The sequence below is a fragment of the Hyperolius riggenbachi genome, chromosome 10, assembly GCF_040937935.1.
Source record: "Hyperolius riggenbachi isolate aHypRig1 chromosome 10, aHypRig1.pri, whole genome shotgun sequence".
Taxonomy (NCBI): Eukaryota; Metazoa; Chordata; class Amphibia; order Anura; family Hyperoliidae; genus Hyperolius; species Hyperolius riggenbachi.
In genome coordinates, this window is record NC_090655.1 from 284656706 (window position 1) to 284945063 (window position 288358).

Below are 288358 nucleotides of genomic sequence, written 5' to 3' on the forward strand. Positions count from 1 at the left end.
TTTCACCAATACAGACAGCCCATAGACATTAGATATCAATAGATCCAATTGTTTGCACAAAGAGATCAGAATGCTCACAGAAAAAAACGTTTTAGTGACAGGTAACACTTATATACACAATACTCCTCCCACCTCTGAACAACATGAGGGACACGCCCAAAGGAAAAGAGGGGGGGGGGGGAGGGGGAGAGGCCAAAATAAAAGAGAAAGGGAGCATCCCCCAAAAATATGAATCTAAAAACAAGTAATCACATAAGAAAAAGGAAAGAACCTCTGTGAGAAACAATAGTAATAATATAAATATGACACCCATAAATAGGCCACAACACTAGGAGGCAAAAAGCAAGTAACTTAAAGGGTTCACCAACAATTTGTGTGTGTGTGTGTGGGGAGGGGGGGGGGGGGAGGGTGGTAGGGGGGCTGGAAGAGATCACGCTGGGAGAGAGAATGCTCCTCAAGGTGGGCGCCCATCTCCTGGCAAATCTTACACCTTTAGCGAGACAGTGTGGATGACTTCATCAGCCTGTAGTGCTGCTATAGAGAAAAAATACAATTGTACTCCAAACTAGCAGTTGTGATGAATACAGCGCCCTCTGTATTGGGTTATCACACATCCCAGGGACATTGCACAACCCTTGTTCCCTGTTTCTCTCCAGGGCCAGTTTCCTCACTCTGCCCATCTTTCAATAAGGATAGCCTCATCCATGTAGGCGGATCCCACAGCGTCATCTCTGTACACAAAGCGTCATCATGAGAGCAGCTGTGACGTGCCCTGATAAATTACCCTACTGGGACTGGCAGCATAGTGTGGAGAGGAGGACAGCTATTGGCCCTCAGCATAGAATCCCCACTGCAGGGCTTGTGATAGGTAGAGGATGACACTGAACCTGAAGATGAATTTCCCACAAGATTAACATCAAGATAATGGATTTCTACAGAGGCCCCCTGAAAAATAAGAGATTCAGAGAATGCTGTAATTCCCACACTTAACACAAATACCTCACAAGCAGAGATTTGCACTAAAAACATTTCCCACACTCAGCATTTAAATAGGGCTTCTCACCAGTGTGAGATCTCTTATGTTTGACAAGGTTTCCTTTCAGTCCAAAATATTTCCCACACTCAGCACATGAATAGGGCTTCTCACCAGTGTGTGATCTCTCATGCCTGACAAGCTCTGATTTCCAAACAAAATATTTCCCACATTCAGCACATGAGTAAGACTTTTCACCAGTGTGTAATCTCTCATGCTTTAAAAGGTTTGATTTCCACCCAAAACACTTCCCACACTCAACGCATGTATAGAACTTCTCACCAGTGTGTGACCTCTCATGTATGACAAGCTCTGATTTCCGAACAAAAAATTTCCCACATTCATCACATGAATAAGACTTTTCACCAGTGTGAGATTTCTTATGTTGGAGAAGGTTTCCTTTCTGCCTAAAACATTTCCCACACTCAGCACATGAATAGGGCTTCTCGCCAGTGTGAGCTCTCTCATGTTGGACAAGACTTCCTTTATCTCGAAAACATTTCCCACACTCAAAACATGAATAAGGCTTCTCGCCAGTGTGAGATCTCTCATGTATTGAAAGCTGTGATTTCTGCCCAAAACATTTCCCACACTCAGCACATGAATAGGGCTTCTCACCAGTGTGATATCTCTCATGTCTGATAAGGTTTCCCTTCAGTCCAAAACATTTCCCACACTGAACGCATGAATAGGGTTTCTCACCAGTGTGAGATATCGCATGTTTGGCAAGGCTGGCTGTATCTCGAAAACATTTCCCACACTCAGAACATAAATAGGGCTTCTCGCCAGTGTGAGATCTCTCATGTGTTAAAAGGTGTCCTTTGTGCACAAAACATTTCCCACACTCAGCACACGAATAGGGCTTCTCACCAGTGTGAGATCTTGTATGGATGACAAGCTGTGATTTCCCCATAAAACATTTCCCACATATGGAACAGGAATGAGACCCTCCAGCACGGGGAGAGCTGTGCTGGGTATGAGGCCCCTCAGGGTTAGACAGGTGAGGGGATCCTGGGGGAATATTTGGGGTGACCAGGATATCTGCAGGAGACTCTTGTCCAGTGACATCATCATCCGTTGTACAGTCTGTGGATACAGAGAGACGAGTCTCTGAGAGGTTCCTGATGCCGGGACTCCGCCCTGCAAATAGAGAAACATCATCACTTCCTGTTAGAGAACTCTGAGGGGAGGAGCAATTATCATTAGGGAGGGTCAGTGAGCTGCTGATAATTCTAAGTTGATGCAAAGATAATGCAGATTGGAAATGGGGCAGATGCAGAATCTGTGTATCTCTACATATAATTACACTATCATATTCACCATCTCAGAGTTACTGGCATGTCACTGACCATCGCTAGTTATCAGCCTGACAGAGAACTGCAGAAGGTTGTGCACATTACAGGCAGCCAATCACGTAACTTTGCCTTGCATGCATATTTTCTGTACCTTGGAATTTGGGCAATGAAATGAATTTCCTGAAAAATGTGATTAGCTGCATACAATTTGCATGATATTTGCATACAAGTCAGTTATTTGCGACTCATTGACCCTCCTTACAGCTAAAGCATTGGCCTTACATGGAAAGCAGTAAATTGTAGAGCTTGATGAGACAATGGAAGCAATGTGTTACTCCTGTGACAACAGACCTATATGTACTTATAGCAAGAAATACATATACATATATACTCCTATATATACAGTATAGCCACTGTAGCAGAGCCTTTAAATATTAGGCATAGACCTACCTAATTTTTAAAATACACTGCAGTCACAAAATATGCTGCTTGTGTTACAAGCTCAACAGTGATGTGAAAGGCTTTGTGTGACGAGGTCAGGTGACACAATTTTTTCAGTACAACACGGCCACTCATTCACTCTATATAAGCACAGAGATGGGCTGTAACAGTGACACAGCCACTACACTGACTCCAGTCTGACTGTAAAATGGCTGCCAGATTCATTTCTGTTATGGAGGGTGTGGCCTGTATGGTAAAATTACTTAATTGGCTGTCCTGTCTTACCTGAATTGAAAGGTCAAAATATGGCTATGTGCTAAACAGGGGCGTCTCTGTTTAACACTGATGGGAAGTCCCCCCTCCCTCATCTCAGACTCTCCCATCAGTGCGCTCCCCTCCAGCATCAATCACTGGCGGCGGCAGGCAGGACACATACATTCATCCAACACGGAGGTCTCTGATCTCTAAGTTCTTCATGCTACTTCCTGTTTCAGCAGGAAGTATCGTGAAGCACTTAGAGATCGATCGGAGACCTCGGCGGTGGAAGAAGGTATGTGCTGCTGCTGCCAGTGATTGATGCAGGATGGGTGCGCGCTGAAGGGAGAGCCCAAGGTGGGGGGGGGCTGTCCTCCCTCCACGCCAATGTGCACTGCTTTCCCCTCATGCTGCGACTCCTCCTGCCTCCTCAAAACGGCCCTGAGCAGCCCCGAAGGGTGCAGGGGCTGCATCTCCTATTGTTACGCCCTTGATGTTAAAGTACGGGGAGAACACAAACTTCACATAAGCTTTGCGGTAAATACGAACGGCAAATGTTTCCTGTGAACTGTCCACCAATGTGAACTGCCGGCCATCACTAGTCAGAACATGCTTAGCACAGGACCTGCTGACATGTCCATTCACTAGTTTCAGGCTTCGTGAGAACCGAGACTTACTGCTTCCTCCTCTGCCCCAGTAGCTGGTTGGCAGAGCAATTATAAATGCTGTATTACAGAAGCATTCCTGGACAGGAACAAGAACTTTTCAGCGGAGTCCATGATCCGCCACAGCCGCAGAAAGAGATTGAAAAACATCTGACACTGCTGATGTCAAATCTGTTGCTTTGCAATGTGAAGGCAAAGCCTGACATACTGAGGTGATGGGAGGAGTCAGGCAGTGGGTGCAGGGCACTAAAGCAAGCCTGACATACTGAGGTGATGGGAGGAGTCAGGCAGTGGGTGCAGGGCACTAAAGCAAGTCTGACATACTGAGGTGATGGGAAGAGTCAGGCAGTGGGTGCAGGGTAGTAAAGCAAGTCTGACATACTGAGGTGATGGGAGGAGTCAGGCAGTGGGTGCAGGGCACTAAAGCAAGACTGACATACTGAGGTGATGGGAGGAGTCAGGCAGTGGGTGCAGGGCACTAAAGCAAGCCTGACATTCCGAGGTGATGGGGGGAGTCAGGCAATGGGTGAAGGGCACTAAAGCAAGCCTGACATACTGAGGTGATGGGAGGAGTCAGGCAGTGGGTGCAGGGCACTAAAGCAAGACTGACATACTGAGGTGATGGGAGGAGTCAGGCAGTGGGTGCAGGGTAGTAAAGCAAGCCTGACATACTGAGGTGATGGGAGGAGTCAGGCAGTGGGTGATGGGAGGAGTCAGGCAGTAGGTGCAGGGCAATAAAGCAAGCCTGACATACTGAGGTGATGGAAGGAGTCAGGCAGTGGGTGAAGGGCACTAAAGCATGCCTGACCTACTGAGGTGATGGGAGGAGTAAGGCAGTGGGTGCAGGGCACTAAAGCAAGCCTGACATTCTGAGGTGATGGGAGGAGTCAGGCAGTGGGGACAGTGTAGTAAAGCAAGCCTGACATACTGAGGTGATGGGAGGAGTCAGGCAGTGGGTGCAGGGCAGTAAAGCAAGCCTGACATACCGAGGTGATGGGAGGAGTCAGGTAGTGGGTGCAGGGAACTAAAGCAAGCCTGACATACCGAGGTGATGGGAGGAGTCAGGCAGTGGGTGCAGGGAACTATAAACAAGCCTGACATACTGAGGTGATGGAAGGAGTCAGGCAGTGGGGACATGGCCTTAAAGCAAGCCTGGCATACTGAGGTGATGGGAGGAGTCAGGCAGTGGGTGCAGGGTAGTAAAGCAAGCCTGACATACTGAGGTGATGGGAGGAGTCAGGCAGTGGGTGCAGGGCACTAAAGCAAGCCCGACATACCGAGGTGATGGGAGGAGACAGGCAGTGGGTGCAGGGCACTAAAGCAAGCCTGACATACTGAGGTGATGGGAGGAGTCAGGCAGTGGGGACAGGGCCCTAAAGCAAGCCTGACATACCGAGGTGATGGGAGGAGTCAGGCAGTGGGTGCAGGGCACTAAAGCAAGCCTGACATACCGAGGTGATGGGAGGAGACAGGCAGTGGGTGCAGGTCACTAAAGCAAGCCTGACATACTGAGGTGATGGGAGGAGTCAGGCAGTGGGGACAGGGCCCTAAAGCAAGTCTGACAGGAGTTTCACACTGGTGGCTGTTTCTTCCAAGGCTGTATCGCTGCATAGCCGTACTTCCAGATGTTTAAACGCAGTTCTGCGTACTCACAGGTGGATGACATCACGATGCTCCACCTCTGGGTATAAGGCCATGCACCTCAGCTGTGTCAGACACACAGGGAGAGTTGAGATGAGGGTAATTCCCCATAGATAGCCTCCCTGGTTGCAGATACGGGACACACGGGGAGAGCTGAGATGAGGGCAATTCCCCATAGACAGCCTCCTTGGTTGCAGATACGGGACACACGGGGAGAGCTGAGATGAGGGTAATTCCCCATAGACAGCCTCCCTGGTTGCAGATACGGGACACACAGGGAGAGCTGAGATGAGGGTGATTCCCCATAGACAGCCTCCCTGGTTGCAGATACGGGACACACAGGGAGAGCTGAGATGCAGGTAATTCCCCATAGACAGCCTCCCTGGTTGCAGATACGGGACACACAGGGAGAGCTGAGATGAGGGTAATTCCCTATAGATAGCCTCCCTGGTTGCAGATACGGGACACACAGGGAGAGCTGAGATGAGGGTAATTCCCCATAGACAGCCTCCCTGGTTGCAGATACGGGACACACAGGGAGAGCTGAGATGAGGGTAATTCCCCATAGACAGGCTCCCTGGTTGCAGATACGGGACACACAGGGAGAGCTGAGATGAGGGCAATTCCCCATAGATAGCCTCCCTGGTTGCAGATATGGGACACACAGTAGGGCAGTTGCTGCACAGGCTACCAGGCAGGTACCATAGCACCACACCTTTATTACTCATCTATTGTATCATATTATCAATATTACTAGCTCTGCATTTATCCATTCCTGTATAAGTTAGCAGCCTGAATGCAGAGCACACTAGGGCACTATGCTGATCGGGAAGTAACTAGATTCTATAGCCCTAATTAGCGCATCATGTCCTGGGCGTGGCCGCACACATACATTATAGCCCAATTATTGCCTACATTTCAATGACAGCCCGATGTCACTCTGAGCCATGGCCATTTCTACAGCCGTGCGACCCGTGCAGCCGCACTGAGCGCTGCTGAGAGGGGGGCGCTATGATGGAGGGGCCCGACCGCTCCCTCCCTCTCCCCCGGCTGCCCTCCGTGCTATCTCCCCTCCGACTGCAGAGTAATGCGCAGGGAAGCGCTATAAAGACTACTCACCTCCCTGGTTCCAAGCGCTGCTCTCTCGCCGCCAGTCTCCTCTCTCTGAAGTGAGTGCATAGACACTGATACACACACACACTGCTTCCGGCTAAACAGGAAGCAGCGTGTGTGTGTATCAGTGTCTATGCACTGCAGAGAGAGGAGACTGGCGGCGAGAGCGCAGCGCTTGGAACCAGGGAGGTGAGTAGTCTTTATAGCGCTTCCCTGCGCATTACTCTGCAGTCGGAGGGGAGATCGCACGGAGGGCGGCCCGGGGAGAGGTCGGGCTGCCCTCCCCGCGGCTGCGACTCCCCCCTCCATCATGGGGGGCAGCTACCTAACCTATATTGGGGCAGCTACCTAATCTAACCTATACGGGGGCAGCTACCTATCTAACCTATCCTGGGGGGCACCTACCTAATCTAACCTATACTGGGGGGCACCTATCTAATCTTTTTTTTTTTTTTTTTTTTTTTTTCAAACTCAGCGTACAAAATTGTACTATACCCAACTAGATTAGCTGCGCTTCACCGGAGCCCTCTTATGGTGGGTTTTATTTTGCATCATCGTTTGACATTTTATTGCTTCACAAATATGTACATCTGTATATACCTTTATGTAAATTATAATTTTAACACAAAAAGTCAAACCCCAATGAGGGAGCAGAAAGGAGCGAGGGACATAAAGAGGCCAGTGGCCTAGCTACCCCTCTCACCAAGTCCATCCCTCACATTTTAAGTTTTAAAAAAATTATGTATGCCAAGTTCCAATCAAACTTCTGGACACACGCACTCCCCTTCCATAAGTTACATCCGTTCTCGTCCTCTCTACCCATTCTCTCCCTTCCTTTCTCCACCCATTCCAGCATATATCCAATCTGTCAACTCTAACTATTTCCGGGCCATTATCACCTCTGAACATCCACTCATCTACCGCTCCCGGGCTCTACACCTCTCCTTTCCTCCCCTCCTTGCTATTCCCTAATCTTCTCTCTTTCTTCTTCTCTCATCCTCTCTCCTCCTCTCTCCTCCTTGCCTCCTCCCACAGCTTTCTGGCCATCTGAAAATTTTTCTGTGGCTCACCTTCCAATTCTCCTTCCTCCCCTGCTTCTATCTGTAGCAAATAAGATGATAGATTCATCCATTCTTTTTTTGAGAGTTTGTCAGTGGATTTCCAGTTCTTTATTATAATAGTTTTGGCTGCCAATGAGAGGATATGAAATAGCGTTTCCACCATCTTGTTTTCCCCTTTTTGGCTCAGTCCGAACATTACTACTCTCTCATTTACATCACCATCTGGGAGAACATATTTCCTTATAAATATCTGTATATCTGACCAAAAAGATCGTATTGTTGGGCAATGCCATAGCATATGAGATAGGTTCCCCATCCCTGTATCACATTTCCAGCATATATTATTTTCTTTTAATTTCCTTTGAAAGAGTTTCTCAGGCGTTAAATACCATTGAGACACTATTTTAAATTGTAATAACTGAATGCTAGTATTCTTAGGTAGCCAAATATATGAAATAATCTTTTCCCACTCTGAATCGTCTAATTTTTCTCCCCACTCCGTTTCCCATTTTTCCCGGAACCAGCTAGTATTTCGTTCAGCCTCCTTTACTCCCAGATGGTCATATAACCGAGACAGCATCTTCTGTGGGACTGTTTTTTCTATAAACAAAATTTCTAATTTGTTCAGTTGGTCTCGTATCTCTCCCCCCTTTAATTTTTGTCTTTCAAGGAAACTTTGTATTTGTAACCTTCCGAACTCAGTGGCAGGCCTTCTTCCCTGAACTAAATTAACTATTCGCGTATCTTCCTCTAATTTATTCTTTTTTAGCCATCCTACTTCTCTTGCTGGTGCAAATTCTGAGTTGTTCTCGATTAACATTAGAGGTGGGGGGTCTGCAATATTTATTTTAATATAGTCCAGAATTGCTTTCAGCGAGGGGGTAATAAATGGGTGGTCTGTTGTTTTTGCTGCTTCCCTGATTTTTGTTTTATCCCATGACAGTACATCTTTCATATTCACACTCTCATATTCCATCATAATCCATATCTTATCCTCTCTCCCTTGCCTCCACTCCAACAATCTACCCAATAATATAGCTTGATGGTATTTATACAGGTCCGGCGCTGCTAATCCCCCCTTTTTTTTGTCCATTGTCATTTTTTTATATGATATTCTTACTGCTTTATTTCTCCAAATATACTTTGAGAAAAGCGTGTGTAGCGCAGAAAACCAGTTTTTGGGAATTTCTACTGGGATACTTTGTAGTTTAAACAGTATCCTAGGTAGTAAATTCATTTTTATTATATCTATTCTGCCTAAGGTGTTAAAGCTATGTATATCCCATTGTTTTAGGGAATTAGTGCAGATTTCCAGTTCTTTACCCAAGTTTCTATCAAAGAGATTCCGGGTTTCACTACATATGTGTATCCCCAAGTATTTAATACTGTCATTGTACCATTGTATTTTAAATTTTTCCCTAATTTTCTTTTTAGTCTCGCTACTGCAGTTTAAATTAAGCGCCGAGGTTTTTTCTATATTTATTTTATAATTTGAATGATCCCCGAAGTTTTTAACTACTTTGAGGGTTTTTTCTATAGATATCTCGGGGTTTTTAAGTGTCATAGATTACACCTATCTAATCTAACCTATACTGGGGGGGGCACCTACCTAATCTAACCTATACTGAGGGGGCACCTACCTATCTAACCAATACTGGGGGGCAGCTACCTATACTGGGGGGCACCTACCTAATCTAACCTATACTGGGGGGCAGCTACCTAATCTAACCTATACTGGGGGGCAGCTACCTATCTAACCTATCCTGGGGGGCACCTACCTATCTAACCTATACTGGGGGGCACCTACCTAATCTAACCTATACTGGGGGGCACCTACCTAATCTAACCTATACTGGGAGGCAGCTACCTAATCTAACCTATACTGAGGGGGCACCTACCTAATCTAACCTATACTGGGGGGCAGCTACCTAATCTAACCTATACTGAGGGGGCAGTTACCTAATCTAATTTATACTGAGGGGGCAGCTACCTAATCTAACCTATACTGGGGGGCAGCTACCTAATCTAACCTATACTGAGGGGGCAGTTACCTAATCTAACTTATACTGAGGGGGCAGCTACCTAATCTAACCTATACTGGGGGGCACCTACCTAATCTAACCTATACTGGGGGGCACCTACCTAATCTAACCTATACTGGGAGGCAGCTACCTAATCTAACCTATACTGAGGGGGCACCTACCTAATCTAACCTATACTGAGGGGGCAGCTACCTAATCTAACCTATACTGGGGGGCAGCTACCTAATCTAACCTATACTGAGGGGGCAGTTACCTAATCTAACTTATACTGAGGGGGCAGCTACCTAATCTAACCTATACTGAGGGGGCAGCTACCTAATCTAACCTATACTGAGGGGGCAGCTACCTAATCTAACCTATACTGAGGGGGTAGCTACCTAATCTAACCTATACTGGGGGGGCACCTACCTATCCTGGGGGGCACCTACCTATCTAACCTATCCTGGGGGGCACCTACCTAATCTAACCTATACTGAGGGGGCACCTACCTAATCTAACCTATACTGGGGGGCAGCTACCGATCTAACCTATCCTGGGGGGCACCTACCTATCTAACCTATACTGGGGGGCAGCTACCTAATCTAACCTATACTGGGGGGGGCAGCTACCTAATCTAACCTATACTGGGGGGGGGGCACCTACCTATCTAACCTATCCTGGGGGGCACCTACCTAATCTAACCTATACTGGGGGGCAGCTACCTAATTAACCTATACTGGGGGGCAGCTATCTAACCTATACTGGGGGCAGCTACCTATCTAACCTATACTGGGGGGGCACCTACCTATCTAACCTATCCTGGGGGGCACCTACCTATCTAACCTATACTGGGGGGCACCTACCTATCTAACCTATACTGGGGGGCACCTACCTAATCTAACCTATACTGAGGGGCAGCTACCTAATCTAACCTATACTGGGGGGCACCTACCTAACCTATACTGGGGGGCACCTACCTAACCTATACTGGGGGGCACCTACCTATCTAACCTATAGTGGGAGCATTAACTTATCTAACCTGTATTGGGGGCACCTACCTACCTAGCTAGCCTATACAGGTGACAACTGTACTGGCTACCTATATTGGAGGCACCTACCTAACTAACCTATACTGGGGGCATCTACCTATCTAACCTATGCTGGGGGCAACTATTCTGGCTACCTATATTAGAGGCACCCACCTAGCTAACCTGTACTGGGGGCACCTACCTATCTAACTTATACCGGGGACGCCTGCCTATCTAACCTATACTGGGGGCAACTGTATTGGCTACCTGCACTGGAGGCACCTACCTGGCTAACCTATACCGGGGGCTACTATACTGGCTCACCTATGCCTAGCTACCTATACTGGGGGGGACCTATAGCTGGCTACCTATACTAAGGTACCTATTCTGGGGGAATCTATACTGAGTGGGCGGAATGTGTTTATGATTATTACTATGTTATGATTATTTTTTATTATTATGATTAATTTCAGCTTAATGAATTATTTGATGGTTTTATGAATTATTTCTGTTTAATAATCTTATTCAGTTATTTATATGTATGTAGTCATACGTTTTTAAGTAACAGCCACTCTCAATTGTTTTTTATATCTGTAAGTGTGGAAAGGGCTGCCAGCGTTTCTATTACAGTACGATAACATTTGCCATAACAGCACGCTGGCATCTCCCCGCCCCTTATGCTAAGTAGTCTCAGACAGAAACTACATAGCCAGCGCCCAACAGTCACTACGTCACCTGAAGAAGGCGTGGTATTGCCGAAACTGGTAGTGACATAACACTGACGCACAGTGGACACGCCCCCTGCTTCTCCAGCACCTCCTGGAGCCAGACACCAGAGAGACACCATGGCAATCCCAGGTCCCAGCCAGACCGTGGGGCGGAAGGGCAGCAGACGTGGGCGGCTCTGGACACACGGGTTCCATTTGAAACCTGTGTAACTGCAACTTATGAATAAAGAGGATTAATGCCCTATAGGAGCGCTTTCTTCCTCTTTTGGTTGCTAAGCAACCAGGGATCGCACAAAGGTGGCTGAACAATGACATATGGGCATCATCACTGGAACTGATTAGCAGAAACGTAACACTTTATTAGGTAATCAGTGCTGCTGACACTAGCAAGCGGCCACTGCTTAAGTGTCAGAGGAAAAGAGGGCAGCCCAGTGTGAGAGAGTAAAGAGACCTTTCTCTTCCCCAGCAGTCTTTACTGCTATTGTTAGTAAGCGGTCACCCAATACAGTCATGAATGATAGTTATAGATGGCAAAAATCTAACATAAGCACATAGTATAACCCCTAATATGGCCAGTCTGTGATCAGCGAAAGTCATAACAGCAATACAGATACACATTATTCTATATTCAATGCCGATTACTCACCTGCTCTGCCCTCTGTAACATTGTCCTCCTCTTTAATTGTCCTCATCAGGTCACCCTCCTCCATAGACTGCTGATCACTCCTTACATACGTCTCTTCTTCCTCTTTAATTGTCACCATCATGACACCCTCCTCCATAGACTGCTGATCACTCCTCACATATGTCTCTTGTTCTTCCTCTTTAATTGTCCCCATCATGTCTCCCTCCTCCATAGACTGCTGATCACTCCTCACATATGTCTCTTCTTCTTCCTCTTTAATTGTCCTCATCATGTCACCCTCCTCCACAGACTGCTGATCACTCCTCATATACGTCTCTTCTTCCTCTTTAGCTGTCCTCATCATGTCACCCTCCTCTGTAGACTGCTGATTACTCCTCACATACGTCTCTTCTTCTTCCTCTTTACTTGTCCCCATCATGTCACCCTCCTCCATAGACTGCTGATCACTCCTCACATACGTCTCTTCTTCTTCCTCTTTAGCTGTCCTCATCATGTCACCCTCCTCTGTAGACTGCTGATTACTCCTCACATACGTCTCTTCTTCTTCCTCTTTACTTGTCCCCATCATGTCACCCACCTCCACAGACTGCGGATCACTCCTCACATATGTCTCTTCTTCCTCTTTAACCACAGCACTTCCATGTACAAGTTCTCCACCCTAAGTGCACAAAGTGAGATAATATATAATGTGAACACAGATAACAGCAAAGGAAGAAAGAATGTGTCATGGTTTAGGGTCTCCGGGGACCCTCAGTCCCACCTACCTGATAATGGTGGGGGATGGTGTGATCTTCCTGTTGACAATCCTGGGAATAAAGAGGACCTGTACATCTCTCTGGTGGGTTTCTGTTACTGGATCCATCTGCAGGAAACACCACATCGACTGAATACAGGTGAAACTCAAAAAAATTAGAATTTCATGCAAAACGCCATTTATTTTAGTAATCCAACTTAAAAGGTGAAACTAATATATGCAATAGACTCATTACATGCAAAGAAATATATTTCAAGCCTTTTATTGTTACAAATTTTGATTATTGATTATTATTATAGCTTACAGCTTATGAAAACTCTAAAATCAAAATCTCAGACCATTAGAATATTGAAAAACTGTTCAATATTCTCGGCTCAAAGTGTCAGAGTCTAATCAGCTAATTCATCCAAATAAATCCAAAACACCCGCAAAGGGTTCCTATTTCATATATTAGTTTCATCTTTTAAGTAGAATTACAGAAATAAATGGAATGTCACCTGTACAATGTCTCCATGTGTTTATCAAATGATGGAGGGGATCTAGGTCTGCACCCTCCTGTACAAGACATGAAAGTCTCCTCTTACCCGGTGATGTGAGGGGCGGCTGATTCTCCATCATGGCGTCCTTGTAGAGGTCCTGGTGTCCTTCTATATACTGCTGCTCCTGCATGGAGAAACAGACAGTGACATCCAGACACCTTATAGAAACCTAACATACACAATGATACAGTTAACACCCAGACACACACCCCTTGCTGTTACTGGATAATGTCCCATAATTCCCAGCACCGCTCACCTCTCCTGTCAGCAGCTCCATCATCTTCCTGGTGATTTCCAGAATCTTCTTGTTGTGTCCCTCAGATATCAGGGAGTGGGATGGGGGCACCGTGATGGTCACATGATCACCAGACTTCACTGGAGGAAAACTCTGTATGGAAACATCAACCATAATGTCACATGATCTCTCCGAATCCCCCTCACCTCTCCAGTCAGCTGTGTGCAGGGCCAGGACAAGGTTCCCCAGCACAAGGCGGGGAGTCCAAAGTGCTCCCCCTCTAGTTGTGCCTCCAAGTGTAGGTAGCAGATGCAGCCCCTGTATTACAGGAAACCTCATTGAAAAAAAGAAAAAAACATAAAAAAACTAAAACAAATGAACCTTCCCCTAAGGGAGGTCCATAGATTATGTCTCTTTGTGGGGTCTCCTTTGGCTCTATCAAGGTGTCCATCTTGAAGACATCATTGCAGTGTGGCCGCAGTTTAAAGTGGCCAAGAGTCCAGTGTGTTCTTGACCCCCTCATACACACAATACATCATTCATAAACCTTCCTTAGGGGGAGGTATAGGTTATATATTTTTTATAAAATAGGTGCTTAGTTTCCTTTAAGTAGGTTGCCCCTCCCCCCGGTACAGGTAGCCATATGTGCCCCAGTATTAAGCATCCTCCCCATTTTAGATAGCCAGATCAGCCCCAGTAATAGGCAGCCCCTCCCCATGTTATATAACCAGATCAGCCCCCAGTATAAACAACCACATCATACACAATGGACAAGCATCATCCACTATAGTGATTCTGCTGCTGTCTAATTATACCCAGGATGAATGAACGGCATAAAAATCACATGTCAAACCTACAAAAGCTAAGCCTCAAATCTGCGCACCAAACCGAGATTAATCAACAGATACAATCATTAAACCATGAATTATTAAAAACAATTAAGCAGAGCCATAAAGGCGGGGTATATAATCAATATCCTACATAATAAAGCCCCCGTGTCCCTGCATCCTCCTGTGTCCGTGTATTTTGCCATGCATGCGCGGCTCACAGGTGGACTCTGGGACAGCAGAGGATGGGTGCAGGGGGCGTGCGTGCGTGTGTGCTCAGCATTGCGCACACGTTGCGGAATGCGGGTGTGTGCCTGTACACATCGTATGGGCGTGCCGCAGCTGTGCAAGCATGGCCATTGCAGGCAGGGTGTTGAAGGATTGCGGCCGAAGGCCTAGCGCCCGTTTCTAAATGGGTGGGCTGTGAACTACTCACAAATAGTTGCATAAACACTGCTCACCCGAGTAACTCTTGGAGGACATAAAGTGTGAGTGCCTAAATACTGACAATAAATCAATCAATTGCACAATCTGTGTATAAAAAAAAAAGATGCATAATTATGCATATGAATGCAACCAATGTGCTGGTGCTTATGTATGTGCGTACGTGCAATAGTGAGCATATCAAGTAGAAAAAATTGTGTTGAAAAAAAACCCAGAAAAATAAATAATTGTAAGGAACAGCTGCCCCTGCCGATCTCTCCTGGCAGGAAGTGGTGGGGGTGTGTCTCCTGGCAGGAAGTGGTAGAGGTGTGTCTCCTGGCAGGAAGTGGTGGAGCTGTGTCTCCTGGCAGGAAGTGGTGGGGTGTGTCTCCTGGCAGGGAGTGCTTGGGGTGTGTCTCCTGGCCGGAAGTGGTGTGGGTGTGTCTCCTGGACGGACTCCTATCTCTCACTGGTGTCACTACAGCACTCAGTTATAGCTTCCCTTCCTTGGCCGTATACACTTCCTCACTTCCTGTTGGGCCGCTGCGCAGTCTGTTTCCTCTCCCTTTACAGCAGGGTGTGCTGTTCCTTACACGCATTTATTCCTCTGGGGGATTTTGTGCAGAGTATTTCTTCAGCTTGATCTGCTCACCATTTACTGAAATTATGCATCTTTCTTCTACATAGATTGCACAATTGATTAATGTATTGTCAGCCCCTCCCCCAGTTATATAGCCAGATCAGCCCCAGTATTAGGCAGCCCCTCCCCATGATATATAGCCAGATCAGCCCCCAGTATAAGGCAGCCCCATCCCCAGTTTAGATAGCCAGATGAGCCAGCAGTATTAGGTAGTCCTTTGCCTAGTTTAGAAAGCCAGGCAAGCCCCCAGTATTAAGCAGCCTACCACCCAATGTTAGATAGCCAGATCAGCCCCCAGTATAAGGCAGCCTTCTCCCCAGTTTAGATAGCCAGATGAGCCAGTAGTATTAGGTAGCCCTTTGCCTAGTGTAGAAAGCAAGATAAACCCCCAGTATTAGGCAGCCCCTCCCCATGTTATATAGCCAGATCAGCCCCCAGTATTAGGCAGCCCCTCCCCATGTTATATAGCCAGATCAGCCCTCAGTATTAGGTAGCCCCCTCCCCAGTTAAGATAGCCAGCCACTTCCAGTCTCAGGGCAGGATGCTCATCTATGGAGACCTCAGGCCACAACAGGCACAGAGAAGGACTATCTGACCTCTGAGGGAAACGCATACATACTTGGAGGAGAGAGCTACTACCAGACACCAATGCAGACAGCAAGAAACACCTATGACAAGACAGTAAACAAAAGTGGGAACACCCTGTGGAACCTTTGTGAGAGCCTCGGCCTATACATAATAAATGGGCGAACCAGGGGTGACTCTCTTGGGAGATTCACTATGAACTCACACGTAGGCAGCAGTGTGGTAGATTATGCTGTCACAGACACAGACCCCATAACCATCAAGGCCCTCATAGTCACCCCTGAAACACACCTGTCAGACCACATCCCATTACTGCTGTACCTGAAATCCAGTGATAAACCAACCACACAGCAGTCTCACCAGACCGGTCTCTACAAGCTGCCACCACCCTTCAAATGGCCCAAAGAGTCTGCCATCAAATTCACCAACATGACCAACACTGCCAAAATCCAAGAACTGTTGACAAACTTTCATACCAATCCAAATGAACCAAACCAACAAGGCGTCAACCATGCAGTGAAGGACTTCAGCAACATCTTATATAACATGGCAGTACTCACTGGCCTCAAGCAGACCAACTTCAAGAGATCCACAAATAAACAGTCCCAAAATTGTTTTGACAGTGAATGCAAGGCTCTATGTAATTCTCTAAGGGCTGACCAAAAGCACAGAGACCCCGACAACCGGGACCTAAGGGAAGCCCATAACCACCTACAGACACAATACAAACACACCCTCAGGCGGAAAACACAGCCACATCTCCCAAAAATTCAAAAAGCGGAAGGACTCCCTCCAGGACAACTCATTCTGGGAGTCCTGGAACCATATCGGCAAAAAGTCCCAGAATAGCCCTCTTCATATCCAAAATGGCCACATCTGGCTCCACTACTTCAGGGACCTCTACAAAGACATCCCAGAAAATGCCCAAACTCTGGAACAGAAACAAATAGCCGCAAAACTGAAGGACATGGAGGAGACAATCAAGGACTTTCAAAACCCCCTGGATGCACCAATCACGGTGCAGGAAATAAGAGAAAGCATAAAGCTGGTAAAATGTAAGAAGGCCAGCGGTACCGATGGCATCCTGCCAGAGATGATCAAATACAGCCCCCCAGACATACATGAGGCACTCGCAAGGCTATTCAACCTTATCCTGAGTGCGGGCTCCTTTCCTCAGGCCTGGAGCGAAGGCCTCATAACACCCATCTACAAGAATGGGGACAGATATGATCCAGCAAACTACAGAGGAATCTGTGTCAGCAGCACACTGGGGAAACTGTTTAAAGCGGCCCTGAACTCAGAACTTCCTCTCTGCTCTAAAAGATATGCAACAACATAACCTTTAAAGAAAAACAATTCCTTTGTTACAGATGATACAAATCCTGCAAAAAAATCTGCAGTGTGTTTACTTCCTGCTTTCATTTAAGCAGACATAAGGTTAACATCCTGTGTTTACAAATTAGCAACTCCACCATGGCAGAGGAGATTCCTGAGCTGACACACCTGAAGAGATCAAATTACAGTGGAGGTTAGTCACAGGTGAGGGGGAATTAGACAGGCTGAACTCTCTAAATACATACAGAGTGCATTTCTCTATGTTTTCCTCCTGTCCTGTGCAAGAGTTCAGGTCCACGTTAACAGCATCAATAATGAAAGGATCCGGTCCTTCCTCACAGTGTAGGACATACTGTACTCAGCAAAGGCCAAGCCGGGTTCAATCCAAACCACATCTACACACTGCACAGCCTCATCAAGCCCCATGTCAATGGGTCAGGTGGCAAAATACACGCTTGCTTTGTGGATTTTAAAAAGGTGTTTGACTTGGTGTGGCACCCAGGCCTTTTCCTAAAGAGAGCGGAATAGGAGGAAAATCCTATGATGTCATCAAGAGTTCATATACTGGGAACCAATGCAGTGTGAAAGTGGACAGGAAGAGAAGTGCGTTCTTCAAACAGCATCGAGGAGTCGGCAGGGCTGCAGTCTGAGCCCAACACTCTTTAACATCTACATTAACCTACTGGCTGTAGCCCTGGAGTCCTCCCCAGTGCCAGGCTTCCTCCTGCATGACCGTGAGGTGGAGTTCCTGCTGTATGCAGATGATCTCCTGCTGCTCTCCCAACAGTGAGGGGCCTACATGATAGCCTGGCAGTACTGGAGAGTTTCTGCACCACATGCCCATCAACCCAAAGAAGAAGACAAAAGTGATGGAGTTCCAGAGGAAGAATCTGATTTAAAACCTCCACCTCCTCATTTATATGAAATGGCTCCCCACTGGTGGCCACCAACGGAGCAGAGTAGCAAAGTACTGAAGGGATAGAAAAAAGGGGAACGGGAAGAAACTGGGAGCCCAAACTGTGTATTATCTCAAGCGTATTGGATCAGCACAGTATCAAGTACTCAGATATACTCACAAAGCCGGGTTGCATGTAAGGCAACCACTTCAAGTAGCATGTAGGGAAGTACCATCCCCACTCGGCCTGGTGGTGTAACTCAGGTGGTCGCAAGCTCCTTAGAAAAAAACACCTGCCAAGGTGGTGTCCCGTGGTCCCAGAGGAGATTCAGCATAAAACGGAGGTAGGAGGCGCCCAGGTGGGTACTCGTGACTTACTTTAAGGGATTGACATATATATGTATAGCTGTTAAATGATTATACATGTACATAAAAGGTAAGAGCCCCAATAAAGTAATTTTCTTTTGAATCTGTGAATGACTACTTACTAAGGTAGGATCTCCTCTTACCTTTATGTACATGTATAATCATTTAACAGCTATACGTATATATGTCAATCCCTTAAAGTAAGTCACAAGTACCCACCTGGGCGCCTCCTACCTCCGTTTTAAGAGTAGCAAAGTAGTAGTTTATCCGGAGCATGTCTGCCCCCTCCGGCACACACAGCCTCTATTAGCAGAGCGTACGGCGGAAGCTTTCACTCACCGCTCCTCCCCGTTAGGATTCCCCTGCTTGCCTATCACCGGCTACTATCTATGATGCCCTCTAGTGGCGAGGCGCAGTGAACAGGCAAGCAGGAGATTCCTAATGGCGAGGAGCGGTGACTGATAGCTTCCTCCGTACACTCTGCTAATAGAGCCTCGTGTGTGCCGGAGGGGGGCGGACATGCTGCGGATAAACTACTACTTTGCTACTCTGCTCTGCTGGGGCGAAGCTTGAAAACCCAGGGGTGCAGGGGGAGGGCGGCGAGAGGGGCAGAACATCTCACACATCACCTCACTGAGCTGAGATTCTGTTAGTACGATTCTGCCCGGCATTTGGCAAAGGGGGCACTCAGGGTATAAGACGGGGGCACTCTGTTTTTTTATTTTTTTGGACTCGAGTATAAGCCATGGCTCCCACCTTTGGGACAATTATTTTGTCCCAAAAACTCGGCTTATACTCGAGTATATACGGTAATAATAATGGTAATAAAAATAATGAGAAAAGCCACTAGAGGGAGACAGAGAGGAGCTACTGCAAGCCTGTGATGTGGCTGAGTTCCTGGAGCGATGAGGAGTAGCACTACAACCTCTGCTTGTGACTCTGCATCAGCCAGGCAAGGGGGCACTCGAAGGGAGGGGGCATGGGTGCGCCCTCAGGGGCTAGTGTCTTCCCCACCTCAGCCCAGAACTGGCCGCGTGTTATATAACTAGTGATAAGAGACACCCAGACTCCTCCTCACCTCTCCAGTCACCTGTGTTATATTACTAGAGATAAGAGTGATGTCATGTGACCTCCCAGAATCCCCCTCACCTCTCCAGTCACCTGTGTGTTATATTACTAGAGATAAGAGTGATGTCATGTGACCTCCCAGAATCCCCCTCACCTCTCCAGTCACCTGTGTGTTATATTACTAGAGATAAGAGTGACGTCATGTGACCTCCCAGAATCCTCCTCACCTCTCCAGTCACCTGTGTGTTATATTACTAGAGATAAGAGTGACGTCATGTGACCTCCCAGAATCCTACTCACCTCTCCAGTCACCTGTGTGTTATATTACTAGAGATAAGAGTTATGTCATGTGACCTCCCAGAATCATCCTCACCTCTCCAGTCAGCAGACAGATGATCGCCAGGGTGAGGTTGAATATCCTCTCGGTCATGCGATTCTGTTCCGCCTCCATCCTCAGTAATGCGGTCATGTGATCTGTGAAGGATGCTGCTGCCTTTTGATACATAAAAAGGGGAAGATAATTTAGGCTGTACAGTTGTCAGTGGTGAAACTACCAATACAGGATCCCCCCCTTCCCCCAGCACTCCCCATTGCTGTCACTTGTGTGCGGTGGGGCCACGCAGAGTATTGAAGGAAAGCATAATAAGCTGGTTTATAGCTACCTGTGCACTATACTCACAGCGTGCTGCAGTCCTGTCCTCTCTCTGCCTTCTCTCCCCACATCCACCTCCCACTGTTACTGATAGCTCAATCTCATCAGAGGTAGCTGCATAATGATTTAGCAGATCCCAGATCTGCAACCCAGTGGATTCAATTCCCTCTCTGTAGTGAATACTCTTTCTCCAGCTGGGAGATACAGAACCACACAACACTCAGATTGGTGGAAATGCATCTGATTTATGTATTTGAAACAAGGTCTATATAGACAGTCAGTGAATTCAGGATTTTACAGACCAACCAGCTGTTTATACATTTCAGTGTGTTTGGCTACCAACCAATCAGAATGGCATACATGTTTGGCGACATGACCCTAGTTTGTCATTATATTTACATACACAATAACAACCCTCTCTACTTTAAAGAGACTCTGAAGTCTCTTAAAATTCAGCTTTTTATTTCATAAATGCGTGTAACATCATCCCCCTAACTAAAACGCTGCATCCCCGTGGCTGAAAACTGACTAAACCCCCCCAAACTCCCCGGGAGGCAATCCAGGCAGCGCTTCTGTGAGAGGCAGAGCTATGAGCCGCAGCTCTGCCTCTCAGCGCGTCTGTCAGCCCGGATCGCCGCCTCTCCCCGCCCCTCTCAGTCTTCCTTCACTCAGAGGGGCGGGGGAGAGGCGGAGATACACGCTGATAGACGAGTGTGAGGCAGAGCTGCAGCCCATAGCTCTGCCTCTCAGCGCGTCTGTCAGCCCGGATCGCCGCCTCTCCCTGCCCCTCTCAGTCTTCCTTCACTCAGAGGGGCGGGGGAGAGGCGGAGATACACGCTGATAGACGAGTGTGAGGCAGAGCTGCAGCCCATAGCTCTGCCTCTCAGCGCGTCTGTCAGCCCGGATCGCCGCCTCTCCCTGCCCCTCTCAGTCTTCCTTCACTCAGAGGGGCGGGGGAGAGGCGGAGATACGCGCTGATAGACGAGTGTGAGGCAGAGCTGCAGCTGAAAGCTCTGCCTCACACGGAAGCGCACAGGGCAGCAAAATCCACAAGCAAGAAAGTTGTGGATTTGGTGAGGGGGGTTTGGGGGGCTTTAGTTAGTGTCCAGCCGCGGGGATGTGGCATTTTAGTTAGGGGGATGATGTTACACACATTTATGATATATAAAGCTAAATTTTAAGAGACTTCAGAGTCTCTTTACACAATGGTGTACATTGTAGTATGTTTGGCTACCTGGCCTTAGTTTGTGATTATACTCACATGCACAATAGCAAAGACTCATATAAACAATGCATTCTAGCTTACATAAGGGGTCACAATATCAATAGGTAACTCCTTTAACCACCCTGGCGTTCGTTTAATTGCAGCCATGCGACCGCGGGTGGCGTTTTTTTTTTTAAATGTGTCTTTGTTGGTGTAGCTAGCACTAGGCGATATTTACCTGGCCACGATCCCGCGATGGCCAAGACTTCCGCCATAGCTTCAGGCGTTGCTATGGCAATGATCGGGCATGACGTCACCGACGTTATGCGCAGTTCCGATCGCCGCCATTACGACCCCTGGAGGCTATGGAGAGGCTGCGCCGGCGCGGGCTCCAGGGGGGGTATGTATAAAACAGCGGCAATCAGGGGGATCAGAGCAGTCCGGCGGCGATCGGAGGGGTGATGTAGCTAGTCAAGTGCTAGCTACACCCCCTCCGAAAATTGGTCTAAAACAGGGGTCTCAAACTCAATTTACCTGGGGGGCCGCAGGAGGCAAAGTCAGGATGAGGCTGGGCTGCATAAGGAATTTCACAATCGCGGCGCATCGCCGCCTCTGCCCACCCCTCTCACTCTCCCTTCACAGAGAGGGGCGAGGAGAGGCGGCGATCCGTGCGGCGATTGACGTCAGGAGGGGCAGAGCTGAAGCTGAAAGCTCTGCCCCTTCCAGGAAATGCCGGCGGATTGCCCCCTGAGCGATTTGGGGGCTCTGCAACCCTCGTTTAGCGGCGGGGATGCGGCGGATTACTTGGGAGCACTGAAGCGAACTATAAGGAAGCTTTTGCCAGCGAGGGCCACAAAATATTGTATCGAGGGCCGCAAATGGCCCGCGGGCCGCGAGTTTGAGACCCCTGGTCTAAAAAGACCCGCCAGAGGCTGAGCAATCCACTGCAGCAGTAATGGACAGGCTGAGCTTGTCCATACCGCTCAGGTGGTTAACAAATAGCAAACATTTCACAGACTTGACACAATAGTGAATAACACTGGGGAACTTTTAACAATGCACACTTGTTCTGTGAAGCACCAGAAATTCCTATTGTCTCTGAATGTAAATCATTTGTTCTTTGATTATATAACCGGTAATATAATTAACCTCCTTGGCGGTAATGACAAGCTCAGCTCGTCCATTACCGCCGGAGGGCGCCGCTCAGGCCCCGCTGGGCCGATTTTCATCAATTTTTTTTAAAACGCGCAGCAAGCACTTTGTCTAAAAGCACAAAGCTTCACATCCTCCACTTGCAGCCCTGATTAGAAGAAAGTCCAGGAGAAATCGGTGCGGGCAGGACAAGCAGCAGCAGGCATGCTAAGCTCCGGATAAAATTTGGTGCAGCTGAGCGGGTGTGATCGGGAGGGGTAGGGGGGTTTAACCTTACCCAGCAGCCTTCTGGCTAAGCCGTCACACGGCGCCTCCCATCCTGTGTTCCAAGCTGTGTCCCATGACTACTACGCTTCCTCCTTCAACCCAGAAGGAGGAAGTGTTTGTAGTCACGTGACCGCGGCTTGGAACGCAGCGTGGGAGGCGCCGTGGGAAGGTTTAAAGAAGAAGGCTGCTGAGTAAGTTTAACCCCCCTCGCCCACCCGCTCAGCTGCACTAATTAGTGGATGAAATCTCATTCAGATTTCATCCTAATTTTATGCACAGCTCATCCCTGGCAGCAACGGGGATAGACAGGCATCACTGGAATCCTGCTGGAAGGTATGTCCAGCACTGCCGCAGCTCGGGGGACAGAGCGGGCACAGAGCAATCACATAGAGAGACAGAGGGGGCACAGAGCGGTCACAGAGCAGGCAGAGAGAGACACAGAGCGGTCACATAGAGAGACACAGAGGAGTCACAGAGGGGGCACAGAGGAGTCACAGAGGGGGCACAGAGAGAGAGACACAGAGGGGGCACAGAGAGAGAGACACAGAGGGAGCACAGAGAGAGACACAGAGGGGGCACAGAGAGAGACACAGAGGGGGCACAGAGAGAGACACAGAGGGGGCACAGAGAGAGAGAGAGACAGAGGGGGCACAGAGAGAGAGAGAGACAGAGGGGGCACAGAGAGACACAGAGGGGACACAGAGAGAGAGAGACAGAGGGGGCACAGAGAGAGAGAGAGACAGAGGGGGCACAGGAGAGAGAGAGAGAGACAGAGGGGGCACAGAGAGAGAGAGAGACAGAGGGGGCACAGAGAGAGAGAGAGACAGAGGGGGCACAGAGAGAGAGAGACAGAGGGGGCACAGAGAGACACAGAGGGGACAGAGAGAGAGAGAGACACAGAGGGGACACAGAGAGAGAGAGACAGAGGGGGCACAGAGAGAGACACAGAGGGGGCACAGAGAGAGACAGAGGGGGCACAGAGAGAGAGACAGAGGTGGCACAGAGAGAGACAAAGGTGGCACAGAGAGAGAGACAGAGGTAGCACAGAGAGAGAGACAGAGGGGGCACAGAGAGAGACACAGAGGGGACACAGAGAGAGAGAGACACAGAGGGGACACAGAGAGAGAGAGACAGAGGGGGCACAGAGAGAGACACAGAGGGGGCACAGAGAGAGACAGAGGGGGCACAGAGAGAGAGACAGAGGTGGCACAGAGAGAGACAAAGGTGGCACAGAGAGAGAGACAGAGGTAGCACAGAGAGAGAGACAGAGGGGGCACAGAGAGAGAGACAGAGGGGGCACAGAGAGAGAGACAGAGGGGGCACAGAGAGAGAGACCGAGGGGGCACAGAGAGAGAGACCGAGGGGGCACAGAGAGAGACACAAAGAGAGAGACAGAGGGGGCACAGAGAGAGAGACAGAGGGGGCACAGAGAGAGAGACAGAGGGGGCACAGAGAGAGAGACAGAGGGGGCACAAAGAGAGACCCAGAGAGAGACACAGAGGGGCACACATACCTATCCTGTGTGTGAGAAATATCTCTGTAAATGACAAATTGTTTTCAAGTTTTCACACAAAATTGTCCATTTACAGAGATATTTCTCCCACCCAGCATGGGTATGTGTGCAAAGACACCCCAAAACACATTATAGTACTTCTCCTGAGTACGGCGATACCACATATTTGACACCTTTTGCAAAGGGGCCCAAAGTCCAATGAGCACCTTTAGGCTTTACAGGGTTGCTCACAATTTACCCCCCCCCCCAAAAAAAAAGTAAACACACCCAACAAATGACCCTATTTTAGAAAAAAGGCACCCAAAGTATTCCACTAGGGGCATAGTGAGTTCATATAAAATGTTACTTATTGTCACAAGTTAGCAGAAAATGACACTGTGTGGAAAAAAAAATATATTTCTGCTAACTTGTGACAAAAATAAAATCTTGTATGAACTCACCACTCACCCCAGTGAATACCATGGGTGTCTTCTTTCCAAAATGGGGTGATTTGTGGGGTCTGTCCTGGCATTTTAGGGTCTCCTTAATCATTACCTGTATGGCCAGTATTAGGAGTTTCTGCTATACTACTTATATTGGGCCTAAGGGGTGATGTACTTTTTTCTATAAAAGAAAAAAGAAACGGCAAAGATTCACTCATCCGCGTTGATCAATGTGGATGAAAAAATATCTGCCAAAAAATGTAAAAAAAAAAAAAAAAAAATAAGAGGGGCATGGGTTCTGCCAAGACATAGGAGCTCCGCCCAAACTGTCCAAACTCACTCTGCTTGCATTCCCTGGCAAACCCGATTTCTCCATTTACATCAATTGATGTGGATGAAAAAAACGTTCCCAATTTTGATACTAAGTGCTTGCCAAAGCATAGGAACTCCAACACCGCCCCTCAGCTCATATGCCTTGGCAAACGTATCTTACTGCGGAGGAGGAATCTCGTCCTGCAGCGCTGCATGCACCGACTTGTGTGTAATCTGACAGGCGTGCAATGCTTCCGTCAGGATGCACCATCAGTGCTGCAGCTGGTTGGTCGATCAGTCGGTCGTTCCACCTGTAAGGGTAAAGGATGGAAAAAGAGAGAGAGAGAGAGAGAGAGAGAGAGAGAGAGAGAGAGAAAAAAAACAAGCAAGTAGCAATGCAATAAATTCATTAACATTAACTTTGATATACTTTATTGAACCTTTTAACCAAACATTAACATTTGGAAGTTTTAACTTTTTTGCTTACCTGGTTTTTTTTTACATACCTCTCCTTCTCCATGGGACAGTGTGCAAAGCAAAAATTGCAGATGTGGCGAAGTACACTATGCACTTTGTCCCAAGGGGAAGGAGAGGTTTCTGGCAGCCCTGTGTATTTGGGTCTCTCCAAAGCTGATGTGTGGTTTCACACTGCATATTGGCGTATCCGGTGGGTCACGCCCGCCGCACCGCATTGCCAAAAACCGACCTTCAGGGAATACCACGTTAGTACATGGCATTCAGCCAAGTAGGAAGTAAAAATCTTTGCATTGCCATAGACCAGCATGACTTCCGGGCTAACGCAAATCACCACAGGAACCAAGCGGTAATGTAGGTATGCACTAGCATTAGGTCAACCCCTTCCAGTGTAGTGGGGACCGCAAAGTGAGACTTTCGCTAGGCCATTTGCCGCAACGCATCGCGCCAGTGTGAAAGAGCCCCGAGACCCTTTTGTGCCTACAGCTATGTCTCAAGTTCCCTACTCTAATAGTGTACCTGGACAGGTGGCAGTGTTCTCCCCAGGCCTAATTAGGTGGGCAGGCCGCCCGGCTGATTTGAATGCCCGCCCACCTGCTCTCCGGCCCATCTAACTAGAAAAAAGTGGTGCTGTAAAACTGCAGCCATGAGCCCTTCATTGCCTGCTATCAGTGGCCATCTCAGACAATAGCAAAAGCCTCCGCTATATACACTGCATGAGACTTCTCTGCCTGTGTGACCTCCTCCTGGTACAGTGCTTGGCTGGGTAGGTTGTAAGGGGCGGGACCATGCTCTGCATATGGGAGTGAGCTGAGATCCAAACCTTCTCCAAAGCTTCTCCCTAGTGCTGTGTTTCTACTCTGCTAGTCCGCCCCACTTTGTTGGCTGCCTGTGTCTGCATTGCATTCACATGTGTTAACTCGCAGTCAGCTCAGCTAGTGGAGGCGGACGTCCGATACACATCTAGTGTGATCGAGTGTAGAGCAGGCAGGCTATTGCTGTGTGTGGGGAGAGGCTGAAGCTGCGGGCAAATTGTCTGTTCCCTCTGTCCTGGGCTGGCTGCATGAATGTCAGCAGCCAGTCCCATCCCTTCCACAGCTCCAAGGCCGACTCAGTGCACAGATAAGATCAGGCAGTGCAGAACATTGAGCTCCTCGCCCCGCCCCTCTCTCCTGCTTCTCATCAACAGAAGCTGCTCTGATTTATGCCATTCTGATGCCGGGAGAACTGCACATGAACTCCTTCCACTGGTATGAGATCTCTGTGTCCACTAATGAGCAGGAGCACTTTTTATCGGATATATTTCAGTCTGCAGAGCTTTCAAGCTAGGGGACCTGGGAAAACAAACAAACAATGATTGCAGTCAGCTGCAATTTAGATAAGCTGACTTGCTGGAGATGGAGGATGGTGCTGAATGCTGTCTGTGTCAGCCTGCCAGATTGCCCATAAGTGTTTATACCTTATTTGATTTACAATTGTTAAAAGTTGGCCTAGAGCAGTAAAAAGCACAAATCTGGCTGTAGTAGTTGGGCAAAGTCTGTTAAAAGTTGCCCACTGATGCAAAAAAGTAAATATGGAACACAGATCCTGTGTTGAAGGTGTGTGCAGGTGGATTGAAAGGGCAGTGTGTGGGTGGGGAGTGATTCTTGCAGAGTTCACATCCATGTAATTTCATATGGATGTTATTTACTGCTGTGGTCCAGCGGTATTGCAGATAATTTAGTATGATACTGACTGACCCTGTACACTATCTGCAATACCCCTCTACCCCAGCAACAAATAACATCCATATAAAAAGCAAAAATCCCCTCCCCTCCTTTTGAAATGCAACAAACACCCTTGTATGATACGTGAAATTAACCACCATATTAAATGCAATGATCATCCCTAGTATGAAATGCAACTATAACACCAATATTCAGTGTTCTCATCAGGCACTTTTAGAGGGGTGCTTCACCCAGCTAATTTTGGTAAGCACCGGCTGTTCCTCCTCATCCTGTGCGGTAAGCAGAGTTGCATCAGCCCTGAATTCCCCCGTCGCACCCCACCCAGCTACTTTTTCATGCCACCCGGCTAGAAAAAATGTCTGGGGACAACACTGAGGTGGGACAGTAAAAAGTGGCGTCAAGCCTTATTCCAGCCTTCTTGCAGACACAACAAGCTTTTCTTGGTGTGGTTGAGATGGGGCACTTGGAAAGACATAAGCGTAGTGTCTTTCATGTAGCCGGCTAACTACATTAGGGGGATTGGCCACGACCCCTCCTGGATACAGGAGTTCCGATACAATCTCTTCCTGAAATTGAAGGAAGGATCCCATTCTCTCAGCCTTACTATAGAGAACAAAACTACTGTACGTTGCCAACTGAATTAAATACACAGACACCTTTTTTATATCAGCATCTGGTCCATCGGGAAATTAAATAGGGAGCCAACATCTGGTCGTTGAAGTCCACCCCTCCCATGTTTAAATTATAGTCGTAGATGGCAAGGGCTTTTCAACGACTCCAGTTGCTCGTTCAGTTTGGATGTTTAGTCTCCGTGAATGGTGGACAGTAATGGTAAACGTCCCTCTTGTCCTTCCTTTTCACTGCAAGAAGGTCTTTGTTACGCAAGACAGCCCTCTCCCCCCGTGCAAGTCGGGTCCTACTGAGCCGTTGGGGGAAGCCCCAGAGACTAGGTCGCATGGTGCCACAGCAGGGAATTCCGAATAACTTTAAATGCTAAAAGAGGGCTACACTTGTGGAGTAGTTGTCCACGTAGAGATGGTACCCCTTCTGGAACAAGGGTGACACCAAGTCCCACACAATCTTGCCACTGCTCCGCAGGTAGTCAGGGCATCCGACCGGCTCCAATTTTGAGTCTTTTCCCTCATAGATCCTTAAACGATAAGTATAGCCTGTGGCCCTTTCACAGAGCTTATACATATTGACCCCATACCCCATACCGGGCGCGCTTGCTTGGGATGTATTGTTTGATGCCAAGGTGCCTGGTAAAATGTATCAGGGACTCGTCTATGCAGATGTTCTGTTCAGGGGTGTAAGCATCTGCAAACTTTGATGAAAAGTGGTCGAATTTTGTACAGCCTGTCATAAGCAGGGTGGCCTCTTGGATGACAGGTTGTGTTGTCGTTGAAGTGCAGGAAGCGCAGGATCATCTCAAAACGTGTCCTGGACATGGCAACAGAGTACATGGGCATGTGATGTATTGGGTGCGTAGACCAATAGGACCGCAATACATTTTTTGTAAAGTTAAACCCATCCTGAGGAGAAGGCCCAAAAAGATTTTAAATTTGGAAACTTGGACTGGTTTCCACCAGAAAGGCTGGGCATAGTAGCTTCCCGGATTAGTGGTGATGTATTGTGTGGCGTAACGGTTGGTCTCTGCCACGACTAAGTCATAGAGATCCTCGGTGAAGAACAGATGGAAAAAGTCTAGGGGCGATCCTAGATGATCTGTCTCCACCTGGACACCAGATTGGGCGGTGAAAGGGGGCACTATGGGTGTGGCGGAACCAGGAGGTTGCCAATCGGGATTTGCCAGCACCACTGGGAGTGTAGGGGTTCTACAGCCCGTGTTTCTGGTGGCTGCGACCGGGGTCTTACTGCACGTGCCACCGAACCAGTTTCAACTGCCATGCTGGTGCTCGCCACTTCACCAGGGTCTACGGCAGTACTGGTGCTAAGTCCAGGAGGTGCTGCGCTGCTGGTGTATGCCTCACCATGAAAACCTGGATCAGCGCTAGCACCACTCTGCTGCCCTTGAGGCTGATCCTGTGCCACCTGCGGTCCAATGACATGGGGTCGGGTATGCCTGGCACTAGCAGGGACCCCAACCTCATCATCGCTATCGGGCAGAGAACCACTGCTAACTACAGGTTCGTATTCTGAGCCGGATGATTCGTCGGATGAGATGTCCCAATCGCTCTCATCCAACTGGGTCAGAATCCTGTAGGCGTCTTCTTGCCATGTTGGACTACTAAATTTAGGGGTTATTCCTCTGAGACTACCCAGGAAAAAAAGAGCACACACCTAGCAAAAAGGAGTGCTTGTGAAATAAAAAGCTGCAATCGCTCAGTTTTTATAAAAAAAACTCAAAACAGATCTTTAGAGCGCAGTAGGTATTGTATCAATCAGAGTGTCGGCGCTCAAAATGGTGTCCTGTGGCAGTCTTTGTGACAAATCAGTTTAACCACCCTGGCGTTCTATTAAGATCGCCAGGGCGGCTGCATGAGGGTTTTTTTTAAATAAAAAAAAAACTATTTCATGCAGCCAACTGAAAGTTGGCTGCATGAAAGCCCACTAGAGGGCGCTCCGGAGGCGTTCTTCTGATTGCCTCCGGCGCCCAGAACAAACAAGGAAGGCCGCAATGAGCAGCCTTCCTTGTTTGGCTTTCCTCGTTGTCCTGACGTCAGCCGCCTCCAATCCAGCCCTTAGCGCTGGCCAGAACTGTTTGTTCCGGCTACGCTGGGCTCAGGCGGCTGGGGGGACACTCTTTTGCCGCTGCACGCGGCGGTTCGCCGCACTGCGGCGGCGATCAAGTAGCACACGCGGCTGGCAAAGTGCCGGCTGCGTGTGCGGCTTTTTATTTCATGTAAATCGGCCCAGCAGGGCCTGGGCGGCAGCCTCCGGCGGTAATGGACGAGCTGAGCTCGTCCATAACGCCAGGAAGGTTAAACTTCAACAGCCATATGCACAGGGCCGGCCCGCTCATGAGGCGGGGTGAAACTTTTGCCTCAGGCGGCAAATTTCCAGGGGCGGCACCCGCCCGTCCGTGGGTGCGGGGAGCCGGCCCGCCGAGCTGGAGGGGTAGCTGGCAGGACGGGGGTATTGGGCCAGCGGCGGGGAGGGGGGTCGGACCCCCCCCTCCCTCGCCTGGGTCCCCCGTCCTCCGCTCCCCTCCAGCCTAAATAGACGCAGCCGTATATGTAAGAGGCACGGGCGGGAAGACACTCACCTCCTCCTCGCTCCAGCGTGCGCTCCACTGACATCACTTCCTGCAACGCTGCAGGAAGTGATGTCAGTGGAGCGCATGCTGGGAAGAGGTGAGTGTCCTCCCCACCCGTGCGTCTTACATATACGGCTGCGTCTATTTAGGCTGGAGGGGAGCGGAGGACGGGGGACCCAGGCGAGGGAGGGGGGGGTCCGACCCCCCTCCCCGCCGCTGGCCCAATACCCCCGTCCTGCCAGCTACCCCTCCAGCTCGGCGGCCCCCCCCCAAGGGGGGGGGGGGGGGCGGCGGTGGCAATTTTTTTTTTTAAATTTGCCTCAGGCGGCAAAAAGTCTAGGGCCGGCCCTGCATATGCACTCCAAATTTCTGATGGTAGTTCAGATAGTCCTCAGCCTCAGGCGAGCTGTAAATATATTGAATGGAAAAATAGAAAAAGGGCAGTACATAGTGTAGTAAATTCAGTTCAAATTTGCACCATCACCAGTAGTGATACACTCGAATGGCGGTATAATGAGCTCTCCAGATAGGATTGCTGCTCAATTACAAACAGCAACAGAAGCCTTTATATAAACCCAAACGATCACAGCTTCTTCATATCAGCTCCTGGGTCCAGGTAACCTCATAAGAATATATAAAACAACGAGATCTAGTTCAGTATCTCTATGCTTGCATGCACCTCCACCCTTCACTAGTGTGAACACAGCAGTCATGAACTCCACCTAGCGCTCTGGCACCAGTATATATCCACCAATGATGTGCTCAAATACAGATGCAATGCGCTCACCAGATAAGGTGGCTGCTCGATTGCAAACAGCAATGAACTCTTATATGCACGATCGATCACAGCCTCTTCATATCATCTCCTGAATCCATGTTTCCTCATATGAGAGATAAAGCAGCAAGATATAGTACAGTATCTCAATGCTCTTCATGCACCAACACCTTCCACTAGTGTAAACCCAGCAACCATTGTCCCAGCACCAATGACTAATGTGCTCACCAGATCCTCATGCTGCTCTATTACAAACAGCGTAAGCCTATTTATTTATCTCCTTGCATCTTCTCAGCATATGTATGGCAGGTTTAGTGGATCCCTTTAAAAATTAAGAAAACGCTTCCATAGCGCAATCAAATTTTAATATATCATCAAAAAGAGTAAGAAATGCGCTCATATATTCTGTAGATTTAAAACAGCATATAATCAAACTCCAGCGTTCTGGATACAAACAGCATGCCTCCTCTGTGTGCCTCCCTGTAGCTCCGCCCTACAGGGGTGATATTGCACTAGATCTCGTTGTTATATATTCTTATGAGGTTACCTGGACCCAGATGCTGATATGAAGAAGCTGTGATCGTTTGGGTTTATATAAAGACTTCCGTTGCTGTTTGTAATTGAGCAGCAATCCTATCTGGAGAGCGCATTATACCGCCATTCGAGTGCAGCACTGCTGGATGTGTGGTGCACGGGATGGTGATGGTGCAAATTTGAACTGAATTTACTACACTATGTACTCCCCTTTTTCTATTTTTCCATTCAACATATGTACAGCTCGCCTGAGGCTGATTATCTAAACTACCATCAGAAATTGGAGTGCATATGGCTGTTGGAGTTTAAACTGATTTGTCACAAAGACTGCCACAGGACACCGTTTTGAGTGCCGACACTCTCTTGATTGATTCAAAGGTGACTGTATTGGGGTTTTGCGATCCGGTATATAGAGACTGATAGGATATTGAGAGGAGGAGGAGCGCAACATTGTCGGACAATTTATGGCTGTAGCTATTGTATTGTGTTTTTGCAGCGATTTAAAAAAAATTCTGTCACTGCGGTGGGTCGGGCTGAACGCAAGTGCGGGGGTGAATGATCAGGCCTAATAGGGCAAACACTGCGTTTTAAGTGGAGCCTAAACTAAGGTGACCCTAATGTACTGATATAGATCTGACTGCGATCAGTACTGATCACTTATTTAAGAACTCAGTGTTCTCCCCAGGTTCTTTTAGCTGGGTGCTCCACCCGGCTAGTTTTGGTGACCACCTGGCTGTCATCGGCTCACCACCTCCACTGCTGTAGGCAGAGTTTCACACAGAAGCATTCTCATTCTCTCATCTCGCCCCACCCGACTACTCTTTCATGACACCCGGCTGGAAAAAAATTCTAAACCAATTCCTACTGCATCCATCTGCTGTGTATGTTTCATCTCTAATCTGACCTGCACTCAATTTGAAACCGATTCCTACTGCATCCATCTACTGTGCATGTTTCATCTCTAAAGGCCTTACAGACAGGAGATCAGTAGTATACAATAACGGGGTGGGGGGGTGATCAGAGAGGGATCTGAGGGAGGGGGGTGATCAGGAGCCCGCAGGGGGCTGATTAGGGCCTGATCAGATGGGTGACAGTGACAGGGGGTGATCAGTGGGCGATTGGGGGGGATCAAATGTAAACAATGGCGGGGGGGGGGATCAGAGAGCGATCTGAGGGAGGTCTGAGGGCGATCAGGGGGTCAAATATGCCTAACTGGAAATGTGGTGTGCTTTTACTCACAGGGCTGCCTGCCCTCTCTGGTGGTCTATCGGCGATAAGGAGACCACCAGTGATGAGCGAATGATTAAAAATGGAATGAAATCCAAATGGGTTTTATTCAGATTTTATCCTCCTAATTACTGTAGCTGAGTGGGTGTGTAAGGGAGGGGGGGGGGGGTTAAACTTACCCAGCATGCATCTCCATTTATCCATGCCACGGCGCCTCCTACGTTGCGTTCCAAGCCGAGTCACGTGACTACAAACGCTACCTCCTTCAAACCGGAAGGAGAAAGTGTTTGCAGTCACGTGACCACCGCTTGAAACGCAGCATGGGAGGCGCCGTGGAACGGATGAAAGAAGTCACATGCTGGGTAAGTTTAACACCCCCCCCCCCTTACACGCCCGCTCAGCTGCAGTAATTAGGAAGATAAAATCCGAATAAAACCCATTGAGATCTCATCTGTTTTTAATCCGTCGCTCATCACTGGAGACAACCAGAGGAGGCAGCTAGTGTAATACACCCCGTTTACTAGACAGTGTGTATTATACTATTTCTATTAGGCAGATCATATAATTACAGCCCGCCAGCGCTGCCAATTGGCCGGTGAGCTGATGACACAGTGGGGCGGTGCAGATTGCCGGGGATGCACGTGCTTTGGCGCGCTTGATCCCCAGCAAAACACGCTCTCAGGATTTCACGCCAATTGCCATTGAGCGGTCCTGTGGGAGCTGCCGCGTTCACGCCAATTAGCATGGAGCGGGCAGGAAAGGGTTAATAACAATGGCTCTTGTTCCAACAATGTTAATGGAGATGCATTCAACATTGACAGTAAGTTTCACCGAACGTTACTGGAGGGAGTGGAGACAACAAGGGTTGACTCATCGGTATGGTCCATTTGTGAGGCTCTGGCGGACGATTCTAGGTGTTCTTGTTGGACAGCAGCAAATGCTGAAAGTTGGGTTTGTGTTCCCATGTCAGCACGTTCTGGAACAAAGGTGGCTTTTTTATGCTTGCAACAACTGCCCAGACATACATCAGAGGGTGACATCACAAACTGAGACTGTTGTAGCATACTTGCCTGACGGGCGGCACAAGTGGTTGACATAACACCATAGTGCTCCACAGATACACTAGGTTTTGCTGTGTCTTTCAGGGTCATCTTCTGTCCACAAAGCTTGTAGTCCTCTGGAGAAAAATGAGCAGAACATATGCGGAATTTGTGTCCTCTGGTGTCGGCAGCGATATCTTCTACCATCTTACACAAGACGTCCTTGTGGAACCCAGCAGCAAGGAGCCACGCTTCAATTCTCGGTACATCCTTTGGGAAAGTATGCATTATAACTTCGGGCTTGTTCTTCCTCTGCTTCCTCTGCCCAGAAGCACTCAGGCAGCCCGGAATTATACAACGAGTCATTTCTGCACCCCCAAAAAACCTAAAAAACAAAATGGTTTATTCCACGATCAGCACTGTAGTCAAACTGCTTCCATTTGCCTGCCTTTGAATGAAAGAGTATCGCGCTAAGTGCATTGCGTCTAAATGAATGAGGAAAAGGAATGTGTAGAGTGCGAAGGGTGAAAAGTGGTCAAACTCTGTACTAGCAAAACATAAAGCGGACAGCAAAATATATCACTTATCCTTACATTGGGCTTGATTCACTAAGACAAATAGCATGCCTTATCAGAGTTCACATGTCTGATCAGTTAACATGCCTTATCACAGCAGGGCTGGGTTCACAGCTCAGGAGCCTATAGGCACAAGAGAACAGTGTCTTATGTACAATCCAACCTTTGTGTATTAGCATGCCCCAAACACCAGAGCCCTTTCACAGTGGCGCGGTGCATTGCGGCAAATAGCTGCACTCAAAGTCTATGGGGAAGTTCATACTTCCCAAGTTATGGTACGCTGTGCCGGAAGTGCCCGATTTAATGCTAGCGTATATAAATCCAATATATAACAACCAATATCAGGCCCTAATATATAACAACCAATATATAACAAGTATGCCCACCCCAATCTCTGCACTGCCCAATATATACCAAGTATGTCCACCCCAACCACTGCTCTGCCCAATATATAACAAGTATGACCACCCCGACCTCTGCTCCGCCCAATATATAACAAGCATGTCCACCCAGACCTCTGCCCTGCCCAATATATAACAAGTTTGTCCACCCCGACCTCTGCTCCGCCCAATATATAACAAGTATGTCCACCCCGACCTCTGCTCTGCCCAATATATAACAAGTATGTCCACCCCGACATCTGCTCTGCCCAATATATAACAAGTATGTCCGTCCGACCTCTGCTCTGCCCAATATATAACAAGTATGTCCCCCCGACCTCTGCTCTGCCCAATATATAACAAGTATGTCCCCCCGACCTCTGCTCTGCCCAATATATAACAAGTATGTCCACCCCGACCTCTGCTCTGCCCAATATATAACAAGTATGTCCACCCCGACCTCTGCACTGCCCAATATATAACAAGTATGTCCACCCCGACCTCTGCACTGCCCAATATATAACAAGTATGTCCACCCCGACCTCTGCTCTGCCCAATATATAACAAGTATGACCACCCTGACCTCTGCTCTGTCCAATATATAACAAGAGTCTCACAATCACCTCTTCCAACAACGTCTTCTCTCCTTTTCCTGCAACTTCTTCTCCTTTTGTGACATCACTTCCTGCCTATATTACACCACTTCCTATCTTTAGTTTATTGTCTTCTTTTCCATGCGTTCCACCTTGGAGAGGGGTAGATCGCCATCTTGTGCTCGATAAGCTAACTGCAGCCTCTGTTTGTGGAATCACCTGTACTCAGACTGTAAGGCTTGCACACCAAGACGTTGCATTAGGTGCCACGTTAAGGTCGCATAACGTGCACCTAACACAACGTTTGGTGCTGCAAGAGCCGACGGTAGAGTGAGCCGCGTTAGGCGGCTCGAGTCCTATAATGTCTCCCAGAGTGGCGCTGATTGGCCAGCGGGACCACGTGATGCGGAGCGAGACACCCCGCATCACGTGGTCCCGCCGGCCAATCAGCGCCCGCCAGTGCAGTGAATATTAAGTAGCCATGTGCGCGGCTACTGTAGCTGGCTCTCCCCGCCTCCTCTCCGCCCCCCACTGCGCATGTGCAAACAGTCTAACGCGGCTATAGCCGCTCCAACGCCGTAGCATGCTGCACTTTGCACAGAACGTGCAGCGTTACATGTAACGCAACGTGGGCTGTGTGAACAGCCCACTTGTGTTACATTGCTGTGCGTTGGGGGAGCGTTACAGGCGCACTAACGTGCGCCTGTAACGTCTTGGTGTGTAAGCAGCCTAAAGGTACACACAGAGCAATAGCGCTGCTTCCATTAATTCGCCTATAGCTTTATTGTTACTTATCACAATGAAACAATCTATATCTTGTTTTTTTCGCCATAAATTAGGCTTTCTTTGGGTGTTACGTTTTGCTAATCATTATTTTATTCTAAATACATTTTAACAGGAATAATAAGAAAATAATAGGAATAATTCATTATTTATCAGTTTTCGGTCATTATAATTTTAAAATATGTGCTACCGTAATTAAAACCCACACATTTTATTTGCCCATTTGTCCCAGTTATTGCAACATTAAAAATGTTTCCCTAGTACAATGTATGGCGCCAATATTTTATTTGGAAATAAAGGTGCATTTTTTTCAATTTCGCATCCATCACTATTTACAAGCCCATGATTTAAAAATTTCAGTAATATATCCTTGTGACAGACATATTTAAAAAGTTCAGTCCATAAGGTAGTTACCTTATGGACTGAACTTTTTAAATATGTCTGTCACAAGGATATATTACTGATATTTTTTAAATTTTTATGTTTTATGTTTTTTTAATGATTTTTTTAATACAAAAAACCCTGGGTACTATGGGAGAGTGTGGGAAGGAAATAGTTCATTTTAAATGTAAATGTATGACTTTTTATTAACAAAAAATTGTACGTAGGTGTAATTTTAATATTTGGCCACAAGATGGCCTCATGCATTCTTTTCTGTTGCATACTATTAGGGAACAGGAAGGAATGAGTGGACGTGTAAGTATCGGCTTATGTGAATGACGCGGCATCTAATTCATTGTCGGCGTCATTCACACGGGGACTTGGATTAAAATGGACCTGAACTCAGAACTTCTCTCTGCTCTCAAAGAAACACAGCAGCAAAATAACCTTCAGGCTACTTTCACAGTAGGACATTGCGTTTCAGTGCGACGTTAAGGTCGCATATCGTAGGCCTAATGCACCGCATATGGACATTAACTTGGACGTTATTGTGCATTCTTCAACACTGTGTTATGTGTCTCTTGGTGCACCTTTTTCATTGCATAGTGATGGAACGAAAATGCGCATGCGTTACATTTAAAAAACAAACATTACTGAGCATGTGCAACACACATAACGCAGCAGATTCATTGCTAAACGCACAGCATGCAGCACTTTCTAATAACGCTACACGTTACCCAACAATGCAATGTGTGCACTGTGAATGTCGCACAGACTTAGGCTTCAATTCATCAAAGGCTGTTCGATAACAAAATCCCAGTCGTTAAAATACCGCATTCGGTATTTTACACTTGTGTGTGCTAATTCATCAATATTTTCCCATGTGCGGTAGATGTTCGTTAAGTTACCGAACTACTAGGCTTCAATTCATCAAAGGCTGTTGGATAACAGCAGAGCAGTGCAGAGCAGCTTGGAGTGTCTCTGTGTTGTTACAAGCTGCCGTGAGGCATTACAATAGAAGGCATCCCGACATCCCTTTAGATGTAAACATTTGTAAAGCTTGGCAACATGCAACATCACTTCCTACCCACCATTCCCTAACTACCTCCTTACCACTCCCACTCCTCAGTATCCCATTTTTAATTGACAATATTAGCATTAAAAATTGGGTTAAAGCTGGTATAATAAATACCCAACAATTAAGTTCACCCGCAGGTGTGCTCAGTTTCCTACAAATTAAAGATGATTTCCATATCCCTAATTTAGAATTTCATACGTATCTTCAATTAAGACACTTTATTAACAGCTCCTCTTCCCAGGCATCCATCTGGCCTGAACCTTTGCTCACCTTGTTTGAGAAAGGACGTCTAGCAAAGAAAGGACTTTCATTATGCTACACCCACCTTACACTTCACTACCAACTGACCTATACAAGTATATAAATATTTTGTAAACGATATTAAATTATGAACTAACCATTGAAAAATGGCAGAAGGCCACTGTTCATATATCTAAATACTCCAAATGTTCCTCCCACTGGGAAACACTACCTAAAATTTTCTTAAATTGGTATTACACTCCAGAGAAACTATATACATTTTGCAAAGGAGATTCAGCGCATTGTTGGAGGAACTGTGGAGAAGTAGGCACAATATACCACTTATTGTGGCAATGTCCCGTAATCAAACCGCTATGGATACAATTATTTTCTGAAATTTCTAAATCCATAGGTTGGACAATTCTCCCTTCCCCCCAATTGGCCTTACTACACATAGATTTACATCAAATCCCACATGATCATAGATTATTAGCCACACACTTACTATATGCCAGTAGACATTTTATTGTTTCTAATTGGAAGAATTGCTCACCACCTAATATAGAACACATCCTACATCAAGCTCTTCTCAATTTAGACATGGAAAACAAACTAAGAGGCATATCGGGTTAATTATCCTTTTGGGATGCTTATTACGCAATATATCTTTGCTCTTCATTTAGGGCCTGTTTCCACTATCGCGAATCCGCATGCGTTGTCCGCAGGCGGTTTTGCATAGCCAATACAAGTGGATGGGCCTGTTTCCACTTGTGCGTTGTGCGGAGTGTTTTTGTGTGCGGGGAAAATCTGCCAGAATTCGCTCCCCGCACACCGCTATGCGAATCGCATACAATGTATTTAATAGGGGAATCGAATGCGTTTTTGTCATGTGTTTTTTCCTGTGATCTCGCGTGCGATTCCGCATAGAAATCACTGTTAAATCACACAGGCAGTGACATGGTTAAATTCGCATATACCCTAACCTATGCGGAATTGCGGAACAAAACGCATGCGGAATCGCACCCTTAGAGAAATGTGTATACAATGCTTCTGATCTCTGTGCTGGAACCTACTGTATATATTATCATTCTAGGATGTTTTGGGCGTTCTGTTTCTGGTCTTTTTTCTTAGTTCTTGTTTTAAGTTCACATTTTTATATATATATTTATACATATATATATATATATATATATATATATTAACGTTCCTGGCGGTAACCACACGGAGGATTTCTCAGGCCCTGCTGGGCCGATTTGCATAATTTTTTTTTTATGCTACATGCAGCTAGCACTTTGCTAGCTACGTGTGCACACCGATCGCCGCCGCTCCACGCCAATTCACCGCTACCCGCCGCACCGCGCTGCCCCCCTCCAGACCCCTTGAGCAGCCTGGCCTATCAGCGCCAGGCAGCGCATGAGGGGTGGATCGGGACTCCCGATGACGTCGATGATGTCATCACAACCGTCGCCATGGCAACGGTAAAAGTCCTCCAGGAAATCCCTTTTCCTGTTCTTTGAACGGGATTTCCTAATCGCAGATCGCCGGAGGCGATCGGAGTGGGTGGGGGGATGCCGCTGCACAGCGGCTATCATGTAGCGAGCCCCAGGCTCGCTACATGATTTAAAAAAATAAATAAAAATAAACTGCTGCGCTGCCCCCTGGCGGTTTTTAATAGACCGCCAGGAGGGTTAAAGGATACCCGAATTGACATGTAACATGATGAGATAGACATGGGTATGTACAGTGCCAAGCACACAAATAACTATGCTGCATTCAAAGAAAGCTGTGGGATATCAGCCTCAAAATTATTTTTGTGTATCCGTCTCACCTTATAAACAGTATGCAATCAAATTAGAGAAAGGTTAAGGGAGCTAGAACCCATATTCAATTAATTAATATTCCATTTATTATTCAAATATGCAGTATCAAAAACGGTGAATAAGCGCATATAAAAACCCCCCTTAAAACTGACGTTTGTCAAACAACCTTGAGCTGAGCAATGCAAAAAACTATGACTCCTTGGATTGCACTCCCTTCAAAAAGATAATTCACAGCTTGTAATTATATTGCAATCAATTCTCTTCAGGGCCCAGACTTCAGGAATGAAGACAAAATGTGACATCCAGAACAGTATAGACAGTATAGGTCAACCCCGTGTGCCTTACATCCATTTGCACGCCTCTATGCAAAATATGCATCTACATGCTCATTACTGACATATATATATATTAAATGTCAAATCTCTCAAGCCAGTATCAGCAGGGAAAACTTGTTGTCAGATCTTACAGCATGAATGCCAGTTACAACGTGGACACATGTGCAGAAAGATATCAATACACAAGGTGTATGCCTTAGCTCGTAACTCACGGAACCGGACTCTTCAGCATGTGGTAGATGCTTCTATTCAGGCGCATACCGCCAATTGCAGCATCCCTAAGTTTAAGCGTCACCTCGGATAGTTACAGGAGACGGCAGCTGTACGGCGAGAGGAAGAGCATAGAGGCACGGGGGACGTGCTCCACCCACTCTAGGACGTCACAGACACGTGACGCGTTTCGTCCATTAGACTTCCTCAGACGTGACGTACTCTGTGCATACCACATCCCCTACTTATCCTCCAGCGGGGCGGGTATATGCAAAAGATATGTAGGTTTAAAACAATACAGCGCGAGATCACTGTTTTAATCCTGGTATTCCAGATGCAGGACAACATCACAAAGTTCATAGAAAAGCTTTAATATTAAGATCTTTATTCAACCCCAACGGGTGCAAGCTCCCACATTGATAAATCCAATATGATTATTTTCTAAGAAGTTGCTTGTCGTAATCACCTCTTCTTGAGCTTATATTGAGCTTATATATTCCCATTACTTTTAAACCCCTGGGGTCTGCATTGTGTGCAGTCTTAAAATGCAAAGCCATTGGGTTAAATTTTTTCCTATCAATCGTGTTGCTTTTAATATTGGATATATGTTCCCCAATTCTTACATTCAGGGCACGGTAAGTCTTGCCAATATAGATTAAGTCACATGGACATCGAATTTGGTAGATAACTTTTTCGGTTGCACAATTGATGAAGTCGTTTATAAAAAACGACTTTGATATGTCATGATTGTAGAAAGTTCTTCCTTGGTGAACAAATCTACATATTTCACATCCTCCGCATGGATGATATACTGGTGGATGATATACTGATGCTTTGGAAGGGCACAAAGGACGAATTAATTCAATTTGTAGATGCCCTAAATCACAATAAATGTAATATTTTTGTTACCTTTTCATGCAGCAAGTAGTCAATCTTATTTTTGGATTTGAATATTACAAAAGAAGGGGAGACCCTGACCACATGCACTTTCAGGAAGCCCACTGCTGGCAATACCCTCTTGTCGGCTGCCAGCTCTGACTTACCTGCCCAAAAATGGGCAGTGCCAACGGGTCAGTTTTTGCAATTACGCAGAAACTGCAATAAAATTGAGGATTTCAAAAGAGAGGCGGGTGAGTTGAGGGCCAGGCTGCTGGCAAGGGGGTATCCAAGCAGAATTATCACCATTGCATACCATAGAGCTTTGGCCCGTAATAGGAAAGAATTATTAGTTAGGCGAGATAATCTGTCTGCCGTTTCTGAAGATGTGGAGATGCCAATTTCCAGAATTGTAACTACTTATGCGGCACATTTTGGTGATTTAAGTATTGTCTATACACTGGCATTTATTGACCAGAGATCCACTTATCCACCAGATTGTGGGTGATTATCCCCACATGGCTGCTAAATGCAGTACAAATGTGGGAGATTTTCTCATACACAGTGAATTTAATAATAAAAAAACCTAATAAAAGAAAAGGAATGTACACTTGCGGAGGATGTGAAATATGTAGATTTGTTCAACAAGGAAGTACTTTCTACAATCATGACAGATCAAAATTGTTTTTATAAACGACTTCATCAATTGTGCAACCGAAAAAGTTATCTACCAAATTTGGTGTCCATGTGACTTAATCTATATTGGCAAGACTTACCGTGCCCTGAATGTAAGAATTGGGGAACATATATCCAATATTAAAAGCAACACGATTGATAGGAAAGAATTGAATCCAATGGCTTTGCATTTTAAGACTGCACACAATACAGACCCCAGGGGTTTAAAAGTAATGGGAATATATAAGCTCAATATAAGCTCAAGAAGAGGTGATTACGACAAGCAACTTCTTAAAAAAGAATCATATTGAATTTATCAATGTGGGAGCTTGCACCCGTTGGGGTTGAATAAAGATCTTAATATTAAAGCTTTTCTATGAACTTTGTGATGTCGTCCTGCATCTGGAATACCAGGATTAAAACAGTGATACCGCGCTGTATTGTTTTAAACCTACATATCTTTTGCATATACCCGCCCCGCTGGAGGATAAGTAGGGGATGTGGTATGCACAGAGTACGTCACGTCTGAGGAAGTCTAATGGACGAAACGCGTCACGTGTCTGTGACGTCCTAGAGTGGGTGGAGCACGTCCCCCGTGCCTCTATGCTCTTCCTCTCGCCATACAGCCGCCGTCTCCTGTAACTATCCGAGGTGACGCCGAAACTTAGGGTTACTGCAATTGGCGGTATGTGCCTGAATAGAAGCATCTACCACACGCTGAAGAGTCCGGTTCCGTGAGTTACGAGCTAAGGCATACACCTTGTGTATTGATATCTTTCTGCACATGTGTCCACGTTGTAACTGGCATTCATGCTGTAAGATCTGACAACAAGTTTTTCCTGCTGATACTGGCTTGAGAGGTTTGACATTTAATATGTACAGTATATGTCAGTAATGAGCATGTAGATGCATATTTTGCATAGAGGCGTGCAAATGGATGTAAGGAATCAAGGGAAAAGCACATTCCTGGATCTCCTCTTATCTCTCTGGACGCTCTTACACTGTATCCTTCTCTAACACCAAATTCCTCCCCACACCCACTGTCTGTTGGTGTACCTCAAGGCTCTGTTCTTGGGCCACTTCTTTTCTCACACTCCTGGCCTGGGACAACTAATTAACTCTTTTGGCTTCCAGTATCAACTCTATGAGGATGACACCCAAATCTATCTCTCAGCTCCTGATCTGTCATCACTACTATTAGAGTCACCAACTGTCTACGTGCCGTTTCTGCATTTATGTCCTCCCGCTTCCTCAAACTCAACATGAGCAAAATGGAAATTGTGATTTTTCCACCATCGCTATCTACACCCCCACCAATTGCAACCATAACAGTAGACAACACCCCAATAACCTCAACCACTAAGGCCTGCTTCTTGGGGGTTATACTTGACTCAGAGCTCTCCTTTAAACCTCACATTGCCTCATTAACCACCACCTGCTATTTCCAGCTCAAAAATATATTCTGTATCCGTCCCTTCCTCACACAAGAGGCCACCAAAATGATTGTACATGCCTTAATCATCTCCCGCCTAGACTACTGCAACACCCTGCTCTGTGGTCTACCACAAAAAAGGCTAGCACCTCTCCAATCCCTTCTAAATTCAGCGGCCCGCCTCATTCACCTCTCCACATGCTCTTCCGATGCAGCCCCACTGTGCCGTTCTCTCCACTGGTTACCTATTACCCAGAGGATCCAGTTCAAACTCCTGACTCTAACATACAAAGCCCTCCATGAGTTGTGCCCTCCATACATCTCCTCACTAATCTCAAGATATTGTCCCTCCCGCAACCTCCGCTCCTCCCAAGAAATTCTCCTGGCCTCTAAGCTGATCACCTCCTCTCATGCTCGCATCCAGGACTTTACATGAGCATCATCCCTTATCTGGAACTCTCTTCCACAGCCTGTACGTCATGCTCCAAACCTGGACATCTTCAAACGCACCTTTTCAGACCAGCTTATAACATTCTGACTTATCATACTTATCATACTTATCTGACACAATGTAATCAGAGGCAAAGAATCACTGCCTCATCCATCCTCCACCCCTACCTAGTGTGCCCCCCACTACCCATTAGATTGTAAGCTCGCAAGGGCAGGGTCATCCTCCTAATGTTTACTGTTTTTGTCACAATATTTGTGCTGCTTGGAACTCTGTTGTACATTTTGTTAGTGTATCTATGTTCCCCTTGTCGTCTTATTGTGCTTTGTAATGCGCTGCGGAATATGTTGGCGCTATATAAATAAAAAATAATAATAATAAGGCACACAGGGTTGACCTATACTGTCTATACTGTTCTGGCTGTCACATTTTGTCTTCATTCCTGAAGTCTGGGCTCGAAGAGAATTGATTGAACTATGCTGCATTTCTTTTTTTCTTTCTCTGCCTGAAAAAGTTAAATATAAGGTATATAAGTGGCTGACCCAGTCCTGACTCAGACAGGAAGTGACTACAGTGTGAGTCTCACTGATAAGAAATTTCCCCTTTCTATCTCTTTCTTGCTCTCAGAAGCCATTTTCTGCTAGGAGAGTGTTTTATAGTTGGAATTTCTTATCAGTGAGGGTCACACTGTAGTCACTTCCTGTCTGAGTCAGGACTGAGTCAGCCACTTACATACCTGATAGTTAACTCTTTCAGGTAGAGAAAGAAAAAAGGAACACAGCATAGTTATTTGTGTGCTAGGCACTTTACATATACATGTCTATCTCATCATGTCACATGTCACTTCGGGTATCCTTTAACTACCTAACGACAGCGTCACGCCAATGGGCGTGACTGCGGTGGCAGACCCGGGACCGCTTAACGCCAATTGGCGTCAAGTCCTGGAGCTGCAGTTTAGAAGGCAATGTGTGCGCGCATGCACAATCCTTCCCTGCCGGTTCACGGAGCTCCGCGGCTAGCAGGCCGTTTTCCGCCAAAAGAGGAAGTAATTCCCCTTTGTTTACAATTGTACAGTTCTGCGATCGAAGATTGCAACAGCGATCAGATACCTCCAGCAGAGTGCCCTATTAAAGAGACACTAAAAGGAGGTGACAATCGTGTGTGCTAAGTTGCAGAGCTGTGCAGCAACCTGACCAAGCTGAACAGCCAATGTATTGTTGGAAAATAGCCTGGTCACTAGGGGGGTGTAAGCCTATGGTCCTCAAGTAGTTAAAAGGGTCTCAAAAAAGTGTTGATGTATTGACTCGGAGTGCCTGTTAGATTCTCCCTGCCCGAGATTATAGGTCTACCCACGGGGTCAACAGGTCACTTGTGAGTCTTTGGTAAGTCATAAAAGACTGGAAGGATCGGGCATTCAGTCAATCTCTTAAAAAGGTCACAGTCAGCTTTTTCTAATGTGCCTGAAGTTAGGCAGAGACGGGCCTCTCGAGGTGTTAATCGCCGCCTGTTCTCCTTTGTCCATTTAAATACCGCCACGATACATTCCGGCGCCATGGTGGTACATACATGTTACCATGGTGACCAGCTAGGTGGCAACAGCTCAGAATCCCCCCCCCCCCCCCTCGCAGCATGGGTGGATCACAGGCGATTCAGAGCTCGGTGCACATGCAGCGGTCGGGGCTCCATTTACCTCACTCCAGATTTCTATGGCCGAGGACCGATGTGTGAGCACCATGGATCATTGCTTATCAGGGGCGAGTGGGTGGAGCTACACTGGCCGTCCCCATGAGCATCAGGCGCCATATTTAACCTCCCTGGCGTTCTATTAAGATCATCAGGGAGGCAGCGCAGCGCTATTTTTTTTTTTAATCATGTAGCTAGCCTAGCGCTAGCTACATGATGCCCCCCTCTCTTCCGCATCCCTCCCACCCCTCCGATCGCCGTCGGCGCTATTACCCATAAGGAAATCCCGTTCTGAACGGGATTTCCTTTAGGGCTTCCCCCCATCGCCATGACGACGATCGTGATGACGTCATCGACGTCGTGACATCATCCGGAGTCCCGATCCACCCCTCAGCGCTGCCTGGCACTGATTGGAGGAGGGTAGCGGCGCATCGGCGGCGGTCGTCCGTTAAAAAAAAAAATTATGAAAATCAGCTCAGCGGCGCCCTCCGGCGGTCATGGACGAAAAAACTTGTCCATACCGCCAAGGAGGTTAAAGGCAAACACTGTAAGTAGACTTCAGCTATTGCTGGGGGAATCTTTGACTGCGTGGCGGGGGGTCTTCTGTTTAATATTTTTATTGCACTGTATTGTTTCTCCTGACGAAGCCCTTTCATGGGATGAAACTTGTGGAGTTATACACTTGCACTATATGTAGTATGCACCCCTTATTTTTATTCCTACCATTTAATTGCCATTTATGAACGGCCATTCAGGAAGATGGCACCTTAATTGGCAGCCACTGCTGCAGGATTCTGGCTTTTTCTTGTTTTTCTTCCCTTTACCTACCAATTCATCTTGTTTTCCCCCCTGAAGGTGTGCAGTGTGGTGCAGTGTAGCCTTGGATGCTGGTGCGGGTTGTGGGGAGTTCGGGACTTAGAGTTTTTTCCACCTTGCAGCTGTCCGTGTCCGTTGTCTGCGCAGGTACAGGCCATGTGGAGTCCACCGCGGCTACCCAGGAGGTCAGGGCTCCAGTGAGGTAGGAAGACACCGCGCTGATCGGGAAACCTTTGGCCTCGCTGGATGCTGGCTCCATTCATTCATCCATCAGCTGCTTCTGCTCCACCATAGCAGGGACACGTCTGGTTCAGCCCCTCTATGATGTCAGCCACTAAACCGGAAGTAAGAGCTGCTGCAACCGAATGCTTCTGTGACAACCAGATTATCTTGACCAGCCCTGCTGAATGCTGCCCAGGAGTCAGGAACCACCACAGAAATGAACACTACTGCATCTTCTGAACTGGAACACCTTGGCCAGCACTGCCAGATACCAGATATCTGCAATTGGGATCCTCAGCAGCAGGGCCGGGCCAAGCAGAGGTGAGAGAGGCTCCAGCCTCAGGGTGCAGTGTAGGAGGGCCACACACAAGGCCGGGCCAAGGCAGAGGCAAGAGAGGCTCCAGCCTCAGGGTGCAGTGTAGGAGGGGCACACAGCAGTGTCAGCCATCATCGCAGGATTCTATGAAGAATTGGGTCATCACTGCTGAACCTCTACCTCCCTCTGTCCCCCTCCCCCCATGTTTCCTTAGGGGTAACAGACGGTTGCCAAGTGTGGCTGGTGGCACCATAGTATGGCAGCCTTGGCTCTTGACTTTCGGACATTATCCCCCCCCCCCCCCATCCTTCCAGAACCTGTATAAGCTAAAACCAATCTGGGTACAAATCCCTGTTTGTACTTGGCAAAATAAATGATTCTGATGATGGCTGTGAGTGTGGCATTGCAATGAGTTGGTTTTCTGACCAACATTACTCATGTGTCAGTGTTGGTGCGTGGTGTGCATCCATTGAAACTACGTATTCTACTGATACACCACCTCCCCACCCCCCATCAATTGCAACCACTCTTTGTAATCGTGCTTGGCCTTATTTCATCTGAGGTGACCGCTGTGGGCTCCTTCGGTGGGAATAGCTACACTCCACAGCCTAGTGTGATGGTCAGAGCAGAGGTCTGCTTGGTTCTGGCCTGGATTTGAAGGAAAAGGTCCTGGATAGTGTCAGTTGTTGCATGTTTGCAACAACGCTATCCTGTAGATACGTATGGGATCCAGGGCTTGCGAGAAGGGTGGGCCTTACCCGCCACTCGTCCAGATCTGAGTCTGGCAGAGAGGGGGTTAATGAACTCACCTGCATGAATTGGTTAAGTAGCTGCATCTCTCACTATGCAGTGGGCTGTATGTGGAGCAAGAAGGCTTTGGGAAGGCTGTGCAGCCAAGAGAGGGCAGCCAGGCCTGTAGCAGCAGGGAAGCTGCTGATGCGGAAGTGCTGGAGGAGAGTTAGACTCCAGTACTGGTAGACCAGGAGAAGCCTAGAAAAGGTGAGTGGCCCAGGACTGCCATAAGAGGTCCCTCACAAGCCAGTGTGGCTGCAGAAGGCAAGAAGCCTGAGACGGAAGTGGTACAGACTCAGAAGGTTGTATATTTTATGCTGTGATCACTAAATACCAAGAGTGGGGTATTTTTGTTGCTGTGTCTGGACATTGTTGTGACTGACAATAAAGCTGGATTGTTTTATTTTTACCCTAAGAAGACTCACTGGCTGGTATGTTGTGACCCTTGATGCTGCTGACTTACTCTACCAATGAGCTAAAACCCCCAGAATATCACACTAGATAGACACAAGTGTGTGTGTGTGGGGGGGGGGGGGGTGGGGATTCTAATATTTCATCTATGATATGATGTAGGCAGACCTATCGAAGTCTGTGCGTTTGTGGACTTTTGCACTATTCAAATTATCTCTTCATTTCAGCTGGTCTTTTACACAATTTATGGACCGGCTGATTACGAGTAATTGATGCTATCACTTGCTGTACAAATAGGTTAGGTCCTAACAAGCAAAGTGTGACATATTTTATTACCTGTACTACCTTTCGGTTTGTTTGCTTTCAATCAGTAGGACAGCCAGACAACTGGTATTGTTTAAAAGGAAATAGACATGGCAGCCTCCATATCTCTCTGGTCACATTTGTCCATGTGCTTCCTGGCCTGAAAGATGACATTCTATTCTACCCAGTCGGTCATCCCGGCTTGTTATTGCCAATATGAATTCCCCAAAACATTGTCTGTATAATAAGATTCACCAGTGCCCTAAATTAGCTGGGTTCGGGTGTGTAGCTGAACTACCTTGCAGAAAAAGGCCAGGGCCGCTATGCACCAGAGCCCAGCTGTTACGGGTTCCAGTGAATCTTATTAAACAATGTGTTGGGAAACTGTAACTTTTAAGTATACCTCTGTGTTTTTATGTACACCAGAGATGCACTTTAAAGGAAAGTGAAATGAGAAAAATATGGAGGCTGCCATATGTATTTCCTTTTAAACTATACCAGTTGCCTGGTAGCCCTACTGGTCTATTTGGCTGCAGCAGTGTCTGAATCACACCAGAAACAAACCTGTAGCTAAACTTGTCAGATCTGACAACAATGTCAGAAATGATTGGTTCACGTTCAAGCTGCATACATTCGCAAAATACTGCATCAACTTGAAATTTGCCATCCCTAGCTCTTAAAGGATACCCGAAGTGACATGTGACAGGATGAGATAGACATGTGTATGTTCAGTGCCTAGCACACAAATAACTAGGCTGTGTACCTTTTTCTCTTTCTCTGCCTGAAAGAGTTAAATATCAGGCATGTAAGTGGCTGACTCAGTCCTGACTCAGACAGGAAGTGACTACAGTGTGACCCTCACTGATAAGAAATTCCTCTTTTTTACCTCTTTCTTGCTCTCAGAAGCCATTTTCTACTAGGAAAGTGTTTTATAGTTGGAATTTCTTATCAGTGAGGGTCCCACTGTAGTCACTTCCTGTCTGAGTCAGGACTGTGTCAGACACTTACATACCTTATATTTAACTCTTTCAGGCAGAGAAAGAAAAAAAAGGAACACAGCCTAGTTATTTGTGTGCTAGGCACTGTACATACACATGTCTATCTCATCCTGTCACATGTCACTTGGGGTATCCTTTAAATAGAAATCAAAACTAGTTCTTGGTAAGAGTACTTGCAGAGGACGCAGACAGGAGCAAAAAAAAAAGCAAAACAAAAATCATTTGGGCTTTAGACAATCTTTATTGGTTTTTTTTTTTAATTGGTTTGTTTTTTCCACTGTGTTTACAATGTCATCATAGTAGTATCCAGAGGAATAGGCCAAAGAAAATTGTGAACTATAAACGTTACAGCAATCCAGCTCAGTGTTCTCCACAAGCTCTTTTAGGCGGGTGCTCCACCCGACTAGTTTCAGGTGAGCACCCGGCTGTCATCGGCTCACCTCCTCCTATGTCTTAGGGCCCTTTCACACCAGAGGGATTTTTCGGCGTTTTAACGCCACGGCTGAAGTTGGCGTTTTGCTAGGTAAAAGAAAGTCCATAGACTTTCAGTTTACCTTTCACATCTAACTCGGCGTTTTGGAGCGTTGCGTTTCAACGCTCCCAGGAGCTTTTTCAGGGCTGTTAACAGCCAAAGTTGGCTGTTGGCGTTTCAATGATAGTCAATGGAAAACGCCAACTTCAGCGTTTTCAAAGCCTTTTCAAAGCGTTTTACAGCTATCTTGTTCACTTATTTTTATAGAAGAAAAAAAAAGGACGTTTTCATATGGGCTGTAAAACTCTTTCAAAAGGCTTTGAAAACGCTATGTATTGGCGTTAAGCAAAAGGCTGACTTTCAGCCTTTTCTACCGCAGCCTCTAGTGTGAAAGAGCCCTTAGGCAGAATTGTGCAGAGAAGCACCGGTCCAGCGTTCTCTCATCTTGTCCCACCCAGCTACTTTTTCATGCCACCCGCAGGAAAAAGATTCTGGGGAGAACACTGCAGCTGTATATAACAGTACCATCCAAGTTGTTCACTATCATATATTATATAACAGCTTTTGTTGTTTAGCAAGGCAGAAAGGTAAAGAGAAAGAGCATTCAAACACAAATATTAAAGTAGCTAAATATAGCAAAAGAATGGTATCAAATCTTATACTCAAAGGAAATCTTAACGGGTACCTGAAGCAAAAGGTGCATAGAGGATACCATATCTATTTCCTTTTAACTACTTAAGGACCGCAGTGATTGAAATCTACGCCCTGTTTTGGTGGGCTTCCGGCTGGCAGGGCGTAGATTTCAATCACCGCCCACAGCGTGCACCCGCCGTTTCCGTCGCTCCCTGCCAATCACGCTCAAACCTGACGTCTCTCGCCGCAGCTCACTGGCCCTGCCTCTCTCTATGATGGCAGAGCCACGTGAGCCGGTCAGGTGCCGATTTCATTGCCTCCTGGCCGTGTCTATCAATGTAAGCCGCTCCTATTGGCTTACATTGATAGACATGGTCAGGAGCCAATGAAAGCGGCTCCTGACCGGCTCACATGACTCTGCCGTCATAGAGACAACAGAGTGGATGTTATAAGGATCCCGGCATGCGGCGGGTATGCCCGGCGATTCCTCGGGATTCTGTCGTTATTGTACCGCTGGTACTTAAGTGGTTAAGCAATACCAGTTGCCTGGCTGTCCTGCTGATCGTATGCCTCTAATACATTTAGCCATAACCCCAGAACAAGCATGCAGCAATTCAGGTGTTTGTGACTTTTTTGTCAGATCTGACCAGATTAGCGGCATACTTGTTTCTGGTGTGATTCAGACTCCGACATAAATCAACAGGGCTGCCAGGCAATCGGTATTGTTTAAAAGTAAATAAATATAACAGCCTCCATATACCTCTCACTTCTTGGTTCCCTTTAAGGCAAATAAAAAAATGAGTTTAACTTACCTGGGGCTTCTTGCAGCCCCCTGGAGTCCTTCTGTGGCCACAACGTTGGTCCAAGTCCCTCCGGCAAGCAATGGCGACCCCTGCAGCACTGGCTGGCCACGCCCCTCCTCTCTGCACTCCCATGGCCGGGATTCCCAGTACACAAAGACCGCCACTGCGCCTGCGCAGTGCCACTGGCATCGGGAGTGCAATGAGGGTGTGAATGGCTTCGGGCTGCGCATGCGCAGTAGCCGCCTACTGGTGGCAAATGGCCAGCTTTGTAGGAGTTGCCGCTGCTTGCCTGAGGGAGTCGCACCGACATTGTGGGTGCAGGAAGACTCCAGGGGGCTGCCGGAAGCCCCAGGTAAGTTAAACTCTCTTTTTTTTTTTATTTGAATTAAAGTGAGCCTGCGGTGAAAATAAACTCATGAGATAAATTATTGTATTTATCCATCTAATCCCAAAAATGATATTCCATGCTTTTTATATTTAAACATTTACAAAGCAGATTGAATGTTGTGTTGTCTCTGCTCAGTGGCAGCCTATTAAGTGTCCCTAAATGAAAATATGTGAACTATTGATCTTTTTCGATCTCCCTCTGCTCTCAGAAGTTGTATTCTGCAAGGAAAACTTGTATGGCTGTAATCTGCTTATCAGTGAGATTTACTATATTCCCGACAAGGTACCGACAAGACAGAAGCTGTCACTTTCATGCCTAAAAATTAACTCTTTCAGGCAACACAATAAACAAGTAAAAAAGCCTGGCTATTAATGTTTGGCACTGTACATACACATGTTTATCTCATCATGTCACACGGTGCCTCGGGTGCACCTTAGGTCTCCCTTTAAACCGTTTGCTATCACTCATCCTATTTCCTCATCCACTTGGGTTGGATTTGGTCAGAGGCGACATTGGACCTTTGCAGGATCTAGGCCCTGTTTGGAAGTCTTTTTATCTACTGAAGACTATATCTATTGTAGCACCTGCAGAATACTACGCAGTGCGTTTGAGGGGAGTGTTGATAAATGATCATGGTAGGCTGAAGAGCTGACAATTGTAGCTAGAAGGAGACTAGTGGGACAACCATTGAAGTGGGTAGATAATGGCAACTAGAGGGTCATACCAGTTTTTTGTTTGGAATTGTATCATCAAGATATTGGATGATAGACAACACCTCTGCGATCAGCGTGCACAACATTCTCAGTGGATTCCCTGCAGCTCTGCGGGGAGTGCATATGGAGAGTATAGTACTACTGTGTAACTTAGTTTGTAGTCACTAACCTACAAACTAAGTTACACAGTAACACTATACTCTACATATGTCGTCACCAACCTCAAATTCAACAACAAATCAAAGTAATCGATTTCATGAGCTAAGGGAGTTTGAAAATCATGAAGAATTGGACAGGAGCTGACAATAGTTTCACGAGTTATAATGTGCCTGAGACAAAATACGTCTTAGGTTTTATACTTACCTGGGCTTCCTCCAGCCTCCTTCAGGCCACTCAGCCCCTCGCCGCCTCCTCAGGCTGCTCCTTTTCTCTGTTGGAGGGCCCGGTATTTAGCTAGATTAAAGTGTGTGGACTTCTATTTACTCTTCAGAACAGCTGTACCTGCATGTGACTTCAGACCTTGCCTCATTTGAATAGATAAAACAGCTCGTTTAACCCCTTGCCAATCACCTAACGCAGGATGGCAGCGGCAGAGAAGCTCTGTTGTGTTGTTCCTCCATGACACCATATGGTGTCATCTCGTGTGTAGCGAGATTTGAGGGGGGCTTGCGCTTGCACTCCCTTCTGTCACTATAAACAGTGGGGGCCAGTGAGCAGCCTGCCAGTGGCTGGTCATCGCTAGCAGGCTGGTTTTTGTATTTAGGTAAACTAACACTGTTTATATAGCGCTTACTCAGCACTGTACAGAATCTACCCCTGTCACTTCACTGTCCCTCAGAGGGGCTCACAATGCAATCCCTATTATAGGCATGTGTATATGTATGTATACTGTAGTGTATATGTTATTCTAGGGCCAATTTGGGGGGTGGGGAATAAATTATTATATTTTTTTTTTTACAAATATTTTGGTCTTTTTTTATCTATAAAAAAAGAAGGTAAAATTAATTTGGGTGCTAAGTTGTATGACCGAGCAATAAACCGTTAAAGTTGTTAAGTGCTGAATTGTAAAAAAAAAAGGCCTGGTCACTAGGGGGGTATAAACCTCTGGGGCTCAAGTGGTTAATAACCCTTTCTACAAAAATATAAAAAGTGAAGACAGACAAGTGCTAACTAGGCTTAGTACTTAATGGCAGAGACGCTACACGAGCACACACTACTGCGCTGTTACTCCTGTTTACATTTTTGCCTGATGAAGCGGGCTTGAGACCCGAGAAACGCGTTGCAGTTATTTTTGGAGTACCTACTAAATTGATTAAAATTGTTGTAACATACACAGCGGTTGTGGTTTTTGTTGGGGAGACGAGTCCACCCTCGCCACCCACATTTTAATTGGTTTTAATTGGTTACTATTTTTATTCTGTTGGCGCCTCTGTTCCGTTCTTACACATTGGAATCCCCCTGGTGGATGGGTGATTATACCCTTTTTTCTGTCTACGGAGAGCGACTTCTTTTAGCCTGAGTGGGGACAGGTGTAATTTCCCCATACGCATTGGGAGTGGTTGCCTGAGGCTGGCAACCCACACTTGTGAGTATACATCTCATCTGTTATTTATACGCAACTGGTCCAACAGTAATACACTATTGGGGACTCTCGATTGTTTTTTCTTTTCTTTCTATAGTACTTAATGTCACTCACATGAAGAAACCAGAAGTCCAGCACCATCAGCTATTCCGCTGCAAATCCACTTCATTTCTCTCATACATGAGTTAACATACATGAAGACATTCCGGGTGAGGCTGGTGGAAGGAGCTGGGTGTAGAGCGGAAAAGACACACAGACATACATACTGTGTGTGTATAATAGTATATGTACCCATGTTTATGTCATGCCACCTCAGTTTAGACTGTAATGCTTTACAATCCAATGCCATGTGAATCTACAGCAAGATACAGTGGGTTGCAAAAGTATTCGGCCCCCTTGACGTTTTCCACATTTTGTCATATTACTGCCACAAACATGAATCAATTTTGTTGGAATTCCACATGAAAGACCAACACAAAGTGGTGTACATGTGAGAAGTGGAACAAAAATCATACATGATTCCAAACATTTTTTACAAATAAATAACTGCAAAGTGGTGTGTGCATAATTATTCGGCCCCCTTTGATCTGAGTGCAGTCAGTTGCCTATAGACATTGCCTGATGAGTGCTAATGACAAAATAGAGTGCACCTGTGTGTAATCTAATGTCAGTCCAAATACAGCTGCTCTGTGAGGGCCTCCGAGGTTGTCTAAGAAAATATTGGGAGAAACAACAACGTGAAGTCCAAAGAACACACAAGACAGGTCCAAGACAGGCCAGGGATCAAGTTATTGAGAAATATAAAGCAGGCTTAGGCTACAAAAAAATTTCCAAAGCCTTGAACATCCCAAGGAGCACTGTTCAAGCGATCATTCAGAAATGGAAGGAGTATGGCACAACTGTAAACCTACCAAGACAAGGCCATCCACCTAAACTCACAGGCCGAACAAGGAGAGCGCTGATCAGAAATGCAGTCAAGAGGCCCATGGTGATTCTGGACGAGCTGCAGAGATCTACAGCTCAGGTGGGAGACTCTGTCCATAGGACAACTATTAGTCGTGCACTGCACAAAGTTGGCCTTTATGGAAGAGTGGCAAGAAGAAAGGCATTGTTAACAGAAGGCATAAGAAGTCCCGTTTGCAGTTTGCCACAAGCCATGTGGGGGACACAGCAACCATGTGGAAGAAGGTGCTCTGGTCAGATGAGACCAAAATGGAACTTTTTGGCCAAAATGCAAAACGCTATGTGTGGCAGAAAACTAACACTGCACATCACTCTGAACACACCATCCCCACTGTCAAATATGGTGGTGACAGCATCATGCTCAGGGGGTGCATCTCTTCAGCAAGGACAGGGAAGCTGGTCAGAGTTGATGGGAAGATGGATGGAGCCAAATACAGGGCAAACTTGGAAGAAAACCTCTTGGAGACTGCAAAAGACTTGAGACTGGGGCGGAGGTTCTCCTTCCAGCAGGACAATGACCCTAAATATAAAGCCAGGGCAACAATGGAATGGCTTAAAACATAACATATCTATGTGTTAGAATGGCCCAGTCAAAGTCCAGATCTAAATCCAATCGAGAATCTGTGGCAAGATCTGAAAACTGCTGTTCACAAACACTGTCCATCTAATCTGACTGAGCTGGAGCTGTTTTGCAAAGAAGAATGGGCAAGGATTTCAGTCTCTAGATGTGCAAAGCTGGTAGAGACATACCCTAAAAGACTGGCAGCTGTAATTGCAGCAAAAGGTGGTTCTACAAAGTATTGACTCAGGGGGCCGAATAATTACGCACACCCTATTTATTTGTAAAAAATGTTTGGAATGATGTATGATTTTCGATCCACTTCTCACGTGTACACCACTTTGTATTGGTCTTTCACGTGGAATTCCAATAAAATTGATGCATGTTTGTGGCAGTAATGTGACAAAATGTGGAAAACTTCAAGGGGGCCGAATACTTTTGCAACCCACTGTATAAAAGAAACAATGGAAACGAACACTTATGGCCAAAGCATTTCCCACACTCAGTGCAGTAATAGAGCTTAACACCAGTAATGAGAGAGAGATAAGTGTAACTGAACAAGTCTGTGATTGGCCGCTGCACTCCCCTCTCCATACTTCCTACTTCCTGCTTTGCTGGGGAGATGGAGAGCAGTGTGCTGTGGCCACTTCAGGTTCACTGAAGGTGAAGCTCTGTTTCACTGACCCATACTTACCACCAGTGTGAGTTCTCTCATGTTTGACAAGATTTGATTTCTGTGCAAAACATTTCCCACACTCAGCACATGCATACGGCATCTCACCAGTGTGAGCTCTCCCATGTATAATCAGCTGTGATTTCTGAACATAACATTTCCCACACTCAGCACATGAAAATGGCTTTTCTCCAGTGTGAGATCTCTCATGTATGACCAGCTGTGATTTCTGAACAAAACATTTCCCACAATCAGCACAAGAATATGGCTTCTCTCCAGTGTGACATCGCTCATGTCTGACCAGAACGGATTTATGTGCAAAACATTTCCCACACACAGCACATGGATAGGGCTTCTCACCAGAGTGTGATTTCTCATGTCTAGCAAGAACTGATTTATGTGCAAAACATTTCCCACAATCAGCACATGAATAGGGCATCTCTCCCATGTGAAATCTCTCATGTATGACAAGCTGTGATTTATTTACAAAACATTTCCCACACTCAGCACATGAAAAGGGCTTCTCACCAGTGTGGGATCTCTTATGACTGACAAGATGTGATTTCTGTACAAAACATTTCCCACACTCAGCACACGAATAACGTTTCTCTCCATTGTGAGATCTTTCATGTATGACAAGCTGTGATCTCTGAACAAAACATTTCCCACACTGAGCACATGAATAGGGCTTCTCACCAGTGTGAGATCTCTCATGTATAACAAGCTGTGATTTCTGAATAAAACATTTCCCACACTCAGCACATGAATAGGGCTTTTCACCAGTGTGAGATCTTTTATGTCTGACAAGGTATGATTTCCAAGCAAAACATTTGCCACACTCAGCACATGGATACGGCTTCTCACCAGTGTGAGATCTCTCATGTATGACCAGCTCTGATTCCCACACAAAACATTTCCCGCACACAGCACATGAACAGGGCTTCTCTCTAGTGTGAGATTTCTCATGTTTGACAAGGTATGATTTCCATACAAAACTTTTCCCACATGTGGAACAGGAATAAGGCCCTCCAGCAGGGGGAGAGCTGTGCTGGGTATGAGGCCCCTCGGGGTTAGACAGGTGAGGGGAGTCTGGGGGAATATTTGGTGTAACCAGGATATCTGCAGGAGACTCTTGTCCAGTGACCTCATCATCCGTTGTACAGTCTGTGGATACAGAGAGACGAGTCTCTGAGAGGTTCCTGATGCCGGGGCTCCGCCCTGCAAATAGAGAAACATCACTTCCTGTTAGAGAATTCTGAGGGGAGGAACAATTATCATTAGGGAACCATTGATGCAAAGTTTATGCAGATTAGAATTGGACCAGATACAGATGTAGCACTCCTGTCTTGCAGCATTGGATCCTTTGCTTGAATCCCAACCCAGATATTATCTGCAAGGAGTTTGTATGTTTATATGTTCTCCTCGAGCTCCCAAAAACATATATATAAGTTAATTGGCTCCCCCCTAAATTGGCCCAAGACTATGATATATACATAAAACAAACAGATGAAAGGCAGCACCAGAAAGCCACAGATGGAGTGTGCCTGTACCCAAAACCCCAGTGCCTCCTGGAGTACTGCAGATCCACACAACGAAAAGGGTCGGCACCACTCAAATGTAAATAAAGCTCTTTATTGTAGTGCATAAACGGCAGCAGGACAGACCGCTGTTTCGGGACTAAGCCCTTCTTCAACTGCATCAGCCATATATATATATGATATGGCTGATGCAGTTGAAGAAGGGCTTAGTCCCGAAACAGCGGCCTGTCCTGCTGCCGTTTATGCACTACAATAAAGAGCTTTATTTACATTTGAGTGGTGCCGACCCTTTTCGTTGTGTGGATCTGCAGTACTCCAGGAGGCACTGGGGTTTTGGGTACAGGCACACTCCATCTGTGGCTTTCCGGTGCTGCCTTTCATCTGTTTGTTTTATGTATATATCATAGTCTAGGGCCAATTTAGGGGGGAGCCAATTAACTTATCTATATGTTTTTAATAATAATAGCGGTGGCATAGCTTTGCATATAATTAGCACACTATTTGCACCAACTCAGAGTTATTGGCATGTCACTGACCAACACCAGTTATCAACTTGACAGAGAGCAGCAGAAGGTTGTGCTCATTACAGGTGGCCAATCATGGGCATACAATTTGCATCATGTTGGCATACAAGTCAGAGTTATTTGCATCTCACTGACCCTCCCTACACATAAAGCATTGGCCATACATGGAAAGCAGTATATTGTAAGGCTTGACGAGATAATGGAAGCAATGTGTTACTCCTGTGACAACAGACCTATATGTACTTATAGCAAGAAATCTGTGTTATGTTTGTAGAGCAATGTGGTGTCACTTACACATTTATTTATTTATCTTAAAGAGACACTGAAGCGAAAAAAAATGATGATATTATGATTTGTATGTGTAGCACAGCTAAGAAATAAAACATTAAGATCAGATACATCAGTGTAATTGTTTCCAGTACAGGAAGAGTTGAGAAACTCCAGTTGTTATCTCTATGCAAACAAGCCATTAAGCTCTCCGACTAAGTAAAGGGGCCCATACACTCAGCCGATTTTCTGGCCGACCGATCGATCCCGATCGATCGATCGATTGATCGTTTGCAAATCGGTTGACCAATCGACCGATCGATGGCCGATTTCGATCGATTTCGATGGATTTCCATCGAGCTGGCAGGGTGGAAAATGTAGGTCGATCTGATGAGATTGCTTATCAGTTTGCATTGGCCTTAATGGAAATCTGATGGCAAAAAAATGCCATCAGATCGAATTTCAATAGATTTCAGACTGAAATCTATTGGAATTCTATTCTGGTAAAAAATGTTCTAAAAACGCATCAGATAGATCATCAGATGCATTTCTTATCTATCTGCTGCCAATCTGACGAGTGTGTGGGCACCTTTAGTCGTGGAGAGGGCTGTTATCTGACTTTTATTATCTCAACTGTTCCTGGACTATTTACTTTTCCTCTGCTAGAGGAGAGGTCATTACTTCACAGACTGCTCTGAAAGACTCATTTTGAATGCTGAGTGTTGTGTAATCTGCACATATTATAGAATGATGCAATGTTAGAAAAAACACTATATACCTGAAAATAAAAGTATGAGAATATTTTCTTTGCTGCTAATCTTCTAGTAATTATTCATAGTACACAACCAATTCACTATATCATATTTTTTTTTTCGCTTCAGTGTCTCTTTAAGTATTTATATAGCGCTGACATATTACGCAGAGCTGTACAAGAGCATATATTATCTTGTCACTAACTGTCCCTCAAAGGGGCTCACAATCTAGTCCCTACCATAGTCATATGTCTATATATGTATTGTGTAGTGTATGTATCATAGTCTAGGGCCAATTTAGGGGGAAACCAATTAACTTATCTGCATGTTTTTGGGGTGTGGGAGGAAACCGGAGTGCCCAGAGGAAACCCATGCAGACACGGGGAGAACATACAAACTCCTTGCAGATGTTGACCTGGCTGGGATTCGAGCCAGGGACCCAGCGCTGCAAGGCGAGAGCGCTAACCAATACACCACCGTGCTGCTACATTAAAGCAAACCTAAATTTTAAAATGCTAAATGCCTCTAATACTCCACTCCACTCCACTCTACAGAGGACATTATTAGGGGTCATCCATGACAGACCCTTGTACCATGGATTCTCTCACTCCTCCTACTCCCTAGCAGTGGGTGGAGCACCCACAACCAGCAGCAAGAGGCACGCTGCCCATGTGACCAATCACTGACCCAGCTCAAGTATGGTCATAGGACTTGGCATACACATCTGCACTATGAATTTTACGGAAATGAAATCATAGTCATAGGTCTGTAGAGAAGCTGTATTTACCAGATGATCACTGTACACTGGGCTAATGGACTTTTCCATTCTTATTACCATTGTATCCTCGTGTCACTCATATGCCCCTTGTAATGTCCCTCTATCTCTCTCTTGTCCCCAATACTGCAAATGAAGATAATGTGCACCAGAGCTCCTCTACTGACCATATATGCTATTACTCCGTTGTTATTGCCTGATGAAGCAGGATCAAACCTGCGAAACGTGTTGCGCTTTGAGAACATTGTGAATAAATTGTTGTTTACTATAAAGCAACAATTTTTGGTGTCTTCTTGGAGGAGGTAAGTCCACCACCGCTTCCTCTTTCCTATTTTTAAACTGTTTTTAAGCCTTTTTATACTATGTTGGCGCCTCTGTTATACATCCTAGTATACTCTGCTTCAATAAATTCAAGAAAGCCCTCAAAAAACTTTTAAAAAGCTTACTGAATACTAACTCTACGGCCTTAACTAGTGTGTCCATCTCCCCTCCCTATAGACTGTAAGCCTTTGACAAGGTCCTCCCTTCCCTAGTGTACTCTACATGATCGTGTGCTCCTTTCCTATGACAGCCTCGTACTTGTATTACTGGGCCTACGTAACCAGCCCATATCACATGATCATGTATCTTGTACCCTCTGCCTTCCCTAGTGTAATCTACATGATCGTGTGCTCCTTTCCTATGACAGCCTCATACTTGTATTACTGGGCCTACGTAACCAGCCCATATCACATGATCATGTATCTTGTACCCTCTCCCTTCCCTAGTGTATTCTACATGATTATCCTAAAAAATCCGCGCTCATAAGCCACAAGTAGAACTCAACAGTTTACCACAGTGCTCCAATAAAAGTTCAGTTCTTTCCTTCCGGTACACTGTGGTGCATCCAGGCTGTTACCAGTATCGCTTTAGGCCACACGTCATATGCAAAAAAAGAAAAAAGAAAGAGAAAAACACAAATAGTGTAACACTGCGATTGCTTCAGAACCACCACCTCCCACGTGTGGTAATCGCCGTCACCCCGCTTCAAACAAACACCTAGTGCCAGGGACACCCCCCTTCGTGCATAGGGCGGAGCTACGGCACTCGTAACTGGTGAACAAGGAAGGAGGAAGCAACAGGAAGGACGCGAGCCTGGATGTACCACAGTGTACCGGAAGGAAAGAACTGAACTTTTATTGGAGCACTGTGGTAAACTGTTGAGTTCTACTTGTGGCTTATGAGCGCGGATTTTTTAGGATAATTTTTACTTATTGTTTGCACAAACGATTTAAATACGCGAACCACGTCTGCAAGTTTTAGTGTTGATCCTAAGCGCAATTTTGTGGATATATCTGTGTCAATTTGTGTTTTAAATTTGCAGCTATGGATTTGTTTGATAGTTCAAGGAGAAGAGCTATTAATTTAGATGAAATTTTTAAAGAAACAGCACCTGGGTCAGTTGATGTAGAAAGTGATTTTAGAACACTGCATACCACGTTAGGGAGAGAGCAACAAACTTGGTGGGATATTGCAGCCCTAAAGAAATATCATAAAGAGGGTATTGTACCTAAAAAACTCAGATGGGACCTCACTCCAGATGATGGTGAGGATACTGAAGAAAATAATGAGGAGTGGGAAACTTTTTTCACAAAGAGTGGGTTGGGATTGATGGAAATATTAATTAAAAGAAAAACAGCTAGATTAGAGAGATTGGGGGGTGAGATAGACCTAATGAAAACTAAGTTAGAGCCACATAAGAATACGGAACATTATATAGCAAGGAGTAAAAAAATACAGGAACAACTAGCCATTAGTGAGAAAAATATTATTGTCGACAAACAGAGAAAATTTGCTAGGGACTTTGATGCTCATAAACGTAAAATAGCTTATAAATGGCAGCCAATTGTGGAGAAACGGATTAAAGAAAAGAAAGAAAGAACTCAGGGTAATCAAATTAATGTGGTAACTGAGGATCAGGTAACAGCGCAGAGGGCCCCACCCCCACCTCCCCCACCCCCAGGGGTTCCTCAAGCCCCTTTGGACAATGGACCTAGGTCTTTTGTTTCGGGTGAGTATAAAAGAGGTGGAAGTAACAATAGAAGTGGGATTAGGGGACATTCACAATGGAGTGGCAATAGAAGGAATGACCAATTCCAATATAATCAACCGATTCCAATGTATAATAGATTTCAACCCCTGAGGGATGGAGATTATGAACAACCGGCTTTTTTGGCCCCGCGCCCAGGATATTGGAGGGAGGATTGGAGAGGAGGGAACTACGGGGAAGACCAATACCCAAGTCCAAGAAAAAGAGGGGTGGAAGGGGGTGTAGAGCTGGGAGGAGGGAACAAGCGAAGAAAGCAGTAGTAGGGGCAGGTATTTTTAACCTAAGTGGGGTAGAATTGGATAGAAAGGAATTGAAACTACTGGATCATGGTCTTAAATATGCCCCTAAGAAGAATCTGAATAAATTTGATGTTTTTATTGATGTACATAAATATACGAGACAACTTAATCTAAAGAAATATTTTTTACAAAAGGAGGGCCCGACTAACAGGGCAAATAGGGGTGGAGTAATTACTAAGTTTAAGAATGCTTCCACATTCAATCCTCCTGATATGTCTAATCGAAATACAGTGGAGATTTTTAAAGATAGGGTGTTGGAGGATGTGAGAAAAATGAGACCAGGTATGTTTGACAATATTCATGAAACGGTGGAAAGTTTATTACAAGGAAAGGACCTTGTGGTAAGATCTGCGGATAAGGGGGGTGGGGTGGTGATTTTGAGGAAAGAACAATATTTCCAAGAACTGGACAAATTAGTTTATGATGTATCCACATATGAGAAGCTTCCGGGTAATCCAACAGTGCAATATAAAAGGGAATTGGCACTCCTGTTGGATGAGGGCATGATGGCGGGGCTTTTGGAGAAGAGGGAGTGTGATTTTCTCGTTCCTTCCGCTCCGAGAGTGCCCGTCATCTATCAGTTGCCCAAAGTCCATAAGGACCCTGTCAACCCCCCTGGTCGACCAATATTAAGTGGAGTGGGTTCTTTGACCCACAGATTAGGTCAATATATAGACAGTTATTTACAGCCGGTGGTGCAGGCTCTGCCGAGGGTTCTGAAAGACACCAAACATGTATTGCAAATTTTGGATTCCTTGTGCATAGAAGGTGATATCCTGATGGCTACTGCAGATGTTGGGTCATTATATACCAACATCCCACACGAAGGGGGGATAGATGCAGTCAGGGACCTTTTAGCACAGGAAGTGGAAGTTCCCACAGCCCGGATTAACTTCATTATTGAGCTTTTAGATTTTTCCCTTAGGAAGAATTTTTTCTGGCATAAAGGGGATTTTTTTAGACAGATACACGGCTGTGCCATGGGGGCATCGTTTGCCCCTTCCCTGGCTAATCTTTATATGGCCCTATGGGAGGAGGAAGCGATAGAATTAGGGGGTGACCAGATTGTTTTATGGAAAAGGTATATAGATGACCTCCTCATCTTCTGGAAAGGAGATGAGGAGGAATTCATGCAATTCATGTCTGATGTGAACAACTTGAGACCTAACATTCAATTAACGTCTGAACATAGCAAGGTGAGTATACATTTTTTAGACCTAGAGATTACCCGAAAGGGAACAGGTTTTGACACAAGATGTCATTTCAAGCCAACGGATAGGAATGGTTATATAGAGACAGTGAGTTGTCACCACCCTAGTTGGCTAAGGGGAGTCCCTAAGGGACAGTTCACCCGTGTTCGGAGGAACTGCTCAAATATGGGGGACTATTTTTTACAGTCAGATGTTCTGAAGGAGAGATTCATTGAGAAGGGGTACAATCAAGATTGGTTAGGAGAGATACAACAGGAAGTTGCAAATATAGATCGGAGGGACTTGATACATTCACAGAAAGAGGTGAGTATAAATGAACGGGATCATTTTTCTTTTTTCTCTAATTTTTCGTCACAACATAGACAGGTGGAATCTATATTTAGAAAACATTGGGATATCTTACGGGGGGATCATGTCCTAAAGGGGGTATTACCTTCTAAACCATCATTTACATACAGGAGAGCCCCTAATTTGAAGAGCCAACTAGCTCCGAGTTGTGTGTCACCACCTACCCAGTCACGTTTCACTGGGTGGCAATCAGAAGGTTTTTTCCCTTGTAAGGGATGTAAATGCTGCAGAGAAGCGAAAGGGGTAAAGATAAAGGAAATAATCTCCAATGTGAGTGGTTGTTCGTTTAAATTAAGGAATTTTATTACGTGCTCTACCTCCTATGTCGTTTATGTGGTCTGGTGTACTTGTGGCCTACAATATGTGGGCCGCACCACCAGACCACTGAAGGACAGGATTGGTGAGCACATCACGAATATCCGTAAAGGATTTGAATCGCACAGTGTGTCGCTACATTTTAAGAAAGTGCATCAGTGTGATCCTACACATATGTTCTTTTGTGGTGTGGATAAATTAATCCCGGCTTGGAGGGGGTGCAATAGGGTTCGAGAGATATCTAAAAAAGAGACGCAATGGATATACAAATTAGATACGTTGGCCCCCAAAGGGTTAAATGTGGATTTAGATCTTAACTGTTTTATCAGTACAGCATGAGTCTGAACATGTAAGGGATAGGTTGTTCTCATTGTATGGTTATTTTATTGTATCCAGCTCTAATGGTGCTTCTATTAGTTTACCTGTATATTGGTTGCAGTAGTATATATAGGTTGCAGCCCCTTTATTTTACCTGTATAGAGGTTATAGTAATATAATGGAGAATGGAGGGTACTAATGTAAACTGGGGGTACTTCCAAAAGTATGTGTAGGGAGAGGCGATAAAATTATTTAGATTAGGAGTGTCGACATGTACTAGCTTAGGTGTATATTTGTAAGGGGAACGGCTCTGGAGGAATGCCGTTGTGATTTTTAAAAGAATCTTTTTATTCTATTTTTGTTTATGATTTTAAATAAAGTTTTTACTGCGCCGTGGAAGGGGAGGAGCTATTGACGTTTTTAGTCGCCGGTTTGCTGAGTGCCGTCAGCCCCTGATGAGTCACTAGTTGACGAAATGCATAGGGCGGAGCTACGGCACTCGTAACTGGTGAACAAGGAAGGAGGAAGCAACAGGAAGGACGCGAGCGTGAGAGTTGAATCCAGGACGGCATCTTACAGAGCGGTTGCCCGGGAACTACTTCTGTATTTACATGCTTGTGATCTACCTCCGCTTGTGAGTGCAATAATTTTATTTTTATAATTAAAAAGAAGATTTTACACTATTGTTGCGCTTTCTAGTTTTAGAGCTCTCATCTGGAGAAAGTGATTATCATCTTTGGAGTTTAACATCAGACCCCCTAAGTTGTCAATCCTGCCTCCGGATAATTGGGAGGATTCAGGGGTGAGTGCGGGCACGAAGGGGGGTGTCCCTGGCACTAGGTGTTTGTTTGAAGCGGGGTGACGGCGATTACCACACGTGGGAGGTGGTGGTTCTGAAGCAATCGCAGTGTTACACTATTTGTGTTTTTCTCTTTCTTTTTTCTTTTTTTGCATATGACGTGTGGCCTAAAGCGATACTGGTAACAGCCTGGATGCACCACAGTGTACCGGAAGGAAAGAACTGAACTTTTATTGGAGCACTGTGGTAAACTGTTGAGTTCTACTTGTGGCTTATGAGCGCGGATTTTTTAGGATAATTTTTACTTATTGTTTGCACAAACGATTTAAATACGCGAACCACGTCTGCAAGTTTTAGTGTTGATCCTAAGCGCAATTTTGTGGATATATCTATTCTACATGATTGTGTGCTCCTTTCCTATGACAGCCTTGTACTTGTATTACTGGACCTACCTAACCAGCCCACATCACATGATCATGTATCTTGTACCCTCTCCCTTCCCTAGTGTATTCTACATGATTGTGTGCTCCTTTCCTATGACTGCCTCATACTTGTCTTACTGAGCCTACCTAACCAGCCCAAATCACATGATCATGTATCTTGTACCCTCTCCCATCCCTAGTGTACTCTACATGATTGTGTGCTCCTTTCCTATGACCACCTTGTACTTGTATTACTGGGCCTACGTAACCAGCCCATATCACATGATCATGTATCTTGTACCCTCTCCCCTCCCTAGTGTATTCTACATGATCGTGTGCTCCTTTCCCATGACTGCCTCATACTTGTATTACTAAGACTACCTAACCAGCCCATATCACATGATCATGTATCTTGTACCCTCTCCCTTACCAAGTGTATTCTACATGATTGTGTGCTCCTTTCCTTTGACTGCCTCATACTTGTATTACTGAGACTACCTAACCAGCCCAAATCACATGATCATGCATCTTGTACTCTCTCCCTTCCCTAGTGTACTCTACATGATCGCGTGCTCCTTTCCTATGACAGCCTCGTACTTGTATTACTGGACCTACCTAACCAGCCCAAATCACATGATCATGTATCTTGTACCCTCTCCCTTCCCTAGTGTATTCTACATGATCGTGTGCTCCTTTCCTATGACAGCCTGTACTTGTATTACTGGGCCTACCTAAGCTGCCCAAATCACATGATCATGTATCCTGTACCCTCTCCCTTCCCTAGTGTAGTCTACATGATCGTGTGTTCCTTTCCTATGATAGCCTTGTACTTGTATTACTGGGCCTACCTAACCAGCCCACATCACATGATCATGTATCTTGTACCCTCTCCCATCCCTAGTGTACTCTACATGACCGTGTGCTCCTCTCCTATGACAGCCTGTACTTGTATTACTGGGCCTACCTAACCAGCCCTAATCACGTGATCATGTATCTTGTACCCTCTCCACGCCCTAGTGTATTCTACAGGATCATGTGCTCCTTTCCTATAACAGCCAGTACTTGTATTACTGGGCCTACCTAACCAGCCCAAATCACATGATCATATATCTTGTACCCTCTCCCTTCACTAGTGTATTCTACATGATCGTGTGCTCCTTTCCCATGACTGCCTCATACTTGTATTACTAAGACTACCTAACCAGCCCATATCACATGATCATGTATCTTGTACCCTCTCCCTTACCAAGTGTATTCTACATGATTGTGTGCTCCTTTCCTATGACAGCCTGTACTTGTATTACTGGACCTACCTAACCAGCCCAAATCACATGATCATGTATCTTGTACCCTCTCCCATCCCTAGTGTACTCTACATGACCGTATGCTCCTCTCCTATGACAGCCTGTACTTGTATTACTGGGCCTACCTAACCAGCCCAAATCACATGATCATGTATCTTGTACCCTCTCCATTCCCTAGTGTATTCTACATGATCGTGTGCTCCTTTCCTATGACAGCCTTGTACTTGTATTACTGGACCTACCTAACCAGCCCTAATCACGTGATCATGTATCTTGTACCCTCTCCCTTCCCTAGTGTACTCTACATGATCGCGTGCTCCTTTCCTATGACAGCCTCGTACTTGTATTACTGGACCTACCTAACCAGCCCAAATCATATGATCATGTATCTTGTACCCTCTCCCTTCCCTAGTGTATTCTACATGATCGTGTGCTCCTTTCCTATGACTGCCTCATACTTGTCTTACCGAGCCTACCTAAGCTGCCCAAATCACATGATCATGTATCCTGTACCCTCTCCCTTCCCTAGTGTATTCTACATGATTGTGTGCTCCTTTCCTATGACTGCCTCATACTTGTATTACTGGACCTACCTAACCAGCCCAAATCACATGATCATGTATCTTGTACCCTCTCCCTTCCCTAGTGTATTCTACATGATCGTGTGCTCCTTTCCTATGATAGCCTTGTACTTGTATTACTGGGCCTAGGTAACCAGCCCATATCACATGATCATGTATCTTGTACCCTCTCCCCTCCCTAGTGTATTCTACATGATCGTGTGCTCCTTTCCCATGACTGCCTCATACTTGTATTACTAAGACTACCTAACCAGCCCATATCACATGATCATGTATCTTGTACCCTCTCCCTTACCGAGTGTATTCTACATGATTGTGTGCTCCTTTCCTTTGACTGCCTCATACTTGTATTACTGAGACTACCTAACCAGCCCAAATCACATGATCATGTATCTTGTACCCTCTCCCTTCCCTAGTGTATTCTACATGATCGTGTGCTCCTTTCCTGTGACAGCCTCGTACTTGTATTACTGGGCCTACGTAACCAGCCCACATCACATGATCATGTATCTTGTACCCTCTCCCTTCCCTAGTGTATTCTACATGATCGTGTGCTCCTTTCCTATGACAGCCTGTACTTGTATTACTGGGCCTACCTAAGCTGCCCAAATCACATGATCATGTATCCTGTACCCTCTCCCTTCCCTAGTGTATTCTACATGATCGTGTGCTCCTTTCCTATGATAGCCTTGTACTTGTATTACTGGGCCTACCTAACCAGCCCAAATCACATGATCATGTATCTTGTACCCTCTCCCATCCCTAGTGTATTCTACATGATCGTGTGCTCCTTTCCTATGACAGCCTGTCACGGTCAGTTACCTGTCCAGGTGAGGCGGCTGGCACATGCGGATGCTGGCAGTCGTTCTGGGGGGTCTCGGCGGGCCTCCCGGCAGGGTGTTCTGTCGGGGCTCTCCAGCGCGCGTGGCGTTGTGCGGCGAAAGTGTTGGCACCGCAAGGTGTGGGCATGATTGCTGTGCACGCGCGCGCGCAAAGACGGCTGTTTTATGCATCTTCTTCTTGTTGTGCGTGCGTGCGTGTGCACGGGCGTGCGCGTGTGTATCGCGCATGTGCGTGTCCGTGTTTGCGCATGCGCGCGTGACGCGCTGCTCCGTGTGCGCGTGACGCACTACGTTGTGTGCGCGTCGCGCGGTGCGCGCCAAACGGCCTATTTAAGCCTGGAGAGCCCAGACCTCTGTGCTGTGGTATTGCAGCAAGTTTGCTCCCGTGACGTGACACTTTGTCTGCCTGATTCCTGACCTACTCCATGCTGAACCTTGCCTGTCTGATAACCCGCTCTGTTGCCGAACCCTGCTCTGTACGACTACCCGCTCTGCTGCCGAACCTTGCTTGTCTGATAACCCGCTCTGTTGCCGAACCCTGCTCTGTACGACTACCCGCTCTGCTGCCGAACCTTGCTTGTCTGATAACCCGCTCTGTTGCCGAACCCTGCCCGTCTGACTACCTGCTCTGCTACCGACCCCGGATTGCTCAAGGATCTGCGGTTCTACCAGTCTGTTACAGAACCTGCGTGGCAACATCATCTCTGGTGTACGGGTCATTGCAGTACCAGACCCGTCCTGCGGGAGTCTCCAGTTCCTGCTCACTCCAACGACTGGATCTGCGAGCACTCCTGCCCCGTGTTAACCCAAGGCACCTGTTTCCAGTTCAGGGCTTGGGGTTGATAAGCCGCAGGGGTTGCTGTCCTCAGCACATCGGTCTCCTTACCTTCAGGTACGTGACAGAATACCACAGCCATCACATGGAGACCGCTGAGGCAGCGAAGGTTTTGACCACCTTGTATGAACAGATGTCGGCCCTGACTGAGGCCATGAAGGAACTACAGGCTAGCCATTTACGCTTGGAAGGAAGAGTGGGAGAAATGTCTGCAACTGGGAACCAAGCTCCAGTAAACGTTCCTCCTCCAGCCGCTAGTCCAGTTCTCGCACCTCCTGCTGCAGCTCCTCTTCCACCTCCTCCTGAACCACGTGTAGTTATGCCAGATCGGTTCTCTGGAGACCGAACCAAGTTCCGAGCTTTCCGTCACTCATGTCAGCTTTACTTTAATCTGCAACCTCGCACTTATTACTGCGAAGAGGTAAAAGTGGGATTAATCATCTCCCTATTACAAGGGGAACCTCAAGCCTGGGCCCACAACCTTATGGATCAAGAACATGTATCTCTAGCCACATCGGAGACCCTGTTTGCAGCTATGGCAGTACTATATGACGATCCACAGCGTAGTGCTACTGCTGAAACCGCCTTGGGATATCTTCGTCAAAGCCGCCGGTCGGTGGAAGAGTACACTGCGGAGTTCCGTCGGTGGGCGGCCGACACCGACTGGAATGATTCAGCCCTGAGGTACCAATATCGGAAGGGTCTGTCAGCCTACATTAAAGATGAGTTATCACGTGCTGATGCTCCGACTACTTTGGAAACGCTCATTACTGCTGCAATCCAGATTGACAGACGGTTCCGGGAACGACAGCTGGAGAGATTCAGTGAACGCAGCCCACGCCCCAATTGGATACCTGCCTCCTCTGTTGGTGCTCCCGCTCCTGTGGCAGACCAAGATCAGCCAGAGCCGATGCAGATTGGGGTGATTCGTTCTCGTCTCTCCCCCGAAGAAAGACAAAGACGGCGTCAGGAGAACCTCTGTTTCTATTGTGGCTCAGCCGGTCACTTCCTAGATGCCTGCCCGATCCGCACCCCTGGTGAGAAGAAACAAATCATGCAGAATCCACATACATATAAGCTTCAGATTATTCGGCCATCCACTAATCATTTCTCTGTTCCTATCTCATTTCAGTTACCCGCAGGAAACCTTGAAGTATCAGCCATTATTGATTCAGGTGCATGCAGCTGCTTTATGGACATCACGTTTGCCACTAATCACCGGATACCTGTGCAGTTTAAACAGAATCCCCTTCTAATTCATCTAGCCGACGGTAGTGAAGTGAGCTCTGGTCCGGTTGTCTATGAGACATTACCTCTTGCTACCACCATCCAAGGATTACACCAGGAACAACTGAAGCTGGACCTCCTTACTTCACCGCTCCATCCAGTCATACTAGGACTACCCTGGCTTCAAGCCCACAATCCTGCTATTGATTGGTCATCCGGCACTGTGTCCTTTCCGTCCACCTATTGCGACAAGAGTTGTATACTGGAACAACCAAGAGCAGTGGGTACTCTTCTTTGCACATCTTCTTTGCAGGAAGCAATACCGGAACAGTATCATACTTTTCTTGATGTCTTTGACAAAAAGAAAGCGGATGCATTGCCTCCTCACCGGCCATATGATTGTCCCATTGATTTACTGCCTGGATCAGCAATCCCTTTTAGTCGAATGTTTCCCCTGTCAGAACCTGAGCAAGAAGTATTACGTGAATACATTGAAGAGAACGTGAGGAAGGGATTCATCCGACCTTCCAAGTCCTCTGCTGGCGCAGGAATTTTCTTTGTCCAAAAGAAAGATGGAACCCTCAGGCCTTGTGTTGACTACAGGGAATTGAACAAGGTTACAATCAAAAACAGGTACCCCTTACCACTTATGCCGGAACTATTCCAGAAATTAAGAGATGCCAAGATCTTTACAAAATTGGATCTGAGAGGTGCCTATAACCTAGTGAGGATAAGAGAAGGGGACGAGTGGAAGACTGCCTTTAGGTCACGATACAGTCATTTTGAGTACCTAGTTATGCCATTTGGACTTTGCAATGCACCAGCCACCTTTCAGCATTTCATTAATGATGTTCTCAGGGAGTTTATTGATCATTTTCTAGTAGTATATCTGGATGACATCCTGATTTTTTCAACATCCTTGGAGGAACACAGGAAACAAGTTTGTCAGGTTTTGGAGCGATTAAGACGTCACAACCTCTATGCTAAAGCTGAAAAGTGTGAATTTGAGCAACATACAATTCAGTTCCTGGGGCTTATTATCTCGGCAGAAGGCTTTACAATGGATCCCCAGAAAGTTCAAGCTATCCTTGAATGGCCAGCACCAATCAACAGAAAAGCAGTACAAAGATTTGTAGGATTTGCAAATTTCTATAGGAAATTTATTAGGAACTTTTCCGCCATTATTTTACCCATCACGAGGCTGACCCGACAACATATTCCGTTTAAATGGACAGAGGAAGCTCAATGCGCCTTTGAGAAGCTAAAGAAACTGTTCACTTCTGCATCCATTCTCAAGCACCCTGACCCGGCCATGCCATATATCCTGGAGGTGGACGCTTCAGACTCAGCAGTGGGTGCAGTGTTATCACAGAGATCGGGTGAAAAAGCAATTCTCTACCCCATAGCCTTCTTTTCCCGGAAATTGTCGGATGCGGAAAGGAATTATGACGTGGGAGACAGGGAATTGTTAGCTATTAAATATGCTTTGGAAGAATGGCGATACTTACTGGAAGGGGCTTCTCAGGATATCCTAATCTACACGGATCATAGAAACTTAGAGTATCTGAAGAAAGCAAAGAGACTTAACCCAAGACAAGCCAGATGGGCTCTTTTCTTTTCAAGATTTTCTTTCCATATCACATACCGCCCTGGTTCAAAGAATATCAAACCGGACGCATTGTCGCGCATGTTCCCTGAAGAAGAGATGCCAACAGTAATGGATACTATCCTTTCCAATCAGAATTTTTTATTAATACAACCGGAGCTAATAGAACGGCTCCGTCAGGATTCGGCAGACCCACCGGACAAGATGAAGACACAGTTGGTAGCCAAAGACGGGTTGTGGCTTTTCAAAGATAGGGTTTTTGTTCCAGAAAAACATCGGTTGGAAGTATTCAAACTGTGCCATGACCATCAGCTGACCGGTCACTTTGGAGTAGCAAAGACCCAGGAATTAGTCCAACGTTTTTTTTGGTGGCCTGCGTTGCAGAAAGATTGCGAAAACTATGTCAAGTCATGCCAAGTATGCAGCCGGAGCAAGGGGTCGAATCTCAAACCATGGGGATTGTTGAATCCACTACCTGTCCCTCCTAAACCATGGTATTCAATATCAATGGACTTTATTGTAGAATTACCAAATGCAGATGGGGCTAACACGATCTTCGTAGTGGTAGATCGATTGACGAAGATGGCGCATTTTATTCCCATGATGAACTTACCTTCTGCAAGAATTACTGCTATGACCTTCATCAAGGAGATTGTAAGGTTGCATGGGGTTCCTAATGACATTGTATCAGACAGGGGAACTCAGTTCACTTCACAGTTTTGGAAAGCACTCTGTCAAATACTCAATATCCGGTTACATTTTTCATCAGCATATCATCCACAATCCAACGGACAAACTGAACGCACAAATCAAACACTGGAACAATATCTCAGATGCTTCATTTCAGGGTCACAGGATAATTGGGCTCAATTATTGCCATCCGCGGAATTTGCCTACAACAATTCAGTCCATACGTCCACTAAGCAATCCCCATTCTTTGCCAACTATGGGTTTAATCCTTCATTTTTACCTGGTATAGTGAAAGAATCTCCAGTTCCTGCAGCAGAAGAATTGGCCAAGTGGTTGGTTCAGAATAATCAACTCCTTCAGCGATCAATGACTCAGGCTCAGGAGGACTTTAAAAAGAAGGCTGATTGTCACAGGAGGGGAGATGTGAACTTGGAAGTGGGGGACCAGGTATACCTATCAACCAAGAACTTGAGACTTACATGCCCATCGAAGAAGCTAGGTCCTAAATTTATTGGGCCTTTTAAAATTAGAAGAAGGATTGGACAATCAGCTTATGAACTTGAATTACCTAGCAACCTCAGAATTCATCCTGTCTTTCACGTTTCTCTGTTAAAGCCAGTACATCCGGACCTCTTTCCTGGACAGAATTCAGGACCACCTTCACCAGACATAGTGAATGGAGAAGAGGAATATGAAGTGGAAGATATTCTGGATTCCAGATGTAGGGGTAGTCGGGTACAATATCTCATTAAATGGAAGAACTATGGAGCAGAGGACAACACCTGGGAACCAGCCTCTTTTGTTCATGCACCTGCTTTGGTGAGACGGTTCCATCAGAGGTGTCCAGATAAACCAAGACCAGGAGGCATCCGGAGGCTGCCCGTAAGGGGGGGGCATTGTCACGGTCAGTTACCTGTCCAGGTGAGGCGGCTGGCACATGCGGATGCTGGCAGTCGTTCTGGGGGGTCTCGGCGGGCCTCCCGGCAGGGTGTTCTGTCGGGGCTCTCCAGCGCGCGTGGCGTTGTGCGGCGAAAGTGTTGGCACCGCAAGGTGTGGGCATGATTGCTGTGCACGCGCGCGCGCAAAGACGGCTGTTTTATGCATCTTCTTCTTGTTGTGCGTGCGTGCGTGTGCACGGGCGTGCGCGTGTGTATCGCGCATGTGCGTGTCCGTGTTTGCGCATGCGCGCGTGACGCGCTGCTCCGTGTGCGCGTGACGCACTACGTTGTGTGCGCGTCGCGCGGTGCGCGCCAAACGGCCTATTTAAGCCTGGAGAGCCCAGACCTCTGTGCTGTGGTATTGCAGCAAGTTTGCTCCCGTGACGTGACACTTTGTGTGCCTGATTCCTGACCTACTCCATGCTGAACCTTGCCTGTCTGATAACCCGCTCTGTTGCCGAACCCTGCTCTGTACGACTACCCGCTCTGCTGCCGAACCTTGCTTGTCTGATAACCCGCTCTGTTGCCGAACCCTGCTCTGTACGACTACCCGCTCTGCTGCCGAACCTTGCTTGTCTGATAACCCGCTCTGTTGCCGAACCCTGCCCGTCTGACTACCTGCTCTGCTACCGACCCCGGATTGCTCAAGGATCTGCAGTTCTACCAGTCTGTTACAGAACCTGCGTGGCAACATCATCTCTGGTGTACGGGTCATTGCAGTACCAGACCCGTCCTGCGGGAGTCTCCAGTTCCTGCTCACTCCAACGACTGGATCTGCGAGCACTCCTGCCCCGTGTTAACCCAAGGCACCTGTTTCCAGTTCAGGGCTTGGGGTTGATAAGCCGCAGGGGTTGCTGTCCTCAGCACATCGGTCTCCTTACCTTCAGGTACGTGACACAGCCTGTACTTGTATTACTGGGCCTACCTAACCAGCCCAAATCACATGATCATGTATCTTGTACCCTCTCCATTCCCTAGTGTATTCTACATGATCGTGTGCTCCTTTCCTATGACAGCCTTGTACTTGTATTACTGGACCTACCTAACCAGCCCTAATCACGTGATCATGTATCTTGTACCCTCTCCACTCCCTAGTGTATTCTACATGATCGTGTGCTCCTTTCCTATGACAGCCTTGTACTTGTATTACTGGACCTACCTAACCAGCCCAAATCACCTGATCATGTATCTTGTACCCTCTCCCTTCCCTAGTGTATTCTACATGATCGTGTGCTCCTTTCCTATGACAGCCTTGTACTTGTATTACTGGACCTACCTAACCAGCCCAAATCACCTGATCATGTATCTTGTACCCTCTCCCTTCCCTAGTGTATTCTACATGATCGTGTGCTCCTTTCCTATGACAGTCTCGTACTTGTATTACTGGGCCTACCTAACCAGCCCAAATCACCTGATCATGTATCTTGTACCCTCTCCCTTCCCTAGTGTATTCTACATGATCGTGTGCTCCTTTCCTATGACAGTCTCGTACTTGTATTACTGGGCCTACCTAACCAGCCCAAATCACCTGATCATGTATCTTGTACCCTCTCCCTTCCCTAGTGTATTCTACATGATCGTGTGCTCCTTTCCTATGACAGTCTCGTACTTGTATTACTGGGCCTACCTAACCAGCCCAAATCACCTGATCATGTATCTTGTACCCTCTCCCTTCCCTAGTGTACTCTACATGACCGTGTGCTCCTCTCCTATGACAGCCTGTACTTGTATTACTGGGCCTACCTAACCAGCCCATATCACGTGATCATGTATCTTGTACCCTCTCCCTTCCCTAGTGTATTCTACATGATCGTGTGCTCCTTTCCTATGACAGCCTGTACTTGTATTACTGGACCTACCTAACCAGCCCAAATCACATGATCATGTATCTTGTACCCTCTCCCATCCCTAGTGTACTCTACATGACCGTGTGCTCCTCTCCTATGACAGCCTGTACTTGTATTACTGGGCCTACCTAACCAGCCCAAATCACATGATCATGTATCTTGTACCCTCTCCATTCCCTAGTGTATTCTACATGATCGTGTGCTCCTTTCCTATGACAGCCTTGTACTTGTATTACTGGACCTACCTAACCAGCCCTAATCACGTGATCATGTATCTTGTACCCTCTCCCTTCCCTAGTGTACTCTACATGATCACGTGCTCCTTTCCTATGACAGCCTCGTACTTGTATTACTGGACCTACCTAACCAGCCCAAATCATATGATCATGTATCTTGTACCCTCTCCCTTCCCTAGTGTATTCTACATGATCGTGTGCTCCTTTCCTATGACTGCCTCATACTTGTCTTACCGAGCCTACCTAAGCTGCCCAAATCACATGATCATGTATCCTGTACCCTCTCCCTTCCCTAGTGTATTCTACATGATTGTGTGCTCCTTTCCTATGACTGCCTCATACTTGTATTACTGGACCTACCTAACCAGCCCAAATCACATGATCATGTATCTTGTACCCTCTCCCTTCCCTAGTGTATTCTACATGATCGTGTGCTCCTTTCCTATGATAGCCTTGTACTTGTATTACTGGGCCTACCTAACCAGCCCAAATCACATGATCATGTATCTTGTACCCTCTCCCATCCCTAGTGTACTCTACATGATTGTGTGCTCCTTTCCTATGACCACCTTGTACTTGTATTACTGGGCCTAGGTAACCAGCCCATATCACATGATCATGTATCTTGTACCCTCTCCCCTCCCTAGTGTATTCTACATGATCGTGTGCTCCTTTCCCATGACTGCCTCATACTTGTATTACTAAGACTACCTAACCAGCCCATATCACATGATCATGTATCTTGTACCCTCTCCCTTACCGAGTGTATTCTACATGATTGTGTGCTCCTTTCCTTTGACTGCCTCATACTTGTATTACTGAGACTACCTAACCAGCCCAAATCACATGATCATGTATCTTGTACCCTCTCCCTTCCCTAGTGTACTCTACATGATCGCGTGCTCCTTTCCTATGACAGCTTCGTACTTGTATTACTGGACCTACCTAACCAGCCCAAATCACATGATCATGTATCTTGTACCCTCTCCCTTCACTAGTGTATTCTACATGATCGTGTGCTCCTTTCCTGTAACAGCCTCGTACTTGTATTACTGGGCCTACGTAACCAGCCCACATCACATGATCATGTATCTTGTACCCTCTCCCTTCCCTAGTGTATTCTACATGATCGTGTGCTCCTTTCCTATGACAGCCTGTACTTGTATTACTGGACCTATCTAACCAGCCCTAATCACATGATCATGTATCTTGTACCCTCTCCCTTCCCTAGTGTATTCTACATGATTGTGTGCTCCTTTCCTATGACAGCCTGTACTTGTATTACTGGGCCTACCTAAGCTGCCCAAATCACATGATCATGTATCCTGTACCCTCTCCCTTCCCTAGTGTATTCTACATGATCGTGTGCTCCTTTCCTATGATAGCCTTGTACTTGTATTACTGGGCCTACCTAACCAGCCCAAATCACATGATCATGTATCTTGTACCCTCTCCCATCCCTAGTGTATTCTACATGATCGTGTGCTCCTTTCCTATGACAGCCTGTACTTGTATTACTGGGCCTACCTAAGCTGCCCAAATCACATGATCATGTATCCTGTACCCTCTCCCTTCCCTAGTGTATTCTACATGATCGTGTGCTCCTTTCCTATGATAGCCTTGTACTTGTATTACTGGGCCTACCTAACCAGCCCAAATCACATGATCATGTATCTTGTACCCTCTCCATTCCCTAGTGTATTCTACATGATCGTGTGCTCCTTTCCTATGACAGCCTTGTACTTGTATTACTGGACCTACCTAACCAGCCCTAATCACGTGATCATGTATCTTGTACCCTCTCCACTCCCTAGTGTATTCTACATGATCGTGTGCTCCTTTCCTATGACAGCCTTGTACTTGTATTACTGGACCTACCTAACCAGCCCAAATCACCTGATCATGTATCTTGTACCCTCTCCCTTCCCTAGTGTATTCTACATGATCGTGTGCTCCTTTCCTATGACAGCCTTGTACTTGTATTACTGGACCTACCTAACCAGCCCAAATCACCTGATCATGTATCTTGTACCCTCTCCCTTCCCTAGTGTATTCTACATGATCGTGTGCTCCTTTCCTATGACAGTCTCGTACTTGTATTACTGGGCCTAACTAACCAGCCCAAATCACCTGATCATGTATCTTGTACCCTCTCCCTTCCCTAGTGTATTCTACATGATCATGTGCTCCTTTCCTATGACAGTCTCGTACTTGTATTACTGGGCCTACCTAACCAGCCCAAATCACCTGATCATGTATCTTGTACCCTCTCCCTTCCCTAGTGTATTCTACATGATCGTGTGCTCCTTTCCTATGACCGCCTCATACTTGTATTACTGGGCCTACCTAACCAGCTCATATCACATGATCATGTATCTTGTACCCTCTCCCTTCCCTAGTGTATTCTACATGATCATGTGCTCCTTTCCTATGACAGTCTCGTACTTGTATTACTGGGCCTACCTAACCAGCCCAAATCACCTGATCATGTATCTTGTACCCTCTCCCTTCCCTAGTGTACTCTACATGACCGTGTGCTCCTCTCCTATGACAGCCTGTACTTGTATTACTGGGCCTACCTAACCAGCCCACATCACATGATCATGTATCTTGTACCCTCTCCCTTCCTTAGTGTATTCTACATGATTGTGCGCTGCATAATATGTTGGTGCTTTATAACTACAATAAATAATAATAACAATTATAGAGTCAAATGATTAAAAGAAGAACTTATCTTCTCTTTTCTTTTGTGTTCTGCATTTCTTTTCTAGTTTCTATGTCCTCTGCCTCCAGAAGACTGAACTCATTTTTTTCACGCAGAGGTGCTTATAGCAACATCTACAGAATAGTCCATCCTACCCTGAGTGAGGCCCTGTAATATTGCTCTCTTTGCTTTTTCATTTATTTTCATATATAAATATCAATAAAAAGCTATTGTTAAATAAAAGGCCTGTCTGGCGGCAACTAGGAGTGGAAAACCACTTCGAGAACCTTACTTTAACCTGTCACTTTCTGTGGATCTGTCACTAGCAACTTAAAGTGGACCTGAACTCTTGCACAGGACAGAAGGAAGACATAGAGAAATGCACTTTGTGTAAATTAAGAGAGTTTAGCCGTTCTAATTCCTCCTCATCTGTGACTAATCACAGCTGTTATTTGATCTCTCAGCTGTGTCAGCTCAGGAATCTTCTCTGCCATGGCAGAGCAGGTAATTTGTAAACACAGAATGTGATCAATATGTCTGCTTCCATGAAAGCAGGAAGTAGGCACAATGAAGAGTTATTGTAGGAGATCCTGACAGTCCATGCGACGTGCAAAATCTATCAATATAACATTAAGGAGGCCGTCATGCTATAGTATATAGTATAAATAGGGGTGTATTAAGTATAAGTGGGGGAGCATTAAGTATAAATGGGGGAGCATTAAGTATAAATGGGGGAGTATTAAGTATAAATGGGGGAGAATTAAGTATAAGCGTGGAGTTGCGTGGACCTTGATGTGTCAAAGTCTCCATATCAGCAGATCTGTCTAGCCCAGGCATGGCAAACTTGGCCCTCCTGCAGGAACTACAAGTCCCACAATGCATTGCAGGAGTCTGACAGCCACAGTCATGACTCATAAAGGCAAATGCACTGTGGGACTTGTAGTTCTGTAACTGCTGGAGGGATGAGTTTGCCCATACCTAGTCTAGCCTCACCCTGCAGATGTGCAGAGCACTGCTGCCGGTATTGGATGCACTAAGGGAGAAGCACTTACACTACAGGCAGGGATACCCCTTTCAGCTACATGAAGGTGAATCGGCTTTCCTGTCCTCACCGAAGGACTTACCGAGAATTCTGCTTTATCCTGGACCTCCCACCGATAAAGCTTTGTGAATGGCCTCTGGGAACGCCGGAGACTTGTGGAGAAGCAGATGGTGCACTGCTGGCCACAGAGGGAAGTGCAGGAATCAGACATCTTCCCAGACCAGCCACACTGGGTGAGATCTTTCTTACTGTGAGGTTTGTCATATTCGAGTGATGCCTTAAAGGATACCCGAGGTGACATGGGACATGCTGAGATAGACATGTGTATGTACAGTGCCTATCACACAAATAACTATGCTGTGTTCTTTTTTTTCTTTCTCTGCCTGAAAGAGTTAAATATCAGGTATGTAAGTGGCTGACTCAGTCCTGACTCAGATAGGAAGTGACTACACTGTGACCCTCACTGATAAGAAATTCCAGCTATAAAACACTTTCCTAGCAGAAAATGAGATAAAAAGAGGAATTTCTTATCAGTGAGGGTCACACTGTAGTCACTTCCTGTCTGAGTCAGGACTGAGTCAGCCACTTACATACCTGATATTTAACTCTTTCAGGCAGAGAAAGAAATAAAAAATGAATACAGCATAGTTATTTGTGTGCTAGGCACTGTACATACACATGTCTATCTCATCAAGTCATATGTCAGTTCGGGTATCCTTTAATGGGTCTCTTATCAAGGAGCCTCCACCTCGGTTAGCTGTTCACAGAGCTCCTGTTGGTTAGAATGGCTCTGTTGCCCTCTTTGCCGCATGGACCCTGGCATACGGGTTATGACCGGACGGGTTACATTTTTTAACACACATATGCTTTTCCCTGTTCTTGTAAAGTCTGTTGCTGTGGGGACGGGATGGCTATGCTCTCCTCACCGCTCCCTTGTGCATATGCTTTGTATTGTTCATGCCAGGAGAGGCATAGTCCTCACAGCCCAGACCCACCATCATCCTAAAGTGTGGACTGTGAATCCCTGACAACCTCATTTGCTTTGTGGTTCATTCAAATCTGCATCTTAGCTTCAACTGCGCTACAACTTGTGGCCCTGCCCTTCAGACATACTACAGCTTGTGGCCCCTCCCAACAGATTCACAACAATGTGCGGCCCCGCCCCTCAGACTCACTACAACTTGTGGCCCCGCCCCTGAGACGCAATACAACTTGTGGCTCTGCCCCTCAGACACACTGCAGCTTGTGGCCCCCCCCAGACACATTACAGCTTGTGGCTCCGCTCCTGAAACTCACTACAACTTGTGGCCTCATCCCTCAGACTCACTACAACTTGCAGCCCCTCCCCTGCAGCCAATCCATCAATCCCTTGTCTTGCTATTTACAGCTTGCCGCTCCGTGCAGCGGCTCTGTTGCAGCGGCCGCAGCTCACTCTGTCCCTTTACTTCCATCTATTGTGCAGCCTATCAGGTGAGCGGACTCCGCACAGGCTATTGGCGGAGTCTCACTCCGCCTAGCGCCTCATATCAGCAGGGGGCGGGCACCGGGCAGCCCGCACACCTATCAATCGAGAGGAGGTGAGCTCACTCCTCTCTCCCCTAATGTCTGCCTAGTGTGCAGTGGCTGCCTACCAGCTGAGCGGGTAGCAGACTCCGCCCGCATGCACTCTCTATGCATCCTATTAGATGGAATCGATATTCTAGCTTTCCAAAACACCCTATCTGAGTTAAATTGTATAAGAGATATAACCACCAACTTGAAAAGTGCAGTAACTGCTATCATGTGTTGATGTGAGCATGATAAAGTCTCCCAGCACAAGGCCATTACCTAACCCTAACCCCAACCCCTAGTGCTAAAGCTTGATTAGAAAAAAAAATCGTGCATCGAATCGAAATTGCAATTTCTGACTGAAATCGAGCAATTCAATCTTTTCCTGAAATCGTTCAGGCCTAATCCCAATGACTGAACTCCTGAAATATAAGCAAAACCAGAAAGAGGAACGTGTCCCTTTGGTTGTCAACTACAACCCACACCTGGAAATCTTAAGGAGGATTGCTAAGGAACTTCATCCCATTTTACACAAGGATTACAGACTAAGAAAGATATTCCCTAAACCTCCCCTCTTGTCATATTGGCAACCACACAATCTAAAACAGATGATTGTCAGGAGTTCTTTGAATAGACCACAACAAAACGGAACATCACCCTGCCGACAAAACAAGTGTGGGACCTGCAGACACATCTACTCCACTGATAGGTTAATGATACCAGGTTCCCAACAGGAGTACAGAGTACAAGGCACATTTTCCTGTGGATCCACCAATCTGGTATATCTGATCATGTGTGCTAAATGCCCCAATGTTATGTACATGGTAGAAACTGGACAACCTCTCCACAAACGTATGAATGGACACAGGCACACTATTAATGATACCAAATCTGGACTCCCAGTTGCTACACACTTTCGGTCCAACGGACACAGCATGGATGATCTTCGTGTCACTGCCCTGAAGGGCGGCTTCAAAATGTCAAATGATCGATTAATAGCAGAAACAAAATTTATAAAGTGGTTCAAAGCTGTGGACAAAGTCTTGAATAATGACAAAACTTTTTATACTGGTATGAGGCGGATTATATTTAATGCCATAACTCTTTCTCAGCCTTTATTGCATCCATTCTGCTTGTAACTAAACTTGTGAACTTGGAATTTACGATGCCTCTGTGACAGTCTGACTCCCAGGTCTGTGAGCATGGTGTAAACAAGGATCCTTATCTTAACAACCTCCCACCCCATTTAGATGTTCTGTTTCACTTAAGGCATCTTAATGACATGTAATTATGCTTGAAAAAAAATCTATGTATCCCCTTTTGATGTTGCATGTATAGTATATAGCTGTCTGTTCCATAAGCTTGCAAGCAAACAGGACTGAAGCCCGACAAAGGCTGCAAAGCCGAAAGCTCGCTTACTCTTATTCTTTTAAGTTAGCCAATAAATGGTATTATCCTGATTCAAAAACGTCTTGCTTTTACTGATGGCTAACACGGTACAATACCCTACTGCTACTAGATATAAATACAATTTAGTGAGTGACTCTCAGAGTTGGAAAGTCCTCACCTAATCAGCATTGTATTTCTGCTATGAGATGTATCAGGAGGCTTCTTATACATCCATCACCTCCCCCTCTCCACAGAACAGAACATATTCCAAAGCAATTAGGGCAGGGAACCAATGGCTCGGGAGCCAGAGGTGACTCTTTTGATGGCTACATCTGGCTCACAGACTAATCAGTGGGGGTTGATTCGCTAAGCTTCACTGCTCAAGCAGCGCAGCTTAGTGTGGCAGCGCAAGAAAAAGTACTGCTGTAGCATACACTGTTAACTTACTCACGCTCCCCCCAAAACTAACGGCCGCTACAACTGTAACACTCTGGACCCTGTCAGGTCCAGTGACTTTGTAGGACAAGATCCCCGCACAGAATAAACTGCCTGTCACTTGACAGCCTATTGGGCCAAAGTACAGGGATCTCGTCCTACAAAGTGAATCAACCCCCAAGTCAGCTAGCTAATTGTACAAGCTGTTAGTCAGCATTTCTCCTGTCTGGGAAATTGCTGATGTTGCTGTAACCCAAGAGAAGCTGAAGACGTGTCTGACACTTCTGGCGGATCAACTGTGTACACATCACCATGGCGACAGGGACATAAGTCCTCTGCTGTGCATGCGCACTGTCCCAGTTTGAAACCTATTGTACGGCTCTCGCAGGATTACATTTTAAAATAAGTGGCGTTTATGGCTTTCTCAGCCAAAAAGGTTCCTGATCCCTGAATGAGGGTGTATACACTGTTATCATTACTAAGCTGTCAGCAAATACAATCAAGAATAATAGCTTTGGATGACAAAAAAATTCTAAAATGAGTACATAGCATAACCCCTAATATGGCAAGTCTGTGAGCAGGGACACAGTTATAATAACTAAAAATATTCAATATTTTGTTTATTACTTACCTGTTCTACCCTCTATAAGCAGATCCTTATCCCTAGTTGTCCTCATCATGTCGCCCTCCTCCATAGACTGCTGATCACTCCTCACATACATCTCTTCTTCCTCTTCTTTAATCACTCTTATTATTAAACCACCCATACACTGCTGATCACTCCTCACATACGTCTCTTCATCTTCTTCTTCTACTTTAATTGTCCTCATTATGTCAAAGTCGTCCATAGACTGCTGATCATCCCTCACATACATCTCTTCTTCTTCCTCTTTAATTGTCCTCATCATGTCTCCCTCCTCCATACACTGATGATCACGCCTCATATATGTCTCTTCTTCTTCCTCTTTAATTGTCCTCTTCATGTCACCCTCCTCCATAGATTGCTGATCACTCCTCACATACGTCTCTTCTTCTTCCTCTTTAATTGTCCTCATCCTGTCACCCTCCTCCATAGACTGCTGATCACTCCTCTCTTGTTCTTTGAGCTCAGATCTTAGTTCTGAAAAGGAGAACAGATTATAGCTGTAAGATATTAGGAGTAATAAACAGAGCACAGAAAAGAACATAATTTGCTAGGGGGTGATAATATCCCATAAGCTGTGGTATCTGCACATTCAGTACCACAGTCCTCTCTTCCAGTGTGCCTTGCTCATCATCTGGTGCTTCTCTCCTCCTCTCCATGCTCACATTCCTGGGAGGTTACAGCAGTGCCGGCAGCGGTAGATGGATGAGGATGTGAGGAGAGGACAGCTGGAGACAGAGGGAGATAGGAGCAGAGGCATGTAGCTAATTAGCTATACATTATCATTACTTATGGCTCTGGCACCTGATGAACTAGGCAGATGGCATATCCTGACCATACCTGAGCCCACCTGTCCATCACCTACTAACCCCAAACCCTCCAAGAGCCATAGCAACAAACCTCCCAGCTGGGACAGTGCCAATACCAGGACCAAAGCAGCAGAGGCCACCCAACCCTCTCCAGCTGCAGCCTCCATCTCCTCTGCCTGTCCTACCAGCCACGCCGCTTGTTACCTGGCTCCACCCCCTAGCTGTGACCCACCAGCCATCATCTTTGTGCAGACTCTCCTACTGCAGGACATAAACCTCCTGTGACTGCAGTAATAAACACAGATGATACCAGGTGTATTTAGCTACATAATTTCTAGCATAATAAGTAATAGAAATCCACAGAAAAGGTAATACAGAAAATGTGCATATGTGTGAGGCACCAGCTGGAGGTGGCAGCTGCTCCACAAGGATCTTATGGGCTCAGTATTCCATGGCATACAGGATCGGCCAGTCACAGCTCCACTCCGCACTATTCACAGATTATATTCTTCTCTATGTCTCCATCCCTGAGATGCAATTATCTAACCTAATTCCCCATTCAGATACTTTGTACCATTCTCAGGAATAAAGGCCGACTACCCTAAAAGCAAAATAATTTTCTTCACTGTAAATTCTTTCTCTGAAGATGTATGCGGCTGGATTCCTGCTCACAACCTTTATAGCACTAAAAAGTATAACATTTCCATCAGACATCTCTCAGCCATATACACTTTGTCACTCCAGTCATTAATAACACAGTAATGAAGCTTAAAGAGGAACTTCAGCCTAAACAAACATACTGTCATTAAGTTACATTAGTTATGTTAATTAAAATAGATAGGTAATATAATCTCTTACCCACCCTGTTTTAAAAGAACAGGCAAATGTTTGTGATTTCTTGAGGGCAGAAATCTTTTTGGTTGAAAGGAGGTGACAGGGAGCATGAGACACAGTTCCAACTGTCCTGTGTGCTGATCACCCCTCCCAGTTGCTAGGCAATGTGAATAACAACATAGGAAATCCCATCATGCTTTGCACAGCATCAGGGAAAAAAAAGCCCGGGCAATTTTCTTTGATGGGTGGAGCTTAGCTAAAAATGCAGCTAAAAATGATGCTTTGGTAAGAAAAACAAAGTTCTGATACTGTGAAACGGTTAAATAAACACCAAGCCTTTTCAGTTCTGCTGAGTAGATTTTTAGTCCGGAGGTTCACTTTAAGGGGTGATCTTATTTCAATATACACTCCCCTAAAGGATTATTAGGAACACCATACGAATACGGTGTTTTACCCCCTTTCGCCTTCAGAACTGCCTTAATTCTATGTGGCATTGATTCAACAAGGTGCTGAAAGCATTCTTTAGAAATGTTGGCCCATATTGATAGGATAGCATCTTGCAGTGGATGGAGATTTGTGGGATGCACATCCAGGGCACGAAGCTCTCGTTCCATCACATCCCAAAGATGCGCTATTGGGTTGAGATCCGGTGACTGTGGGGGCCATTTTAGTACAGTGAACTCATTGTCATGTTCAAGAAACCAATTTTAAATGATTCAAGCTTTGTGACGTGGTGCATTATCCTGCTGGAAGTAGCCATCAGAGGATGGGTACATGGTGGTCATGAAGAGATGGACATGGTCAGAAACCATGCTCAGGTAGCCCGTGGCATTTAAATGATGCCCAATTGGCATTAAGAGGCCTAAAGTGTGCCAAGAAAACATCCCCCACACCATTACACCACCACCACCAGCCTGCACAGTGGTAACAAGACATGATGGATCCATGTTCTCATTCTGTTTATGCCAAATTCTGACTCTATCGAGACTTATCAGACCAGGCAACATTTTTCCAGTCTTCAACTGTCCAATTTTGGTGACCTTGTGCAAATTGTAGCCTCTTTTTCCCATTTGTAGTGGAGATGAGTGGTACCCGGTGGGGTCTTCTGCTGTTGTAGCCCATCCGCCTCAAGGTTGTGCGTGTTGTGGCTTCACAAATGCTTTGCTGCATACCTCGGTTGTAACGAGTGGTTATTTCAGTCAACGTTGCTCTTCTATCAGCTTGAATCAGTCGGCCCATTCTCCTCTGACCTCTAGCATCAACAAGGCATTTTCACCCACAGGACTGACGCATACTGGATGTTTTTCCCTTTTCACACCATTCTTTGCAAACCCTAGAAATAGTTGTGCGTTAAAATCCCAAAAACTGAGTAGATTGTGAAATACTCAGACCGGCCCGTCTGGCACCAACAACCATTCCACGCTCAAAATTGCTTAAATTACCTTTCTTTCCCATTCTGACATTCAGTTTGGAGTTCAGGAGATTGTCTTGACCAGGACCACACCCCTAAATGCATTGAAGTAACTGCCATGTGATTGGTTGGTTAGATAATTGCATTAATGAGAAATTGAACAGGTGTTCCTAATAATCCTTTAGGTGAGAGTGTCAGGGCCAGATTTGGGGAAAGGCACCCAAAGCCCGTGCCTAGGGCGCCAGAATCAACGAGAATCCAAAGGGCGGCAGGTGGTGACAGGCTGACTGCACTTGTCAGCAGCGGTAAGAAGAACCGCTCTGCAAGTCAGCAGCGCCCGCCCCTTTACAATCGGCGGCTTGGAGTGAGCCGCTCTTCCAGGCAGCGTGGAACAAGCTTGGGCAGCAGGGTCGCTCAGTTCAGCCGCAGCCCGCACCTCCCCCCTCCCCCGCGAGATTGGCCGCTAAATGCTATCCCCTGCCAACTCTCCCCCCACCCCAGCAGGAGCCTGTGCGGATGTCTTCTCCCCCCCCCCCCCCCAAACCCAGAGAGAGAGCGGGAGTAGCAGAGTAACGTACCTCTCCAGACTTCCAGCGCTGCTACCGAAGTTTCCTCTGTCAGCCGCCGCTGTGCATCTCTCCCTCTCCTGCTGGCGATTCCTGTCATGTGTCTCACCGGTAACTTGCCAGCGAGTCACATGTGAGAGACGCCAGCAGGAGAGGGAGAGATGCACAGCGGCGGCTGACAGAGGAAACTTCGGTGGCAGCGCTGGAAGTCTGGAGAGGTACGTTACTCTGCTGCTCCTGCTCTCTCTCGGGGTTTGAGGAGGGGGGGGGGGGAAAGACATCCGTATAGGCTTCTGCTGGGGGGGGAGATTTTGCAGGGGATAGCATCTGGCGGCCAATCTCGGGGGGGGGGGGGGGTGAGGGGGGGGGGGGGGTGGTTGCAGCATCTAAGTATACTGGGGGGGGAAGGGGGTGAGAGAATCGGACTACCTATGCTAAAGGGGGGGACATGGCTACTGGCTACCTATGCTGGGGGATAGAATATGACTACCTACACTAAAGGGGGGCATGGCATCTGGCTACCTATATTACTGTAAAGGGGGGGGGCAGGTTCATGAACATATTGCCCAGCTGAAGCCGCGGTTGGCGGTGAATCGCGAAGGCAGAGTCCGGGTCCACACCACACTTCTCTTTTCTTGCTTCTGGTGGTAAGTCCTTCTTTCACTTCACACTTGGGGTTCACCCTCTGGTCATTGGTTTGCACTCACTTTGCTCCCCATCTCAGGGGACTTCGTTTCCTTTGTTTTTTCACTGGTCCTCTTACTTGTCACTTTAGCAGCATTTGCACACACACACTTTGCGTGTACATTGTTTGCATTTGTCACTTTACTTACCTTCCGAGTCATTTGCAGCTATTGTTTGGATCTGAGGAGGGATTGGGCTATATAATTGTCATTTATACAGTGATTGTCATTTATTATTGTGTGTATCCGGGCTTGATGTTTTTAAACTGATTTTAACATTATTTGTGCAACTTATTGTTGAATAAAAGCTCATGTTCATATTTTCTACATCATGAGTTGTGTGGTGCGGTTCTGTAGGGGATTTGGCATCTGGCTACCTATATTACTGTAAAGGGGGGGCAGGTTCATGAACATATTCAGCCCCAATTTGCTGCACAGGACCCTATTTTTTTTCCTGTCTGCACTCCCATGTACAAGTGCAACTATACTGGGCACGCACGAGTATGGCACTCACATTCCTATTAGCACAAAGTCACTTGAGCAGAGAGGAAACAGACATGCACTAAAGACTTTGAGCTACTGGGCATGTGTGGACCATGCTTGGGCAGATCCAGTATGGTTGCACACAGATGGGGGTGTTGCAGCCACAGCGTAGATGAGGGTCCCAGGCAGCAATGAGGGGTCTGAATATGTTCAGAGGGTCCCAGGGCAGGAACAGTGGGCAGCGAGAGGATCTGTTAAGTATTTTTCGTATTTTGTGAAAGGTGAAGACTTTTTGCTTGGCAGAAAGTGTAAGTTTGGGGCTGTGGAGATGTTGTAAAGTGTGTGTGTGTGTGTGTGTGTGTGGGGGGGGGGGGGGGCGGCTGGTGACAGTAGGCCTTGGGCGGTAAAAGGTACAAATCCGGCCCTGGAGAGTGTATAAGACTTATGGTGAAAACACAGATGCAGTTTTCATTGTCCAATTTTATCAAATCAATGAAGGACGAGACTAGGTTCACAGTGGTCAGTTGCACATAACATGCATTACAATGAGTGTGAACAGCAATGGAGACTGGCCATAGACTTTAATACAAAGCCTGCATGCAACAAGTTACAATAATGTGATCAATTACAACACAGTACTGTGACCAGCCCAATAGAATTAAGTGGGCAATGAGATGACATGCAGAATTCTGCAACGCAACTGACCACTGTGAACAGGGCCTGAGGGTTAACACATTTTAAATGCTATGAACAGAATGTGTAGGCAATATCTCATACTATTTGGAAGTGGTGAGATTGGCCAATCAAAAATGATTGTGTACACACCCTTATGCTTTATACGATGAGACCTTCAACACCTCCCCTTTACCCACTTCAGTCCCTCCCATTATTATTAAACATAAGGGCATCAATCTCATCTCAAACCCCCCAAATGAGCTGACCAAGACCTCAGGGAGGGCGCTGCAATACCAGAAAGGTGATATTGGGGGGCATATGGTTGTGCTGCAGGGTAATATGGCACTGCTAGGGGCAGAAGAGGCTATACAGGGGAAATGCCAGCACTGGAGGGACATGGCTATATTCCATATACATCTCCTCTTGTCTCTGTGATGTGACTGAATTATTACTAGGAAGGTGAGATGCCGGCACTGGAGGGACATGGCTATATTCCATATACATCTTCTCTTGTCTCTGTGATGTGACTGAATTATTACTAGGAAGGTGAGATGCCGGCACTGGAGGGACATGGCTATATTCCATATACATCTTCTCTTGTCTCTGTGATGTGACTGAATTATTACTAGGAAGGTGACATGCCAGCACTGGAGGGACATGGCTATATTCCATATACATCTCCTCTTGTCTCTGTGATGTGAGTTATTACTAGGAAGGTGAGATGCCAGCACTGGAGGACATGGCTATATTCCATATACATCTTCTCTTGTCTCTGTGATGTGATATTATTACTAGAAAGGTGAGATGCCAGCAATGGAGGGACATGGCTATATTCCATATACATCTTCTCTTGTCTCTGTGATGTGATATATTTACTAGAAAGGTGAGATGCCGGCACTGGAGGGACATGGCTATATTCCATATACATCTTCTCTTGTCTCTGTGATGTGAATTATTACTAGGAAGGTGAGATGCCGGCACTGGAGGGACATGGCTATATTCCATATACATCTTCTCTTGTCTCTGTGATGTGATATTATTACTAGAAAGGTGAGATGCCAGCACTGGAGGGACATGGCTATATTCCATATACATATTCTCTTGTCTCTGTGATGTGACTGAATTATTACTAGGAAGGTGAGATGCCGGCACTGGAGGGACATGACTATATTCCATATACATCTTCTCTTGTCTCTGTGATGTGAGTTATTACTAGGAAGGTGAGATGCCAGCACTGGAGGGACATGGCTATATTCCATATACATCTTCTCTTGTCTCTGTGATGTGAATTATTACTAGGAAGGTGAGATGCCGGCACTGGGGGGACATGGCTATATTCCATATACATCTTCTCTTGTCTCTGTGATGTGATATTATTACTAGAAAGGTGAGATGCCAGCACTGGAGGGACATGGCTATATTCCATATACATCTTCTCTTGTCTCTGTGATGTGAATTATTACTAGGAAGGTGAGATGCCGGCACTGGAGGGACATGGCTATATTCCATATACATCTTCTCCTGTCTCTGTGATGTGACTGAATTATTACTAGAAAGGTGAGATGCCAGCACTGGAGGGACATGGCTATATTGCATATACATCTTCTCTTGTCTCTGTGATGTGAGTTATTACTAGGAAGGTGAGATGCCAGCACTGGAGGGACATGGCTGTATTCCATATACATCTTCTCTTGTCTCTGTGATGTGACTGAATTATTACTAGGAAGGTGAGATGCCAGCACTGGGGGGACATGGCTATATTCCATATACATCTTCTCTTGTCTCTGTGATGTGAGTTATTACTAGGAAGGTGAGATGCTGGCACTGGAGGGACATGGCTATATTCCATATACATCTTCTCTTGTCTCTGTGATGTGACTGAATTATTACTAGGAAGGTGAGATGCCAGCACTGGAGGGACATGGCTATATTCCATATACATCTTCTCTTGTCTCTGTGATGTGAATTATTACTAGGAAGGTGAGATGCCGGCACTGGAGGGACATGGCTATATTCCATATACATCTTCTCTTGTCTCTGTGATGTGAATTATTACTAGGAAGGTGAGATGCCGGCACTGGAGGGACATGGCTATATTCCATATACATCTTCTCTTGTCTCTGTGATGTGAATTATTACTAGGAAGGTGAGATGCCAGCACTGGGGGGACATGGCTATATTCCATATACATCTTCTCTTGTCTCTGTGATGTGAATTATTACTAGGAAGGTGAGATGCCAGCACTGGGGGGACATGGCTATATTCCATATACATCTTCTCTTGTCTCTGTGATGTGAATTATTACTAGGAAGGTGAGATGCCGGCACTGGAGGGACATGGCTATATTCCATATACATCTTCTCTTGTCTCTGTGATGTGACTGAATTATTACTAGGAAGGTGAGATGCCGGCACTGGAGGGACATGGCTATATTCCATATACATCTTCTCTTGTCTCTGTGATATGAATTATTACTAGGAAGGTGAGATGCCAGCACTGGAGGGACATGGCTATATTCCATATACATCTTCTCTTGTCTCTGTGATGTGAATTATTACTAGGAAGGTGAGATGCCGGCACTGGAGGACATGGCTATATTCCATATACATCTTCTCTTGTCTCTGTGATGTGAGTTATTACTAGGAAGGTGAGATGCCGGCACTGGAGGGACATGGCTATATTCCATATACATCTTCTCTTGTCTCTGTGATGTGACTGAATTATTACTAGGAAGGTGAGATGCCGGCACTGGAGGGACATGGCTATATTCCATATACATCTTCTCTTGTCTCTGTGATGTGATATTATTACTAGAAAGGTGAGATGCCAGCACTGGAGGGACATGGCTATATTCCATATACATCTTCTCTTGTCTCTGTGATATGAATTATTACTAGGAAGGTGAGATGCCAGCACTGGAGGGACATGGCTATATTCCATATACATCTTCTCTTGTCTCTGTGATGTGAGTTATTACTAGGAAGGTGAGATGCCAGCACTGGAGGGACATGGCTATATTCCATATACATCTTCTCTTGTCTCTGTGATGTGAGTTATTACTAGGAAGGTGAGATGCCGGCACTGGAGGGACATGGCTATATTCCATATACATCTTCTCTTGTCTCTGTGATGTGACTGAATTATTACTAGGATAGTGAGATGCCAGCACTGGAGGGACATGGCTATATTCCATATACATCTCCTCTGGTCTCTGTGATGTGAGTGAATTATTACTAGGAAGGTGAGATGCTGGCACTGGAGGGACATGGCTATATTCCATATACATCTTCTCTTGTCTCTGTGATGTGAATTATTACTAGGAAGGTGAGATGCCAGCACTGGAGGGACATGGCTATATTCCATATACATATTCTCTTGTCTCTGTGATGTGACTGAATTATTACTAGGAAGGTGAGATGCTGGCACTGGAGGGACATGGCTATATTCCATATACATCTTCTCTTGTCTCTGTGATGTGAATTATTACTAGGAAGGTGAGATGCCAGCACTGGAGGGACATGGCTATATTCCATATACATCTTCTCTTGTCTCTGTGATATGAATTATTACTAGGAAGGTGAGATGCCAGCACTGAAGGGACATGGCTATATTCCATATACATCTTCTCTTGTCTCTGTGATGTGAATTATTACTAGGAAGGTGAGATGCCAGCACTGGAGGGACATGGCTATATTCCATATACATCTTCTCTTGTCTCTGTGATGTGAATTATTACTAGGAAGGTGAGATGCCGGCACTGGAGGGACATGGCTATATTCCATATACAGCTTCTCTTATCTCTCTGATGTGACTGAGTTATTACTAGGAAGGTGAGATGCCAGCACTGGAGGGACATGGCTATATTCCATATACATCTCCCCTTGTCTCTGTGATGTGACTGAATTATTACTAGGAAGGTGAGATGCCGGCACTGGAGGGACATGGCTATATTCCATATACATCTTCTCTTGTCTCTGTGATGTGAATTATTACTAGGAAGGTGAGATGCCGGCACTGGAGGACATGGCTATATTCCATATACATCTTCTCTTGTCTCTGTGATGTGAATTATTACTAGGAAGGTGAGATGCCAGCACTGGAGGGACATGGCTATATTCCATATACATCTCCTCTTGTCTCTGTGATGTGACTGAATTATTACTAGGAAGGTGAGATGCCGGCACTGGGGGGACATGGCTATATTCCATATACATCTTCTCTTGTCTCTGTGATGTGAGTTATTACTAGGAAGGTGAGATGCCGGCACTGGAGGGACATGGCTATATTCCATATACATCTTCTCTTGTCTCTGTGATGTGACTGAATTATTACTAGGAAGGTAAGATGCCAGCACTGGTGGGACATGGCTATATTCCATATACATCTTCTCTTGTGTCTGTGATGTGAGTTATTACTAGGAAGGTGAGATGCCGGCACTGGAGGGACATGGCTATATTCCATATACATCTTCTCTTGTCTCTGTGATGTGACTGAATTATTACTAGGAAGGTAAGATGCCAGCACTGGTGGGACATGGCTATATTCCATATACATCTTCTCTTGTCTCTGTGATGTGAGTTATTACTAGGAAGGTGAGATGCCGGCACTGGAGGGACATGGCTATATTCCATATACATCTTCTCTTGTCTCTGTGATGTGACTGAGTTATTACTAGGAAGGTGAGATGCCAGCACTGGAGGGACATGGCTATATTCCATATACATCTTCTCTTGTCTCTGTGATGTGACTGAGTTATTACTAGGAAGGTGAGATGCGGGCACTGGAGGGACATGGCTATATTCCATATACATCTTCTCTTGTCTCTGTGATGTGAGTTATTACTAGGAAGGTGAGATGCCAGCACTGGAGGGACATGGCTATATTCCATATACATCTTCTCTTGTCTCTGTGATGTGACTGAATTATTACTAGGAAGGTGAGATGCTAGCACTGGAGGGACATGGCTATATTCCATATACATCTTCTCTTGTCTCTGTGATGTGACTGAATTATTACTAGGAAGGTGAGATGCTAGCACTGGAGGGACATGGCTATATTCCATATACATCTTCTCTTGTCTCTGTGATGTGACTGAATTATTACCAGGAAGGTGAGATGCCAGCACTGGAGGGACATGGCTATATTCCATATACATCTTCTCTTATCTCTGTGATGTGACTGAGTTATTACTAGGAAGGTGAGATGCCAGCACTGGAGGGACATGGCTATATTCCATATACATCTTCTCTTGTCTCTGTGATGTGACTGAACTGAATTATTACTAGGAAGGTGAGATGCGGGCACTGGAGGGACATGGCTATATTCCATATACATCTTCTCTTGTCTCTGTGATGTGAGTTATTACTAGGAAGGTGAGATGCCAGCACTGGAGGGACATGGCTATATTCCATATACATCTTCTCTTGTCTCTGTGATGTGACTGAATTATTACTAGGAAGGTGAGATGCTAGCACTGGAGGGACATGGCTATATTCCATATACATCTTCTCTTGTCTCTGTGATGTGAGTTATTAAAAGGAAGGTGAGATGCCGGCACTGGAGGGACATGGCTATATTCCATATACATCTTCTCTTGTCTCTGTGATGTGACTGAATTATTACTAGGAAGGTGAGATGCCAGCACTGGAGGGACATGGCTATATTCCATATACATCTTCTGTTGTCTCTGTGATGTGACTGAATTATTACTAGGAAGGTAAGATGCCAGCACTGGGGGGACATGGCTATATTCTATATACATCTTCTCTTGTCTCTGTGATGTGACTGAGTTATTACTAGGAAGGTGAGATGCCAGCACTGGGGGGACATGGCTATATTCCATATACATCTTCTCTTGTCTCTGTGATGTGACTGAGTTATTACTAGGAAGGTGAGATGCCAGCACTGGAGGGACATGACTATATTCCATATACATCTTCTCTTGTCTCTGTGATGTGACTGAATTATTACTAGGAAGGTGAGATGCCGGCACTGGAGGGACATGGCTATATTCCATATACATCTTCTCTTGTCTCTGTGATGTAAGTTATTACTAGGAAGGTGAGATGCCAGCACTGGAGGGACATGGCTATATTCCATATACATCTTCTCTTGTCTCTGTGATGTGACTGAATTATTACTAGGAAGGTGAGATGCCAGCACTGGAGGGACATAGCTATATTCCATATACATCTTCTCTTGTCTCTGTGATGTGACTGAATTATTACTAGGAAGGTGAGATGCCGGCACTGGAGGGACATGGCTATATTCCATATACATCTTCTCTTGTCTCTGTGATGTGACTGAATTATCACTAGGAAGGTGAGATGCCGGCACTGGAGGGACATGGCTATATTCCATATACATCATCTCTTGTCTCTGTGATGTGACTGAATTATTACTAGGAAGGTGAGATGCCAGCACTGGAGGGACATAGCTATATTCCATATACATCTTCTCTTGTCTCTGTGATGTGACTGAATTATTACTAGGAAGGTGAGATGCCAGCACTGGAGGGACATAGCTATATTCCATATACATCTTCTCTCGTCTCTGTGATGTGACTGAATTATTACTAGGAAAGTGAGATGCCAGCACTGGAGGGACATGGCCATATTCCATATACATCTTCTCTTGTCTCTGTGATGTGACTGAATTATCACTAGGAAGGTGAGATGCCGGCACTGGGGGGACATGGCGATATTCCATATACATCTTCTCTTGTCTCTGTGATGTGAATTATTACTAGGAAGGTGAGATGCCAGCACTGGAGGGACATGGCTATATTCCATATACATCTTCTCTTGTCTCTGTGATGTGAGTTATTACTAGGAAGGTGAGATGACGGCACTGGAGGGACATGGCTATATTCCATATACATATTCTCTTGTCTCTGTGATGTGAATTATTACTAGGAAGGTGACATGCCAGCACTGGAGGGACATGGCTATATTCCATATACATCTTCTCTTGTCTCTGTGATGTGAGTTATTACTAGGAAGGTGAGATGCCGGCACTGGAGGGACATGGCTATATTCCATATATACATCTTCTCTTGTCTCTGTGATGTGAATTATTACTAGGAAGGTGAGATGCCAGCACTGGAGGGACATAGCTATATTCCATATACATCTTCTCTTGTCTCTGTGATGTGAATTATTGCTAGGAAGGTGAGATGCCGGCACTGGAGGTACATGGCTATATTCCATATACATATTCTCTTGTCTCTGTGATGTGAATTATTACTAGGAAGGTGACATGCCAGCACTGGAGGGACATGGCTATATTCCATATACATCTTCTCTTGTCTCTGTGATGTGAGTTATTACTAGGAAGGTGAGATGCCAGCACTGGGGGGACATGGCTATATTCCATATACATCATCTCTTGTCTCTGTGATGTGACTGAATTATTACTAGGAAGGTGAGATGCCAGCACTGGAGGGACATGGCTATATTCCATATACATCTTCTCTTGTCTCTGTGATGTGACTGAATTATTACTAGGAAGGTGAGATGCCGGCACTGGAGGGACATGGCTATATTCCATATACATCTTCTCTTGTCTCTGTGATGTGACTGAGCTATTACTAGGAAGGTAAGATGCCAGCACTGGGGGGACATGGCTATATTCCATATACATCATCTCTTGTCTCTGTGATGTGACTGAATTATTACTAGGAAGGTGAGATGCCGGCACTGGGGGGACATGGCTATATTCCATATACATCTTCTCTTGTCTCTGTGATGTGAATTATTACTAGGAAGGTGACATGCCGGCACTGGAGGGACATGGCTATATTCCATATACATCTCCTCTTGTCTCTGTGATGTGACTGAATTATTACTAGGAAGGTGAGATGCCGGCACTGTAGGGACATGGCTATATTCCATATACATCTTCTCCAGTCTCTGTGATGTGACTGAATTATTACTAGGAAGGTGAGATGCCGGCACTGGAGGGACATGGCTATATTCCATATACATCTTCTCTTGTCTCTGTGATGTGATATTATTACTAGAAAGGTGAGATGCCGGCACTGGAGGGACATGGCTATATTCCATATACATCTTCTCTTGTCTCTGTGATGTGACTGAATTATTACTAGGAAGGTGAGATGCCGGCACTGGAGGGACATGGCTATATTCCATATACATCTTCTCTTGTCTCTGTGATGTGACTGAATTATTACTAGGAAGGTGAGATGCCGGCACTGTAGGGACATGGCTATATTCCATATACATCTTCTCTTGTCTCTGTGATGTGACTGAATTATTACTAGGAAGGTGAGATGCCGGCACTGGAGGGACATGGCTATATTCCATATACATCTTCTCTTGTCTCTGTGATGTGACTGAATTATTACTAGGAAGGTGAGATGCCGGCACTGTAGGGACATGGCTATATTCCATATACATCTTCTCCTGTCTCTGTGATGTGACTGAATTATTACTAGGAAGGTGACATGCCAGCACTGGAGGGACATGGCTATATTCCAAATACATCTTCTCTTGTCTCTGTGATGTGACTGAGTTATTACTAGGAAGGTGAGATGCCAGCACTGGAGGGACATGGCTATATTCCATATACATCTTCTGTTGTCTCTGTGATGTGACTGAATTATTACTAGGAAGGTGAGATGCCAGCACTGGAGGGACATGGCTATATTCCATATACATCTTCTCTTGTCTCTGTGATGTGAATTATTACCAGGAAGGTGAGATGCCGGCACTGGAGGGACATGGCTATATTCCATATACATCTCCTCTTGTCTCTGTGATGTGACTGAATTATTACTAGGAAGGTGAGATGCCGGCACTGTAGGGACATGGCTATATTCCATATACATCTTCTCCAGTCTCTGTGATGTGACTGAATTATTACTAGGAAGGTGAGATGCCGGCACTGGAGGGACATGGCTATATTCCATATACATCTTCTCTTGTCTCTGTGATGTGACTGAATTATTACTAGGAAGGTGAGATGCCGGCACTGGAGGGACATGGCTATATTCCATATACATCTTCTCTTGTCTCTGTGATGTGACTGAATTATTACTAGGAAGGTGAGATGCCGGCACTGTAGGGACATGGCTATATTCCATATACATCTTCTCTTGTCTCTGTGATGTGACTGAATTATTACTAGGAAGGTGAGATGCCGGCACTGTAGGGACATGGCTATATTCCATATACATCTTCTCCTGTCTCTGTGATGTGACTGAATTATTACTAGGAAGGTGACATGCCAGCACTGGAGGGACATGGCTATATTCCAAATACATCTTCTCTTGTCTCTGTGATGTGACTGAGTTATTACTAGGAAGGTGAGATGCCAGCACTGGAGGGACATGGCGATATTCCATATACATCTTCTGTTGTCTCTGTGATGTGACTGAATTATTACTAGGAAGGTGAGATGCCAGCACTGGAGGGACATGGCTATATTCCATATACATCTTCTCTTGTCTCTGTGATGTGAATTATTACCAGGAAGGTGAGATGCCGGCACTGGAGGGACATGGCTATATTCCATATACATCTCCTCTTGTCTCTGTGATGTGGCTGAATTATTACTAGGAAGGTAAGATGCCGGCACTGGAGGGACATGGCTATATTCCATATACATCTTCTCTTGTCTCTGTGATGTGAATTATTACTAGGAAGGTGAGATGCCGGCACTGGAGGGACATGGCTATATTCCATATACATCTTCTCTTGTCCCTGTGATGTGACTGAATTATTACTAGGAAGGTGAGATGCTGGCACTGGAGGGACATGGCTATATTCCATATACATCTTCTCTTGTCTCTGTGATGTGAATTATTACTAGGAAGGTGAGATGCCGGCACTGGAGGGACATGGCTATATTCCATATACATCTTCTCTTGTCCCTGTGATGTGACTGAATTATTACTAGGAAGGTGAGATGCTGGCACTGGAGGGACATGGCTATATTCCATATACATCTTCTCTTGTCTCTGTGATGTGAATTATTACTAGGAAGGTGAGATGCCGGCACTGGAGGGACATGGCTATATTCCATATACATCTTCTCTTGTCTCTGTGATGTGACTGAATTATTACTAGGAAGGTGAGATGCCGGCACTGGAGGGACATGGCTATATTCCATATACATCTTCTCTTGTCTCTGTGATGTGAATTATTACTAGGAAGGTGAAATGCCAGCTATAATCTATGGCACATGTAGGGGGGTCACTGGGAAACGGGTGGTAAACAAGTCACAGCAGTTATATAGAAGTCTCTTGTATGACAATTACTTCAAGGGGGATGATCCGGATAGTGACAGGTGTACTATGACCTCCTCTGTAACAAAATATGTCCACCCCGACCTTTGCCCTGCCCAATATATAACAACAATCACACAATTACCTCTTCCAGCCGAGTGTTCTCTCCACCTCCTGCAACCTCTTTTCCTGCTGTTACATCACTTCCTTTCTTTGGGTTAATTTCCTCCTTTCTGTGCGTTCCACCTGGAAGGTGTGACGTCGCCATCTTGTGGTGAATGGGCTAACTGCAGCATATGTGTGTGTGTGTGTGTGTGTGTGTGTGTGTGTGTGGAATCACCTGCACTCTGCCGTCTAATACTATTAGTATTACTATTTTTCTCTGCTACTAAAAACATCTTCATCTACAGATACATCCTATTTCATGATGATTTATAATAATCATATTATTAGTCCCCAGACTGGAGATGTAGAGCTGCCATATGCAGACCCCAAAACTTTTGAAGCTGAGAAAGAGGGACCCTTAAGCCACGCTGTGTGGCCTTAAAGGACAACTGTAATGAGAAGACTATGGAGGTTGCCATATTTATTTCCTATTAAACAATACCAGTTGCCTGGCAGCCCTGCTGATCTATTTGGCTGCAGAAGTGTATGAATCACACACCAGAAACAAGCATGCAGCTAAGAATCCCCTGATCTGCTGCATGCTTGTTCAGGGTCAATGGCTAAACGTATTAGAGGCAGAGGATCAGCAGCTTAGCCAGGCAACTGGTAATGCTTAAAAGGAAATCAATATGGCAGCCTCCATAGCCCTCTCACTTCAGTTGTCCTTTAAGCTACATCCCTACTTTAGCAAACTGTCGGTAAGTGGGTGTATTCATGACACGTGTGGGCAAAGCCTATTGTAAAATAATGGACCCACATTTTCTTCCCAAACATTATTAGGCAAAGTACCCTTCACATGCACAGACTTCTGCATCTACAGAACCATACCTAATATTGTAGCATTACCCCAAACCACACTCAACATTGCAGCGTTAACTGCAAAAACCATATGGGTTGGGAGGAGGGTGCCAGTGGGTAGAAGGAGTGTGTGAGTAGGAGGAGGCTGCCATTGGTTAGGAGGGGGCCGCTGGTGGTGGGGAGAATGGGGCCGGTGGGTGAGGAGGAGGGTTCCAGTGGGTGAGGAGGAGGGTGCCAGTGGGTGTTGAGGAAAGGGTACCACTGGTTTGGGAAAAGGGTACCACTGGGTGAGAAGGAGGGTGCCACTGGGTGGGGAGCAAGGAGGCAGTGGATAAGGAGCAGGGTGCCACTGGGTGGGGAGAAGAGTGCCAGTGGGTGAGGATACCACTGGGTGAGGAGGAGGGTGCCAGTGGGTGGGGAGAAGGGTACCACTGGGTGGGGAGGAGGGTGCCAGTGGGTGGGGAGGAGGAGGGAGCCAGTGGGTGAGAAAGAGGGTGCCACGGGGTGAGGAGGAGGGTGCCAGCGATTGAGAAGGAGGGAGCCACTGGGTGAGGAGGATGCCAGTGGGCGAGGAGGAAGCCACTGAGTGAGGAGGAGGGTGCAAGTGGGTGAGAAAGAGGGTGCAAGTGGGTGAGAAGGAGGGTGTCAGTGGGAGAGAATGAGGGTGCCAGTGGATGGGGAGGAGGGTGTGAGTATGTGGGGAGGAGGAGGAGGGAGCCAGTGGGTGAGAAGGAGGGTGCCAGGGGTTAAGAAGGAGGATGTCAGTGGGTAGGAGGAGGTTGCCACTGGGTGAGGAGGCTGCCAGTTGGTGGGGAGAAGGGTGCCATTTCACTGCAGTTCCTCTTAAAGTTCCTCTTTAAGTTACAAGAAAAACATTTTAATAATTAGCCCAGCGATCAATGAATGGGATTATAGATCCCATTAATTGATTGAAGCCCCCCGCAGAAAAACCGACAGCCACTTATCAGAGGGTGCAGTTTTTCTGAGTAACGAAAAGTTTGCTGTCCTCCGAATGCTTCCTGGAAGCTTACGATCACTCTTCCAGGACTTTTTGACTGAGGCCATCTTGTGGCCAAATAGTAAAACTACACCCACATCCATTTTTCAATAAATAAATACATTTTTTTCCATAAAAAAATTAGCCATTTATCTCCCACACTAAAAATTACCCAAATAAAATTTTTAATAATAAAAAATAAATAAAAAAAATTACAATTAAAAAACAAAAACATAAATAGTTACCTAAGGGTCTGAACTTTATACATTTGCATGTCAAAAAAGGTATATTATTATAATTTTTTTATTAAATTATTGGCTTGTAAATAGTGATGGACGCAAAAATGAAAAAATGCACATTTCCAAATAAAATATCGGCGCAATACATTGTGATAGGGACATAATTTAAATGGTGTAATAATTGGGACAAATGGGCAAATAAAATACATGAGTTTTAATTATGGTAGCATGTATTAATTTCAAACTATAATGGCCAAAAACTGAGAAATAATGATTTTTTAATCATATTATTAATATTCCTGTTCAAATGGATTTAAAATTAATTCTTAGCAAAATGTATCACCCAAAGAAGGCCTAATTGGTGGCAGAAAAAACAAGATATAGATCAATTCATTGTGATTAGTGATAACAGTTATTGGCAAATGAATGGGAGGTGAAAGTTATGCTACGTACACACTTGAAAGATAAATGAAAGATATCAGACCAATTTTACCCCCTTCCATGTAGTATGAGAGCCATACTCTACACAGTCTATTCTATTGAGCTGCACTCCCCATCAGATAGAAATCTTTGCAAGATGCTGCACACACAGATGCTGTACACATGCAACAGATCAGTATCTGCAAGATATCTGTTCCTGCAAAAGATCCATTCCTGCAAAATGCATTCATAGTCTATGAGATCTGCAGATCATCATACACACCTTGTTTAACAGACTTCATCTGCATATCTGACAATCATCTGCGGATCTGATCTGCAGATGAATGTCTGTTAAACAAGGTGTGTATGAGGATCTGCAGATATCATAGACTATGAATGCATTTTGCAGGAATGGATCTTTTGCAGGAACAGATCTTTTGCAGTTACTGAGCTGTTGCATGTGTACAGCATCTTTGTGTGCAGCATCTTGCAAAGATTTTTATCTGATGGGGAGTTCAGCTCCATAGAATAGACTGTGTAGAGTATGGCTCTCATACTACATGGAAGGGGGTAAAATTGGTCTGATATCTTTCATTTATCTTTCAAGTGTGTATGTAGCATTACTCAGATGCAAAAAATAAACAACCCTGTGGGCTTAACCACTTCAGGAACGGCCGCCTAACCCCCCTTAAGGACCAGGGCAATTTGCATGGAGGGAGGGGGGGGGGTCGGGCGGCCGGATCCCCTCTGTGGCTGGGCAGTGTCCCCCATGGAGGCAGGTGTCCCCCCTGTAGCTGGCAGCCATCACTCACCTTCCAGGCTCCAGCGATGAGCCACAGTAACCACCTCTTCTCCAGCCGGCATCTCCGCTCCAAATGACACTCAGGTCGGGTCGCGGCGGACCCGGCGCTGATGTCAGACGGAGCAGAGATGCCAGCCAGAGCAGAGGGGGGCGCCGATCGTCTTCTTTTCCCCCCCTACCGCCACAGCTGTCAAAGTTATCACTAGGATCCGTCGGCGATCGTAGTGATCACATGATCAGCAGCCATACGCAATGGCTGCTGATCACTGAGGGGAGATGCCAGCTGTCATATGACAGCTTCATCTCCCCTCTCCGGTGCGCACAATCGCGTCGGGATGGTTTGTTAGCGCGGACGGTGAATCAATGTCCGGTCAGAACGGTAGCACCACCTGCTGGACGTTGATTCACATATATAAGTAGATAAATACTAGTTCTACTTACATAACAGATGTATTGTGCTATCCAGGTATTGATTCCTGTGAATTTTATAAAGGAAAAGCAGAAAATCCTATTCTAGGCAGTGGCCATCTTGCCAAGCTAATGTTGACAGCATATCCTCCCTGACTCTTGTTCCCCCCCCCCCTCCTTTCTCTTGCTCATTGTGTATTCATTAGCTGCCCTCCTCCCAGAGTCTTTTTTTATTTACACATCCAATCACTGAGTCACCTCAGCCTTGCTTGTAAACACAAGTAATTAGAGGGTGTTTCTGATAAGCAGCTAGTCAGCAGCAGAAAAAGTTTTGCAAGTTTTGAATGCAGGATTAGCATCTTTATCACTTAATACACTCAGACCAGTTGCTGTTGAAATTAGATTATTATGGTGACAATACCGCTTTAAGTGGTTAATGAAGAATCTTGAGTTTCAAAAGATTTTTATTAGTTATACACACAATGAAAACCAAAACATAGCCATATAAATGCAAAGAGTGGCCCTCGCAGGGGCAGCTTCTGTATATGGCAACTTTTACGTGTACAGACATATATAAAGGAACATAAAGGAATGCAATATTATTAAACAGACGATAAAAAGGACAGTCTTGGTCTTGTAAGGCTTATCAGGTAGCCCAACATCAACAACTTCATTGAACAAAACAAAAACTGCAATAGAGGCCGTAAACACAGATGTTCAAGTTTGAGCCTCCGATGTGACCACACATTGTGGGCCGCACGATGGCTTTAGTGGATAGCACTCTTCTTGTATCCCAGCCAGGTCAACATCTGCAAGGAGTTTGTATGTTCACCCTGTGTCTATGTGGGTTTCCTCTGGGCACTCTGGTTTCCTCCCACATCCCAAAAACATGCATATAAGTTGGCTCCCCTAAATTGGCCCTAGACTACGACACATACACTACACGATACGATACATAAATAGACATAGGACTATGGTAGGGATTAGATAGTGAGCACCTCTGAGGGACAAGACAATATACTCTGTACAGCACTGTGGAAGATGTCAGCGCTATATAAATACTAAATAATAATAATTGTGAAAGTTGCCTAATCCATCACTGGCTTTAGCTAGTATAAATTCCAATACCATGGGGTTTGTCACTGAATGAAGCACATCCCTGGCAGATAGGTAAGAGGGTTTTCAGTGTCTTGCTGGGTGACATCTAGATAAGGCTGCCACTATTTCAACAGACTTGTGAACATGGTTAGAGATCTTCCTCAGCCTGTTCCCCCAGAGAATCATAGCAGAATCAAATGAGAAAGTGCTAGGAAGGGAAGCCATTGGCTGGTGTGCACCGCTAACCAAAACTTACCAGCTTTAGTACAGCCCCACCAAATGTTACCAATTTGGTTACAGCCTCTAAAGCATAAAGCAGAATTGGAAGGATCGATTTGGTGCAACCTTAGCCGGGTCAGATAGGAGCGGTGTAACAAGGAAGTCTCCAGCATGGAATAGTACATGCTTCCAGTTGTTGGGGTAGAACAACAGTGTGCCCATCTTTCTACTGTTGAAGTTACTGCTGCATCGGCTTCCCAACCCATAATAACCCCAGGATATAGGAGATTGCTTGATACAAAAAGGAAACCATATCTCTTTGGAGCAGAGTATTTCTACCCATTGGTCTCAATTCGTAAAGGGCTATGCAATACAAAAAAAACAGGTCGGTAAAATACCACACTCGGTATTTTAGACTTTTTTGGCAAGTCAAAGATTTTCACAGGTGCGGTCGAAGTTCGGTTATTTACTGAAAATCACGGCTTCAAATGACAAAGACCTGTGCGTTAACAGCAGAACAGCTGCAAAGAAGGTCTCTTTTTTTATTACATGCTGTTCTCCCAATTCTGTGCAGTGATGGCATTACAATAGTAAAAGGCATCCTTGGCATCCCTTTCGATGTACCGTATGTGTCTGCTCTACTCCCACTGAATCTGTCTATTCATCTTTATTAACAGTTTATTTAATGGCCAGAGTTTAGATGAACTTCCAAGAAACATAAGACAGGTCATGCTTAGGTGATTTCCCCACTTGCTCCTCCGCATCTTCAAACAGGAACCTAAAGGGTTAAACATCTGAAGGGATGCAAAGGAAATCTCTTTTGTGTTGGCTCTACTTTCTGCTGCCTGGGGGGTAGAGAAGCTCGACTCTCCTTAGAACATGTTGGAGTGTATCAGTGGGACTTGCCGGATAGGAAGGCTGTTCCTATTGGCTCTCTGCTTTAGACAGTAATCACCGCACATGTTACTGGGCTTAACCGCATGTTCTAATCTTTATGAATTGACATTTGCTGACATGTGTTGAGGTCATTACCGCACAAGTCGGTAATTTACCTCACTGCTCGGTAATTTCTGCTTGCCATGCGGTAACAGTCTTGAGGAATTGATATTTTCCTAAGTGCTTGGTAAAGTCAGCTGTTTTCTGCATTACCGTATGCGGTAATGCTTTATGAATCAGCCCCAAGTCTCAAAGGGAGTATAAGCCATGGTATTCTTAGAAGATTTCAATGACTGACTATAGTGGAATATCTGGAGAGCGAGCGCTGTAATTACAGCGCAGGAGATTTGGGCGCAGCTGGCGCCACCATAGACCGTAATAGAAATTACGGGTATAGTAGCACACATTGAGTAACTTCGGCACCGTCAGATGACAGAGCTGAAGTTAATTATAAAACACTGTAATTTGGCTGCCAGCAATGTCGAATTACATCATTTCGCACCATCCACCTGGACCTGGAGGGGGAATAGCAATTAACGCCGCCGTATACCGGCTGTATCCTACGCCCAAGTCTCCTGGCGGCGATTTCATATGTATGCCCTGGAGAGATCTAAAGAGTTCTCGCTGTGGCATAACAAACTTTTAGCAAAACTGACTATGCATGATAATAGCAAGAGAGTGGAGAAAATCATGACCCTCCCCTGGTAAGCTTGGGTTTAATATAGACAAGATAAAATAGTGTGGTTCCACCCCCAAAACTATTCCAGTGCTACACTTTCAAACAGACAAAAGGCGGGGTTTTCTCTGAACCAAAGTGGTCTTATTTATTCTTCATTCACAGTATCTTCAAATTGCGGACAGGACGTGTAGGTACAAAACCAGACTTTCAATTCACATAAAAAAGATTGCCTGACGTGTTTCACATCCGAAAGCCGCTTCCTCAGAGGCACATCGTATACAAACATCCGTGGGCTTGTCAACAGTACCACCACAATCTGTAGTTTGAAAAGGAGCTGAAATCAGCGCCGATAGTATGCATCCATAAGTTGCAGGAGACCTGAGAGGCACATCGTATACAAACGGATGTTTGTATATGATGTACCTCTGAGGAAGTGGCTTTTGGCCGTGAAACACACGTCAGGCAATCTTTTTATGTGAAATGGAAGTCTGGTTTTGTACCTACACGTCCTGTCCGCAATTTGAAGGTACTGTGAATGAATAAGAGAACTTTGGTTCAGAGAAAACCCCGCCTTTTGTCTGTTTGAAAGTGTAAGCTTGCGTTTAAGCCACCACTTAAAGACCCCACTCTTGGCAAGAAATCAGGATTATGAAGTAATTCCACAACATTGACTGTAATCCATACTTAAAGGGAAGGTTCAAGCAAAATAAAAAAATGAGTTTCACTTACCTGGGGCTTCTACTAGCCCCATACAGCCATCCTGTGCCCTCATAGTCACTCAGTGCTGCTCCAGTCTCCTGCTGGCAGCTTGCCGACCTCGGAGGTCGGCGGGACGCATTGCGTACATTTTTACGCATTCCCGCTGGCGCAGGAACATTAACACATACATTTTTACGCGTTACTGGTTCAATGCATACATTTTTACGCATTGAACCAGTAATGCGTAAAAATGTATGTGTTAATGTTCCTGCACTAGCGGGAATGCGTAAAAATGTACGCAATGCGTCCCAATGACCTCCGAGGTCGGCAAGCTGCCAGCGGGGGACTGGAGCAGCAGTGAGTGACTACGAGGGCACAGGATGGCTGCATGGGGCTGGTAGAAGCCCCAGGTAAGTGAAACTCATTTTTTTATTTTGCTTGGACATTCCCTTTAACCACTTGAGGACTGCATGGCTAAACCCCCCTAGTGACCAGGCCATTTTTAGCAAAATTGGCCACTGCAGCTTTAAGGCCAAGCTGCAGGGCCGCACAACTCAGCACACAAGTGATTCCCCCCCCCCCTTTTCTCCCCACCAACAGAGCTCTCTGTTGGTTTTGGGTCTGATCGCTCCCCCCATGTTTATTTTTTTTTAATAAATATTTATGTTGTCACTTTTAAAAAAAAAAAAAACCTCTTCCTTTAATTCCCTTCCCTCCCTCGCTCCCTCCCTCCCCACAGCCGGCCAATTACGGCGATCGGCTGTCATAGGCTTCTGCCTATGAGAGCCGATCGCTCTCTTGTCCCCCATGGGGACAGCCGTGTCACACAGCTGTCCCTAGTGCAGCGCTGCTGTTCATCGCAGCGCTGCACCTAGTAAATAGACGGCGTGATCGCCGTCTAACAGTCTCCCGAGCGGCAATAGCTGCTCGGAGACTGAAGGCGGGGCGGAGCTCCGCCCTCCAAGCATGAGATGCAAAACAGAGCCCCAGGACTTTATGCCAATTGGCGTTAGGCGGTCCTGGGGCTGCCGCCGCGGCCACGCCTACTGGCGTGACGCGGGCGGCAGAAGGTTAAAGAGACTCTGAAGCGTTATTAAAAATCACTTTTTACCCTATATTCAACAGGGGCATGTGTGCCCCTACTAAAACGCCGCTCTCCCGCGGCAGAACGAGGGGTCTCTTTACCCCCCAAATCCCCTCCGTAGTGCCCGGGGAGTGTTTCCTGTTGAGGCAGGGCTAAAGGCCGCAGCCCTGCCTCTCAGCGCATCTATCAGCGCGTATCTCTGCCTCTCCCCGCCCCTCTCAGTCTTCCTTCACTGAGAGGGGCGGGGAGAGGCGGAGATCCGCCGGCTGATAGACACGCTGAGAGGCAGAACTACAGCCATTAGTTCTGCCTCCATGAGCAGCAAAATCCACGACCACGTTGCTTGTGGATTTTGCAGGAGGGGATTTGGGGGGTAAAGACCCCTCGTTCTGCCGCCGGATGGCAGCGTTTTAGCTGGGGCAAACATGCCCATGTTGAATATAGGGTAAAAAGCTTCAGAGTCTCTTTAAATCTATTAGCCTTCTACAATCTCAAGATGTGAGCAGTGTAAGGAGAATTACTACAATACAATATATTTTGAATGCTGGGTACAGACCATGCGTTGTCCCACTCGATCCGCGGGTCGATCAGGATCGATTCGACTATTTCCGACGTGCTCGATTCGGGCTTCTATCGTTCCTGCAAGGTCGATTTTGCATACTTAACATGCAAATCGATGGCAGGAACGATCGAAGCCCGAATTGAGCACGTCGGAAATAGTCAAAACGATCCCGATGACCCGCGGATCGAGCAGGAAAACGCATGGTGTGTAGCCAGCATAAGACTAGACCAAAGAATGCCCAACCAAGTCAAAGGTTGTATAAGAGAAGACTCCAACTGTATCCAGAGTGGGGTGTAAATCCCAGAATAATAACCGAGTAGAGATCATTAGGAATTTTTGGAAGTTTAAAAAAAGTGAACCCGGGGTAAGAGGGATATTGAGGCTGCCATATTTATTTCCTGTTAAACAATACCAGTTGCAGGGCTGTCCTGCTGGTCTATTTGGCTGCAGTAATGTCAGAATCAAACCAGAAACAAGCATGCAGCTAATCTTGTCAGATCTGATAATAATGTTAGAAACACCTGATCTGCTGCATGCTTGTTCAGGGGCTATGGCTAAAAATATTAGAGGCAGAAGATCAGCAGAACAGCCAGGCAACTGGTATTGCTTAAAAGGAAATAAATATGGCAGCCTCCATATAACTCTCACCTTGGGTTCACTTTAATTCCCAATTAGTTTTTGTATTTTGGTTTGGTTGGAGCTGAACTCCTAAAGATTCAGCTAAAAATCTGCTGGCTTGGTCTGGGATCTTAAACGTCATTAGCTCCAGATTCAAAATTTGGGTAAACAAATCTAGTTCTTGTAACAGCTTAAGAATGGATGTGTTGTGGCAGAATCTTGTGGAGTGGATGGAGGTGAAGGGAAGTGACTGAGCTTAAAATGGCCTAATTATTTATAACAATGTAATGTAATTATTACAGTAAATGTGATTGATGCAGGTAATAGTACATCTTACATTCCATGCAGAGGAACAAAACACGTCACACTGTGGGAACAATATACAGCTGATATTCAGCACATTATCCAGAGGAATAACTTTATTAGCAGCTTTACTCACAGGAGAGACACTTGGAGATACATCAGATTTCCATTCTAATAGGATTTATATTGTTACATAACACAGAATCATTTCCAGCAACAGCTTCCCACATTTGTCTATAGCATGGGCGCCAAACTCAAATACAAAGTGGGAAAAACTGAACACTGGGACCAAGTTGTGGGCCAACCTCAATGTCTAGTGGCCAACTCCTTCTCTTATAAAGTTCCCTGATGTCTAGTGGTCCCCTCCTTCCCCTATACAGTTCCCTGATGCTTAGTGCTCCCCCTTCCCCTATACAGTTCCCTGGTGTCTAGTGGCCCTCCTCCTTCCCCTATACAGTTCACTGGTGTCTAGTGGCACCCTCCCTGCTCTATAAAAAGTTCCCTGATGTCTAGTGGCCCTTTCCGTCCCCTATACAGTTCCCTGGTGTCTAGTGCTCCCCCTTCCCCTATACAGTTCCCTGGTGTCTAGTGGCCCTCCTCCTTCCCCTATACAGTTCACTGGTGTCTAGTGGCACCCTCCCTGCTCTATAAAAAGTTCCCTGATGTCTAGTGGCCCTTTCCGTCCCCTATACAGTTCCCTGGTGTCTAGTGCCCCCCTTCCTCTATACAGTTCCCTGATATCTAGTGCCCCCCCCCTTCCTCTATACAGTTCCCTGATATCTAGTGATTCCCCCCCCCCCCTTATTTACAATATCACCGCAGCCATAGCTGGAAAAAAAGAGTTTGCAATCACAGCCACAACACAGAGTGATAAGAAGTGAGAGCTAATTAAGAGGCCTTCTTGGGCTTTCCAGCACCCCGGCTGACTGGCCATCCATCAGCAAAAAAAGTTAGCCCTCCTCTAGACTGCGTGGCAGTAACATTCCCACCTCTTCCTGTCCTAACAACTTCTACAAGAGTTCAAAGAAGACACTCTGATGCCATCTCCGCTTCTCCTCTACACGGCTGCCTCTGCAAAAAATAAATAAATCATATTTTCATATTTCATGGTTTTAGGGAAGCAGCATTTAGTTTAAGTCATTAAAGGATACCACAGCTGGAAAAAAAAAAAAAAAGGAAAAAAAAAAAAAAAAAAGTGTCTCCACCTGGCCCCCCCCCCCCCCCCCCGTCTGCCTCCATTAGTCTAATATTGATCCCGGTGTCCGGTGACTTGATTGACCTCCCCCCACCCGGACATACTGCGCCCTGTGTGCGCAGTATGTCCTCCCTTCTTCACCTCTGGCCAGCGCATAGCGAGCGGCTCAGAAGTACGCTGACCCCTCTGTCTCCGCTGGGCTGCGTGTGCGTTCCACTACACCAAGCGTCACATGCTAATCATGCTAATCATGTGACGCGTGGTGTAATGGAGCTCACACCCAGCCCAGAGTAGACGGACGGGTCAGTGTGCTTCTGAGCCGCTCGCTATGCGCCGGCCAGAAGTGAAGAGGGAAGGACATACTGCGCACACAGGGCGCAGTATGTCCGGGAAAAAGGTCAACGAGTCGCCGGGGCACCGGCATGTATATTACACTAATGGCGGCAGACGGAGGGGGGCAGGAGGAGATAATGTTATGTACTTTTAACTCCCCACACACTGCAGCAATCTTTTTTTTCAGCTGTGGTATCCTTTAACCTCCCTGGCGGTAAGCCCGTGCTGAGCACGGGCTATGCCGCCGGGAGGCACCGCTCAGACCCCGCTGGGCCGATTTGCATAATTTTTTTTTTTGCTGCACGCAGCTAGCACTTTGCTAGCTGCGTGTAGCATCCGATCGCCGCCGCTACCCGCCGATCCACCGCTATCCGTCGCGCCGCAGCCGCCCCCCCCCAGACCCCGTGCGCTGCCTGGCCAATCAGTGCCAGGCAGCGCTGTGGGGTGGATCGGAGTCCCCTTTGACGTCACGACGTCGATGACGTCGGTGACGTCATCCCGCCCGTCGCCATGGCGACGGGGGAAGCCCTCCAGGAGATCCCGTTCTTTGAACGGGATCTCCTGATCTCCGATCGCCGGCGGCGATCGGAGGGGCTGGGGGGATGCCGCTCAGCAGCGGCTATCATGTAGCGAGACTTTGTCTCGCTACATGAAAAATTTTTTTTTTTTTAAAAACACTACTTTGCTGCCCCCTGGCGGATTTTTTTAAACCGCCAGGAGGGTTAACTATAAAAAGCTATCCGTGCAAAAGTTTGGCTACACTTGTAATTTTTGCTAACTTTAATGCATGTAGCTGCTTAATACTGATTACTGCCCACACAACCGTATTTGGGATATGCCCAGAACTTCATAGACAGGCGTGTCTATTTAGTCATTCATACCACAGAGTTACTTGTTGTATGCAAAAGCTCATTTAGACAAACCAGATACATTTAGGACTGAAGAGGCAGAAATGTGTGGTCATAACCAAACATCTGCTTCCTACTGTGAAATGTAGTAGAAGGATGGATCGCTACAACCACCAACATAACCAGCGGGAGCCTGGGATCGCATAGCTGAGCTACGATTAAGGAGCCATGCACACCTCCGATGGGAAAGAAAACAGAAAACTTTTTAATCTTCTAGTAATTATTCATAGTACACAACCAATTCACTATATCATATTTTTTTTTCACTTCGGTGTCTCTTTAAGGGGGTTGAATTCTGAGTCTGAATTGTGCGAGACATAAAATCTGGTTCATCTAGCTCCCAACAAAACACATTTTTTCAGCACTCTTGTTATCAGGGGTGTTTGTTGAGCCAGATAAAAGGGTTTTGATTTCCATTTACTCTTCAGGAGAGCCATGGCTGCATGAGACTGCAGATCCTGCCTCATTTCTATATATAAAGCACCAGGGTTTATTAACCTTTGCAATGGGAAATGTAAAAAGGCAAATACAGACAAGTGCTAACTAGGCTTAATACTATAGGTACCCACATTTATCTCATGTCACCCAAGTTCAGAAACTTTAATACAAACCAATACACTGTTGAGAAACATGAAACAGTCCAGGAGATTCTGTGTAAAAAATGTTATCACGTGAACTCTGCAAAAAAACATTGGCAAAGAACTCTTATGGCCGAGGCACTTCCTAGACTCAACACGAATGTCTAACAAGCAGTGATTTACTCAGAAAACATTTCCCACACCCAGCACATGGATGAGGCTTCTTACCAGTGTGACATTTCTCATGTCTGCCAAGATGAGATTTACTTATAAAACCTTTCCCACACTTAGCACAAGGAAAGGGCTTCTCACCAGTGTGAGATTTCTCATGAGTAACAAGTTGTGATTTTCGAACAAAACATTTCCCACACTCAGCACATGAATAAGGCTTCTCACCCGTGTGAGATCTCTTATGTGAAATAAGTGCTGTTATCTGGGCAAAACATTTCCCACACTCAGCACAGGAGTAAGGCTTCTCACCAGTGTGAGACCTCTCATGTACAATAATTTGTGATTTACTCCCAAAACATCTCCCACACTCAGCACATGAATAGGGCTTCTCGCCAGTGTGGGATCTCTCATGTTGGACAAGATGTGCTTTACTCCCAAAACATTTCCCACACTCAGAGCATGAAAAGGGTTTCTCCCCAGTGTGAGATCGCCCATGTATGACAAGACGTGCTTTACTACCAAAGCATTTCCCACACTCAGTACATGAAAAGGGCTTCTCCCCAGTGTGAGACCTCTCATGTATGATGAGGTTTGATTTAATCCCAAAACATTTCCCACACTCAGCACATGAAAAGGGCTTCTCACCAGTGTGACATCTCTCATGATTGACAAGGATTGACTTACTCCCAAAACATCTTCCACACTCAGCACATGAAAAGGGCTTCTCACCAGTGTGGGATCGCTCATGTATGACAAGTTGAGATCTCCAAACAAAACATTTTCCACACATAGAACAGGAATACGGCTTATTAATAGTGTGATATTTCTCATGTCTAACAAGCTGTGATTTCAATACAAAACATTTTCCACATGTGGAACAGAAATAAGGCCCTCCAGCAGGGGCAGAGCTGTGCTGGGGATGAAACCATATAGGGTTAGACAGGGAAGACAAGTCTGTGGGAATGTATGGGGCACCCAGGATATCTGCAGAAGACTCTTGTCCAATGACATAATCACCCATGTTACAATCTGTGGATACAGGGAGATGAGTCTCTGAGAGGTTCCAGATGCCGGGACTCCAACCTGCAAACAGAGAAACATCATCAATTCCTATTAAATAATTCTGAGGGGAGGGACAGTTAGGGATGGTCAGTGAGCTGCTGATAATTGTTATGGTGCCCATACACGGTACAATAAAAACATTCGATTTTCCCATTTATTCAATGTAACTGATCGATTCGAATGAAAGTCGAGAAAGTTCGAATGAAAGCAAGAAACGCGAAAAGAACGCGTAATCAAAAAACGTAAAGTTCCAAAAAAACCGTAAAGTTCAAAAAAAACCCGGCACATTGGTTGAAAACTGTCCCCACACATGACAACCATCTCCTAACTAAACCTCCATCCATTCAACTCAAGATACGTTACATAATAAGTTTGCAAATATCGTATTCACGATTTAACCCCTTGGGTTCCAAGGTATCAAGTCTTTTCGCGTTTCTTGCGTGTTCCTTTTGCATTTTTTGCGCGTTTTTTACGCGTTTTTTATGCGTTGAATGTCGCTTTGCGGACGTTTTTTTACGCTTGCTATGACTGGACGCGTACATATGTACGCATGTGACGCGTCAGTCTTCATGCGGACGCTGTAGGCATGATTATGATTGAATATGACGTACGCGTATATGCGTATTTTATTGCGCATCTATGTAGTCTTAGGCGGACGTTGTAGGCGTACTGGTGATTGGTTGAGTGTCCCACAATATGACAATTTCTCTCCCGTGGAGCTAAAAACAGTAAATGAGACATTGGAGAGTGGTTTTAAATGTTTGAAATGTGAATTGAAGTTGGAAACTGGTTTTTAATTATGCCTAATGATTTGTTTATGAAAATCTAAAGATAGTGTTCACAGCCTATGGTAGAGTTCACTCATGAATATGCAAATTGTAAGTCTTCCATCAGGTCCTCTCGAGACCTATATAAGATGTGTGTGGTGTGTAATGAATTGTCAGATGCTGCAATGATTTGAGAAAGAAGTATCAAAACGCCTGTGCGTCATCATCATGCAGATTTGTTTTTAGTCATGTCTTTTTACAAGAGCTATAAATAAAGAAACTTGAAACTTGAACATTGGATGGTGCGGACCTTTGATGATTACTGGGCTAGAAGAAGTGAAGCATGCCGGACCCGGAGACCAGACCAGCGCGGAGACGGAGCAGCGGTGACCGGGGGTAGTCGTGCCGGCGGAGCAGGTAATGTATGCGGGCTCTATTGCGTCGGTCGTCGGGTACTCGAACGCCGCTAGCGACGCGCTCCCTACCCGCGGGCGATCGACGGTAATTTTCCGCACGGAGCGATCGACGGCATCGGCCGAAATGGATCGAAATTCGGCGTGTTGCGGGAACGATGTGACAGCAGATTCGATCCCAGTGATCGAATCTGCTGTCGATCTGGCGGGAATCGGCCTACTGTATGGCCAGCTTTAGATTCTAATTGTAAGAATTGTTTCAAAGACATTTGCATTGTCTTCATAACAAGATTAAGGATTAAAGGATACCCAAGGTGACATGTGACATGATGATAGACATGTGTATGTACAGTGCCTAGCACACATATACCTAGGCTGTGTTCCTTTTTTTTCTTTCTCTGCCTGAAAGAGTTAAACATCAGGTATGTAAGTGGCTGACTCAGTCCTGACTCAGACAGGGAGTGACTACAGTGTGACCCTCACTGATAAGAAATTCCCCTTTTTACCGCTCTCTTGCTCTCAGAAGCCATTTTCTGCTAGGAAAGTGTTTTATAGTTGGAATTTCTTATCAGTGAGGGTCACACTATAGTCACTTCCTGTCTGAGTCAGGACTGAGTCAGCCACTTACATACCTGATATTTAACTCTTTCAGGCAGAGAAAGAAAAAAAAGGACCACAGCCTAGTAATCTGTGTGCTTGGCACTGTACAGACACATGTCTATCTCATCATGTCACACGTCACTTCGGGTATCCTTTAAATATTGAAGTATGTGTATGATTAAAATCATTTTATAATTATATTTTTCTTACTAAAGTAAAGTAAGTTTGTCCTCATCAAGGAGAGTCCACAGGTACCTACAATGCAAATGCAATTTTGGCTTTCTTCCTGTTAGTTTATAGAGACATTTTAATCGCTCTGTGGTAAAAATTCCCTCAGCACGAAAAAAAAATACCAACACTGTGAGGTAAAACACACCTATTTAGTTGCTCTGAGGTAATATTAAAGCGGGTCCGGGTTAAAAACTAACTATAACAAGTAACTTGTCTATATATATCTTATCTAAAGTTTAGATAGTTAACACAGCAAACATCTTCAACAGAATATGATTATTTCTTCCTGTGATAAAATGACAGCAGCCATGTTTGTAAACATTACACACAGGTAAGCTTATCTGCATCTCCATCACTCAGCCTAATCCCCCCTCCTCCTCTCTGCCTCTGAAATCAATGGCTAGTAACACCTCCCCCTCCTCCTGCTTAGACTGAGCTCCCATGAGCCCTTGCTACTACCAAGGCTCTCTGAAAACCTGTGGGCGTGGCTTGTTAAGTTTATAGGGAATTAGAGTATTAAAACAAAAAAAGCATTTGGCTTGAGGAATGCCCTATAAACAATAGGAAAGGTACACAATTATGCAATGAGTAAAAGTTCACCTCGGATCCACTTTAACACAATAAATAAATTTAACCACTCAGAGGAAAAATACAGCTCAATAGACGCTTTGAGCTACAACTGCCATCTGTGTTAACTAAAGTGGGATGCGAAAGTTCGGGCAACGTTGTTAATCGTCATGATTTTCCTGTATAAATCATTGGTTGTTACGGTAAGAAATGTCAGTTAAAATATATCATATAGGAGACACACACACAGTGATATTTGAGAAGTGAAATGAAGGTTATTGGATTTACAGAAAGTGCACAATAATTGTTTAAACAAAATTAGGCAGGTGCATACATTTGGGCAGCACAAAAAAGAAATGAAATCAATATTTAGTAGATCTTTCTTTGCAGAAATTACAGCCTGTAAACGTTTCCTGTAGGTTCCAATGAGAGTCTGGATTCTGGTTGAAGGTATTTTGGACCATGCCTCTTTACTAAGCATCTCTAGTTTATTCAGGTTTGATGGCTTCTGAGCATGGACAGTTCTCTCTAACTCACACCACAGATTTTCAATTATATTCAGTTCTGAGGACTAATGCTGGGCATACACGAAGCGATCTGGCAGCTCGATCAGCCGCTGGATCGACTCCCGCCGCATCCCCGCGGCCGCCCGGATCGATTCCCGCTCATCCCCGCGGGCGCTTCTGTGACGCCGTCGATATGACATATCGAATGCGTCATGGAGTTACGAACGCCAGTTTCTTCGCAAACCAACCAAACTGACATTTGTTGGTTTAAAATACACTTTTTTTTCTCTTACTCTCTGGCTGCTAGCAAACCCTGGCTCTTTGGTAGCTTCTAATTACAGCTCTTCTCACCTCTGTGTTAAAAGCGGTTCCCCCAGCATCCCTGGAAAGGTTATAGCTCATCCATCAGAGATTAGATGGACAGAAGCTAATAAACCACCCCTTCCCCCAGACGGGTAGGAACCAAACACACCAGGGGGTTCTCCCAGGATTACCTCAGCTGAAGGATCAAAGAGAATCCATCTCCCAGCTGACCTTTCTGTGATCTCACAAATATGAAATCCATCTTTTGTCATAAAGATGACTTTCCAAATAGGCAACAGCCTCTAGAACCCACTTATTATGAAATTTGGGACAAACCACACAATTGGATGCTTCCGAATTAAAGGTAAGCCCTGCCAAAGCAGAGATATTTTGGGGTCACCGTTCACTCTAAACCCCCCAAGTTTGATATCATTGTTATCATTAAATTCTGATCAACCTGAAAATGTTATCAGATTTAACATAACCTGTATGGTTTGAAGATTAGCACACCTATCATGACTCAGCTATATTTTTGTGTTCATGTGAGGGGCGGGCAGATCTCCTGTTCCAAAGAGGTGTGTGATCCACGCCCCCTAACCCCTCCTTGCTGGAGTGAGGGCTATAACCACAGAGAGCCGAGAAAGCTCTTGGTCCATTTTACCTGAAATCCTGGCCTCATAACATCTGGGCAGCCAGCGGGACACTGGCGCAAAATCTCCATTGGATTTCTCACAAGGCCTCTGGCCGCATGGCAAAACCGCCATTTTGGGACTTTCTCACAAAGGCCGCATGACAATCGGCCATTCTGGACTTTGATTGCCGCATGGACTACCAATAACGGTATTTGAACTGTATATTCGGACATTCTGTTTCTTTTCACCTCTTCTCTCTGTCAAATCAATCTGTTCTAAAATAAGCTGTGTGTATGTAGTTTAGAAATAACCACAAAACTGGGCAAGCACCATCAACCACACAATAATACAATAAAGTACTGAATATTGAGTGTGCAGTAAGGAACTCGAAATATTATACCAAGACTAAACAAGAAAAGTAGTTCCCTCAAACACCGCACCACTCAGCAATAAATAGTAAATTCATCATCTTTATTCAAATTTAGACATAAAATCACTTAAAAACAATTGGAAGCCATACAACAAAAAAATAATATATATATATATATATATAAAGTATAAATGAGTATTAAGCATATAATATATGGGTGCTAATCATTAACACTGTCCATAGAACACGATAATACTGGTAAGGTGCAGTAGTAAAGAGATTAAATGCTACTGATGAAATAAAATGCTGACCAGTGAGCTAAGTTTATGCCCGGTAGAAGCCGCCACATTCCGGAGAGCGGCGAATCGCGACGGCACGTCCTTGGACGCCATGCCTTATCTGTCCTTTTTGATTTTCCCCTGGTAAGTTTAGCTGACTGGTCAGCGGGCACGCTGTCTTCTTTGCACTTAACACTTGTTCATGCTTCTTTGCACATTATTGTCCAGCGTGGTTACGCTGTTCCTATTCCTGCACTCTGCACTTTACATTCCTTGTTGTTCTTTACCCCTTTGGGGGCTTCTCTTTGCACAGTCACTTTCAAATTATCACGTGGTTGTTCAGATTGCCTGGCTTTGTGCATTTTATTTCATCAGTAGCATTTAATCTCTTTACTACTGCACCTTACCAGTATTATCGTGTTCTATGGACAGTGTTAATGATTAGCACCCATATATTATATGCTTAATACTCATTTATACTTTATATATATATTATTTTTTTGTTGTATGGCTTCCAATTGTTTTTAAGTGATTTTATGTCTAAATTTGAATAAAGATGATGAATTTACTATTTATTGCTGAGTGGTGCGGTGTTTGAGGGAACTACTTTTCTTGTTTAGTCTTTGTAGTTTAGAAATAAACTAACAATTTTTATCGTTCAGTCTTGTGCCTTTTCTGGTCATCTGATTGCTGCTATAACGAATCTGCCCTCTGAAGAGTCAGGCATACTACCACATTGTTTTATGATTTGCTTATAAATTGTTGATTTGCTAGCTAGGTTGTAAATAACCGTTTCTTCCTTCTAGGATTAGCTAGTACCAGATTTCCTGTGCAAAATCGATAACTTTTGTTTCTCGATTGTAAATACAATTCGAGATTGCATCATATAGGGACCCAGCAACCTTTCTTTAACGTCACATTGCTCACAGTCTTTAAGCCGTCGGAAGTGACTATTCCCCGAACGGTGACTGGAGCATGTCGAACGTGATTGGGCTGGCTACCGTATTATGATAGCGTTGGGGTCTCTTCACCCTAGTTGGAGACTGCCTGCTCCTCAATCAGGCAGTGGTGGCAGTGTATTTACCCGATTTCCAGCGCGAAATCGATATTTTTTTAGTTTATAGATTGTACATACAATCAGAATTGTATGGGCACCTCCAACCAATCTTAACCGTTTACTACGCACACAGTGAATTTGCCTCCAGCAGTCTCTAGTGCATGAGACCTGCATGGCAACAGTGGCCTAGTAACACGGGATTGGTGGATGTTTGTCCCATTACATATTGTCGGCAACTGCGTGACCAATCTTTATTGCCAGTCTGTTCACCGTACTTCCTGCGTATGCTAACGGGATCAGATTAGACGGGATTGGCACGCTCTGTCGCTTTTTCTTTCTTCCCTCCGACGATCCAGCAACTGGTCTCGTTGTCCGTCTGCACCCGTACTTCCTGCGTACGCTAACGGGAGCAGATCTCGACGGGATCGCGGGGCTGGATTGTCACAGCTTCCGCTCAATTTCCCGCTATTGTCCGCCCGAGGGGATTGAGCGGGGAATCGATCCGCGTGGTGATCGGACCTGTCGGAAATTATCAATTGAGCCATCAGCGGCTCGATTGATTTAAAAAAAAAAAAAAAAAACGTGCCGTGTTTGCCCGGCATAAGATGGCCATTCCAGAACAGTGTACTTGTTCCTCTGCATGAATGCCTTAGTGGATTTTGAGCACTGTTTAGGGTCGTTGTCTTGTTGAAAGATCCAGCCCCGGTGTAGCTTCAGCTTTGTCACTTAATTCGGGACATTGGTCTCCAGAATCTGTTGATATTGAGTGGAATCCATGCATCCCTCAACTTTGACAAGATTCCCAGTCCCTGCACTGGCCACACAGCCCCACAGCATGGTGGAACCACCACCATATTTTACTGTAAGTAGAAGGTGTTTTTCTTGAAATGCTGTGTTGTTTTTCCTCCATGCATATTGCCCCTTGTTATGCCCAAATAACTAAATTTTATATTCCAAAATGAAGCTGGCTTGTCCAAATGTGCTTTAGCATACCTCAAGCGGCTCTGTTTGTGCTGTGGGTGGAGAAAAGGCTTCCTCTGCATACAGCATCTCCTTGTGTAAAGTGCGCCGAATGGTTGAACGATGCACATGATGTTGTAGATCTTTGGTGCTGGTCTGTGGGTTGACTGACTGCCATTCGTCGATTCTGTTTAGCCGAGATTTTTCTTGGTCTGCCACTTCGAGCCTTAACTTGAACTGAGCCTGTGGTCTACCATTTCCTCAATATGTTCCTAACTGTGGAAACAGACAGCTGGAATTTCTGAGACAGATTTCTGTATCCTTCCCCTAAACCATGATGGTGAACAATCTTTGTCTTCAGGTCATTTGAGAGTTGTTTTGAGACCCCCATGTTGCTACTCTTCAGAGAAATTTAAAAGAGGAGGGAAACTTACAATTGACCCCATTAAATACTCTTTCTCATAATTGGATTCACCCGTGTATGTAGGTCAGGGGTCACTGAGCTTACCAAGCCAATTGGAGTTTAAATAATTAGGTCTAAGGGTTTGGGAATCAATAAAATGACAAATTTATGCACTTGCCTAATTGTATTGAAACAATTATTGCACACTTTCTGTAAATCCAATAAACTTCATTTCACTTCTCAGATATCACTGTGTGTGTCTCCTATAGGATGTATTTAACTGACATTTTTTACCGTAACAACCAACGATTAATGCAGGAAAATCATGACGATTAACAACGTTGCCCAAACTTTTGCATCCCACTGTATCTGAGCTAAAATACAGCTTGAGCTGAAAAAAAAAAAGATTCCGGTTGAAAAAAAGTCACTTCCGATCGAATAAACCAATGGATTGAATGCTTTATTTTTTCTCTCAATTTGATTTTTCGGCATATTCAATCATTTTCCCTTGGATTTTCAGCCTAATCGAACGTTCGTGTGTGTTGCCTCGAAAACAACTATGCAATTTTTTCGATCTAATAGGATAATCGAAGGAATTTATCTAATTGGAAAAAAATGAAGAAAATGTACCATGTATGGGCAACTTAAGTCTGCACTAAGAAGCATGCCTCCTGACTATGGTCTCAGGATGCGTGCCCCTCCATTTAGAGAAGCAGAAGTAAGACACAACACAATGGGGATGCCACGGTCACCTGAATGACAAGGAGAGACCAGGAGCCAAATGGGTATTTATACTCACACAGGTGGGCTGCAGTCCTTGCAACCACCTTATATCGCCAATCTGCATAGCGTGCGCTCCTGTGTATATGTGCGATATGCGTCTACTAGTGTGCATAGCGTGCAGCGCATTACTTTAAGGGATTGTTCACATCATAAATTGCCAGCGCTATAACAAGTGCTGAGGGATTTATTAAGAGTTTTTCCTCCACTTTTTCCTGCACTTTGCGCTTAGAAAAGCGCTTTTCTAAGCGTTTTTGCACAGCGATTCGTTTTTTCACTTTCTGACGTCACACAGGAAGTAAACTCTTTCACCCAGAAATGAATAAATGCAATGTATTTACAGTGTTCTCCCCAGGTTCTTTTAGCCAGGTGCTGCATTCTCTCATATAGTCCCACCCGGCTACTTTTTCATGCCACCCGGCTGGAAACATTTTCTGGGGAGAACACTGTATTTATTCATGAAAGCGCTGGGGAAATTGCTATATAAAGCGCTTTTTCAAGAGCTTTGCGATTTCCCTACACCTTCCATTGAGGCAAATCACCCCAAAAATTGGCCAGGCTGCGCCTTGCTGAGCAGATCAGAAACGAACCGCTCAGATGTGAGCTTTCTCATAGGGAATCATTGCACAAGCGTTTTTAGGGCGATTTTGAAAATCGCCGGAGCTTAAAGAAAAAAAAATGAAAATGCCCTAGATGTGTACAAGCCCTAAAAGCACGCTGTGGAAATAGCGCGAGTAACAGGAGGATATTCGCGAGATTTCCTTTAGTAAATCAACACCTATAATCTGTATTTTAAAATATGAAACAGAGCAGGAAAGTTCAAAGGGTCATTAGCTCTGCAGTAAAACCTTAAACAAACAAGGAACAGCGAGAGACAGGTTGAGATAAGTGCTTCAGAAAATAGCACTGCTCTCTGACTAAATTAGTCGGAGAGTTCGGAGAAGCTCTTTTGCATAGATCACCAGTGAAGTTTCTTAAAGGGAACCTAAACTGAGAAGGATATGGATTTTCCTTTTAAAATAATACCAGTTGCCTGACGACTTGGGAGTCAGCCTGCAGAGGAGAGCGGGGGCCTTCTGGGCTCTGTGTACATTTCAGTCAGACACTTGGGAGTCAGCCTGCAGAGGAGGGCGGGGCTTTGTGAGCTCTGTGTACATTTCAGTCAGGCACTTGGGAGTCAGCCTGCAGAGGAGAGCGAAGTCCTTCTGGCTTCTGTGTACATTTCAGTCAGGCACTTGGGAGTCAGCCTGTAGAGGAGGGTGGGGTCCTTATGGGCTCTGTGTACATTTCAGTCAGGCACTTGCGAGTCAGCCTGCAGAGGAGAGCGGGGTCCTTCTGGGCTCTGTGTATATTTCAGTCAGGCACGTGGCAGTCAGCCTGCAGAGGAGAGTGGGGGCCTTCTGGGCTCTGTGGACATTTCAGTCAGGCACTTGGGAGTCAGCCTGCAGAGGGCGGGGCTTTGTGAGTTCTGTGTACATTTCAGTCAGGCACTTGGGAGTCAGCCTGCAGAGGGCGGGGCTTTGTGAGTTCTGTGTACATTTCTGTCAGGCACTTGGGAGTCAGCCTGCAGAGGAGTGCGGGGGCCTTCTGGGCTCTGTGTACATTTCAGTCAGGCACTTGGGAGTCAGCCTGCAGAGGAGAACGAAGTCCTTCTGGCTTCTGTGTACATTTCAGTCAGGCAGTTGGGAGTCAGCCTGCAGAGGAGAGTGGGGGCCTTCTGGGCTCTGTGTATATTTCAGTCAGGCAGTTGGGAGTCAGCCTGCAGAGGAGAGTGGGGGCCTTCTGGGCTCTGTGTACATTTCAGTCAGGCAGTTGGGAGTCAGCCTGCAGAGGAGGGCGGGGCTTTGTGAGCTCTGTGTACATTTCAGTCAGGCACTTGGGAGTCAGCCTGCAGAGGAGGGCGGGGTCCTTCTGGGCTCTGTGTACATTTCAATCAGGCACTTGGGAGTCAGCCTGCAGAGGAGAGCGGGGTCCTTCTGGGCTCTGTGTAAAGGAACCCAGGCGACTTGGCGGCCGATCGACTATCCAATTCCATTATTATTAAGTGCATGCCTGACTGACAATGCAACCAATTTCGGGATGAAAATTGGTCGCATAGTCGATCGCGCATGCTGCAAGATGTTGCGCCAACTTGCTCAATCGACGTGCTATTTCAGGATGTTTGACAAATGCAGCGAAACCCCAGCGCTGTTCCCCCACTGTTAAAGTGTACCTGAAGCGACATGTGACATGATGAGATAAACATGCGTGTGTACAGTGCCAAACATTAATAACCGGGCTATTTTACTTGTTTTATTTTGCTGCCTGAAAGAGGTTTTTTTTAGGCATGGAAGTGACAGCTTCTGTCTTGACAGTACTTTGTCGGGAATATAGTTAACATCACTGATAAGCAAATTACAGTCATAAAAGTTTTCCTGGCAGAATACAACTTCTGAGAGCAGGTGGAAATAGAAAAAGGTCAATAGTTCAAGTATTTTCATTTAGGGACACTTGGTAGGCTGCCACTGAGCAGAGACAACCAAACATTCAATCTACTTTGGAAGCGCTTAAACATAAAATGAAACCATGGGATATCTAAAAAGGCATTTTAGGAGAAGGAGAATAAATATAATTGTTTATCTCATCAGTTTATCTTCACCTCATTTTCACGTTAAAGGAACATTATCAATTAAAATGACTTTTTTTTAATACTCTATATACTACTATACATTAGGGTACATATTATCACTAGTGCTAGGGACACTTTATTTATTCACCCAGCTCTCTCTCCCTGCTTAAAAATCATCCATCATTCCTCACACAGCTTACAAATATACTTCACCATGTCACAGCATGCAGGAGACATGAGGAGGAGGCTGATCTGAGGAGGTAGCTGGTAACTTTATAAACTGTAATGTAACTAGCAGGAATATGTGTATTCACTATTCCTGACTGACTGACTTGTGATGTTACATTCCAGGCTGCATCTACTTCATAGGCTTCTGTAAGAGGGAGAGACACTGTTTCCAAAGGCACTATCGGGATCGTTATCAGTCAGAAAACAGAAGACAAGGAACACACATTGCAGGAATCTTTAATGCTAGGTACACACAATGCGGCGTCCATTTCACCATATCACAGCCCATAACACTGAGGATATAGTCACAATGCAGCACTTTATAGGTGAATAAGGGTGTGATGTGTGTAATGTGACTGCACAGTGTGCCTGTAATGAGGTATAAACACACTATGTACACAGGGAATGTGAGGAGTAATAGGGGTGTGATGTGTGTAATGTGACTGCACAGTGTACCTGTAATGAGGTATAAACACACTATGTACACAGAGAATGTGAGGAGTAATAGGTGTGTGATGTGTGTAATGTGGCTGCACAGTATGCCTGTAATGAGGTATAAACACATTATGTACACAGGGAATGTGAGGAGTAATAGGGGTGTGATGTGTGTAATGTGACTGCACAGTGTGCCTGTAATGAGGTATAAACACACTATGTACACAGGGAATGTGAGTAGTAATAGAGGTGTGATGTGTAATGTGTCTGCACAGTGTGCCTGTAATGAGGTATAAACACACTATGTACACAGGGAATGTGAGAAGTAATAGGAGTGTGATGTGTAATGTGACTGCACAGTGTGCCTGTAATGAGGTATAAACACACTATGTACACAGGGAGTGTGAGAAGTAATAGGGGTGTGATGTGTGTAATGTGACTGCACAGTGTGCCTGTAATGAGGTATAAACACACTATGTACACAGAGAATGTGAGGAGTAATAGGTGTGTGATGTGTGTAATGTGGCTGCACAGTGTGTCTGTAATGAGGTATAAACACACTATGTACACAGGGAATGTGAGTAGTAATAGAGGTGTGATGTGTAATGTGTCTGCACAGTGTGCCTGTAATGAGGTATAAACACACTATGTACACAGGGAGTGTGAGAAGTAATAGGGGTGTGATGTGTGTAATGTGACTGCACAGTGTGCCTGTAATGAGTTATAACACACTATGTACACAGGGAATGTGAGAAGTAATAGGGGTGTGATGTGTGTAATGTGACTGCACAGTGTGCCTGTAATGAGGTATAAACACACTATGTACACAGGGGAATGTGAGAAGTAATAAGGGTGTGATGTGTGTAATGTGACTGCACAGTGTGCCTGTAATGAGGTATAACACACTATGTACACAGGGAATGTGAGAAGTAATAAGGGTGTGATGTGTGTAATGTGACTGCACAGTGTGCCTGTAATGAGGTATAAACACACTATGTACACAGGGAATGTGAGAAGTAATAGGGGTGTGATGTGTGTAGTGTGACTGCACAATGTGCCTGTAATGTGGTATAAACACACTATGTACACAGGGAATGTGAGAAGTAATAGGGGTGTGATGTGTGTAATGTGACTGCACAGTGTGCCTGTAATGAGGTATAAACACACTATGTACACAGGGAATGTGAGAAGTAATAGGGGTGTGATGTGTGTAATGTGACTGCACAGTGTGCCTGTAATGAGGTATACCAAACACTATGTACACAGGGAATGTGAGAAGTAATAGGGGTGTGATGTGTAATGTGACTGCACAGTGTGTCTGTAATGAGCTATAAACACACTATGTACACAGGGAATGTGAGAAGTAATAGGGATGTGATGTGTAATGTGACTGCACAGTGTGCCTGTAATGAGGTATAAACACACTATGTACACAGGGAATGTGAGAAGTAATAGGGGTGTGATGTGTGTAATGTGACTGCACAGAGTGCCTGTAATGAGGCATAAACACACTATGTACACAGGGAATGTGAGAAGTAATAGGGGTGTGATGTGTGCAATGTGACTGCACAGTGTACCTGTAATGAGGTATAAACACACTATGTACACAGGGAATGTGAGAAGTAATAGGGGTGGCATGTATGTAATGTGACTGCACGGTGTGCCTGTAATGAGGTATACCAAACACTATGTACACAGGGAATGTGAGGAGCAATAGGGGTGTGATGTGTGTAATGTGACTGCACAGTGTGCCTGTAATAAGCTATAAACACATTATGTACACAGGGAATGTGAGAAGTAATAGGGATGTGATAAGTGTAATGTGACTGCACAGTGTGCCTGTAATGAGGTATAAACACACTATGTACACAGGGAATGTGAGAAGTAATAGGGTTGTGGTGTGTAATGTGACTGCACAATGTGCCTGTAATGAGGTATAAACAAACTATGTACATAGGGAATGTGAGAAGTAATAGGGGTGTGATGTGTAATGTGACTTCACAGTGTGCCTGTAATGTGGTATAAACACACTATGTACACAGGGAATGTGAGAAGTAATAGGGGTGTGATGTGTGTAATGTGACTGCACAGTGTTCCTGTAATGAGGTATAAATACACTATGTACACAGGGAATGTGAGAAGTAATAGGGGATGTGATGTTGTGTAATGTGACTGCACGGTGTGCCTGTAATGAGGTATAAACACACTATGTACACAGGGAATGTGAGGAGTAATAGGGGTGTGGTGTGTGTAATGTGACTGCACACTGTGTCTGTAATGAGGTATAACACACTATGAACACAGGGAATGTGAGAAGTAATAGGGGTGTGATGTGTAATGTGACTGCACAGTGTACCTGTAATGAGGTATAAACACACTATGTACACAGGGAATGTGAGAAGTAATAGGGGAGTGATGTGTGTAATGTGACTGCACAGTGTGCCTGTAATGAGGTATAAACACACTATGTACACAGGGAATGTGAGAAGTAATAGGGGTGTGATGTGTGTAATGTGACTGCACAGTGTACCTGTAATGAGGTATAAACACACTATGTACACAGGGAATGTGAGGAGTAATAGGGGTGTGATGTGTAATGTGACTGCACAGTGTACCTGTAATGAGGTATAAACACACTATGTACACAGGGAATGTAAGAAGTAATAGGGGTGTGATGTGTGTAATGTGACAGCACGGTGTGCCTGTAATGAGGTATAACACACTATGTACACAGGGAATGTGAGAAGTAATAGGGGTGTGATGTGTGTAATGTGACTGCACAGTGTGCCTCTAATGAGGTATAAACACACTATGTACACAGGGAATGTGAGAAGTAATAGGGGTGTGATGTGTAATGTGACTTCACAGTGTGCCTGTAATGTGGTATAAACACACTATGTACACAGGGAATGTGAGAAGTAATAGGGGTGTGATGTGTGTAATGTGACTGCACAATGTGCCTGTAATGAGGTATAAATACACTATGTACACAGGAAATGTGAGGAGCAATAGGGGTGTGATGTGTGTAATGTGACTGCACAGTGTGCCTGTAATAAGCTATAAACACATTATGTACACAGGGAATGTGAGAAGTAATAGGGATGTGATGTGTGTAATGTGACTGCACAGTATGCCTGTAATGAGGTATAAACACATTATGTACACAGGGAATGTGAGAAGTAATAGGGGTGTGATAAGTGTAATGTGACTGCACAGTGTGCCTGTAATGAGGTATAAACACACTATGTACACAGGGAATGTGAGAAGTAATAGGGTTGTGGTGTGTAATGTGACTGCACAATGTGCCTGTAATGAGGTATAAACACACTATGTACATAGGGAATGTGAGAAGTAATAGGGGTGTGATGTGTAATGTGACTTCACAGTGTGCCTGTAATGTGGTATAAACACACTATGTACACAGGGAATGTGAGAAGTAATAGGGGTGTGATGTGTGTAATGTGACTGCACAGTGTTCCTGTAATGAGGTATAAATACACTATGTACACAGGGAATGTGAGAAGTAATAGGGGATGTGATGTTGTGTAATGTGACTGCACGGTGTGCCTGTAATGAGGTATAAACACACTATGTACACAGGGAATGTGAGGAGTAATAGGGGTGTGGTGTGTAATGTGACTGCACAGTGTGCCTGTAATGTAGTATAAACACACTATGTACACAGGGAATGTGAGGAGTAATAGGGGTGTGATGTGTAATGTGACTGCACAGTGTGCCTGTAATGAGGTATAAACACACTATGTACACAGGGAATGTGAGGAGTAATAGGGGTGTGATGTGTGTAATGTGACTGCACAGTGTGCCTGTAATGAGGTATAAACACACTATGTACACAGGGAATGTGAGAAGTAATAGGGGTGTGATGTGTAATGTGACTGCACAGTGTGCCTGTAATGAGGTATAAACACACTATGTACACAGGGAATGTGAGAAGTAATAGGGGTGTGATGTGTGTAATGTGACTGCACACTGTGTCTGTAATGAGGTATAACACACTATGAACACAGGGAATGTGAGAAGTAATAGGGGTGTGATGTGTAATGTGACTGCACAGTATGCCTGTAATGAGGTATAAACATACTATGTACACAGGGAATGTGAGAAGTAATAGGGGTGTGATGTGTGTAATGTGACTGCACAGTGTGCCTGTAATGAGGTATAAACATGCTATGTACACAGGGACTGTGAGAAGTAATAGGGGTGTGATGTGTGTAATGTGACTGCACAGTGTGTCTGTAATGAGGTATAACACACTATGAACACAGGGAATGTGAGAAGTAATAGGGGTGTGATGTGTGTAATGTGACTGCACAGTCTGTCTGTAATGAGGTATAACACACTATGTACACAGGGAATGTGAAAAGTAATAGGGGTGTGATGTGTGTAATGTGACTGCACAGTGTGTCTGTAATGAAGTATAAACATACTACGTACACAGGGAATGTGAGAAGTAATAGGGGTGTGATGTGTGTAATGTGACTGCACAGTGTGTCTGTAATGAGGTATAACACACTATGTACACAGGGAATGTGAGAAGTAATAGGGGTGTGATGTGTGTAATGTGACTGCACAGTGTGGCTGTAATGAGGTATAAACACACTATGTACACAGGGAATGTGAGAAGTAATAGGGGTGTGATGTGTGTAATGTGACTGCACAGTGTGTCTGTAATGAGGTATAACACACTATGTACACAGGGAATGTGAGGAGTAATAGGGGGGTGATGTGTAATGTGACTGCACAATGTGCCTGTAATGAGGTATAAACACACTATGTACACAGAGAATGTGAGGAGTAATAAGGGTGTGATGTGTAATGTGACTGCACAGTGTGCCTGTAATGAGGTATAAACACACTATGTACACAGGGAATGTGAGAAGTAATAGGGGTGTGATGTGTGTAATGTGACTGCACGGTGTGCCTGTAATGAGGTATAAACACACTATGTACACAGGGAATGTGAGAAGTAATAGGGGTGTGATGTGTGTAATGTGACTGCACAGTGTGCCTGTAATAAGGTATAAACACACTATGTACACAGGGAATGTGAGGAGTAATAGGGGTGTGATGTGTGTAATGTGACTGCACAGTGTGCCTGTAATAAGGTATAAACACACTATGTACACAGGGAATGTGAGAAGCAATAGGGGTGTGATGTGTGTAATGTGACTGCACAGTGTGCCTGTAATAAGGTATGAACACACTATGTACACAGGGAATGTGAGAAGTAATAGGGGTGTGATGTGTGTAATGTGACTGCACAGTGTGCCTGTGTGACGCCGGGCGACGCCCAGTCGTCCGAGGATTCGCGGCCGATTGTCCGATCGCAACCGTGATCGGAAAACTGACATTCTTTATTTTTAAATAGAAGTTTTTCCTTCCTGCCTTCCCCCCCTTTTTGCCATGAGGGCTGAATGGGCCTGCGTTAGCATATGGCTAAAGCAACCTGGTTTAGCAAGAAATCCTTTTAAGGCTCCCGGAAAAGCTCTGGTGACACTAATGTGCTAATTGGGCAGAGCTGAAATACCAACAGAGTCTATTCAACAGGGGAAGCTAGCACAGCATGAGGTCTATTGACACCTACATTCCTCCCAGTCTTGACGGCACCGACTAGACTGAATATGGAATGCATGGTGTTGATAACTTGTCACATTTTGCAAATACCATCCATAGGAGGAATATGAAAATTACGTAACTTTGTTTCCCTAATTCTGTAGAATATGGTGATACTAGACATAGCCAGGTAACCCGAGCAGGGGCTGAGATATGAATAATGGGGTCCCCGTGCGCCCCAAATATTGCAAGTTTGATGTCCTATGAACGTGTATTCTCAGCCCAATCTGAATATGAAATCGGTTTGCATGTGCGACAAAACCCCGGCGGGATATGAAATTGGACATATTTTGTGGATGGTTGGAAGTTCCTCCCCTGAGAACTCACTGCCTGACACGCCCCTGGGCTGAGCTTGAGACTCCGCCCAGAAATGTCAGTGCTCAAAACTGATTGCATGAGGACTCCCAGCCAATTCCCCCACTTTCCATCATACCGAAAAGACTGCCACTGCTTGGGGAAATAGCAGTGGCCATCTTGCAGGCGGAGCAACGGCCATGTGGTTCGGCCATATTGCGAACTAACTGCAACAAAGGAACTTTGTCTTTTCCCGAACGGACTTTCCACAGAATCATAAGTATTCGTTCTTTTTATCCCTTTTTTCTTTTATGTACTGTGTTATCACTGTCTCTCATCGTTTAATTGTTCACGATTGTCTGTATATATTAATTATTTATATTGTAACAAATAAAGGCTTTTTAAAAGGTCTTTACCTCTCAGTAAAACCTTCTATTCAGTATACACAGACGAGACCTAAACTTCCGAAGGGACGCTACTGTTTTGATAGATAGATAGGAATTGCACAGTTTTAACCGGTTGTTTGTTTCACAGGTCTATAGCCAGTTAGCAGTTTTCTCTGGGCTGATAGAAAACAGAGATGGTGGCAAATCTACCCCTGGGTTGGAGTAAAAGTGTATTTTCGTAACCTCACAGGCTCCCTACTGCGTCGTGACGCTCAAACTCCGCCAATTCTACGCAGATTGCGTCCATAGCTCTCAATCTGTGTGCTAGAATCGGATCGGACGGTTTTGCGTGTTCACGGCCAGTGGGGCTCATGTGACAGTGGTCGGCAGCGTTTGGGATCTGTGTGTGCTGATAGTATCTCAGGTAGGGCTATCGAATTAGCCCTATCGAGAAACGAACTAATTCGTTGGTAGTGACTGAGTGCAATATATTTTTCATATATACAGAGAGACTGTGTAACCAGTACCCCTCCCCTAAGTTTTCTTTTATTTGGCATGGAAATGTCCGGGAATTACAAGGTCATGGTCCTATCCGACCTGCAGAGTCTGTGCGAGGCGAGAGGCATGGACATCCGCGGCAAGAAACAGCAGGACCTGATAACGGACTTGTACCGATGGGATAGCCAGAATCTGCGGACGCTGGAGGTGTCCACTGTGGAGGACACCGGCTCATCTAACGCAAGTCGAGGGGAACCAGAGACTGAAGATCCTGTGCGTACCGAGGTTGAGCAACCCGCGGGCAATGCGGCAACAGATACGCAGGAGGCTGTCAGTGTGATCCCCGACCCCAGAACCCCTGAAAGTACTCGCCTGGAACCGGCCAGTACTGGACTGTCCAGTTATGTTGATCCAGTAATGCAGCAGGCATTGCAAAAGCTGATGGAAACTGATGTGGACAAGTACCTGCAGTACATGGCGGAGCAAAAGCGAGAGGAACGCCAATCTGCAGAGGCGCGGGAGAGACGACAGCATGAGCTGAACATGGCGAAAGTGCAGCAAGCCAGCCGGAGTTCAACGCCCAGCCTCCCTGCTGAAGGGACTGCCGCTCCAGTAAGTGCAAAATTTAAATTTGCTATTATCGAAAAGGACACTGACATTGACTTGTTTTTGAGGTCTTTTGAAAAGGCCTGCCGTCAGTATCGTCTGTCCCAAGACCAGTGGGCCAGACATCTGACACCCTTGCTGCGCTACAAAGCGCTTGATGCTTTCTCAGAGCTGCCTGTGGAAAAGGACAATGATTATACCGCTATAAAGGAGGCTATAATCACTAAGTACCAGCTGACGCCAGAAGCCTACCGGAAAAGGTTCAGGTCCTGGCAGAAAAAATCTACTGATTCTTATCAAGATGTGGTCAGCAGTCTGCTCACCACACTCCGCCAGTGGACGCTAGGCCTCACTAAAGGGTCTTACGGTGTCCTGGAGGACTTAATCGTCCTGGAGCAGTTTCTGAACATTTGCCCGGCTGATGTACGCCAGTTTGTGCTGGAGCGCCGACCGGCGTCAGCGACGGTCGCTGCAGACCTCGCTGAGACCTTTGCAACGACCAGGGTGCCGGAGACCCGCAGGACTGCCCCATCTAGCTGGAGAGGAAGTCAGTCCCACAATTTTGCAGACTCTCCTACCTCTGTGAGCCGTGCGCCCCAGAGGCCCTCCAGCGCAGCTGCTGCGTCCAGGCCTGCAGCAACAGAGGGCATCACCTGTCACTTTTGCCGCAAGCCCGGACACATGAAGTTTAACTGCCCGGAGCGGAGGCAGACAGCGCCAGCTCCTGCACCACCTACACCTCGCCCACGGCAACTGCCGCCAGCCAGCGCACCCCAGCCGGGAGCACCCAACAACGTCATGTTCGCAGGTGGGAGAGGGATCCACTCCGCTACGAGCAACCACCAGCTGGTTACAGTGAACGACCAGCTTGTTACCGGTTTCCGCGACACTGGAGCGGATGTCACCCTGGTGCGTGCGCACCTGGTCCCGACGGAAAATATCCTCCCTGACAAATACCTTACCCTCACTGGAGTGGGGGGCACTCTTTCTCGCATTCCCCAGGCTCGGGTGTCCATCGATTGGGGGGTGGGGGTTCAAGAGAAGGTTGTTGGGGTCCTGGACCAACTGCCGGTCCCAGTTTTGTTGGGGACCGACCTGGGCAAGCTTGTGTCCTATTATGAACCTGCCCCAAGCCCCTCAGACTGCCAGGAGGGAGACGGACTCTCCGCCCACACTAAGGTACTTTGCACCAAGGGGCAAGAACAGGGGGGAGGTGGGTTGAATGTGCCCAGTCCAGGGGTACCGAGTCCAATAGTACCTGTGTCACAGGTACCTGTGTTTGATATACCGATTGTTTGTGATGAAAATGTTGTTGTACCTGTCACTGTAATTCATGCATGCAGCCAGGATGTGAGTAATGCCAGTATGTGCCAGTCTGAAGGTGTACCTGTACTGGCAGTAACACGCAGCCGCGCTGCTCAGAACCTGGGCTCAGAGCAGGTGGAAGAGGTTCCGGCCTCCTCCCCCTCCTCTGACCACAGGGATGGTAGCCTTCAGCCACTAACTGCATATGCCACGGGCCAGCTGGCTGAGAGCGAGAGTGCTGCATTTGTGCAAGCACTCCAGACTGACCCTAGCCTCGAGGCACTCAGAAGACAGGCTTCGGAGCCCCTCACGAATGAAGATACCTTCAAGGTATATTGGGAAGGTGGTAAGCTGTACAGCGAGCCTGTACAGCCCACCGAAGGTGAAACAAGTGTGGGTACCAAGTTGCTTGTGGTACCCAGTGCCTTCCGGGGGCATGTGCTGAAGTCCGCACATGACATTCCCCTGGCAGGGCACTTGGGAATCCACAAGACACTTGACCGTATCCAGGGTCATTTCTACTGGCCCAGGATGCGGATCGATGTGACAAACTATTGCCGCTCATGTACTGTTTGCCAAAAGGTAAAACGGGCTGGGAACCCCCGCAAGGCTCCCTTGTGTCCACTGCCAATCATAGGTGAGCCCTTTCACAGAGTGGCAGTCGACATAATTGGACCATTGCCCACTCCCAGCAGCAGTGGCAAAAGGTACATCCTGACGGTGGTGGATTACGCCACCCGCTATCCTGAGGCCATGGCGCTTTCCTCCCTGAGGGCGGACAAGGTAGCAGACGCGCTACTTAACATTTTCTCCCGAGTCGGGTTCCCTGCGGAGATGCTCTCCGATCAGGGATCCCAGTTTATGTCCGAACTCATGGAGGCCCTGTGCAAAAAGATACACATGACGCACATTGTCTCCAGTCCCTACCACCCGCAGACCAATGGACTGTGTGAACGGTTCAACGGGACGCTGAAGCAAATGCTGACCACGTTTGTTGAGTCGCAAGGTGGGGACTGGGAACGATACCTGCCTCATCTGTTGTTTGCGTACAGGGAGGTGCCGCAGGAGTCAACCGGGTTTTCCCCGTTTGAACTCCTGTATGGGAGGAATGTCCGAGGACCCTTACAATTGATGCGGGAGACATGGGAGGGCAAGGGCGACCCCACTGATGTCTCCGTGGTCGATTACGTCCTCAAGTTCAGGGACAAAATGGAGTCCCTGTCCGCAGTAGTGACCAACAACCTGGCCCAGGCTCAGGCCAAACAAAAAGCATGGTACGACCGCACTGCTGGAGAGCGGTCATTTGATGTGGGTGACAAGGTATATGCCCTTCTTCCCGTGAGGCAGAACAAGCTGCAAGCAGCCTGGGAGGGGCCTTTTACTGTAGTGCAGCGGTTAAACCCTCTGACGTATCTAGTGAACATGGGGGGCAGGAAGCAGAAGAGCTTTCATGTAAACATGCTGAAGGCCCACCATGACAGGACCCAGTATGCGCTGCCAGTGTGCAGCCGGTTAGAGCAGGGAGAGGCAGACCCCCTGTTAGACCTGCTGGCTGACGTACGAGATGTGGACGGCGACCTAAACGTCAATCCACAGCTCGCCTCAGCCCAGCAAGAGCAGTTACAGAAGGTGCTGGGCCAGTACCAGCACACCTTCTCCGGTATCCCGGGGCGGACCAGTATGGCGGTGCATGGGGTAGATACAGGTACCCATCCCCCCATCAGGCAGTCCGCTTACCGTGTCTCTCCCGAGGTACAGGCGGACATGCAGAAGGAGGTGAGGGAGATGCTGGAGTTAGGGGTGGTTCAAAAGTCCAGTAGTGCCTGGGCAGCCCCTGTTGTCCTGGTCCCCAAGAAGGACCAGACAACTCGGTTCTGCGTAGACTACAGGAAACTGAACGCCATCACCACTACAGACGCCTACCCCATGCCTCGCATTGATGAGCTGCTAGATACACTGGCATCAGCCAGGTACCTATCAATCATGGATCTGAGCCGGGGGTATTGGCAGATACCACTTGCACCTGACGCGAGGCAAAAGTCGGCCTTCATCACCCCTTTCGGCCTCTTCGAGTTCACGATGATGCCCTTTGGGATGAAGAACGCCCCCGCCACGTTTCAGCGGGCCGTGAACGACCTGCTAGAGGGAATGCAAGGGTTCGCTGTAGCGTATCTGGATGACATTGCGGTGTTCAGCCCCACCTGGGAAGAACACCTCAAACACCTGTCCCAGGTACTAGAGAGGCTGGCCATGGCCAATCTGACGGTTAAACCGAGTAAGTGTCAGATTGGCATGACCGAGGTGCAGTACTTAGGTCACCGGGTGGGGGGTAACACCCTGAAACCTGACACGGGAAAGGTGGACGCCATCCTGGCATGGCCTCGACCTATCACGAAAAAGCAGGTCCAGGCGTTCCTGGGGACCGCCGGCTACTATAGGAAATTTGTTCCCGCCTATAGTACACTGGCGAAGCCCCTGACCGATGCCACTAGCAAGAAGCACCCCAAGGTTGTTAGCTGGACCCCCGCTTGCGAGAATGCCTTCCAGGCCTTGAAGCAGGCCCTCGCAAGCGCCCCTGTGCTTCAGGCCCCAGACTTCAGTCGTCGGTTTGTGGTGCAAACCGATGCCTCTGACTACGGTCTCGGCGCAGTCCTCAGCCAGGTGGATGGAAAGGGGGATGAACACCCTATCCTCTACCTGAGCCGGAAGCTCCTGCCCCGAGAGGTAGCCTACTCCACAACTGAAAAGGAGTGCCTGGCGATCGTGTGGGCCCTACAGAAACTGCAGTCGTATCTGTACGGCCGCTCCTTCACGATCGTCACTGATCACAATCCCCTGAGTTGGCTAAACCGTACTGCTGGAACCAACGGCAAGCTCCTACGGTGGAGCCTGTCATTGCAGCAGTACGACTTTACGATCCAACACAAAGCAGGCAGCCGACACCAAAACGCTGATGGGCTGTCGCGGTGTCAGGGGGAACCCGACCCAACAGCGCCAATAGCTGCTACGGAAGGCGTCCTGTTGACACCTCCCTGAGCAGAGCTCGGGAAGGGGGAGGTGTGACGCCGGGCGACGCCCAGTCGTCCGAGGATTCGCGGCCGATTGTCCGATCGCAACCGTGATCGGAAAACTGACATTCTTTATTTTTAAATAGAAGTTTTTCCTTCCTGCCTTCCCCCCCTTTTTGCCATGAGGGCTGAATGGGCCTGCGTTAGCATATGGCTAAAGCAACCTGGTTTAGCAAGAAATCCTTTTAAGGCTCCCGGAAAAGCTCTGGTGACACTAATGTGCTAATTGGGCAGAGCTGAAATACCAACAGAGTCTATTCAACAGGGGAAGCTAGCACAGCATGAGGTCTATTGACACCTACATTCCTCCCAGTCTTGACGGCACCGACTAGACTGAATATGGAATGCATGGTGTTGATAACTTGTCACATTTTGCAAATACCATCCATAGGAGGAATATGAAAATTACGTAACTTTGTTTCCCTAATTCTGTAGAATATGGTGATACTAGACATAGCCAGGTAACCCGAGCAGGGGCTGAGATATGAATAATGGGGTCCCCGTGCGCCCCAAATATTGCAAGTTTGATGTCCTATGAACGTGTATTCTCAGCCCAATCTGAATATGAAATCGGTTTGCATGTGCGACAAAACCCCGGCGGGATATGAAATTGGACATATTTTGTGGATGGTTGGAAGTTCCTCCCCTGAGAACTCACTGCCTGACACGCCCCTGGGCTGAGCTTGAGACTCCGCCCAGAAATGTCAGTGCTCAAAACTGATTGCATGAGGACTCCCAGCCAATTCCCCCACTTTCCATCATACCGAAAAGACTGCCACTGCTTGGGGAAATAGCAGTGGCCATCTTGCAGGCGGAGCAACGGCCATGTGGTTCGGCCATATTGCGAACTAACTGCAACAAAGGAACTTTGTCTTTTCCCGAACGGACTTTCCACAGAATCATAAGTATTCGTTCTTTTTATCCCTTTTTTCTTTTATGTACTGTGTTATCACTGTCTCTCATCGTTTAATTGTTCACGATTGTCTGTATATATTAATTATTTATATTGTAACAAATAAAGGCTTTTTAAAAGGTCTTTACCTCTCAGTAAAACCTTCTATTCAGTATACACAGACGAGACCTAAACTTCCGAAGGGACGCTACTGTTTTGATAGATAGATAGGAATTGCACAGTTTTAACCGGTTGTTTGTTTCACAGGTCTATAGCCAGTTAGCAGTTTTCTCTGGGCTGATAGAAAACAGAGATGGTGGCAAATCTACCCCTGGGTTGGAGTAAAAGTGTATTTTCGTAACCTCACAGGCTCCCTACTGCGTCGTGACGCTCAAACTCCGCCAATTCTACGCAGATTGCGTCCATAGCTCTCAATCTGTGTGCTAGAATCGGATCGGACGGTTTTGCGTGTTCACGGCCAGTGGGGCTCATGTGACAGCCTGTAATGAGGTATAAACACACTATGTACACAGGGGAATGTGAGAAGTAATAAGGGTGTGATGTGTGTAATGTGACTGCACAGTGTGCCTGTAATGAGGTATAACACACTATGTACACAGGGAATGTGAGAAGTAATAAGGGTGTGATGTGTGTAATGTGACTGCACAGTGTGCCTGTAATGAGGTATAAACACACTATGTACACAGGGAATGTGAGAAGTAATAGGGGTGTGATGTGTGTAGTGTGACTGCACAATGTGCCTGTAATGTGGTATAAACACACTATGTACACAGGGAATGTGAGAAGTAATAGGGGTGTGATGTGTGTAATGTGACTGCACAGTGTGCCTGTAATGAGGTATAAACACACTATGTACACAGGGAATGTGAGAAGTAATAGGGGTGTGATGTGTGTAATGTGACTGCACAGTGTGCCTGTAATGAGGTATACCAAACACTATGTACACAGGGAATGTGAGAAGTAATAGGGGTGTGATGTGTAATGTGACTGCACAGTGTGTCTGTAATGAGCTATAAACACACTATGTACACAGGGAATGTGAGAAGTAATAGGGATGTGATGTGTAATGTGACTGCACAGTGTGCCTGTAATGAGGCATAAACACACTATGTACACAGGGAATGTGAGAAGTAATAGGGGTGTGATGTGTGCAATGTGACTGCACAGTGTACCTGTAATGAGGTATAAACACACTATGTACACAGGGAATGTGAGAAGTAATAGGGGTGGCATGTATGTAATGTGACTGCACGGTGTGCCTGTAATGAGGTATACCAAACACTATGTACACAGGGAATGTGAGGAGCAATAGGGGTGTGATGTGTGTAATGTGACTGCACAGTGTGCCTGTAATAAGCTATAAACACATTATGTACACAGGGAATGTGAGAAGTAATAGGGATGTGATAAGTGTAATGTGACTGCACAGTGTGCCTGTAATGAGGTATAAACACACTATGTACACAGGGAATGTGAGAAGTAATAGGGTTGTGGTGTGTAATGTGACTGCACAATGTGCCTGTAATGAGGTATAAACAAACTATGTACATAGGGAATGTGAGAAGTAATAGGGGTGTGATGTGTAATGTGACTTCACAGTGTGCCTGTAATGTGGTATAAACACACTATGTACACAGGGAATGTGAGAAGTAATAGGGGTGTGATGTGTGTAATGTGACTGCACAGTGTTCCTGTAATGAGGTATAAATACACTATGTACACAGGGAATGTGAGAAGTAATAGGGGATGTGATGTTGTGTAATGTGACTGCACGGTGTGCCTGTAATGAGGTATAAACACACTATGTACACAGGGAATGTGAGGAGTAATAGGGGTGTGGTGTGTGTAATGTGACTGCACACTGTGTCTGTAATGAGGTATAACACACTATGAACACAGGGAATGTGAGAAGTAATAGGGGTGTGATGTGTAATGTGACTGCACAGTGTACCTGTAATGAGGTATAAACACACTATGTACACAGGGAATGTGAGAAGTAATAGGGGAGTGATGTGTGTAATGTGACTGCACAGTGTGCCTGTAATGAGGTATAAACACACTATGTACACAGGGAATGTGAGAAGTAATAGGGGTGTGATGTGTGTAATGTGACTGCACAGTGTACCTGTAATGAGGTATAAACACACTATGTACACAGGGAATGTGAGGAGTAATAGGGGTGTGATGTGTAATGTGACTGCACAGTGTGCCTGTAATGAGGTATAAACACACTATGTACACAGGGAATGTGAGAAGTAATAGGGGTGTGATGTGTGTAATGTGACTGCACAGTGTGCCTGTAATGAGGTATAAACACACTATGTACACAGGGAATGTGAGAAGTAATAGGGGTGTGCTGTGTGTAATGTGACTGCACAGTGTACCTGTAATGAGGTATAAACACACTATGTACACAGGGAATGTAAGAAGTAATAGGGGTGTGATGTGTGTAATGTGACAGCACGGTGTGCCTGTAATGAGGTATAACACACTATGTACACAGGGAATGTGAGAAGTAATAGGGGTGTGATGTGTGTAATGTGACTGCACAGTGTGCCTCTAATGAGGTATAAACACACTATGTACACAGGGAATGTGAGAAGTAATAGGGGTGTGATGTGTAATGTGACTTCACAGTGTGCCTGTAATGTGGTATAAACACACTATGTACACAGGGAATGTGAGAAGTAATAGGGGTGTGATGTGTGTAATGTGACTGCACAATGTGCCTGTAATGAGGTATAAATACACTATGTACACAGGGAATGTGAGGAGCAATAGGGGTGTGATGTGTGTAATGTGACTGCACAGTGTGCCTGTAATAAGCTATAAACACATTATGTACACAGGGAATGTGAGAAGTAATAGGGATGTGATGTGTGTAATGTGACTGCACAGTATGCCTGTAATGAGGTATAAACACATTATGTACACAGGGAATGTGAGAAGTAATAGGGGTGTGATAAGTGTAATGTGACTGCACAGTGTGCCTGTAATGAGGTATAAACACACTATGTACACAGGGAATGTGAGAAGTAATAGGGTTGTGGTGTGTAATGTGACTGCACAATGTGCCTGTAATGAGGTATAAACACACTATGTACATAGGGAATGTGAGAAGTAATAGGGGTGTGATGTGTAATGTGACTTCACAGTGTGCCTGTAATGTGGTATAAACACACTATGTACACAGGGAATGTGAGAAGTAATAGGGGTGTGATGTGTGTAATGTGACTGCACAGTGTTCCTGTAATGAGGTATAAATACACTATGTACACAGGGAATGTGAGAAGTAATAGGGGATGTGATGTTGTGTAATGTGACTGCACGGTGTGCCTGTAATGAGGTATAAACACACTATGTACACAGGGAATGTGAGGAGTAATAGGGGTGTGGTGTGTAATGTGACTGCACAGTGTGCCTGTAATGTAGTATAAACACACTATGTACACAGGGAATGTGAGGAGTAATAGGGGTGTGATGTGTAATGTGACTGCACAGTGTGCCTGTAATGAGGTATAAACACACTATGTACACAGGGAATGTGAGGAGTAATAGGGGTGTGATGTGTGTAATGTGACTGCACAGTGTGCCTGTAATGAGGTATAAACACACTATGTACACAGGGAATGTGAGAAGTAATAGGGGTGTGATGTGTAATGTGACTGCACAGTGTGCCTGTAATGAGGTATAAACACACTATGTACACAGGGAATGTGAGAAGTAATAGGGGTGTGATGTGTGTAATGTGACTGCACACTGTGTCTGTAATGAGGTATAACACACTATGAACACAGGGAATGTGAGAAGTAATAGGGGTGTGATGTGTAATGTGACTGCACAGTATGCCTGTAATGAGGTATAAACATACTATGTACACAGGGAATGTGAGAAGTAATAGGGGTGTGATGTGTGTAATGTGACTGCACAGTGTGCCTGTAATGAGGTATAAACATGCTATGTACACAGGGACTGTGAGAAGTAATAGGGGTGTGATGTGTGTAATGTGACTGCACAGTGTGTCTGTAATGAGGTATAACACACTATGAACACAGGGAATGTGAGAAGTAATAGGGGTGTGATGTGTGTAATGTGACTGCACAGTCTGTCTGTAATGAGGTATAACACACTATGTACACAGGGAATGTGAAAAGTAATAGGGGTGTGATGTGTGTAATGTGACTGCACAGTGTGTCTGTAATGAAGTATAAACATACTACGTACACAGGGAATGTGAGAAGTAATAGGGGTGTGATATGTGTAATGTGACTGCACAGTGTGTCTGTAATGAGGTATAACACACTATGTACACAGGGAATGTGAGAAGTAATAGGGGTGTGATGTGTGTAATGTGACTGCACAGTGTGGCTGTAATGAGGTATAAACACACTATGTACACAGGGAATGTGAGAAGTAATAGGGGTGTGATGTGTGTAATGTGACTGCACAGTGTGTCTGTAATGAGGTATAACACACTATGTACACAGGGAATGTGAGGAGTAATAGGGGGGTGATGTGTAATGTGACTGCACAATGTGCCTGTAATGAGGTATAAACACACTATGTACACAGAGAATGTGAGGAGTAATAAGGGTGTGATGTGTAATGTGACTGCACAGTGTGCCTGTAATGAGGTATAAACACACTATGTACACAGGGAATGTGAGAAGTAATAGGGGTGTGATGTGTGTAATGTGACTGCACGGTGTGCCTGTAATGAGGTATAAACACACTATGTACACAGGGAATGTGAGAAGTAATAGGGGTGTGATGTGTGTAATGTGACTGCACAGTGTGCCTGTAATAAGGTATAAACACACTATGTACACAGGGAATGTGAGGAGTAATAGGGGTGTGATGTGTGTAATGTGACTGCACAGTGTGCCTGTAATAAGGTATAAACACACTATGTACACAGGGAATGTGAGAAGCAATAGGGGTGTGATGTGTGTAATGTGACTGCACAGTGTGCCTGTAATAAGGTATGAACACACTATGTACACAGGGAATGTGAGGAATAATAGGGGTGTGATGTGTGTAATGTGACTGCACAGTGTGCCTGTAATGAGGTATAAACACACTATGTACACAGGGAATGTGAGAAGTAATAGGGGTGTGATGTGTGTAATGTGACTGCACTGTGTGCCTGTAATGAGGTATAAACACAGTGTACACAGGGAATGTGAGGAGTAATAGGGGTGTGATGTGTGTAATGTGACTGCACAGTGTGCCTGTAATGAGGTGTAAACACACTATGTACACAGGGAATGTGAGAAGTAATAGGGGTGTGATGTGTGTAAGGTGACTGCACAGTGTGTCTGTAATGAGGTATAAACACACTATGTACACAGGGAATGTGAGAAGTAATAGGGGTGTGATGTGTAATGTGACTGCACAGTGTGCCTGTAATGAGGTATAAACACACTATGTACACAGGGAATGTGAGAAGTAATAGGGGTGTGATGTGTGTAATGTGACTGCACAGTGTGTCTGTAATGAGGTATAACACACTATGTACACAGGGAATGTGAGAAGTAATAGGGGTGTGATGTGTGTAATGTGACTGCACAGTGTGGCTGTAATGAGGTATAAACACACTATGTACACAGGGAATGTGAGAAGTAATAGGGGTGTGATGTGTAATGTGACTGCACAGTGTGCCTGTAATGAGGTATAAACACACTATGTACACAGGGAATGTGAGAAGTAATAGGGGTGTGATGTGTGTAATGTGACTGCACAGTGTGTCTGTAATGAGGTATAACACACTATGTACACAGGGAATGTGAGGAGTAATAGGGGTGTGATGTGTAATGTGACTGCACAATGTGCCTGTAATGAGGTATAAACACACTATGTACACAGGGAATGTGAGAAGTAATAGGGGTGTGATGTGTGTAATGTGACTGCACAGTGTGCCTGTAATGAGGTATAAACATACTATGTACACAGGGAATGTGAGGAGTAATAGGGGGGTGATGTGTAATGTGACTGCACAATGTGCCTGTAATGAGGTATAAACACACTATGTACACAGGGAATGTGAGGAGTAATAAGGGTGTGATGTGTGTAGTGTGACTGCACAGTGTGCCTGTAATGAGGTATACACACACTATGTACACAGGGAATGTGAGGAGTAATAGGGGTGTGATGTGTGTAATGTGACTGCACAGTGTTCCTGTAATAAGGTATAAACACACTATGTACACAGGGAATGTGAGAAGCAATAGGGGTGTGATGTGTGTAATGTGACTGCACAGTGTGCCTGTAATAAGGTATAAACATACTATGTACACAGGGAATGTGAGGAGTAATAGGGGGGTGATGTGTAATGTGACTGCACAATGTGCCTGTAATGAGGTATAAACACACTATGTACACAGGGAATGTGAGGAGTAATAGGGGTGTGATGTGTGTAATGTGACTGCACAGTGTGCCTGTAATAAGGTATAAACACACTATGTACACAGGGAATGTGAGAAGTAATAGGGGTGTGATGTGTGTAATGTGACTGCACAGTGTGCCTGTAATGAGGTATAAACACACTATGTACACAGGGAATGTGAGGAGTAATAGGGGTGTGATGTGTGTAATGTGACTGCAAAGTGTGCCTGTAATAAGGTATAAACACACTATGTACACAGGGAATGTGAGGAGTAATAGGGGTGTGATGTGTGTAATGTGACTGCACAGTGTGCCTGTAATGAGGTATAAACACACTATGTACACAGGGAATGTGAGAAGTAATAGGGGTGTGATGTGTGTAATGTGACTGCACTGTGTGCCTGTAATGAGGTATAAACACACTATGTACACAGGGAAGGTGAGAAGTAATAGGGGTGTGATGTGTAATGTGACTGCACAGTGTGCCTGTAATGAGGTATAAACACACTATGTACACAGGGAATGTGAGAAGTAATAGGGGTGTGATGTGTAATGTGACTGCACAGTGTGCCTGTAATGAGGTATAAACACACTATGTACACAGGGAATGTGAGAAGTAATAGGGGTGTGATGTGTGTAATGTGACTGCACAGTGTGCCTGTAATGAGGTATAAACACACTATGTACACAGGGAATGTGAGAAGTAATAGGGGTGTGGTGTGTAATGTGACTGCACAGTGTGCCTGTAATGAGGTATAAACACACTATGTACACAGGGAATGTGAGAAGTAATAGGGGTGTGATGTGTGTAATGTGACTGCACAGTGTACCTGTAATGAGGTATAAACACACTATGTACACAGGGAATGTGAGAAGTAATAGGGGTGTGATGTGTGTAATGTGACTGCACAGTGCACCTGTAATGAGGTATAAACACACTATGTACACAGGGAATGTGAGAAGTAATAGGGGTGTGGTGTGTAATGTGACTGCACAGTGTGCCTGTAATGAGGTATAAACATGCTATGTACACAGGGACTGTGAGAAGTAAATGGGGTGTGATGTGTGTAATGTGACTGCACAGTGTGCCTGTAATGAGGTATAAACACACTATGTACACAGGGAATGTAAGAAGTAATAGGGGTGTGATGTGTGTAATGTGACTGCACAGTGTACCTGTAATGAGGTATAAACACACTATGTACACAGGGAATGTGAGAAGTAATAGGGGTGTGATGTGTGTAATGTGACTGCACAGTGCACCTGTAATGAGGTATAAACACACTATGTACACAGGGAATGTGAGAAGTAATAGGGGTGTGATGTGTAATGTGACTGCACAGTGTGCCTGTAATGAGGTATAAACACACTATGTACACAGAGAATGTGAGGAGTAATAGGGGTGTGATGTGTGTAATGTGACTGCACAGTGTGTCTGTAATGAGGTATAAACACACTATGTACACAGGGAATGTGAGAAGTAATAGGGGTGTGGTGTGTAATGTGACTGCACAGTGTGCCTGTAATGAGGTATAAACCCACTATGTACACAGGGAATGTGAGAAGTAATAGGGGTGTGGTGTGTAATGTGACTGCACAGTGTGCCTGTAATGAGGTATAAACACACTATGTACACAGGGAATGTGAGAAGTAATAGGGGTGTGATGTGTGTAATGTGACTGCACAGTGTGCCTGTAATGAGGTATAAACACACTATGTACACAGGGAATGTGAGAAGTAATAGGGGTGTGATGTGTGTAATGTGACTGCACAGTGTACCTGTAATGAGGTATAAACACACTATGTACACAGGGAATGTGAGAAGTAATAGGGGTGTGATGTGTGTAATGTGACTGCACAGTGCACCTGTAATGAGGTATAAACACACTATGTACACAGGGAATGTGAGAAGTAATAGGGGTGTGGTGTGTAATGTGACTGCACAGTGTGCCTGTAATGAGGTATAAACATGCTATGTACACAGGGACTGTGAGAAGTAATAGGGGTGTGATGTGTGTAATGTGACTGCACAGTGTGCCTGTAATGAGGTATAAACACACTATGTACACAGGGAATGTGAGAAGTAATAGGGGTGTGATGTGTGTAATGTGACTGCACAGTGCACCTGTAATGAGGTATAAACACACTATGTACACAGGGAATGTGAGAAGTAATAGGGGTGTGGTGTGTAATGTGACTGCACAGTGTGCCTGTAATGAGGTATAAACATGCTATGTACACAGGGACTGTGAGAAGTAATAGGGGTGTGATGTGTGTAATGTGACTGCACAGTGTGCCTGTAATGAGGTATAAACACACTATGTACACAGGGAATGTGAGAAGTAATAGGGGTGTGGTGTGTAATGTGACTGCACAGTGTGCCTGTAATGAGGTATAAACACACTATGTACACAGGGAAGGTGAGAATTAATAGGGGTGTGATGTGTAATGTGACTGCACAGTGTGCCTGTAATGAGGTATAAACACATTATGTACACAGGGAATGTGAGAAGTAATAGGCGTGTGATGTGTGTAATGTGACTGCACTGTGTGCCTGTAATGAGGTATAAACACACTATGTACACAGGGAATGTGAGGAGTAATAGGGGTGTGATGTGTGTAATGTGACTGCACAGTGTGCCTGTAATGAGGTATAAACACACTATGTACACAGGGAATGTGAGAAGTAATAGGGGTGTGATGTGTATTGTGACTGCACAGTGTGCCTGTAATGTGGTATAAGCACACTATGTACACAGGGAATGTGAGAAGTAATAGGGATGTGATGTGTGTAATGTGACTGCACAGTGTGCCTGTAATGAGGTATAAACACACTATGTACACAGGGAATGTGAGAAGTAATAGGGGTGTGATGTGTAATGTGACTGCACAGTGTGCCTGTAATGAGGTATAAACACACTATGTACACAGGGAATGTGAGAAGTAATAGGGGTGTGATGTGTAATGTGACTGCACAGTGTGCATGTAATGAGGTGTAAACACACTATGTACACAGGGAATGTGAGAAGTAATAGGGGTGTGATGTGTGTAAGGTGACTGCACAGTGTGTCTGTAATGAGGTATAAACACACTATGTACACAGGGAATGTGAGAAGTAATAGGGGTGTGATGTGTGTAAGGTGACTGCACAGTGTGCCTGTAATGAGGTATAAACACACTATGTACACAGGGAATGTGAGAAGTAATAGGGGTGTGATGTGTGTAAGGTGACTGCACAGTGTGTCTGTAATGAGGTATAAACACACTATGTACACAGGGAATGTGAGAAGTAATAGGGGTGTGATGTGTGTAAGGTGACTGCACAGTGTGCCTGTAACGAGGTGTAAACACATTGGCCTCAATTCACTAAGCTTTATCAAATACTTTATCAAACGTTTGATAATTTACCTCATGGGTAAAAACTAATTTTGAATTCACTAAGGTGTTATAGATTTATCGAATGTTTTATCAATAAAATATTCGATAAATCTATAAAACATTAATGAATTCAAAATTAGTTTTTACCCATGAGGTAAATTATCAAACGTTTGATAAAGTGTTTGATAAAGCTCTGTGAATTGAGGCCATTATGTACACAGGGAATGTGAGAAGAATTGCAGTAAAAATCTCATAAAAATCACCGTGATTGCACGATTGTGCCGATTTTTACCACAATGTTAATGAAAGTGAATGGGAGCGATTTTTAAAAAGTGCTCAGAAAAGCGCTTATAGTGTGGCTGAGCCCTCAGAGTTGGGAAGTCTTCGCCTGTCCTTAGCATTGTATTTCTGCTGTGAGATGTACCAGGATGTTTCTCACACATCCACCACCTCCGGTCTCAACATAACAGAACATATTCTGAAGCCATCAGGATGTCAGTACTGTTATTGTAAGTGAGCTGCCACCAAACACAATTCAGAATAATGGGAATCTGAAGTGAAAATAAACTTGATATAATGATTTGTAATATGTGTAGTACAGCTGAAAAATAAAACATTAGCAGCAGAGATTTGAGACTAATATTGTTTCCAGTACAGGAAGCTTTAAAGTGGACCCAAACCAAAAAATGTTTTAATACAAAATATGTAGTTGCACCACTCTGATACATACAAAAAAAAATAAACACTCCTTCAAGCGTATGAGCATTTCAATGCATGCCTTTCACTTTTCTCTTTTCATAACTATGGTTATACAGGAGGAAGCCATTACTTCTGAGCTTAGTAGGAGGTTTTAGATCATGGGTGTGTTTGTCATCAGATGCCCTCCCTCACATGGGCGTTGTCTATGTGAAATCTCACACAAGCTGAGATCACCTCCCGTGACATCATCAGTAGCAGCCTGTGTTTTTATTTGTTTTTTCCTCCTGTCAAGGAAGTGACAGCAAGTAAAAATGGTCTGAACTGTTCGTGGGCGAATCTTTATGTGCCTGTACTACTTCCAGGTCGCTATGACCCGGAGTGGTACGGCTGCGCTGGCCCGGCCGTGTGCATCCTTGATCGCGCGCCTGTTGCCGGGCACTCTCTGCGCATGAGCGTGACATCACTCATGACATCACGCACATGCGCAGAAAGTGCCCGGCAACAGGAGCGCGATCTAGGATGCGCACCACCGGGCCAGCGCAGCCGTACTACTCCAGCTCATAGCGACCCGGAAGTAGTACAGGGTGAGGTGTTCGCCGGTGAACGGTTCGGGAACCATTCACCGAAATCTCTAACAGTAAGTTGTCAGAGCAATTTCTAAAGACAGAAAGGGTCTTTTCTTTTTTTCTTCTTCTTCTTCTTTAGCCCCTATTGTTTTTCAAACCTTTTACGACACCCACAGTTCATGTTTTGTGGACAACGTGTGTGGATGTACACAAAGCATCAACTCTAGGGGCTTGATTCACTAAACCATGATAAGTCATATCACGGCCGTTTTTTGCGTGCATTTTCGCTTGATCATGAATTTGCGCACGATCATGAATTTGCGCTTTTTCGCACGCAAATATTTGCATGCAAATGATATTTTGTCGCGCAAATTTGCGTTTGTGTGCACAAAGACATCGTTTGTGCGCAGAAATTCGTGTTTGCGCATGCAAATTCGCGATCGCGGGCAAAAATGCAGGTGAAAACAGTCATTATATGACTTATCCCGGTTTAGTGAATCAAGCCCTTGGCGTGTCCTGAGGACAAGTCATATTAGCTGACCAGATAGTGCCCCCCTCCCCCAGTATAGCCAGTACCTGCCCAAATAGTCCCCCCTCCCCCAGTACACCCAGTAGCTGCCCCCAATAGTTCACACTCCCTCAGTATAGCCAGAATCTACCACCAATAGTCCCCCTTCCCCCAGTATAGCCAGTAACCGTCCCCTATCCACCCCCCCCCCCCCCCAAGTATAGCCAATCGCTGCCCCAGTAGTACCCCGCTCCTCTAGTATATAGTCACTAGCTGTCCCCTATACCCCCCCCCCCCCCAAGTATAGGCAATAGCTGCCCCAATAGACCCCAGTAGTCCTCCCTCACCCAGCATCTACCAACAATAGTCCCCCTTCCCCCAGTATAGCCAGTAACCGTCCCCTATCCACCCCCCCCAAGTATAGCCAATCGCTGCCCCAGTAGTACCCCGCTCCTCTAGTATATAGTCACTAGCTGTCCCCTATACCCCCCCCCCCCCAAGTATAGGCAATAGCTGCCCCAATAGTCCCCGCTCCCCAGTTTAATCAGTAGCTGTCACTATCTTCTTTTTATCCTCAGGCGGCTCTCGGCTCCCTCCGGCTCCTGGTGGCTCGCAGCATCTCTCGGCTCCAGGCTACCTCCGGCTCGCAGCTCCTTCCGGCTCCTGACGGCTCATGGCTCCTGGCGGCTCGCAGTTCCTTCTGGCTCCTGGCGGCTCATGGCTCCCTCCGGCTCCTGGTGGCTCACGGCATCTCTCGGCTCCTGGCTACCTCCGGCTCGCAGCTCCTTCCGGCTCCTGACGGCTCATGGCTCCCGGCAGCTCGCAGCTCCTTCCGGCTCCTGGCGGCTCATGGCTCCTGGCGGCTCGCAGCTCCCTCCGGCTCCTGGCGGCTCACAGCTGCCTCCGGCTCCCGGCGGTTTTTGGCTCCCAGCGGCTCTTGGCGGCTCGCTCCGGCTCCTGGTTCCCTCCTGGCGGCTCCCGGCTCCCTCTTGGCAGTTGCTGGCGGCTCCTGGCGCTACTCTCCTCTCCACTTTTTGACAGGTGGCACCGCTGGATGACTTCACCCACAGTGGTCAAGACACCGCGAGACTTGGCCGTCTCCGGCAAGGCAAGGTCTCCTCTTCCCATCTCCTCCTTTGCCGGACACCTCTCACTCTACTACAGTTTGCCGGTTTTTTCCCGGCAATTTCAAAGGAGGGGAGGGGTTACTGCCTCCAACATTAAAAAAATAGTAATTTTCATCATGCAGCAGAAGAAATGCTGTTATTTATTATTATAATTTAACAAATAGGGTACAATGTAGTTTTTTTTTAATTTGGGTCCACTTTAAGAAACTCCAGTTGTTATCTATGCAAAAGAACCATTGAGCTTTGCGACTTTCAAAGTCATAGAGAGCTCTGTCTTCTGAAGCTTGTTATCTCAACTGTCTGTCACTGTATTTTGTTTTTTTCTGCAGAGGAGAGTTCGAAAGTTCATTAGCCTGCTCTGTGAAATCCTTTAGAATGCTGAGTGAAATGTGTAAACTACAAATATTAGAGAATGATGCAGTGTTATAAAAAAAAGCAATAGAACTGAAAATAAAAATAGGAGACCAATTTATTTGCTACTAATGTAATATTAGTTATCAGTGCTACACAACCAGTTCATCATATCACCATTTTTTTTCGCTTCAGTGTCACTTTAAATGACAAAAATCTAACATGAGTACTTAACAGCATAACCCTTAATGTAGACAGTCTGTGGGCAGTGGCACAGTTGTAACAACTAAAACAATAGTTCATATGTAATGTTGATCACTCACCTGTTCTGTTTTCTGTAAGATTGTCCTCCTCCATAGTTGTCCCCATTATCTCCCCCTCCTCTACAGACTGCTGATCACTCCCCACATATGTTTCTTCTTCCTCTTCTTCTTTAATCACTCTTATTATTAAACCCTCCTCCATAAATTGCTGATCACTCCTCACATACGTCTCCTCTTCTTCCACTTTAATTGTTCTTATCATGTCTCCCTCCGCCGTAGACTGCTGATCACTCCTTACATACGTCTCTTCTTCTTCCTCTTTACTGGTCCTCATCATGTCACCCTCCTCCATAGACTGCTGATCACGGCTTACATACGTCTTTTCTTCTTCCTGTTTAATTGTCCGCATCATATCACCCTTCTCCAGAGACTGCTGATCACTCCTCACATACGTCTCTTCTTCTTCCTCTTTAATTGTCCTCATCATGTCACCCTCCTCCATAGATTGCTGATCACTCCTTACATATGTCTCTTCTTCTTCCTCTTTACTTGTCCCCATCAGGTTACCCTCCTCCATAGACTGCCGATCACTCCTTACATATGTCTCTTCTTCTTCCTCTTTATTTGTCCCCATCAGGTTACCCTCCTCCATAGACTGCCGATCACTCCTTACATATGTCTCTTGTTCTTCCTCTTTATTTGTCCCCATCAGGTTACCCTCCTCCATAGACTGCCGATCACTCCTTACATATGTCTCTTGTTCTTCCTCTTTATTTGTCCCCATCATGTCACCCTCCTCCATAGACTGCTGATCACTCCTCACATATGTCTCTTGTTTTTTGAGCTTATATCTTAGTTCTGGAAAGGAGAACAAATTATAGCAGTAAGATATTAGCATTAATAATCAGAGCACAGAAAAGAACATCATTTGCTAGGGGGTGATAATATCCCATAAGCTGTGGTATCCTGCACATTCAGCACCACAGGGAAGAGATACAGGCCTGCCTTCCATAATGTCTGGGATAAACATAAAACTCCTGTGACTGCAGTAATAAACACAGATGATAACAGGTGTATTTAGATGTATGATTTATAGCATAAGAAGTAATAGAAATCCAGAGATAAAGTAATACAGAGAGTGTGCATACGTGTGAGGCAAAAGCTGGAGGTGGCAGCTGCTCCACAAGGATCTTATGGGCTCAGTATTCCATGGCATACAAGATCGGCCAGTCACAGCTCCACACTGACCTCCTCTGTAACAAAGTATGTCCACCCCGACCTCTGCTCTGCCCAATATACAACAACAATTACCTCTTCCAGCCGAGTATTCTCTCCACCGCCTGCAAATTGTCGCCTTGCTTTTACATCACTTCCTATCTTTGTCTAATTTTTTTCCTATCCGTGCGTTCCACATAGGAGCTGCGAGGTCGCCATCTTGTGGTAAATAGGCTAACTGCAGCGTCATCTAATAATATTAGTATTACAATTTTCTCTATCACTGAACAACATCTTCATCTACAGCCACCAGGCTTGCTCATCATGAGCTAATCGTGAGTAACCCAGGGGCGTATCTGGGTGACATAGCGCCTATGGCAAACACTGAAATTGCGCCCCCTCCCCCAACAGACCACCTTTTCCCATAATAACAGCTTATTTTCTTCCAATGATACAAGTCTCCCCACCAGGGGTGAGCCTGGGGTGCCTGGCACCTGGGTGCAAGATTTTCTCTGGCGCCTATGGGAGTGGTTAAATTAACCACGCCCAACCACATAACCACACCCATGTCCTTCCTAATCACACCCACACCTTCCACCTCTTTACGCATGCATGTGATACCCCATTCCTACCCCTCTTCCATGGGCTTGCTCCTGGCTGGCTTTGGCTTCCTGCGAGTGACAGTCTGCTAGTCTCTGGACTGACTCAGGCTGAGAGGCTCTGCGAGTGCGACCAGGGCCGGATTTCTACTTTTCAACACCCTAGGCCTGCTATCAAAAGCCGCCCCCCCCCCCCCCCCCAAAAAAAAAAAACCACACATCTAAATGAAGCCTGTACATGTGCTTGATTATAGCACATAGCAGGCTGTGCCATATGTATTTACCTTCTAAAGCCCCGAAAAAGTGAAGTTAATTGGTCCCCCCACACAACTGACTGTGGTAGGGATAACATTTTGAGCTCCTCTGACGACAAGTAGCTGGAGACATAACTATGTGCTCTTTAAAGTGCTGCCGATTATATCATTACTATTCAAATACATAATAATACGGAAGGCCATTAGACTGTGACTATGGTAGGATTAGATTGTGAGCTCCTCTGAGGACAGTCAGTGACATGACTATGTACTCTGTACAGTGCTGCAGAAGATGTCAGTGCTATATAAATACATAATAATAATATGGTAGGACATTAGACTATGACTATGGTAGGATTAGAGTGTTAGCTCCTCTGAGGACAGTCAGTGACATGACTATGTACTCTGTAATGTGCTGCAGGAGATGTCAGTGCTGTATAAATACATAATAATAATATGGTAGGACATTAGACTATGACTATGGTGGGATTAGAGTGTGAGCTCCTCTGAGGACAGTAAATGACATGACTATGTACTCTGTAATGTGCTGCAGGAGATGTCAGTGCTATATAAATACATAATAATAATATGGTAGGACATTAGACTATGACTATGGCAGGATTAGAGTGTGAGCTCCCCTGAGGAGAGTCAGTGACATGACTATGTACTCTGTAATGTGCTGCAGAAGATGTCAGTGCTATATAAATACATAATAATAATATGGTAGGACATTAGACTATGACTATGGTGGGATTAGAGTGTGAGCTCCTCTGAGGACAGTCAGTGACATGACTATGTACTCTGTAATGTGCTGCAGAAGATGTCAGTGCTATATAAATACATAATAATAATATGGTAGGACATTAGACTATGACTATGGTGGGATTAGAGTGTGAGCTCCTCTGAGGACAGTCAGTGACATGACTATGTACTCTGTAATGTGCTGCAGAAGATGTCAGTGCTATATAAATACATAATAATAATATGGTAGGACATTAGACTATGACTATGGTAGGATTAGAGTGTGAGCTCCTCTGAGGACAGTCAGTGACATGACTATGTACTCTGTAAAGTGCTGCAGAAGATGTCAGTGCTATATAAATACATAATAATAATATGGTAGGACATTAGACTATGACTATGGTGGGATTAGAGTGTGAGCTCCTCTGAGGACAGTCAGTGACATGACTATGTACTATAAGAAGTACTGCAGATAATATCAGCATTATTAAAGGGAACCCAAGCCTAAGCTCAGGTGTAAAGAGATATTTACCTAAAGAGAGGGAAGCCTCAGTATTCTATTGAGGCTTCCCTCTGTGCTCCCATGCCCCCCTCTAATCAGTGTGACCCCCCTCTACATAGGGGCTGCGCTCCTCCTGTTATGAGCATGGCCATGCATGCGCAGTAACACTACTGCACATGCGCGAGTGGCTGATGGAAGAGATGTGTGGCCCTGAGACAATGCCTCACCAATCTTCCAGGGGGCCACGCTCAGCAAGGGGGGGCATCAGAGCAATGAGGGAAGTCTTATGATCCTGAGGCTTCCCTCTCTTTAGGTAAAGATCTAATTTTGTACCTGTTTTGGGTACACTTTATATACGTTGGCAGAAGTTTACAGATAGAGAGAGCGGACAAAGCATGAAAGAGAGAATGGATAGAGAAAGCAACATAGAGAGGATTGGCAGATAAAGTGAGACAGAACAGTGGGCATAGAAATAGTGAGAGTGATGGACAGGAGAGCTAGCCCAGAGGGAGAGAAGAGAGAGGGTGGATAGTGCTATAGTACAACTTTTATGACAGCCATAGTTACAGTATATTACCAGTATTTGCCATAATCATTCCCCCAACACCCCACACATAGCACAGCCTGCACTGCACCCTCCCCCAGTGTTCTCTCCCCCCAAACATTGCCTTGTCTCCTGTGAGGAAGTTTCAAAGTGCAGCAATAAAACCCAGGCAGACAGAAGATCCGTACTGCAGAGCAGCCTGTCAGTGCACTCAGCCTCACACGTTCCTGATGCTGCTTGCTGTTCTACACAAACTGAGGAGGAAGAAAGTTTGCAGCATGATTACACGTGCACAGTGTGAATGCTGATTAAGATCAGATACTGTACACTCCGGTCTCACTCTCAATTACCTTTCAGCCCAGACCCTATTCTCCCTCCCCCTCTGCACAGGCATATATTTACCTCTCCGTGCAGGCAGTATTAGGTCTACTCAGGGCCGGATTTCTACTTTTCAACACCCTAGGCCTGCTATCAAAAGCCGCCCCCCCCCCCCCCCCCCCAAAAAAAAAACCACACATCTAAATGAAGCCTGTACATGTGCTTGATTATAGCACATAGCAGGCTGTGCCATATGTATTTACCTTCTAAAGCCCCGAAAAAGTGAAGTTAATTGGTCCCCCCACACAACTGACTGTGGTAGGGATAACATTTTGAGCTCCTCTGACGACAAGTAGCTGGAGACATAACTATGTGCTCTTTAAAGTGCTGCCGATTATATCATTACTATTCAAATACATAATAATACGGAAGGCCATTAGACTGTGACTATGGTAGGATTAGATTGTGAGCTCCTCTGAGGACAGTCAGTGACATGACTATGTACTCTGTACAGTGCTGCAGAAGATGTCAGTGCTATATAAATACATAATAATAATATGGTAGGACATTAGACTATGACTATGGTAGGATTAGAGTGTTAGCTCCTCTGAGGACAGTCAGTGACATGACTATGTACTCTGTAATGTGCTGCAGGAGATGTCAGTGCTGTATAAATACATAATAATAATATGGTAGGACATTAGACTATGACTATGGTGGGATTAGAGTGTGAGCTCCTCTGAGGACAGTAAATGACATGACTATGTACTCTGTAATGTGCTGCAGGAGATGTCAGTGCTATATAAATACATAATAATAATATGGTAGGACATTAGACTATGACTATGGCAGGATTAGAGTGTGAGCTCCCCTGAGGAGAGTCAGTGACATGACTATGTACTCTGTAATGTGCTGCAGAAGATGTCAGTGCTATATAAATACATAATAATAATATGGTAGGACATTAGACTATGACTATGGTGGGATTAGAGTGTGAGCTCCTCTGAGGACAGTCAGTGACATGACTATGTACTCTGTAATGTGCTGCAGAAGATGTCAGTGCTATATAAATACATAATAATAATATGGTAGGACATTAGACTATGACTATGGTGGGATTAGAGTGTGAGCTCCTCTGAGGACAGTCAGTGACATGACTATGTACTCTGTAATGTGCTGCAGAAGATGTCAGTGCTATATAAATACATAATAATAATATGGTAGGACATTAGACTATGACTATGGTAGGATTAGAGTGTGAGCTCCTCTGAGGACAGTCAGTGACATGACTATGTACTCTGTAAAGTGCTGCAGAAGATGTCAGTGCTATATAAATACATAATAATAATATGGTAGGACATTAGACTATGACTATGGTGGGATTAGAGTGTGAGCTCCTCTGAGGACAGTCAGTGACATGACTATGTACTATAAGAAGTACTGCAGATAATATCAGCATTATTAAAGGGAACCCAAGCCTAAGCTCAGGTGTAAAGAGATATTTACCTAAAGAGAGGGAAGCCTCAGTATTCTATTGAGGCTTCCCTCTGTGCTCCCATGCCCCCCTCTAATCAGTGTGACCCCCCTCTACATAGGGGCTGCGCTCCTCCTGTTATGAGCATGGCCATGCATGCGCAGTAACACTACTGCACATGCGCGAGTGGCTGATGGAAGAGATGTGTGGCCCTGAGACAATGCCTCACCAATCTTCCAGGGGGCCACGCTCAGCAAGGGGGGGCATCAGAGCAATGAGGGAAGTCTTATGATCCTGAGGCTTCCCTCTCTTTAGGTAAAGATCTAATTTTGTACCTGTTTTGGGTACACTTTATATACGTTGGCAGAAGTTTACAGATAGAGAGAGCGGACAAAGCATGAAAGAGAGAATGGATAGAGAAAGCAACATAGAGAGGATTGGCAGATAAAGTGAGACAGAACAGTGGGCATAGAAATAGTGAGAGTGATGGACAGGAGAGCTAGCCCAGAGGGAGAGAAGAGAGAGGGTGGATAGTGCTATAGTACAACTTTTATGACAGCCATAGTTACAGTATATTACCAGTATTTGCCATAATCATTCCCCCAACACCCCACACATAGCACAGCCTGCACTGCACCCTCCCCCAGTGTTCTCTCCCCCCAAACATTGCCTTGTCTCCTGTGAGGAAGTTTCAAAGTGCAGCAATAAAACCCAGGCAGACAGAAGATCCGTACTGCAGAGCAGCCTGTCAGTGCACTCAGCCTCACACGTTCCTGATGCTGCTTGCTGTTCTACACAAACTGAGGAGGAAGAAAGTTTGCAGCATGATTACACGTGCACAGTGTGAATGCTGATTAAGATCAGATACTGTACACTCCGGTCTCACTCTCAATTACCTTTCAGCCCAGACCCTATTCTCCCTCCCCCTCTGCACAGGCATATATTTACCTCTCCGTGCAGGCAGTATTAGGTCTACTCCTCTCTACTACCACGATGGCAAGGAAAGGGGCGGAGAGCCGAGAAGTCCTGCTGGAGGAGGAAGAACATAGAGTGTGCATGGAGAGGATCAGAATAGTCTACCCCGCCTGTGCCGAAGTACAGTCCGGACATCGCCCAGCCGCCGCTATGCATCTCTATCTTCTGCTGTCGATCCCCGCCATGTGACTCGCCGGTAATGTGCCAGCGAGTCACATGGCGGGGATCGACAGCAGGAGATAGAGATGCATAGCGGCGGCTGGCAGAGGAAGCTTCGGCGCTGGAAGTCTGGAGTGAGGTGAGTTCCCGCAGCCGCTCGGAGGGGAGGGGGCGCCAGGGCAGCCGCTAACAGCCTCACTTCTAAAATGAGCAGCCCGTCTGCTAAGCCTGGTCTCTGGATTACTGCTGCAGGCTCGCCTCAGGCCAGTGAAGGGGCGAATGCAACTGCGGACATACTGAGCAATTCCTGGTGACAGGTGCAATCAACCTGTCTCCGCCCGCCCCTCTAACTATGCTGAATTCTGGCGCCCTAGGAACGTGCCTTGGGGGCCTTTCCCCAAATCCGGCCCTGAGTGCGACGCAGTCACACACTGCGTATTTATGGCTGCCTGCGGCCACCCTACTCTCGCTCGCTGACGTCGGCTCCTCCCCCCTGCCAAGCCCAAGGTGGGCTGCCTGTATCTTTCCCGTTGCGCCATACAGCCTGCCAGTGTTGCCAACCTTTCACGTTATTTTTTACTGACAAATACCTAAAAATTTACTGACAAAAGATTATTTTTACTGACAAAAATTCCCCACTAAATGCACATAAGAGACAGCTTTTCCCCATGTAAATGCACATAACGAGAGACAGCTTTTCCCCATGTAAATGCACATAACAAGAGACTGCTTTTCACCAGCAAATGCACATAACAAGAGACTGCTTTTCACCAGCAAATGCACATAACAAGAGACTGCTTTTCACCAGCAAATGCACATAACAAGAGACTGCTTTTCACCAGCAAATGCACATAACAAGAGACTGCTTTTCACCAGCAAATGCACATAACAAGAGACTGCTTTTCACCAGCAAATGCACATAACAAGAGACTGCTTTTCACCAGCAAATGCACATAACAAGAGACTGCTTTTCACCAGCAAATGCACATAACAAGAGATTGCTTTTCACCAGCAAATGCACATAACAAGAGACTGCTTTTCACCAGCAAATGCACATAACAAGAGATTGCTTTTCACCAGCAAATGCACATAACAAGAGACTGCTTTTCACCAGCAAATGCACATAACAAGAGACTGCTTTTCACCAGCAAATGCACATAATGACAAACAGCCAGTGTCCCCAGGATATGTAGCCAGGGGGTATATGTGCCCGGGATAGGTAGCCAGGGGGTATATGTGCCCGGGATAGGTAGCCAGGGGGTATATGTGCCCGGGATAGGTAGCCAGGGGGTATATGTGCCCGGGATAGGTAGCCAGGGGGTATTATGTGCCCAGGATAGGTAGCCAGGGGGTATTATGTGCCCAGGATAGGTAGCCAGGGGGTATTATGTGCCCAGGATAGGTAGCCAGGGGGTATTATGTGCCCAGGATAGGTAGTCAGGGGGTAATATGTGCCCAGGATAGGTAGCCAGGGGGTAATATGTGCCCAGGATAGGTAGCCAGGGGGTAATATGTGCCCAGGATAGGTAGCCAGAGGGTAATATGTGCCCAGGATAGGTAGCCAGGGGGTATTATGTGCCCAGGATAGGTAGCCAGGGGGTATTATGTGCCCAGGATAGGTAGCCAGGGGGTATTATGTGCCCAGGATAGGTAGCCAGGGGGTATTATGTGCCCAGGATAGGTAGCCAGGGGGTATTATGTGCCCAGGATAGGTAGCCAGGGGGTATTATGTGCCCAGGATAGGTAGCCAGGGGGTATTATGTGCCCAGGATAGGTAGCCAGGGGGTATTATGTGCCCAGGATAGGTAGCCAGGGGGTATTATGTGCCCAGGATAGGTAGTCAGGGGGTAATATGTGCCCAGGATAGGTAGCCAGGGGGTAATATGTGCCCAGGATAGGTAGCCAGAGGGTAATATGTGCCCAGGATAGGTAGCCAGAGGGTAATATGTGCCCAGGATAGGTAGCCAGGGGGTAATATGTGCCCAGGATAGGTAGCCAGGGGGTAATATGTGCCCAGGATAGGATGCCAGGGGGTAATATGTGCCCAGGATAGGTAGCCAGGGGGTAATATGTGCCCAGGATAGGTAGCCAGGGGGTAATATGTGCCCAGGATAGGTAGCCAGGGGGTATATGTGCCCAGGATAGGTAGCCAGGGAGTATATGTGCCCAGGATAGGTAGCCAGGGGGTATATGTGCCCAGGATAGGTAGCCAGGGGGTATATGTGCCCAGGATAGGTAGCCAGGGGGTATATGTGCCCAGGATAGGTAGCCAGGGGGTATATGTGCCCAGGATAGGTAGCCAGGGGGTATATGTGCCCAGGATAGGTAGCCAGGGGGTATATGTGCCCAGGATAGGTAGCCAGGGGGTATATGTGCCCAGGATAGGTAGCCAGGGGGTATATGTGCCCAGGATAGGTAGCCAGGGGGTATATGTGCCCAGGATAGGTAGCCAGGGGGTATATGTGCCCGGGATAGGTAGCCAGGGGGCATATGTGCCCGGGATAGGTAGCCAGGGGGCATATGTGCCCGGGATAGGTAGCCAGGGGGTATTATGTGCCCAGGATAGGTAGCCAGGGGGTATTATGTGCCCAGGATAGGTAGCCAGGGGGTATTATGTGCCCAGGATAGGTAGCCAGGGGGTAATATGTGCCCAGGATAGGTAGCCAGGGGGTAATATGTGCCCAGGATAGGTAGCCAGAGGGTAATATGTGCCCAGGATAGGTAGCCAGGGGGTAATATGTGCCCAGGATAGGTAGCCAGGGGGTAATATGTGCCCAGGATAGGTAGCCAGGGGGTAATATGTGCCCAGGATAGGTAGTCAGGGGGTAATATGTGCCCAGGATAGGTAGCCAGGGGGTAATATGTGCCCAGGATAGGTAGCCAGAGGGTAATATGTGCCCAGGATAGGTAGCCAGGGGGTAATATGTGCCCAGGATAGGTAGCCAGAGGGTAATATGTGCCCAGGATAGGTAGCCAGGGGGTAATATGTGCCCAGGATAGGTAGCCAGGGGGTAATATGTGCCCAGGATAGGTAGCCAGGGGGTAATATGTGCCCAGGATAGGTAGCCAGGGGGTATAGGGTCCCCGTTTAGGTAGTGACAGGAGCGCACCCAACCCTCCCCTCCCGCCGCTGCTGCCTCTGCCGCCGCCGCTCCCTCCTCACCTTGCAGCAGCTTCAGACCTCAATCAGCGGGCGACCCGACCAGTAAGAAGGCGCCAGGTGCACCCGCTCTATATGCGGAAGTGATGTCACTTCCGCATGTCAGTGCGGCGTGCTAGGTCCTAGCGCCCGCCCGCCTGATCGAGGTCTGACGCGGCGCCGGCGGCTAGAGGGAGGGAGGGAGCGAGCAAGCGGCGGCCACAGGGGGAGAGCGGCGGCCGGGCGGCGCCTCTCGGAGGCAGGCGCCTGGGTGCCTTGCACCCGCAGCACCCGCCCAGGCTCGGCCCTGCTCCCCACTATAGGTTGCTAAAGTTAACCCCCAAGTAAAAATAACCAGAGGTAGCACCCTAGTATAGGTAGCCCGAGGTAGTTCACCCAGTATAAGTAGACCCATGTTTAAGTTACTCTCCCAGTATATGTAGTTAGAGATGTCTCCCCAGTATAAGTAGCCTTCTTTAGCATAAGTGGTAAGAGGTATCCCCCCAGTATAAGTAGTCCCTCAGTATAGGTAATGAGAGGTTCCCCTCAGTATAAGTAACCCCCCAGGATAGATTTGGCAGGTGTCCCCAGTATAAGTAGACCCCCCCAGTATAGGTAATGAAAGATATCCCCCACTATAATACAAACGCCTGAGAGGCATCCTTCAGTACGGTGGTGAAGCATGAGGGAGGAGGAGGCAGCCATGGCGCCCATGGTGTTGTGGCGCCCATGGCACAAGCCATGCCTGCACCCCTCTAGATACGCCTCTGGAGTAACCACATCGGTTACTCGTGATTCAAATGAGCTTTAATTGCGGCAGGTGTGCAGCTGGATGCGACGGGGTTAATTACCCATAATGCCGCTGTCTCGCGTCCTATTGGTCGCGTTGCAAGCCTCGCTATAGCGCACTTCCTCCTTCAAGCTGGAAGCTGGAAGTGTGCCATAGTGAGGCTTGCAATGCGACCAATAGGACGCTTGCAAGCTCATTGAAACGCAGGGTGGACAGCGGCATTATGGGTAATTACCCCTGCCGCATCCAGCCATTATTATTAGTCCCCAGACTGGAGATTTAGAGCCGGTGTTGTGTCTGATTACGCTGCCCTAAGGATTATGCTGCTGCGCATGCTCAGTAGCAACATCGTCTAGAATTACACTGCATCATGTGACATTTCTTAGCACATGCGCAGATGCAGTATTTTTAAGCTGCCCCAGAGCTCCACAGGCTGGAGGCATTGTGCTTCCTGTATTGTGCTTCCTGTTAAAATAAATAAATACTAAATAAGGATAATAAAGCCCAAATAAAAAGGGTCTTTGCTCCTGGCAGTTATCTAACATAAAACAGGTCTCTCGTGTTAAAAGAAAAAGTGACTGTATTACTGTGGAAACGGAACAGCAAATAGACGGCTGATTGGATTACAGTCTCAGTATTCTAAATCAAGCACTTCTGACTGCTGTCTGCCCTAATGTCCTGTCCTCCTGTCAGTAATCTTCTGCTGCAATCAGCCACCTTCAGCGCATTACAATAGACCCCATTCACAGCACGGAAGTGCTGCAGATTAATTACCATTGGAGGGCAGCTCTGCAGAAGCACAGTCTGAGCTGTGCTATGTCTGATTGTGCTGCCTTCTAGTGATGGGTCGTTCGCGAACGAGCCGGCTCTAAGAGCCGGCTCTTTGCTGTGAACGACAAGAGCCGGCTCTCAGTTTTTAAAGAGCCGATGCCTCAGCCGCCCCACACAGCTCTGATTTGCTGTGTAATAAAGGGCGCTGAGGCATGCTGGGAGATGTAGTCCTGTAGTTGCAGCTTGTAGGAGTGTATGGGGCAGAGCAGAGCAGTAGCAGGAGGGATTGGGGCAGTCAGCGAAGCAGTCTGGAGTGGTCATGGAGACGGGGGCGGGGCTTTTATTCCGATTCTGAGTGGTGTCCAGTGATATTTAATGAAGAGCCGATTGAGAGCCGTAAGAGCCGGCTCTTTACTGGGAGCCGATTCAGAAGAGCCGATTCTCCGAGAAGAGCCGGAATTCCCATCACTACTGCCTTCTCTCTGTGGAATGAGGAAGTCATGTCTGCGCATGTCTGCCATGGAGGGCAGCATTGAGGCAGCGTAATCAGACATTACACCGGCATATGGATGTGGCTCTATAGTTACAGGAAGTGTCAGTTTCTTAATCCAGACTGGGAGGAAGAGGCAGAATTTATGGAGAAACTGTCTGGACTGGGATGTGTCCATACACATACAATCCAATCTGGACTCAACCCTTATCAGAAATGTTTTTGTAAATGTATTTCCATATTCAGGCGGTTATAAAGCAAAACAAAAAGCACAACATTTCGGGCTACATGCCCTTTAAAGCACTTGACAAAGGACATGTAGCCCAAATCATTGTACTTTCTGTTTTGCTGAATAACCACTTGAATATGGAAATACATTTAGAAACCTTTTTCCTATAAGGGTTGAGTCCAGATCAGATTGTATGTGTATGGACATGACTGCATTGGAGGCTTGATGAACCTCCCACTATGGTCTGTGACTCCCCATGACATATTAAGCAAGTTACTGCTGCTTGGCAATCAGGTGGATTTCCTCAGCTTTTCCACCTACAAGTCCGACACTGTTTGTTATTATTTGTAGGAGCGAAGAGAACAAATAACCTATCTGTGCATGTTAATGGGATGTGGGTCTGGGAGGAAACTGCAGTCTCCGGAATAAACCCATGCAGACACAGAGACAACATACAAACTCCAGGCAAATAATGTCCATAAGCAGAACTATTTTTTTTCCATACTCAGAAATTGAATGTTGTGTGATTGCTACGTATTGATAGTTTGTCTTGTGACAACATGAATGGCAGAAAAACTTCTGACACTGACTAGCAGAGAAATGTCACACAGCATGAATTGACAGCATGGAAGCAAGTGCCCCAAGTAGATGTATTTCAAGCAATTTATTGCATAAAAGACAGAGAGGCAGCCACAGCCAGCCGGTTATCAGTTGTTTTTATGCTTAGGCCCTGTTGGGTTACAGGACCATTTCAGCTGAGCACACGCCTTGTCCCCATTGGGGTGCTGGTCAACCCTGATTGAAGGTTCAGCATGCTGCATCATCATCATCACACCAGAGCTCTGTGTAATGCACTGCTGAGTAATAACAGATTATTACACTTCCATGTATTGTGCATGAGACACATATAGATGATCCAGGGCCGGATTTACCATAAGGCACTGTAGGCCTGTGCCTATAGGCGCCTGATGATGGAAAGGTGGCTCACTCTCCTCCCCAAGTTCCTCCCTCCTGCCTTACCTATACAGATTCCCGAGCGGAGTGTAAATGAGAGGTTACTCACTCAGGGCTTGGCAATACATTGACCGGATCTCCCTCCACTTGAGGAGACCTCTAGCTACCTAATACTAAGGGGCACCTCTAGCTACCTAATACAGAGGATAGCTCTTGCTACCTAATACTAAGGGGCACCTGTAGCTACCTACGCCGGGGCAAGGAAAGTAAGGTAGGAGTGACAGCTGGGCCAGCCAGCACACTTGCGGTGCAGTTCGGCAGTGTTTGTAGGTTCATGGAGGGCGGAGTCTAGGGTGTGAGGACATCTGTGCCTATAGGCTCCTGTGATGTAAATCCTGGCCTGCATGCATGGAGGGCGGAGTCTAGGGTGCCAGGACATCTGTGCCTATAGGCTCCTGTGATGTGAGTCCGGGCCTGCATGCATGGAGGGCGGAGTCTAGGGTGTGAGGACATCTGTGCCTATAGGCTCCTGTGATGTGAGTCCAGGCCTGCATGCATGGAGGGTGGAGTCTAGGGTGTGAGGACATCTGTGCCTATAGGAGCCTGTGATGTGAGTCCGGACCTGCATGCATGGAGGGCGGAGTCTAGGGTGTGAGGACATCTGTGCCTATAGGAGCCTGTGATGTGAGTCCGGGCCTGCATGCATGGAGGGCGGAGTCCAGGGTGTGAGGACATCTGTGCCTATAGGAGCCTGTGATGTGAGTCCGGGCCTGCATGCATGGAGGGCGGAGTCTAGGGTGTGAGGACATCTGTGCCTATAGGAGCCTGTGATGTGAGTCCGGGCCTGCATGCATGGAGGGCGGAGTCCAGGGTGTGAGGACATCTGTGCCTATAGGAGCCTGTGATGTGAGTCTGGGCCTGCATGCATGGAGGGCGGAGTCTAGGGTGTGAGGATATCTGTGCCTATAGGAGCCTGTGATGTGAGTCTGGGCCTGCATGCATGGAGGGCGGAGTCTAGGGTGTGAGGACATCTGTGCCTATAGGAGCCTGTGATGTGAGTCCGGGCCTGCATGCATGGAGGGCGGAGTCTAGGGTGTGAGGATATCTGTGCCTATAGGAGCCTGTGATGTGAGTCCGGGCCTGCATGCATGGAGGGCGGAGTCCAGGGTGTGAGGACATCTGTGCCTATAGGAGCCTGTGATGTGAGTCTGGGCCTGCATGCATGGAGGGCGGAGTCTAGGGTGTGAGGATATCTGTGCCTATAGGAGCCTGTGATGTGAGTCTGGGCCTGCATGCATGGAGGGCGGAGTCTAGGGTGTGAGGACATCTGTGCCTATAGGAGCCTGTGATGTGAGTCCGGGCCTGCATGCATGGAGGGCGGAGTCTAGGGTGTGAGGATATCTGTGCCTATAGGAGCCTGTGATGTGAGTCTGGGCCTGCATGCATGGAGGGCGGAGTCTAGGGTGGGAGGACATCTGTGCCTATAGTAGTGTTGGGCGAACAGTGTTCGCCACTGTTTGGGTTCTGCAGAACATCACCCTGTTCGGGTGATGTTCGAGTTCGGCCGAACACCTGATGGTGTTCGGCCAAACTGTTCGGCCATATGGCCGAACTAAGAGCGCATGGCCGAACGTTACCCGAACGTTCGGCTAGCGCTGTGATTGGCCGAACGGGTCATGTGGTTCGGACCCGAACGCGCTCTGATTGGCCGAAAGTGTCACGTGGTTCGGGTAAATAAATACCCGATCCACGTCATTTCTCCGCCATTTGTCTGTGGGTTTAGCTTTGAGTAGGCAGGCAGGGTAGTTCTCTCTCCAGCCAGGCTAGCCAGGGTCCCCCGGTCATTGTGTCGCTGCTGGGAATAGTAGTACACCGCTCACCCACACTATATAGCATTGTGTTTACTGCCACTCTGTGTGTCTGCTGGGAACAGTAGTGCACCGCTCACCCTGTATAGCATTGTGCTCTGTGTCGCTGATGGGAATAGTAGTACACCGCTCACCCACACTATATAGCATTGTGATTACTGCCACTCTGTGTGTCTGCTGGGAACAGTAGTGCACCGCTCACCCTGTATAGCATTGTGCTCTGTGTCGCTGCTGGGAATAGTAGTACACCGCTCAGCCACACTATATAGCATTGTGTTTACTGCCACTCTGTGTGTCTGCTGGGAACAGTAGTACACCGCTCACCCTGTACAGCATTGTGCTCTGTGTCGCTGCTGGGAATAGTAGTACACCGCTCACCCACACTATATAGCATTGTGTTTACTGCCACTCTGTGTGTCTGCTGGGAACAGTAGTACACCGCTCACCCTGTATAGCATTGTGCTCTGTGTCGCTGCTGGGAATAGTAGTACACCGCTCACCCACACTATATAGCATTGTGTTTACTGCCACTCTGTATCTCTGCTGGGAACAGTAGTACACCGCTCACCCACCACTGTATAGCATTGTGCTCTGTGTCGCTGCTGGGAACAGTAGTACACCACTCACCCACCACTGTATAGCATTGTGCTCTGTGTCGCTGCTGGGAACAGTAGTACACCGCTCACCCACCACTGTATAGCATTGTGTTTACTGCCACTCTGTGTCTCTGCTGGGAACAGTAGTACACCGCTCACCCACCACTGTATAGCATTGTGCTCTGTGTCGCTGCTGGGAACAGTAGTACACCGCTCACCCACCACTGTATAGCATTGTGCTCTGTGTCGCTGCTGGGAATAGTAGTACACCGCTCACCCACCACTGTATAGCATTGTGCTCTGTGTTGCTGCTGGGAATAGTAGTACACCGCTCACCCGCCACTGTGTAGCATATCTGTACTGCCACTGTACTGCTGCCAGTCAGCGTGTACTTTAAGGATAAGTGAAATGAAGAAGAAATCCTGTGAAAGAGGGAGGGGCAAGGGAAGAGGTGTTTCCCCTGACGGTTCACGTACAGGCCACAGTGGAGCACCGAAGAAAACCCACTCAATACCACCCATGTTGTCCAGGAAATCAACCCTCACAAATCCAAAAGAACAGGACCAGATAATTAATTGGATGATCTCTCAAGCGTCCAGCAGTGGGTTAAGCAGCACCAGCACATCACGCACGAGGTCCGAGTACTCAGCCAGTTACAAGGAGCCAGTGGGCACAAAGCTGACACAACCGGCAGCGACACCACGCACACAACTGCCAAATAACCAGTCCGAAGAATTTCCTCAGGACACAATGGGGTATTCGCAGGAGCTATTCCCAGCCCAACAAACTTCCACCTTTCAAAGGTCAATGGAACAGCCAGAAATTTTGTGCCCGGATTCACAACCATTTAGTGTGGGAAATGCACCGCGCACTGAAATGCAAGGCGAGTCCGAGGAGGACTTTGAAACCCAAATCCCAGAGCAAGTTGGGCAGGAGGGGTTTCAATTGCAGGAGGTCGGCCGAGAAGATCTTGAAGACGACGTTGGAGTGTGCTGCGCAGAGGTTGTTGTGGGGAGCTCTACTCCACGGCGGCGGCCCACAATCACATATGACGAGTTTGAGGAGATGGAAGATGAGGAGGGTATGGACAATGTGGACATAGACCCAGATTTTGTATGTGAAGGAGAACATCGCCGTCGTAGCAGCACAGATGAGTCTGTTGAAGAACCCACTGCCGCACGAGTTCGCCTTGTGCCACAAGATAGGCGACGCGAAATTTCAGGCACCACAAGCGTGGAAGTTCAAGTGAGACGCAAAAGAGGCGCAAACATAAATCCCCAGCAAGGCAGGTGCTCCAAAGTCTGGGCTTTCTTTGAAGACTGCAGTGAGGATGGTACCATGGTGATTTGCAAGGTGTGCAAGACCCGCCTGAGCAGGGGGAAACATATTAACAACCTCTCCACCACCAGCATGCCCCGCCACATGGTATCCAAACATCCCACTCTGTGGCCGCCAGGACAGGGTACCAGCAACACTGCCTCCCTTGGGGTCACCAGACTCACCACCAGACCCTCCTCAGCAGCAGCAGTAGCCCAGCCATTGTGTGGTTCACAACAACATTCACAAACATCAGATGACGCTGACACTGTCACTTTCCGGAATAGTGCTCTTGAGGTCTCCCAGTCATCAAACACAACAACCAACAGCCGTTCAGTGTGCAGCCCTACGGTTCAGTTGTCTGTCTCGGAGATGCTTGAGCGCAAGAGGAAATTGCCAGCAAATGACCCCCGGGCCGTGGCACTAACAGCCAGCATAGCCAAGCTTCTGGCCTGCGAAATGCTGCCATATCGAGTGGTGGAGACAAACAGCTTCAAGGGCATGATGTCAGTGGCCATCCCACGTTACGTGGTTCCCAGCCGCTACCACTTTGCATGCTCTGCAGTGCCTGAGTTGCATGAGCACGTGGTCAGCAAAATAACCCGAAGCTTGAAGAATGCCGTTGCCTGCAAGGTTCACCTCACCACTGACACCTGGACGAGTGCATTCGGCCAGGGTCGATACATCTCCCTTACCGCGCACTGGGTGAACCTTGTGGAGCCTGGCAGCGATTCCTCACCTGCTACGGTGCGGGTGTTGCCCACGCCGCAAACAGCTGCACCGCCGTCCCTCCCACTGGATAACAACAGCAGCACCTACCTCTCTGACTCCTTCTCCTCCAACGCATCTCAAAGCTGTACCTCATCCGGAAACGCTAACCCAGCAGCAGTAGGATCGTGGAAGCAGTGCAGCACAGCTGTTGGCATGCGTCAGCAAGCGTTGCTGAAGCTGATCTGCTTTGGGGATAAGCAGCACACAGGGGAGGAAATTTGGAGGGGAATAAAGGAACAGACGGATTTGTGGCTGGCACCGCTGGACCTGAAACCGGGCATGGTTGTTTGTGATAATGGGAGTAATCTCATTCGCGCTTTAAGGTTGGCTAAGCTGACACACATCCCTTGCCTGGCGCATGTGATGAACCTAGTAGTTCAGCGGTTCCTGAGGACATACCCAGGCGTGGCCGATCTTCTGTTGAAGGTGCGACGAGTGGCCAAACATTGTAGAAATTCCAGTACTGCTTCGGGGGCACTCGCCAAGATGCAGGAGCGCTTCAATCTCCCCCACCATCGCTTGCTGTGTGATGTCCCTACGCGCTGGAATTCTACGCTGCACATGCTAGCCCGCTTTTGCGAGCAGAAGAGTGCAGTGGTCCAGTACATGACGGCGCAGTACCGAGGCGCATCCAGACAGCTGCCAAGCTTCTGTGGATCCGATTGGGCCAACATGTTGGACCTCTGCCAAGTCCTCCAAAATTTTGAGCAATCCACGTTGCTTGTGAGCAGTGACAACTCTTCAGTCAGCATTACCATACCACTGCTGTGTTTGCTGAAGAAGTCATTGTTGAAAATCAAGGAAACAGCTGTCATGATGCAACTGGGGGAATCTGAAGGAGAAAACGATCAGCGTGATGGTACCAACATCAGGCCATCTGCTGGCCCCAGCAGCTATGACGAAGAAGAGGAGGAGGAACAGCTGGAGTTGGAGCAGGAATTTCATGCCACCACTGACGAGGGCCAGATCGGTGCACGTTGGACTTCCACAATTCAGCGCGAATGGTCAGCAGAAGCAGACCAGGAAGAAGGTGACGACTATGATGCATCACAACAACTATCACAACGCTCACAAGAGGATGATGAGGATTCTGGAAGGACTCTGGCACACATGGCTCAATTCATGCTAGACTGCATTGAACGCGACCCACGCATTGTGCGCATTCTGGACAACACCAATTACTGGGTTTATACCCTTCTGGATCCACGGTACAAACACAATGTTCCAAAACTGCTTGAAGAAAGAGTCAGACAGGACAAAATGGAAGAATACCAGCAGGCCCTTGTGGAGACTTTAGAGAGGAGATTGACATCCTCCCCCTCCTCTAGCCAGTTGTACGCCGACAGACTGACTTCCCAGGACGACCAGGAGGGCAGCAAACAACACAAGCCGCAGCTAGTGCCCAAAAGGGAATGGTATCGGCAGTGTGCTTGGAGTGGGAAAATTTTCTGACACCCATGCAGCAGCCCACAGAACAGCAAGCGTGCAGATCCACCTCCAACACCGATCGAATGGAGAAGATGGTCAAGGACTACATGTCAGATGGCGTAGCTGTGTTGAACAATCCATCTGCACCCTTCAACTATTGGGTATCGAAGCTAGACACCTGGAACGAACTGGCAATGTACGCAATAGAGGTGCTGGCTTGCCCGGCAGCCAGCATTATGTCGGAACGCTGTTTCAGTGCTGCCGGAGGCATCGTCACAGATCGGCGTATCCGCCTCTCCACAGAAAATGCAGACCGTCTGACTCAAATTAAAATGAATCAATCCTGGATTGGAAACGACTATGCAACACTCCTGGACCCCAACCAAGTAACATGAACAATGACCATCTGTGATGGGTTATCGTTTCCGGTCCCTGTTTATTGAACCTCTTATCTTTATTACATTTATGACTGCATGGCGGTAAAAAGCATGCTATCCGCACGCTTCTTGTCCTCATGCAAGGCCTGGGTTGTTGTGTCTGAATGCGTGGCCTTCTCCTCCTGCGCCTCCTCCTGTTCCATCACATGTGTTGCTGCTGGGTTAGCGTTTCCGGTCCCTGTTTATTGAACCTCTTATCTTTATTACATTTATGACTGCATGGCGGCAAAATGCATGCTATCCGCACGCTTCTCATCCTCATGCAAGGCCTGGGTTGTTGTGTCTCAAAGCGTGGCCTTCTCCTCCTGCGCCTCCTCCTGTTCCATCACATGTGCTGCTGCTGGGTTAGCGTTGCCGGTCCCTGTTTATGGAACCTCTTATCTTTATTACATTTATGACTGCATGGCAGCAAAATGCATGCTATCCGCACGCTTCTTGTCCTCATGCAAGGCCTGGGTTGTTGTGTCTCAAAGCGTGGCCTTCTCCTCCTGCACCTCCTCCTGTTCCATCACGTGTGCTGCTGCTGGGTTAGCATTGCCGGTCCCTGTTTATGGAACCTCTTATCTTTATTACATTTATGACTGCATGGCGGTAAAAAGCATGCTATCCGCACGCTTCTTGTCTTCATGCAAGGCCTGGGTTGTTGTGTCTGAAAGCGTGACCTTCTCCTCCTGCGCCTCCTCCTGTTCCATCACGTGTGCTGCTGCTGGGTTAGCGTTGCCGGTCCCTGTTTATGGAACCTCTTATCTTTATTACATTTATGACTGCATGGCAGCAAAATGCATGCTATCCGTGCAAAGAAAAATGACATTTTTCGCATTTAAAAGACAGTTTTTCCTTTGAAACTTTACAATCAATTTTCTCAAAATCTATAAGCTCTTTTTCAAATATTTTTTTTCCTCTTGTACCCACTCCCAAGGTGCACATACCCTAAAAAAAATTGGGGTATGTAGCATGTAAGGAAGCTTTACAAAGCACGAAAGTTCGGGTCCCCATTGACTTCCATTATGTTCGGAGTTCGGCGCGAACACCCGAACATCGCGGCCATGTTCGGCGAACGTTCGCGGCCCCGAACATCCAGGTGTTCGCCCAACACTAGCCTATAGGAGCCTGTGATGTGAGTCCGGGCCTGCATGCATAGAGGGCGGAGTCTAGGGTGTGAGGACATCTGTGCCTATAGGAGCCTGTGATGTGAGTCTGGGCCTGCATGCATGGAGGGCGGAGTCTAGGGTGTGAGGACATCTGTGCCTCTAGGAGCCTGTGATGTGAGTCCGGGCCTGCATGCATGGAGGGCGGAGTCTAGGGTGTGAGGACATCTGTGCCTATAGGAGCCTGTGATGTGAGTCCGGGCCTGCATGCATGGAGGGCGGAGTCCAGGGTGTGAGGACATCTGTGCCTATAGGAGCCTGTGATCATCACAGGCTCCTATAGGCACAGATGTCCTCACACCCTGGACTCCGCCCTCCATGCATGCAGGCCCGGACTCACATCACAGGCTCCTATAGGCACAGATGTCCTCACACCCTAGACTCCGCCCTCCATGCATGCAGGCCCGGACTCACATCACAGTGTGATGTGAGTCCGGGCCTGCATGCATGGAGGGCGGAGTCTAGGGTGTGAGGACATCTGTGCCTATAGGAGCCTGTGATGTGAGTCCGGGCCTGTATAGATGGCAGCTGGCAGCTTGATGAGGATGACATGAATGCCACCCACACATGTGACACAAAAGTGACCATACATGGTATCATTTTTCGTTTTTTTTTCTGATTAGATCATTTAGTTCGATTATTCCGTTAGACCGAATATAAAGATTTTTCCAAGATGTCTGATCGGATTTTCGGGATAATCGTTTGTTTTTGTTGGTCGAAAAAAAAAGATTCTTTTCAACTTTCATTCGATCGTTTTGGTAAACAAAATGGGAAAATCTAATGTTTTTATTGTGCCGTGTATGGGTACCATTACAGTGGAGAAATTTCAATCACGGCCACATGGGCTGCGGTGAACTGCGCAGGCACAGAACTACTGCGCCTGCGCAGTTTGCCGCAGCCCACGTGGCCGTGATTGACAGTGGCACTTTGCGCAGCCGCAGTAAGGCCGACCCCGCGGTCAGCCTGAAGAACGAGAGCGGAGCCTGGGACGGCGGCGGGGAGCAGAGGTGACAGCGTGGGGCAGTCGGCTGCAAGGGGCTGGAGAAAGCCCCAGGTGAGTAAAGCTCATTTTACCTAATTTGGTTGATAACTCCTTTAAGGTGGCCACATCAGGTGACTTGGTGGCCGAGCGACCATCCGATTTGATTATTATAATCATAAGAATCATATGCTGCCAAATGCCCGATCAACAATGTTGATGAGGCAGAACGACAGCTATCGGATGACAACACGTATCGGGCATTAAGGAGTAAACCTTATGACCGTATAGTTGCTGGTCTCAATCGTTTGGTTGATGATGCTGGGGAGGAGGGGATTCTGGATCAACATGAGGTTCAGTATTTGATGGTTGAGACATATAGAATCCAAATTCTTTACCTTATCCCCAAAATTCACAAAAATGCTAGCAAACCACCAGGGCGCCCTATTGTGAGCGCCATAGGAGGTCCAACAGAAAAAATTGGTAAATGGTTGGACGCAAAATTAAAGAGACTGGTCATGTCTCTGCCTTCTTTTGTTCAGGACTCCACTGATGTTCTGAGACTCCTTTCTGGTCTTAGGATCGGCCCCGCTGACATCCTTGTGGGGATCGACGTGGAGAGTCTTTACACGTCGATCCCCCACGAGGTTGGCATCGGGGCCGTCCGGTTCTTCCTGGATGATGTAAACCCTGATGTCCAGCCCCACAACTCCTTCATTGTTGAGGCGCTACTATATGTGTTGGAGCACAATTTCTTCATGTTTGGTAGCTCCCACTATAGGCAGGTGCAGGGCACATCGATGGGTGCGGCCTGCACACCTGCCTATGCCTGTCTCCATCTAGGCCAGTGGGAGCGCCAGGATGTGTACCCCCTCCCAGAGTTCGGTGGGGGTGTCCAACTTTGGCTTCGTTTTATTGATGATGTGTTGGTGGTGTGGAGGGGTAGTGAGCAGGAACTTGACTCTTTTATGAGTTGGTTGAATTGTAATGATAGGAACATCACACTTACCTTCACTGCAAGCAGAGATGAAATTTCTTTTTTGGACTTGCTGATTAGGAGGGATGGTGATGTTTTACGTACTACCACCTTTCGGAAACCTACTGCTGGAAATACTCTCCTCCACGTCACCAGCCATCATCGGAGGCATCTTAAGAAGGGCATTCCGTATGGCCAGTTCCTGCTGTTGCGCAGGAACTGCTTGCTGGAAACTGATTTTGAACGTGAATCCCTTCAGATGTACGACCGATTCTGGGAGAGGGGATACCAGCATGGAGTGTTATGCTCTGGCTTCGAGAGAGCTAAAGGGCACAGGAGGGAGGAGTTGCTGGAGACTGGCAGGAGGAGTGGGGGTTTCGGGGAGGGGGGGGGGTCGGGATGACTCCCCACGGTTCATAACCCCATTTAGTTCAAATTGGGACAATATCCGGGAGATTCTGGCCAAATACTGGCCGATATGGAAAACTGACCCTGTGGTCAATAAGTTAGCAAGGGGCCCGAAAACTGATGCACGCAGGGCATGGGGAGGGCCTAACATGATGGGGCTGAACTTGCCTCCGTCAGGGTGAGTGGGTCATCGGTGGGTCAGAGTGTGGGAAGCTGGTTGGGCCAATAGGATTAGGCGGGGGGCCGAACAGCAGGAAGAAGGGTTTATAAGGAGGAGGTGGAGCCTATGCCCTCAGGGAATACAGTTTTGAATTGAGCTGAGCAGCGTGACACTGTGATTCCCTTACCATGGATGTTATATATTGCATGCTATATATATTCCCTTTCCTTCTGCCCACAATACCGCGAGTTACGCTATTACTGTGATTCATGGGACAAGAGTAGTGTAACTAGAGATGAGCGTAATGACTTAATTACGATTTCGCGAAATTTCGCGTAATTAGTGTAATTATGATTATGGCCGTAAGTACATAATCGTAATGAAGAAGGATTTTGCAAAATTCCGCGTAAGCGTAATATTCGCGTAATTTTCGCATTACAGTGGGTATCCCGAAATCAGGAAAATTGAAATACTTACCTGACGTAATTTTCCTTTCCTGGTATTTTCCATGGCAGCATACAGATGGGCAGTTCCCTGCCTCCAACTGCCAGATAGGACCTACCTTAATATAAAAAGGGCTCCACCCTCTATGCCATATTCCTTAGTTTTAGTACGAGCAAACTGCTAAGGGTGGGGCTGTATGCTGCCATGGAAAATACCAGGAAAGGAAAATTACGTCAGGTAAGTATTTCAATTTTCCTGATTCCCTGGTATTTTCCATGTCAGCATACAGATGGGCATCTTAACTAGGAAAGAAAAAAATATTTGGGCGGGTAGCAGGTGCAAAACAACATTTTAATTTCCACCAAATAACACAAGTGAATATTCAAACAGTAGTATTTGAAGCTAATGAAATAACATTTTCACCAAAGGCCTTAGAGGATAGTGTGACGGGGTCAATTTTATAAAATTTTATAAAGGTATGACTGGACGCCCAATTTGCTGCCTTGCAAATTGTTTCTAATGAGACCTTTCCCAGAGAGGCCCATGAGGCTGACATTCCTCTTGTGGAGTGAGCTGAAATTTCACGAGGTGGGATTAGGCCTCTGGATTTGTAAGCTGCCTGTATCACTTTTACAATCCAGCTTGCTATCATCCTTGTTGAAGCAGGCTTACCCCTGTTTATCCCACTCGGTATGACTAGAAGTCTATCAGAGTTTATGAAGGATTCGGTGATAGTTAAATACTGCTTTATTAAAGCAACAGGATCCAAAGGGTGCGGAGTGCCAGGATCTTGGGTATTCTTAAAAGATGGAAGAGTCCATTCCTGGTTAAAGTGATATGTTGAGGAAACCTTCGGAATGAAAGATTCAACGGAGTTTAACACTACCCTATCTTCAAAAAAGGATAAGAATGGTTCTCTGTGACTGAGTGCTTGAATCTCCGACACTCTCCGACCTGATGTTATTGCGATGATAAATGCAACTTTCCATGTTATATTTAGGAGTGAACATTCCTGTAAAGGTAGAAACTCAGGGGAAGAAAGATACTCCAACACTGTCGGTAAGTCCCACTGAGGAAATTTAGGTTTTATAGGAGGTTTTAGCTTGAGTGTAGCCCTGAAGAATTGTTTTATTAACAAATGTTCTGCCCATTGAATACCAAGGACTGCTGAAATAGCAGAAATTTGTGATTTTAGCGTGTTGTGTGCTAATCCCATTTCTAATCCTTTCTGAAGGAAGGATAGTATGTTGCCAACTGATGGACATAAAGGATCGAAAGCATTGTCTTTTGCGAATGAGGAAAATCTTTCCCACGTCCTGTTATAGACTGACTTAGTTGAGGATTTCCTTGCGGATAGCAATGTAGACACCACTTCCTCTGGACAACCTTGATTTAGAAGCCTCTGCCTTTCAACCTCCACGCCGTCAAGTTTAATTTCTTGAGGTTCGGATGGTATAGATGACCTTGACTCAGAAGATCTGGTACTTGAGGTAGGTGAAACGGCTGATCTGATGACAGGGAGAGGAGGAGAGTGAACCACGGCCTCCGGAGCCAGTAAGGAATTACAGCTAGGACCTCCGTGTTTGAAATTAATACTTTCTGTAGGAACTTGAAGATCAGAGGGAAGGGGGGAAAGGCATATCCCCTCCTGAATGTCCAATGTTGAGATAGGGCATCCACTGCCAGGGCTCTGGGAGAGGGAAACCTCGAAAAGTAGACCGGAAGTTGATTGTTGAGGTGAAAAGCAAACAAATCTATTTGCGGTACTCCCCATTTCCGTATAATTGACTTGAATATTTTCGGGTTCAGAGACTATTCGTGATGGTTCAGGAAGGATCTGGATAGAGCATCTGCCTGAAAGTTGTCTGGACCCGGAAGGTAAATAGCCGTTAGGTCTTTGAGGTGAGCTTGAGCGAGAGCCATAATGGGACGGACTTCTTCCAGAAGTGCCTGGCTGTGTGTCCCCCCTTGTCTCTTTACATAAGACACTGCCGACTTGTTGTCCATTCGTAACATGACAGGCTGATTCAGAATCTTTGGTAGGAAAGAACGTAATGCAAGGAGGGCAGCTTTTATTTCTAATATGTTTGAAACCACATTCCGGGAACCGAAGTTCCATTCTCCTTGTGCAGCTATGTCCCCGCAGACTGCTCCCCATCCTAGAGCGCTGGCATCGGTAGTTATTGTAATCCAATTGTGCGGGATTAGAGTTCTGGAGATTTTCTGGCTCTAACCACCATGTTAGTGATTCCCAAACCGGCTGTGGAATCCATATTGGTTGAAAAAGATCTTTCTTTTCCCATTGAGAGATAAAGTTGATTTGAAAGGTTCTCAGATTCCAGTGCGCCCATTGTACTAATGGAATGGTTGAGGACATCAGACCCAGTATCCTCATACATTGTTTGGCATGCAGAGTCGAGTTTGGTTTTATTTGGCTTAGACTTGCTATAAGTCGATTTCTTTTTTCTTCTGGTAATGCTATTGTGCCTGGGACTGTTGAGAACAAAGCGCCTAAGAAAACCATTTCTTGGGTTGGACATGTTTGGCTTTTCTTTATGTTTAGGAGTCACCCGAATTCTGTTAGCGTTTGAATGGCTAAGTCTCGATGGAGCTGTAACTTTTTCTTTGAGTCTGCTAGTATGAGGATATCGTCTAGATAATGTAATATTCTTATCTTCTGAATTCTTAATATTGAAATTACTACTAGTAAAACTTTTGAGAACGTTCTGGGAGAGGTCGAAAGGCCGAAGGGGAGACAGCAGAACTGGAGATGGATGCCTCCCACGACAAAACGTAGATATTTTTGGTAAGATAGATGAATTGGGACGTGATAGTAGGCGTCCTTGAGGTCGAGGGAGCACATCCAATCTCCAGCTCTCACTGCCTTTGCCACTGTCTGAAGAGACTCCATTTTGAATCTGGGAAAATTGATGTAGACGTTTAAGGCTTTCAAGTCTATGACCGGTCTCCAATCGCCGGTCTTCTTTAGAACCATGAAGAGAGGAGAATAAAAACCTGTGAATTTTTGATGATGAGGAACAGGTTTCACAGCGCCTTGATTTATTAAGGTTTGAACATAATCCAACAATAACTGTCTCTTTTGAGGATTTTTGGGAATGTTTGTCTCTTTTATGTTTGGTAGGTGAGGTTGTTTCTTGAATGACCACCTGTGTCCTTCTGTAATGATTTTTAGGATCCATGGATCCGACACCTTCTCCGTCCAGACTGAAGAGAAGCGGGACAGCCTGGCTCCGACTATATCCGTCTGGACGGACCTTATATCAAAAGGATTTGGTGTTAGTCTGCGCTGAATGAATGAAGGAAGGCTGTGATTTTTTCCAATTTCTATTAAAGTTTTTTCCTGGAGTGTAGGAGCGGGCGTCTTTAAATCTTTGAAACGACTGCTTATTCTGCGTATATCGTTGACTTTGAAATTTGCGGTCTTGGGGAAGAAGACCAGATCTGCCGCCAGTTACTCTCTTAATTGCTGAGTCTAGGGTAGGACCAAAGAGATGTTTCCCATCATAGGGGATTTTTGTCCAGGCGGCTTTGGAAGAAGGATCTGCTGCCCAGGATCTCAGCCACAGGCCCCTTCTGGACATAATTGAGAAGAGCATTGATCTACTGGAAGCCTTGATAACATCTAGAGCCGCTTCACCCATAAATTCTGCGACTAGTTTCATGTAGTTCAAGTTTTGTATAATAGAGTCTTTGTTTGCATCTCTCATAACAGCGTTTTCGGTCTCAGTGACCCAAACTTTTAGTGCTTTGGCTACAGACGTTAAAGCTACTCCAGGTCTGGCCGCATTTCCTGAAGATATATATGTTCTTTTAAGATCCATATCGATCTGACGATCAATTACGTTACGGAATGATACAGCATCATCGAGTGGCAGAGTCGTGCTTTTAGCTAAGCGTAAGACTGATGCATCCACAATCGGATTAGATTCCAAGAGTGCAGAATCTTTCTCTGAAAAGGGATACAGCTTGCGTAAGTGGTTTTTCATAGGTGTCTTTTTGACAGTTTTATTCCACTCTTCTACTATAACTTCTCTTATTTCCTCCATAAAGGGAAATGACATGTGATCTTTACTTAATTGTTTAAAATATCTTTTCTTTTTTGGTTTCATTGAATCCTCTGGATCCGACCACTCAATCGCATCCTTAATTTGCAAAATGAATGGCGGGATCATAGAAAAGTCAAATGAATATTCATCGTCAGTCGCGTCTTCAGAACTTTGATCTTTATCTAAGTTTTGAGATTGTGTTTGTGCGGCTGACTTAGCCTGGGACGGAATCTGCGGCATCATTTCCGCCATAGTATCTTTTACTGCTTGCCTGATGGCTGAAGTGAAATCGTGACTATCACCTGAAATATCATGCAAGCAATTGCCACAAACCATTTTATCTGGAAGTTTTAAGTCACCACAGAGCCAGCACTGGTCCTCTGAAGGTCTATTTGTTTTAGATGTGCATTTCTTTGAGGAACTAGTGTGTGCCTGTTCTGGGGAGCTTGAAGATAATCTTCTAGATTGTCTCTTTTTAACTCTGTCAATACTTGGGGATCTATCTTGTGCTTTGGAGGATGAACGATTTTCCGATCTTCCTCTGCTTGATTTATGTTTGTCATGCTCTCGACTGTCTCCTGATTTCTTCTTAGAAGAAGAAGGCTTGTGGCTGTGAAAAGATCAATAAGATCTTATTAGAATTGATCTTCAGACCAATACTAAGTATACCTCATTTAGTACTCACCCCCCTTACCTGGAAGGTTTTCTGTGTTCTCTTTGAGAGGATCTACCCATAATTATACAGCAGGTGTTTTAGCAGGATGGCAGCTGCGAAATAGAATACTACTATCAATATAGGAGTATGTATCATCTGTGTGCAACATGTCAGATATATCAGCAAATATAGCTATACAAAGTCGACATTATGGACCAACCTTTCGTGCAGAAAAAAGTGTTTGTCCACCTCTAGGAGCCTCCTAGGAGCGAGCGGCGGCAGCAGACCCTCGGTTGCAGGACCTGTGAGACCCGAGCAGGATGCTGGAAGCAACGCCAGAGCGCTTCCTGGACGCTCCTATATGACGTCCGTCTGTGCCCGGATCTAAGATGGCCGCCTCTATAGCCAGCAAGCGTCTGGCTACAAGAAAATGGCCGCGCCGTATACCCTTGGACTGCGCAGGCGCAGTTGCGCAGGCACACCCGGAAGCCAGGGACGCAAGCCAGCGGACCAAGCAGCAAAACAACAGGTTGAAATCTTCTTTCTTCTACAAAGGTAACAGCTAGGAATGGGTAATTATAGCACTGCAATCTCATTAGATGCCCAAGTGCCTGCCTGGAGAACACAGAAGAGCAGGCTTCTGCTCTCATAGGTACTATTAGTAACCTGAGAAACAGAACTCCAACTAGGAGAGGTAATAACCTAGTTGGTGCCGCAAAAAGAGCGGAGGTAAGGGAAAAATGAAAAATACTGAAGTCCTGTGTCCTATCCAGCATGCGAGGACTAAAAAAGGAATATGGCATAGAGGGTGGAGCCCTTTTTATATTAAGGGAGGTCCTATCTGGCAGTTGGAGGCGGGGAACTGCCCATCTGTATGCTGCCATGGAAAATACCAGGGAATTACGTTTGCCTTGCATGCAACCGTTTGTAAGCGTAGTTACATAACGTAATTTCGCGATAGTTCATATTACTGTAAGCATTAATTTTCGCGTAGTTTTCGCGTTACGGTGGGTATTGCGAAATTACGTTTGCCTTGCATGCAATCGTTTGTAAGCATAGTTTACACCCTTGAACTGCGCATGCTTAGTTTTTACATTATTTAATGCGAAAAAGCGTTCATATGTGAAAATTTGTTAGCGTTCGTCTGACTACCACTGATTCGCTTCTGATTGGCTAATGCGAACAAGTAAATTTTTATAGCTAACAAGTAATTACGAAATTCGCGAAATTACGAAGAAATGCGAAATTACGTTATGGTTTAACGTGAAATTACGTTATGGTTTAACGCGAAATTACGTTATGAACGAAACGCGAAATTACGTGTTGAAAATTACACTTACGGTATTTTCAATTACGATTTTAATGGCAATTATGCTACCATAATTTTGCATCGTAATAGCAAATTTCGCATGCGTAATTATAGTAACGCGAAATTTCGAAAATTTCGGCTCAACACTACCTGCAGCACCCACTGCACCTATCGAGCCCACTCCTGCCAGCACATGCTTGGGATTACCACTAGCTAGCTATGTTTTTTCACCCCAAGCCTGGGTCAGGAATACTGCTAGAAAGGTTATTCAATTAGGAAGTCAACATAATGATCTCCCCGGAGGGTTCCTCAATGTTTTTTAGACATGGAGTTTAGAACACCAAGATTAACCCCTCAAGGCTTCCTTTTAAACGACTCCCCTAAAATGGGAGGACCTTGGATCAGAAGAGCATTACTGTGTTCCTTCTGCCCCTGCAGCTGTGGAGTGGAGCCCCCATGCATTTGGTGGGAAATAGCACAGCAATGAATTTATCAGAGTCCTATCACCTCAGTTTTACACAGCAAGAACAATGTGACAGCAAATTCATATTCCACACATTTTCCCTTTCCATAAACACCAAACCACCCTACAATTCTGGACAGCACAGGTCCTGAACAGGTGGGAAAAATTGAGGACCAGATATAAACCCTCCTCTATCCCCGGCTCACTCACATCCATTTCATATAATGTTGACTTTGGTCCTGGGATTGGGATTGAGGCATTTCTAGAGACAGGGAACAGTGGCCCCAGATAAACATTACACCAGAGGCTCTGCCCTGGCCCACATGACCAGCGGAGACTTGAGGAAACATCACCCAAATTGGTTCTTTGCCATGCAACATCAGCAGTTTTATATCTCCGTCCAGCCTAAAGGCTGGGTCCATAGAGAGATCCCCTTCGAAGTTCTCTGCTCATGCCCAACAAAACCCTTCCACGCACTCAAATTTATGCAATTCTTAATAGGAACGAGGACCAGTCTGCAGAAGTTAGAGGATTCCTGGCACAAACACTTTGGCAGGGAGGTTGACCTGACCAGACAAGACTTTTATCTTATTTCACATGACGTCACCCTCTGTTCTTGCTCAGGAAAGAAATTATAAGCTAATAACCAGATGGTATGGGGATCCGACCAGACTTGCCAAATTCAACTGTAGTGTGTCCAACACCTGCTGGAGGTGTGCAAGTGGGAAGCTATTTTCATATTTTGTGGCCTTGTATTCTCCTTCTAACCCTTCCTTGATGTTACCCTATATCCTGCATCACCCTTCCCCTCCCCCCCCCCCTTCCCCAATCTACTCCTCCCCCCCTTTTTTTTTATCCCCGTCCTCTTTTTGTTTGGTTTTGTAAAATGAAGCAAGAGCACAGCCCGTATAGCTGGCATTTTTGATGTGATAATATGTTGTATCAGAACAAATTTCTGTTACATGTGTGCAGAGATTGCCTGTGCCAACAGTATGCATTATTTTGTATGATACTCTTGATTTCAATAAAAACTGATTTTGAAAATACCAAAGTAGGACTAGTGTGCTCGGTCATAGAGAACTAATAATATTTCTGATCAAAATACTGTATATTGATGCCTATTTTTTTTCATCCAATATTTAACTGTCATCCTTTCCTGTTGTTGTGATGTGAATGAATATGTGTAACTCCTGAGCATAGGCCCAGCTTTGAGTGCAGCTGACCTACCCACCACTGACGGCTCCATCTCATCAACTGGAATCTACCTCTTTCAAACAAACAGTAATATAGGGGATATTCACCTGCTAGTTGGCTCGTCTCACCTATTAGGGAAATGTCTATTTATTTATTGAAAGCACCACTATTGCGTAAATCGTAACATTTCAAACATATATAAACACATGCAAATAAGAAGTATGTTTTTTCCAGAGTAAAATGAGCCATAAATAACTTTTCTCCTATGTTGCTGTCACTTACAGTAAGTCGTAGAAATCTGACATTACCGACAGGTTTTGGACTTATCCATCTCTTCATGGGGGATTCTCCACATGGCCTTTATTCTTTATAAAGATGCTACCTGAAAAAGATTTATACAAAGATGCTGGCCAGCCTCCCTGCTCACCGCACACTTTTTTGGCAGTTGGACGGACCAACTGCCTTCACAAAGTGCTTTTGAAAATAAAGAAATCCCTGAGAATCCCCCATGAGGAGATGGACTAGTCCAAAACCTGTCTGTAGGCTGTGTCACACTTACTGTAAGTGACAGCAACATAGGAGAAAAGTAATTTATGGCTCATTTTACTCTGGGAGAAATGCACTTTTTTCTGTATATGTTTAGATATAATTTAAAATATTAAGATTTCCACGATAGTGGTCCTTTAAGTATTTATATAACGCCGACATATTGCACAGCGCTGTACATAGTACTGTATATATTGTCAGCAACTATCCCTCGGAGGAGCTCACAATCTACACCTTACCATAGTCATATGACTATATATGTATCATGTAGTGCATGTATCATGTCCCCCTATAAAATAGGACATCACAGACACAAACCTTTCCCTAAAAACAAATGGAAGTAACATTGGGCTAAAGAGTCCTGTTTGGAGGGCACTCCTGTATATATACACAGGAATAGTTATAGAATTTTATATTCTGGCTCAAAAAGCACTGTAAATCCAAAAGTGACAGCCTTTGGGAAGAGATAGGATGATGAAGAAACTATTGTCAATGTGCATAGATACAGCACACATCTATGCTATCAGCAGAAACACACTCATTACAGACTCTTCAGTTATCAGAATCATTTATTTTGCCAAGTACAAACAGGGGACTATACCCGGAATTGGTTTTGGCTCATACAGGTTCTGGAAGGGGGAGGAGAGGGGAGGTTGGATGGTGAGAGTAAGGGCCCAAGAGCCGAGGCTGCCATGCTATGGCACCACCAGTTCCACTTTGCATCATCTGTTATCCCTAAGGAGACATCGTGTGTGTGTGTGTGTGTGTGTGTGTGTGTGTGGGGGGGGGGGGGGTCAGAGGAAGGTAAAGGTTCAGCAGTGATGACCCAGTTCTTCATGAAAGAATCCTGCAGTGATGGCTGACACTGCTGAGGATGCTTGATGGCTCTGACATCTGGCAGTGCTGCCCAAGGTGTTCCAGTTCAAAAGGTGCAGTAGTGTTCTCTTCTGTGGTGGGTCCCGACTCCTGGGCAGCGCCAGCGTTCGGCAGGGCTGTTCAAGATAATCTGGCTGTCACACAAGTGCCTGGGCATGGCGTCCCTCACTTCCGGTTTAGTTGCAGGCATCATGGAGGGTCTGAACCGAAGGTGTCCCTGCTGTGGTGGAGCAGCAGCAGCTGATGGAGGGTTGGATGCAGTTGGCATCCAGCAAGGCCAAAGGTTTTCCGATCAGTGCGGTGTCTTCCGACCTCAGTGGAACTTTGACCTCCTGGGTAGCAGCGGTGGACTCCACATGGCCTGTACCTGCGCAGACAACGGACCCAGACAGCGGAAAGGTGGAAAACCTCCAGGTTCCAATCTCCCCACAACCCTCACCAGCGTCCCAGGCTACATCGGACAATGCTGCACACCTTCAGGGGGAAGACAAGGTGAATTGGTTGGGAAAGAGAAGAAAAACAAGGAAAGGCAGGAATCCTGTGGCCGTGGCTGCCAATTATGTCTAACCTCCTCACTAGAACCAGCATATCCCAGCATAGATGTGGACTTCAGTGCAGTGTCACTCACGTGACCGGACCAGAATTACCAGTGAGAGCGGTGCATGCGGTGGATGCCCGCTGTTTGGGTCGCACTAGTTGACCGCGCAGGCCACGGGAGGTTGCCACACTCGTAACTCTGGTCCGGTCAGGTGATGAGATACACTACATTGACGATTTCAATTAGTCCATTATATGATACATTTTCATTAAAAAAATTGCTCATTTCTGTATCATAATAATTATTAGAATTATCAATCATCTCAAATGTATTTGCATTTCAGTGACATCCCTGCTGGCTAATGTGCACTTTGCTGCATGTAGATTTGGGCAAGACATACAGTCCAAAGATAGCTGGTAATGGCGTAAAGCTTAAAGAGACACTGAAGCGAAAAAAATATATGATATAATGAATTGGTTGTGTACTATGAATAATTACTAGAAGATTAGCAGCAAAGAAAATATTCTCATACTTTTATTTTCAGGTATATAGTGTTTTTTTCTAATATTGCATCATTCTATAATATGTGCAGATTACACAACACTCAGAATTCAAAATGAGTCTTTCAGAGCAGTCTGTGAAGTAATGACCTCTCCTCTAGCAGAGAAAAAGTAAAATAGTCCAGGAACAGTTGAGATAATAAAAGTCAGATAACAGCCCTCTCCACGACTAACTTAGTTGGAGAGCTTAATGGCTTGTTTGCATAGAGATAACAACTGGAGTTTCTCAACTCTTCCTGTACTGGAAACAATTACACTGATGTATCTAATCTTAATGTTTTATTTCTTAGCTGTGCTACACATACAAATCATAATATCATCACTTTTTTTTTTCGCTTCAGTGTCTCTTTAAAAAAGAAAGAAAGAAAGAATGAAATAAATAAATACAAATAACTGGCAGTCTAAGGGTTAAGAAATTATTCCATCAAGTGTAATTCTAAAAAATGACTACTAGATGGCAGCAGAGCATTATATTTATTAACCTTTGTGCTAATGTCCTACTTTATAGCCTTATGCTCTCCACATAATTGTGTTCTGAATAGTTCCCAGTGTACAGAGGTATAAAACTCCTATACATCTGATAATTGCCCACACTACATGACTCTACATAATAAGGGCAGACAGTACTATGTATGGATACCTCCTGCCAGTCTACAAAATGGCGACCACAGCCTCACATAGCATGTATGATGTCATGATGCCACCGCCCACTGGCTGCCATTTCCCAGAAGTCCCTGAGAGTGTGTGTGCTGTACACAGAGCCATGGCAGATGCAGAGGTGCCCAATCATGAGATTCCATTGTTACAGGTGAGCCTGATTCATTTATCACCCGCACCCCAGCACCTTCTACTGCTGATGGGCATTATAGCACACCTGAAGTGACAGTGATATGGAGGCTACAATATTTATTTCCTTTTATACAATGCAAGCAGTGGCATAACTACAATTCATAAGGCCCCCAGCAAAACTTGAATTCCCCCCCCCCCCTTTAATGTTCCTTGCCTCCCCTGGATGCTCTTCATGGCCTGGGGGCCCATCTCACAAGGGTCCTAAAACAAGTGTGGCCATCCTGATCTTCACACTCATACCAAGTGTAGCCACAAACCAACCCAGTGGCTTAGCTACAGTCCTTGGGGCCCTAATTCGAAATTTAGACCCGGTCCCCCACACAGGAATAGGTGCCCCAGTATAGGTAGCCAGGAATAGGTGCCCCAGTATAGGTAGCCAGGAATAGGTGCCCCAGTATAGGTAGCCAGGAATAGGTGCCCCAGTATAGGTAGCCAGGGATAGATGCCCCAGTATAGGTAGCCAGGAATAGATGCCCCAGTATAGGTAGCCAGGAATAGATGCCCCAGTATAGGTAGCCAGGGATAGATGCCCCAGTATAGGTAGCCAGGGATAGATGCCCCAGTATAGGTAGCCAGGAATAGGTGCCCCAGTATAGGTAGCCAGGAATAGGTGCCCCAGTATAGGTAGCCAGAAATAGGTGCCCCGGTATAGGAAGCCAGGAATAGATGCCCCATTATAGGTAGCCAGGAATAGATGCCCCAGTATAGGTAGCCAGGAATAGGTGCCCCACTATAGGTAGCCAGGAATAGGTGCCCCACTATAGGTAGCTAGGAATAGGTGCCCCACTATAGGTAGCCAGGAATAGGTGCCCCACTATAGGTAGCCAGGAATAGGTGCCCCATTATAGGTAGCCAGGAATAGGTGCCCCACTATAGGTAGCCAGGAATAGGTGCCCCAGTATAGGTAGCCAGGAATAGGTGCTCCCAGTATAGGTAGCCAGGAATAGGTGCCCCAGTATAGGTAGCCGGGGATAGATGCCCCAGTATAGGTAGCCAGGAATAGGTGCCCCAGTATAGGTAGCCAGGAATAGGTGCCCCAGTATAGGTAGCCAGGAATAGGTGCTCCCAGTATAGGAAGCCAGGAATAGGTGCTCCCAGTATAGGTAGCCAGGAATAGATGCCCCAGTATAGGAAGCCAGGAATAGGTGCTCCCAGTATAGGTAGCCAGGAATAGGTGCCTCAGTATAGGTAGCCAGGAACAGGTGCCCCAGTATAGGTAGCCAGGAATAGGTGCCCCATTATAGGTAGCCAGGAATAGGTGCCCCACTATAGGTAGCCAGGAATAGGTGCCCCAGTATAGGTAGCCAGGAATAGGTGCTCCCAGTATTGGTAGCCAGGAATAGGTGCCCCAGCATAGGAAGCCAGGAATAGGTGCCCCAGCATAGGTAGCCAGGAATAGGTGCCCCAGTATAGGTAGCCAGGAATAGGTGCCCCAGTATAAGTAGCCAGGAATAGGTGCCCCAGTATAGGAAGCCAGGAATAGGTGCCCCCAGTATAGGTAGCCAGGAATAGGTGCCCCCAGTATAGGTAGCCAGGAATAGGTGCCCCAGTATAGGAAGCCAGGAATAGTTGCCCCAGTATAGGAAGCCTGGAATAGGTGCCCCAGTATAGGAAGCCAGGAATAGGTGCCCCAGTATAGGTAGCCAGGGAATAGGTGCTCCCAGTATAGGTAGCCAGAAATACCTGCCCCAGTATAGGTAGCCAGGAATAGGTACCCCGGTCTAGGTAGCCAGGAATAGGTGCCTCAGTATAGATAGCCAGGAGTAGGTGCCTCAGTATATGTAGCCAGGGACAGGGGCCTCAGTATAGGTAGCCAGGAACAGGTGCCTCAGTATAGGTAGCCAGGAACAGGTGCCCCAGTATAGGTAGCCAGGAATAGGTGCCCCACTATAGGTAGCCAGGAATAGGTTCCCCACTATAGGTAGCCAGGAATAGGTGCCCCACTATAGGTAGCCAGGAATAGGTGCCCCACTATAGGTAGCCAGGAATAGGTGCCCCAGTATAGGTAGCCAGAAATAGGTGCTCCCAGTATAGGTAGCCAGGAATAGGTGCTCCCAGTATAGGTAGCCAGGAATAGGTGCTCCCAGTATAGGTAGCCAGGAATAGGTGCTCCCAGTATAGGAAGCCAGGAATAGGTGCCCCCAGTATTGGTATCCAGGAATAGGAGCCCCCAGTATAGGTAGCCAGGAATAAGTGACCCAGTATAGGAAGCCAGGAAAAGGTGCTCCCAGTGTAGGTAGCCAGGAATAGGTGCCCCCAGTATAGGTAGCCAGGAATAGGTGCCCCAGTATAGGAAGCCAGGAATAGGTGCCCCAGTATAAGAAGCCAGAAATAGGTGCCCCAGTATAGAAAGCCAGGAATAGGTGCCCCAGTATAGGTAGCCAGGAATAGGTGCTCCCAGTATAGGTAGCCAGGAATAGGTGCTCCCAGTATAGGTAGCCAGGAATAGGTGCCCCAGGAATAGGTGCCCCAGTATAGGTAGCCAGGAATAGGTGCTCCCAGTATAGGTAGCCAGGAATAGGTGCCCCACTATAGGTAGCCAGGAATAGGTGCTCCCAGTATAGGTAGCCAGGAATAGGTGCTCCCAGTATAGGTAGCCAGGAATAGGTGCCTCAGTATAGGAAGCCAGGAATAGGTGCTCCCAGTGTAGGTAGCCAGAAATACTGTAGGTGCCCCAGTATAAGTAGCCAGGAAAAGATGCCTCAGTATAGTTAAACAGGAATAGATGCCTCCGTATAGATAGCCAGGAATAGGTGTCTCAGTATAGGTAGCCAGGGATAGATGCCTTAGTATAGGTAGCCAGGAATAGGTGCCTCAGTATAGATAGCCAGGAATAGGTGCCTCAGTATTGATAGCCAGGGATCGGTGTCTCAGTTTAGCCAGGGATGGGTGCCTCAGTATAGATACACAAACACTGGTCTGCACTACAGCCGGGGGCCCCAGCCTCTCTCACTGGCTGGGGCCCCCAAACCACCATGCGATACCTAGAGGGAAGTGTGGGCAAGCCCTGGACCTCTCACCTCCAGGGAACTCCCCCCCCCCACTGCCTCTAAACTGAATGCTAACTGCAACAAACACAATTGCTAACTCCCAGCTAGAGAAATTTCCTGCCTTCATCTGGTCAGCAGATGCCAGTCAGCCAATCATGGGACCGTGTGGGAGATGTGCCTACACGGGGCGTTCCTGTAACCGATGCAATCTACGATTGCTTCCAACCGAAGCCTCCCACCTGAATGCTAATTTATGCAATTCCTGCTAGATTTTGACAGCAGGCAAAGGGTGTATAATAGTACACCTGATTGGCTGACTGGCATCTGCTGACCAGATAAAGGCAGGAAATTGCTCTAGCTGGGAGTTAGCAATTGTGTTTGTAGCCTCAGTATAAATAGCCAGGGATAGATGCCTCATATGGATAGCCAGGGATAGGTGCCTCAGTATAGATAGCCAGGGATAGATGCCTCATATGGATAGCCAGGGATAGGTGCCTCAGTATAGATAGCCAGGGATAGATGCCTCATATGGATAGCCAGGGATAGGTGCCTCGGTATAGATAGCCAGGAGTAGGTGCCTCGGTATAGATAGCCAGGGATAGGTGCCTCAGTATAGATAGCCAGGGATAAGTGCCTCAGTATAGATAGTCAGGGATAGGTGCCTCAGTATAGATACCCAGAAGTAGGTGCCTCAGTATAGATAGGCAGGAATACGTGCCTCAGTATAGATAGCCAGGAGTAGTTGCCTCGGAATAGATAGCCAGGAGTAGGTGCCTCGGTATAGATAGCCAGGGATGGGTGCCTCAGTATAGACATCCAGGAATGGGTGCTTCAGTATAGATAGCCAGGAATAGGTGCCTCAGTATAGATAGCCAGGAATAGGTGCCTCAGTATAGATAGCCAGGGATGGGTGCCTCAGTATAGATAGTCAGGGATGGGTGCCTCAGTATAGATAGTCAGGGATGGGTGCCTCAGTATAGATAGTCAGGGATGGGTGCCTCAGTATAGATAGCCATGAATAGATGCCTCAGTATAGATAGCCAGGAGTAGTTGCCTCGGTATAGATAGCCAGAAGTAGTTGCCTCGGTATAGATAGCCAGGAGTAGTTGCCTCGGTATAGATAGTCAGGGATAGGTGCCTCGGTATAGATAGCCAGGGATAGGTGCCTCGGTATAGATAGCCAGGGATAGGTGCCTCGGTATAGATAGCCAGGGATAGGTGCCTTGGTATAGATAGCCAGGGATAGATGCCTCAGTATAGATAGCCAGGGATAGGTGTCTCAGTATAGATAGCCAGGGATAGGTGCCTCAGTATAGATAGCCAGGGATGGGTGCCTCAGTATAGATAGTCAGGGATGGGTGCCTCAGTATAGATAGCCAGGAATAGATGCCTCAGTATAGATAGCCAGGAGTAGTTGCCTCGGTATAGATAGCTAGAAGTAGTTGCCTCGGTATAGATAGCCAGGAGTAGTTGCCTCGGTATAGATAGCCGGGGATAGGTGCCTCGGTATAGATAGCCGGGGATAGGTGCCTCGGTATAGATAGCTGGGGATAGGTGCCTCGGTATAGATAGCCGGGGATAGGTGCCTCGGTATAGATAGCCAGGGATTGGTGCCTCAGTATAGATAGCCAGGGATAGATGCCTCGGTATAGATAGCCAGCGATAGATGCCTCGGTATAGATAGCCAGGGATAGGTGCCTCGGTATAGCTAGCCAGGGATAGGTGCCTCGGTATAGATAGTCAGGGATAGGTGCCTCGGTATAGATAGTCAGGGATAGGTGCCTCGGTATAGATAGCCAGGGATAGGTGCCTCGGTATAGATAGTCAGGGATAGGTGCCTCGGTATAGATAGCAAGGGATAGGTGCCTCGGTATAGATAGCCATGGATAGGAGCCTCAGTATAGATAGCCAGGGATAGGTGCCTCGGCATAGATAGTCAGAGATAGGTGCCTCAGTATAGATAGTCAGGAATAGGTGCCTCAGTATAGATAGCCAGGGATGGGTGCCTCAGTATAGATAGCCAGGGATAGATGCCTCGGTATAGATAGCCAGGGATAGATGCCTCGGTATAGATAGCCAGGGATAGATGCCTCGGTATAGATAGCCAGGGATAGGTGCCTCGATATAGCTAGCCAGGGATAGGTGCCTCGGTATAGATAGTCAGGGATAGGTGCCTCGGTATAGATAGTCAGGGATAGGTGCCTCGGTATAGATAGCCAGGGATAGGTGCCTCGGTATAGATAGCCAGGGATAGGTGCCTCGGTATAGATATTCAGGGATAGGTGCCTCGGTATAGATAGCAAGGGATAGGTGCCTCAGTATAGATAGCCATGGATAGGAGCCTCGGTATAGATAGCAAGGGATAGGTGCCTCGGTATAGATAGGCCCTGATGAAGACTGGAAGTGCCGGTTGATACTAGTCGGCTTGTGCTGCGGTTGGACTGCCGACCTGACTCATCAATGAGCCTTCTCCCCCTTGGCGGCCCGGAACTCTGACAGGCAGCTCCATCCAGGAGGCCATCAAGCCGGTCGGGGATAGTGGGCTCTCCCATGAAAAAGACACTCAAAGTTCCTAGTATAGTGCAGAGGTGAAAGGATACCGCTGCGCACTGATACATGATAAGACACAAGTTCCAGTCTGAGGAGTAACGATATAGTTTGTAAGCTACGTGTTTCACTGGATCGGCAGCCTGATGAAGGAGCAGAGCGGAGCCGGTAATTGGAGGAGAGATGAAGCATGCATACATACACAACAGGGGCCCCTGCAGAGAGTTTTCATGTTATTATATGCTTCCATGAAGTTAAAGCTGCTAGAGTCGTGAGCATAAGCGAGGTTCATATGACTGTGATCAAAGTGTTGTGCACAGCTGTGCTTTGCTACGCTGATGACTGGTATCCATGTTATGGGACGTGTTGGTTAGCTGTAACGATCGGTGTAACACAGAGAGGGTCTGATTACCGGTGACTTGCAGTGTCACTGAGAATACAGAATATACCCGATTATTGATGATCTGCAGTATCACCGATAATCCGATATATCTACTAACCTCTGGACACCTGAGATAACAAGTGAGTGTTAAGTGCAACAGCAATACTATAAGTACTGCGAAGAAGTATGTTCCTTCCGTTGGCCTAGACTCTCCCGGGGGAGGAGCTAGGCTGAGAGTAGGAAGGACAGAGCGTAAGTGACACCAGTGAGAGGGTGTCACTAACAGGTCTGGGAACTGCCTCTAACAGTAAGGCCAGTTCTCGAGGTCGGCAAGCCAGGTCGTTAACACACAGACAGATAAGGTACAGATTCAGGAGACTGATACGGAATCCAATGAACGGACAGGGTTTGGCAACGGAGTATCAGAATAGCAAGGTACAGAATCAGGAGGCAGATACAGAGTCCAGGAACGAGCAGAGTTTGGCAACAGGATATCAGAAATAGCAAGGTACAGAATCAGAGTTCAGAGGAATAGTCAGGTAAGCAGAAGGTCATAACAAATAATACAATTTAATATTCCTAATGGTAAGGTGTGAGTTCCTTGATCATCAACACCTTTGGAAACTATGCTAGAACACAGATACAGACAAGGTCTGAGTGCTACCACGTAGTGATCGCAACGCCAGACACCAGAGAAATGTCCACCTTTCCTAGCCTTTGAGTCTGGAGGATTTTTGGAGAATTTGGAATATATATATTTTTCTCTCTGCAATGGGCTCGTGTGCATGTTGATTGCTTGGATGGTGTGTTTGGTGGTAGTGTGATGCTACAGGAATGTACAAAAGCGCTGTTGTTTTTAATATGATGTGTCCAGGCACACCTTTTATACTTTGGTAAGTCACTAAGGAAATGATAAAAATCCATTACTTTTTTCACGGCAATCCTGCCACAGCGTAATTGTTTGACTACAATTGTGGTGGTTGGGTTATATTCACCTAGTGAAGGGTCAGAATAATGGGTCATTGATTGTGAACCTTCCTTCCCCCAATTCCCCAATTTGCTTGCCTCAGTATAGATAGCCAGGGATAGGTGCCTCAGTACAGATAGCCAGGGATGGTTGCCTCAGTATAGATAGCCAGGGATAGGTGCCTCAGTATAGATAGCCAGGGATAGGTGCCTCAGTATAGATAACCAGGAATAGGTGCCTCAGTATAGATAATCAGGAATAGGTGCCTCAGTATAGATAGCCAGGGATAGGTGCCTCAGTATAGATAATCAGGAATAGGTGCCTCAGTATAGATAACCAGGAATAGGTGCCTCAGTATAGATAACCAGGAATAGGTTCCTCAGTATAGATAGCCAGGAATGGGTGCCTCAGTATAGATAGCCAGGGATGGGTGCCCCATTATAGCTAGCCAGGGATAGGTGCTTCAGTATATGTAGCCAGGGATAGGTGCCTCAGTATAGATAACCAGGAATAGGTGCCTCAGTATAGATAATCAGGAATAGGTGCCTCAGTATAGATAGCCAGGGATAGGTGCCTCAGTATAGATAACCAGGAATAGGTGCCTCAGTATAGATAACCAGGAATAGGTGCCTCAGTATAGATAACCAGGAATGGGTGCCTCAGTATAGATAGCCAGGGATGGGTGTCTCACTATAGATAGTCAGGAATAGGTTCCTCAGTATAGATAGCCAGGAATAGGTTCCTCAGTATAGATAGCCAGGAATAGGTGCCTCAGTATTGATAGCCAGGAATAGGTGCCTCAGTATAGATAACCAGGAATAGGTGCCTCAGTATAGATAACCAGGAATAGGTGCCTCAGTATAGATAACCAGGAATAGGTGCCTCAGTATAGATAACCAGGAATAGGTTCCTCAGTATAGATAGCCAGGAATAGGTTCCTCAGTATAGATAGCCAGGAATAGGTTCCTCAGTATAGATAGCCAGGAATAGGTTCCTCAGTATAGATAGCCAGGAATATGTGCCTCAGTATAGGTAGCCAGGAATAGGTGCCTCAGTATAGGTAGCCAGGAATAGGTGCCTCAGTATAGATAGCCAGGAATAGGTGCCTCAGTATTGATAGCCAGGAATAGGTGCCTCAGTATTGATAGCCAGGAATAGGTGCCTCAGTATAGATAGCCAGTGATAAGTGCCTCAGTATAGATAGCCAGGAATAGGTGCCTCATATGGATAGCCAGGAATAGGTGCCTCAGTATAGATAGCCAGGAATAGGTGCCTCATATGGATAGCCAGGAATAGGTGCCTCAGTATAGATAGTCAGGAATAGGTGCTTCAGTATTGATAGCCAGGAATAGGTGCTTCAGTATTGATAGCCAGGAATAGGTGCCCCAGTATCGATAACCAGGAATATGTGCCTCATATGGATAGCCTGGAATAGGTGCCTCAGTATAGATAGCCAGGAATAGGTGCCTCACTATAAATAAAAAAAATAAAAAAAAGACAAACACTTTTTCTCCTGGCGGACTCAAAGCACCAGAGCTGCAGCCACTAGGATGCGCTCTATAGGCAGTAGCAGTGTTAGGGAGACTTGCCTAAGGTCTCCTGCTTAATAGGTGCTGGCTTACTGAACAGGCAGAGCAGAGATTCGAACCCTGGTCTCCCGTGTCAGAGGCAGAGCCCTTAACCACTACACTATCCAGCATTGGGAGGGATAGCTGCCTCGGTATAGATAGCCAGGGTTAGGGTCAGTATGTAATGCCCCCCACCCCAGTAATGTAATTTCTTTCCCAGCATAGCCATGCCCCCCCCCCCCCTTTGTCCCCCAGCATTGCCATTATCCTCCAGAATGTAATGTCCTCCCCACCCCAGTAATGCCATTTCTTAGCCAGTATAGCCATGTCCCCCCCCCCCCTGTGTCCCCCAGCATTGCCATTATCCTCCAGTATGTAATGTCCCTCACCCCAGTAATGCCATTTCTCCCCCAGTATAGCCATGTCCTCCCTGTGTCCCCCAGCATTGCCATTATCCTCCAGTATGTAATGTCCCTCACCCCAGTAATGCCATTTCTCCCCCAGTATAGCCATGTCCTCCCTGTGTGCCCAGCATTGCCATTATCCTCCAGTATGTAATGTCCCCCAACCCAGTAATGCCATTTCTTCCCCAGTATAGCCATGTCCCCCTGTGTCCCCAGCATTGCCATTATCCTCCAGTATGCAATATCCCCACCCCAGTAATGCCATTTATTTTCCAGTGTAGCCGTGTCCCCCTGTGTATCCAGCATTGCCATTATCCTCCAGTATGTAGTGTCCCCCACCCCAGTAATGTCATTTCTCCCCCAGTATAGCCATGTCCACCCTGCGTCCTCCAGCATTGCCATTATCCTCCAGTATGTAATGTCCCCACCCCAGTAATGCCATTTCTTTCCCAGTATAGCCATGTCCCCCTGTGTCCCCCAGCATTGCCATTATCCTCCAGTATGTAATGTTCCCCACCCCAGTAATGCCATTTCTTCCCCAGTATAGCCATGTCCCCCTGTGTCCCCCAGCATTGCCATTATCCTCCAGTATGTAATGTTCCCCACCTCAGTAATGCCATTTCTTCCCCAGTATAGCCATGTCCCCCTGTGTCCCCCAGCATTGCCATTATCCTCCAGTATGTAATATCCCCCACCCCAGTAATGCCATTTCTCCCCCAGTATAGCCATATCCCCCCCCCCCTGTGTCCCCTGCATTGCCATTATCCTCCACATGTAATGTCAACCACCCCAGTAATGCCATTTCTTTCCCAATATAGCCATGCCCACACTCCAGTATTGCTCCCTTCCCCCACCCCCATGCAGAGTAGTAAGAGGAAGGATTACATTGGTTTATAGCTAGCTGTCACAGTGTGCTCCAGTCCTCTGCTCCCATTAGCCTCAGTCTCTGCCTCTCCTCATATCCTCATCCATCTACCACTACCAGCACTGCTGTAACATCACAGGAATGGTAACAGTGGGATGGGGATGTGAGGAGAGAGGGCCAGTTGGAGAGGAGGCAGAGGGAGGACAGGACTGCAGCATGCTGTGAGTAAAGTGCACAGGTAGCTATAAACCAGCTTATTATGCTTCCCTGCAATACTCTGCATGGCCCTACCACCCACAAGTGACAGCAATGGTGAGTGCTGGGGGGAGGGGGATCCTGTATTGGCAGTTTCACCACTGACAGCCGTATAACCTAGATTATCCTCCCCTTATTATCTCTCCAAAGGCAGCAGCATCCTGTACAGATCACATGACCAAATCACTGAGTATGGACGAGGACCAGAGTCACATGACCGAGAGGATATTCAACCTCACCCTGGAGATCATCTATTTGCTCACTGGAGAGGTGAGGAGGATTTTTGGAGGTCACATGACATCACTCTTATCTCTATTAATAAAACACACCTGACTGGAGAGGTGAAAGTGAATTCTTGGACAGTCATGTGACATTGATGTTTGGTCTTTCCATACAGAGTTTTCCTCCAGTGAAGTCTGGTGATCATGTGACCATCACGGTGCCCCCACCTCACTCCCTGATATCTGAGGGACACAACAAGCAGAAGATACTGGAAATCACCAGGAAGATGATGGAGCTGCTGACAGGAGAGGTGAGCGGTGCTTGGAATTATGGGACATTATCCTGTAACAGTAAGGGGTGTGTTTGGGTGGTGACTGTATTATTGTGTGTGTCAGGTTTCTATAAGGTGTCAAGATGGCACCATCAGCTTGTCCATGGAGGAGGGGCAGTATATAGAAGGACACCAAGACCTCTACAAGGATGCCATTATGGAGAATCAGCCGCCCCTCACATCACCGGGTAAGAGGAGAGTCTTAATTTTTTTTTTAATGGAGGAAGCAGTGCTTGGGGTCCTCCTAGATCCCCCTCATCTGATAAACACAAACAGACAATGACCTCAATTCACTAAGGGCAGTTTGGCGCAAATAAAAAACAAAAAGTGTTTGGTAAAATACTGAATTCTGTATTTAAGACTTTTCTTTCCCAAGTGCACTAAGATTGTCACACATGCGTTAATAGGTAATTTACTGAGAAATGTTGCTTCAGTTCAGTAAGACCTGCTCAGTAATGCAGAAGTCTCACAGCTGTGGGGGAGGTCTCTGCAGCAAGCTGAGGTTCTCTCCTACACGTGTCTGCATAACCCATTCCTGTGTGATGGCTTACTAGAGAGTAAAGGGCTTCCTGCATCCCTTTAGATGTGTATGCATTCCACTAAAGGGCCCTCTTCTGTGTACCAGTATATAGATCTGCATGTCTAAAGGGATACATGGAAGCCAATTTAAATGTCTCTTCATTGTATTTTGTTTTTTCTTTCTGATGTAGCGCCCGGCAGTGCATCTGATCAAATGGGATGAGTAGCAGGACCAGATTGCTCTTCCTATTGGCTTTCTCCCTAGTCTGTCAATTTTACCACATGCTGATTTCTAGTTATCAACAGGTCCAGCCAGATCTTAAAAATACCCAACATTTTATTTGTTTTACCAAATGCTCTAATCTTAGTGACATTATTGACATTTTGTATGTATTTACTGCACAAGCCGGTAATTTACCTCACTAGTCTGTAATTTTTACTTTCCAATGTGGTAACGCTTAGTTAATTGAGCCCATAGTATTCAGTCAGTGTGTGTGTTTCCTACAGATGTATGCAGTAACAGAAACCCACCAAAGAGATATACAGGTCCTCTTTATAAACGTGGTTGTCTACAGGAAGTTCCCACCACCCCCCGCCATTATGAGGTAGGTGGAACTGAGTGTCATTAGAGACCCCAAACTATGTGACATGGTTTCCTGTTGTCTATGCTGTTATCTGTGTTCACATTATAAAGTGCTTCTTATTTTGTGTGATTAGGGTGGAGAACTGATACATGTAAGTGCTGTGGTTAAAGAGGAAGAAGAAGAGACGTATGTGAGGAGTGATCAGCAGTCTATGGAGGAGGGTGACATGATGAGGAAAATTAAAGAGAAAGAAGATACATATGTGAGGAGTGATCAGCAGTGTATGGAGGAGGGTGACATGATGAGGACAAGTAAAGAGGAAGAAGAAGATACATATGTGAGGAGTGATCAGCAGTCTATGGAGGAGGGTGTCATGAGGGTGACAATTAAAGCGGAAGAAGAAGAGGCATATGTGAGGAGTGATCAGCAGTCTATGGAGGAGGGTGACATGATGAGGACAAGTAAAGAGGAAGAAGAAGAGACGTATGTGAGGAGTGATCAGCAATCTATGGAGGAGGGTGACCTGATGGGGAGAAGTAAAGATGAAGAGGAGGAGACATATGTGAGGAGTGATCAGCAGTCTATGGAGGAGGGTGACATGATGGGGACAAGTAAAGAGAAAGAAGAGGAAACATATGTGAGAAGTGATCAGCAGTCTATGCAGGAGGGTGACATGATGGGGACAAGTAAAGAGGAAGAAGAAGAGGCGTATGTGAGGAGTGATCAGCAGTCTGTGGAGACAGGTGACATGATGAGGACAATTAAACAGGAAGAAGAGACCTATGTGAGGAGTGATCAGCAGTCTGTGGAGGAGGGTGACATGAAGAGGACAAATAAAGAAGAAGAAGAAGACACATATGTGAGGAGTGATCAGCAGCCTATGGAGGAGGGGAACCTGATGGTGACATCTAAGGAGGAAGACTTTATTAAAAGGATGAGCATTGGTGAGTGATAAACATTAGATATTCAAAAGCCTAAATAAACTAACTAACAAATTTGTCCCTGCTGGGCACAGTACAGATCATCTTCCTCTCAGTATGTGCGGTAATATTCCCAGAGTTTCATGAATCTACCCCTTTGATACAATGTAAAGCAGTCAGTGTACAGCTTGTATAATGGTGTAAATTTTGCTGTCCCACCAACATAACTCAACACACAGCCATTAATGTCTAAACTGCTGGCAACAAAAGTGAGGACACCCCTAAGTGAGAAATGTCAAAATTCTACTCAATTAGACATTTCAGGGCCCAATCCAATTCACTTATTTCCTAAGTTTTCTCCTTGGTGATATGTTCATATCTTATCAATAAATGGCCATTTAAGCCACCAGCAACAAAAACATAAATTTGCAGAGTGTTGAGACGTTATTTTAAGCAGAAGATGAAAAATGATGTCCTAGGAGAGAACTTAGAAGAGGAAGGAATTGGTTCCAGCCCTTTCCCTCCCTGAGGTCATGTGACTGGTTAGTGTTACAAGGTCTCAGGTGTGAATGGGCAGCAGGTGTGGTACATTTGGTGTTATCGCTCTCACACTCCCTCATACTGGTCACTGGAAGCTCAGCATGGCTCCTCATGGCAGAGAACTCTCTGAGGAGCTTAAAAAAGAATTGTTGCTCCATATAAAGATGGCCTAGGCTATAAGAAGATTGCCAACACTCTGACCCTGAGCTGCAGCATGGTGGCCAAGACCATACAGAGGTTTAACAGGACAGGTTCCACTCAGAATAGGCCTCGCCATGGGCGACCAAGGAAGCTGAGTAAACATGCTCATTGTCATAGACAGAGAGGTAGGGAGAGAGAGAGAGACACCAAGTGTGTATACACATACACTGTGCACAAACACTACACACAGACACAGCCTCTCTCTCTCTCCTTCTGTTGCTGTCCTACACAGGCTTGCTGTAATCTTCCTGGCAGCAGTGGGTGGGTGGAGCTACATCCTGCCTGCTTGTGCTCCTCCCCTCTCCACCTACTGCATGTGAAAATAAGGTGATAACTTAAGGACTAGAGTGATAAGACAACACTCTCACTGTGAAAGCTTATCCCTATATATTAATAAGGAAAGCCTCTTTAGTGAAGCAGTGAAGTAGTTTACCATGTTAGCCATAAAAGCAAGAAGTTTTGAATCAGGGTGATACCATTTATAGGCTAACTTAAAAGAACAAGAGTAAGCTTCCGGCTGGGCAGCCTTCCTCAGATTTCAATCCTGTTTGCTTACAAGATGTTGGAACAGATAGCTGTATACATGCAACATCAAAAGGAATACATAGATTTTTTTGCAAGCATAAATACATGTCATTAAGATGCCTTAAATGAAACAGAACAGCTAAATGGGGTGAGAGGTTGTTAGCTGATTTATGACTAATAGATAAGACTCCTTGTGTACTCAATCCTCACACAATTGGGACTCGGACTGTCACAGAGGAATCGTAAATTCTTAGTTCACAAGTTTTAGCTACAAGCAGAATGGATGCTATATTTATCTAGGCTGATAAAGAGTTATGGCAGTAAAGAGGAACTCCATTGAAAATAATGTAATAAAAAAGTGTTTCATTTTTACAATAATTATGTATAGATGATTGAGTCAGTGTTTGCCCATTGAAAAATCTTTCCTCTCCCTGATTTACATTCTGACATTTAGCACATGGTGACATTTTTACTGCTAGCAGGTGATGTCAGTGGAAGGAGTTGCTGCTTGCTTTTTTTTTGGCAGTTGGAAACAGCTGTTGTTTTCCACAATGCAACAATGCTCTCACAGTGTTATGTCGGAACCATGGTCCTGACATCACACTGTGGGAGGGGTTTCAACACAATATCGGCCATACAGAGCCCCCTGATGATCCATTTGAGAAAAGGAAAATATTTCTCATGGGAAAAGGGGTATCAGCTACTGCAGAGGCCCCCAAACTTTTTCCGTCAAGGGCCAGGTCAACGTACCTCAGACTGCTGGGGGGCCGGAACATACATAAAATGATGTTGAAAAACATTACAATCTAGGTATTGATTTCCCCCCAGTCATGCCTGGAGGAGAACTCCCTGCAGGAGCCATTCAGTCATGAGGCGCTTGAACAACGTCTTGGTGCACCACACAGTGAAGCCCACCCAGGGGACAACCTGCTTTCCAGTTGGACAGTAGTGTCACCTGATGCAGAATTGGATTGGAAGCCAGCAAATGACTGCTACAGGATGTGGATGGGTGGTGCCAGCACTGCTATTCTATAGGAGGGCCGCCGTTATTTAAAGGTGCAGTGGACCACATCTATAAGTTATCCATCTTGTGTTTGAGGGCCAGGGAAAAAGCCTCAGAGGGCCGCATTCAGCCTGCGGGCCGTAGTTTGAGGACCACTGAGCTACTGATTGGGATGAAGTTCAATTCTTGGTTACGGTTCCTCTTTAAATATCATTGGCCTCATACCAATATAAAAAGTTCTTGTCTTTATTGAAGCCTTTGTCCGCAGCTTTGTACCAATTTATACATTTTGTCTCTTCTATTAATCTCTCTTTTCATGATTTGAAGCCCCCCTTCAGGGCAGTGACAGCCTCGATAAATAGAGCATCCATTCTGCTTGTAGCTAAAACTTGAGAACTTAGAATTTACTATTTCTCTGTGACAGTCCGAGTCCCAATTATGGGAGGATTCAGTAAACAAGGAGTCTTATCTATTAGTCATAAATCAGCATGAGCTAACAACCCCTGAAGACCCCATTTAGATGTTCTGTTTCATTAAAAGGGAACCTAAACTGAAAAGAATATGGATTTTTCCTTTTTAAAATAATACCAGTTGCCTGACTCTCCTGCTGATCCTGTGTCTGGCCCAGTGCACACCAAAACCGCTAGCAGATCCGCAATACGCTAGCAGTTTTGGGAGCTGATTTCAGAGCGATTCTAGGTATGTTTAGAGAGGTTTTCTAAACATACCTAGCGGTTTTGCGTGCGTTTTTGTGTAGCAGATTACACATATTGTTACAGTAAAAGCTGTTACTGAACAGCTACTGTAACAAAAATGCCTGGCAAACCGCTCTGAACTAGCGTTTTTCAGAGCGGTTTGCGTTTTTCCTATACTTTACATTGAGGACGAAACGCTTCCGAAAACCGCAAACGCGCAGCAGGAGGCGCGTTTGCGGCTTGGCAAAAACCGCAAACCGCCGGTGTGCACCATCCCATTGCAATACATTAGCCAAGCGTTTTTAGAGGCGGATGCGGCCGGCGGATCGCTCCAAAAACCGCTCGGTGTGCACTGGGCCTCTCTAATACTTTTAGCCACCGCCCCTCAACAAGCATGCAGATCAGGTGCTCTGACTGAAGTCAGACTGGATTAGCTGCATGCTTGTTTCAGGTGTGTGATTCAGCCACTACTGCAGCCAAAGAGATCCGCAGGACTGCCATGCAACTGGTATTGATTAAAAGGAAACATCTGTATCCCTCTCAGTTAAGGTTTAAGGTTCCCTTTAAGGTATCTTAATGACATGTATTTATGCTTGCAAAAAAAAAAAAAAAAATGATGTATCCCTTCTGATGTTGCATGTATACAGCTGTCTGTTCCAACAGCTAGTAAGCAAACTGGAGTGAGTCTGATGAAGGCTGCCCAGCCGAAAGCTTACTCTAATTCTTTTAAAATAGCCAATAGATGGTATCATCCCGACTCAAAACTTCTTGCTTTTTAGTGAATTAACACTTAAAATACTGATTGATGTGTGGTGATGTTTTCACTTGCCTTATTATCACCAGAAGGATGTTAGTCAATTTTGGCCATTGTGTTTTATAGCATGTAAATAGTAACTGTTGAATTGAAGTGAGAGAGGAGAGAGTCAGGAATAGATGCGGCACCTATTCTGCTGAACTTCTGAGACACAATCTCCTCCCCAGTTCTCCTTGAATGTCGCTGTTGCTCATCCTCTAATGGCCAATCTCACTGTTTCTTTTACATTAAAATAAAGGTTAAGTTAAGTAAATTAAAATGAGTTAAGTTTTTCACAACATTTAAACCTTCCTAACCCCGGCTTCCCCTAATCAGGCAGTCCTTGTTGTATATGAGGACGAGGTCAGCCAGATTCTCTGCTCTGCATGGCCTGACCTATATTCATCATGGGATATTATGTTAGTGGCTTGTATAATTAGCTGCTGCAGCAGGACTTGTAATTCCATTAGGAATAGCGGCCGTGTTGTTTGGCCTCGCTCTCCCTGACCTCCCCACACTGTAATCTTGGATTGCAGGTTACTATTACAGTAAAGCACTTTCTCCAACTAGAGCAGATATAGCCCCGCCCCCTTGTCATAGCCTCCGAAGAAGCGCTTGTGTGTGAAACTGCCGTCAGGCTCCCAGCAACCAGCACTCACCATTATCCACCCCCGCACCGGTACGTGTTTAGTCTCTTCTTATGGACTGTGAGGTGATGATGTAACACACAGCCTACTTGTCTGCACATTGCCAAATAAAGGAAGCTGTACAGCAGTGCCGACCATCCTCTTTCCTTTCATCCCTAATGATAATTGCTCCTCCCCTCAGAATTCTCTAACAGGAAGTGATGATGTTTCTCTATTTGCAGGGCGGAGTCCCGGCATCAGGAACCTCTCAGAGACTCGTCTCTCTGTATCCACAGACTTTACAACGGATGATGATGTCACTGGACAAGAGTCTCCTGCAGATATCCTGGTGACCCCAAATATTCCCCCAGACTCCCCTCACCTGTCTAACCCTGAGGGGCCTCATACCCAGCACAGCTCTCCCCCTGCTGGAGGGTCTTATTCCTGTTCCACATGTGGGAAATGTTTTGATCGTAAATCAAATCTTGTCACACATGAGAGATCTCACACTGGTGAGAAGCCCTATTCATGTGCTGAGTGTGGGAAATGTTTTGTTCATAAATCAAGTCTTGTCAGTCATGAGAGATCTCACTTTGGTGAGAAGCCCTATACATGTGCTGAGTGTGGGAAATGTTTTTTATGCAAATCACATCTTATCAAACACGAGACAACTCACTTTGGAGAGAAGACCTATTCTTGTGCTGAGTGTGGGAAATGTTTTGTGAGTAAATCACATCTTGTCAGTCATGAGATAACTCACACTGGTGAGAAGCCCTATTCATGTGCCGAGTGTGGGAAATGTTTTGCACAGAAATCAAATCTTGCAAGACATGAGCTATATCATACTGGAAAGAAGACCTATTCTTGTGCTGAGTGTGGGAAATGGTTTAGATATAAATCAGAGGTTGTCATTCACGAGAGAACTCACACTGGTGAGAAGCCCTATTCATGTTCTGAGTGTGGGAAATGTTTTGCACAGAAACAAATTCTTGCCAAACACGAGCTATCTCATACTGGAGAGAAGCCCTATTCTTGTGCTGAGTGCGGGAAATGTTTTAGATGTAAATCAGAGGTTGTCGTTCACGAGAGAACTCACACTGGTGAGAAGCCCTATTCTTGTACTGAGTGTGGGAAATGTTTTAGCTTTAAATCGTCTCTTGTCATTCATGAAAGATCTCACACTGGTGAGATGCCCTATTCATGTGAGAAGTGTCGGAAATGCTTTAGATATAGATCACAGCTTGTCACACATGAGAGATCTCATACTGATGAGAAGCCCTATTCATGTGCTGAGTGTGGGAAATGTTTTAAATGTAAATCACAGCTTGTCCGTCATGAAAGAACTCATACTAGTGAAAAGTCCCATTCGTGTTCTGAGTGTGGGAAAAGGTTTACTTGCAAATCACAACTTGTCATACATGAGAGATCTCACACTGGCTTGAAGCCCTATTCATGTGCTGAGTGTGGGAAATGTTTTGCACAAAAATCTCAGCTTGTCATACATGAGAGAACTCACACTGGTGCGAAGCCCTATTCATGTGCTGAGTGCGGGAAATGTTTTGCACAGAATTCAAATCTTGCCAGACATGAGCTATATCATACTGGTGAGAAGCCCTATTCATGTACTGAGTGTGGGAAATGTTTTGTGCAGAAAGTAAACCTTGTCATACATGAGAGATCTCATACTGCTGTGAAAATATATTCGCTATAAATGTTTTGATGTACTTCGTATATTTTATTTTATTTCATTTTTTTGCAAAAGAAAGCATGTTTGCTCAGTGTATTGGTTTGCAAAGCATTAAAGTCCCTGAACTGTGAGCTGACATGATGAGATAAATATGTGTCCAGCTGTGACAGGATAGTGTACTGGTAAAGGACTCTGCCTGTGACATACAGTGGTGCCCATAATTATTCATAATCCTGGAAAATTTTGACTTAAAGTTACTTTTATTCAACCAGCAAGTCATTTTGTGATGGGAAATGACATAGGTGTCTCCCAAAAGATAATAAGACGATGTACAAGACACATTATTGTGGGGAAAAAACATTTCTCTGCTTTTATTTACATTTGAGCAAAAAGTGTCCAGTCCAAAATGAGATAGCAGAGTGGTAGGAGGCGCCCAGATCAATATAGTGTGTCTTAGCGATAGCAAAATCTCTATTGGAATACATAAATGTAATTTTGTCCTACCTTAAGGATTCAGTAGGCCTTGCTATAATAAAGGACATTTATTGAGCACCCAAAAAGACAACGCGTTTTCATGGCGTAAGCCGCTTCCTCAGGTCGAGTTCATAGGACCAATTACAATCAAATAAAAACACTTCACCTAAAATTGCATTCTTGAATCACTTCAGATAAAATTTGCATGAATACATCATACATCAGGTCTTATATATACAGATCAAAACGTTTTTTGGGCATATGGAGTCCTTGGGCAATATGGTATATTTAATAGTCTGTAGAGAGGAGGGCACAATATTTTCATAAAATAGTGTCTGTAATTTAGTCAAAGATTAATCAAGGATTATTAATATATTGCATATTCTGGCACGAATATGCCATACCAATGTATCCCATGGGCTTTATTAGGGTGCCTATATGGGAATCAATCTGTCAGTGTAAAGGCTTAAAAGTAATTTAGACCAGCGCTTTGGCTGGATAATAAGGCGGTTTTGATTAGAGGTAATAGGTGGAGGGCGAGCGCTGGGTTAAACCCAGTGTGAGGTTGGTAGTGCTGCACTGGGAGCTAAAAGCACAGGCAGTTTGTAGTGCTGCGCTGGGTGCTGCAAGCCCAATTGGGTGGAGGAGAGGTGGCCCCTGCCAGTATGGTGCTAAAGACACAGGCTGTTTGTAGTGCTGCGCTGGGTGCTGTAAGCGCACTTAGGTGGAGGAGAGGTGGCCCCAGCCAGTATGGTGCTAAAGGCACAGGCTGTTTGTAGTGCTGCGCTGGGTGCTGTAAGCGCACTTAGGTGGAGGAGAGGTGGCCCCAGCCAGTATGGTGCTAAAGGCACAGGCTGTTTGTAGTGCTGCGCTGGGTGCTGTAAGCGCACTTAGGTGGAGGAGAGGTGGCCCCAGCCAGTATGGTGCTAAAGGCACAGGCTGTTTGTAGTGCTGCGCTGGGTGCTGTAAGCACACTTAGGTGGAGGAGAGGTGGCCCCAGCCAGTATGGTGCTAAAGGCACAGGCTGTTTGTAGTGCTGCGCTGGGTGCAGTAAGCACACTTAGGTGGAGGAGAGGCGGCCCCTGCCAGTATGGTACTAAAGACACAGGCTGTTTGTAGTGCTGCGCTGGGTGCTGTAAGCGCACTTAGGTGGAGGAGAGGTGCCCCCAGCCAGTATGGTGCTAAAGACACAGGCTGTTTGTAGTGCTACGCTGGGTGCTGTAAGCGCACTTAGGTGGAGGAGAGGTGCCCCCAGCCAGTATGGTGCTAAAGACACAGGCTGTTTGTAGTGCTGCGCTGGGTGCTCTAAGCACACTTAGGTGGAGGAGAGGTGGCCCCCGCCAGTATGGTGCTAAAGGCACAGGCTGTGTGTAGTGCTGCGCTGGGTGCTATAAGCGCACTTAGGTGGAGGAGAGGCGGTACCTGCCAGTATGGTGATAAAGGCACAGGCTGTTTGTAGTGCTGCGCTGGGTACTGTAAGCACACTTAGGTGGAGGAGAGGCGGTTCCTGCCAGTATGGTGCTAAAGATACAGGCTGTTTGTAGTGCTGCGCTTGGTACTGTAAGCGCACTTAGGTGGAGGAGAGGTGGCCCCTGCCTGTATGGTGCTAAAGACACAGGCTGTGTGTAGTGCTGCGCTGGGTGCTGTAAGCGCACTTAGGTGGAGGAGAGGCGGTTCCTGCCAGTATGGTGCTAAAGACACAGGCTGTTTGTAGTGCTGCGCTGGGTGCTGTAAGCGCACTTAGGTTGAGGAGAGGCGGTTCCTGCCAGTATGGTGCTAAAGACACAGGCTGTTTGTAGTGCTGCGCTGGGTGCTGTAAGCGCACTTAGGTGGAGGAGAGGCGGCCCCTGCCAGTATGGTGCTAAAGGCACAGGCTGTTTGTAGTGCTGCGCTGGGTGCTGTAAGCACACTTAGGTGGAGGAGAGGTGGCCCCCGCCAGTATGGTGCTAAAGACACAGGCTGTGTGTAGTGCTGTGCTGGGTGCTGTAAGCGCACTTAGGTGGAGGAGAGGCGGTTCCTGCCAGTATGGTGCTAAAGACACAGGCTGTTTGTAGTGCTGCGCTGGGTGCTGTAAGCGCACTTAGGTGGAGGAGAGGCGGTTCCTGCCAGTATGGTGCTAAAGACACAGGCTGTTTGTAGTGCTGCGCTGGGTGCTGTAAGCACACTTAGGTGGAGGAGAGGCGGCCCCTGCCAGTATGGTACTAAAGGCACAGGCTGTGTGTAGTGCTGCGCTGGGTGCTGTAAGCGCACTTAGGTGGAGGAGAGGTGCCCCCAGCCAGTATGGTGATAAAGGCACAGGCTGTGTGTAGTGCTGCGCTGGGTGCTGTAAGCGCACTTAGGTGGAGGAGAGGCGGCCCCTGCCAGTATGGTGCTAAAGGCACAGGCTGTTTGTAGTGCTGCGCTGGGTGCTGTAAGCACACTTAGGTGGAGGAGAGGTGGCCCCCGCCAGTATGGTGCTAAAGACACAGGCTGTGTGTAGTGCTGCGCTGGGTGCTGTAAGCGCACTTAGGTGGAGGAGAGGCGGTTCCTGCCAGTATGGTGCTAAAGACACAGGCTGTTTGTAGTGCTGCGCTGGGTGCTGTAAGCGCACTTAGGTGGAGGAGAGGCGGTTCCTGCCAGTATGGTGCTAAAGACACAGGCTGTTTGTAGTGCTGCGCTGGGTGCTGTAAGCACACTTAGGTGGAGGAGAGGCGGCCCCTGCCAGTATGGTGCTAAAGGCACAGGCTGTTTGTAGTGCTGCGCTGGGTGCTGTAAGCACACTTAGGTGGAGGAGAGGCGGCCCCTGCCAGTATGGTGCTAAAGGCACAGGCTGTGTGTAGTGCTGCGCTGGGTGCTGTAAGCGCACTTAGGTTGAGGAGAGGCGGTTCCTGCCAGTATGGTGCTAAAGGCACAGGCTGTTTGTAGTGCTGCGATGGGTGCTGTAAGCACACTTAGGTGGAGGAGAGGCGGCCCCTGCCAGTATGGTGCTAAAGGCACAGGCTGTTTGTAGTGCTGCGCTGGGTGCAGTAAGCACACTTAGGTGGAGGAGAGGTGCCCCCAGCCAGTATGGTGATAAAGGCACAGGCAGTTTGTAGTGCTGCGCTGCGTACTGTAAGCGCACTTAGGTGGAGGAGAGGCGGTTCCTACCAGTATGGTGATAAAGACACAGGCAGTTTGTAGTGCTGAGCTGGGTACTGTAAGTGCACTTAGGTGGAGGAGAGGCGGTTCCTACCAGTATGGTGATAAAGGCACAGGCTGTGTGTAGTGCTGCACTGGCACTGTAAGCGCACTTAGGTGGAGGAGAGGTGCCCCCAGCCAGTATGGTGATAAAGGCACAGGCTGTGTGTAGTGCTGCGCTGCGTACTGTAAGCGCACTTAGGTGGAGGAGAGGCGGTTCCTACCAGTATGGTGATAAAGGCACAGGCTGTTTGTAGTGTTGCGCTGGGTACTGTAAGCGCACTTAGGTGGAGGAGAGGCGGTTCCTACCAGTATGGTGCTAAAGGCACAGGCTGTTTGTAGTGCTGCGCTGGGTACTGTAAGCGCACTTAGGTGGAGGAGAGGCGGTTCCTGCCAGTATATGGTGATAAAACACAGGCAGTTTGTAGTGCTGAGCTGGGTACTGTAAGTGCACTTAGGTGGAGGAGAGGCGGTTCCTACCAGTATGGTGCTAATTGCACAGGCTGTTTGTAGTGCTGCGCTGGGTACTGTAAGCGCACTTAGGTGGAGGAGAGGCGGTTCCTGCCAGTATATGGTGATAAAACACAGGCAGTTTGTAGTGCTGAGCTGGGTACTGTAAGTGCACTTAGGTGGAGGAGAGGCGGTTCCTACCAGTATGGTGATAAAGGCACAGGCTGTTTGTAGTGCTGCGCTGGGTGCTGTAAGCGCACTTAGGTGGAGGAGAGGCGGTTCCTACCAGTATGGTGCTAAAGACACAGGCTGTTTGTAGTGCTGCGTTGGGTGCTGTAAGTGCACTTAGGTGGAGGAGAGGCGGTTCCCGCCAGTATGGTGATAAAGGCACAGGCTGTATGTAGAGCTGCGCTGGGTGCTGTAAGCGCACTTAGGTGGAGGAGAGGTGGTTCCTACCAGTATGGTGATAAAGGCACAGGCTGTGTGTAGTGCTGCACTGGCACTGTAAGCGCACTTAGGTGGAGGAGAGGTGCCCCCAGCCAGTATGGTGATAAAGGCACAGGCTGTGTGTAGTGCTGCGCTGCGTACTGTAAGCGCACTTAGGTGGAGGAGAGGCGGTTCCTACCAGTATGGTGATAAAGGCACAGGCTGTTTGTAGTGTTGCGCTGGGTACTGTAAGCGCACTTAGGTGGAGGAGAGGCGGTTCCTACCAGTATGGTGCTAAAGGCACAGGCTGTTTGTAGTGCTGCGCTGGGTACTGTAAGCGCACTTAGGTGGAGGAGAGGCGGTTCCTGCCAGTATATGGTGATAAAACACAGGCAGTTTGTAGTGCTGAGCTGGGTACTGTAAGTGCACTTAGGTGGAGGAGAGGCGGTTCCTACCAGTATGGTGCTAAAGGCACAGGCTGTTTGTAGTGCTGCGCTGGGTACTGTAAGCGCACTTAGGTGGAGGAGAGGCGGTTCCTGCCAGTATATGGTGATAAAACACAGGCAGTTTGTAGTGCTGAGCTGGGTACTGTAAGTGCACTTAGGTGGAGGAGAGGCGGTTCCTACCAGTATGGTGATAAAGGCACAGGCTGTTTGTAGTGCTGCGCTGGGTGCTGTAAGCGCACTTAGGTGGAGGAGAGGCGGCCCCTACCAGTATGGTGATAAAGGCACAGGCAGTTTTTAGTGCTGCGTTGGGTGCTGTAAGCGTACTTAGGTGGAGGAGAGGCGGCCCCTGCCAGTATGGTGATAAAGGCACAGGCAGTTTGTAGTGCTGCGCTGGGTACTGTAAGTGCACTTAGGTGGAGGAGAGACGGCCCCCGCCAGTATGGTGATAAAGGCACAGGCAGTTTGTAGTGCTGCGCTGGGTACTGTAAGCGCACTTAGGTGGAGGAGAGGCGGCCCCTGCCAGTATGGTGATAAAGGCACAGGCTGTTTGTAGTGCTGAGCTGGGTACTGTAAGCGCACTTGGGTGGAGGAGAGGCGGCCCCAGCCAGTATGGTGATAAAGGCACAGGCAGTTTGTAGTGCTGAGCTGGGTACTGTAAGCGCACTTAGGTGGAGGAGAGGCGGTTCCTACCAATATGGTGATAAAGGCACAGGCTGTGTGTAGTGCTGCGCTGCGTACTGTAAGCGCACTTAGGTGGAGGAGAGGCGGTTCCTACCAGTATGGTGATAAAGGCACAGGCTGTTTGTAGTGTTGCGCTGGGTACTGTAAGCGCACTTAGGTGGAGGAGAGGCGGTTCCTACCAGTATGGTGCTAAAGGCACAGGCTGTTTGTAGTGCTGCGCTGGGTACTGTAAGCGCACTTAGGTGGAGGAGAGGCGGTTCCTGCCAGTATATGGTGATAAAACACAGGCAGTTTGTAGTGCTGAGCTGGGTACTGTAAGTGCACTTAGGTGGAGGAGAGGCGGTTCCTACCAGTATGGTGCTAAAGGCACAGGCTGTTTGTAGTGCTGCGCTGGGTACTGTAAGCGCACTTAGGTGGAGGAGAGGCGGCCCCTGCCAGTATGGTGCTAAAGACACAGGCAGTTTGTAGTGCTGAGCTGGGTACTGTAAGCGCACTTAGGTGGAGGAGAGGTGCCCCCAGCCAGTATGGTGATAAAGGCACAGGCTGTTCGTAGTGCTGCGCTGGGTGCTGTAAGCGCACTTAGGTGGAGGAGAGGCGGCCCCAGCCAGTATGGTGATAAAGGCACAGGCTGTTTGTAGTGCTGCGCTGGGTGCTGTAAGCGCACTTAGGTGGAGGAGAGGCGGCCCCTGCCAATATGGTGGACATTAGAGTAGCGGACTTGTGGGATCTGTAGATCGTATCGCTGCCACTGGCTGTCACTTGTATCTAGTGGGTCCACACAGGTCTATAGGTATTTTGTAGAAGGAAGGCGATTACCAGTATTTGCACCTTCTCCAGTTCTGGGCGTCTGTGTAGCCGCCGCTCTCTGGGCATTTTAGATTGGAAGGCAGATTAGCTGCGCTCCGTGCACGAAAGTGGAAGTGACGTCGCACTGACGTCAGCTTCTGGGCGGAAACGGGTCCGTCCGATGTTAGGGATGTTAGAGGGACAGGCCACTTCCCTCTCTAATGGGGAAACCTGCTAGTGGCCGTCCCCAGTTAGTGTAATGGCAGCGGCCATTTTGGTGAAGTAATGCCCTTGCTACTAACACGCAGGGCTATGCAAGTTGGATTGAATTGTATGAATGTCATACTCATAATAGAGCATAAAATAGAAGCTCATAGATATACATTTAAAAAGGCACATATAAACATAAATATAATAAAAAAAATAAAAAATTAATAGGAAAATCCAAGATAAGTGATAAGTAGCAATTGATTATAGTATCCATAGGTAAATGGTGTGGCTGTGTGGGTGTGTGTGTGTACACATAGAGTGGTCGTATCACCAGTATTGTATATTATGTCCCTCCGGTGGTAGATAGGGGCCGTAGCTGATGGGTTTTCACTCAACCCTGGGGGACAGACATTTATAGGTGTTAAAGGTGTATGGTGTAAGAGTAGCCTTTTGGTATACTAGGGGCGGGGCCAGAGGTATACTGAGTTAGTATTTGTCTGATGGCTATCCAACTTGCTTGCATAATATAAGAGGCCGATGTCTCACCCTGTACTAAAGTGATATAATGTGGACATGTCTATTAATTTATGTAGTCTGACCTTCTTAGCTGTCTACTGGGAGATATTGGAGTTGGGTATGGCACCAAACAGGCGTCCCCAGGATTCCCCAGGAGGTATCGCAGGGTGGGTAATCTGGTTTTCAGAGATTATGTTCAAGACAAATATTGAGGCCGTCTGGTTGTAGGGTTTCTAGTTTAAATATCCAAAACATTTCTTTCTTCTTGAGTTCGTTCGTCCGACTGGAGATTGTATCTGGTATGTGTTCAATGGGACATATTAAAGTATTTGACACTTTTTGATTGTGATATAATTTATAGTGTCTGGAGAACCCATGTCTCATGTAGCCTTTCTGTATGTTTCTTCTGTGTTGTCCCCATCTTGTACGGAGTTGTTGGATTGTGCGGCCTGCTACATATTGAAGTCCACATGGACAAGTGATAAGATAAATGACAAAGTTTGTTGCACAGTCTATGTCACTGGTATTGTCATGGGTCTCCCCTGTGACAGTAGATTTAAAATGTGTGGGGTTATGATCTAGCATCATGCAACATTGACATTTTTGTTGGTTACGGCGTTTTGCTTGGCCCTCTTTGTTGTTTCCCAGGTTGACCACCCCATATGATGATTTTCCTTGAGTTTTGTACAGCAGGAAACATTGATAGCGCTTCCAAACAGAGGCTGCACCCGAATTGACTACCTGCAATAGATGTGCAGAGCTCCACAATGTGGACTAAAATACACAACTTGCATTCAAAACAGGTACAGCAAAGGAGGACGTTAGCTTCAGCATAAATAATATGTGCACAAATTATTCCCTACTAGACTTCCCGACGGCGATGACAGGTCCTCTCGGGGAAGACCTACCGCTAGTCTAACGATAAAATCACGATTTTTTCCTAGTGCTGCTAGTCATAAAATGTTATACACATTTATCTCAAACAGACTCTCTGTTTGAGAAGGATGATTTTCCTTGTTGTCGTATCTTGCTGGGGGCTGTCTTCAGAGTTTTAGCTCTGCAGAAGATACATCTCGGTTTGGTTGTCGAGTTGTTTCTCAGCGTAGGGTCTGTCTGTAGTAGTGACCAGTGTTTGTCCATGATGGTTCTGATCGTATGGTGTTGGTTGGAAAATCTTGTCACAAAGTTGACTTCTTTTTCCTCTTCGGTGCCTTTCTAGTTGGTAGATTTCTTTAGCAAGGTATTTCTCTCTGTTCCTCTAGCCTTTCGTCTGGCCTTCTTGACCAGTTTATTAGGGAAGTGCCTTTCTGCAAACGTTTTGGTCAATATATCGGATTGTGTGTCAAAGGTTTTTATGTCACTGCAATTCTTTCGGATTCTGAGAAACTGACCGTAGGGAATTTTGTTTTTCCAGGGTTTATGGTGGTTACTTTTGTAATCTATGTAGTTGGCATAGACTGATGTGGATTTTAGACTTAGTTATACGATCTTCATGGTAGAGGACCAAATCCAAGACGTCGATTTGGTCCTTATTATAACATGATGTGAATGACAGGCCCCAGTCATTGCTGTTAAGGTATGTCTTGAAGTCCTCAATAGATGTGGCATCTCCATCCCACATTATGAACAGATCGTCGATGTATCTCCTGTAGATGATGATCTTGTTAGTGTACAGATTGTTGGGGCCTAATAGCAATTCTTCAAAGAAGCCCATTGTGAGATTCGCATAACTTGGCACAAAGCTCGCTCCCATGGCTGTTGACCTAAATGCATGTGTGCGAAAATTAACACATAAAAGATATTTTACTATCAAACGACTGAAGGGTATACAAACTACTAAGGATAAAACTATTAGCCCCATAGCCACATTCAGACGTTCCCGGGCAAGACTCCGTAACACTGCTACTGAGTGTGCTCTAGTGGCTGCCTTGCAAGCATCAGAATTATTATTATAAATATGGGCACATATAGTACTAAGCCTTGTTAGAACTTGCTTGTGTTCATTTTTTTTAATCTTCCATTGCAAAGGTTCATAAACCAAGTGCTTTAGCTATACAAATGAGGCAGGGTCTGCTGTCACATGCAGCCACGGCACTCCTGAATAGTAAATAAAAGCCCAAATATTTGTTTTATCTAGCTGAACAAGCACCCTTGATAACAAGAGTGCTGAAATGATCATTATGTGTGTTTAGGAGCTGAATGATCCAGATTTTACATCCACATTGATATGGCTGCTGTGCATAATTCAGAGTCAGGATACAACCCCTTAAAATGTACCTGAGACTGGGATATCAAAAATGTATTCTTACTTTTAGCCTCCTCCAGCCCCCTCCGGGCCAGATCGCTCCCACGCTGCTGTCATCCACTGCCTATACCCGGTAAGTCTTCCAGTCAGGGCCAGTTGGTGCAGGTGCAGTTGGGATGCGGTATGCCCCTGACAGGAGGACTTTACAGGGATATTTGCGGAGGCTGCGGGGAGGATGGCGGTGTGGGAGCGATCTGGCCGGAGGGGGCTGGAGGAAGCCCCAGGTATGTATAAAATATTTTTCCTTATTCATCTCTGGTTCACTTTAAGAGTAACTGGTACAAGTCATTTTTGATGTCTGTAGACCATTTTCCTCTGCTACAAAATTGCCTAGAATTTCCATAGCAGTGGGTTAGCTCATCGAAATATCCCTTGGTAGTGATTTCAAGGTCTCCTCGGGACTTCATGGGACTTAACCTTGGGCCTCTGCTGCGTTCAGTCTGATGTAAGTTAAAGGCATGGGAGAAATTGCTTCTTCTGGTAGGGAGAGCCAATCTTTCTAAAGTGATTATGCTCCCCAAGATTCTGCATGTAGTTTGGCATCCCCCTTCCATACGGCTGTCACCTGCAACCTTTACTAAGCTTAAAGTGGATCCGAGATAAACTTTTACTCATTGCATAATTGTTCCTTTCATTAGGTTTATAGGGCATTCCTCAAGCCAAATATGTGATAAGGATAAGGACCAGAGGCGCCAAAAGAGTAAAAACAATGCTAAGATTAAAAATTGGGGGGAGACGTACTCACCACCCGTCCAACAGACCAAGAACCAATATAAGACTCAATGTTCAGTCAGAAAAATAAACAATTTATTGGTGCTCCCAGGTGCTACGCGTTTCACGGGATTATCCCGCATCCTCAGGCAATCAAACAGGAGCACAAGCTACAAAAATACAAAACAATAACATACATAAATAAAAGACCCCAAGTACTTGTGATAATTTAAACAGAAGTCAGCGCTTCACAGGATAAAGTGCAAACAACAGTGCAGGCATATACCTTGTGTACATATCAACTTCAATTAATCAATCACTAGGATTCATTTTAGTATCTATATAAGCAGATGTTCAAGGGATACAACCTATTAAAATGATGAAGATGTGTAACCTGTATATCCTATATACCGCTACATGGTTAATCATAATGGCTATCATAACCCAGTATCTAGTGATTTACACTGGCATCATATGGTTGTGATGGTGTGTTAAATGATAAAGACTGACCAGGTCTATAATAACTTAACCTGAGATGAAATGGCCGCAGGGTCAAGCCAAATACTTTTGTTTTGTTTGTTTTAATACTCTAATCCCCTATAAACTAAACAAGCCTCGCCCACAGCTTCTCCAATGCCTTGGCACTCTCAGACTCATGTAGCAAGGGCTTATGAGAGCTCAGTCTGGGCAGGAGGAGGGGTTACTAGCCAGAGATTTCAGAGGCAGATGGGAGGAGAGGGGAGTGAAGTTTTCACAGGCTGAGGGGTGGAGATGCACAGCAGCTTGCCTGTGTGTAATGATCACAAACAGAATATAGCTGCTGTTGTATCACAGGCAGAAATAATCATATACTGTTGAAGCTGTTTGCAGCTAGATTTGCTGTGTAAATTATTTAAACTTTAGATAAGATATATAGACAAGTTACTTGTTATAGTTCGTTTTTCATCTCGGATCTGCTTTAATGTTTTATAAGTAGGGGAAAAGAAAAAACATGTGATACATAGAATCCCACCAGATAGCTTCATAAGAAGAATAACTTAATGCTTTACAGACTAGAGGAACTAAATTGATTACTGGCAAATGCATCTAAAATCGTGAATAGACACAAGTTGAACATTCTACCGATTTATAATGAATATATAATTTTTGGTATTTAATGACTTTTTTATTTTTTATTTTATTTTTTTATTTAATATTGCTACAGATTTTTATTGTAGTTTTATAATCCATTGTTCAGATTGACCTCTCATACACATACAATAGATTTTTTACTGTTGTATATAATTTTAGAGAATACTGGGATTTTTGATGCAGAACCTCATTTTTGATATTAAATAATTTCCTTGCATGTATATTTGTTCCTCCTAGCTCCACCTATTGCCTGATGAAGCGGGATGTAACCCATGAAACGCATTGCTATCATTCTGGAGTATACTTGAATAAAGATATTTTTCAGTGAAGAACTGATTGTGTTTTTAACAATTTTATCCTTATCTGGCACCTCAGTTTTGAACAATTGTTTATCATAAGAAAAATACATCATTGGCGGTATAAAGGACTCAATTTTATTTGTTCTCAAAAATGGAATATTCGAATGAAAACTTTAGACGTCAAATAATTATAAAACCATCTACACATATAAAATGACAATGAAAAGTGCAACACTGGATTTTATCCGACATTAAATCTGTGTATAGCACATCCGTGGATGCACCATGGCTGACACTCTCCTTTAAAGTGAATAAGCACAGTTTGATGTAATAAGGAAAATAACTGGCATCCTCCTTCAAAATAATTTAGGCAGATCAGTAATATGCGCACAAATGTTGAAGTCATCGGATGCACAAACAGCTTGTTCCAAGAAGGTAGCACACTGTATAGCATTCCTCACTCAGCTTCTCAGTAGCTGTAAAAAAAAAAAAAATTGTCAAAAATTGAACTTTCTAAGAGCAGAAATCGCATGCTTGTATTTTCCAGCACAGGCCACATTCATTGAAGTCTGAGGTAAAGATACTGTTCAATTCCCGCCACAAATGACCCCATTAGTGAAACTACACCCACTGAGGTATCCATCTATGGGTACGTTGATAATTTTGGCAGCATAGATTATTGGTGGAAATTGATGGAAAATATAACATCAAAATGAAAAATTCATGTTTTTTATTCAGACGTGTCAGTTTTGCATTTTATTTTTTTTTACAAATCTAGGCCAAAGATCTGAGGCCTGGATCAGGACTCTGCTGTAGAGAATCAGTGTCCTCCCCAGGCTCTTTTAGCCGGGTGCTCCACCCAGCTAGTATTTGTGAGCACCAGGCTGTCATTGGCTCACCTCCCCCTCTGCTATAAGCAGAGTTGCGCAAAGAAGCACCAGCCCTGCATTCTCTCATATTGCCCCACCCGGCTACTATTTCATGCCACCCGGCTGGAAAAAAATTCTGGGGAGAACACTGATGTCCTTACTATTGTTATATCCCCCAGCCAGAGACTTCAGGCCTAGATCAGGACTCTGCTGTAGGGAATCAATGTCCTTACTATTATTATATCCCCAGCCAGAGACCTCAGGCCTAGATCAGGACTGTGCTGTAGGGAATCAGTGTCCTTACTATTGTTATATCCCCAGCCAGAGACCTCAGGCCTAGATCAGGGCTCTACTGTAGGGAATCAGTGTCCTTACTATTGTTATATCCCCAGCCAGAGACCTCAGGCCTAGATCAGGACTCTGCTGTAGGGAATCCATGTCCTTACTATTGTTATATCCCCAGCCAGAAACCTCAGTCCTAGATCAGGACTCTGCTGTAGAGAATCAGTGTCCTTACTATTGTTATATCCCTGTAACGATTGGTGTCAGCACACAGAGAGAATCTGATTATTGATGATCTGCAGAATCTTCAAAAATACAGATGTATACTTGATTATGGATGATCTGCAGAATCACCAATAATACAAGTATGACTAACCTCTGGACACCCAATGAAGTGTAAGTGTTTGGTGTAACTGTAGGCTATCTCCCATGAGGCAGGAGAAACAGGCAGCTCGGCCAGGAACCACCTGAGGGGCAAGTGGCCCTCGGCTGTGCAGGGACTATCTCCTTGAGAGAGGGAATAGAGAGAACCTGGCAACCAGTGATACTTGGTGATCAGATAATAGACTGTACTGCAGCCAGGGGACTCCAGAGGAGTAAAGGCCACTGGCTGCTAGCAGGCCCGGACTCTCTGAGGAGCAGGAGTCCTAATAGCTAACTGACACTTGGTGGAATAGTGTCACAGCTAGTACAGATAGACTGAGCACTCAAGGGATGAGTGACAGCCTGGAGGGTCGGGCAGGCCAGGTCGGCAACACACGAGCAGATAAGGTACAGAGACAGAAGGCTGATTCGGTAACCGGGTACAGGCAGGGTTTGGCAACAGGTAGGCAGATATGCAGAGGTACCGAATCAGAAAGCAAGAGAGAGGTCGACAGAGCAAATAGTCATAACAGATATAAAGCACAGTCCTAGTCTGAGGTGTGAGGTCCTTGGTCTCGACACCCAGGAACTAGTCTAGATAATAACTCAGCAATGACACAGTAATCCTAAGCTTGGGTGTGAGGTCCTTGGTCTCAACACCCCGGAACTGGTCTAAAGTATAACACAGTAATGACACGGTGATCCTAAGCTTGGGTGTGAGGTCCTTGGTTTCAACACCCCGGAACTGGTCTAAAGTATAACACAGCAATGACACAGTGATCCTAAGCTTGGGTGTGAGGTCCTTGGTCTCAACACCACGGAACTGGTCTAAAGTATAACACAGCAATGACGCAGTGATCCTAAGCTTGGGTGTGAGGTCCTTGGTCTCAACACCCCGGAACTGGTCTAAAGTATAATACAGCAGTAATCTGGCTAAGTGTGAATTCCCAGGTCCACCTGGTTCTAACACACTGTGGAATCTGACTGAGGTCTGAGTGCTCACACTTAAGTATTCGCAACGGCAGACAACCAGAGACTGACCAGCAAGATCTATATATACTGCAGCGCTCCTCTGCGCCGCCCTGCGCCACTCAGCCAATCAGTAACTGCGCTGTGATCAGCTGATCGACCTGATCAGCTGATCCCTCTCCTACTAAGGAGTCTCTGCGGTCTCTGGCTGGGGGGATATAACAATAGTAAGGACATGGATTCCCTACAGCAGAGTCCTGATCTAGGCCTGAGGTCTCTGGCTCTGGGGATATAACAATAGTAAGGACATTGATTCCCTACAGCAGAGTCCTGATCTAGGCCTGAGGTCTCTGGCTGGGGGATATAACAATAGTAAGGACATGGATTCTCTACAGCAGAGTCCTGATCTAGGCCTGAGGTCTCTGGCTGGGGATATAACAATAGTAAGGACACTGATTCCCTACAGCAGAGTCCTGATCTAGGCCTGAGGTCTCTGGCTGGGGATATAACAATAGTAAGGACATTGATTCCCTACAGCAGAGTCCTGATCTAGGCCTGAGGTCTCTGGCTGGGGGGATATAACAATAGTAAGGACATTGATTCCCTACAGCAGAGTTCTGATCTAGGCCTGAGGTCTCTGGCTGGGGGATATAACAATAGTAAGGACACTGATTCCCTACAGCAGAGTCCTGATCTAGGCCTGAGGTCTCTTGCTGGGGGATATAACAATAGTAAGGACATTGATTCTCTACAGCAGAGTCCTGATCTAGGCCTGAGGTCTCTGGCTCTGGGGATATAACAATAGTAAGGACACTGATTCCCTACAGCAGAGTCCTGATCTAGGCCTGAGATCTCTGGCTTGAGGATATAACAATAGTAAAGACACTGATTCCCTACAGCAGAGTCCTGATCTAGGCCTGAGGTCTCTGGCTGGGGATATAACAATAGTAAGGACACTGATTCCCTACAGCAGAGTCCTGATCTAGGCCTGAGGTCTCTGGCTGGGGATATAACAATAGTAAGGACACTGATTCCCTACAGCAGAGTCCTGATCTAGGCCTGAGGTCTCTGGCTGGGGATATAACAATAGTAAGGACATGGATTCCCTACAGCAGAGTCCTGATCTAGGCTGAGGTCTCTGGCTGGGGATATAACAATAGTAAGGACACTGATTCCCTACAGCAGAGTCCTGATCTAGGCCTGAGGTGTCTGGCTGGGGGATATAACAATAGTAAGGACATTGATTCCCTACAGCAGAGTCCTGATCTAGGCCTGAGGTCTCTGGCTGGAGGATATAACAATAGTAAAGACACTGATTCCCTACAGCAGAGTCCTGATCTAGGCCTGAGGTCTCTGGCTGGGGATATAACAATAGTAAGGACACTGATTCCCTACAGCAGAGTCCTGATCTAGGCCTGAGGTCTCTGGCTGGGGATATAACAATAGTAAGGACACTGATTCCCTACAGCAGAGTCCTGATCTAGGCCTGAGGTCTCTGGCTGGGGGATATAACAATAGTAAGGACACTGATTCCCTACAGCAGAGTCCTGATCTAGGCCTGAGGTCTCTGGCTGGGGGGATATAACCATAGTAAGGACATTGATTCCCTACAGCAGAGTCCTGATCTAGGCCTGAGGTCTCTGGCTGGGGATATAACAATAGTAAGGACATTGATTCCCTACAGCAGAGTCCTGATCTAGGCCTGAGGTCTCTGGCTGGGGATATAACAATAGTAAGGACGTGGATTCCCTACAGCAGAGTCCTGATCTAGGCCTGAGGTCTCTGGCTGGGGGATATAAAAATAGTAAGGACATTGATTCCCTACAGCAGAGTCCTGATCTAGGCCTGAGGTCTCTGGCTGGGGGGATATAACAATAGTAAGGACATTGATTCCCTACAGCAGAGTCCTGATCTAGGCCTGAGGTCTCTGGCTGGGGATATAACAATAGTAAGGACGTGGATTCCCTACAGCAGAGTCCTGATCTAGGCCTGAGGTCTCTGGCTGGGGGATATAACCATAGTAAAGACATTGATTCTCTACAGCAGAGTCCTGATCTAGGCCTGAGGTCTCTGGCTGGGGATATAACAATAGTAAGGACATTGATTCCCTACAGCAGAGTCCTGATCTAGGCCTGAGGTCTCTGGCTGGGGATATAACAATAGTAAGGACATTGATTCCCTACAGCAGAGTCCTGATCTAGGCCTGAGGTCTCTGGCTGGGGATATAACAATAGTAAGGACGTGGATTCCCTACAGCAGAGTCCTGATCTAGGCCTGAGGTCTCTGGCTGGGGGGATATAACAATAGTAAGGACATTGATTCCCTACAGCAGAGTCCTGATCTAGGCCTGAGGTCTCTGGCTGGGGATATAACAATAGTAAGGACATTGATTCCCTACAGCAGAGTCCTGATCTAGGCCTGAGGTCTCTGGCTGGGGATATAACAATAGTAAGGACGTGGATTCCCTACAGCAGAGTCCTGATCTAGGCCTGAGGTCTCTGGCTGGGGGATATAAAAATAGTAAGGACATTGATTCCCTACAGCAGAGTCATGATCTAGGCCTGAGGTCTCTGGCTAGGGGGATATAACAATAGTAAGGACATTGATTCTGTACAGCAGAGTCCTGATCTAGGCTGAGGTCTCTGGCTGGGGCTATAACAATAGTAAGGACACTGATTCCCTACAGCAGAGTCCTGATCTAGGCTGAGGTCTCTGGCTGGGGATATAACAGTAGTAAGGACATGGATTCCCTACATCAGAGTCCTGATCTAGGCCTGAGGTCTCTGGCTGGGGGATATAACAATAGTAAGGACATGGATTCCCTACAGCAGAGTCCTGATCTAGGCTGAGGTCTCTGGCTGGGGATATAACAATAGTAAGGACATTGATTCCCTACAGCAGAGTCCTGATCTAGGCTGAGGTCTCTGGCTGGGGGGATATAACAATAGTAAGGACATGGATTCCCTACAGCAGAGTCCTGATCTAGGCTGAGGTCTCTGGCTGGGGATATAACAATAGTAAGGACATTGATTCCCTACAGCAGAGTCCTGATCTAGGCTGAGGTCTCTGGCTGGGGGGATATAACAATAGTAAGGACATGGATTCCCTACAGCAGAGTCCTGATCTAGGCTGAGGTCTCTGGCTGGGGATATAACAATAGTAAGGACATTGATTCCCTACAGCAGAGTCCTGATCTAGGCTGAGGTCTCTGGCTGGGGGGATATAACAATAGTAAGGACATTGATTCCCTACAGCAGAGTCCTGATCTAGGCTGAGGTCTCTGGCTGGGGATATAACAATAGTAAGGACATTGATTCCCTACAGCAGAGTCCTGATCTAGGCCTGAGGTCTCTGGCTGGGGGGATATAACAATAGTAAGGACATTGATTCCCTACAGCAAAGTCCTGATCAAGGCCTGAGGTCTCTGGCTGGAGGATATAACAATAGTAAGGACATTGATTCCCTACAGCAAAGTCCTGATCTAGGCCTGAGGTCTCTGGCTGGAGGATATAACAATAGTAAGGACATGGATTCCCTACAGCAGAGTCCTGATCTAGGCTGAGGTCTCTGGCTGGGGATATAACAATAGTAAGGACATTGATTCCCTACAGCAGAGTCCTGATCTAGGCTGAGGTCTCTGGCTGGGGGGATATAACAATAGTAAGGACATTGATTCCCTACAGCAGAGTCCTGATCTAGGCTGAGGTCTCTGGCTGGGGATATAACAATAGTAAGGACATTGATTCCCTACAGCAGAGTCCTGATCTAGGCCTGAGGTCTCTGGCTGGGGGGATATAACAATAGTAAGGACATTGATTCCCTACAGCAAAGTCCTGATCTAGGCCTGAGGTCTCTGGCTGGGGATATAACAATAGTAAGGACACTGATTCCCTACAGCAGAGTCCTGATCTAGGCCTGAGGTCTCTGGCTGGGGATATAACAATAGTAAGGACATTGATTCCCTACAGCAGAGTCCTGATCTAGGCCTGAGGTCTCTGGCTGGGGGATATAACAATAGTAAGGACACTGATTCCCTACAGCAGAGTGCTGATCTAGGCCTGAGGTATCTGGCTGGGGGATATAACAATAGTAAGGACACTGATTCCCTACAGCAGAGTCCTGATCTAGGCCTGAGATCTCTGGCTGGGGATATAACAATAGTAAGGACATTGATTCCCTACAGCAGAGTCCTGATCTAGGCCTGAGATCTCTGGCTGGGGATATAACAATAGTAAGGACACTGATTCCCTACAGCAGAGTCCTGATCTAGGCTGAGGTCTTTGGCTGGGGGGATATAACAATAGCAAGGACATTGATTCCCTAAAGCAGAGTCCTGATCTAGGCCTGAGGTCTCTGGCTGGGGATATAACAATAGTAAGGACACTGATTCCCTACAGCAGAGTCCTGATCTAGGCCTGAGGTCTCTGGCTGGGGATATAACAATAGTAAGGACATGGATTCCCTACAGCAGAGTCCTGATCTAGGCCTGAGGTCTCTGGCTGGGGATATAACAATAGTAAGGACACTGATTCCCTACAGCAGAGTCCTGATCTAGGCCTGAGGTCTCTGGCTGGGGGATATAACAATAGTAAAGACACAGATTCCCTACAGCAGATTCCTGATCTAGGCCTGAGGTCTCTGGCTGGGGATATAACAATAGTAAGGACACTGATTCCCTACAGCAGAGTCCTGATCTAGGCCTGAGGTCTCTGGCTGGGGGATATAACAATAGTAAGGACACTGATTCCCTACAGCAGAGTCCTGATCTAGGCTGAGGTCTCTGGCTGGGGGGATATAACAATAGTAAGGACATTGATTCCCTACAGCAGAGTCCTGATCTAGGCCTGAGGTCTCTTGCTGGGGATATAACAATAGTAAGGACACTGATTCCCTACAGCAGAGTCCTGATCTAGGCCTGAGGTCTCTGGCTGGGGATATAACAATAGTAAGGACATGGATTCCCTACAGCAGAGTCCTGATCTAGGCCTGAGGTCTCTGGCTGTGAATATAACAATAGTAAGGACACTGATTCCCTACAGCAGAGTCCTGATCTAGGCCTGAGGTCTCTGGCTGGGGGATATAACAATAGTAAGGACATTGATTCCCTGCAGCAGAGTCCTGATCTAGGCCTGAGGTCTCTGGCTGGGGATATAACAATAGTAAGGACATGGATTCCCTACAGCAGAGTCCAGATCTAGGCCTGAGGTCTCTGGCTGGGGAGATATAACAATAGTAAGGACACTGATTCCCTACAGCAGAGTCCTGATCTAGGCCTGAGGTCTCTGGCTGGGGGATATAACAATAGTAAGGACACTGATTCCCTACAGCAGAGTCCTGATCTAGGCCTGAGGTCTCTGGCTGGGAGGATATAACAATAGTAAGGACACTGATTCCCTACAGCAGAGTCCTGATCTAGGCTGAGGTCTCTGGCTGGGGGGATATAACAATAGTAAGGACATTGATTCCCTACAGCAGAGTCCTGATCTAGGCTGAGGTCGCTGGCTGGGGATATAACAATAGTAAGGACATTGATTCCCTACAGCAGAGTCCTGATCTAGGCTGAGGTCTCTGGCTGGGGATATAACAATAGTAAGGACATGGATTCCCTACAGCAGAGTCCTGATCTAGGCCTGAGGTCTCTGGCTGGGGGATATAACAATAGTAAGGACACTGATTCCCTACAGCAGAGTCCTGATCTAGGCTGAGGTCTCTGGCTGGGGGGATATAACAATAGTAAGGACATGGATTCCCTACAGCAGAGTCCTGATCTAGGCTGAGGTCTCTGGCTGGGGGATATAACAATAGTAAGGACACTGATTCCCTACAGCAGAGTCCTGATCTAGGCTGAGGTCTCTGGCTGGGAGGATATAACAATAGTAAGGACATTGATTCCCTACAGCAGAGTCCTGATCTAGGCCTGAGGTCTCTGGCTGGGGGTATAACAATAGTAAGGACACTGATTCCCTACAGCAGAGTCCCGATCTAGGCCTGAGGTCTCTGGCTGGGGATATAACAATAGTAAGGACATGGATTCCCTACAGCAGAGTCCTGATCTAGGCCTGAGGTCTCTGGCTGGGGATATAACAATAGTAAAGACACTGATTCCCTACAGCAGAGTCCTGATCTAGGCCTGAGGTCTCTGGCTTGAGGATATAACAATAGTAAGGACACTGATTCCCTACAGCAGAGTCCTGATCTAGGCCTGAGGTCTCTGGCTTGAGGATATAACAATAGTAAAGACACTGATTCCCTACAGCAGAGTCCTGATCTAGGCCTGAGGTCTCTGGCTGGGGATATAACAATAGTAAGGACACTGATTCCCTACAGCAGAGTCCTGATCTAGGCTGAGGTCTCTGGCTGGGGGGATATAACAATAGTAAGGACATTGATTCCCTACAGCAGAGTCCTGATCTAGGCCTGAGGTCTCTTGCTGGGGATATAACAATAGTAAGGACACTGATTCCCTACAGCAGAGTCCTGATCTAGGCCTGAGGTCTCTGGCTGGGGATATAACAATAGTAAGGACATGGATTCCCTACAGCAGAGTCCTGATCTAGGCCTGAGGTCTCTGGCTGTGTATATAACAATAGTAAGGACACTGATTCCCTACAGCAGAGTCCTGATCTAGGCCTGAGGTCTCTGGCTGGGGATATAACAATAGTAAGGACATGGATTCCCTACAACAGAGTCCTGATCTAGGCCTGAGGTCTCTGGCTGGGGATATAACAATAGTAAGGACATGGATTCCCTACAGCAGAGTCCAGATCTAGGCCTGAGGTCTCTGGCTGGGGGGATATAACAATAGTAAGGACATTGATTCCCTACAGCAGAGTCCTGATCTAGGCCTGAGGTCTCTGGCTGGGGATATAACAATAGTAAGGACATGGATTCCCTACAGCAGAGTCCTGATCTAGGCCTGAGATCTCTGGCTGGGGGATATAACAATAGTAAGGACATGGATTCCCTACAGCAGAGTCCTGATCTAGGCCTGAGGTCTCTGGCTGGGGATATAACAATAGTAAGGACATTGATTCCCTACAGCAGAGTCCTGATCTAGGCCTGAGGTCTCTGGCTGGGGATATAACAATAATAAGGACATTGATTCCCTACAGCAGAGTCCTGATCTAGGCCTGAGGTCTCTGGCTGGGGGATATAACAATAGTAAGGACATGGATTCCCTACAGCAGAGTCCTGATCTAGGCCTGAGGTCTCTGGCTGGGGATATAACAATAGTAAGGACATTGGTTCCCTACAGCAGAGTCCTGATCTAGGCCTGAGGTCTCTGGCTGGGGGGTATAACAATAGTAAGGACATGGATTCCCTACTGCAGAGTCCTGATCTAGGCCTGAGGTCTCTGGCTGGGGATATAACAATAGTAAGGACATTGATTCTCTACAGCAGAGTCCTGATCTAGGCCTGAGGTCTCTGGCTGGGGATATAACATTAGTAAGGACAATGATTCCCTACAGCAGAGTCTTGATCTAGGCCTGAGGTCTCTGGCTGGGGATATAACAATAGTAAGGACATTGATTCCCTACAGCAGAGTCCTGATCTAGGCCTGAGGTCTCTGGCTGGGGGATATAACAATAGTAAGGACATTGATTCCCTACAGCAGAGTCCTGATCTAGGCCTGAGGTCTCTGGCTGGGGATATAACAATAGTAAGGACATGGATTCCCTACAGCAGAGTCCTGATCTAGGCCTGAGGTCTCTGGCTGGGGATATAACAATAGTAAGGACATTGGTTCCCTACAGCAGAGTCCTGATCTAGGCCTGAGGTCTCTGGCTGGGGATATATCAATAGTAAGGACATTGATTCCCTACAGCAGAGTCCTGATCTAGGCCTGAGGTCTCTGGCTGGGGATATAACAATAGTAAGGACATGGATTCCCTACAGCAGAGTCCTGGTCTAGGCCTGAGGTCTCTGGCTGGGGGGATATAACCATAGTAAGGACATTGGTTCCCTACAGCAGAGTCCTGATCTAGGCCTGAGGTCTCTAACTGGGGATATAACAATAGTAAGGAGACTGATTCCCTACAGCAGAGTCCTGATCTAGGCCTGAGGTCTCTGGCTGGGGATATAACAATAGTAAGGACACTGATTCCCTACAGCAGAGTCCTGATCTAGGCCTGAGGTCTCTGGCTGGGGGATATAACAATAGTAAGGACATTGATTCCCTACAGCAGAGTCCTGATCTAGGCCTGAGGTCTCTGGCTGGGGGATATAACAATAGTAAGGACATGGATTCCCTACAGCAGAGTCCTGATCTAGGCCTGGGGTCTCTGGCTGGGGGATATAACAATAGTAAGGACACTGATTCCCTTCAGCAGAGTCCTGATCTAGGCCTGAGGTCTCTAACTGGGGATATAACAATAGTAAGGAGACTGATTCCCTACTGCAGAGTCCTGATCTAGGCCTGAGGTCTCTGGCTGGGGGATATAACAATAGTAAGGACATAGATTGTAAAGTCAGGTGATGCGGGGTCTTCGGATTGGCTTCAAAGGACAAGGCAGCGCAGGTAAGTATAAACTTTCTTTCATAGGATGGCTGCCGGATTTTAATTTTAGCGCCGAGACCTGTTTTATCGAATTGCTGTAAAATTGGATGATTTTATTGTACAGTGTGTGGCCACCTTTAGGCTATTATGGAAATCTATCTCTTATTTGTGGTATCACCCCGTTCGCGATCCTTCGTGGAAGGTTCGGTTCGCGCGAATTTTTGCAAACCGCAATAGACTTGTAACGATGGGTGTCTGCACACAGAGAGTGTCAGATTATTGGTGATCTGCAGTATCACCAATAATACAGACGTATACCTGATTATCAATGATCTGCAGAATCACCAATAATGCAAGTATGAGTATGACTAACCTCTGGACCCGTAACAGTTGTAAGTGTTTGGTGCAACAGTAACTGCGAAGATCCGACCTCACCAGAGGGCTGGTGAGGAACTATCAGTACACTGTACGTGTACTAGTGTAAGTTCCAGCAGGCTGGAAAGTACAGTAACGAAAAGGCTGAATCTCCCGGGGAGCGGGTGATTCAGATACTACTGCAGGCACGAGGACACCCGGGGGGCGGGTGACCCAGACTGGACAGAAGTCAAGGAGATACAATATAACTTTAATGACATATGCCCTATAAGAGCGGGTAATAGGCTGAATGACAGTTTAGCAAACAGTTGCACCAGAGGAGCTGGTGTAATCAATACCTCACCAGTGGCGAGGGCCCACTGGTGAGTAGAGTGGTCAGGCAGGCTCGGTTCGGCAACAGAGAGGTAAGTATATACAAAATCGTGAGACAGGAGAGTAATCAGTAATCAGGCAGAGGTTCAGCAACAGGTGGACAGATGGGCAGAAGTACAAGATCAGAAGACAGATACAAAGTCAAGTGCTAGCCAAAGTCGTAAACAGGAGATCAATACAGTAAAAATATCCTAGCCTGGGTGTGACGTCCTTGGTATCAACACCCCGGATCTAGTCTATACACAATAACAGATAACCACAGTAATATCCCTAACTTGGTGTGAAATCCGTAGCATCAACACCAGGGAAGCTATCTAAGGTCTGCGCGCTAACACGCAAGTATTCACGACGACAGACAAAGTGGAAATGCCGGCTGGAGGCTTATGAGGCAGAGGAGACCCCACTGGCACGCCCCTCTCCAGCCAATCCTGAGCGCCGTAGGTCTCCCCTGACGTCAGCCGACCAGCCGGTCAGCTGACGCCTCTCCTCCCTGAATAAAGGTCCTGTCTATGCGCGCGCCCGCGCAAGACAGCGACCCTATGGGCGGCAGAAAGCCCTGTCCTCTGTGTCCTACACGCCGAGGATACGGGCAAGAACACCGAGATGGGTGGGGCGGCGGAAGCGTTCGCCGCAGCCGATATCCCCCAGGTCTCTTCCGAGGAGGCGGCTGCAGCGGCGGCACCGCTCGCCGCTGCTGCTATGACAGTACCCCCCCCCCCCCTCTAGGCGTGAACTCCGGACACGCTTCCTGAGTTGCTCCTCCTCTGTTTACCCCAACCATCACAGGGTGGGAGGGAGGGGAATATTTCTGCGAGCGGGACCTCAATCTCCTGGACCTGATTGGGAGGGCCCAAACTCTATCTGCCGGACTAACTTTCCAATCCCCCACCTGTTCTTCACCATGCATTAAAGGAGCCCCTGTGTTGGCAAATTGATCACCCTGTAGTCCTATAGAAGCAACAACTAGACCTTCTGGGAGGATGCTCACAGGGGTAAAAGGTTGCACAGATTCTGGCTCAAAGCATCTCGAGAGAGCATCTGCTTTAATATTCTTACTGCCTGGTCTAAACATAATAATGAAGTCAAATCGAGTGAAAAATAGGGACCACCGGGCCTGTCTAGGTGTAAGCCGTTTAGCACCTTCAATATACTGTAAATTCTTGTGGTCCGTAAAAACTGTGACCGTGTGCTGAGCCCCCTCAAGCCAGTGGCGCCATTCCTCAAATGCAAGTTTGATGGCCAATAGCTCCCCATTCCCTATATCATAGTTTCTCTCTGCTGGAGAGAACTTCCTGGAGAAGTAAGCGCACGGATATAATTTGCCCTGTAAGCCAGAGCGCTGAGAGAGCACGGCTCCCACCCCAATCTCTGACGCATCCACCTCTACCAAAAAAGGAAGGGACACATCTACCCGCTTCAAAATGGGGGCCGAGCAAAATCGTTGTTTAAGTGCGGCAAATGCAGACAGAGCTTCTGATGACCAATTGTGGGTGTCCATTCCCTTCTTGGTAAGATTCGTAAGAGGGGCCACTATTGATGAGTACCCCTTGATAAACCGTCTATAGTAATTGGCAAACCCCAAGAAGCGTTGAAGGGATTTTAATCCGGCAGGACGAGGCCACTCTAAAACGGCCGATAGCTTATTCGGGTCCATCTCTAACTCATGAGTCAAGATTATGAACCCAAGAAAAGGAACCCGAGAGACTTCAAAGACACATTTCTCAATCTTAGCGAACAGGGAGTTTTGACGTAATTTATTCAAAACAAATTTGACATGATCCCTGTGTTCAGACAAGGTACGGGAAAAAATGAGGATATCATCCAAATAAACCAAAACAAATTGTCCCAATACCTCCCTAAAAACCTAATTGATCAGTTCTTGGAAGACGGCTGGGGCATTACACAACCCGAAGGGCATCACAAGATATTCATAATGCCCATTGGGCAAGTTGAACGCCGTCTTCCATTCGTCACCCTCTCTTATCCGTATCAAGTTGTAGGCCCCCCGTAAATCAAGTTTGGAAAACACAGTTGCATTTGTGACTTGAGAGAATAACCCGTTGATTAGGGGCAAAGGATAGCGATTTTTTTTTACTGTAATCTTATTCAACCCCCTATAATCGATACATGGTCTGAGATCACCATCTTTCTTTTTAACAAAAAAGAAACCAGCACCGGCCGGGGACCTGGATGGCCTAATAAAACCCTTAGCCAAATTCACTGTAATATACTCCTTCATTGCCAGCTTTTCTGGTCCTGACAGGTTATATAAATGACCCCTAGGGGGCATGCAACCAGACCTCAAATCTATGGGACAGTCGAAGTCTCGATGGGGGGGGAGCTTGTCGGCTGCCCGAGAGCAGAACATATCCGCGAACTCGCAATACAGTATGGGTAACCCTTCCACTTGAACTGTAGTACTACCCAGTGTCACTTTAGTTAAGCAATGCTCTTGACAGTACGGAGACCAACTTAGTAACTGGCCGGAAGCCCAGTCCAATCGAGGAGCGTGCTTCTCCAGCCATGGCATCCCCAATAGTACTGAAGTGGTGATCATTTTTATCACACAGAACTGAATAGTCTCCTTGTGGAGAGCCCCGATCTGACATGATAGGACCGGGGTCTGTAAAGGAGACTGTCGGTTCTGTAACGAGGAGCTGTCTACTGCTGTGATTGTCAGCTCCTGAGCTAAGGGCTGGAGAGGGAGCCCAAGCCGGACAGCAAAGTCATAACTCATAAAGTTGGTGACCGAACCTGAATCTAGAAATGCCTGCATCTCCAAGACTTGGTCTTGCCAAGTAATAGCACAAGGCAAAAGGAATCTGTCTTCTGCTGAAGGGACGGCTGAACCACCCAAAGTGGTACTACCTATGACCAGAGTGCAGTACAGCATCTCCGTCTCCAGCGGAGACTCTGAATTTACCGACCCTGATTCTGCCGGAAGAGCCGATTTCTTTGGGTTCTCTAATTCATAACCCAAAGGTGAGTCTGGGACCCTGCAAGAAGGACTTTCTACATGCCCTTTATGTCTTTTGACCTCCGAGAGTTTGGTGTGCCCTATCTGTAGTGGTTTAACAGAGGATGGAGAGGAAGGCGTAGGGACCGTAAAAGTGGCAGATATAGCCCTACCTGGGGTTCTACCCCGCATTTGTTACTGATAGCGGACTCGCCTATCAATTTTGACAGCCAGAGAAATGGCCTTATCCAAAGTCTCGGGTTCCGGGTGACCCAACATAAGCCCGGCCACAGTGTCAGACAATCCTGAGAGGAAGTAGTCCAAGAGTGCGTACTGCCCCCACCTGGCTGAAACTGCCCATCTCCGAAACTCTGCAGCATAAATCTCGACAGAACCCTGTCCCTGTCTGAGGGTTTCTAACTTCCTCTCAGATGTCACAGCCAAATCAGGGTCGCCATAAATTACAGCCATGGCTTTAAAAAACTCCTATACCGAGACCAAGGCCTCATGCCCTGTAGGGAGACTATATGCCCAAGACTGGGAATCTCCACACAATAAAGTCTTAAGGAACGTGACCCGTTGAGCTTCAGTGCCTGAGGAAACGGGACGTAATTCAAAATAGGACAAGCATCTATGCTTGAAATGACTAAAGTCCGAGCGATGCCCCGAGAATTTCTCTGGTGGGGGTACCCTCGGCTCGATCACAGAGGGGGGGACACTCGGGTGTTAGGATCTAAAAGACGGTTAACTGACTCAGATAGTTGGTTAATCTGCGTCTGTTGAGCCTCCACCATTTTAATGAGTTAATTAACGGTGACAGTTAACACGTTGACCCGTTGGCAGAGTGCCTCCATAATACTTTATGGTCTGTCGTTCTGTAACGGTTGGTGTCAGCACACAGAGAGTGTCAGATTATTGGTGATCTGCAGTATCACCAATAATACAGACGTATACCTGATTATCAATGATCTGCAGAATCACCAATAATGCAAGTATGAGTATGACTAACCTCTGGACCCGTAACAGTTGTAAGTGTTTGGTGCAACAGTAACTGCGAAGATCCGACCTCACCAGAGGGCTGGTGAGGAACTATCAGTACACTGTACGTGTACTAGTGTAAGTTCCAGCAGGCTGGAAAGTACAGTAACGAAAAGGCTGAATCTCCCGGGGAGCGGGTGATTCAGATACTACTGCAGGCACGAGGACACCCGGGGGGCGGGTGACCCAGACTGGACAGAAGTCAAGGAGATACAATATAACTTTAATGACATATGCCCTATAAGAGCGGGTAATAGGCTGAATGACAGTTTAGCAAACAGTTGCACCAGAGGAGCTGGTGTAATCAATACCTCACCAGTGGCGAGGGCCCACTGGTGAGTAGAGTGGTCAGGCAGGCTCGGTTCGGCAACAGAGAGGTAAGTATATACAAAATCGTGAGACAGGAGAGTAATCAGTAATCAGGCAGAGGTTCAGCAACAGGTGGACAGATGGGCAGAAGTACAAGATCAGAAGACAGATACAAAGTCAAGTGCTAGCCAGAGTCGTAAACAGGAGATCAATACAGTAAAAATATCCTAGCCTGGGTGTGACGTCCTTGGTATCAACACCCCGGATCTAGTCTATACACAATAACAGATAACCACAGTAATATCCCTAACTTGGTGTGAAATCCGTAGCATCAACACCAGGGAAGCTATCTAAGGTCTGCGCGCTAACACGCAAGTATTCATGACGACAGGCAAAGTGGAAATGCCGGCTGGAGGCTTATGAGGCAGAGGAGACCCCACTGGCAAGCCCCTCTCTCTTCAGCCAATCCTGAGCGCCGTAGGTCTCCCCTGACATCAGCCGGTCAGCTGACGCCTCTCCTCCCTGAATAAAGGTCCTGTCTATGCGCGCGCCCGCGCAAGACAGCGACCCTATGGGTGGCAGAAAGCCCTGTCCTCGGCGTCCTACACGCCAAGGATACGGGCAAGAACACCGAGACGGCTGGGGCGGCGGAAGCGTTCGCCGCAGCCGATATCCCCCAGGTCTCTTCCGAGGAGGCGGCTGCAGCGGCGGCACCGCTCGCCGCTGCTGCTATGACAAGACTTCAATGGGGAGGCGAACTTTCAAATCTGGGAAAAATTATGCTGGCCACAAAAGTGATGGAAAAGATGTTTCAAGGGGTCTAACACCTGGAGGGGGGCATGGCGGATTGGGATACATGCCAAAAGTCCCGGGGAAAAATCTGGATTTGACGCAAAGCAGCGTTTAAGGGCTGAAATCACATTGAATGCTAAATTGCAGGCCTAAAGTGCTTTCAAACATCTTGCATGTGTATACATCAATCAGGGAGTGTAAATAGAGTACTGCTTCACACTAACACACCAAACTCACTGTAACGCACTGCAAACAGCGGTTTGTGTAGTGACGGCCATGCTGGACTACTGCGCAACATGGCGAGATTGCTCTTCCTCACTCAGTGATGTCTGGTTAGGTAATGTCTGTCTGCCTTATCAACTTTCGATGGTTCTTTCTCTACCACTGTTAAAGCTTACAGTACATCTATTTTTTTTACATTACATTTTTTACTTGCTGTTCAGTACCTGCAACGAGAATCTATTATGGAGGGCAAGTCTGCCATTGTGACCAAGGGTAATGGCTGGGGAATCCTTGGTGTGATTCCGGTCTGGAGTTGTAGCCTTACAAACGGCTACCACCACACATCCAGGCAAGGAGGGCAGCAGGCATGCCCGGCCTGCCCCGAGGTTGTGACCAAAAATAACAATACAGGACTCAGGAGGACTTTTGAGGCCCTAATGTAATGAATTAACTTTAAATCCATTAACGAGAATCAGTTATGGAGGGCAAGTCTGATGGTGCCTTCACTGCGATTCACCAGGTTGGTCTCCGTCGAGAATCTGTTATGGAGGTCAAGTCTGACATTGTGACCACTGACCATGGCTAATGGCAGGGGAACCCTTCCTGGTGTGATTCCGGTCCGGAGTTGTAGCCTAACAACGGCTACCACCACACATCCAGCCAAGGAAGGCAGCAGTCAGGCATGCCCGCCCGCCCGCCCCTAGGTAGTGACCAAAAATAACAATACAGGAGGCGGACTATCGAGGGCTTGCTGTATTTGAAATGAATTAACTTTAAATCCTTTAACGAGAACCAGTTATGGCGGGCAAAGATGACACCACATTCCTTTCACGAGAATCATATGGAGGCGGGCAAGTCTGCCATTTGTGACCCCGGGTAATGGCCGGGGAATGAGGGATGGAATCCGGTGTGGAGCCTGAGAAACGGCTACCACTACACATCCAAGGAGGGCAGCAGGCAGGCATGCACGCCCGCCCCGAGGTAGTGACCAAAAATAACAATACAGGACGACTCAGGAGGACTTTTGAGGCCCTAATGTAATGAATCAACTTTAAATCCTTTAACGAGAATCCGTTATGGAGGGCAAGTCTGATGGTGCCTTCACTGCGATTCACCAGGTTGGTCTTCGGCGAGAATCTGTTATGGAGGACAAGTCTGCCATCGTGACCACTGACCATGGGTTATGGGCCAGCTGATCAAATTTGGTCTGACCACAATGAAGCAATGACTTTATTATCTTTTGTGTGCCACCCCCACCCGAGACACTCATATAGCCGGCGGTCATTGCTTCATTGTGATACGCAAGCCCCTTCACCGTGGCAAGGTAATGATCATGAAGGGGGATGGGCACATGTACATGCCTTTTGTTTTTTGTTGCAGCTGCCCACAGTGCAGCCAGAAAAATTAGGCAGGCATGTACACGCACCAGAAAAATTAATATAGCAGCGGCCTTAAAAATTCAGGAATCCGCCTAGAGTCCTGGACCCTGTTGGTGGTGGCGGAGAAGGCAAGTGGCATGCAGGCAGAGATGCTGTGTGTGGGGACTAACTTAGTCTTCGGTCAGGCAGTAGCCCTCCGGGATCCATGCCTCATTCATTTTGATAAAGGTGAGGTACTGAACACTGTTGTGACTTAGGCGACTTCTCTTCTCAGTGACAATGCCTCCAGCTGCACTGAAGGTCCTTTCTGACAGGACGCTAGCGGCAGGGCAAGAGAGAAGTTGGATGGCAAATTGGGACAGCTCTGGCCACAGGTCAAGCCTGCGCACCCAGTACTTCAAGGGTTCATCATCACTGCTCGCAGGGGATCAAGTCACTGATGGTGCCTTCAGCGCGACTCACCAGGTTGGTCACCTCCTCAAACGGCTGCATGATCCTGCATGCACTTCGCATCAGTGTCCAGTTGTTGCGCCACAACATCCCCATCTTCCCAGATTGTGTCCTTCTACTGTAATTGTACAGGTACTGGGTGACGGCTTTCTCCTGGTCTAGCAGGCGAGAACATGAGCAGGGTGGAATTCTAGCGAGTCGGGCTATCGCATATCAAGCGTCTCTCCGGCAAGTTGTTTCTCCACTGAATGTCCGCAAAGCATGCCATGGCCCGTGTAAGACCGCCTGAAATGCCCACACAACTTCCTGGCCTGCTTCAGGATGTCCTCTAAGCCTGGGTACTTTGACACAAATCTTTGCACGACCAGAATCAGCACATGTGCCATGCAGGGTACATGTGTCAGCTTTCCCAAATTCAAAGCGGAAAGGAGATTGCTGCCATTGTCACACACCACGTTGCCGATCTGCAGCTGGTGCCGGGTCAGCAATTGCTCCACCTCTTTGTTAAGAGCAGCCAGGAGAGCTGGTCCAGTGTGACTTTCCACTTTCAGGCAAGACATGTCTAAAATGGCGTGACACCATCGTACCTGGCATGCAGCGTAGGCTCTGGGGAGATGGGGCTGTGTAGCTGGAGAGGAGGAGATGGCAGCACCACTAGAGTTGAACTGCCACTCAGCCGAGGAGGAGGAGGATGACCGCGAAGAGGATGTAGCAGGAGCAGAAGGAGAGGAGGTGACAGGAGGCCTGCCTGCAAGACATGGAGGTGTCACAAGTTGGTCCGCTGCACAGCCACGTACTCCCTGCTTGCCATCGGTCACCAGGTTGTCCCAATGGACTGTGTACGTAATGTATTGGCCCTGCCCGTGCTTGGCAGACCAGGCATCTGTGGTCAGGTGGACCCTTGACCCAATGCTCTTCGCAAGAGATGACACCACTTGCCTCTCAACTGCACGGTACAGTTTGGGTATGGCCTTTTGTGAAAAATAATTGCGGCCTGGTATCTTCCACTGAGGTGTCCCAATGGCCACAAATTTACGGAAAGCCTCAGAGTCCACCAGCTTGTATGGTAATAGCTAGCGAGCTAATAGTTCCGCCACGCCAGCTGTCAGATGTCGGGCAAGAGGGTGACTGGCAGAAGTTGGCTTCTTCCGCTCAAAGACTTCCTTCATGAACACCTGGCTACTGCTGTGGGCAGAGGAGCAGGAACCGCTCAAGGGCAGAGTCGGTTTGGAGGAGGGTGGCTGTGAAGGTGCAAGGGAGAAAGTGGCTGAAGAAGATGATGCACCTGAAGGAGGAAGAGGAGAAGGAGGGTGGCTTGTCTTTTGGGTGCTGCTTTTCCTCAGGTGTCCTTGCCATAGCTGTTTGTGCCTTTTCTCCAGGTGCCTTTGTAAGGCACTTGTCCCTACGTGAGTGTTGGCTTTCCACGGCTCAATTTTTGGAGGCAGAGTGAACAGATGGCTTTGCTCCGATCTGAGGTACACACGTTAAAACATTTCAAAACCGCTGAGCCCCCCTGGGGTGATGGCGCTATGGTGGCATCAGAAGCTGACGTTGAAGGGCATGTTGGCTGGCTGTCCATAACTGGCGATACATGGTGCCAGACACTGCCCCCAGCTGTTTCTGAGGACGAGCTCCCTCTGCTTCTTTCATGGACTCGTCTCCTCCTACTCCTCTCTGACTCCCCCTCTGAACTGTCCCCCTTGGTCATCTCCTCTATTGGGAACATATGTGGCATCTGTATAATCGTCATCATAATCCTCCTGGCCAGCTTCGCTTTCCTCAGACACCTCCACAACTGCACCAACATCAGGTGCTTCATCATCCCCCTCCTCACACGTTACGTCCATACTATCGCCACCTAACTCAGACGTATGAGGTGGTGTAACTTGCTTAGCGCCCTCATCTTGTTGTAGCAGTATTGGCTGTGAATCAGTGCTGTCCACACCAAATAACTCCTGCAAATTGTCAAATGCAGCGGATGTGGTGCTTGTAGTAGTGCTGGTGGCTGCGGGAAATGAGGTGTTCTGTGTTAAATAGTCAAGCACGTCCTGACAATCTTGGGAAGTGATGGCACATGCCTTCTTCTGAGCACTGTACTTTGGTCCAGGGCAGCACGAAATCACATCAACACGACCTTGCACAGACCTGCCAGGTGGCCTTCCTCTGGGTCTGCCTCTACCTCTTCCTCTACCTGGTTTGTCCATTTTGTCCATCTCAGGGGGATGCTAGGTATATGCAGTGAGGTGGGTTCACTCAACACAACAGCTAGGTATATACAGTGAGGTGGGTTCACTGAACTCTAAAGGTAGTTAGATGCAGTGAGGTGGGTTCACTGAACACAAAAGGTAGTTAGATGCAGTGAGGTGGGTTCACTGAACACAACAGCTAGGTATATGCAGTGAGGTGGGTTTACTGAACTCTAAAGGTAGTTAGATGCAGTGAGGTGGGTTCACTGAACACAAAAGGTAGTTAGATGCAGTGAGGTGGGTTCACTCAACACAACAGCTAGGTATATGCAGTGAGGTGGGTTCACTGAACACTAAAGGTAGTTAGATGCAGTGAGGTGGGTTCACTGAACACAAAAGATAGTTAGATGCAGTGAGGTGGGTTCACTCAACACAACAGCTAGGTATATGCAGTGAGGTGGGTTCACTGAACACTAAAGATAGTTAGATGCAGTGAGGTGGGTTCACTCAACACAACAGCTAGGTATATGCAGTGAGGTGGGTTTACTGAACTCTAAAGGTAGTTAGATGCAGAGAGGTGGGTTCACTGAACACAAAAGGTAGTTAGATGCAGGGAGGTGGGTTCACTCAACACAACAGCTAGGTATATGCAGTGAGGTGGGTTCACTGAACACAAAAGATAGTTAGATGCAGTGAGGTGGGTTCACTCAACACAACAGCTAGGTATATGCAGTGAGGTGGGTTCACTGAACACTAAATGTAGTTAGATGCAGTGAGGTGGGTTTACTGAACACAAAAGGTAGTTAGATGCAGTGAGGTTTGTTCACTCAATACAACAGCTAGATATATGCAGTGAGGTGGGTTCACTGAACACTAAAGGTAGTTAGATGCAGTGAGGTGGGTTCACTCAATACAACAGCTAGATATATGCAGTGAGGTGGGTTCACTGAACACTAAAGGTAGTTAGATGCAGTGAGGTGGGTTCACTCAACACAAAAGGTAGATAGATGCAGTGAGGTGGGTTCACACAACACTAAAGGTAGTTAGATGTTAGATACAGTGAGGTGGGTTCACTCAACACAAAAGGTAGTTAGATGCAGTGAGGTGGGTTCACTCAACACAAAGGTAGGTATATGCAGTGATGAGGTGGGTTAACTAAACACAACAGGTACTAGTAGGTATATGCAGTACTGGGTAGTACAATGTGCAGCTCCCTGTCACACACACAGGTAGTCACTGAATGTGCTGGGCTGCTGGCAGTGGCACACACACAGTATGAATTAGCAAGGCTGTGTATGCAACACAAGTGTCAGTGACACACAGGAAAAAAAAAAAGATCACAAGAACAGAATTAGCTCTGAAAAGAGCTGTTGAGGGATGCTATTAAAGCAATAAGATTCAGCCAGGAGCAAGCTAACAAGCCAAGAGCCTAACTAATCTTTCCCTAGGAGAAAAAAATCTGCAGCAGCTCGCCATAGTCTGTCTACTACAGGCAAACGAGTGAGTGTCATGGCCGGCGAGCCTGCCTTATATAAGGGAGGGAGTGGCTCCAGGGCTGAGTGTAGCCAGATTGGCTACAATGTGCCTGCTAACTGTAATGTAGAGGGTCAAAGTTGACCCTCATAGAGCATTATTGGGCGAATCGAACTTCCGGGAAAGTTCGCCTTCGCCGGCGAAGGCGAACCACCCGAAGTTCGCCTGGAACCGTTTGGGACATCTTTAGTTATCACTAGGGATGATCGGAAAGAGCAAATTCCGTTCTACTGGAATTCGCGGATTCCGCCAGCACTGAATTCCGTCGCTATGAAAATTCCGCCGGATTTTTGCGAAATTCCGCGGAATTCCGTATTTCCGGCGGAAAAATTAAAATAATCACAAATAGAACCTTGTTTATGCTATATGGTAGCCCATAGACCCTATTGACTGTTCCCTTAGTCCTTTTTCTCCTCCCTCCTTCCTCGTTCCCCGGGAGGAGAGTCTCGTCTTCCAGGGAATTGTAGGATTTCAAAAGCCAGCTTACATACCACCAACACTACATGCTGAAGCCAGCCTAGCATGTACCATTATGATATATCCAAGAGAAAAATGAGCTTGCTTAGGGATTTGTAGAATTTCAAAAGCCAACTCACATACATTGGCCAGGAATTGAACCCAGGCCTATTGCTTTGTAGGCTGCTATCCTAACCATTATACCACCAACACAACAAACTACAATGCTCCATGCTGAAGCCAGCCTAGCATGTACCATTGTGATATATCCAAGAGAAAAATGAGCTTGCTTAGGGAATTGTAGGATTTCAAAAGCCAGCTTACATACATTGGCTGGGAATCGAACCCAGGTCTCATGCTTGGTAGGCTGCTATCCTAACCATTATACCACCAACACTACATGATGAAACTTCTTGGAGCAGACTTACTTCCTCCCTCCAAAAGACACACATACATCCCCATAAAATCATTCAACAGCAACTGTGTGCACAGTCGTTGTGGTACACAGTCTCTGTGGCACAATTGGTTAGCACGTTTGGCTGATAACTGCAAGGTTGGTGGTCCAAGCCCACCCAGGCATGGCCTTGCCTTTTGTGTTGAACAGTTGTCCGAAGAGAACCCCAGGTAGCCATGTAGATTCATCTCTCTCTCTCTCTCGCTCTCTCTCTAGTAGGGATGGTCACCGCTTTCTGCAGAATTGTATTTTCCGCAATTTAGGCGGAAATTGGTCATTCCGTTTGGTCGGAACGGAATTGCTTTTTCAATCTCAATTCTTAAATTTCCTGTGAAATTCTGCCAGTATCCGTTGATGGTTTTAAGCTGAAAATTCAGTTCAATGGCATCAAGTCCTAGAGAGAGAGAGAGCTAATTTTTCTCTTGGGTATATCACAATGGTACATGTTAGGCTGGCTTCGGCATGTAGCATTGTAGTGTGTTGTGTTGGTGGTATAATGGTTAGGATAGCAGCCTACCAAGCACTGGACCTGGTTTCGATTCCTGGCCAATGTATATAAGCTGGCTTTTGAAATCCTACAATTCCCTAAGCAAGCTCATTTTTCTCTTGGATATATCACAATGGTACATGCTAGGCTGGCTTCAGCATGTAGCATTGTAGTGTGTTGTGTTGGTGGTATAATGGTTAGGATAGCAGCCTACAAAGCGGTAGGCCAGGGTTTGATTCCTGGCCAATGTATGCGAGTTGGCTTTTGAAATCCTACAAATCCCTAAGCAAGCTCATTTTTCTCTTGGATATATCATAATGGTACATGCTAGGCTGGCTTCAGCATGTAGTGTTGGTGGTGGTATAGTGGTGAAGAGAGCTGTCTACCAAGCACTAGACCTGGGTTCGATTCCCGGCCAATGTATGTAAGCTGGCTTTTGAAATCCTACAATTCCCTGGAAGACGAGACCCTCCTCCATGAGGGAGGAAGGAGAAAAGGAGTCTGTTGCGTAGAAAGGTTTCTTATTAGGCAGAAATTTGAATTCCGTAAAATTCCGCGGAATTTCGTAATTTTCCACGGAAATTCCGCCATAGTGATATAGCAATTCCGTTCCATCACAACGGAATGGAATCATCAAATTCCGGCCGGAATCATGGAATTTTTAATTCCGTGGAATCCAGCGACCATCCCTATCACATCTTTATTATGCAATTGTTGTGTAAAGGAATTTAAGCACAAAACTACTTCTGCCTGCTGTCTATAGGCGTTATTGCCTCCCCCACATTTCTGAGCCACCGACATCTAAATACATTTAGTACAAATTTGCTCTCACTGCAAGATCTTATTAGTCCTTTGTAGATAGATTATACACTGTAGATTTGCACTTCAGTGACATCCCTGCTGACTAGTGTGGGCTTCTGCTGCATGTAGATTTGGGCAAGACAGTTTATAAACAGAATTCTAACGTAACTGGGACTGGTGTGTAGCATTAGAGGACAACTGAAGTGAGAGGGATATGGAAGCTGTTATATTTATTTCCTTTTAAACAATAACAGTTCCCTGGCAGCCCTGCTGATCCTCTGCCTCTAATACTTTTATCCATAGACCCTGAACAAGCATGCAGCAGGTCAGGTGTTTTTGGCAATACTCTCAATTCTGACAAGACTAGCTGCATGCTTGTTTCTGGTGTGATTCATACACTACTGCAGCCAAATAGATCAGCAAGGCTTCCAGGAAATTGGTAAAGATCATAAGGAAATAAATATGTCAGCCTCCATATACTTCTCACCATGGCCGGATTTGTGGGCAGGCCAAGTAGGCTGGGGCATAGGGCGGGGCTTGTGCTAGGGCGGCCTGCAGCTGACAGCCAAATAGCTGCTTCATATCTGCCCTGTGTGCGGTGTGCAATGCTTTGATTGCGTCCTCTCCTCAGTACCGCAGCTGGTCCATCTGCCTGCCTGCATGATCAGAGTGATTAATATCTACTCGCCCTCCCTCACAGCTCCCCGCTCACTGCACTGGATGCAGAAAGCTGCAGGTCATCAACAGCGAGGCTCACAGTGATAAGAGAGAGCGGTGCCCTGTAACGAACTGCAGCTGTATAATTCAGGAAGTAATCACTCACTGCCTCCCTCATCATCACTGTGAGCCACCACGCTGCTAACCATCTTCAAGCTCTGTGTAAGCAGTGAAGTAAGTGAGGGGAACATTGTAATGGAGATGCAAGCAGGACTATCGCTGACATTGTACAGACGTGTCAGTGGTCAGGAAACACAGCACTATGATAACAGAAGCTCCCTGCACACGCAGGGGTCATTAGAAAACGGATCAAAGTAAAGAGGTCAGCACTTCTAAGTAAACAAGCATGCCTGATTTATTGCCCATTTTCAGTCACTCCGCTGTGACGGGTAAAAGGTCTGTTTTCCTGCTCCAAACTTTTACTTTCCTTCAGATCACACTTTCCCTCTCTTGTCCTCTCCCATGTATTCTCTATTTCTGTCTTTTTCCCCATCCCCTCATCCCCCATCTTGTTCCCTCTCTCTTTTCCTATTTCATATTGTGCTGTCTCTCCCTTGCTTTTCCCTCCTTCCCATCTCTATTCTTTTCCCCTCTCTCTTTCAACTTTCAACTGTTCAAACAGGAACTCACAATCTAATCCCTACCATAGTCTGTTTATCGTATTATCATTATGCATTTTTGTAGCTCCAACATCTTCTGCAGCACTTTACAGAGTACATAGTGATGTCACTGACTGTCCTCAGAGGAGCTCACAGTTTAAACGACCAGCTAACGCCCATAGGCGTCGGCAGGTCTTAAGTGGTTTACCATGGAAACGCCCGCTCGATCGAGCGGCCTTTCTATGTCAGTTCACGGAGGGTGTCTCCGTGAACAGCCGGAGAGCCGCCGATCGCGGCTCGCCGGCAAAATGTAAACATGCGGGGAAGAAATCCCCGCTGTTTACATCATACGGCACTGCTGCGCAGCAGCGCCGTAAGGCAGATCGGCGATCCCCGGCCTCTGATTGGCCGGGGATCGCCGGCATCTGATAGGCGGAATCCTATCCTTCAATGCGCAGGACGGAATTCCGTCCTGCGCATTACAGAGGGAGAGGGAGGTAAAGAGCGTGAGGGTGGAAATGGCTGCGGAGGGGGGCTTTGAGGAGCCCCCCCGCAAAACGCAGATGGCCGGCGGTGATCAGACCCCCCCCCCCCCCCCCCGGCAGGACATCCCCCTAGTGGGGAAAAAAGGGGGGAAGTCTGGTCACCCTGGCTTCAAAGTGATCTGTGCTGTGGGCTGGAGAGCCCACGCAGCACAGATCGGACCAGCATAGGCTGGTCCTTAAGTGGTTCCCTACCATAATCATAGTCTATTGTCCTGCCATACTATTATTATGAGGTTTATATAGCACTGACATCTCCTGCAGCACTTTACAGAGTACATAGTCATGTCACTGACTGTCTTCAGAGGAGCTCACACTCTAATCCCTACCATAGTCTAACGTCCTACCATATTATTATTATTATGTATTTAAATAGCACTGACATGTTCTGCAGCACTTTACGGAGTACATAATCATGTCATTGTTCTCAGAGGAGCTCACAATCTAATACATACCATAATCAGTCTAATGTCCTACCATATTATTATGTATTTATATATTGCTGACATCTTCTGAAGCACTATAGAATGTATAGTCATGTCACTGACTGGGGCGATTGTTGACTGTTGGCCTAGGGCGGTAAAAAGTACAAATCCGGCCCTGCTTCTCACTACAGTTGTCCTTAAAAAAATAGCTGGCAGTGTAGATTGTAAGCCTTTGGCAGGGCCCTCTCCCCTGTGTATTAGTGTTGTCCGGATCATGAACGATTCGGATCTTTGATCCGAATCTATTTTGTGAGTCGAATCATCCGAATCATCAAAATGAGTGATTCGGATCGAAAAAGGGGCGGGGCAAGGAGCGACACGCCCCCTCTCCGCGGGTTCTGGAAGCAGAGCAGGGATGGATCGCTGAGTTGGAGGGGAGCCAGCCTTGCAGCCACAGGTAGATGAGAGAGAGGGGACATGGATGCCACTGCCAGATATGTGTAGAGCACACATACTGGCTGCAATGTGCTGCCCATTATAGGCAGGCTGTTCGTAGTGCTGCACAGTGATCACATTGGAAACTTTTGGCTCAGCACAGCTCAGTAACTTTGCAGGCACTGTGATTGAAAGGCAATATGATCCTCCTGCTGCACTCGGCACTAAACAGCTGCACTTCACTTCTGGGAATTTGGGGAATGCTTTCTTTCACTGCGACATTTGCTTTCAAAGTACACAGATGAACATATAGGGGAAATACATGTAAAGCATATGATTGCAGCATGTGGGTATTGTGTGCAAACAAACATTTCTGCTCTCTGCTCGTCCCTCCTCCCTTCTCTGTCCACTCCCTGCCCTCTGTCCATCTTCTCCCCTTCTCTGTGTGTCCACCCCCCTCCCCTTCTCCTGTCCACAGCAGGGAAAGACCTGTCCTGCTATTCATTTCACCCCCCCCCCCCCCCCCCCCAATGCTTCGGTAGTAAAATGATCCGAGATTCGGATCAAAGATCCGGATCTCTTCAATGATCCGATTCGAATCATCCGGATCATTGAAAAGATCCGAACTTCCCATCTCTACTGTGTATCATACTTGATGGTGTGCACTTTACCCAGAATTATGAGAACTTGTTACCACTCCCACTCCAATGTATGATCTGGCATTGTATTACTATCTGCAGTGTGATGTGTATCTTATTGCTTGTTACCTGTATTGATGTATCTATGGTCTGTTACCTGTATTGTTCTGTCACCCCTGTTATCATTGTCTGTAATCCCATTTATTGTACAGCGCTGTGTAATATGTCGGCGCTATAAAAATCTAATTAATAATAATAATAGGGGTTGAGAAATGACTCTATCAAGTGCAATTCTAACAACTGACCACTAGATGGCAGCAGAGAATGAACTGTAATTACATTTGTGCTAATGTCGTCTTTTGTTGCCTTATGATCACCACCTAATTGGGTTCTGACTATTTTCCTGTGTACAGAGGTATAAATCTCCTATACATCTGATAACTGCCCACACTACATGACTACATAGTAAGGACAGACAGTACTATGTATAGATACCGCCTGCCAGTCTACAAAATGGCGACCCCAGCCTCACAAGTGCATGTATGATGTCATGATGCCACGCCCACTGGCTGCCATTTCCCAGAAGTCCCTGAGAGTGTGTGTGCTGTACACAGAGCCATGACAGATGCAGAGGTGCCCAATCCTGAGATTCCATTGTTACAGGTAAGCCTGATTCCTTTATCACCCAGCACCTTCTACCCCTGATGGGCATTATAGCACACCTGAAGTGACAGTGATATGGAGGCTGACATATTTATTTCCTTTTAAACAATGCAAGCAGTGGCATAACTACAATTTATGAGGCCCCAGCAAAACTTTAATGCCCCCCCCCCCTCCCCGCCCAATGTTCCTTGCCTCCCCTGGATGCCCTTCACAGCTTGGAGGCCCATCTCACAAAGGTCATAAAACAACTGAGGTCATCATGATCTTCACACCCATAACAAGTGTAGCCACAAACTCACCCAGTGGCGTAGCTACAGTCTTCGGGGGCCCTGATGCGGAATTTGGACCCTGCCCCCCCCCCCCCCATACCTCCAGTATAGCTAGCCAGGAATAGGTGCTCCCAGTATAGGTAGCCAGGAATAGGTGCTCCCAGTATAGGTAGCCAGGAATAGGTGCCCCCAGTATAGGTAACCAGGAATAGGGGCCCCCAGTTTTGGTAGACAGGTTTAGGATCTCCAGTATAAGTAACCTGGGAATAGGTGCTCCCAGTATAGCTAGGCAGGAATAGGTGCCTCAGTATAGATAGCCAGGAGTAGGTGCCTCAGTATAGATAGTCAGGGATAGGTGCCTCAGTATAGATAGCCTGGAATAGGTGCCTCAGTATAGGTAGCCAGGAATAGGTGCTTAAAGGAAAACTTAAGTGAACTATAAAAAATGAGATTTACTCACCTGGGGCTTCCCTCAGCCCCCAGCAGCCGATCGGTGCCCTCGCAGCCCTGCTCTGATGCTCCAGGACCCGCCGGCGAACACTTCCGGTTTGGCCGTCACCGGCCGACAGGCATGGGAACGTGAGTGATTCTTCGCATTCCCAGCCTGTATATCGCCCCCTATGCTGCTATTGCGACCAGCTGGCCGCAATAGCAGCATAGGGGGCGATATACAGGCTGGGAACGCAAAGAATCACTCGCATTCCCATGCCTGTCAGCTGGTGACGGCCAAACCGGAAGTGTTCGCCGGCGGGTCCTGGAGCGTCAGAGCGGGGCTGCGAGGGCACCGATCGGCTGCAGGGGGCTGAGGGAAGCCCCAGGTGAGTAAATCTCATTTTTTATAGTTCACTTAAGTTTTCCTTTAAGTATAGATAGCAAGGAATAGGTGCCTCAGTATAGATAGTCAGAGATAGATGCCTCAGTATAGATAGCCAGGAATGGATGCCTCAGTATAGATAGCGAGGGATAGGTGCCTCAGTATAGATAGTCAGGGATAGATGCCTCAGTATAGATAGCCAGGAATAGGTGCCTCAGTATAGATAGCCAGGAATAGGTGCCTCAGTATAGATAGCTAGGGATAGGTGTCTCAGTATAAATAGCCAGGGATGGGTGCCTCAGTATAGATAGCCAGGGATAGATGCCTCAGTATAGATAGCCAGGGATAGATGCCTCAGTATAGATAGCCAGGGATAGATGCCTCAGTATAGATAGGCAGGGATAGGTGCCTCAGTATAGATAGCCAGGGATGGGTGTCTCAGTATAGATAGCCAGGAATGGGTGCCTCAGTATAGATAGAACAAATTGTAAAGTTCAAAACACTCAAACCCTCTACTAGTTCAACCAATGGGTGCAGGATCTGGGAAGCCAAGCCAGTCCACAGATATGTACAGAAGGATCCGCAAACCAAGCAGTGGTAGAAAAACGCTGGTATTCTTTATTCAGGAATTCCACATGGCAAATGCAATAAAATCACAAGGTTCAACTAACGCGTGTCGGGCTTACAATCTGCCCTTAGTCATAGTTAAAAGTCAACCTGCAAGGGGAGGGCTTTATGTAGGTGGGAGGAGAAAAAACTCCACCCTATACCTCAACCAGCCATCGCCTTAAAGGGAACATTACAGGTATCCACATTATGGAAATATATCACCTTAAAGGAGACATTGCAAGTGTACACAATATATAGATGTGCTAAAAGAATTATAGTTAATAACAAACATCAGAAAAGACTAAAAAGTAATGTAAAAAGTCACCACTGGAAGGAACATTAGAGCCTTAAGATTACATATAATAGCCTATTCAACAAAGGAAAAGGGGAGAGACGAGGGGGGAGATATATGAGTCCTGTATATAGAGGGAAATAAGGGGAAAACAAACATGTAAATTCAACAGTCATAAACTAGGTTTAAATCCCAGCGTGTATTAAGACCCCTAGGAGTGCGATTGTCCATCTTATGGATCCAATAAGCTTCTCGCCTCAAGAGTCATTTGTGGGTGTCCCCACCTCTCTTAGGACTCACTATACGTTCCACCCCTTGAAAGGTAACGGAAGAAAGATTGCCCACGTGAACATTCTCAAAGTGTTTAGAGACTGCCGACTTTTTAAAAGTTTTCCAATTGGTGCCACAGTAATGATCAGCAATGCGGGCTCTCAGATTGCGAGTGGTACACCCCACATATTGTAAGCGACAAGAGGTGCAAGAAATAACATAGATAACGCACCTCGTGTTGCAATTTACATACTGTTTGATGGGGAGACTATTACCAGTCGCAAAAGAAAAAAAATAGAGAAACCCTTTTTGTGACAATGGCAGTAGTTGCACGTTGAAAACCCACACGGGTAAGATCCCACTGTAGTAAGCCAGGTGGGGGTGCGAGACGAAAGGGTAGATTGGAAACAGCTAGGAGAAAGAATAGACCCCAAGGTACGTGCCCGTCTAGCAGAGAAGAGACACCCCTGTTTCAAAATGGCTTTAAATTTAGAATCGGAATTTAGCACTGGAAGATATTTCCTCACAATATTTGTGATTTTAATAAATTCAAGGCTGTATTTTGTGACAAAGGTCACCCTATCATCCCGATCCCCACCGCGGCTCCTGATTAACAGTTCACTACGTGGTCTCCTTGTGCCTCTAAAACGTCCCCAGGCTTACTGTTTCTTAGTATATCCTCTTTGTCTCAATCTGTCCTCAACCAAGTTACATTCCTGTTCCAATTCCACAGGGCTGGAACAGTTACGAGCTGCCCGAGTAAATTCCCCTGTAGGAACAAACCGAACCAAAATTCCCCTGTAGGAACAAACCGAACCAAAATTCCCCTGTAGGAACAAAACGAAAAACCAGGTAGCGCCTAGTTTGGAGCCTATTACCTGTAATGTGGTTAATCTTTCTAATTACACCCTCTCCTTAGATCAGGTTAAGCAATGTATGACCTATTCCGATATAGTAAACTTCTCACATAATAAACTAGTTTTCCTGGTCCCTTGGAATTTACTATAAAGGGATTCTACTTTGCACATGTAGCTATAAGCCAGCTTATTATGCTTTCCTGCAATACTCTGCATGGCCCCACCACCCACAAGTGACAGCAATGGGGAGTGCTGGGGGAGGGGGATCCTGTATTGGTAGTTTCACCACTGACAGCCGTATAACCTAGATTTTCCTTCCCTTATTATCTATCCAAAGGCAGCAGCATCCTGTACAGATCACATGACCACATCACTGAGGATGGAGGAGGACCAGAGTCACATGACTGAGAGGATATTCAACCTCACCCTGGAGATCATCTATTTGCTGACTGGAGAGGTGAGGAGGATTCTGGGAGGTCACATGACATATCTTTATTAATAAAACACACCTAACTGGAGAGGTGAAAGTGAATTCTTGGACAGTCATGCAACGTTAATGCTCCTCTTTCCATACAGAGTTTTCCTCTAGTGAAGTCTGGTGATCATGTGACCATCACGGTGCCCCCACCTCACTTCCTGATATCTGCGGGACATAACAAGCAGAAGATTCTGGAAATCACCAGGAAGATGATGCAGCTGCTGACGGGAGAGGTGAGCTGCACTGGGAATTATGGGACATTATCCAGTGAGAGCAAAGGGTGTGTCTGGGCTTTAACTGTATCATTGTGTATGTCAGGTTCCTATGAGATGTCGGGATGTCACCGTCAGTTTGTCCATGGAGGAGGGGCAGTATATAGAAGGACACCAGGACCTCTACAAGGACGCCAGGATGGAGAATCAGCCGCCCCTCACATCACCGGGTAAGAGGAGATTCTTTATTACTTGTTATGGAGAAAGCAGTGCTTGGGGTCCTCCTAGATCCCCCTCATCAGATAAACACAAACAGACAATTACCTCAATTCACTAAGGGCTGATTGGCGCAAATAAAAAAAAAAGTGTTTGGTAAAATACTGAATTCTGTATTTAAGACTTTTCTTTCCCAAGTGCAGTAAGATTGTCACACATGCTGTAATAGGTAATTTACTGAGAAATGTTGTTTCAGTTCAGTAAGACCTGCTTGGTGATGCAGAAGTCTCACAGCTGTGGAGGAGGTCTCTGCAGCAAGCTGAGGTTCTCTCCTACAAGTATCTGCATAACCCATTCCTGTGTGACAGCTTACTAGAGAGTAAAGGGCTTCCTGCATCCCTTTAGATGTGTATGCATGCCACTAAAGGACCTCTTCTGTGTACCAGTATATAGATCTACATGTCTAAAGGGATACAGGGCAGCCTCTGTAAATGTCTTCTGCTGTTGTATTTTGTTTATCTTTCTGATGTCCTGCCCGATAGTGTATCTGATCAAATGAGGTGAGTAGCAGGACCAGGTGGCTCTTCCTATTGGCTTTCTCCCTTGTCTGTCAATTTTACCACATGCTGATTTCTAGTTATCGACGGTTCCAGCCAGATCTTAAAAATACCCAACACTTTATTTGGTTTACCAAATGCTGTTATCGTAGGGAATTGACATTTTGTATGTATTTACTGCACAAGCCGGTAATTTACCTTACTAGTCTGTAATTTTTACTTTCCAATGTGGTAACGCTTAGTTAATTGAGCCCATAGTATTCAGTCATTGTGTGGGTTTCCTACAGATGTATGCAGTAACAGAAATCCACCAAAAAGATATACAGGTCCTCTTTATAAACGTGGTTGTCTACAGGAAGATCCCACCACCCCTCACCCTTATCAGGTAGGTGGAATTGAATGTCATTAGAGACCACAAACTATGTGACATGGTTTCCTGTTGTCTATGCTGTTATCTGTGTTTACATTATAAAGTGCTTCTTATTCTGTGCACTTAGGGTGGAGAACTGATACATGAAAGTGCTGTGGTTAAAGAGGAAGAAGGAGTGACATATGTGAGGAGTGATCAGCAGTCTATGGAGGAGGGTGACATGATGGGGACTAGTAAAGAGGAAGAAGAGACATATGTGAGGAGTGATCTGCAGTCTATGGAGGAGGGTGTCATGATGGGGACATTTAAAGAGGAAGAAGAGACATATGTGAGGAGTGATCAGCAGTCTATGGAGGAGGGTGGCATGATGGGGACAAGTAAAGAGGAAGAAGAGACATATGTGAGGTGTGATCTGCAGTCTGTGGAGACAGGTGACATGATGAGGATAATTAAACAGGAAGAAGAGGAGACATATGTGAGGAGTGATCAGCAGTCTATGGAGGAGGGGAACCTGATGGGGACATCTAAGGAGGAAGACTTTATTACAAGGATGAGGATTGGTGAGTGATGAACATTAGATAATGAAAAGCCTTATTAAACTGAGTAACAAATATATCCCTGCTGGGCACATTATAATCATCTTCCTCTCAGTATGTGTGGTAACATCAGCACAATTACATGAATCTACCCCTTTGATACAATGTAAAGCAGTCAGTGTGCAGCTTGTATAATGGTGTAAATTTGCTGTCCCACCAACAAAACTCAACACACAGCCATTAATGTCTAATCCGCTGGCAACAAAAGTGAGGACACCCCTAAGTGACAAATGTCAAAATTCTACTCAATTAGACATTTCAGGGCCCAATCCAATTCACTTATTTCCTAAGTTTTCTCCTTGGTGATATTTTCATATCTTTTCAATAAATGGCCTTTTAAGCCACCAGCAAGCAACAACAAATATGTACTTTGAATAATTTTACAGTACTTTTTCATTTGCAGAGTGTTGAGAAGTTATTTTAAACAGAACATGAAAAATGATGTCCTAGGAGAGAACTTAGCAGAGGAAGGGAATTGGTTCCGGCCCTTTCCCTCCCTGAGGTCATGTGACTGGTTAGTGTTACAAGGTCTCAGGTGTGAATGGGGAGCAGGTGTGGTACATTTGGTGTTATCGCTCTCACACTCCCTCATACTGGTCACTGGAAGCTCAGCATGGCTCCTCATGGCAGAGAACTATCTGAGGAGCTTAGAAAAGAATTGTTGCACCACGTAAAGATGGCCTGGGTTATAAGATGATTGCCAACACTCTCACACTGAGCTACAGCATGGTGGCCAAGACCATACAGAGGTTTAACAGGTCAGGTTCCACTCAGAATAGGCCTCGCCATGGGCAACCAAGGAAGCTGAGTAAACATGCTCATTGTCATAGACAGAGAGGTAGGGAGAGAGAGAGAGACACCAAGTGTGTATACACACACACTTCGCACAAACACTGCGCACAGACACAGCCACTCTCTCTCCTTCCGTTGCTGTCCTACACAGGCTTGCTGTAATTGTACTGGCAGCAGTGGGTGGGTGGAGCTACATCCTGCCTGCGTGTGCTCCTCCCCTCTCCACCTACTGCGCGTGAAAACAAGGTGATAACTTAAGGACTAAAGTGATAAGACAACACTCTCACTGTGAAAGCCTATCCCTATATATTAATAAGGAAAGCCTCTTTAGTGAAGCAGTGAAGTAGTTTACCATGTTAGCCATAAAAGCAAGAAGTTTTGAATCAGGGTGATACCATTTATAGGCTAACTTAAAAGAACAAGAGTAAGCTTCCAGCTGGGCAGCCTTCCTCAGATTTCAGTCCTGTTTGCTTACAAGATGTTGGAACAGACAGCTGTATACATGCAACATCAAAAGGAATACATAGATTTTTTTGCAAGCATAAATACATGTCATTAAGATGCCTTAAATGAAACAAAGCTTGGTGTAATTGCCTTTTTAAAACAGAAGGAAATTTGCAATAATTCAGTAATAAATGAACATTTGTTCACCCACAATGCACTACTACTAAATATGCAAATTATCCCTTTCTACATGTGGGTTTGATATGGCTGTGTAAAACTTAAAGCTATAGGCTTGCTATACACCAGCGGTTCTGGATGCTTGCTTGGCTTAACAAGGGCGAAAAGGTATCATTTGCATATTTAGTAGTAGTGCATTGTGGGTAACCACAAATGTTCATTTATTACTGAATAATTGCAAATTTCCTTCTGTTTTAAGAAGGCAAATTACACCAAGCTTTGCTTATTTAGTAGGAGGGCTTTTTGGTTCCTTTTATCCCCCCTATACATTCCTAGTAGTTTGGGTCACCCTGAGCTGCTTGGCTACTCTGTTGTACTCGACCAAGCCCTATCTCATACAGCCTTATCAATCCCTGCCATGTACTGATGAGGACCAAAAGTCCGAAACAGGCTGTCTACGTGTGGGTTTGATATGGCTGTGTAAAACTTAAAGCTATAGGCTTGCTATACACCAGCGGTTCTGGATGCTTGCTTGGCTTACCAAGGGCAAAAAGGGATAATTTGCATATTTAGTAGTAGTGCATTGTGGGTAATGTGAGGTTTATGTTAATATAAATATACCTAGCTGTAGATTCCTCCTATGGATCACAAGACAGGTTCTCTTAAGTTTGCTATAATAGGAAAATAGACAGAAATTGCTTCTCTCTCTAGCAGCAGCTCAGAGCAATAGAAACTAGATAAGGGGGTCTAATGATTTCAAAGTTTAATTTTCTCCCTTTATCATAACAGATTAGCTGACCGAAACTAGATAGTGAAGGACTTAGGACCTGTCAGACAGATATGTATATTTCTGCAGTGTTTAGCAAAATTATTAGCTGACAGTTATGGAAAATTACAAATAGACACGAATTACCTCATGTGAATAATCATTAATTGAATTGACCAAGCGCTTTTCTGTCTTTAAAAGGAATGGGAAAATAAACAGGGGTCAGAACATAATCTGAGTCCCTTAGACCGTGTTCAAAGGTGTCCGTGTGTTCTTCCTTGGGCCTACCTATTGGGAGTCCATTAGCCAACGTACCCACTGAGGTGCTTGGCCTCACCCTAAACTTATCTTGCAGGTCTGCGGACTTCACAATTTGACGCTAACGAACAGGGACCGTGCGACAATATCCACTTGGACCTCTGAGGTGTGGGATAAAGGACATCAGCTGCTGGTGTGGGGGATCCGTCAACTTGGTAAGAATCACTTGACTTAGCTCCTATATATCTGTCTCCTCTTTCTCACAGCCTCCTGAGGTCCGGGTGAGTATATTATATGCCACGTAAAAACTGAACCTTGGCTAATTGGATGTATCTGTCATGTTTGTGATGTTTGTTTCTGTGTAACTTAGCGTTATATCTGGGGTTTATTGCTTGCTATTCTGCTTATACATGCTCACATCCAAATAGTGCTGTTTTACTATTATTTACAATTGTAGTATATCTGCTGATAGTAGCCTTTAGGAATAGGTTGTAAAGTACTAATCCAGTAGTACATAGGTTGCTGATGCAAATGTAATCAATTGTATTTTCTGTCCAGTTTTTTTACATTGGTTTGTCCTGTGGCTTTTTCTACATTTAAAGGAAGTAGGGAGGTGACTTTTTGATGCAAAGTTTTAGACCAAGACAAATGTCAGTGATATAAGACTGTGTATAACCGCTGCGTAGCAGTGTCTCACTTGTCAAGTCTGCCAAAGCTTTCTGTTTCAGTTCAGTCTATACTGGTTAATAATTAACAGGCCTCTGCTGCTAGAGAGAATATATCTCTCATTAACCGGCCTGAGATTAGAGGTAAACTTACAGGTCAAAGGGCCCCTGGTTTGTAAGTTTCTCTCGCTGTGTAAAAGCTTCATTGCTAACACAGAAGTTAACTATTTGCAGACTGAACTAGCAGATATCTTGGGAACATATTACCGCATCATATCTCTTGGTCTAAATATATTTTGCAGGTAGAGGGCTAGGAACGTTGTGTTTATAGGCATTTGAGAAATTACGTTTGCTAGATAGAATAAGGGTGTCTGATAAAAAGGTGTCTAGAGGTTTTATCTCATGTATTTGTAGTAAGTGGTTGGCCAACCCGTGATACAAAGTGCACTTTTTGAAGTAGTAAGTGTGTAAGCTAAGGATGGGAAATAATGTATCTACCCCTCTTGGCGCGGATCAAGCAGGTCTTGATCCCAAACCTCCTGGTAAGACAGCAGTTGAGTGGATGACAGACACCCATGGTACGTGGGCTACAGCCCCGTTTAAAAGTATTTGTAAGAAAGAAAAAATGCCAGATGGTGGAAGATTAGATTATGAGTTTTGGAAAGATTTTATAGCCAGACATCAGAAATGGCTAGAAAAGAAACAGTTAAGTACTCAGATTAAATTGTGGATGACAGAATCTCAGAAAAAGCCAGAACAGGTTGTAGAATGTTTCTATGCTGGACAGTATAGATATGCCCCTAGGAAAAGATTGCCGGCTGGGTGGCCAGACGAAAGCATTATCGACGACGTACCTGATAACACTGGTGATAACACAGGTACTATGATGGCTTTGTTAGATTTGCTTGAAGAGAGAGGTAGTGGAAGTGCTACAGTGACATCTAGGGGAAGTGGATCGCAACTGCCTTTAGTAGAATCAGTAAAACAGCAAATAGACTTTTTATTAAGGAAACACAAACATTTGAGGGAAAGAGTTGTAGAATGGCTAGAGGAATACACAAAAATGCCAGTAGAAGGGAGAAGGTTATTAGCTAATGCACATAATGCTAGCACCAGAGGGTCTTCTGAGTACCAGAAATGGTTCTATATTCATAGAAGATTGCTAGACCAAGTATACAGGGAAAGAAAGAAGAGTGATGGGACAGAGGAAACAGATACAGAGTTTGAGGATTCTTTAAACCAAGGCCCCGCAAGCAATACAGAAAGTGCATATGTAACAAAAACAATGCTGCAGGATGTACCACCTCCATATACAACCCCTGTCACTCCCAAAATATATCCTGACCTTAAGTCAGATATCCAACCTCTCTATCCAATGAGGAGCCAGACAGTTACAGAGGGAAGTGGGGATACTGTACGGTATAAAATAGAGTGGCTTCAACCCTGGAGTCGCACAGAACAGTTATCCTTAGCCAAAGGTGTACCTTGCCCATCTGCTAACCCAGCAGGGTTTGTAAAGGCAGTAGAAACCATACAAGCTAACTATGATGCTACTTTGTTAGATCTAGAACAGATGCTGAGAGGGATGTAGCTCAGTTAAAAACTACCTATTTGAGTGGGCTTAAAAGGGATTACAGGGAGGCTTTGCTCACAAGCAGGCCTGAGGCTAAGGAATTGAAAGAAGAAGTCCTACTACCAATTATAAGAGGGTTAGATGAGAAATTTAAGAAAAAAGAAAGGGTCCCACTCACCAAAGTTATGTTAATACAGGAACTACCTGAAGGGCAAGGCAGAGGGGCCTTCAGAGGTAAGTATTCAGGAAGGGGCAGAGGTAGAGGTGGTGGTAGGGGAAGAGGTTATGTCCCCATGAGTGAGAGAGAATGCTACCGTTGCGGCAAGAAGGGTCACTTAGCTTGGGGATGCACTCAGGAGATTGCAGAAGAATCCAATGCTAAGCAGGCTGCAGTGCCCAGTTCTACAAAGGCTATGTACACACTTGATGATTCAGAATAGGAAATCGGCCAATCTGTATCCACTTACTCTTTACAGCACCCCAAAGGTTCAAATGAAGCTATTGTAAAATTGTGGCTTAAGGAAGCACCATTTTCTCGTTTTGATTGCCTGGTGGATACAGGGGCCAGTAAATCTATTTTAAAGGCATCCGAAGTACCCCCTCATTTACTCACCTCTAAAGAAAGCATTGGTATAGGGGTGGGAGGGAAGCAGATAAAATTAAAAGAAACCAAAGTTCTACCAATACGCATTGGGGATCAAATTGAAATTGTAACATCTGTACTAGTGTCTGACACGTCACCAGAAAATTTATTGGGCGCAGACATTTTGAGCAAGATTCAGGCTAGTATCGAGTACACACCAGAAGGTATCCAAATATCGTCCCCACTAGACACACATGTTTTAAACCTTATGTCTGCTTTCATTCAGTTTCCAGACACCGAACAACAAGGTGACATGCCATTGGCCCCCGAGTTGGAAGCAGTCCCCTCCCACTTGTGGGCCAAAGGGAAATTTGATGTAGGGAAACTGGATGTTCCACCTGTTACAATCAAACTGAAACCTGGTGCAGTACTGCCACGAGTTCACCAATATCCACTAAGCCCTGAACAAAAGGATGGGATCAGACCACAAATTGCTGAGTATGTCAAAGCTGGTGTTCTAGTGCAAATGTCATCTCCTTCAACAACTCCTATTTACCCTATTCTCAAAAGAAAGATAGGAAATAGTCCACCTACATATAGGTTCATACATGATCTACGGGCTGTAAACAAAATCATAGATGCAGATGTACCAATTGTTCCAAACCCATACACAATCTTGAGTCAAATACCTCCAAGCTCCACCCATTTTAGTGTCGTAGACTTAGCCAACGCCTTCTACTCCGTTAGGCTCCACCCAGAATGTTGGAAACTGTTTAGTTTCACTTTTGATGGAGCATCCTACTGTTGGACAACTTTGCCTCAAGGTGGGGTGAGTAGCCCCTCTTTGTATAATCAAGCTCTGCATCAGGTACTACAGGGGTGGAGGAGTAAGTATGACAGTACACAGCTTCTCCAGTATGCTGATGATTTACTGACTTGTTGTGACTCTGAGTCCATTTGCAGGGAAGAAACTGTCAGTTTGCTGTGCTATCTGGCACAAACAGGTAACAAGGTGTCAAAAGACAAGTTACAATATTGCCTACCACGTGTAACATTTCTTGGTCATTGCATCTCACAAGGAGCAAAGCACCTAACAACAGACAGGGTGTCCAATGTAAAAAACTACCCCTTACCAACATCTGTTAGGAAGTTGAGGACATTTCTGGGTCTAGTAAGTTACTGCAGGGATTGGATCCCAAATGCATCCCAGCTGATGACACCCCTGTATGAGAGTGTCTCCAAGGAACCATTTGTAATCACTGAATCAGGTAAAGCATCTTTTGAGGCCTTAAAACAAGCCATAGTCACAGCACCAGTGTTGGGGCTGCCTGACTACAAGAAAGAATTTTTCCTTTTCTGCCATGAGAGCAAAGGACATGCAACAGGAGTACTCACTCAAATGCATGGTTTCAAGCAGAGGCCTGTGGCCTATTTTTCAGCCAAACTTGATCCAGTGATTCAGGGGTCCCCCGGATGTGTCAGGAGTGTAGCAGCTTGTGCCCTCATGCTTACTAAGTCGGCTGACTTAGTACTAGGACATACTCTCCATCTGTTAACACCCCACAGTGTACTTGAAATCCTAAACAGGGTACAGACTAAACATTTGTCAATGGCAAGGTTAACAAAATATGAGGTTGCACTGCTTACACCAGAAAACCTAAAATTAAAAAGATGTAACACTCTAAATCCAGCTACACTCTTACCAAATGAGGAAACTGAACTGTTTGAGGAACATGATTGTCTGGAGTTAATGGACATGGAAACTAAAGGTTTGGATAATGTCCAAGATACTCCTTTGCAAAATCCAGATTTTGAATTTTTTGTTGATGGTTCTAGGTACTACACTGAGGATGGTAAGCCACACACTGGTTATGCTGTTGTAACACTGGAGGAAACAGTGGTGCAAAAATCTTTACCTCCAAAGAAATCAGCACAGGAGGCAGAACTTCATGCTCTCATTGAGGCCTGTACTCTGGCCACAGGTAAGACTGCCAATGTCTTTACAGATAGCAGGTATGGATTTTCCATATCGCACGACTATGGTCCGATTTGGAGGTCCAGAAACTTTATGACGGCTGCAGGTAAACCAATTAAAAATGCTGATCTAGTAAGTAACTTGTTTGAGGCTCTCCAGTTGCCATCCAGGGTAGCCATATTAAAAGTACAAGCACATACAAAAGAGCAGTCGAAGGAAGCTAAAGGAAATCGAAGAGCAGATGCCGCTGCCAAAGCCGCAGCTCTCACCCCCCTGTCGGAAGTTGCACTGTTCAACATCTCAGAGATTCCACCTGTACCAGTGGATGTGGAGATGCTGAAAACTCTACAAAGACAAGAAGCTACCAGTCACAAAGCTGCATGGAGTAGTAAGGGGGCACAGCAGGAAGAAGATGGAGTGTGGAGGGCAGGATCTTTGTTCTGTCTTCCTAGATCTCTATACCCAATGATGGCTGCTCTGACACATGGTCCAACTCACATGGGTAAGAACAATATGGTTGCTCTGGTAGGTAAGTACTGGATAGCACCTGGGTTCAGCTCCATTGCTGCCCAAGTCACAGCAAATTGTGAGATCTGCATGCGACATAATATTGGACAAGTCGTGAAGGTAAGGCAAAGGCACATGCCCAGGCCAGAGTACCCGTTTCAAAGGTTGCAAATTGATTTCATACAGCTCCCAAAGGTGGGAGTGTATGAATATGCACTGGTCTGTGTTGATATCTTTTCAGGTTGGCCTGAATGTTGGCCTGTGGCCAAAGCAAATGCTAAAACAGTTGCCAAGAAACTGCTGTCTGAGGTAATATGTAGATACTCACTACCAGAGGTGATTGACAGTGATCAAGGCTCTCATTTCACAGGACAGGTGGTACAAGAAATAATGCAGGCCATGGGTATCAAACAGGCTTTCCATACTCCCTACCATCCACAAAGTAGTGGGAAAGTAGAAAGATTAAACAGTACCATTAAAACAAAGTTAGGTAAAATGTGTGAGGATACAGGAAAACCATGGACAGAATGCTTGCCTATTGTCTTATACAGCATTAGAACCACTCCAATGAGCCACAGACTTGGGTTAAGCCCTTATGAAATTCTGTTTGGGCAGGTACCACGCACCAAAATATATCTACCTCAGCAGCTACAGTCATTTCATTCCAATTTAGCAGAATATGTCATTGCCTTACAGAACCATCTAACTGAAACTCATAAAAGCATTTATCATTGCATTCCAGAACCAAACTGTATACAAGATTCGCACAAACTTTTGCCAGGAGATTATGTTGTATTGAAGCGGTTTAACAGGAAATCGTTGGAAGCCAGATTCCAAGGGCCTTATCAAGTTCTCCTTGTGACAGCTACTGCAGTAAAACTTGAGGGATTCACTACCTGGATTCACGTCAGTCATTGTAAGAAAGTGACTAAAAGCAAGGATGGTTAATCTGACAGCATTAAGTATTGTACTGTTTGTATATGTTGTCAATACCTTACAGGCACAAGAATCCTTCTGGGAAGAACCCAATCTGTACATGACGTTGCAAAGGAGAGTGGCATTAGCGGAGAATAAAACAAAATGTTGGGTATGTGGTATGAGGCCAAAGGATTCAAAAGATCCCAGAGTGTGCAAACTTGTTAGGAATAGAGCTTGCTATGATAGGAGCAGGAGCACATGCAAATGTGTCAAAGGAAATGTTTTCACGAGGTATAATCTCATTGCAACCACCCTATTACTTTGTTTGTGGGCGATGGGCTTATGCCTGGCTGCCAAGAGGAAGCTATGGTCAATGTACTGTAGCTACCTTAGCTCCAGGAGTAGCTGTTGTAGAAGAAAAAGCCATAACTGCAAAGAAATATTTGTTGCCCCATCACAATTTATATAAGAGGAGTCTGTTTACCGCGAATGATTATGCATGGGCCTTTTTCCCTACATGGACAGGTTGGGGGATGCAAATGATGATAAGATTAAATAACTACTCTGGACTAATTGACAATATGTTTAATGAGACCATTGCAGCGGTCACTGCTAACACAGTTGAAATAGCCCAAGTACGCAAGTTAGCACTACAAGAAAAATTGGCCTTAGATTACATACTAGCGGCCCAGGGGGGGATGTGTATGGTGGTCCAGGATGATTGCTGTACGTGGATTGATGACAGTGGTGACATTGTCCTTAATCACTTACAAAAAGTAAAAGAATTGCAAAACACCGCTAGGGAAATAGGCAATGAAGGATGGAATCCTTTTAAAGGTACAAACATAGGAAATTTATTTGGTTCGATTGGAGGGTTCTTTAAACAAATAGTTGCTTATCTGGTGATGTTCCTGCTCACAGTCCTGATGTTTTATCTTTTCTATAGATTCATTATGTGTTTCATTAGCAGGTGCACTCGCACATCTGAAGCTCACATCTACCTAGTTCAAAGAAGAAGCTCCTATGATGAAATATCTACCCAGGAGTATGAAAATTGCGCGACATCGTCGGTCTAACTATTAGATCCTGTGCCTGAAGGCCAATTGGCTATCAGGGTTGGTACGCTTGTCACTGTTGCGCTTAACGTGCGGTGACCGTGCCTTGAACGCGCTTTGTCACTATTGCGCTTATCGTGTGGTGGCCGCGTTTAGCTGTAGTATAGTCAGAAGTTTATGTTAGAAAGCTTTGAATTACTTCTGTAAAATTCTTGTTTGTTAATTGTTGTTATAATTGATTTATTAATTTATGTGGCCATCATATGGCCAAAAGGGGGGAAATGTGAGGTTTATGTTAATATAAATATACCTAGCTGTAGATTCCTCCTATGGATCACAAGACAGGTTCTCTTAAGTTTGCTATAATAGGAAAATAGACAGAAATTGCTTCTCTCTCTAGCAGCAGCTCAGAGCAATAGAAACTAGATAAGGGGGTCTAATGATTTCAAAGTTTAATTTTCTCCCTTTATCATAACAGATTAGCTGACCGAAACTAGATAGTGAAGGACTTAGGACCTGTCAGACAGATATGTATATTTCTGCAGTGTTTAGCAAAATTATTAGCTGACAGTTATGGAAAATTACAAATAGACACGAATTACCTCATGTGAATAATCATTAATTGAATTGACCAAGCGCTTTTCTGTCTTTAAAAGGAATGGGAAAATAAACAGGGGTCAGAACATAATCTGAGTCCCTTAGACCGTGTTCAAAGGTGTCCGTGTGTTCTTCCTTGGGCCTACCTATTGGGAGTCCATTAGCCAACGTACCCACTGAGGTGCTTGGCCTCACCCTAAACTTATCTTGCAGGTCTGCGGACTTCACAGTAACCACAAATGTTCATTTATTACTGAATTATTGCAAATTTCCTTCTGTTTTAAGAAGGCAATCACACCAAGCTTTGCTTTTTTAGTAGGAGGATTTTTTGGTTCCTTTTATCCCCCTATACATTCCTAGTAGTTTGGGTCACCCTGAGCTGCTTGGCTACTCTGTTAAATGAAACAGAACATCTAAATGGGGTGAGAGGTTGTTAGCTGATTTATGACTCACACAATTGGGACTCGGACTGTCACAGAGGAATAGTAAATTCTGAGTTCACAAGTTTTAGCTACAAGCAGAATGGATGCTATATTTATCTAGGCTGAGAAAGAGTTATGGCAGTAAAGAGGAACTCCATTGAAAATAATGTAATAAAAAAGTGCTTCATTTTTACAATAATTATATAATTATGTATAGATGATTGAGTCAGTGTTTGCCCATTTTAAAATCTCTCATCTCCCTGATTTACATTCTGACATTTAGCACATGGTGACATTTTTACTGCTGGCAGGTGATGTCAGTGGAAGGAGTTGCTACTTGCTTTTTTTGGCAGTTGGAAACAGCTGTTGTTTTCCACAATGCAACAATGTTCTCACAGTGTTATGTCGGAACCATGGTCCTGACATCACACTGTGGGAGGGGTTTCAACACAATATCGGCCATGCAGAGCCCCCTGATGATCCATTTGAGAAAAGGAAAATATTTCTCATGGGAAAAGGGGTATCAGCTACTGCAGGGGCCCCCAAACTTTTTCGGTCAAGGGCCTGGTCAACATACCTCAGACTGCTGGGGGGCCGGAACATACATAAAATGATGTTGAAAAACATTACAATCTAGGTATTGATTTCCCCCCAGTCATGCCTGGAGGAGAACTCCCTGCAGGAGCCATTCAGTCATGAGGCGCCTGAACAACGTCTTGGTGCACCACACAGTGAAGCCCACCCAGGGGACAACCTGCTTTCCAGTTGGACAGTAGTGTCACCTGATGCAGAATTGGATTGGAAGCCAGCAAATGACTGCTAAAGGATGTGGATGGGTGGTGCCAGCACTGCTATTCTATAGGAGGGCTGCCGTTATTTAAAGGTGCAGTGGACCACATCTATAAGTTATCCATTTTGTGTTTGAGGGCCAGGGAAAAAGCCTCAGAGGGCCGCATTCAGCCTGCGGGCCGTAGTTTGAGGACCACTGAGCTACTGATTGGGATGAAGTTAAATTCTTGGTTACGGTTTCTCTTTAAATATCATTGGCCTCATACCAATATAAAAAGTTCTTGTCTTTATTGAAGCCTTTGTCCGCAGCTTTGAACCAATTTATACATTGTTGTCTCTTCTATTAATCTCTCTTTTCATGATTTGAAGCCACCCTTCAGGGCAGCGACAGCCTCGAGAAATATAGCATCCATTCTGCTTGTAGCTAAAACTTGAGAACTTAGAATTTACTATTCCTCTGTGACAGTCCAAGTCCCAATTGTGTGAGGATTCAGTAAACAAGGAGTCTTATCTATTAGTCATAAATCAGCATGAGCTAACAACCCCTGAAGACCCCATTTAGATGTTCTGTTTCATTAAAAGGGAACCTAAACTGAAAAGAATATGGATTTTTCCTTTTTAAAATAATACCAGTTGCCTGACTCTCCTGCTGATCCTGTGTCTGGCCCAGTGCACACCAAAACCGCTAGCAGATGCTAGCAGTTTTGGGAGCTGATTTCAGAGCGATTCTAGGTATGTTTAGAGAGGTTTTCTAAACATACCTAGCCTTTTTGCGTGCGTTTTTGTGTAGCAGATTACACATATTGTTACAGTAAAAGCTGTTACTGAACAGCTACTGTAACAAAAATGCCTGGCAAACCGCTCTGAACTAGCGTTTTTCAGAGCGGTTTGCGTTTTTCCTATACTTTACATTGAGGACGAAACGCTTCCGAAAACCGCAAACGCGCAGCAGGAGGCGCGTTTGCGGCTTGGCAAAAACCGCAAACCGCCGGTGTGCACCATCCCATTGCAATACATTAGCCAAGCGTTTTTAGAGGCGGATGCGGCCGGCGGATTGCTCCAAAAACCGCTCGGTGTGCACTGGGCCTCTCTAATACTTTTAGCCACCGCCCCTCAACAAGCATGCAGATCAGGTGCTCTGACTGAAGTCAGACTGGATTAGCTGCATGCTTGTTCCAGGTGTGTGATTCAGCCACTACTGCAGCCATAGATATCAGCAGGACTGACAAGCAACTGACATTGATTAAAAGGAAACATCTGTATCCCTCTCAGTTAAGGTTCCCTTTTAAGGTATCTTAATGACATGTATTTATACTTGCAAAAAAAAAAATTATGTATCCCTTCTGATGTTGCATGTATACAGCTGTCTGTTCCAACATCTTGTAAGCAAACAGGAGTGAGTCTGATGAAGGCTGCCCAGCCGAAAGCTTACTCTTGTTCTTTTAAGATAGCCTATAAATGGTATCATCCCAACTCAAAACTTCTTGCTTTTTAGTGAATTAACACTTAAAATACTGATTGATGTGTGGTGATGTTTTCACTTGCCTTATCACCAGAAGGATGTTAGTCAATTTTGGCCATTGTGTTTAAAGGGAAGGTCCAAGCAAAAAAAAAAAATGAGTTTCACTTACCTGGGGCTTCTACCAGCCCCATGCAGCCATCCTGTGCCCTCGTAGTCACTCACTGCTGCTCCAGTCCCTCGCTGGCAGCTTTCTGACCTCGGAGGTCAGGGCCGCATTGCATACATTTTTACGCATTCCTGCTAGTGCAGGAACAAAAATGTATGTGTTGCACCACTAACGCGTAAAAATGTATATGTTAATGTTCCTGCACTAGCGGGAATGCGTAAAAATGTACGCAATGCGGCTCTGACCTCCGAGGTCAGAAAGCTGCCAGCGGGGGACTTGGGCAGCAGTGAGTGACTATGAGGGCACAGGATGGCTACATGGGGCTGGTAGAAGCCCCAGGTAAGTGAAACTCATTTTTTTTTTTTGCTTGGACCTTCCCTTTAATAGCATGTAAATAGTAACTGCTGAATTGAAGTGAGAGAGGAGAGAGTCAGGAATAGATACGGCACCTATTCTGCTGAACTTCTGAGACACAATCTCCTCCCCAGTTCTCCCTGAATGTCGCTGTTGCCCATCCTCTAATGGCCAATCTCCCTGCTTCTTTTACATTAAAATAAAGATAAAGTTTTAAATAACTGTTAAACCTCCCTAACCCCAGCTTCCCCTAATCAGGCAGACCTTGTTGTATATGTGGATGAGGTCAGCCAGATTCTCTGCTCTGCATGGCCTGACCTATATTCATCATGGAATATTATGTTAGTGGCTTGTATAATTAGCTGCTGCAGCAGGACTTGTAATTCCATTAGGAATAGCGACCGTGTTGTTTGGCCTCGCTCTCCCTGACCTCCCCACACTGTAATCTTGGATTGCAGGTTACTATTACAGTAAGCACTTTCTCCAACTAGAGCAGATATAGCCCCGCCCTCTTGTCATAGCCTCCGAAGAAGCGCTTGTGTGTGAAACTGCCGTCAGGCTCCCAGCAACCAGCACCCACCATTATCCACCCCCGCACCGCTACGTGTTTAGTCTCTTCTTATGGACTGTGAGGTGATGATGTAACACACAGCCTACTTGTCTGCACATTGCCAAATAAAGGAAGTTGTACAGCAGTGCCGACCATCCTCTTTCCTCTCATCCCTAATGATAATTGTTCCTCCCCTCAGAATTCTCTAACAGGAAGTGATGATGTTTCTCTATTTGCAGGGCGGAGTCCCGGCATCAGGAACCTCTCAGAGACTCGTCTCTCTGTATCCACAGACTGTACAATGGATGATGATGTCACTGGACAAGAGTCTCCTGCAGATATCCTGGTTACCCCAAATATCCCCCCTGACTCCCCTCACCTGTCTAACCCTGAGGGGCCTCATACCCAGCACAGGTCTCCCCCTGCTGGAGGGTCTCATTCCTGTTCCACATGTGGGAAATGTTATACATGGAAATCAAGTCTTGTCAGACATGAGAGATCTCACACTGGTGAGAAGCCCTATTCATGTGCTGAGTGTGGGAAATATTTTGTTCATAAATCAAGTCTTGTCAGTCATGAAAGATCTCACATTGGTGAGAAGCCCTATACGTGTGCTGAGTGTGGGACATGTTTTTTATGCAAATCACATCTTATCAAACATGAGACAACTCACTTTGGAGAGAAGACCTATTCTTGTGCTGAGTGTGGGAAATGTTTTGTGAGTAAATCACATCTTGTCAGTCATGAGAGAACTCACACTGGTGAGAAGCCCTATACATGTGCCGAGTGTGGGAAATGTTTTGCACAGAAATCAAATCTTGCAAGACATGAGCTATATCATACTGGAAAGAAGACCTATTCTTGTGCTGAGTGTGGGAAATGGTTTAGATATAAATCAGAGGTTGTCATTCACGAGAGAACTCACACTGGTGAGAAGCCCTATTCATGTTCTGAGTGTGGGAAATGTTTTGCACAGAAACAAATTCTTGCCAAACACGAGCTATCTCATACTGGAGAGAAGCCCTATTCTTGTGCTGAGTGCGGGAAATGTTTTAGATGTAAATCAGAGGTTGTCATTCACGAGAGAACTCACACTGGTGAGAAGCCCTATTCATGTGCTGAGTGTGGGAAATGTTTTAGCTTTAAATCGTCTCTTGTCATTCATAAAAGATCTCACACTGGTGAGATGCCCTATACATGTGAGAAGTGTAGGAAATGCTTTAGATATAGATCACAGCTTGTCACACATGAGAGATCTCATACTGATGAGAAGCCCTATTCATGTGCTGAGTGTGGGAAATGTTTTAAATGTAAATCACAGCTTGTCCGTCATGAAATAACTCATACTAGTGAAAAGTCCCATTCTTGTTCTGAGTGTGGGAAAAGGTTTACTTGCAAATCACAACTTGTCATACATGAGAGATCTCACACTGGTGTGAAGCCCTATTCATGTGCTGAGTGTGGGAAATGTTTTGCACAGAAATCTCAGCTTGTCATACATGAGAGAACTCACACTGGTGTGAAGCCCTATTCATGTGCTGAGTGCGGGAAATGTTTTGCACAGAATTCAAATCTTGCCAGACATGAGCTATATCATACTGGTGAGAAGCCCTATTCATGTACTGAGTGTGGGAAATGTTTTGTGCAGAAAGTAAACCTTGTCATACATGAGAGATCTCATACTGCTGTGAAAATATATTCGCTATAAATGTTTTGATGTACTTTGTATATTTTATTTTTTTGCAAAAGAAAGCATGTTTGCTCAGTGCATTGGTTTGTGAAGCATTAAAGTCCCTGAACTGTGAGCTGACATGATGAGATAAATATGTGTCCAGCTGTGACAGGATAGTGTACTGGTAAAGGACTCTGCCTGTGACATACAGTGCTGCCCATAATTCTTCATAATCCTGGCAAATTTTGACTTAAAGTTACTTTTATTCAACCAGCAAGTCATTTTGTGACTGGAAATGACATCGGTGTCTCCCAAAAGATAAGACGACGTACAAGAGGCATTATTGTGGGGAAAAAAAAACAAAACATTTCTCAGCTTTTATTTACATTTGAACAGAAAGTGTCCAAAATGAGATAGCAGAGTGGTAGGAGGTGCCCAGATCAATATAGTGTGTCTTAGTGATAGCAAAATCTCTATTGGAATACATAAATGTAATGTGGTCCTATCTTAAGGATTCAGTAGGCCTTGCTATAATAAAGGACATTTATTGAGCACTCAAAAAGACAACACGTTTCATGGCGTAAGCTGCTTCCTCAGGTTGAGTATAGTGCCTTAGATAAATCAAACAGGGCACTCAGAAACTGAAGATTACAATTATCAATGACATTTCATAGGACCAATTACAATAAATCAAAAACACTTCACATAAAATTGCATTCTTGAATCACTTCAGATAAAATTTGCATGAATACATCATACATCAGGTCTTATATATACAGATCAAAACTTTTTTTTGGGCATATAGAGTCCTCAGGTAATATAATAATTCAATAGTCTATGGAGAGGAGGGCACAATATTTGCATAAAATAGTGTCTGTAATTTAGTCAAAGATTAATCAAGGATTATTAATATATTGCATATTCAGGCACAAATATGCCATACCAATGTATCCCTGGGGCTTTATTAGGGTGCCTATATGGGAATCATTCTGTCTGTGTAAAGGCTTAAAAGTAATTTAGACCAGCGTTTTGGCTGGATAATAAGGCGGTTTTGATTAGAGGTAATAGGTGGAGGGCGAGCGCTGGGTTATACCCAGTGTGAGGTTGGTAGTGCTGCACTGGGAACTAAAAGCACAGGCAGTTTGTAGTGCTGCAAGCCCAAATGGATGGAGGAGAGGCGGCCCCTGCCAGTATGGTGCTAAAGGCACAGGCTGTTTGTAGTGCTGCGCTGGGTACTGTAAGCGTACTTAGGTGGAGGAGAGGCGGCCCCTGCCAGTATGGTGATAAAGGCACAGGCTGTTTGTAGTGCTGCGCTGGGTGCTGTAAGCGCACTTAGGTGGAGGAGAGGCGGCCCCCGCCAGTATGGTGCTAAAGGCACAGGCTGTTTTAGTGCTGCGCTGGGTGCTGTAAGCGCACTTAGGTGGAGGAGAGGTGCCCCCAGCCAGTATGGTGCTAAAGGCACAGGCTGTTTGTAGTGCTGCGCTGGGTACTGTAAGTGCACTTAGGTGGAGGAGAGGCGGCCCCCAGCCAGTATGGTGCTAAAGGCACAGGCTGTTTGTAGTGCTGCGCTGGGTGCTGTAAGCGCACTTAGGTGGAGGAGAGGCGGCCCCTGCCAGTATGGTGATAAAGGCACAGGCAGTTTGTAGTGCTGCGCTGGGTGCTGTAAGTGCACTTAGGTGGAGGAGAGGCGGCCCCCAGCCAGTATGGTGCTAAAGGCACAGGCTGTTTGTAGTGCTGTGCTGGGTGCTGTAAGCGCACTTAGGTGGAGGAGAGGTGGCCCCTGCCAGTATGGTGCTAAAGACACAGGCTGTTTGTAGTGCTGCGCTGGGTGCTGTAAGCGCACTTAGGTGGAGGAGAGGTGCCCCCAGCCAGTATGGTGCTAAAGGCACAGGCTGTTTGTAGTGCTGCGCTGGGTACTGTAAGTGCACTTAGGTGGAGGAGAGGCGGCCCCTGCCAGTATGGTGCTAAAGGCACAGGCTGTTTGTAGTGCTGCGCTGGGTGCTGTAAGCGCACTTAGGTGGAGGAGAGGTGGCCCCCGCCAGTATGGTGCTAAAGGCACAGGCTGTTTGTAGTGCTGTGTTGGGTGCTGTAAGCGCACTTAGGTGGAGGAGAGGTGGCCCCCGCCAGTATGGTGCTAAAGGCACAGGCTGTTTGTAGTGCTGCGCTGGGTACTGTAAGTGCACTTAGGTGGAGGAGAGGCGGCCCCTGCCAGTATGGTGCTAAAGGCACAGGCTGTTTGTAGTGCTGCGTTGGGTGCTGTAAGCGCACTTAGGTGGAGGAGAGGTGCCCCCAGCCAGTATGGTGATAAAGGCACAGGCTGTTTGTAGTGCTGCGCTGGGTGCTGTAAGCGCACTTAGGTGGAGGAGAGGCGGTTCCTGCCAGTATGGTGCTAAAGGCACAGGCTGTGTAGTGCTTGCGCTGGGTGCTGTAAGCGCACTTAGGTCTAGGAGAGGTGGTTCCTGCCAGTATGGTGCTAAAGACACAGGCTGTTTGTAGTGCTGCGCTGGGTACTGTAAGCGCACTTAGGTGGAGGAGAGGTGGCCCCTGCCAGTATGGTGCTAAAGACACAGGCTGTTTGTAGTGCTGCGCTGGGTACTGTAAGCGCACTTAGGTGGAGGAGAGGTGGCCCCTGCCAGTATGGTGCTAAAGACACAGGCTGTATGTAGTGCTGCGCTGGGTGCTGTAAGCACACTTAGGTGGAGGAGAGGTGGCCCCTGCCAGTATGGTGCTAAAGACACAGGCTGTGTGTAGTGCTGCGCTGGGTGCTGTAAGCGCACTTAGGTGGAGGAGAGGCAGCCCCTGCCATTATGGTGCTAAAGGCACAGGCTGTATGTAGTGCTGCGCTGGGTGCTGTAAGCGCACTTAGGTGGAGGAGAGGCAGCCCCTGCCATTATGGTGCTAAAGGCACAGGCTGTTTGTAGTGCTGCGCTGGATGCTGTAAGCGCACTTAGGAGGAGGAGAGGTGCCCCCAGCCAGTATGGTGTAAAAAGGCACAGGCTGTTTGTAGTGCTGCGCTGGGTGCTGTAAGCGCACTTAGGTGGAGGAGAGGCGGCCCCTGCCAGTGTGGTGCTAAAGGCACAGGCTGTTTGTAGTGCTGCGCTGGTTATTGTAAGCGCACTTAGGTGGAGGAGAGGTGGCCCCCGCCAGTATGGTGCTAAAGGCACAGGCTGTTTGTAGTGCTGTGCTGGGTGCTGTAAGCGCACTTAGGTGGAGGAGAGGTGGTCCCAGCCAGTATGGTGATAAAGGCACAGGCAGTTTGTAGTGCTGCGCTGGGTGCTGTAAGCGCACTTAGGTGGAGGAGAGGTGCCCCCAGCCAGTATGGTGATAAAGGCACAGGCAGTTTGTAGTGCTGCGCTGGGTGCTGTAAGCGCACTTAGGTGGAGGAGAGGTGGCCCCAGCCAGTATGGTGATAAAGGCACAGGCTGTTTGTAGTGCTGCGCTGGGTGCTGTAAGCACACTTAGGTGGAGGAGAGGTGGTCCCAGCCAGTATGATGCTAAAGGCACAGGCAGTTTGTAGTGCTGCGCTGGGTGCTGTAAGCGCACTTAGGTGGAGGAGAGGTGCCCCCAGCCAGTATGGTGCTAAAGGCACAGGCAGTTTGTAGTGCTGCGTTGGGTGCTGTAAGCGCACTTAGGTGGAGGAGAGGCGGCCCCTGCCAGTATGGTGCTAAAGGCAAAGGCTGTTTGTAGTGCTGCGCTGGGTGCTGTAAGCACACTTAGGTGGAGGAGAGGCGGTTCCTACCAGTATGGTGATAAAGACACAGGCTGTTTGTAGTGCTGAGCTGGGTACTGTAGGCGCACTTAGGTGGAGGAGAGGCGGCCCCAGCCAGTATGGTGGACATTAGAGTAGCGGACTTGTGGGATCTATAGATCGTAGCGCTGTCACTTGTATCTAGTGGGTCCACACAGGTCTATAGGTATTTTGTAGAAGGAAGGCGATTACCAGTATTTGCACCTTCTCCAGTTCTGGGCGTCTGTGTAGCCGCAGCTCTCTGGGCATTTTAGATTGGAAGGCAGATTAGCTGCACTCCGTGCACGAAAGTGGAAGTGACGTCGCACTGACGTCAGCTTCTGGGCGGAAACGGGTCTGTCCGATGTTAGGGATGTTAGAGGGATAGGCGCTTCCCTCTCTAATGTGGAAACCTGCTAGTGGCCGTCCCCAGTTAGTGTAATGGCAGCGGCCATTTTGGTGAAGTAATGCCCTTGCTACTAACACGCAGGGCTATGCAAGTTGGATTGAATTGTATGAATGTCATACTCATAATAGAGCATAAAATAGAAGCTCGTAGATATACATTTAAAAAGGCACATATAAACATAAATATAATAAAAAAAATAAAAAATTAATAGGAAAATCCAAGATAAGTGATAAGTAGCAATTGATTATAGTATCCATAGGTAAAGTGTGTGTGTGTGTGTGTGTGTGTGGGTGTTCACATAGAGTGGTCGTATCACCAGTATTGTATATTATGTCCCTCCGGTGGTAGATAGGGGCCGTAGCTGATGGGTTTTCACTCAACCCTGGGGGACAGACATTTATAGGTGTTAAAGGTGTATGGTGTAAGAGTAGCCTTTTGGTATACTAGGGGCGGGGCCAGAGGTATATTGAGTTAGTATTTGTCTGATGGCTATCCAACTTGCTTGCATAATATAAGAGGCCGATGTCTCACCCTGTACTAAAGTGATATAATGTGGACATGTCTATTCATTTATGTAGTCTGACCTTCTTAGCTGTCTACTGGGAGATATTGGAGTTAGGTATGGCACCAAACAGGCGTCCCCAGGATTCCCCAGGAGGTATCGCAGGGTGGGTAATCTGGTTTTCAGAGATTATGTTCAAGACAAATATTGAGGCCGTCTGGTTGTAGGGTTTCTAGTTTAAATATCCAAAACATTTCTTTCTTCTTGAGTTCGTTCGTCCGACTGGAGATTGTATCTGGTATGTGTTCAATGGGACATATTAAAGTATTTGACACTTTTTGATTGTGATATAATTGATAGTGTCTGGAGAGCCCATGGCTCATGTAGCCTTTCTGTATGTTTCTTCTGTGTTGTCCCCATCTTGTACGGAGTTGTTGGGTTGTGCGGCCTGCTACATATTGAAGTCCACATGGACAAGTGATAAGATAAATGGCAAAGTTTGTTGCACAGTCTGTGTCACTGGTATTGTCATGGGTCTCCCCTGTGACAGTAGATTTAAAATGTGTGGGGTTATGATCTAGCATCATGCAACATTGACATTTTTGTTGGTTACGGCGTTTTGCTTGGCCCTCTTTGTTGTTTCCCAGGTTGACCACTCCATATGATGATTTTCCTTGAGTTTTGTACAGCAGGAGACATTGGTAGCGCTTCCAAACAGAGGCTGCACCCGAATTGACTACCTTCAATAGATGTTCTGCACATCTATTGCAGGTAGTCAATACGGGTGCAGCCTCTGTTTTAGTCCCCAATGTGGACTAAAATACACAACTTGCATTCAAAACAGGTACAGCAAAGGAGGACGTTAGCTTCAGTATAAATAATATGTGCACAAATTATTCCCTACTAGACTTCCCCACAGCGATGACAGGTCCTCTCGGGGAAGACCTACCGCTAGTCTAACGATAAAATCACAATTTTTTCCTAGTGCTGCTAGTCATAAAATGTTATACACATTTATCTCAAACAGACTCTCTGTTTGAGAAGGATGATTTTCCTTGTTGTCGTATCTTGCTGGGGGCTGTCTGCGTCTTCATAGTTTTAGCTCTGCGGAAGATACATCTCGGTTTGGTTGTCGAGTTGTTTCTCAGCATAGGGTCTGTCTGTAGTAGTGAACAAGTGTTTGTCCATGATGGTTCTGATCGTATGGTGTTGGTTGGAAAATCTTGTCACAAAGTTGAATTCTTTTTCCTTCTCTGTGCCTTTCTAGTTGGTAGATTTCTTTAGCAAGGTATTTCTCTCTGTTCCTCTAGCCTTTCAACTGGCCTTCTTGACCAATTTTATTAGGGAAGTGCCTTTCTGCAAACGTTTTGGTCAATATATCGGATTTTGTGTCAAAGGTTTTTATGTCACTGCAATTCTTTCGGATTCTGAGAAACTGACCGTAGGGAATATTGTTTTTCCAGGGTTTATGGTGGTTACTTTTGTAATCTATGTAGTTGGCATCGACTGATGTGGATTTTAGACTTAGTTATACGATCTTCATGGTAGAGGACCAAATCCAAGACGTCAATTTGGTCCTTATTATAACATGATGTGAATGACAGGCCCCAGTCATTGCTGTTAAGGTATGTCTTGAAGTCCTCAATAGATGTGGCATCTCCATCCCAGATTATGAACAGATCGTCAATGTATCTCCTGTAGATGATGATCTTGTTAGTGTACAGATTGTTGGGGCCTATTGGCAAATTCTTCAAAGAAGCCCATTGTGAGATTCGCATAACTTGGCACGAAGCTCGCTCCCATGGCTGTTGACCTAAATGCATGTGTGCGAAAATTAACACATAAAAGATATTTGACTATCAAGCGACTGAAGGGTATACAAACTACTAAGGATAAAACTATTAGCCCCATAGCCCCATTCAGTAAGTGTTCCCGGGCAAGACTCCGTAACACTGCTACTGAGTGTGCTCTAGTGGCTGCCTTGCAAGCATCAGAATTATTATTATAAATAGGGGCACATATAGTACTAAGCCTTGTTAGAACTTGCTTGTGTTCATTTTTTTTAACTTCCATTGCAACGGTTCATAATCTAAGTGCTTTAGCTATACAAATGAGGCAGGGTCTGCTGTCACATGCAGCCACGGCACTCCTGAATAGTAAATAAAAGCCCAAATATTTGTTTTATCTAGCTGAACAAGCACCCTTGATAACAAGAGTGCTGAAATGATCATTATGTGTGTTTAGGAGCTGAATGATCCAGATTTTACATCCACATTGATATGGCTGCTGTGCATAATTCAGAGTCAGGATACAACCCCTTAAAATGTACCTGAGACAGGCGAATATCAAAAATGTATTCTTACTTTTGGCCTCCTCCAGCCCCCTCCGGCCAGATCGCTCCCACGCCGCTGTCATCCACTGCCTACACTCGGTAAGTCTGCCAGTCAGGGCCAGTCGGTGCAGGTGCAGTTGGGATGCGGTATGCCCCTGACTGGAGGACTTTCCGGGGATATTTACGGAGGCTGCGGGGAGGATGACGATGTGGAAGCGATCTGGCCAGAGGGGCTGGAGGAAGCCCCAGGTATGTATAAAATCTTTTTCCTTATTCATCTCTGGTTCACTTTAAGAGTAACTGGTACAAGTCATTTTTGATGTCTGTAGACCATTTTCCTCTGCTCCAAAATTGCCTAGAATTTCCATGGCAGTGGGTTAGCTCATCGAAATATCCCTTGGTAGTGATTTCAAGGTCTCCTCGGGACTTCATGGGACTTAACCTTGGGCCTCTGCTGCGTTCAGTCTGATGTAAGTTAAAGGCATGGGAGAAATTGCTTCTTCTGGTAGGGAGAGACAATTTTTCTAAAGTGATTATGCTCCCCAAGATTCTGCATGTAGTTTGGCATCCCCCTTCCATACGGCTGTCACCTGCAACCTTTACTAAGCTTAAAGTGGATCCGAGATAAACTTTTACTCATTGCATAATTGTTCCTTTCATTTAGTTTATAGGGTATTCCTCAAGCCAAATACTTTTGTTTTGTTTGTTTTAATACTCTAATTCCCTATAAACTAAACAAGCCTCGCCCACAGCTTCTCCAATGCCTTGGCACTCTCAGACTCATGTAGCAAGGGCTTATGAGAGCTCAGTCTGGGCAGGAGGAGGGGTTACTAGCCAGAGATTTCAGAGGCAGATGGGAGGAGGAGAGGGGAGTGAAGTTTTCACAGACTGAGGGGTGGAGATGCACAGCAGCTTGCCTGTGTGTAATGATCACAAGCAGAATATAGCTGCTCTTGTACACAGGAAGAAATAATCATATACTGTTGAAGCTGTTTGCAGCTAGATTTGCTGTGTAAATTATTTGAACTTTAGATAAGTAATATAGACAAGTTACTTGTTATAGTTCTTTTTTCATCTCGGATCTGCTTTAATGTTTTATAAATGTGGGTAGGGAAAAAGAAAAAACGTGATACATAGAATCCCACCAGATAGCTTCATAAGAAGAATAACTTCATGCTTTACAGACTAGAGGAACTAAATTGATTATTGGCAAATGCATCTAAAATCGTGAATAGACACAGGTTGAACATTCTACCAATTTATAATGAATATATAATTTTTGATATTTAATGACTCATTTTTTATTTTATTTTTTTATTTTAATATTGCTACGGAGTTTTATTGTAGTGTTATAATCATGTGTAATTGTTCAGATTGACCTCTCATACACATACAATTGTTTTTTTACTGTTGTATATAATTTTAGAGAATACTGGGATTTTTGATGCAGCACCTCATTTTTGATATTATATAATTTCCTAGCATGTATATTCGTTCCTCCTAGCTTCACATATTGCCTGATGAAGCGGAAGTAACCCATGAAACGCATTGCTATCATTCTGGAGTATACTTGAATAAAGATATTTTTCAGTGAATAACTGATCGTGTGACTACTTGTTGGAGGTAAGTCCACCACTTCCTCCCCCTTTTTAAACGGTTTTTAACTATTTTATCCTTATCTGGCACCTCAGTTTTGAACAATTGTTTATCATAAGAAGAATATATAATTGGCAAAATAAAGGACTCAATTTTATTAGTTCTCAAAAATGGAATATACGGATGAAAACTTTGGACGTCAAATAACCATAAAACCATCTACACATATAAAATGACAATGAAAAGTGCAACACTGGATTTCATCCGACACGAAATCTGTGTATAGCACATACGTGGATGCACCATGGCTGACTCTCCTTTAAAGTGAATAAGCACAGTTTAATGTAATAAGGAAAATAACTGGCATCCTCCTTCAAAATAATTTAGGCAGATCAGTAATATGCGCACAAATGTTGAACAAGCACAAACAGCTTGTTCCAAGAAGGTAGCACCCTGGCTGGGGGATATAACAATAGTAAGGACATTGATTCCCTACAGCAGAGTCCTGATCTAGGCCTGAGGTCTCTTGCTGGGGGGATATAACAATAGTAAGGACATTGATTCCCTACAGCAGAGTCCTGATCTAGGCCTGAGGTCTCTGGCTGGGGGGATATAACAATAGTAAGGACATTGATTCCCTACAGCAGAGTGCTGATCTAGGCCTGAGGTCTCTGGCTGGGGGGATATAACAATAGTAAGGACATTGATTCCCTACAGCAGAGTCCTGATCTAGGCCTGAGGTCTCTGGCTGGGGATATAACAATAGTAAGGACATTGATTCCCTACAGCAGAGTCCTGATCTAGGCCTGAGGTCTCTGGCTGGGGGGATATAACAATAGTAAGGACATTGATTCCCTACAGCAGAGTCCTGATCTAGGCCTGAGGTCTCTGGCTGGGCAATATCACAATAGTAAGGACATTGATTCCCTACAGCAGAGTCCTGATCTAGGCCTGAGGTCTCTGGCTGGGGATATAACAATAGTAAGGACATTGGTTCCCTACAGCAGAGTCCTGATCTAGGCCTGAGGTCTCTGACTGGGGATATAACAATAGTAAGGACATTGATTACCTACAGCAGAGTCCTGATCTAGGCCTGAGGTCTCTGGCTGGGAGGATATAACAATAGTAAGGACACTGATTCCCTACAGCAGAGTCCTGATCTAGGCCTGAGGTCTCTGGCTGGGGATATAACAATAGTAAGGACACTGATTCTGTACAGCAGAGTCCTGATCTAGGCCTGAGGTCTCTGGCTGGGAGGATATAACAATAGTAAGGACACTGATTCTGTACAGCAGAGTCCTGATCTAGGCCTGAGGTCTCTGGCTGGGGATATAACAATAGTAAGGACACTGATTCCCTACAGCAGAGTCCTGATCTAGGCCTGAGGTCTCTGGCTGGGGATATAACAATAGTAAGGACACTGATTCTGTACAGCAGAGTCCTGATCTAGGCCTGAGGTCTCTGGCTGGGGGGATATAACAATAGTAAGGACACTGTTTCCGTACAGCAGAGTCCTGATCTAGGCCTGAGGTCTCTGGCTGGGGGGGATATAACAATAGTAAGGACACTGATTCCCTACAGCAGAGTCCTGATCTAGGCCTGAGGTCTCTGGCTGGGGATATAACAATAGTAAGGACACTGATTCTGTACAGCAGAGTCCTGATCTAGGCCTGAGGTCTCTGGCTGGGAGGATATAACAATAGTAAGGACACTGATTCTGTACAGCAGAGTCCTGATCTAGGCCTGAGGTCTCTGGCTGGGGATATAACAATAGTAAGGACACTGATTCCCTACAGCAGAGTCCTGATCTAGGCCTGAGGTCTCTGGCTGGGGGGATATAACAATAGTAAGGACACTGATTCTGTACAGCAGAGTCCTGATCTAGGCCTGAGGTCTCTGGCTTGGGGGATATAACAATAGTAAGGACACTGATTCCGTACAGCAGAGTCCTGATCTAGGCCTGAGGTCTCTTGCTGGGGGATATAACAATAGTAAGGACACTGATTCCCTACAGCAGAGTCCTGATCTAGGCCTGAGGTCTCTGGCTGGGGGAATATAACAATAGTAAGGACATTGATTCCCTACAGCAGAGTCCTGATCTAGGCCTGAGGTCTCTGGCTGGGGGAATATAACAATAGTAAGTACATGGATTCCCTACAGCAGAGTCCTGATCTAGGCCTGAGGTCTCTGGCTGGGGATATAACAATAGTAAGGACACTGATTCTGTACAGCAGAGTCCTGATCTAGGCCTGAGGTCTCTGGCTGGGGATATAACAATAGTAAGGACACTGATTCCCTACAGCAGAGTCCTGATCTAGGCCTGAGGTCTCTGGCTGGGGGATATAACAATAGTAAGGACACTGATTCCCTACAGCAGAGTCCTGATCTAGGCCTGAGGTCTCTGGCTGGGGGAATATAACAATAGTAAGGACATTGGTTCCCTACAGCAGAGTCCTGATCTAGGCCTGAGGTCTCTGGCTGGGGGATATAACAATAGTAAGGACACTGATTCCCTACAGCAGAGTCCTGATCTAGGCCTGAGGTCTCTGGCTGGGGATATAACAATAGTAAGGACATTGATTCCCTACAGCAGAGTCCTGATCTAGGCCTGAGGTCTCTGGCTGGGGATATAACAATAGTAAGGACACTGATTCCCTACAGCAGAGTCCTGATCTAGGCCTGAGGTCTCTGGCTGGGGATATAACAATAGTAAGGACACTGATTCTGTACAGCAGAGTCCTGATCTAGGCCTGAGGTCTCTGGCTCTGGGGATATAACAATAGTAAGGACATTGATTCTGTACAGCAGAGTCCTGATCTAGGCCTGAGGTCTCTGGCTGGGGGGGATATAACAATAGTAAGGACACTGATTCTGTACAGCAGAGTCCTGATCTAGGCCTGAGGTCTCTGGCTGGGGGATATAACAATAGTAAGGACATTGGTTCCCTACAGCAGAGTCCTGATCTAGGCCTGAGGTCTCTGGCTGGGGATATAACAATAGTAAGGACATTGATTCCCTACAGCAGAGTCCTGATCTAGGCCTGAGGTCTCTGGCTGAGGATATAACAATAGTAAGGACACTGATTCCCTACAGCAGAGTCCTGATCTAGGCCTGAGGTCTCTGGCTGAGGATATAACAATAGTAAGGACATAGATTGTAAAGTCAGGTGGTGCGGGGTCTTCGGATTGGCTTCCAGGGACAAGGCAGCGCAGGTAAGTATAAACTTTCTTTCATAGGATGGCTGCCGGATTTTAATTTTAGCACCGAGATCCGTTTTATCGAATTGCTGTAAAATTGGATGATTTTATTGTACAGTGTGTGGCCACTTTTAGGCTATTATGGAAATCTCTCTGTTATGTGTGTTATCACACCGTTCGTGATCCTTCGCGGAAGTTCCGGTTCGCGTGAGTTTTCGTGAACCGCAATAGACTTCAATGGGGAGGCGAACTTTCAAATCTGGGAAAAATGATGCTGGCCACAAAAGTGATGGAAAAGATGTTTCAAGGGGTCTAACACCTGGAGGGGGGCATGGCAGAGTGGGATACACGGCAAAAGTCCCGGGGAAAAATCTGGATTTGACACAAAGCAGCGTTTAAGGGCTGAAATCACATTGAATGCTAAATTGCAGGCCTAAAGTGCTTTCAAACATCTTGCATGTGTATACATCAATCAGGGAGTGTAATTAGAGTACTACTTCACACTGACACACCAAACTCACTGTGTAACGCACCGCAAACAGCTGTTTGTGTAGTGACGGCCGTGGTGGACTACTGCGCAGTGTGCACCATGGCGAGATTGCTCTTCCTCACTCAGTGATGTCTGGTTAGGTAATGTCTGTCTGCCTTATCAACTTTCGATGGTTCTTTCTCTACCATTGTTAAAGCTTACAGTACATCTTTTTTTTTTACATTACATTTTTACTTGCTGTTCAGTACCTGCAACGAGAATCTATTATGGAGGGCACATCTGCCATTGTGACCAAGGGTAATGGCTGGGGAATCCTTCCTGGTGTGATTCCGGTCTGGAGTTGTAGCCTTACAAATGGCTACCACCACACATCCAGGCAAGGAGGGCAGCAGGCATGCCCGCCCCGAGGTAGTGACCAAAAATAACAATACAGGACTCAGGAGGACTTTTGAGGCCCTAATGTAATGAATCAACTTTAAATCCTTTAACGAGAATCAGTTATGGAGGGCAAGTCTGATGGTGCCTTCACTGCGATTCACCAGGTTGGTCTCCGGCGAGAATCTGTTATGGAGGTCAAGTCTGCCATTGGGACCACTGACCATGGGTAATGGCCGGGGAATCTTTCCTGGTGTGATTCTGGTCCGGAGTTGTAGCCTTACAAACGCCTACCACCACACATCCAGGCAAGGAGGGCAGCAGGCATGCCCGCCCCAAGGTAGTGACCAAAAATAACAATACAGGACTCAAGTCTGCCATTGTGACCATGGGTAATGGGCCAGCTGATCAAATTTGGTCTGACCACAATGAAGCAACGACCTTATTATCTTTGGTGTGCCACCCCCACCCGAGACACTCGTATAGCCGGCGGTCATTGCTTCATTGTGATACGCAAGTCCCTTCACCGCGGCAAGGTAATGATCACGAAGGGGGATGGGCACATGTACATGCCTTTTGTTCTTTGTTGCAGCCGCCCGCAGTGCAGCCAAAAAATTAGGCAGGCATGTACACGCACCAGAAAAATTAGTGTAGCAGCGGCCTTAAAAATTCAGGAATCCGCCTGGTGGTGGCAGAGAAGGCAAGCGGCCTGCAGGCAGAGATGCTGTGTGTGGGGAATGACTTAGTCTTCGGTTGGGCAGTAGCCCTCCGGGATCCATGCCTCATTCATTTTGATAAAGGTGAGGTACTGAACACTGTTGTGACTTAAGCGACTTCGCTTCTCAGTGACAATGCCTCCAACTGAACTGAAGGTCCTTTCTGACAGGACGCTAGCGGCAGGGCAAGAGAGAAGTTGGATGGCAAATTGGGACAGCTCTGGCCACAGGTCAACCCAGTATTTCAAGAGTTCATCGTCGCTGCTCGCAGGGGATCAAGTCGCTGATGGTGCCTTCAGCGCGACTCACCAGGTTGGTCATCTCCTCAAACGGCTGCATGATCCTGCATGCATATCGCATCAGTGTCCAGTTGTTGGGCCACAACATCCCCATCTTCCCAGATAGTGTCCTTCTACTGTAATTGTACTCCGCTCAAAGACTGGGTGACGGCTTTCTCCTGGTCTAGCAGGCGAGAACATGAGCAGGGTGGAATTCCAGCGAGTCGGGCTATCGCATATTAAGCGTCTCGGCAAGTTGTTTCTCCGCTGAATGTCCGCAAAGCGTGCCATGGCCGTGTAAGACCACCTGAAATGCCCACACAACTTCCTGGCCTACTTCAGGACATCCTCTAAGCTTGGGTACTTTGACACAGATCTTTGCCCGACCAGATTCAGCACATGTGCCATGCAGGGTACCTGTGTCAGCTTTACCAAATTCAAAGCGGAAAGGAGATTGCTGCCATTGTCACACACCACGTTGCCGATCTCCAGCTGGTGCCGGGTCAGCCATTGCTCCACCTCTTTGTTAAGAGCAGCCAGGAGAGCTGGTCCAGTGTGACTCTCCACTTTCAGGCAAGACATGTCTAAAATGGCGTGACACCATCGTACCTGGCATGCAGCGTAGGCTCTGGGGAGATGGGGCTATGTAGCTGGAGAGGAGGAGATGGCAGCACCACTAGAGTTGAACTGCCACTCAGCCGAGAAGGAGGAGGATGACTGCGAAGAGGATGTAGCAGGAGCAGAAGGAGAGGAGGTGGCAGGAGGCCTGCCTGCAAACCGTGGAGGTGTCACAAGTTGGTCCGCTGCACAGCCACGTACTCCCTGCTTGCCATCGGTCACCAGGTTCACCCAATGGGCTGTGTACGTAATGTATTGGCCCTGCCCGTGCTTGGCAGACCAGGTATCCGTGGTAAGGTGGACCCTTGACCCAATGCTCTTCGCAAGAGATGACACCACTTGCCTCTCAACTGCATGGTACAGTTTGGGTATGACCTTTTGTGAAAAATAATTGCGGCCTGGTATCTTCCACTGCGGTGTCCCAATGGCCACAAATTTACGGAAAGCCTCAGAATCCACCAGCTTGTATGGTAATAGCTGACGAGCTAATAGTTCCGCCACGCCTGCTGTCAGATGCCGGGCAAGCGAGTGACTGGCAGAAGTTGGCTTCTTCCGCTCAAAGACTTCCTTCATGGACACCTGGCTAGTGCTGTGGGCAGAGGAGCAGGAACCGCTCAAGGGCAGAGTCGGAGTGGAGGAGGGTGGCTGTGAAGGTGCAAGGGAGAAAGTGGCTGAAGAAGATGATGCGCCTGAAGGAGGAAGAGGAGAAGGAGGGTGGCTTGTCTTTTGGGTGCTGCTTTTCCTCAGGTGTTCTTGCCATAGCTGTTTGTGCCTTTTCTCCAGGTGCCTTTGTAAGGCACTTGTCCCTACGTGAGTGTTGGCCTTTCCACGGCTCAATTTTTGGAGGCAGAGAGAACAGATGGCTTTGCTCCAATCTGAGGTACACACGTTAAAAAATTTCCAAACCGCTGAGCCCCACTGGGGTGATGGCGCTATGGTGGCATCAGCAGCTGACGTTGAAGGGCATGTTGGCTGGCTGTCCATAGCTGGCGATACATGGCGCCGGACACTGCCCCCAGCTGTTTCTGAGGACGAGCTCCCTCTGCTTTTTTCATGGACTCGTCTCCTCCTACTCCTCTCTGACTCCCCCTCTGAACTGTCCCCTGGTCATCTCCTCTATTGGGAACATATGTGGCATCTGTATAATCATCATCATAATCCTCCTGCCCAGCTTCGCTTTCCTCAGACACCTCCACAACTGCACCAACATCAGGTGCTTCATCATCCCCCTCCTCACACGTTACGTCTATACTATCGCCACCTAACTCAGACATATGAGGTGGTGTAACTTTCTTAGCGCCTTCATCTTGTTGTAGCAGTATTGGCTGTGAATCAGTGATGTCCGCACCAAATAACTGCAAATTGTCAAATGCAGCGGATGTGGTGCTTGTAGCAGTGCTGGTGGCTGCGGGAGATGAGGTGTTCTGTGTTAAATAGTCAAGCACATCCTGATAATCTTGGGAAGTGATGGCACATGCCTTCTTCTGAGCAATGTACTTTTGGCCAGGGCCGCACGAAATCACATCAACACGACCTTGCACAGACCTGCCAGGTGGCCTTCCTCTGGGTCTGCCTCTACCTCTTCCTCTACCTGGTTTGTCCATTTTGTCCATATCGGGGGGATGCTAGGTATATGCAGTGAGGTGGGTTCACTCAACACAACAGCTCGTTATATGCAGTGAGGTGGGTTCACTGAACGCTAAAGGTAGTTAGATGCAGTGAGGTGGGTTCACTAAACACAAAAGGTAGTTAGATGCAGTGAGGTGGGTTCACTCAACACAACAGCTAGGTATATGCAGTGAGGTGGGTTCACTGAACACTAAAGGTAGTTAGATGCAGTGAGGTGGGTTCACTGAACTCTAAAGGTAGTTAGATGCAGTGAGGTGGGTTCACTGAACACAAAAGGTAGTTAGATGCAGTGAGGTGGGTTCACTCAACACAACAGCTAGGTATATGCAGTGAGATGGGTTCACTGAATACTAAAGGTAGTTAGATGCAGTGAGGTGGGTTCACTGAACACAAAAGGTAGTTAGATGCAGTGAGGTGGGTTCACTCAACACAAAAGGTAGTTAGATGCAGTGAGGTGGGTTCACTCAACACAACAGCTAGGTATATGCAGTGAGGTGGGTTCACTGAACAGTGAAGGTAGTTAGATGCAGTGAGGTGGGTTCACTCAACACAAAAGGTAGATAGATGCAGTGAGGTTGGTTCACTCAACACAACAGCTAGGTATATGCAGTGAGGTGGGTTCACTGAACAGTGAAGGTAGTTAGATGCAGTGAGGTGGGTTCACTCAACACAAAAGGTATATAGATGCAGTGAGGTTGGTTCACTCAACACAACAGCTAGGTATATGCAGTGAGGTGGGTTCACTCAACACAAAAGGTAGATAGATGCAGTGAGGTGGGTTCACTCAACACAACAGCTAGGTATATGCAGTGAGGTGGGTTCACTGAACAGTGAAGGTAGTTAGATGCAGTGAGGTGGGTTCACTCAACACAAATGTAGGTATATGCAGTGATGAGGTGGGTTAAGTAAACACAACAGGTACTGGGGTATATGCAGTACTGGGTAGTACAATGTGCAGCTCCCTGTCACACACACAGGTAGTCACTGAATGTGCTGGGCTGCTGGCAGTGGCCCACACACAGTATGAATTAGCAAGGCTGTGTATGCAACACAAGTGTCAGTGACACACAGAAAAAAAAAAAAGATCACAAGAACAGAATTAGCTCTGAAAAGAGCTGGTGTAGGGTGCTATTACAGCAATAAGATTCAGCCAGGAGCAAGCTAACAAGCCAAGAGCCTAACTAATCTTTCCCTAGGAGAAAAAATCTGCAGCAGCTCTCCCTAGTCTGTCTACTACAGGCACACGAGTGAGTGTCATGGCTGGCGATCCTGCCTTATATAAGGGGGGGAGTGGCTCCAGGGCTGAGTGTAGCCTGATTGGCTACAATGTGCCTGCTAACTGTGATGTAGAGGGTCAAAGTTGACCCTCATAGAGCATTATGGGGCGATTCGCGAACCACCCGAAGTTCGCCTGGAACCGTTCGCCAGCGAACCGTTCGGGACATCTTTAGTTATCACTAGGGATGATCGGAAAGAGCAAATTCCGTTCCGCCGGAATTCACGGATTCCGCCAGCACTGAATTCTGTCGCTATGAAAATTCTGCCAGATTTTTGCGAAATTCCACGGAATTACGGATTCCGGCGCAAAAATTTAAATAATCACAAATAGAACCTTGTTTATGCTATATGGTAGCCCATAGACCCTATTGACTGTTCCCTTAGTCCTTTTTCTCCTCCCTCCTTCCTCATTCCCCGGGAGGAGGGTCTCGTCTTCCAGGGAATTGTAGGATTTCAAAAGCCAGCTTACATACATTGGCCGGGAATCGAACCCAGGTCTAGTGCTTGGTAGACAGCTCTCTTCACCACTATACCACCACCAACACTGCATGCTGAAGCCAGTCTAGCATGTACCATTATGACATATCCAGGAAAAAAATGAGCTTGCTTAGGGATTTGTAGGATTTCAAAAGCCAACTCACATACATTGGCCAGGAATCGAACCCAGACCTACCGCTCTGTAGGCTGCTATCCTAACCATTATACCACCAACACAACACACTACAATGCTACCTGCTGAAGCCAGCCTAACATGTACCATTGTGATATAGCCAAGAGAAAAATGAGCTTGCTTAGGGAATTGTAGGATTTCAAAAGCCAGCTTACATACATTGGCTGGGAATCGAACCCAGGTCTCATGCTTTGTAGGCTGCTATCCACACCATTATACCACCAACACTACATGCTGAAACTTCTTGGAGCAGACTTACTTCCTGCCTCCAAAAGACACACATACATCCCCATAAAATCATTCAACAGCAACTGTGTGCCTTGTGTTACACAGTCTCTGTGGCACAATTGGTTAGCGCGTTTGGCTGATAACTGCAAGGTTGGTGGTTCATGCCCACCCAGGCATGGCCTTGCCTTTTGTGTTCAACAGTTGTCCGAAGAGAACCCCAGGTAGCCATATAGATTCCTCTCTCTCTCTCTCTCTCTCTCGTAGGGATGGTCACCGCTTTCCGCAGAATTGTATTTTCCGCAATTTTAGGCGGAAATTGGTCATTCCATTCCGTTTGGTCGGAACGGAATTGCTTTATCAATCCGGCAGAATTCCGAAATTGCCTGTGAAATTCTGCCAGTATCCGTTGATGGTTTTAAGCTGAAAATTCAGTTCAATGGCATCAAGTCCTAGAGAGAGAGAGAGAGCTCATTTTTCTCTTGGGTATATCACAATGGTACATGTTAGGCTGGCTTCAGCATGTAGCATTATAGTGTGTTGTGTTGGTGGTATAATGGTTAGGATAGCAGCCTACCAAGCGGTAGGCCTGGGTTCGATTCCTGGCCAATGTATGTGAGGTTGCTTTTGAAATCCTACAAATCCCTAAGCAAGCTCATTTTTCTCTTGGATATATCACAATGGTACATGCTAGGCTGGCTTCAGCATGTAGTGGTGGTATAGTGGGGAGCATAGCTGCCTTCAAAGCAGTTGACCTGGGTTCGATTCCCGGCCAATGTATGTAAGCTGGCTTTTGAAATCCTACAATTCCCTGGAAGATGAAACCCTCCTCCGTGAGGGAGGAAGGAGAAAAGGAGTCTGTTGAGTAGAAATGTTTCTTATTAGGCAGAAATTGGAATTCCGTAAAATTCAGCGGAATTTCGTAATTTTCCGGGGAAATTCCGCCATAGTGATATAGCTATTTCGTTCCATCACAATGGAACCGGAATCATCAAATTCCGTCCAGAATCACAGAATTTTTAATTCCGCTGAATCCAGCGACCATCCCTAGTTATCACATCCTATTATGCAATTGATGTGTAAAGGAATTTAAGCACAAAACTACTTCTGCCTGCAGCGGGCGGCTATAGGCGTTATTGTCTCCCCCACATTACTGAGCCACCGACATCTAAATACGTTTAGTACAAATTTCCTCTCACTGCAAGATTGTATTAGTCCTTTGTAGATAGATTATACACTGTAATTTTTATTAAAAAAAAAAAAAAAACATTTTTCTGTATCATATTTATTATGATAATTATCAATCATATCAAATGTATTTGCACTTCAGTGACATCCCTGCTGACTAGTGTGGGCTTCTGCTTTATGTAGATTTGGGGCAAGACAGTTAATAAACACAATTCTAAGGTAACTGGGACTGGTGTGTAGCATTAAAGGACAACTGAAGTGAGAGGGATATGGAGGCTGCCATATTTATTTCCTTGTAAACAATACCAGTTGCCTGGCTATCCTGCTGATCCTCTGCCTCCAATGCTTTTAGCCATAGACCCTGAACAAGCATGCAGCAGATCAGGTGTTTCTGACATTATTGTCAGATCTGACAAGACTAGCTGCATGCTTGTTCCTGGTGTGATTCACACACTACTGCAGCCAAATAGATTAGCATGGCTTCAAGGAAATTGTTAAAGGTTAAAAGGAAATAAATATGTCAGCCTCCATATACTAAGTTCTCACTACAGTTGTCCTTAAAAAAATAGCTGTCAGTGTAGGGGTTGAGAAATGACTCTATCAAGTGCGATTCTGACAACTGGCCACTAGATGGCAGCAGAGAATGAACTGTAATTACATTTGTGCTAATGTCGTCTTTTGTTGCCTTATGATCACCACATAATTGCGATCTGAATATTTCCCTGTGTACAGAGGTATAAAACTCCTATACATTTGCTAACTGCACTCACTACATGACTCTACAGTAAGGGCAGACAGTACTATGTATGTATAGATACCGCCTGCCAGTCTACAAAATGGCGACCCCAGCCTCACAGGTGCATGTATGATGTCATGATGCCACCGCCCACTGGCTGCCATTTCCCAGAAGTCCCTGAGAGTGTGTGTGCTGTACACATGGCAGATGCAGAGGTGCCCAATCATGAGACTCCATTGTTACAGGTGAGCCTGATTCATTTATCACCCGCACCCCAGCACCTTCTACTCCTGATGGGCATTATAGCACACCTGAAGTGACAGTGATATGCAGGCTGACATATGTATTTCCTTTTATACAATGCAAGCAGTGGCATATCTACAATTCATGAGGCCCCAGCAAAACTTTAATGCCCCCCCCCCCAATGTTCCTTGCCTCCCCTGGATGCCCTTCACAGCTTGGAGGCCCATCTCACAAAGGTCATAAAACAACTGGGGCAATCATGATCTTCACACCCATAACAAGTGTAGCCACAAACTCACCCAGTGGCATAGCTACAGTCCTCTGGGGCCCTGAAGCTGAAATATGGACCCTGCCCCCCCCCCCACCCTATACCTCCAGTATAGCTAGCCAGGAATAGGGGCCCCAGTATAGGTAACCAGGAATAGGGGCCCCCAGTATAGGTAACCAGGGATAGGTGCTCCCAGTATAGGTAACCAGGAATAGGGGCCCCCAGTTTTGGTAGACAGGTTTAGGATCTCCAGTATAGGCAACCTTGGAATAGGTGCCTCAGTATAGATAGCCAGGAATAGGTGCCTCAGTATAGATAGCCAGGGATAGGTGCCTCAGTATAGATAGCCAGGGATAGGTGCCTCAGTATAGATAGCCAGGGATAGGTGCCTCAGTATAGATAGCCAGGAGTAGGTGCCTCAGTATAGATAGCCAGGAATAGGTGCCTCAGTATAGATAGCCAGGAATAGGTGCCTCAGTATAGATAGCCAGGAATAGGTGCCTCAGTATAGGTAGCCAGGGATGGGTGCCTCAGTATAGGTAGCCAGGGATGGGTGCCTCAGTATAGGTAGCCAGGGATGGGTGCCTCAGTGTAGGTAGCCAGGGATGGGTGCCTCAGTGTAGGTAGTTAGGGATGAGTGCTTCAGTATAGGTAGCCAGGGATAGGTGTCTCAGTATAGATAGCCAGGGATGGGTGCCTTAGTATAGGTAGCCAGGGATGGGTGCCTCAGTATAGGTAGCCAGGGATGGGTGCCTCAGTATAGGTAGCCAGGGATGGGTGCCTCAGTATAGGTAGCCAGGGATGGGTGCCTCAGTATAGGTAGCCAGGGATGGGTGCCTCAGTGTAGGTAGCCAGGGATGGGTGCCTCAGTGTTGGTAGTTAGGGATGGGTGCTTCAGTATAGGTAGCCAGGGATGGGTGCTTCAGTATAGGTAGCCAGGGATAGGTGCTACAGTATAGATAGCCAGGAATAGGTGCCTCAGTATAGCTAGCCAGGGATAGGTGCTACAGTATAGATAGCCAGGATTAGGTACCTCAGTATAGATAGCCAGGATTAGGTACCTCAGTATAGATAGCCAGGATTAGGTACCTCAGTATAGATAGCCAGGATTAGGTACCTCAGTATAGATAGCCAGGATTAGGTACCTCAGTATAGATAGCCAGGATTAGGTACCTCAGTATAGATAGCCAGGATTAGGTACCTCAGTATAGATAGCCAGGATTAGGTACCTCAGTATAGATAGCCAGGATTAGGTACCTCAGTATAGATAGCCAGGATTAGGTACCTCAGTATAGATAGCCAGGAGTAGGTGCCTCAGTATAGATAGCCAGGAGTAGGTACCTCAGTATAGATAGCCAGGAATAGGTACCTCAGTATAGATAGCCAGGAATAGGTACCTCAGTATAGATAGCCAGGAATAGGTACCTCAGTATAGATAGCCAGGAATAGGTACCTCAGTATAGATAGCCAGGAATAGGTACCTCAGTATAGATAGCCAGGAATAGGTACCTCAGTATAGATAGCCAGGAATAGGTACCTCAGTATAGATAGCCAGGAATAGGTACCTCAGTATAGATAGCCAGGAATAGGTGCCTCAGTATAGATAGCCAGGGATAGGTGCCTCAGTATAGATAGGTAGGAATGGGTGCCTCAGTATAGATAGCCAGGGATGGGTGCCTCAGTATAGATAGCGAGGAATAGGTGCCTCAGTATAGATAGCCAGGGATAGGTGCCTCAGTATAGATAGCCAGGGATAGGTGCCTCAGTATAGATAGTCAGGGATAGGGGCCTCGGTATAGATAGCCAGGGATAGATGCCTCGGTATAGATAGCCAGGGATAGGGGCCTCGGTGTAGATAGCCAGGGATAGGGGCCTCGGTATAGATAGCCAGGGATAGGGGCCTCGGTATAGATAGCCAGGAATAGGGGTCTCAGTATAGATAGCCAGGGATAGGTGCCACGGT

At 46.3% G+C, this 288358-nt stretch overlaps 4 protein-coding genes across 4 annotated transcripts in view; 2 read left to right on the forward strand and 2 right to left on the reverse strand.

Annotated features, from left to right (window-relative positions):
- Positions 1 to 423: 423 nt before the first annotated feature.
- Positions 424 to 99678, reverse strand: LOC137537263 (zinc finger protein 850-like). Its single transcript, XM_068259349.1, has 12 exons — positions 99640 to 99678; positions 83776 to 84264; positions 56194 to 57481; positions 33902 to 34495; positions 29424 to 29592; positions 19968 to 20087; positions 13477 to 13608; positions 13266 to 13389; positions 12692 to 12789; positions 12457 to 12585; positions 11928 to 12330; positions 424 to 2173 (listed from the first exon to the last, which is right to left on the reverse strand). Exons 2-12 carry the CDS (start codon positions 84215 to 84217, stop codon positions 1020 to 1022), a joined length of 4653 nt encoding a protein of 1550 aa, XP_068115450.1. The 5' UTR covers positions 84218 to 84264; positions 99640 to 99678; the 3' UTR covers positions 424 to 1019.
- Positions 99679 to 111572: 11894 nt separating this feature from the next.
- LOC137535544 (oocyte zinc finger protein XlCOF7.1-like) lies at positions 111573 to 152252 on the reverse strand. Its single transcript, XM_068257377.1, has 3 exons — positions 152198 to 152252; positions 150947 to 151744; positions 111573 to 113789 (listed from the first exon to the last, which is right to left on the reverse strand). The coding sequence occupies exons 2-3, from the start codon at positions 151686 to 151688 to the stop codon at positions 112687 to 112689; spliced, it is 1845 nt and encodes a 614-aa protein (XP_068113478.1). The 5' UTR covers positions 151689 to 151744; positions 152198 to 152252; the 3' UTR covers positions 111573 to 112686.
- Positions 152253 to 185438: 33186 nt separating this feature from the next.
- On the forward strand, positions 185439 to 267478 carry LOC137537264 (zinc finger protein 850-like). Its single transcript, XM_068259350.1, has 15 exons — positions 185439 to 185588; positions 195758 to 195877; positions 196005 to 196139; positions 196225 to 196348; positions 197187 to 197284; positions 197397 to 198207; positions 202809 to 204270; positions 214342 to 214403; positions 244574 to 244653; positions 248102 to 248221; positions 248341 to 248475; positions 248561 to 248684; positions 249515 to 249612; positions 249725 to 250157; positions 264486 to 267478. Exons 1-15 carry the CDS (start codon positions 185439 to 185441, stop codon positions 265952 to 265954), a joined length of 5421 nt encoding a protein of 1806 aa, XP_068115451.1. The 3' UTR covers positions 265955 to 267478.
- Positions 267479 to 286067: 18589 nt separating this feature from the next.
- LOC137537265 (oocyte zinc finger protein XlCOF7.2-like) overlaps positions 286068 to 288358 on the forward strand; it is a gene marked incomplete at its 3' end in the record, with an annotated part of 14610 nt that continues 12319 nt past the window's right edge. Inside the window, exon 1 of the mRNA XM_068259351.1 lies at positions 286068 to 286129. Coding sequence (XP_068115452.1) covers positions 286085 to 286129 — 45 coding nt within the window. The remainder of the gene's footprint in view (positions 286130 to 288358) is intronic.

Coding starts and splice junctions, on each gene's coding strand:
- LOC137537263 (XM_068259349.1), bottom strand. CDS start 84,217: ATGGAGGAGGGTGACAGGATGAGGACAATTAAAGAGGAAGAAGAAGAG. Junction 13,609..19,967: donor TCTGTCTGCTGACTGGAGAG/GTGAGGATGATT, acceptor GTTTCCATACAG/AGTTTTCCTCCAGTGAAGTC. Junction 12,586..12,691: donor CCATCCCCCACCATTATCAG/GTAGGTGGGACT, acceptor TTGTGCACTTAG/GGTGGAGAACTTGTACATGG.
- LOC137535544 (XM_068257377.1), bottom strand. CDS start 151,688: ATGGAGGAGGGTGACATGATGGGGACAAATAAAGAGGAAGAACAAGAG. Junction 113,790..150,946: donor TCTTACAGAAAACAGAACAG/GTGAGTGATCAA, acceptor CTCTGTTTGCAG/GTTGGAGTCCCGGCATCTGG.
- LOC137537264 (XM_068259350.1), top strand. CDS start 185,439: ATGGCGACCACAGCCTCACATAGCATGTATGATGTCATGATGCCACCG. Junction 197,285..197,396: donor CCACCCCCCGCCATTATGAG/GTAGGTGGAACT, acceptor TTGTGTGATTAG/GGTGGAGAACTGATACATGT. Junction 250,158..264,485: donor TATTACAAGGATGAGGATTG/GTGAGTGATGAA, acceptor CTCTATTTGCAG/GGCGGAGTCCCGGCATCAGG.